This window comes from Orcinus orca, chromosome 13 (genome assembly GCF_937001465.1).
Source record: "Orcinus orca chromosome 13, mOrcOrc1.1, whole genome shotgun sequence".
Lineage (NCBI taxonomy): Eukaryota > Metazoa > Chordata > Mammalia > Artiodactyla > Delphinidae > Orcinus > Orcinus orca.
The window spans coordinates 5,688,093-5,931,885 of record NC_064571.1 but is presented as its reverse complement, the minus strand read 5'-3'; the positions used below and the strand labels follow the sequence as shown (position 1 = coordinate 5,931,885).

At 45.1% G+C, this 243,793-nt stretch overlaps 4 protein-coding genes, 1 long non-coding RNA gene, 1 other non-coding gene and 1 pseudogene across 15 annotated transcripts; 3 read left to right on the top strand and 4 right to left on the bottom strand.

Annotated features, from left to right (window-relative positions):
- The first annotated feature begins 2,057 nt into the window (after positions 1 to 2,057).
- On the top strand, positions 2,058 to 7,280 carry RPL31 (ribosomal protein L31). The gene is made up of 5 exons (XM_012535938.3): positions 2,058 to 2,076; positions 2,473 to 2,579; positions 5,665 to 5,790; positions 6,768 to 6,880; positions 7,216 to 7,280. Exons 2-5 carry the CDS (start codon positions 2,473 to 2,475, stop codon positions 7,245 to 7,247), a joined length of 378 nt encoding a protein of 125 aa, XP_012391392.1. The 5' UTR covers positions 2,058 to 2,076; the 3' UTR covers positions 7,248 to 7,280.
- A 741-nt stretch (positions 7,281 to 8,021) lies between these two features.
- Positions 8,022 to 129,178, bottom strand: TBC1D8 (TBC1 domain family member 8). Of its 9 annotated transcripts, none has more exons than XM_033401760.2 (21): positions 128,892 to 129,175; positions 88,454 to 88,609; positions 63,259 to 63,377; positions 58,807 to 59,035; positions 56,170 to 56,410; positions 38,869 to 39,076; positions 37,357 to 37,551; positions 36,242 to 36,418; positions 34,770 to 34,920; positions 33,016 to 33,230; positions 32,048 to 32,165; positions 29,341 to 29,626; positions 28,440 to 28,569; positions 28,205 to 28,303; positions 27,544 to 27,612; positions 25,300 to 25,446; positions 21,786 to 22,026; positions 20,859 to 20,924; positions 10,999 to 11,088; positions 10,484 to 10,581; positions 8,022 to 9,119 (listed from the first exon to the last, which is right to left on the bottom strand). In XM_033401760.2, the coding sequence occupies exons 1-21, from the start codon at positions 129,016 to 129,018 to the stop codon at positions 8,658 to 8,660; spliced, it is 3,624 nt and encodes a 1,207-aa protein (XP_033257651.1). In that variant the 5' UTR covers positions 129,019 to 129,175; the 3' UTR covers positions 8,022 to 8,657. The 9 variants fall into 9 exon arrangements, with proteins under 9 accessions (XP_033257651.1, XP_033257652.1, XP_033257653.1 ...); XM_033401761.2 differs by having other exon boundaries at positions 88,499 to 88,609; positions 128,892 to 129,174; XM_033401762.2 differs by lacking the exon at positions 20,859 to 20,924 and having other exon boundaries at positions 128,892 to 129,176.
- A 176-nt stretch (positions 129,179 to 129,354) lies between these two features.
- On the top strand, positions 129,355 to 139,449 carry LOC125960832 (uncharacterized). Its single transcript, XR_007470900.1, has 3 exons — positions 129,355 to 130,247; positions 130,440 to 130,538; positions 138,553 to 139,449. It is a non-coding gene; the product is annotated as an uncharacterized LOC125960832 (long non-coding RNA).
- Positions 139,450 to 189,688: 50,239 nt separating this feature from the next.
- CNOT11 (CCR4-NOT transcription complex subunit 11) lies at positions 189,689 to 208,890 on the top strand. The gene is made up of 7 exons (XM_004277742.4): positions 189,689 to 191,013; positions 196,040 to 196,204; positions 199,822 to 199,974; positions 204,011 to 204,213; positions 205,430 to 205,632; positions 207,713 to 207,809; positions 207,887 to 208,890. The coding sequence occupies exons 1-7, from the start codon at positions 190,191 to 190,193 to the stop codon at positions 208,082 to 208,084; spliced, it is 1,842 nt and encodes a 613-aa protein (XP_004277790.2). The 5' UTR covers positions 189,689 to 190,190; the 3' UTR covers positions 208,085 to 208,890.
- LOC125960812 (frataxin, mitochondrial-like) lies at positions 192,997 to 195,687 on the bottom strand (annotated as a pseudogene).
- A 2,583-nt stretch (positions 208,891 to 211,473) lies between the features above and the next one.
- LOC117195842 (small nucleolar RNA SNORD89) lies at positions 211,474 to 211,587 on the bottom strand. The gene has a single exon (XR_004475718.1). It is a non-coding gene; the product is annotated as a small nucleolar RNA SNORD89 (small nucleolar RNA).
- A 1,610-nt stretch (positions 211,588 to 213,197) lies between these two features.
- On the bottom strand, positions 213,198 to 237,680 carry RNF149 (ring finger protein 149). 2 transcript variants are annotated; one of them, XM_012535958.3, is made up of 7 exons: positions 237,067 to 237,678; positions 227,347 to 227,597; positions 224,982 to 225,050; positions 222,353 to 222,435; positions 220,034 to 220,130; positions 216,570 to 216,768; positions 213,198 to 213,826 (listed from the first exon to the last, which is right to left on the bottom strand). In XM_012535958.3, the coding sequence occupies exons 1-7, from the start codon at positions 237,521 to 237,523 to the stop codon at positions 213,783 to 213,785; spliced, it is 1,200 nt and encodes a 399-aa protein (XP_012391412.1). In that variant the 5' UTR covers positions 237,524 to 237,678; the 3' UTR covers positions 213,198 to 213,782. The 2 variants fall into 2 exon arrangements, with proteins under 2 accessions (XP_012391412.1, XP_033257650.1); XM_033401759.2 differs by lacking the exon at positions 216,570 to 216,768 and having other exon boundaries at positions 237,067 to 237,680.
- Between the last annotated feature and the right edge of the window lie 6,113 nt (positions 237,681 to 243,793).

Genomic DNA, 243,793 nt, shown 5'->3' with positions numbered 1-243,793 from the left:
GGTAAAATGTGGGTGTTGGGTAGAAAATTGCTTCAGTTTCTCTCTTCACTTTATGTGAAGCCTGAAGGTTTTAAAGTCATCCCTTAATAACCTAGACAAATAACTAATTTGGATCCTCCAGAGACATGACATATGTGGCTTTTTGGACACAGACGTATGAATTTCATACAATGCCTATGTGCGATGGTACAAACGACAGCATACTTCTGTATGCATAACGTGGTTGACGAAATAGCTGAAATATACAGCCTTATGGTATCTGTGAAGCAGCTTTATTTTTCCAGGTGAAAAAAGCTCATCAGAAAGAAAAAAAAAATTTCCTTTAGGATTATTCCCTAACCAGCCAATGTCCAGTTATGGGAGAAGCAGGGTAACCCATCAGCACAGGCCTTAAAATATATACTCCAATATTGGGTTACCACTTTATACACACTTAAAAGGTCCTGAATTTAATTCAGTATGTGACTCAACTTCCTTTAAAACCATCTGCCCCTCCCGAAGTCCCCACCTCTTTCAGTGGAGCCACGACCCCACCCATCGACATAAACGGAAAAACTTTATCCTCCATGCTGGTAAATTCCTTTCTGTCAGAGGGGATTTTGTACGTGGAAAGATAGTCACCACTAACTGTAAGTCATTTAATGTCCAACTGACTAATCTTATAAATTTATCGATTAGCATTCTTTTAACCATTAAATAGTCAACATTTCCCTTATTAATCACATGCTACTTAAACAACAAATGAGTCAATATTTAGGAATTTACCCCCAGAATTTCCCCAATTATGAAAAGAGATTACAAATAACCCTTGTAAGAATTAAAATCTCAAGTCTGATACAGAAGCTTTCTTAAAAGTTCTAAAAGGATCCACAAAATATAACTCTATATCTTTACATCTAAACTGGTTGCAAAATGTGAATATCACAGATTTAACGCGTCTGTATTTTACAACATGCTCATTCTCACACCTTCTCAGCGCTCCAGTTTTAACATACCGTTCTAGGGTTTCCATAACTCACCCAGTAAAGTTTTTACACCTCCCTAGGTTTCAGGATCTTATCATGCCCTCGCCCCCTCCAAAAGAGAACGCAATTTCTGATCAGCAGACTGAAGGTCCAGAGTTGTGAACCCGTGGGTTTGGCCTGGGGACGCGGGACTTGGCTCTGTAGTCTGTCAACTCACACCCGACCTCCTGGCGTCAGGTTCCTCCCTTTTCATTCTCAAGGTACGTATCTTACATCAGGTGTTGGATAAAAGTGCTGCTTCTCTATTGCTATTATTGGGCCATTTTGTTGTGATAGAGCGAAAAACAGGTATTTCTTTAAGGTCATGAAATCATATTGATTTCTCCAATATAATAGCTTGTGTAGTATTTTACTCTCCCTTTCTAAGGTGATTTTGTCAACTACTAACAGTCTCCTAAATTGACACTTCATATAGTCAGTTACAAACTGGCGATTTTGATTTCGAAACACTTCTTGTGCAGGCCTCTGCTCTGCCCCCCTCCTCGCCCCTAGCCCAGGTCCCACTGCGGCTGATCGCGGCCCCCCACCCAACCCCGAGAGGCTCCCCGGTCCGGGCAGCGAGGACGCCCTTCTCGCGAGCCCGCTCTGCCCGACCGGAGCCCCTCCAGGGCGGCAGCCGCGTCAGTCATCTCCGGGCCTCCAGCCGGGAACACAGGGTCAGACACCGCTGGCCGAATCACTGAGCGAGTGGGAAAAACAGAAGAGCGACTTCCCTCTCCGCCACGCCCTCCTCCACCTGGGGACCAAGGTCCCGTTTCCTCTGAAGAGTAAGACCGGAGGCGCAAGTCCCTCCCACACTCGTTCGCGCGCAGGAGGCGGGGTCGCGCGGCCGGAAGCAGGCGCAGAGAGCGCGACGCTCCAGGTCCCGCGCCCGAGGCCCTCTAGATTTTTCCCTCCCGGCGCGCGCCGCTTACGTCACAGCCTCGCCTCTTCCCTCCTCTCACCCGCCCCCTCCACCCGCCTCCAGGTGACCCGGAAGTTGTATTTGCGACCCTGCTTTCCTTCTCCCACAATCCCTCCCGGTCTTCCTTTCTAACCCCGGACGAGCGAGGTGAGTATGTGCGCTCGGTGCCGGCTGCAGGAATCCGGCGGCATCCTCGCCCCGGATTGTGTCGACTAGGACAGCGGGCTCTCTCCTGACCCGGCCCAGGGCCCCGCGTTCCGACGGCACGGGAATCTGCGCTGCATTTAAGGGCTCCCGGAGACTGGGAGAGAGAGTGGCCAACCTTAGGGGAACCCGGGCCGCGGGGGTTTCCGGGGCGGGGGCACCTAAGGGGCGCGGATGCTTGGGCTGCGCGGGGTGGCCGGCTTGGCTTTGTCCAGACTTGGGGCTTCAGGGGCCTCGCCGGACCCTCTCCGCGGGCGGCTGCGTGAGGCCGGGCCGGGAGGGAGGACTTGGCTTGGGTTTGTCCCACTCGCTCTGAGCCTCGTTGTTGCCTGGGCTTAGATGGCTCCCGCAAAGAAGGGCGGCGAGAAGAAGAAGGGCCGGTCCGCCATCAACGAGGTGGTGACCAGAGAATACACCATCAACATTCACAAGCGCATCCACGGAGTGTGAGTACCCCTACGGTCGTCTATGCCTTGCTGATGGGGGCTCCCGAGATGGCGGTCTGGTTGTCCCTGGGGTCAGTCTAGTCGTCTGGATGCTGTGTGGTCTAGAAATTACGCATTTCTTCAAAAGCTCGTCTGTATTCCGTGGACCTTGTTTAAGGCTTACAGGGGTTAAAGCGTAATGCTCAGAGGTTAATACCTAGACAGATTAGGTTTCTGGGAGAGCCAACTTGGAGAAATACGGTAACGATAAAATCATTTCACTCTGTTTCGCAGTTACACCTTGGCAGGCCTGAAGGATGAAAGATGTGTATATGAGGGGAAGCAAGCTTTTTCGATGTGTCTAGGCCTTAGTAAAGGTAACCAGTTAAACTGTGCCCGGCCCAGAATACGAACACTCCGATGGGCTTCCTTTAGTTCGCTGACCTCCACAGATGCGTAGTAACATCGGTAAAGCTGTAATGCCGCCAGTGCAGCTGCTGGAGGGACCAGAAAAGAGCGTATCGGTGGGGTTATAGGGCAGTGTTTGTGCCGGCGACACCTGGAGGTTGTGGATTAGTGAGGTGCGAGCATATTGGGAAGGATTTGGAACGTGCTTGTTCTTGGTTTTCGTCTCTGGGGTTTGGTTGTTTCCTGTTCTCAAGCTTAGCGAGGCTTCCCGTTTTTTCTGCACATGGTGCTTACTAGTGATAATGGAGACCAAACCTCTTCTTGAACACTGTTACTTGGGGTATTTTCGATAGCACGTGTTGCACTGCAGAATACTCTATTCGGGCACCAGTCCGTGGAGCAGAATTGCCTGCGCTTGCTCGGGCAGTCTCGTATCTGGACGGCCCGTTTTGTGAGGGAGCTCAGTGTGCAGCAGCGTCCGCGTTGGGCCTGGCGTTTCCGGCCAGGCGTTGACCGTGTGTGAGCCAAGGAGTGTCGTGTACGTGGGGTCTCGAGGCTTTTGGGTCAAAAGTCCCGTGCCTTTTTTGTGCATAGATGCTGCTGGTAACCACGTTCTCTTCCCCTCACCCCTTAATTTGAGGGGCGTGCGTATATTCGTTTGGGGAGCATATTAGGCACTTACTGTGTCTTGGGCTCTGTGGATTCAACAGGGAACCGGAGAGCCTGCCTTCCTAGTTTACTTAGTAGGGGAAGTTAGACAAGCATCCAGATACAAAATGGTGAAAAGTTGCAGGTGGAAAGTAAGTCACAAGGTGAAAGGGGCGGTGTTTTAAAGGCCACACAGTTAGCGGACATTAGAAGAGTGGGTGTGAGGCATTGTGGGTGGGCAGGTTTTCCAGGCATTCTGTGCTTTGTCATAAGAGCCCTAAGTGAAGACCTTCACGGAACTAAACCTTCGGTCATACTTGATGGGCAGCAGTTGACAGTCCTTTGTTCATTCTTTGCTTTACTTCCAAAGATCCCACAGTGGTGGTTTTCGTGCTTCCGCAGCTGCTGCCCCTCCCCAGTCTAGTCTGTTGTTACTCACAGCCCGTCCTCTTAGCGTTGAGTCCAGGGCTCAGCCCCTCTCTACCTATGCTTGGTAACAGCGGCTAGCTTTAGGGTCTCGCGTATCCAGCTGCTATTAACCTGTATACTTGCGTGTTTAAATGGGTATCTCAAAAATTTTACATGGCCCCACACCAAACTCCTGGCGTCCATCTCCACCCCCCGACCTTCCCATTTCCCCGTGGCCTTCGCGGCAAGTGAGTGTGTCTTCTTGGCTTGGCCTTCCCCAGGCTGATCGCACTGGTCCCACCAGCGTTCTCTTGATGGTTGCAGTTAGCGGCTCCAGCTCCTGGCTCCCTCTTCCAGCCCCAGACACCCGGGCTGTTCTCAAGGCCCCCACTGGCTTCCCATCTTAACTCAGATGAGAAGCCAAAGTTCTTGCTATGATTCCACATGGGTTGGCCACTTTCTTTCCTAATCAAAGCAGGCAAGTACCTGATTCAAGCTCACAGTTTGGGTTTAGTTTTACCTTTTTCCCCCTGCCGTAATGCTTTTTCTATTAGGTAGATAAATAGTTGCCCTCATCATCTTTGGGTCTGGACTTCAGTGTCTCAGTGGCCATCTTACTTGAAACCTGCAGCCCCCTTCCTTCCCTAATGCTCCCTCTTTTCCCTGGTCTGTTTTTCTCTGTGGCGCTTGATACCATCTGACATACTCCATGTGTCAACTACGAAAGCTACGTGGGAAACAGGCTTTTGTCTGTTAAACCTACTGCTGTTATCTCTAGTGCCTTTTATTTCTAGGTGGTTAAATATTTAAGTGAACGAAGCGACCTTGCTTGATGGATTCAAGGAGGCTGGTGAGGGGTAGAGCAAAGGGAGCAAGGGGGACATGGTAATTGACAGTCACAGTCCTGGGGCGGGGGAGCACAGCCTTTAAGCTTCGGTCTCTGCCCCACTTGGAATAACCTTTGCTTATCCAAATGCTTGACCGTTTCAGCCGGTAGTAAACTTGGGCTTTTTCACGTTTTGTATTTAACTGAAAGCATGAAATTCAAAGGAATTTACGTATCCTCATCTAAACAACAGGTTAATGGTGCCTAACACATGCCGAGAGATCCGGAGCATTAACTGTTGCCCTCATCGTGTTTCTTGAGAGGGAGTTGGTACATTTCAGGCCCCTGCTCTTTAAGCATAGACCAAGTTAATAATGAACCGTTAAATCCCATGTCTTAAGATGTGGCAAATAATTTAATAATATTTTGACCCGAGGACACGATATTTACTTCTGTGTTCTTTATGTTCAAGTGTATTCTAACATCATTCTTAGATTATACTCTCCCTGGCAGATGGTATTAGACCTTGGGGGTGTTTTTGTTTTATCAGGAAAGGGTTGGCCAGTGTGTATATTAGCATCTCTTAAGGATCGTATACAGAGTCCTTGTTCTATGTGACTGAAAGTAGATTGTGTGTCTTCTGTGTCCCAAGTATTATAGTAGTTGCTGGGCATTACATAGTGGTGGAGGAAAGAATTGTTCCTGCCTTGTTCAAGGCTTAGTTTAGATTTGTTTTATGAAAATAGGACATGGTATATTGTGTATTTCATTTAATTTTGTACTTAACTGATTTATTTACTTATGTTTGAATCTCAGGGGTTTCAAGAAACGTGCCCCTCGGGCACTCAAAGAAATACGGAAATTTGCCATGAAGGAGATGGGAACTCCGGATGTACGCATTGACACCAGGCTCAACAAAGCTGTCTGGGCCAAAGGAATAAGGTACTCAAGTTGTCTGTGTTGTAAGATGAACTTTCACAATTCCACTAGCTAATGCACATGGAGGTATAAAGAAAATAACTGACTCAGAGAGTGGGGTAGTATCTGCAGGGAAGCCCTTTGACCTGAGACCCAAATGACGTAGGAGCCAGCAGTGTGAGGGTCAGGTAAGAGCATCACGCAAAGCGAGAACAAACTTCAGTGACTTCGGGACAGAGGTTGGTGAAGGTGGAGCAGGTTGTACGGCTTGAGAACAGTGGGGATGGAGAGTTAGGCAGGGGACAGATCTTGTAGGTGGTGGCACAGAGTTTGGATTTCTGTCTGGACGTATACTGGGAAGCCGCTGGAGCAGAGTTCCTGGGAGACGGGGGCGTTTTGGTTGTCAGTAGTGGGGGGTGGTCACGGGCCAAACATTGTACCGCGCACAAGGCAGGCCACCCAAATACACGCAAAAGCAAGTATCCAGCCCAAGTATCAGTAGTGCCGAGGTTAAGACCTGCTTATAAGCAGGGGGCTGGTTTTGCTGGGGAGGACGGTGGAAGTGGGACCGGCCACGGGGCGTGGAGCTGGCAGGGACTAGGTGATGTGTAAGATGTGGGGGGGGGGGGGGGCGGGGGCGGGGTGTCTTAACATTGGAGTCCGATGCGGTGACAGGGACCTGAGATTCAGCCGTGCAGTAGGCTGGCGTTGGTGCCTGTGAGCTCCCTTGAGATAGGGGAGGAGTGGTATGGCATGAGCCGAGAGAAGTTTCAGGACACCTTCTGTCCTTGGATCAAGAAAAGGTGGGGATGCAGTCGCCTGCGATGCTGCTGAGAGGTTGGCCGAGCCCCGAGGAGTTGTTGTGTGGGAGGCGGGGAGCTGAACCTTCAACAGTTGCACGTGCTCGGTATAGCCTGCAGGGTCAGTGCTGCCCCAGCGTGGGAGTGGTGGCTGCCTACTGACACTAGTACGTCCTGACACCAGCGTTCTCTATTTTTCAGGAATGTCCCATACCGTATCCGTGTGCGGTTGTCCAGAAAACGGAATGAAGATGAAGATTCACCAAACAAGCTCTATACGTTGGTTACCTACGTACCTGTCACCACTTTCAAAAGTAAGTTCTACTTCATCCCACAAAGCTGTTTAAGTCCTCAGCCTTTTTATAACCTGAATTCATTTGTTCAAATACTGTGCACCTATATCCCTGGCATCCTTCCAGTAGGGATATAAGTTACAGGCATAATCGGTAACCCTAAACCTTTTTTAAATTGTGTCATGGTGTGGGAAAATGCAAAAGGATACAGAATAGGTCTGTTTTCTGGGTTGTGAAAGGTCACGTGGAATAGTAACATTTACCTAAACCCTTTAAGAAAAGGTTCTTGGGGTGTGAAAGTATGGGATGGGGTGTGTGGGTGTGGAAGGTGACGGGCTGTCTGTCTTCTTTTGCAGATCTACAGACAGTTAATGTGGATGAGAACTAACTGCTGATTATCCAATAAAGTTACAGAGCTGCCTTCGCATCTTGATTTTCCTTTTCTAGTTGCAGGTAAAATAGGCTTGTCTATTTTAAAGCAGTTCCCAGTTACAGGAGCATTTGGAGAGTGTCTCCTAACTAGTGTGCCTGGGCCCCTTCTCCCCATTCCCTGGAGTTTCTGAATATTTGCACAGGGCCTAGGCAGGTGTTCTAAGGTGCTTTTGAAATGCATCCCTGGCTTGGTAATGGCTGTTCAGGTGGTTGGGACATTGGGGGTATGATGTTAATGCTTTTACAGGTGTGTTTTGTGAATCCTAAGATAACATTTTTCCAGGCACTGGCATGTAGAACTTAATTGCCACTTTTAACATGCTAAAATGGTACACTTTGGATATTCCTAGGTTTAATGAAGTATGTACAGTTCCTTTTTAGCTCACTTACTTGTGGTGGCCCTGTGAGGTGTTTTTAGTCCTGGTTTACGTGGAGTTAAAAGCTCAGGGGTAACCTTTAAAAGGTTGCTAACAGAGTCTGCTAAATTCAGCCTGAAAGCAGGGTGTTGCAGGGATCATATGTCATCAGTGCTTGTACCACTGATACGAATAAAATGCCAGAAAGAGGTCCCCTTTTGAAGCCCTGGTGATGACAGTAGTGGGGTTGGGGGCTACCTGCAGTGTAGTGTACTATCCGCCGGGAACATGGTGGGGCAGAGGAATCTCCAGGTTATCCATTCACTGGCACAGTCAAGACCTCAGACACTGAAATAAGATATAAACAGACCAAGTCAATACAAAAATTTCTTATTAAAAAAACTTGGAGGCCAACATTGAAAGCGTGGTTTGTACACATTTTTTGGAAGGACACAAAGTGAATACAACAAATACATTAAAATGGTTTCAATTACCAGCATTGAAACGAAATTAGTGCAAAAAAGCCAAATACAATTGCACAGATAGTGGCTCTTAAATCTTGAACGTGAACTTGATTCTCAATCCCGCCCATGTGAAGTGAAGGATGAGTGCTTGGGCTTTTCTCCTCTCTGGGTTAGTATCATACATTTGACTTTCTTATATTCCATCTGAGAACAAAATACTAGCATCACAGCAGAAGTGCCCTTTACAGCAAATCTGGTAACAGTGAAGTTGCAAGTCATAGCATCAAGGGAACTGATGTGAGACACTCTAGCAATGACAGTGTCCAACTGAATTCTCTTAAAGAACAGACAGAAACGCTGGAGGGTTGCATCAGTTCCCCACCCCCCACCCCCGCCACCATTGTGGCTGTCAGGTTGCTTATCCAGATGCCCAGCTTGTAAAGTGTACTCACGATGAACTAGACAAACCTAGAGTTATGGGCTGACAGCCCACAAACCTGGCCTGTGCTTTGGTATGGAGACTGGTCTCGGCCACCCGCTGTCCTGCTACGGGCTGCTCAGCTTGAGTTCAGGCTGTGACTGGCGGTTCATTTCACACGTTTTGAGGCTGTACTGATTGATCTTGGCATTTTCAAGTTTGGATTTAATGTCCAGTGGCTTTTCAAAAAAGTTGACTAGTGACTGTTCAGTCAGAAGTGAAGCTAAAATATGTTCAAGGGAGACAGTCCAGTCCCCTTGTGCCGCTTCAGGAAATGCCTGGGACTCGCCGGGGCTCTTCCCATTGTGGGTGTCAGCAAACACCGAGTCCTGCTCAGGAGAAGGAACCAGAGCCTGCGGCTCCTCCCCTGCTTCCTGGGAGCAGCTTCCAGAGCTGCTGCCCCGCTGCCCCACTTCCCCGATCTGCAGCAGCAAAGTGGTTACCGTGGCGATGGCTTGATACAGATCATTTTCTTCTGGATCTTCATGGAACATACTGTACAGTGTTTTACAGAACTGGATAAATTCTCTCTGGAATTGAGAAAAAACAAGTCTGCATGTAGCAGCGTAACAAGAATAGAAGCATATCGTGGGCTTTCTTCAAACTTATTAATACCTAGTTCTTTGAAAAAAACCACATAGTACTTTTTGAAGCAGAAAATAAGAGGTATTCTCTGCCCTTCCATCATACTGAAGACACACCGTTAATAGTCCAGGGGATTTCAGCACACGTGTAGACTTGTGCTGTCTATACAGAAGTGTTAGACCCTTTAACCCAGCAGGACAACTAATGTATTCAAAAGCTGTACACAGAGATTTGTTTATAAGGATGTTTAGGCTAGGGTTTATTATAGCAAAAGGTTGGAAACGGCCTAAATATTAAGATTGAATGAGATTATGATTTGGTAATCTGCTGGGAATGCCAAGCAGCAACTAAAGGCCATTAAATGAAGTAGAACAGTGATGCCTGATGCTTTGTCAAGCTACACACATACTCCTGCCCAAACAGAATCTTTATGTTGTGTGATAGAGGTACCGCAGGTGGAACTTAGCTGCCCAATTACTCCAGGAATAGGAAAAAGGTTGAGCTACTAATTTAGTGTTTAATGACCTGGGAGAAACATCCATGATTGTTAACTGAGGTATGACTGACAACACTGAGATTTAACTGACTTTATATCCAAAGAGTAGAATATTTGAAAGCAACTCAGCAGAGTTGAGCAACACTTCTTTGTTTTGTGGGGAAAAAAAACAAAACAAAATAACCCTGCTCAAGGGGTTTGAGTCCTATAATAAAGGGACGTTTTCAGCTTGAAGCCTTATCAGGACAGTATAATATGTAGTCAGTGATTTTCAGGAAACCAGAAAGAGTACACTATTACATGAAGAATGCTGTGTACACGTTCCCCCAAATAGCTTCCATCGCTCTAGGGCATAAATCTGCATCACAACCTGGTAAATGAATTTGATATAAAAACTTCAGGGACTCCCCTGGCGGTCCAGTGCAGGAGGTCCCTGAAGAGACTCCACGCTCCCAATGCAGGGGGCCCAGGTTCGATCCCTGGTCAGGGAACCAGATTCCACGTGCCACAACGAAGATCCCACGTGCAGCCAATTTTTTTTAAAATTCTCTTATTAAAAATAAAAACTCTTCAAAGAATGAAGTGTGTGGCAGCCTCCTGAAGAGCTCTGGGTATCTGGACAGCTGAATGGACCACAGTTTAAATGCTTCCCATTTAAACATCACAGTGTTCAGCTCCCAGAAGTTACAAGGTCTTTCTTTGATTATAGCTCTGGAGGTAACGGGGAAGGGGGTGCAGCTGAATTAAAAAGCCTACGTCTGAACCGGTCACTCGGCACAATGGTGAATCCTCTGCACAGAATACAGTCCATACCTGGCTCATTTTGGGCAACTCCTTCTCAGTTTTGTCTTTCTCTTTGGCTAAATCTTTAATCATCTGCTTCAGCTGTTTCTGATAATCAACTGTATCACCTTGAGACAAAGGAAACACAGTATATACTTTAGTCTAAGTAAATTCCATGAAAGCAAAAGGAAACTAGGTAGAAAGGAATGGTGAGGGGATGAGGAATTCCACTAAGCAAATGCCGTGTATACAAACTGAAAAGCAGAGACCAGAAGTCTTGTTTTACAGAAAGTGGCCACAAATAGATGATGGTAGCCGAGTTACCTCTTGCTACAAGAGGAGCCCTGAAAGATGAAGAGGAATAAAGTGGTGGTGGCCTTGAAGGCAGTTTGGAAAGTTTCTGGCCTCTGAAAGCAGTGGTCTCAGTGTTAACTCCCAGGCGGGAGGGAATAGATTAGTCTGCTTCTAAGAAGAGCCGTGAAATCCGTTGCCCTTAACCATTGCAGTGGTGTGCCTGACGGAAGATAATGAAAAGAGGTATGTACCATTGGACTTGCCAAAAACCAGGGGTCTTGACGTCGACAACAGAGGATTCTTCAATGGTGACTGGCTGTCTCGGTCATTTTCAGTGAGTGCTTTTTAAAAATAAAAATAAAAAATTTTAAAAATTAAATTGAGGAAATTGTGTCTTAACCAAAACTGACAGAGTAATTTAGCTTTTAAGGTAAGAAAACTAAAGGTGAAGCTAGGAGCCCCCAGCCTGATGGCCGCAGGGTCTTTCCAGGGTCTGTGAACCCTGTGTACTTCAAGAAAACATCACACACCAGTAACGCCTTTTCCCAGATGTCTGTAGATGTTGTAATGATATACAGGTTCACAGGACATTGCTGATACTGACCTAGAAAAGTGTATGTGTGGTAAAATCCCATTTTGTCAAACTAAATATAAGTATATACATGCACACATGGAATTCTAGAAATAAATACACGTAGATTTCTGGATGGTGAATTAACAAGTAATTGCTTTAAACTGAGGGTATTTTTTTTCCAGTAATTGGCACATACTGCTATACTTACATAACTTCTAACAAAAATTAGAAAAAGCTTAACTGAAAGCAGCATGTTACCATTACGAGTGTTCTTGAAATATACAAAAATACAATTACATCAGAACCCTCACACACTGCTGGTGGGAATATAAAATGGTATAGCCATTTTGGAAAAGTCCTGCGGATCATCAAAAAGTTGCCATTTTTACCTAGAAATTCCACTCCTAGGTACATACCAAAGGGAAATGAAAACATATCCACTCAGAACGTGTACACAAATGTTCACAGCAGTTCCAAAGAGCCAAAAAAGTGAAAACAAACCCAAATGTTCATCAAGTGATGAATGAATGAATTGGGGGATGCCCACGGGGGTATCACTTCGGCTGTAATAAAAGGAGTAAGCACCGACATGCCACACGACGGGTGAGACCTGAAGACATACTAAGAGAAAGCAGTGAGACACAAAAGGGCACGTACGGCATGACTTCATACGGTATGAAAAGTCCAGAAGAGGCGTATCTGCAGACAGGAAGCAGGGGCGGGAAATGTGGATTGGGGGCAAGAGCTAAAGGGCACAGGCTGGCTTTTTGGTGTGAAAATGTTCTAAAATTGCGATGGTGGTTGTGTAACTGGATATACTAAAAACCATTAGACTGTACACTTTGAAATGTATGGTGTGTGGATTACAGATCAGTAAAGCTGTTACCAAAATTATAAAAGGGATTGCAGATGAAGGATCCTCATTTTTAAAAGGTTGAAACTTAATAGCCATTCACTGAGAATAAATCAAAGGCAAAATTCTGTTGTGATCCAACAAATGTCCACAAGATGGCACCAAAGCCTTGATTAATCTACCCTCCTTCCTACTTGGGAAGCACGTTCCTGGGGTTTGGAAGGTGGGAGGCTGTTTGGGGTGGTTTCTTTTGTTTTTTCTGTTGGTCCTTTTTCTTTTCTTTTTTTTTTTTTTATTTAACAAAGTTATTGAGTCGTTTTTTTCCAACTTTACCCAAAACAAATGTGAGAATCCACTCAAACTGAATAGGAGGAAAATTACAAACCCTGGATGGTACGTGGGGCAGTCACGATAGAAATGGTTTCCCAAGTAATAGCCGCTGGGATGTCTAGCGGATACTGGGTCCCTATCCTCAAAGAGCTCAGCGTATCAAACAGAAACGTGTACACGAGTCACTCTAAGAAGATGCCTAACAGAAGAACCAATACACACGAATATCATGAGAGCACAGAGAGGAGTGATTAATTCAAGGGGTGGGTGAGTGTCCAGAAAGGAGCCAGGTCAAGTGCCAACAGTGACAAGGAGCCAGAAAGGCCAGCCAACCTCTCTCCAGTCCCTGCACACAGAAAGCACCAGCATCCGGACTGGACACGGGACAGTGGAGTCTTGGCGCTCACTGGAAAACACTCATGCTGCTATCTATTCCTATCAGAAATGTAAGATACAGTGCATAAGGAAAAACAGTAAACACTGAGTGTATACCACCTTTAAAAATGTACTTTCAACCTTTTAAAATGAGATACTTGAGCTTTTATAAATGTAACATTTTTACATTCCAAAATATGTGTAATTCATAATTCAAGACTATAAGTGGATTGAGAGACAGTTCTATTAAAGCTTTCACCGTGTCTCACTTCAAATTCTGCACGTGTTAAAACTGGATGAAGGATCTGTATTTGGCTATCTTGAAGCTCCCGATCTCACATGTCTGTGTGACTGGTGGGTAAGTAAGTACATCGCTTCAACAGACACAAGCATGACACCCTCCTTACGGCTTCAAGCACTTTCATTAGTTGGTGCGCATACTCATTCCCTGTAACACTGTCATCATCACCGCTATCTCAGCACTTTCTAAATGGGATGCTTGTGGAGGGAAAAAGCCAGTTCCACTGAAAGTTGCTTCTCTCTGGCAGAAGAGTACATAGACTGCTTTCAACACAATTTGGCCTTCACACACAGTTGACACCACAGTCATCAAAATAATACCATTTTCCAATATATTTTCTTCTTGGAAAAGCCATACAGTGCCCCCCTTCGACCCCTCCATGTAGGCTAGAAACAGCAATCAATTTCTAAGGGAACAGACTTGCATTTGGATTAATTAGGAATTCCAGTATAACCAAGTCATTGATAGGAAAAGCAAACGAAGTATCCAACTTGTGTCTCAGATATCTACTATAAGAAAATCACCTGAGCTGCAACAAGTACCAGATGCTGGGACCATAAATCCCATTTTAGTGGCTTAACGATACTAGGGATCTTAAGCACCTAGCTTTTCTCTTAAAAAAAAAAGCTCAGTGCAATCTTTTAATTTCACAAAACGCTTCTCAGGAGGTTTATATTCTACACTTTCATATTTTGCAAAACCCTCAAGTGACATTTTCAACTCAGGATCCCAATACAAAGAACAGACTTTCATCTAGCCTAAGCTGTCTTTCACCAAATCAAACGTGCCTGGTATCACTTCTGATGTAGCTGACATCAGTACTGCCCAAGTTATTAGATGTAAACTATCATTTTTGGATCCTGTGATAAGTTGACCTTTGTTCGAACTTTATTGGATTCAGCATTTTAAGAACGTCAGTTAACGTGGATCCAGACCAGCAGGGACACCTTTGGGGGAGCTGCTCTGCAAGTCCAACAACGTATTTCCTGAACCCCAGAGTTTCCAGGAGGAGCAGAACTGTGCTATCAGCTCCGCTCAGTGTGTGCTGTCTTTACAGGAAGCCTCCGATGATTCGCTTGTGTTAATTTACCAATTCTGATATGTCATTCTTGGTAGCTTGTTTTGATGCTTCTTCCTAATGAATCTAATGTTCTTCCAGGAAATGGTCTTCTGGATGTCCAGTTAGTGTAATTAGCTGAGTGAAGTGACCAGTACTTATAAATTTAGCAATTTTCAGTGAAAACTCCTGGTTCAGTAATCTTTAGAATACTGTTCATCCCTCCATCACCTAATTTGGTATCAAATCATCTGGAATATTTCTCTTCTAATTGCTAAACAGTGTTGTAGTCACCATGGGGCCAATCAACTGAGCTCTTCAAAAACTGTGAGGCCTTGGGCTTAGGGCTTCTTTGCTTCCCGAGATGCATCACCTTTGTAAGTGACCTGACAAAGCCCTCTGCCTCCTGTTTGACCCTGCAGAGCTCCAGCGCTCTCTGCACAAGGCGGGTGTTTGAGGCCAGAGGCTGGTGTGCTTTGTTTGGTTTTCCACCTCCCATCAGGGCAATAAGACATCACTCTTTGGGCACACAAATTCAAACCTGTAATCCTCAGTATACTTCCTCATTAGTGAGTTAAGCTTTTTTCCCCACGAGTGTGTTTGTTCCACCTTTAATCAAAATGTTATTCATGAGGGTGGAAAATAAATATCTGTTAAAATCAAATCTATTTAAATGAAAAGTGCCTAAATGTATTGTGGATCTTCATGGCCCTGTCAAACTGATGCATTTAAATAGAGGTTTTAGGTTGTCTGCATTCTTAAGACTTTTTTTTTTAACTGCATCAAAAATTCAAATATTAAATACAGGTAAGCAAGGGAATGTAAATTGCTAGAGTCACTATGGAGGTTCCTTAACCTAAAACTAGAGTTACCACATGATCCAGCAGTCCTACCCTTGGCATATATATCTGGAAGAGACAAAAATTATAATTCGAAAAGATACATGCAACCCCAATGTTCATAGCACCACTATTTACAATAGCCAAGAAGACATGGAAGTAACCTAAATGTCCATCAGTAGATGAATGGATAAAGAAGATGTGTGCATGTATGTGTGTGTGTGTGTGTACACACACACGCACTGGAATATTAGCCATAAAGAAGAATGAAATACCATTTGCAGCAACATGGATGGACCTAGAGATTATCATACTAAGTGAAGTAAGTCAGAGAAAGACAAATATGATATCACTTATATGTGGAATCTCAAAAAATAATACAAATGAACTTATTTATAAAACAGAAACAGACTCACAGACATAGAAGACAAACTTACGGTTCCAAAAGGGAAAGGAGGAGGGGGAGGGATGAATTGAGATTCTGGGATTAACAGATACACACCACTACAGTATATATAAAATAGATAAACAACAATGATTTACTGTAGAGCGCAGGGAACTGTATTCAATATCTTGCAATAACCTATAATGGAAAAGAATCTGAAAAAGAGTGTGTGTGTGTGTATGCAAATTAAGTGAAAAACAAAACTCAATGAAAGGCAAGGAACTTTATGATGCTCAACCGTCTGTACTAAAGCAATGAGTCCATGGGAAAGCAGAGCAGGAGCTGTGTGTGGCTGTGTGGCTGCCAGAGGGTGTTTCCATAAGCATCACGTGCACAACAGATGCCAACTCCGTAATGGCTGAGCTCAGGAAGTGTACTCAGGAAGCCCACAAGTAACGTCCACACGCATTTTCAACTACCGTATAGGTGTGAGTTTTAAAAGCCACCTGGATCTCATGGACCTGGAAACCTCACAGCTCGCCACCTCCCCAGGGTCCCTTGTTAGAAAGTTCTATCAGAGAAACCGTCCAACACCAGAACCGTGGCACTGGGGTCCAGAGACCCTCTGGGATTCCTAATCTACCTCTGTCACAGTTTCAGAGATCCAAGGAATACCTGAAGGGAAATGCCAAGCCTGATCTCACAGGTTTCAAAGCTGCTTTCTTTGTGTCTGGTTACCACTGCTTAAATTTGGAGGAAGCACGGTCTTAACACGCTGGACAAATGACATGTTCCTTCAAAACCAGTAGCTGGGGCTGCCGAGGAGCCAGAAACCGTGTCACGTCCGCACAAAACCAGGTCACAGAGCTTGAACGTACTCAGATTGGGGGTGGGGGTGGGGTCAATCCAAGATGGCAGCATAGAAAGTTCCTGGACCCACCTCCCCCCATGGACTCACCAAAACTACAGCTACATATAGAACGAGCGCTGCTGAAAAAGAACAGCAGTAGCTGAGCAGCTTCTCAACAACAGGAGGTAAAAGGGCCACACGGAGATGCGTAGGAGAGGCAGACACAGAGTCTCACCAAAATCCCCACCCCCGGCCAGGCGACCCTCAACAGGGAGGAGTCTCAAAGGTCCAGAGCTATTCCCTGAGGAGCGAGAGGTCTGAGCCTCACATCAGGCACCCCAGACCTTGGGATCAGCACCAGAGAAACGAGGCCCCCAAACTGTCTGGCTTTGGAAACCAAGGGGGGCTTATGTCCCAGGGACCTGGGGAGTGTAGGGATCTGAGATACTCCTACTGAGGGTCTCACTGGTCCTAGGACCCAGCGCAGAGGCAGCAGTTTAAGTAGTGCCTGGACTGCATGTGAAGGAGACCCGTTTGCTAATTTTTTTTTTTTTTTTTTTGCGGTACGCGGGCCTCTCACTGCCAGGGCCTCTCCCGTTGCGGAGCACAGGCTCCGGACGCGCAGGCTCAGCGGCCATGGCTCACAGGCCCAGCCGCTCCGCGGCATGTGGGATCTTCCCGGACCGGGGCACGAACCCGCGTCCCCTGCGTCGGCAGACGGGCTCCCAACCACTGCGCCACCAGGGAAGCCCCCCATTTGCTAGTCTTAAAGCCTCTGCTGGAGGGGCAGAGACAGGTGGGACTTTCTTCGGGGATGAAGCACCATTTTCCCCTTTGTTCACTCTACCTATACCTTGCTAGTGGAGGTGGGCGCACAGTCTCACTGAAGTCACAAGAGTGCCCCGCCCCAGGGCTCTTCACCTGCATCACTAAAGCTGCAGGTGTGTCCCATACTCAACCCTCTCTCCTGCAGCCTTGCAAAAGCCAGCAGATGAACATGGTCCACACAGGGGCTATCCCTTGATCCCCTGGCCCGGGAGGGCATGAGTCCTGAGGCCCCACAGGACTGTAACAATCAGAAAGACGGTTCTGGGCAGGCTACCACACCCAGGGCACTGCACAGACAACAGACTGGAACACACCCCCAGCCCACCTGCACAAAAGGGCCCATTTACTTGTCCTAGGGCTTCAACTTGAGGGACGGGCTTAGATTTGCCACACACCTAGAGGCTACAGAGGCGCACTTGGAATGTAGGCAGGGAGGCATAACCCTTGCACCCTCTCTTAGCCTCACCACAGCTCTCTGGTACCTTCCAAGGGGCTTATACACTCATCTGAAGTCATGATTTTTGTAACTGTTGCCTGGGGAGCACCTCCAGATCTCCTGGTCTAGAGGTCAGCACAGTTTACAATTACAGTCCCATGGGACTCTCCCACAGCCCAGAGAGTTCCAAATACAATGAACCCAAAGAGACACACACCAAGACACACTATAACTAAAATGATAAAAGTTACAGATAAAGAGAGAATCTTAAAAGCAGCAAGAAAAAAACAACTTGTTATGCACAATGGAACCCCCATAAGACTATCAGCTGATTTTTCAACAGAAGCTGCAGGCCAGAAGGGAGTGGCGCAATACATTCAAAGTGCTAAAAGGAAAAACTTCCGACCAAGAATACTCTACCCAGCAAGGTTAATCAGAATTGAAGGAGATTGGGCTTCCCTGGTGGCACAGTGGTTGAGACCGGTCCAGGAAGATCCCACATGCCGCGGAGCAACTAAGCCCATGTGTTGCAGCTACTGCACCTGCACTCTAGAGCCCACAAGCCACAACTACTGAGCCCGCACACCACAACTACTGAAGCTTGCGTGCCTAGAGCCCATGCTCCGTGACAAGAGAAGCCACCACAATGAGAAGCCCGCGCACCGCAATGAAGAGTAGCCCCCACTCGCCGCAACTAGAGAAAGCCCACGCACGGCAACGAAGACCCAATGCAGCCAAAAAATAAATAAATTAAAAATAAATAAATACAAAGGAAAGAACATTTGAATAGTCCTATGTCAACTGAAATGAATTTTTAAAAAAGAAAACAATTGAAGGAAAGATAAAAGAGTTTTCAAACAAGCAAAAGCTAAAGGCGCTTATCACCACTGAACCAGCCTGACAGGAATGTTAAATGGACTTCTTTAAGAGAAAAAGAAGAACCCCTAGCTAGCAACAAGAAAACATGAAAGTCAAAATGTCATTGATAAAGGCAATATAAAGGTAAAGCTAGATCAACCACTTACAAAGCTAATATAAAGGTTAAAAGACAAAAGTATTGGGTTGGCCAAAAAGTTCGTTTGGAGTTTTCTGCAACATCTTTCAGAAGAACCTGAATGAACTTTTTGGCCAATCCAATAGTACAATTAACTACACCAGATTTGATTAAGAGATATACAAAATAGAAATATGTAAAATATCACATCAAAAACAAAACGTAGGGGGAGGGAATAAAAATACAGAGTTTTTAGAATACACTTAAACGTAAGTTGCTCTCAACTTAAAATAGACTGTTACATATATAGGCTGTCATATAGTGAACCTTGTGATTAACTACATAGCAAAAACCTACACAAAAGATAATGAGAAAGGAATCTAAATATAACACTGAAGAATGTCATCAAACCACAAGGGAAGCGAAAAAAGAGAAAAAGAGCAGAGAGGAACTACAAAAAACAATTAACAAAATAGCAATAAGCGTATACCTCTCAATAATTACTTTAAGTGTAAATAGACTAAATTCTCCAATCAAAGGGCAGAGTGGCGGGATAGATGAAAAACCAAGACTCATCTACACGCTGCCTACAAGAGACTCACTTCAGACGGAAGGACACAAACTGAAAGTGAAGGGATGGAAGAGACAGCCCCTGCAAATGAAAGCAAAAAGAAATCTGGGGTGGCTATACTTTTATTGGGCAAAATAGACTTTAAAACAAAAACTGTAATAAAAGACAAAGAAGAGCATTACATATTGATAAAAGGATCAATCCGACAAGAAGATATAACATTTGTAAATATTTACACACCCAAGAGAGGCACACCTAAATAAATAAAGCAAATATTAACTGACCTAAAGGGATAAACTGACAGCAACACAGTACTAGTAGGGGACTTTAAGACCCCACTTACATTAATGGATAGAACATCCAGACAGAAAATCAATAATGAAGCATCAGCCTTAAACCACATATATATAAGAACATTCCATCCAAAAGTAGCAGAATTTTTAAATTTTTGAATTTAAAGCAGGGTTTTTAAAAATTTAATTCAACAATACATTAAATGGATTATATACCATGACCAAGTGGGGTTTATTACAGGGATGTAAGGATGGTTCAGCATCCACAAATCAACATGATACACCACATTAACAAAATGAAGGATAAAAACCACACAACTGTCTCGATGCAGAAAAAGCATTTGACAGAATTCAACATCCACTTATGATTAAAAACTCTCATCAAAGTGGTTATTTAGGGACCATACCTCAACGTGATAAAGGCCATATGACAAACTCACAGCTAACATTATAATCAATGGTGACAAGCTAAAAGCTTTTCCCCTAAGATGAGGAACAAGACAAGGATGCCTACTCTTGCCACTTTTATTCAACACGGTATCGGAAGTGTTAGCCCAAACAATTAGGCAAGAAAAAGAAATAAAAGGGAAGGAAGAAGTAAAACTGTCAGATACCATATATATAGCAAACCTTAAAGGCCCCACCAAAAATTCTTGGAATAAATGAATTCAGTAAAGCTGCACACACACATACATACACACAATGGAATACTACTCAGCCATGAAAAAGAAGGAAATCTTGTCGTTTGCAACAATACAGATGGACCTTGAGGGCATTATGCTAAGCAAAATAAGTCAGAGAAAAACAAATACTGTATGATTTCAGTCATATATGCAATCTAAAAAAATGAAACAAATGAATAAAACAACACCCATCGACTGTTGGTTACCAGAGGGGAAAGGCGTTGGGGGGGTGGGCAAAATGGGTGAAGGGGGTCAATTTTATGGGGACAAATGGTAATCAGATTTACTGTGGTGATCACTTTGTAGTGTATACAAAGACTGAACTATCGTGCTTTACACCTGAAACTAGTATAATACCAAGTTTACCTCAATTTTTCAAAAAACAGTAAGCTAAAATAACCATCTGTAAAGGCTACCAGGGTTTGTCTTCCCCCACATTCCACAGGCCCGTGGTTCTCAAAGTGTGGTCCTCAGACATAGCGGATTAGAAACCGGGGTGGGCCAGGTATCCTGTATTATAACAAGCCACCCAGATGATTCTGATGTACACTTGAGTTTGGGAACCCCTGCCATAGGCCATACAATGTGGTACTCAAAATCTGCCATCAGCCACCCCACACTAGAAACATCTGTTGCCTCAAGTCTAAATAAATTTAAAAAGAGAAGAACCTCAAGGTCATGCACAAAGCTGATTTACGTCAAGGCAGAACAGAGCCTAGCTTTTCTACTCGGAATTTCTTACCTGGAGGGATATGAAGCCTATATAACAGTTTAATTTTCTCATTCATTTCTCCATTATACATAATATCTGCAAAATCCAAAAAGAGAGAGAGAGACTGAGTACATGCAAATGGTTGAAGTACATGTGTCAGGACACAAAGTCACTGTAGAGAGAACGTAGTAAGGTCAGTGTCTGTTGACCTGACACTTCACCTACTGCTACCCAGACAGTGTGTACCTGAAAGGAAAATGTGAAGGGTAGTGACTGGTGACTGCTGAGCGGCAACATAACCTCAGGAATTTTGTCTGGCCTCATACCTTCTGAAAGATTTTAATTTTAGCTGCAAGAGTTAGGAACGTGCGGGGCGGGGAGGGATAAATTAGGAGGCTAGGATTAACATATACACACTACTATGCATAAAATAGACAACCAACAAGGACCTACTGTATAGGACAAGGAACTATACTCAATAGTGTATAATAACCTATAAGGGAAAAGAATCTGAAAAAGTATATATATATATATATATATATACACACACAACACACACACATATGTATGTATAACTGAATCTCTGTGCTGTGCACCTGAAACTTACACGATATTGTAAATCAACTATACTTCAATTTTAAATTTATTTTTTTAAAAAAATGTGTCTCAGGACACATTCCTAACAAGACACCACCACACCCTGGGTGCCCAGGAGAACAAGGTCAACAACCATGTATGTTGAGAGCCTGGGCTGCCCTCCCCACCACCCGCTTAGGAAACATAAAAGTGGTCACGAGAGGAGCCTGCAGAGGGACTTTTAAAATCCCCACATCACGTCAGGCGACTCCCAAACCCATTTCACTGAGTGGATGTGCCTGCTTGACAGTCTACTTGTCTTGTGTTCACAGACTCACGTCCCAAATGAACTCACTGCAGGAAAGACCCCCAGAGTCATACCGAGACAGCTCACGAATGCTTTGAATTCGATCAGATGGTCCATGTTTTCATCCAGGAGCCTGAAAGTCCTTTCAGCGAGGATTTCTGTGTGGGCCCCGCAGGTCCACGGCGAGACGAGCTGAAACAGGCGTGCAAACTGCCGGGCGTCTATGCGGTACTGCTCCGCGTAGGGCCTGCTGGGGTCATGGCGCAGGGCCACGGGCCTGGGCTGCTCCCAGTAGCAGCTCATCATGTGTTCTCTCTAACAGGGGAGCGAGAGGGGTCTGTGAGGGGCGGCGGCCCCCATGGGAGGCCGCACACGTAAAGGCCAAAGCCATAACAGCCTTCTCTCCTGACTTGCTTTGCCTCGTAAAATTCAGTATCGAATAAGCAACATTATAAAACAAACAAATGAAAAAATTAACTCACAATCTCACCACTCCAACCAGAAATGTAGTTACAGGTAACCCTGTAGTAACAAGCAAAAACTTTTTCCTTTTTATTAAGGTTTCTTTTTTCATTGTAGCAGAATATACATAACAAAATTTACCATTTTAACAATTTTTAAATGTACAGTTCAGCTGCCATAGTTTTGTTTTGTTTTGTTTAATTTTGGCCACACTGCACAGCTTATGGGATCTTAGTTCCCCGACCAGGGAATTGAACCTGGACCCACAGCAGTGAGAGCGCAGAGTCCTAACCACTGGACCGCCAGGGAACTCCCCTGCCATAGTTTTAATTATTGAAATCATACAATTTTTATTGTGATATTTTTTCTTAAATCATATTATTTGGAAGTCAGAAAGTACTAGACAAATCTATAGGATACAGAAGAAACTATTTACCCTGGTAACCTGTGAGGATGGAAAACGGGGGCAGGGACCCAGATGGAGAAGCAAGCTTTTTTACTGTGTGCTTTTTTATATGTTCTGAATTTTGAACCACATGAATATATTAACAATTCAAAAAAGTAAAAGTAAAAAAAGCAAAGGCAATTTGAAGTCTTGGGAATAGACTGAAAACTAAAGCAATCAAAACTGGCCCTGTCGCCTAGGACCAGGTTAGCCTCTTTAGAATGTTTCTTTTACACCTGTACTAAATCACCTCTTGGGACATCTCAACTCACTTGAAATAGTTCCCAATGACTGCAGGGTTCTTCACGATTTCAATGCCCTCTGCCCATAAGGATGGCACAGAAACAAGTACAGATGCTATAATATCCAAGTGCCTATCCTTGGATGGAAACCAAAATGCCATCTATAATTTTACTGCATATTCTCTGGAGCCATGTTCCTTAAATAGCCTTTGCAGAATCAGGAAAAGTACCATAAGAATGTTCAAGTGTGAAACAAAGGTCTGATAAATTCCCATTCCTCAAACCCAAGACACACTGTGAATTTGCGTGTATATTTGCCACCCTGTGATGCTAGAGGCCCTCAGAATCCTACCCAGAAGAAAACAGTTATAAAGGCCAAGGACTAGTACAACCAGTTTACACAGAATCCTACAGAAAAACAAGTCAATATAAAAACAGGCAAAGGATATGAAGAGATGATACAAGAAAGTATATGATTAGCCAATAAACTTATGAAAGGGTACTCAACCTCACTAATGAGTAAACAAATGTTAAGTTAAAATGAAATGCAATTTTCTACACGACTAGTAAAATTTTAAAAGATCCATAATGTTAAATGCTGGGTGAGTGGGGAACATAGGAAATGAGCACCCTTAGACATCATCAGTAGAACTGAAATTTGAAAAATCTAAAACGCTGTAGCAATAGTGACTAAAACTTGGCTTGTGCATCCCTAAGGAACCCATCCTACAGAAACGGCAGCACAGGTGTCCCAAGAAAGGCACAAGCATGCTTGATACAGCACTGTTTATAAAGCAGAAAAAATTGGAAATGAGATAAATGTCCCTCAGCAGGTGAATGGTTAATAAAGTATGGTTACGCCCTACCACCAAATCCTGCAGCCATTAAAAAAGAATGAGAAAAGAGCTGCAGATACTGAATCTACAAAAATGTCATAGGCACTGTTTCAGGTCCTGAGTATTTCCAAAAGTAGTCAATGACATCAAGTGTGTATTATATTGTTCCCATCTTACTTGAAGAGAGAAGACTAATGAAGCTGTTTTCGATTTCAGAGGATAAGGGACAGACGTCGCAAATCTAAATTTACGTAATTTAAAACATTGCTTTATAACCTGGACGGACCTCGAGGACATTACGGTAAGTGAGATAAGTCAGAGAAATACTATATGATCTCATATGTGGAATCTAAAAAAATAGCAACATGGGCTTCCCGGGTGGCGCAGTGGTTAAGAATCCACCTGCCAATGCAGAGGACACGGGTTCGAGCCCTGGTCCGGGAAGAACTCACATGCTGCAGAGCAACTAAGCCTGTGCGCCACAACTACTGAGTCTGTGCTCTAGAGCCCACGAGCCACAACTACTGAGCCGCGTGCCACAACTACTGAAGCCCACACGCCTAGAGCCCATGCTCCACAACAAGAGAAGCCACCGCAATGAGAAGCCTGCGCACCGCAACGAAGAGTAGCTCCCATTCGCTGCAACCAGAGAAAGCCCGCGCGCAGCAACAAAGACCCAACGCAGCCAAAAATAAAATAAATTCAAACAAACAAACAAACCCAAAGTCATAGAAAAGGATCAGATTCGTGGTTACCAGAGGCTGGGGCTGGCCGTGGGTGCGGGTTATAGAACGGGGTGAAGGGGGTCAAAAGGTACAAATCTCCAGTTATAAGATAAATAAGTCCTGGGATGTATGTACAACACGACAACTATAGTTATCACTGCTGTACGGTATATTTGAAAGTTGCTAAGAGAGTAGATCCTAAAAGTTCTCGTCACAAGAAAAAAATCATTTTTGTTCTTTTTTTTCGTATCTATAAATTTATGACATGATGGATGTTAACTTACTGTGCATCATTTCGCAATACATGTAAGTCATTATGCTGTACACCTTAAACTTAGTGCTGTAGGTCAATTATACCTCAATAAAACTGAAAGAAAAGAAAGAACTGCATTAAGGCATAAAAGAAGGACTGCTTTCCATTCAGAATAAAAATAGATTTCATTACGTACACACTGTTCATCTTTAATAGGAAAGAGTACGTAAAGAAGACAGAGCAGGCTATTCCTTGTTGACATAGAGAATGGTCACACCTGTACGTTCCAGGCTTCGGGAAGGAGGCAATGAAGTTAAGGAATGGACTCCTTAATAAGATCCTATCACATATTTATACAACAATGTAAGGGTATCTCTATGTGGCCCTTTCCCTTGGGAAAACGAATTTCTGATTCAAGAGACAAGAAGAGATGCATGTAAAACCCAACTAGGGACCATTATACCTCACAGTACTTAAAGAAGCATTAAAATATAAGAGGCCAGATTATGAAAGCCAAGGGCATTCAGGGAAGGTCAGCAGCAAGGGGGGCAGTGGGAGCGGGGGAGGACAGCCTGAGGGGGGTTCCGTGGCGGTGAGGATGGCTCTGGGCACATAAAGGAGGTACCTCAGGCTGTATGACGGAATTAGACACCATGATGATGACGCTACTGTCCTGGAATTTCTTTTGGAAGTGCATTTTGAAATTGGTCTTGTATTTATAGTTGAAGTTTATATTCATAGTTAGTCCTACACAAATGAAAGGCCTGCAGAGCTAAAAAAATATATATATATATATGAAAATAAATTTCACCCACATTGTTCACAGAAAAGATAGAAATAGGACACAGGAAATAGCTGTCTGTCTTCTTTAAATACCCCTTGTATGAAAGATTAATGATACAGTTAGTACTTAATGAAACTTATTTTTATGATGAATTTAAGGCAGTCTCTTAAGTCATATAAATTCAAATGTGAGACGTCTTATTCTCTCAAATTGAGAAGTTAGCCCTAAATAAATCAAAGACGTTTTATGCTAAACAACACGTTTGTTAACCTGCTTTTGGGTTTCTAGTACTCCCTGTTTTTCCTCCTTGAAAGTCAAAGAGAGGTGGCGGTGTGGGACACTAAGTCACCTCTGGCTTCGTCTTTTCTCTTCATGCAACAGAGGAAACTATAAAACTTGAAACCCGGTGATGTTTACAGGAGACGTAGCCTGAGGACTCATCACGCATCCTGCTGACTAGGCGTGAGGAGTGCCGGGAACCTACTAAGCCAGCCACCATGTCAGTGACCACAGGGAGATGTGACACGACAGCCCCAGGAAGGGTCAGACAATATCTGCGGCTCTGCTCAGGAGACCTAAGTGCTGCTTAGGATTCTCTCGAGCACGCGGCCATTTGAGTGCAGAAGTGCTGGCGGCTCAGAGGCCCCACCAGGACAGCTCCGGTGGCCGACTCCTCCAGGCTGGCCTGCTTTCTGCGGCTGTCTTCTCCCCGCTTCACTGCCAGGCTGTAGGGAGTGGGTCCACTGTCTGCCTCTCTTCTCCATTTTTACTGACTGTTTCGAGCAAGAGAAAAGGCACCTGAAAATGGTCTTTGCAGGGTGATTTAATTCAGCAAGTCTTCCACCTAAATATCCAAATAGTCGAAATACAGTTTAGCATGGTAAGTATTACCAACATGACAGGTTTTAAATGATTTAAAAATGAGTAAGACCATAGGGCAATGTGAAAAAGTGTTAATGACAGCATCAGGGGAAAACAGAACATAAAGTAGCAGGCAGACCAGCCACACAAACACAAGAACATGTACACACGTCATGTGGGTGAGGTTATGATTAAAAAGTATTTGAGGTGATACAGGGAATTGTATTCAATATCTTGTAAAAACCTATAATGAAGAAGAATATACGTATGGGACTTCCCTGGTGGTCCAGTGGCTAAGACTCCACGCTCCCCATGCAGGGGGCCCGGTTCGATCCCTGCTCAGGGAACTAGATCCCACGTGCATGCCGCAACTAAAGATCCCGCATGCGGCAACTAAAAAATGAAAAAGATCCCGCATGCTGCAACGGAGACCCCGCACACGGCAACAACAAAGATCCTGCGTGCCACAACTAAGACCAGCCACAGCCAAATATTTTTTAAAAATAGAATATATATACGTATAACTGAATCACTGTGCTGTATACCAGAAGCTAACACAACCTTGTGAATCAACTATACTTCAATTTTAAAAAATAATAATAGAAAAAAGTATACGAGGTGATAATTTCAATAAGGGTCACTGTTGCATCCACTATTTTTTTTTGTATTTTTTTAAATAAATCTATTTATTTTTGGCTGCGTTGGGTCTTTGTTGCTGTGCGAGGGCTTTCTCTAGTCGCAGTGAGCGGGGGCTACTCTTCATTGTGGTGCGCAGGCTTCTCTTGTTGCGGAGCACGGGCTCTAGGCGCACGGGCTTCAGTAGTTGTGGCACGTGGGCTCAGTAGTTGTGGCTCACAGGCTTAGTTGCTCCACAGCATGTGGGATCTTCCCGGACCAGGGATCGAACCCAGGTCCCCTGCACTGGCAGGCGGATTCTTAACCACTGCCCCACCAGGGAAGTCCCTGAATCCACTACTGACTGGGGACTCGGCCTAGGGCAGTGAAGGACGTGTCCCCAGCACCGAGGGCCTATCAGCCGAGCGCAACAGCATCCGTGCTCGGGCCCAGGAGGCACGGCCAAGCCAGAGCTGGCCGGGGGGCCGCTCCAGCCTCGCTGCCACCCAACAGGCACATGCCGACCCCTCCAGCCTCTGCACCCTCCCGCAGGCAGGCTGGGGTCTGGCTCAGGGCCTGTCACTCCCTCATCCTCCCAGATTTTCCTACCTTGAATAAATCGTAGAGTTCCTCTAGGTCTTCTGGAAGGACTGAGACTTCGGGGATAACGACTCGCAGCTTGAGGAAAGAACAAACGGTCATGGAGTGAACTCTGCCTGCCCCTGGGAGGACCAGAGGCCGAGAGGGCGCGTCCCGCTGGGGTGGACGCCAGGCGCCCAGCTCCTCCCGGCACAGAGTCTGTTCCCATCACAGAGATCACTTTATGGCCGCTCTCTCAGGGCTTTTTATCCTCATCTTTTCTGATTCACACGTCCGCGACTCAGGACAAGCATTGTAAGTCCTAATGGGAGTAAACAGTAGCAAGGCTACAGCTTGGGCAGGAAGTTCCTCCTGCACAGCCATCAACACTGCAGGCCCTCGGTGCCGGGCATGCGCTATACTGTCCCTCATTTAAGCCCACACGGTGGTTAGTATTATCCTCATTTTACAATCGGGGAGACCGAGGCTCACAGTAGTTAGTTTGCTCACAATCTGTCTGACTCTCAAACTAAACCCACGCTCTTTCTCCACCAGCTCACCCTGTCAAGTTGTTAATTCAATGCAAAAAAAAAAAAAGCTGGCTTTCTCCTCTTAGGAGACCAGCAGGGCACCCAGCCCAGGTCAGCACCTGGCCGCCAGGAGCAGTGGTTCCCAGGAGGCCTCTACTCACCACATTCTGCTTTGTGGTGTCTTCGTGGCCCTGCAGGACCCGGATCCTGTGCTTGCAGCGCATGTGCTCGATCTGAGCCACAGACTGGTCTCCGAATTTCTGCAGGGAAGGAAGGGTCCACTCACTCACAGAATCTCTTATGCGTCCATACAGGAAACAGAAGTAGCCTGGAAAACCTCCCTGGAAGTCCATCTCCCAAGAGAGCTGGGGTGGGGCAGGGATGGGGCCCAGGTACCTCGTAGGAGTCCCGGATCAGGTCGGCAATGTCGGTCATAGGACAGGGCTCCTGGTCATCCGAGAAAAAGGCATGGTGGCTGCCTAGCGGGGGTCCAGGGCTATCCTCGTTCTTGATGTGATCCAGAAACCTGGGCACACCACCCACCGGAAAAGCACAGGTTTACCCTCCCCTGGGTACCATGCGACACCTGCCTTCACAGGGGCCCCTGGACACGTGGCAGCAACTGTCAAACCAGCTCGTCTGCCTCCAAACGGTGGGAGGAGTGCCAGGCAGCAACTGCTACACTCATTTTAGAGAAAACGAGAGACGTGCGTGAAGCCAGACTTGTGGACCTGGGCGCTACGGGAAGGTTTCCCGGGGTCTGTGACCCTCCAGTGACATAAATACAAAATCCTGTGCATACTGCAATTTTAAGCTTCCACAGTATTCTGAAAAGGAGCTTTTCATTTGTCATCCAACTTGCCCTCAGCTCCAAGGGACCCGGGTTCCCGTCCTCAGCTTCGCGGGACTTTGCCTTCCCTACAACGCACCATCCCCTATGCACAAAATGTCCAAATCCTCCAGCTGGCGGCCTGAGGCCCACGTTTTCCCATGTCCGCCTGCCCGCCCCCGTTCAAGGCCACCATGAGTCCCTCTCGACTAAGGACACTTGAACCTGCTCAGAGAAAGGCACCGATACCCTCGCCCCTCCTGCCTCTCACTTAGCGGACAGGAGCGAGGGAAGGCGGACTCCTCACCGCACACGGGTGACGGGGCTGCCTGATGGCCTGGCCCTGGGGGCACGTGGGGTGACAAGTGGTAGAGTGGAAGAACTCCCACAGTGACAGCCCGGCTGCCTGGACCTGCCGCCTGGCTCCTGGAGTCCCGCTGCTGCCCCTCCACCCCAGGCGGTCCCCACCTGCTCAGGACCATCAAGGCCTGGCTGTCGTCCTTGCTGCTGCACAGGTCCTCGGCGTTGGCCTCCAGCACGGCCAGCCCCAGCTGGAAGATGGCCTTGATGCCATCGTAGAAGAAGCAGTCGACCACGTTCACCGCGCTCTCCAGGGGCATGATGCTGAGGAACAGCGTCAGGAACCAGGAGAGGGAGATGGACGCCAGGGCCGAGAGGTCGTGCATGTGCTCCGCCAGCTCAGGGAGCTGCTCCTTGATGAGCTCCTCGAAGACCGATTGGTCCACCTGGGCCCCTGGGAAAGGAGGCCACAGAGATGGGGGAGAGGGTCACTCCCTCCAAAGTCAGCCCCAAATTAAAACGACTCTGAGATACGCACAACGATGAAACGGGACTGGAGGCCAGAAAAGGACTTACACTTAGTTAGTTCACTGGTTTTTGATGTTTTGACCAAGGTAATTCTATGGGGAAAGGACAGTATTTTCAAAAAATAGTTGTGAATTGGGACTTCCCTAGCGGTCCAGTGGTTAGGACTCGGCGCTTTCACTGCTGAGGGCCCGGGTCCAAACCCTGGTCAGGGAACTCAGATCCTGCAAGCCACACAGCATGGACAAAAAAAAAAAAAAAAAAAAAAAAAGTGCCGAATCCAGTGGATATCTGCATGGCGTGGGGAAGACAGGAAAAAGGCAAAATTTCTTAGGACACAAAAGCATTAACCATAGAAAAAAATTACAAATTGGACTTCACCAAGATTAACGACTGGTGTTCTTCAAAAGAGACCATTAATGAAATGAAAATGCAAACTTCAAACTTGGAGAAAATATTTGCGATACATATACCTGACAGAGGTTTCATAATCACAATAAAGAACTGATGCAACTTAGTTGTAAGAAATCAATGACCAAATCTTTTTCTAAAAAGAGGTAAAATTTGCACACTTCAAAAGTGATGATAAATAAATGGCCAGTAGGCACAGAAAAACAGGTGCAACATCATTAACAATTATCAGAGAAATGCAAATTAAAACCATCAGGACATTCCATTTCTTACCCACTAGGATGGCTAAAATTAAAAAGCCAATTCCAAGTGCTAACAGGGATGCAGAGCAACTGGAACTCTCACACATTGCTGGTGTGAGATAATATGAAGGCATTTCATCCACTTTGGAAAACTGACAGTTTCTTATAAAGTTAAGCATTCATCTAACTATGACCCAGGAATTCTACTCCTGGGTAAAGACAAAGAAAACTGACAATATACATTCCAAAAAGACTCATACATGAATGTTCATTGCAACTCTACTTATAATAGAAGAAACTGGAAACTCAAATGTCTATCAACAGGTGACTGGTATGAATGTACAGTGAAATACTACTCAGCAATGAAAAGGAACTGCTGACGCGCCAACAACGTCGTGTTATGCGAAGGAAGCCAGAACATTCTCTATTATTATGTTTATTCCAAGTTCAAAAATAGGCCAAGTTCATCTGTGGTGACAGAAGTCAGTACCAAGCGTTGCATGTGGCAGGGAAGAGGCAGAAGGGAACTTTGTGGATTATGGAAATGTTCCAAATGTTCTACCCTGTATTGCGGTGGTGGTCACATTATCATGGAGGGTCTACTGATCACTGTTGAGTACCATCTGCCCCATAGCAACACTCCTCACCCAATGAGGGCTTGGACAACATGCTTCCCAATGACCGCGAGGTTCTGGTTACTCCTTGCTGCTCTGTACAACATTAAATACCTCGCGTGATATGAGGTGAAAAGGGAAGGAAACCAATTAACCACTCAGGCACAGGAGGGGGCAGAGGAAGACAGTCAGAGGTCACCAAAAGGCCGCCTCCTTCCCAGCCAAGCCCCACCCCACCTTCCTCCGAGTGGTCATCGCACTCCCTTGGTCCTTAGACTTCAGCCTTCAAGCATCTTCTTCCTGCCTTGTCCCTACATCCACTCCTTTGCCAAATTCCATCTCGAATTGGTTCTTTTGTTTCTGTTCCCATGGCTGCCGCCCTAATTTTAGGCCATCTCCATCTCTCATTCTGGATTACTAAAAAGTGTCCCTAAGAGTATCACCAGGCCAGAGCAGTTTTCATGTCCTTTTCCCCACAAGGAGGTTGCTGGACCACAGAGAGGATGCAAATTCCAATCTCAACCGCACCAAGGACAGCAGCTCAAGTGCTTGAGCACTGATGGGTCAAACACAGGTTTGCCCAGAGCCCAGGCAGCCGTAAATGTGCTTTCTTACGATCAAGCTGCAAGCGAGGCATTTTCCTCCTCTGCCCTTCATGTCGGCCCTCAAGGGTCTCCAGTATCGCTCTACTCCCCTCCTCTCCTGTCTGTACAAACTCCCTGGGTACCAGGAGCAGACCCCCTCCCTTCCCAGGCCTCTTTGGTTTTCACTTTTTGATTTGCTTTTTACGCCTAGGTTTTTCTTTCCTGAAGCTCAGTTATCCACATAATTCGTTTGTTCTTTATCCAAAACCTGTAAGAGTTTGTGGCAAGAGAGCAATCAGGTTGCCACATTCCACTCTTTTGCCAAAACTGTGCAGAGAATCACACTAGTTAGTTTTGCAAATTCAAGAGTCAAAACGGTGTTTGTGCAGAGACTAGCTGAGTGGCACAGGGGACTTTATAACCAGGACTGGTGATCAACATCTCTGCCCTGGCTCGGTCACTACCCCTGGGTACAGAGGGGGAGGAAGGAGGCAGTTACCAATGACTCGATGGTTGAAGTAGTCGGGCAGCATCCGCTCACACACAGCAACCAGCAACCAGAAGGCTTCCTCCTCCTCGGCGTATAGCAGCAGAAGGGAGGTCAGGATGTTCATGGACTGCTCAGGGGGTTCGCAGGGGAGGGGACAGTTACTGACGAGGCCACACAGTGCCACAGAGACATTCAATAACACACAAGCCCAAGTGATCCGCAGAAGTCAAGACTGCACGATGAGAGACCCAGCGTACCCACCCACAGCGACACCGAGCTGGAACGACCACGGTGTCACCGTGGCCTCACGAGACACACCGGGCTGAGCGACCAGCAACCGCTCCACCCCTGAGCCCACGGTGTGATGCTGGACTGGGCTGTGGAGCACGCCTCAGGCTCAGATCCCACCCAGCTGTCTCTGTGTCTACGTTCGGACAGAGACACACACACACACACACACACTCACCCACTAATTTCGCTTATGCACAGGAGACAAAGTTTAAAATCCTCTGTTTTTAAGGGTCAGTAGCTTCTCTCACCCAGCCTCGTGCCGGGGTTTTATTTTGTGCTTGCTTACCACTCGGAGGGTGTCTTGCCTCCACTCGTGCATCCTGGAGGAAAGCGATCCACCCCAAACAGCTTTTTCCTCCCCAAATAGCATTTAAAAAAGAATCCCTACAACTTCTGTACGCTCTGGAGGGAGAAAGCTCCCACGGCAGCTTCATGGATACCGTCCTGAAGTGGAGGCCCGGAGACCGTGAAGACTGCATGGCCTCCCGTGGACAGAGGCCCAGCCTGTGCAACGCTCTCCCCGGGCACTGGGTAACGTTGCTCCTTCTGCATCATCAGCCTGACTACACGAGGTTGATTCCCTCCACACGACAGTCCTCGGTACAGACGGCTGAAACATAGACCCGAGGCCTGGGTGGTAGCCCAGGATGGGGGCTATGACCTCCAACCCGCAGCGCACAGCTCACCTGGCAGTACCCGATTCTGGGGTTCCGGTGGGCATAAGCCGTCAGGACTCTCCTCAAAGCAGCGATCCCCATTTCGTTTTGGAAGGCAGGGTGCTCCGGTAAGGAGCGATGCAGGTCCCGTTCTATCTCCTCTGTCACCAGGCAACACTTTCCCATGGACTCCTCCACCAGGTTGCCATAGTAACCGGGATGCGAGGCGAGGTCAGTGACGGCATCTGATGATTTAAAAGTAACGTTTCAAGGGCGACTGATTACCAGGAGAGAGTCCACATGGGGAGGGGCCTGTCCGGTCAGAGGACCTCAGTGGGGTCCTGCGACCTGAGGGACATAAAAAATAGTTTGAGACCACACACAACCAAAAGGAACTTCAGTTCTGCTAAGAAGAAAAGAGAAAAAAAGAAATAACATGGCTTTTCTAAGAATAACCTTATAGAGAGGGGGGAAGAGCTCACACTAGAAATAGCTTTATTACTATGCTTTTAGTAAGTTGTATTCCCTGGTAACAGAAGTGTGTGTGTGTGTGTGTGTGTGTGTGTGTGTGTGTACACTTTAGGTGGTGGGATTTCGAGCCGTGTCACTCTCTCTGCTTGCTGCTCCATACGAATATGGACTGTTTTTATTAAACACAAAAATACTGGGAGGATGCTTTCTGTAAGTCCCCTGTATTTTATTAAATACAAAAATACCCTCATCTGACAGAGGAAGGGTTTCACGGGCATGCTGTTGGTGGGCAGTGGGAGAGACAGGCCGGGAGGCAGCGGGGAGACTCGGCCTGTGGAACAAGGTGAGCGCTGGGAGGAGAGGGACCAGTAGACACCCGCTCAGCAGCCCCAGCGCCCTGGAGCCAGCCAGCATCGGGTCTGGGTCTGGGTCTGGGCCTCTCGGGCAGCAGAGGAGAGGGGCTGGGCGACTTCGGGGAGAGACGGGGAAGAGGGAGGAGAGAGGTGACCAAGGAGGAGGCCGACTGAGGGAGGAACAGGGACAGGGCGCGGGGAGGACGGGTCCCCAGGCCTAGCCTCCGGGAGAGCACAGCAGGGTCCCCGGGGCAGGCGGAGCCCTGGCCACCCCACCCCTAGCACCCCGAAAGGGTCAGCAGTCACACTGTCCTGGGCCTTCTCTTCCTGCTGGCAGGGGCCCAGCCGCTCCACCGCGTGGCACCAAACGGCTGACAGAGAAATGCCTGCTCGGAACGCCTCTGGGGACCGCGGCCCCAGTCTCAGCTCCTCCGTCAGCGAGTGTCCTGATGAGAGATGCCCAAGAGCAGCAGCAGGAGAGTCCCCGGTCCAGCGGTGCAGCAGGAGGACGCAGGCGGGAGAGAAAGCCCTGCGGCTCTGCCTCGCGGGGACGCTGTGTGCCCCCCACAGAGGAGCGAGCAAGAGGAAGCGCGCAAGAGGAAGCGCGCACTGAGGGATTCGCTACAACACACGCAACTCAACACCTTCTGAAGATGTTTTCGTTTCCTCTACTTCAGGACTCACGTCCTAGAAAGACGCTGCACGTCAAGGGCGTCCTGAACAGAATTCTGGGGACAACGAAGAGACTCATAGTCATTTCTAAAGGAGACGCGATCCCTTGGCCAGACCCTGCACTGACCCAGGACATCACAGCCAACGTGGGAAGGTCCTGAGGTCCCCGGTCGGACACGTCACAGGCAGAGGGGACCCCTCTGCACACACACACTGCCCAGGTCGGGGCCTTTGTCCCGTGTCCGCTCCAAAAATAAAAGTTGGCCTGGAGACCCCAGAAACGCTCACCAGAGAAAAGGAGCCAGAGTTTGCCACGTAACGACTCGGGGATCCCCATGGCCACCAGCTTCCGGATCTTCTCCGTACGGAACATGCACACGGTCCTGCCGTACTCTACGAAGTGGTCGTTCCACAGTCTCATCTTGATCTGTTCTCTGGGCTGCAAGTGGAAACATGCTGCATGTACAAAGAAGGTCGTCTGCACCCTCCACAGCCCGTCACAGGGAGAGGCTCCTTCTGCTGACGGAGGGAACAACGGTGACAGGCAATTCGCTCAGCAGATACTTCTGAACCTCCACCAGGCACAGGGCATGTAAAGGGCACCAGCCCTTCAGGGGTTCAGGGCCCAGTGGGAGCACTGACACAAATATTGATAAAACGCCCAGAGCAGATGGGAGGGTGGGGTAGGGCTGGGTGGGGAAGCCTCTCCGGATACTGACACCAAGCCAGCTGCCGAGACAGGTCAGCTCAGAGGGCAAAGCGGAGCAAGGGGCTCTCGTGATTTCCCTGGAACTTCCTGACAGCCAGGGGAAAAACCGCCAACCCGAAAAACTTACATTGTTCTCACTAGCAGAGATGAAAAAGACACGATGTCTCTAGGTGACTGAATATCCTTTAAAATTATGGATTTTTAAAATCCTTTAGAATTCCTAGCTGGCAGGAATTTCTAGTGCCTTTTAGACAAGATGTTTACATATGCTTTTAATTATCTGTATTCTCTAGTAATAGTTTACAGAATACTGACGTTACATACACTCACTATTCTTACGTGTTTCATCGAGCATTCATTGAGCATCTCTGTAAAGTACATCAGAAGGCTCAGTTCTGAATGAATAAAGTTAACGATCTATGATACACGAGCCATTAAGCGGCCAAGGGGCAGCAATCGTGTTCACGGCCACCCTGGTACTCATGGTCCCGACACAGCACCCCTCGTGCCAGGGCATCATCTCAGAGCATGATTTCTAGTCTATTTACCATACAGGCATTGCCCTCAGTCTCTCCCTACAGAGGAGAAAATTATATAAATGTGGCAAAAGTATTTTTGGTTCGGTAAAACTAGAAGACAGCCAGGGTACAAAAAAGAAACGCTGTACCAGAGAGCCACACAGACACCACTGGGTAAAAGGAGACAGACTTGTTCTGCACCCGGAAACCCCACAAGGGACGGCATGCACGGACGCCACCTGAGGGGCAGGTGGGGAGAGCCATGGCCCTCGGACGTCCCACCACATCCTTCACCCACCGGGACGCACTCTCAGGCCACTAGCACCACTGACCACTTCCCCTTCTTGCCAATGAGGAAAAGAGGGAGGAAAAGAGGGAGGCAAAGAGGGAAGCAAAGAGGGCGCATCACGTGTCCCCAGGTTGCCCGGTAACCTGTGCCACGCCAGGCCCACCCTCCAGGGCCCGCGGGAAGCCACGCCCCTGACACCTCCGCCTGCGCCCAGTGGTGGCGAGAGCGGCGCCTCATCACCCACCAGTCTCGAGTCGGGGCTCTGGCTGCCCGACCGCCGGAAGCCGGCGACCAGGGCCTCGGGGTGCAGCTGCGGGCTCATCTCTTTCTCCCTTTCCTCGCTGTTTTGAGAAGACACCATCTCAATACGCCCAAACCTGTGGTCACCGCACATGCTTGTTGAATGAAACACAGACGAAGGCTGCATGGGGAGGAAAAAAAAAAAAAAATGAGAGAGAAGTCACTGCCTTCATTATAAGACAGTCTTTGTTTTGCCTTTGGATGCAGGAGCCTATTAACAAACTTAAACACGCCTCTCTGTTTAGGACTTCCGGGAAAAACAGACTAACACTAGAACCAAGAGATCTGATCCTCCGCAAGGTACGTGGTCCACACGGCGCCTTCCCGGCGAGGCTGCTCACGGCACACAGGGCACAGCCCCAGTGGGGCTGGGGAAGCACCATCGCGCCCTCAGCTTCCAGAACTGAGGATGGCCATCTCGAGAAGACTGCTCTCAGGTACTGAGAGACGTTCCCTCCCTTCCTCCTGTCACTACTTGGATGAAAAGAGGTCCAGAAAGGAGGGGGACGGGTGTGAAAGAATTCGGGACTGGGTCCCAGCGGATCCGGGTCTATATCTGCAGCTGTCCCACCTTAAGGACAATGCAACATCTCTTTCGGCAAAACTTATATCCGCCCCCAGATAACATCATCCCCTCCAACCTCGGGGGGATGGCGGGGGCACTGACCTCTCTAACCAGTAAAGAGGGTGTCCACTCACCTGTGGGTTGATTCCCCACCAAACCCTCCAACCTCTGAGGGGGTGGCCTGTCGATCCCTCTGACACATGGGTATACCCCATCTATCCCTGTATCCTGTCAGGGGGGCATGCTCTGGGCATCCTCCAACCTGTGGGTGAGTCCCCATCCACCCTCCAGCCCTGCCACACCCACTCAGGACACCAGCGCCGTCAGAGACGATACCACACTGCCTGCTCCACGGACCCAATCATTGCTTACATTTCTCTGGTACCCAAGTGGATCATCGTTACGTGCACACCCCTTTGGAGACCCCTGGCCTCGAGGTGCTGAAAAAAAGGGATTTTCAATTTACGGGATCCCACGGTTTCCAAGGATCATACCAGGTCCTCATCCCGCGTCGTGTCATAGTGCACGGGGTGGTCGGCGTGCACCTGCTTCAGTCTCGCCAGCAGACTCTCCACCAGGCTGTCGCGATCCGTGAGCTCGATGAACTGGAAGGCCATCTTGCTCCTGACGCTGACGATGATGGGGTTCGGCAGCAGGCTCGTGTCCTCCATTTTCTCAATGCTCACGACCTGTTACAGTCACGCGCACAGAGGCACAGCAAGAGAGAAGACAGGCAGGCGTTTAACTGCATATTCGGAAAACATCCCGAGAGAGAAGGCAAAAACCAGTAACTGCGATAAGGAACCGGTACGAAGTCAGAAAGTATGGAATGCGGCATATGCACCACGGCACGAAGTGGGAGTGGCTCCAGTGCCCCTGGCTGGATGAGCCAAAACGTGGGCTCTGCCTCCAATGGAATGTTATTCAGCCTTAAAAGGGATGGATATTCTCGCAGGTGCTACAGTCTGGATTCACCTTGAGGACGTTATGCTAAGTGACATAAGCCAATCACAAAAGGGCAAATACTGTAGGATTTCACTGATATGAGGGGCCTAAAGGAGTCAGATTCATAGAGACAGAAAGCAGAGCGGTGGGTCCCCAGGGCTGGGGGAGGGGGACAGGAAGCTACTGTTTAATGGGGATAGTGTTTCAGTTTGGAAAGATGAAAAAATTCTCGTGATGGTTGCACAACAGTGTGAATGTACCTAGTACCAGTGAACTCTAACAGTTAAAAATGGTTAAAATGGTAAACGTTACGTATACGCTACCACAGTTAAAAAAAAACTACATAAGGCAATCCAGGATTTCTTGCTCCACTCGTAAGTAGGAATATTTGTAAAATGAAGACACCTGCTGCAGAAAAATGGAGGTCAATCACATGAATGAAAAAATTGAGTTTTTCTGAACAGTACTTAGTTCATATGTTATAATAGCAAGAATCTGGAAGTCTTGACGTGTGACAGAGCCGTGGGTCCTGTCACAGCCGACATGCCCTGAAACCACAGTACTGAGCTCATCAGATGTGGAAGCAGACTCCATTTCCAAGAACAGAACTGTAGAATTTTACAGTTGAAAGGAAGCATGTTTCTAAATTTTTACCTAAAGTTCCAGGAGGGTATAAAAACCAAGCAATTTGACATTTATTTTCAAAAGATGATGCTTTTTGTAAGTCCCCTTTTTTTTCTTTTCCCTTTTGTGGGTGAAAGGGAAGGATTCATCCCTAAGGGCTGTTGGAAAAGCTTTCATTGCTAAGCAGGTACTTTATAATAACAGCTTTATCAATACTGCGGAGGCCAGGGTGCCCTGTTCTCACCATTCAGGTCTATGCAAATTTCAGGTTGCCAGGCAACAACAGAACAAGCAAAGGCCCCTGGTCAATTCAGGCCGTGCATCTCTCCAGCCCCGCCCATCCTCCGTGGCAGAGCCTTGCAGCGTGAGCAGCCATCCCCGCCAACGCCCCGTCTCACGGCAACCACGGCTCCCCGACAGGAGGAAGACAGGTCTACCTCTCGGAACGGGAGGATAACTTTGCAGCAGCCAGCTTCCTTGCTGGCAAAGCAGATGTAACTGTCGGAGGCGAACATCCGCCCGGCCGTGTGACAGCGGCTGAACGGGGTCCAGAGGGAGCAGTCCAGGACGGTGTGCAGCTTCTCCCGCCTCGGCAGCCTGAAGAAGGCCCGGAAGAACTCGTTCTGTGCCCTGGCTTCCAGGTCCCTGGCGAAGGAGGGAGGGGAGAGAGAGAGGCAGGAACAGTGACTGAACGCACTAGACTGTGGAGGAAAACACTCTTAACCCCTCGGCACAACCCGACATAGAAGGGGATGCAGAAAGGTCCTCCCCAGGGCACCCCCCCATACCCTGAATCTTGGCTCTCAAACCCAATCAAGCAACAAGGCAGCCAAATCACAACATTTAAAAATACCAGTGAATTTATGTCATAACCCAGAATTTTAGGAGCAAAAATTCCAAAGAACAGAAGTAAAAACTTGTCTTTGTCACATGAAATAAGCGTTCCAGGTTTATCTGATAGAATTAGACTTTGCTCAGAGTCAAAATATGACCTTGTAGCTTCCTTATCAACTGTGCACCCCTGGATGAGACTTGGTGTCTCATCCTGACATCTGTAAAATGGAAATAACACCTAAATGTTCTGCTTCAGGGGATCCCTGTGAATATATATATTTTTTTTTTTTTTTTTTCCGGTACGTGGGCCTCGCAATGCCATGGCCTCTCCTTCTGTGGAGCACAGTCTCCGGACGCACAGTCTCAGCGGCCATGGCTCACGGGCCCAGCCGCTCCGCGGCATGTGGGATCCTCCCAGACCGGGGCACGAACCCGCGTCCCCTGCATCGGCAGGCGGACTCAACCACTGCGCCACCAGGGAAGCCCTCCCTGTGAATATAAAATGATGTCCACAGTATTGTGAAAGAGAAAAAGCAGGTTAGAAATAGCATCTACGGTATGATCCCATTTACATAAATTCTAGAAAATTTGCAGAAAGTGACACGTAGACAGACTTTCCCTAAAATGTTAACAGTGGCTATCTCCGCATAGTGGGATTTCTGCTTTCCACTCTGATTCTGCTTAAATTTTCCACCTGACCACATATTAACTTAAAAAAAAAATTAAGGTATTTTCTTCTAGGAAAAGAACAAATCTTCAAATGTTGCGTAAATGCAAGATATTGAACTCCACACCCGGGACTCCGCACGGAGGCCCAAGTGACTTTTTAGACACAATCTGGTCGTGGAGCCCCTGAGATGGGACCTCACCTCCTTCCCACACAGATGCCTATTCCGCCCTAGCTCTCATTTCCAACCCAGACCTCATTTCAGACCCTCGCGCAAGTGTCTTCCCAGGAGACATCATACAGAGATGCGGCAGTCCACGAATTTACTCTCCAAGGCTCACAAAGAGAAGATACGCACACGTCCAGAAAGCCCTCTGGGCGTAGAGAGAAATGATACAAATTCCACAGATCGAGGTGGCCCCAGTCACAGTGCTCCGAAACTGCAGCTCCTTAAATACCTGCTACAACGCGGATGGCTGTTTCCAAGGGGGCCTGAGAGGTGATGGGAGTTAAAGAACTTGACTGTGATAATTATTTCACAGTGTATGCAAGTATCAAATCTTCGTGTTTCTAACTTAAATATATGCATTTTGATTTGCAACTTAGAGCTCAATAAAGCAGGAAGAAAAAGAAAAAACTTCAGAACTTCTGACTCAATCTATAAATAGCTTAAGAAAAAAACCCCTATCTTTTAGCTTAAAAAAAAACTTCTATATGAAAAACTGGAAGATAATCTTTGTGAATTGGTTTACACAAATACTTCCCAGTAGAACCTGAAACACAAACAAAAAAATTCAAAATTGAATTGCATCAAAAATTAAATTTCTGGGCTTCACTGGTGGCGCAGTGGTTGAGAGTCCGCCTGCCGATGCATGGGACGCGCGGGTTCATGCCCCGGTCCGGGAGGATCCCACATGCCGCAGAGCGGCTGGGCCCGTGAGCCATGGCCGCTGAGCCTGTGCTCCGCAAAGGGAGAGGCCACAACAGTGAGAGGCCCGCATACTGCAAAAAAAAAAAAAAAAAAAAAAAAACACTATTGTCAAAAGACATATCTGGAAAAAGGACTTGTATCTAGAATATATCAAGATCTTTTACGATTCAATAGAAAGTGGGCAAACAATTCAGTTTTTTTTTAAATGGACAGAAGACGTGAACAGATATGACACCCCAAAAAAAGAGATACAACAAATAAGCCAATGTGTTCAATACCATTAAGAAAAAAGAGGAGGAGGAGGTGGCCTGAGCATCTTCCAGAGAGGAGCTGGGAGAACACAGGAAACTGCCGTGGTTGCCCTAGAAGTTCGCGCTCTGGGAGAATGGGAGGCAAGGCCCCTCCAGGTGAGCCCCGACCCCTGAGAGCAGACCTACGTCCAGCACGTTTGACTGGAGAACTTACATCTTTGTCCTCAGAGTACATGCGGCTCCGGTGGAAGCGAGGCCAGTGCTCTCACCCGCACACGTCTGACACATGTGGCTGCACCACTGCCAAACCCAGCCTCTGGCTCTTCCTTCTGGAAGCACATCCCCGCCTCCTGGGGAGACGGCTGGAGCCGAGGTGAGAACAGGGCAAGGAACACGGGTCACAGCAGCTTGGGCGGAGCTACAGGGAGGGTCGGGGGACTTACATGTATATTTACATCGTGCCCAAGCCTTCAGACTAAGACTAAGGTGTTCAGTTATCTGAGGCGGATTAAAAACAATCTTTTCTGTTCAGTGCACCTGCTGCGCCAGCCGTCAGCTCGGTTCAGCCCCCTTCTCTGCGGCCTCGGCGCAGCTACGCGCGGTGTCTGTCCTCCTTTCAGGGCTGTTCTCCCTGCCCTGTAGAGGTCTGTCTCTCCCACACTCCGTAGCCAGAGCCCAGTGACCTCAAGTTACCAAAAGGAAAGCAGCAGCGGGGTGGGGGGGGGGGACGACGACTTTCCTAAATTATCTTCCTTCCTCCCTACTAGAAAGCTCTCTTCCAATCCCGCCTTGAAATATGAGTTATACGTGATATTTAACGTTCTAACGTAGCTGAGATGACAACACGACACCTTGAGAGATGGGGGACCCACAAGCCCCTGGGGAAGCCCGCATCCCTCCAGCCTTGAGGGCCCTTTCCCAGCGGGTGGTCATTTTGACGCTAAATATATCATGTCCTCTTTCTGAACAGCATAGAAACAAAGCCCACTGGTCACAACTGGCCCTTCGGACCTTCCAACGCTCAGTAAATATCTCCACTGTTCCTCCATACAGACCACCAGACGCGGGTCATGACCTTACCCTCAGAAAGTGGCAGCCAATCCCAGGCTTGTGGCCCCGGCGGAAGGGCCCTGCGATGATGGAGTGAGCCAAGCCATCAGCCCCAGAGACACGGCCCGCCCACGGTGCTCACCGCTGGGGCGGTGGGCACAGGCCACAGAACAGCAGGGGAAGGGGCCACGAGTCATCCAACCTGGATACATGCTGTTTTAGGAACCAGCAACCACGTGGGTTGACCAGAATACAGAGCAATGGACACCAAGTCTGCTGTCGAAGATGAAACTAACGTGCAATCAGACATGACAACTATGCAGAAAATTCTAGGCTATACGCACACATTTTAAAAATTCAGGGCACTTCCCTGGTGGCGCAGCAGTTAAGACTCTGCACTCCCAATGCAGGCAGCCGGGTTCAATCCCTGGTCTGGGAACTAGATCCCACACGCGTGCCGCAATTAAGAGTTCGCATGCCACAACTAAGGAGCCCATGTGCCGCAACTAGGAAGCCGGCCTGTCACAACTAAGACCCGATGCAATCAAATAAATAAATAAATAGATTTTCTTTTTTAAATTTCAGGTTCCAGTCCTAAGACCTCAGACCCGAGAAATTAAGCAGTAGGTAGTTCTTTTGTTTCTCTGCATAACTTAGAATGAGATTTTTCTTTCCTGGATTAGGTAAAGATGGATCAGAAACAGGTGTGGCTCTCTCTCTCCCCCCTCATAACCTCTTCTGGGAGAAGAATTGTGTCAGGCCTCACACCAACTCTCACTCCCTCACATCATTTATCCCACAAAGACAAACCTATGTGAGTCTGCAGACCTACAGCTGCTTCAAGGCCCCATGCTTCCCCAAACTCAGGCTAAGAGACGGGCTGGGGAGGCGTGCAAGGACATCCCATCCCTGGAGCCGCCTCCTGACTTTCTGGAACACTCAGGGCTCTGCAGCCAGGCTGCCTCATGAAGAAACACGGAGACTGCAGAGGCTCTCAGTTATGTGCCTGCTGGTGCATTTCAAACTCTGGGAACTACCAAGGACCAGCAATGTAGAAACAAGGCAGAGAGGCCAGACACGTGCTTCTCCTTCCCACCCAAGTCTGCACGGAAAACACTGCCTTTCTCAAATGTGTGTTTATTCAAAACATCTTTCCCCTGTGATGCCCCACGAGCACCAATGAAATGACGGCAGCCGTTGCCACGCGGCATCTTGCACAGAGCACACGGCAGCCCAGGACCTCAGGGGACGGGAGGCCAGCCTGGCCCTCAGACAACGGGCAGCTGTGTGAAGGACTCAGCTGGCTCCACAGTCCCCCCATTTTCCCTTGAAAATCCACCCCTGGGGCCCTGACAGACCAGAACTCAACAGGCCTGGACATCTATGAGGCTCTTCCAGCTGAGAAGAGTCTCCTGCCGCCATCCTCCGCTCTCCGTCCTGTCCCAGAGAGAGCCAGCGCCCCCCGCCAAGCCCGGAGCAGCAAGGGCCCTGCAGGGAGCGGGGCGCGGACTTCCCCCCGGAACGCGGGCTGGGCGCTCTGGGGCTGCAGGAGCCCCTGGAGAGGACTCTGAGCCAGAATCAGGATGCAAAGTCAACTACATCACCCCTGCAAGCCTGGGCCTTCCCAGAGGGAAGGAGAAGAGCAGGCAAAGGGGTGGATCTGGGTGGGAAAGGCCCCAGAGGGTCTGAAAAGCCAGTCCGGAGAGTGAAGGGTCAGCCAGGCGACGGGGAGGAGGGCTTTCCACTGAGGACATCAGCCCCCAAGGCCACCACGGTTCACCTTTAGATACTGACAGCGTGGGAAATGGAGGCCAGTTACTGCACTGCCTTGAGTCTCCCTGTAGCATTCTCAGCCCGTCGAAATGAATTTCAATGAAGATGTTATTTAATTTAGACTCAGGGAAGCCCATCACCTCTCCCTTCTCACCCCCCTAAAATAGTGGGCTACACTCTTCTCACCCTATGCTTCACACCTTCAGAATCGATATTTCCTGGCTGAAGTATCAGGGCCAATCAATCTGTTCCCTCATTCCCTCCAGTCTCCCTCCAGGAAACCCCCTCCCCGGCCTCAGTCCCCCTGGCCCCCTGGATCCTGTAGCTGCACCTGGAGGGTCCCTGGTCCAGGGCGTCCTCTGGGGAGTCCCGCCAGCACTAACGTGTCTGCTGGACCGCGGTGCGCATGCCCTGGACCATCATCCCTGCTCTCCCGGGAGGTCTGAGCTCGGTCTGCTCTGTGCCCCTAAGTCCCAGGGGAGCGACCAAGCTGCAGGCATAACTAATCCATAATCAGACCCCAAGGCACCTTTTAAAAGCAGTTATCTGAGACTTCCCTGGTGGCAGAGTGGTTAAGAATCCGCCTGCCAATGCAGGGGACACAGGTTCGATCCCTGGTCTAGGAAGAACCCACATGCCACAGGGCAACTAAGCCCATGCGCCACAACTACTGAGCCTGCACTCTAGAGCCCGCAAGCCACAACTACGGAGCCCGCGTGCAACAACTACTGAAGCCCGCGCGCCACAACTACTAAAGCCCGTGTGCCTAGAGCCCGTGCTCTACAACAAGAAAAGCCACCGCAATGAGAAATCCACACACCACAACGAAGAGTAGCCCCAGCTCACCGCAACTAGAGAAAGCCTGCACACAGCAACGAAGATCCAACGCAGCCATAAATAAATAAATAAATTTATTTTTTTAAAAAAAGCGGTTATCTGGGAAGGGAAGTAAAAATACATCAACAAAAGGGGGCCAGAGGAGCATTCCAGACCCTGTGATTGTACCCTTAGCATGAAGAGACTGTTTTCCTCAACGTTCAACCTGGGCTGTCTTGGCAGGATGTCAAGTTGACTGAGTCATTACCTGTTTATGTCCACAGGCCAATGTCTCCAGGACAGAAAGCTTCAAGCGAGAACCCGCCAGGAACTAGCGGGAATGGCCCGCCTTTCACTTGTGGAGGAAGTCACTCAAAGTGCCGTGACCAGTAAAACATGCCATGGACCAGGACTCTGCCATCCGTCTTGGGGCCCCGGGCACCCATGGGCCAGGCAGCTCCACTGGCCATCACTGGGGTCCTTTTTGCCCTTTCTCTCCTCCCCTCTCGACAAGTTTCCAGGGCTTGGGGGGGGGGGGGGCGGGGCGGACAGCCTTGTAGAATTCACCTGTTTCTGGAAGAGTCCCAACACCGCTGAGTTTTCTTCCAAAATGGATGACTTTTCCCAAAGGGTCTTAAGTGCTCTAGACCTTCCACTTTCCTCTCCTTTCCTCATTTCTATCCCAAATTAAAAATGCCACATCTGGAAGTACAGCCGTGCTAGAACATCAGGAAATTTGTGAAGAAGCGCCTGAGATCCCAAAGCCCAGGGGACTGACCAGAACACAACAGCTCCGAGCGGGCCTCCCCTTCCAAACACCACCTGGTTACAATTCCCTCACCTGCACATCTACGTGCAAACATGCTGAAAGAAGTCCAAGCTCTAACTGGTAGTTTCCATGAGCCCTTTTAACAAACTATACAATGGAGATGGGTTTCTTCATCTTTAACAGGTCATTGTAAGCTGGACGAAAAGCACTGAGGTACCAAACTATATAGAGGAGTTGAAGAAATACGGGCAAGAGTGGCTCCCTTGTACTGGGTTGTCTTCTTGAGGCAGGAAAGAGCTGGGCCCCAGGCTGAGCAGCTGGAGTTGCCCCCTGTGGACAGATACTCCAAACTAGCAGGATCAAGAGAAGAGCTGAGCCCTGCCCAGATAAGAGTTCAAGAGACCACACATTCCTCATTCTCACAGTCAAGGAGACCTTCCTGACTACACATGTGCAGAAAGGCTCTTTGGAAGTCAAAAAGGGAGTGATGTCAACCCACCCAGAGGCCTCTTTGCTAGAATCCACCTTGGCTAAGAGATGCGCACACACAGATGGGAGGACCCTGAGATAAACAAAATATGGACTCAGAATCAAGCAAAGCAAGATGACTGGCCAAAGGAAACCTGGAAGAAACGCCCTATAAAAGCGATTCAAACTACCACGGGGGCAAGACTCTCTCTCTGGGCCCAGCCGTGTGTCGAGCCACATGTACCCTTTTTCCTCCTAATAAACACTTGTTTCACTACTTTCCGTCTCTTTGCGGGAATTCATTTCTGCAAAGCTGAAGGACCAGGGCCTTGCCACTGGTCTAGTGGCTAGGATTCAGCGCTCCCACTGCCGTGGCCTGACTTCAATCTCTGGCTGGGAACCGAAAGCCTGCTTCAAGCCACTGCGGGCCAAGGGCACCCGAGATCATTCCCGGCCCTGAGATGAAGCCAGAGACAGTGATGGGAAGCCTGGGGCCAGAGGTACAGGGAGGAGCTGGGCACTGGGAGTCGTAAGACCAAAGGCGGCGCTGGCCCCAGGGCCCCAGCTCACGGGAGTGCTGGGCAGCAGCCCCACCCTACAAAGGAACTCTCAGATTACAGAGATGACGCAAAACCAAGCGAAATTCAGTGGAGTTTTACCCCAAACTCCACTTGTATACATGATCGATTTAAAATATACACACACAGCAGGAAGGGTCTTTGAATTCTTTCTGAACGCATGAAAACTCTTAGACACTGCCATTCAGAGACCACTCATTAGAAAGACACACATTCCCCTAAATGCTCAGAGAAGGCAGTAGACATGTTTAAGGAAAAACAGGAATGGTAAAATAGATGAATGATTAAAAAAAAAAAAGTTTTAATGACTAGTGGTTCCTAAAACCTTAAACTAGAAATACCACATGGTCCAGCAATGCTACTTCTGGGCATGTGACCAAAAGAACTGAAAGCAGAGTCTTAAAGAGATATTTGCACACCCACGTTCACAGCACCATTATTCACAACAGCCAAAGGTAGAAGGAACACAGTGTCCACTGATGGATACACAGGTAAGCAAAATGCAGTATAAACATACATCAGAATATCATTCAGTCTTAAAAAGGAGGGAGATTCTGACAATCTACAGCGTGGGAGAACCTTGAGGACATCAGGTTAAGCAAAGTAGGCCAGGCACAAAAAAGACAAATACTGTAGAATTTCACTAGAGGAGGCAGATTCCAAGAGACAGAAAGGAGCAGGGTGGGTGCCAGAGGCTGGGGAAGCAGTGGGGAGTTAGCGTTAATGCAGACAGAGTTTCAGTTTTGAAAGATAAGAGCTCTAAAGATGGATGGTGGTGATGGTTACACAACAACATGAATGTATGGACTTAATACCACCAAACCGTAGGCTTAAAAATGATTGCTAATCATTGGGAAAATGCAAATCAAAACCACAATGAGATATCACCTCGCACATGTCAGAATGGCCATGATCAAAAAGTCTACAAATGATAAGTGCTGGAGAGGGTGTGGAGAAAAGGGAACCCTCATACCTACCCTCCTACGCTGTTAGTGGGAATGTAAATTGGTGCAGCCAATATGGAAAACAGTATGGAGATTCCTCAAAACACTAAAAACAGAAGGACCATATGACCTAGCAATTCCACTCCTGGGTATATATCTGAAAAAAAAACCAGAAACACTAATTCGAAAAGATACGTGCACCCCAATGTTCATAGCAGTGTTATTTACAATTTCCAAGATACGGAAACAACCTAAGTGTCCATCAACAGATGCGTGGATAAAGATGTGGTGTATGTATACAAGGAAATATTGCTCAGCCATTTAAAAGAGTGAAATTTCAGCTCGCTCTCCACACGGCACAGGCCACAGGCCACAGGCCACAGGGGAACCTGCAGCACCACCCTCCTCCTGGGGGGGCCTTCTCCTTCCAGTGTGACTGTCCACTCCATTTCACCACCCGGTTCTCTGAACTAGCCGTGCGGCTGACACGGTCTTTGTGCTCCAGCCAGGTTGCAGGCCTGAGCTTCTGAGGTGGGAAAGCCAAGTTCAGGACACTGGACCACCAGAGACCTCCCAGCCCCACGTAATATCAATCGGCGAAAGCTCTCTCAGAGATCTCCATCTCAAGACTAAGACCCAGCTCCACACAATGACCAGCAAGCTACAGTGCTGGACATCCTATGCCAAACAACTAGCAAGACAGGAACACAACCCCACCCATTACCAGAGAGGCTGCCTAAAATCATACTAAGTTCACAGACACCCCAAAACACACCACCAGACGTGGACCTGCCCACCAGAAAGACAAGATCCAGCCTCATCCACCAGAACACAGGCACCAGTCCCCTCCACCAGGAAGCCTACACAACCCACTGAACCAACCTCACCCACTGGGGGCAGACACCAAAAACAATGGGAACTATGAACCTGCAGCCTGCGAAAAGGAGACCCCAAACACAGAAAGTTAAACAAAATGAGAAGACAGAGAAATACACAGCAGATGAAGGAGCAAGGCAAAAACCCACCAGACCAAACAAATGAAGAGGAAATAGGCAGTCTACCGGAAAAAGAATTCAGAGTAATGATAGTAAAGATGATCCAAAATCTTGGAAACAGAAGGAGAAAATACAAGAAACGTTTAACAAGGACCCAGAAGAACTAAAGAGCAAACAAACAATGATGAACAACACAATAAATGAAATTTAAAATTATCTAAAAGGAATCAATAGCAGAATAACTGAGGGAGAAGAATAGATAAGTGACCTGGAAGATAAAATAGTGGAAATAACTACTGCAGAACAGAATAAAGAAAAAAGAATGAAAAGAATTGAGGACACTCTCAGAGACCTCTGGAACAATATTAAATGCACCAACATTCAAATTATAGGGGTCCCAGAAGAGGAAGAGAAAAAGAAAGGGTCTGAGAAAATACTTGAAGAGATTATAGTTAAAAACTTCCCTAACATGGGAAAAGAAATAGTCAATCAAGTCCAGGAAGCGCAGAGAGTCCAATACAGGATAAATCCAAGGAGAAACACGCCAAGACACATATTAATCAAACTATCAAAAATTAAATACAAAGAAAAAATATCAAAAGCAGTAAGGGAAAAACAACAAATAACACACAAGGGAATCCCCATAAGGTTAACAGCTGATCTTTCAGCAGAAACTCTGCAAGCCAGAAGGGAGTGGCAGGACATATTTAAAGTGATGAAAGGGAAAAACCTACAACCAAGATTACTCTGCTCAACAAGGATCTCATTCAGATTTGATGTAGAAACTGAAACCTTTACAGACAAGCAAAAGTTAAGAGAATTCAGCACCACCAAACCAGCTTTACAGCAAATTCTAAAGGAACTTCTCTAGGCAGGAAACACGAGAAAAGACCTACAAAAACAAACACAAAACAATTAAGAAAATGGTAATAGGAACATACATATCAATAATTACCTTAAATATAAATGGATTAAATGCTCCCACCAAAAGACACAGACTGGCTGAATGGATACAAAAACAAGACCCATATATATGCTGTCTACAAGAGACCCACTTCAGATCTAGGGACACATACAAACTGAAAGTAAGGGGATGGAAAAAGATATTCCATGCAAATCGAAATCAAAATAAAGAAGCTGGAGTAGCAATTCTCATATCAGACAAAATAGACTTTAAAATAAAGACTATTAGAAGAGACACAGAAGAACACTGCATAATGATCAAGGGATCAATCCAAGAAGTAGATATAACAATTGCAAATATTTATGCACCCAACATAGGAGCACCTCAATACATAAGGCAAATGCTAACAGCCATAAAAGGGGAAATTGACAGTAACACAATATAGTAGGGGACGTTAACACCCCACTTTCACCAATGGACATATCATCCAAATTGAAAATAAATAAGGAAACACAAGCTTTAAATGACATATTAAACAAGATGGACTTAACTGATATTTACAGGACATTCCATCCAAAACCAACAGAATACACTTTCTTCTCAAGTGCTCATGGAACATTCTCCAGGATAGATCATATCTTGGGTCACAAATCAGGCCTTGGTAAATTTAAGAAAACTGAAATCATATCAAGTATCTTTTCTGACCACAACACTATGAGACTAGATATAAATTACAGGAAAAAAACCTGTAAAAACTACAAACACATGGAGGCTAAACAATACTACTTAATAACCAAGGGATCACTGAAGAAATCAAAGAGGAAATCAAAAAATACCTAGAAACAAATGACAATGAAAACACGACGACCCAAAACCTATGGGATGCAGCAAAAGCAGTTCTAAGAGGGAAGTTTAGAGCAATACAATCCTACCTCAAGAAACAAGAAACATCTCAAATAAACAACCTAACCTTACAACTAAAGCAATTAGGGAAAGAAGAACAAAAAAACCCCAAAGTTAGCAGAAGGAAAGAAATCATAAAGATCAGATCAGAAATAAATGAAAAAGAAATGAAGAAACCAACAGCAAAGATCAATAAAACCAAAAGCTGGTTCTTTGAGAAGATAAACAAAATTGATAAACCATTAGCCAGACTCACCAAGAAAAAAAGGGAAAAGACTCAAATCAATAGAATTAGAAATGAAAAAGGAGAAGTAACAACTGACACTGCAGAAATACCAAGGATCATGAGAGATTACTACATGCAACTCTATGCCAATAAAATGGACAACCTGGAAGAAATGGACAAATTCTTAGGAAAGCACAACCTTCTGAGACTGAACCAGGAAGAAACAAAATATAAACAGACCAATCACAAGCACTGAAATTGAAACTGCAACGAAAAATCTTCCAACAAACAAATGCCCAGGACCAGATGGCTTCACAGGCAAATTCTATCAAATATTTAAAGAGCTAACACCCATCCTTCTCAAACTCCTCCAAAATATAGCAGACGAAGGAACCCTCCCGAACTCATTCTACGAGGCCACCATCACCCTGATACCAAACCACACAAAGATGTCACAGAAAAAGAAAACTACAGGCCAGTATCACTGATGAACATAAATGAAAAAATCCTCAACAAAATACTAGCAAACAGAATCCAACAGCACATTAAAAGGATCATATACCATGATCAAGTGGGCTTTATCCCAGGAATGCAAGGATTCTTCAATATACACAAATGAATCAATGTGATACACCATATTAACAAATTGAAGGATAAAAACCATATGATCATCTCAATGGATGCAGAAAAAGCTTTCACAAAAATTCAACACATATTTATGATAAAAACTCTCCAGAAAGTAGGCATAGAGGGAACCTACCTGTTGGCTGTGACAAACCCACAGCCAACATCGTTCTCAGTGGTGAAAAACTGAAACCATTTCCTCTAAGATCAAGAACAAGACAAGGTTGCCCATTCTCACCACTATTATTCAACATAGTTTTGAAAGTTTTAGGCACAGAAATCAGAGAAGAAAAAGAAATAAAAGGAATCCAAATCGGAAAAGAAGAAGCAAAGCTGTCACTGTTTGCAGATGACATGATACTATACATAGAGAATCCTAAAGATGCTACCAGAAAACTACCAGAGCTAATCAATGAATCTGGTAAAGTTGCAGGATATAAAATTAGTGCACAGAAAAGTCTTGCATTCCTATACACTAACAATGAAAAATATGAAAGAGAAATTAAGGAAACACTCCCACTTATCACTGCAACAAACAGAACAAAATACCTAGGAATAAACCTCCCTAAGGAGACAGAAGACCTGTATGCACAAAACTGTAAGACACTGATGAAAGAAATCAAAGACGATACAAACAGATGGAGAGATATACCATGTTCTTGGATTGGAAGAATCAATGTTGTGAAAATGACTATACTACCCAAAGCAATCTACAGGTTCAATGCAATCCCTATCAAACTACCACTGGCATTTTTCACAGAACTAGAGCAAAAAATTTCACAATTTGTATGGAAACACAAAAGACCCCAAATAGCCAAAGCAATCTTGAGAAAGAAAAATGGAGCTGGAGGAATCAGGATCCCGGACTTCAGATTACACTACAAAGCTACAGTAATCAAGACAGTATGGTACTGGCACAAAAACAGAAATATAGATCAATGGAACAGGATAGAAAGGTCAGAGACAAACCCACACACATATGGTCACCTTATCTTTGATAAAGGAGGCAAGAATATACACTAGAGAAAAGACAGCCTCTTCATTAAGTGGTGCTGGGAAAACTGGACAGCTACATGTAAAAGAATGAAATTAGAACACTCCCTAACACCGTATACAAAAATAAACTCAAAGTGGATTAAAGGCCTAAATGTAAGGCCAGACTCTATAAAACTCTTAGAGGAAAACATAGGCAGAACCCTCTATGACGTAAATCACAGCAAGATCCTTTCTGACCCACCTCCTAGAGGAATGGAAATAAAAACAAAAATAAACAAATGGGATCTAATGAAACTTAAAAGCTTTTTCACAGCAAAGGAAACCATAAACAAGAGGAAAAGCCAACCCTCAGAATGGGAGAAAATATTTGCAAACGAAGCAACCAACAAAGGATTAATCTCCAAAATATACAAGCAGCTCATGCAGCTCAATCTCAAAAAAGCAAACAACCCAATCCAAAAATGGGCAGAAAACCTAAATAGACATTTCTCCAGAGAAGATATAGATTGCCAACAAACACATGAAAGAATGCTCAACATCATTAATCATTGGAGAAATGCAAATCAAAACTACAATGAGGTATCACCTCACATGGGTCAGAATGGCCATCATCAAAAAATCTACAAACAATAAATGCTGGAGAGGGTGTGGAGAAAAGGGAACACTCTTGCACTGTTGGTGGGAATGTAAATTGATACAGCCACTATGGAGAACAACAGTATGCAAGTTCCTTACAAAACTAAAAATAGAACTACCATAGGACCCAGCAATCCCACTACTGGGCATATACCCTGAGAAAACCATAGTTCAAAAAGAGTCATGTACTACAATGTTCATTGTAGCTCTATTTACAATAGCCAGGACATGGAAACAACCTAAGTGTCCATCAACAGATGAACAGATAAAGAAGATGTGGCACATATATACAATGGAATATTAGCCATAAAAAGAAACGATATTGAGTTATTTGTAGTTAGGTGGATGGACCTAGAGTCTGTCATACAGAGTGAAGTAAGTCAGAGAAAAACAAATGCCATATGCTAACACATATATATGGTATCTAAAAAAAAAAAGGTACTGAAGAACCTAGGGGCAGAACAGGAATAAAGATGCAGACGTAGAGAAGGGAACTGAGGACACACGGAGTGGGAAGGGTAAGCTGGGATGAAGTGAGAGTGTGGCATGGACATATAAACACTACCAAATGTAAAATAGTTAGTGGGGAGCAGCTGCATAGCACAGGGAGATCAGCTCAGTACTTTGTGACCACATGGAGGTGTGGGATAGGGAGGGTGGGAGGGAGACGCAAGAGGGAGGGGATATGGGGATATATGTATATGTACAGCTGATTCACTTTGCTATAAAGCAGAAACTAACACACCATTGTAAAGCAATTATATTCCGATAAAAATGTTTAAAAAGAAAAAGAGTCATGTACCACAATGTTCATTGCAGCTCTATTTACAATAGCAACCTAAGAGTCATGTACCACAATGTTCATTGCAGCTCTATTTACAATAGCAACCTAAGTGAGTTATTTGTAGTGAGGTGGATGGACCTAGAGTCTGTCATACAGAGTGAAGTAAGTCAGAGAAAAACAAATAACATATGCTAATACACATATATGGAACCTAAAAAAAAAAATGGTTCTGATGAACCTAGGGGCAGGACAAGAGTAAAGACGCAGACATAGAGAATGGACTTGAGGACACGGGGAGGAGGAAGGGGAAGCTGGGATGAAGTGAGAGAGTGGCATGGACATATATACACTACCAAATGTAAAACAGATAGCTAGGGGCTTCCCTGGTGGCGCAGTGGTTGAGAGTCCGCCTGCCGATGCAGGGGACACGGGTTCGTGCCCCGGTCCGGGAAGATCCCACATGCCGCGGAGCGGCTGGGCCTGTGAGCCATGGCCGCTGAGCCTGCGCATCCGGAGCCTGTGCTCCGCAACGGGAGAGGCCACAGCAGTGAGAGGCCCGCGTACCGCAAAAAAAAGAAAAAAAAAAAAAACAGATAGCTAGTAGGACGCAGCCTCAAAGCACAGGGAGATCAGCTCGGTGCTTTGTGACCACCTAGAAGGGTGGGATGGGGAGGGAGGGAGACGCAAGAGGGAGGAGATATGGGGATATATGTACATGTATTGCTGATTCACTTTGTTATAAAGCAGAAACTAACACACCATTGTAAAGCAATTATACTCCAATAAAGATGTAAAAAATAAATAAATAGAAAATAAAAGAGTGAAATTTTGCCATTTGCAGCAACAAGGATGCTTAGAGGGCATTATGCTAAGTCAGACAGAGAAAGACAAATACCATATGATATCACTTATATGTGGAATCTAAAAAATACAACAAACTAGTGAATAAAACAAAAAAGAAGCAGACTCAGAGAACAAACTACTGGTTACCAGTGGGAAGAGGGATAGGGAGAGGGGCAATATAGAAGTAAGGGATTTTAAAAAAGGGTTATTGTGGGATTATATGAAATCATGTGTGTGAAGCTTCTGAAAATTGTAAAGCACTATAGAATTTAAAGAATCTTTCATTCAATTAAAAAAGTTTTTAAAAAATAAAAATGGTTAAGATGGCAAATTTTATGTTATGTGTATTTTACCACCAAAAAAAAGTTTTTTAATGACAAGTAGTGTGCAGATAGCAGTGGTGATTCTGTAACTACATCAGAAACATCCAGCCAGGGCAGCACTTCATGGATAAAGTGTTTTTCAAAGGATGCAAAGGTGAACTTTTACAAAGGCATCAACTCTGCAGTCACCCAGTGTGAACCACGAAGCCAGAAATCACAGTCAAGCTCAAACACCACAGTTTGAATTTTAGGTAATAAAATCGAACTGCTTTAAATTGGCAAATAATTCAAGCAACGACCTCATAAGTCCCCATGACCAGTATCAATTGGGGGCAAATAACAAAGAATGCTGGCTTACTATCAGTAAGGCACATTTCTTGTGACAAATTGGTACCAAAAATATATCCAGTGCTCCTGAAAAAGTCTTCTACAAAGTAATGTGATATGAAAAAAACAACATTTCTTAATGTGCACTAATAAAGCCCCATGCTGAATAGAATTCTATCATGAGGCTACCTGTATTGTATTTTCTGAAAGTTTGCGTTTGCTTGGCCACACTGCGCAGCTTGTGGGATCTTCGTTCCCCGACCAGGGATCAAACCCAGGGCCATGGCAGTGAAAGCATGGAGTCCTAACCACTGGACCACCAGGGAATTTCCTGGAAGAATTTTTTTTTTTTTTAATGAAAATCAATTTTGAAATACTTTCTGGAAAAAAAGGGGAAATTGGATCCAGGAATCAAAGCCTACTGCTTAAAGGAAATGAATAACCATCATTGCCAATTATTATCTCTCTGTCATGATTAATGACATAGGAAAATCTGGATTACGCCACGAGGGAAATTTCAAACTAATACAATGAGGTTAACAAAGCACATGTCCGGAACTTCCCTGGTGGTCCAGTGGGTAAGATTCCATGCTCCCAATGCAGGGGGCCTGGGTTCGATCCCTGGTTGGGGAACTAGATCCCACACGCATGCCACAACTAAGAGTTTGCACGCCTTAACTAAGAAGTCCGTATGCCTCAACTAAAGATCCTACATGCCACAACTAAGACCAGCACAGCCAAAATAAATAAATATGTTTTAAAAATATACTTATAGGGCTTCCCTGGTGGCACAGTGGTTGAGAGTCCGCCTGCCGATGCAGGGGACGCGGGTTCGTGCCCCGGTCCGGGAAGATCCCACATGCCGCGGAGCAGCTGGGCCCGTGAGCCATGGCCGCTGAGCCTGCGCGTCCGGAGCCTGTGCTCCGCAACGGGAGAGGCCACAACAGTGAGAGGCCCGCGTACCGCAAAAACAAAACAGAACAAAACAAAAATATACTTATAAAAACAAAGAAAACCAAAACACATGTCCATGAAGGTGGCACACGGGCTGTGGTCCCCTGTGAGGTTAGGGACACCTATGTATGGAGGTTCCTACCTCTTGGTGATCTGGCTGGGCTCCTGCAGACCTGGGTCCAGGTCAAAGCCCTCATTATCCAGCAGCCTTCGGAGTGTCACGTCAGCCAGCTGCTCCATGATCTTGAACACCTCATCTAGGTTCAGAAACATGGAGAAGTCCCGCTCCTTATTCTGTGTGGTGATGCGGATGGTATCCGTCAGAAAGACGTTGGATGTCCTCTCCAACTTCTGGATGTCAACCCAAGGGACTACAAGTTTAACTAGAAAAGAAAAAAGGGCAAATACAGATTTTACCCTCAAATGTAACCCAAACTTGAAGGCACCAGCAACAGTGCAAAGCTTTTCCTGCAGCTGAAATGCAAATAGCTTTCAAACCAGAGTAGGAAAGAGGAGACACAGGAACTGCTTCACAGCTGTTCGTTAGAACCCAACCCACCGTTCTAACAATCATCTTGAAGATTTAAGTAAAACTTCCCAAGTTGCGGGCTACCGCACACATACAAGGGACATCATTCTGCCATACCAAGTTAACAACGTGAAAACTTTCCCCCAAATAGTTAAACTTCAATATTTGCAAAATACGCAGATGTTTCTTGATCCACGTAAATTCTGGTTTCAGTAGCAGCATTCATGGCATAAGCTATGAAAAACAGAGGTCAAAAGAGGATTCATGATCTGGTTTAGAGGCACAGGCCTAACACTTAGATGATGTCAAGTGACAGCTGCTCAAATCTTCGAAAACAGAGCACAAGTAGTTTTTACTGAAGTACTATGGTACTAACTGCACAGTTTATAAACTAGCATTCTGTTCTCAGAAGTGCTTCCAGGGCAGTGGTAATTAGGCTAGCGAGCTGATGCAGAGCAAATGGGGAGGGACATACATAACAAGTCAAAATGATAAATATTATCAAATACTAGGAATCATTTCTTTTTTCCAAGTTTTATCAACTTAACAAAATCAGGTTTAGTGACGGTGACTGATAAATATCAGAAAATAACTCATTTTCCTTTTCAAGTGAAAATGGGAATGCTGAACTGCTTTTATTTCTATCATGTCTCTCCATTTATTTTGCGATAATGTTTTCAGTGCTTTAATCATTTAAAAGTCCACTTTTCTACATGAGGCATGAGAATAAGCTTCTTCCGCTACCTCTAGTTGCTTTTATATAGTTCTTTTCACACACACCGACACACTCCATCTATGCTATCAGCTTTCTCTCGTTAAGCATCTACTTTGTGAAGAGCCCTGCACTTAAGAAGCGCGTTCAAGTAGGAATAACAGACACGTAAACAAAGAAGCAACCAGGGACCCGACAGGACCCAAAACAGATGCAAACAGAGGACAAATTACAAGGGGACCAGGGAAGGCTCCCTGGAGATGAAAAAATGTGAACTGAATTTTAAAGGATGAACGAGAGATCCCAAATGGGCCTAAGAATGGGGAAGGCCAGGAGAGACAGGGTGTTCATTTTGAGAAGCATTTCAGAAAGCAGAAGAGCAAGGATGGCAAGGGTTAGGTAAGAGCACATCCCAAGGGTGAGGAAGGCTGTGCACACAGGGGGCATGTACTGGGGTGTCTGAGCCCAGGCTGGTGGCATAGGGAAAGACAAGGCGTGACCCCATGCAGGATGCTGGCCACAGCAGAGTGCAAGAGGAGCCCCGCACACTGGTTCCACGTGAAATATAAACAAACGCAGGAAGAAAAAAATATATACTTAAATATATAAATATAGATACAGCACATACACCACCCTGCGTGGGCCCTTGAAACGATATTTGTTACGGGAACAAGTTTCAATGGTAATGACTTTGAACGTTCCAATATACAATTGACCCTGTGGCTTCCCTTTTTCAGCCTGGAATCCCATTGCCCAGAACGATGACAGTGGTGGAAAAATGATTGAGAAGTGAATCCCTGCCTGGATCTCAGGGGGTCCCACGTGAGGAACCCCCTTCTAGGAACAACTGCTAGTCTCCCAGGAGCAGTCGTGACCTTCAGGCCTGGGAATTCTCTAAATGGCCCCCCTGGATTCAGAAGCACAACCTGTCCCATTCCTTTAGAACTCCTGGGCCATCAGTTACAACACTGTTTTCAAAGTAATAGATAATATAGTAGCAAAAACCCTTCCGTACGGTTTTTGCATGAAGGGAGCTACACAGAAAGGATCCTTAAGGCAGGACAAGAAATGAACTCCCGCAAAACCAAACCTCCTTAGATTGGGACTGACATGTACACACTCCAATATATAAAATGGATAACGAATAAGGACCTACTGTATAGCACAGGGAACTCTACTCAATACTCTGCAATGACCTCTATGGGAAAAGAATCTAAAAAGGAGGGGATATATGTATATGTATAACTGATTCACTTTGCTGTAGAGCAGAAACTAGCACAACATTGTAAATCAACTATACTCCAATAAAAATTTTAAAAAGAAAATCAAACCTGCTTCGTGGTCGTCGTGTATGTAATACACTATGATTGTCTGCAGAGGGCATTTGGAAATTAATCGTGTGTGACCTGTTATGTCTCAACCACTTAATTTAAATCTTTTGTCGTCTAACTAGTCACGTAACGAGTGGTCTCGGGACCAGCGCTGAGCATCCCAGGGGCCAGGTCCACCTGGGAGGGACCCAATCGCCCCTCACTTACGCTCCTTGCCCAGGAAGAAGGAATAGAAGCAGAGGTGGTTGATGCTGAGATAGAGCCAGCCTTGACGGGGCACCCTGCCCTTCCAGCAGCAGCACGAGTAATAGGTGACCAGCTTCTCGGCCTCCGGGAAGTTGAACCTGGCCTCGAACTTCACCAGGGCCTCTCGGAACTTCTCAGGCTCCTCCTCCTGTTCGGCCAGCCTGCTGCTTGTCTCCTCGGCGATCAGAGCCTGACGCACAGAGAGAAGGGTCCCCGGGTCAGGAGACGGGCAGGGACAACCGCGCATGCGCAGCCGGGGAGCCGGCCCCGCTCAGACAGACCCACAGGGTGGATGAGGACCCCGTGCACCCTCCAGAAACACGTCCCCGTGGGGAGAAAGCAAGCTGGGGGGGAACCCCAGCACCAGTCTCTCTCTTGGCCGCTCTCCAGCCATCAGCCTTTGGAAATCTCTGACTCCCAAGCTCCAGTTCTCAAACATGTTACTATTTTATAATCTCTCCCTGCTCCTGCCTCCAGAGACACGAGTCAGAGAGAGTCAAGTGACTGTCCCGGGTGTGTGAACTCAATGCATCAACCCTGAAGAACCACCCAAGCTGGAGTTTAAAAGTTGGTCTTTTTACAGAAATGAACCCACCTACGAAACAGAAACAGAATCATGGACGTAGAGAACAGACTGGGGGATGGCAAGGGGGAGGAGGGTGGGAGAGGGATGGAGTGGGAGTTTGGGGTTAGCAGATGAAAACCATTACATATAGGATGGATAAACAACAAGGTCCTACTGGAGAGCACAGGGAACTATATGTTCAAGATCCGTGATACACCATAATGGAAAAGAAGATTTTTTAAAAATGTATATATAACTGAATCATTTTGCCGTACAGCAGAAATTAACACAACATTCTAAATGAACTATACTTCAATAAAAATAAGTATATAAATAAATAAGTATTGGTCTTTAAAAAAAAACAACTCACGAATGTCTTCCTCCTTGGGTTCAAAAGTTGGGTGTAAAGCCAATAATGCCTGCCTGTGTGACACCTGATACATTCCACCACCACTATATCACCTCTAGTCTTCTAACGTAGAAAAGGGGCAGGGGGGCTGAGGTTTCTGAGGTTGTCAATACCTCCAGAGCACCTCGGTATACGGGGAGGCAAGATGGGAAAGAAGAATCTGAATCTACAATTGTTTTGTTGATGACAAACAATAGTGAGGATCCTCTCTAAATCTGGGGCGAGGGGGTGGACGTGCCTAGAATGTAAGCTGTGGCCTGATCCTAAGGGTGACAGCACACTGACAGTATCAGAATTCTGATTCCCGTTCCTGAGAGCTCACTGTACATTTTTTTTCCACCCAGAATTTCTTCTCTTCAAGAACTCCCCGGCCTCAGGCCTTACATATGCTACTCGATTTTAAAAATACACTGTAATTCTATCTTTTTATTTATTTTTATTAGCACCTTCCTTCCTTTCTATTCTTGTATGGGTGATTTCACAAAAGGCTAATAAGATAAGGCCACTTTTGGGGGAACTGCTGCCCAACCTGCATTGCACAAGCGGTTTTAGAAAATATCCTGGGCATTACCATTAAAATAAAAATGTAATTTAAAATTACTTTAAAAGTCAATCTGAAATTTCAAGTGATTTGCATTTCCCTCATTATGTTTTTCTTTCTTTTCCAAATTTTATTTAACAAGACATTATAAAATATAAATGTTATAATTGAGAGGTATTTTTTTAAGGCGTGTCTAATATATAATAAATGCTCTGCACCTTGAAACGTGAAGGGGATTTTTTCTTTTTAATTTTTATCTCATTTTTTCACTGCACCACACAGCATGTGGGATCTGAGTTCCCCAACCATGGATCTAACTCGCACCCCCTGCATTGGAAGCACGCAGTCTTGACCACTGGACCGCCAGGGAAGTCCCTGAAGGGGATTTTTTAAGAAGCCTCTACAGCAAACAGTCACGGCTCCAGACAAGGGCGGCCACACAGACTGCTGGCTTCCTTGTCTGCTGGGTCTGGTTACAGCACAGCTCAAAGCAGAGGGATTCCTTTCCTGGTGGTGCAGTGGTTGAGAGTCCACCTGCCGATGCAGGGGACGCGGGTTCGTGCCCCGGTCCGGGAAGATCCCACATGCCGCGGAGCGGCTGGGCCCGTGACCCATGGCCGCTGAGCCTGCGCGTCCGGAGCCTGTGCTCCGCAACGGGAGAGGCCACAGCAGTGGGAGGCCCGCGTACCGCAAAACAAAGACAAAAACCCTCCATAGAGCAGTCGATGGTCAGGTTTTGAGTAGGAAAGCCCCAATCCCCAGATCCTTCAAATCTGCCCAGGGCAAAGGGAGAACCAACACCACATGGTGGCCCCAAAGGCTCGACCAGCCAGACCCCTCAATCCCCGGCCCCTGCTCCAGGCCAGCAGCCTCCCTGGGAAATAGAAGGCATGTTCACCATGAAGTGTTAAGGGATCAGAATACGCCACCCCATAATATGCCACTCTGGCATAAGAATTATTTTGAGCTAAAGACACTTGACAAACAGCAGATGCCAGAAAAGCTCTCTGCCCTCCCCCGCTATTTACCTAAAAACAGGACACAAATCCCCATTTCTAAAGGTGTCTCCCAGTCCTGTGCCAGAAAGAGGAGAGCAGCTCTTAGACTCTGAACCACCAGAGACAACTCTGGACTCTGACCAACTCCAGAGGCACCGGCAGGAACCTACAGGATGAACCCAACTGGAGCAGTCAGTCTCACTCCAGTACCCAGTGTCCGGCAGTTTGCTGCCCTAAAAGGCCGCACTCCTGTTCCTCTGACTCCTCACTTCTCTACAGATGCACTGTTCTTCGTTACGATGCTGCCCAAGCCCCAGGTCCTAAGCACCGCTTTGAGTTACTCATCACAGAGTTTCTCCTACCTGTCTGTGGGCCGCAGAGGCTGATAAACTGTTTTTCTCATTAATCTGTCTTCTGTCAGTTTAATTTCCAGGCCCCTGGCACAGAACCTAAGAGGGTAAAGGAAAAGTTTTTCCCTCCCCTACAGAAGCTTTCTAAAAGCCACTGCAGCAGAAATGCATTTCCTCGTTCCCAACTAAGAGGAGAAACACCTAAATCAAAGAACCGCCACAACCCATGTGAGACCAAGAAAAGGGGTCAACGTGAAAAATAACTGTGAACCGGGTATTTCTGTTGCTAAGCCCCAGTGCAGCCTGACCCAAGGAACCAAGTTGGACCAGGCTGTGGTGGTAACACATGAGATGGACGAGACCCGCCAGGGCTTGCGCCCACCTGCTAATCCCCACCAGACAACACTGTCATTCCACCTGGACTCAGAAGACTGGTCTTCTACCTGATCCCACAAGTATCCCCAATCCCCAAATGAAAAAGGTGCTCTTGTTTTGTCCTTTCAAATTTGAGAATTCACTCTAAGACCCTTTACTAAAAGCCAAAGTACATGGGGTGCTGGAAAGGCACACTTTTGGGAAGAAAAAACAACACTCTGGGATGAAAACTGTATTACAGGCTAATGTGTTAAAGTGTTTAGTAAGACAGTTAAATTTAGAATGAGAAACCGTCTCTCCCTGCCTGAGAGGGTTTTTTTTTTTTTTGATAAAACATTTTATTTTATTTTATTTTTTTAACATCTTTATTGGGGTATAATTGCTTTACAATGGTGTGTTCGTTTCTGGGCAGTCTACCTGAAAAAGAATTCAGAATAATGATAGTAAGGATGATCCAAAATCTTGGAAACAGAATGGACAAAATGCAAGAAACATTTAACAAGGACCTAGAAGAAATAAAGATGAAACAAGCAACGATGAACAACGCTGAGAGGGTTTTTAAAGCACCGGTTACCAATCATGCTTTTGCAGTGAGACCGGTTAACATAAGACATAGCTCACAGCAGGTATGGAGAGAGACCTCCCCCAATAGTCCTCTCTTTTCTCAAAACTTATTTTGTTTTAATTCTTCCCTTAACATATTTTAAGAATAAATATCCACTTTCAGAAGGAGGCAAGTGCTAGGTCCAACAAAATAAAAGACGGACAAGGTGTCACAGCTGCAAAAAAAAGTTGGGAGTAACTAGCTTCAGGGGCCAAATAACATTGTTGCTGTGCAAAAACAAGAATCTTAGCATTTTTCCCCTGAGATAAAAAAGGACCTTCACTTCTGTAAAGGGGAACGAAACCTCAGGCCTGAGAACGAGGCTTTTGTTGGGGTTTTTTTGGGGTTTTTTTTTTTCGGGTGAATTTTGTCAGACCGACTCTGCAAAATTTGACTGATGACAAGTCAAACTCATTTTGCTTTAGGTAGTAAGCCAAGCAGTTCAATTATCACGGAGAACACTGTTAAGGGAAAAGAAAATGATGAAAAATGCTGTAGCGCCTAGAAGGTTGTAAGGACGTGATAAGAAAGATGGGGAAACGGGGAGAGACATCACAGTCCAGGGACCTACCTTCACCTTCCCTTTGACAAAACTGGCAATGTCATCTTTATTATCAAAGACGGACAAGGTGTGGAGGAGATTTTGCTCCAGCCAGTCCCAGTGCTGGTTTATTTCCTCTAACGTGGCACCTGGGTTAGAACAGAAAAAGACACAGAGATTAAGAGACAAAAGCAATTCTTAGAATATGAACTCACTTTCCAAATACGAGTCCTGCATTTATGTTACTAAAACGTTCCGGCTTCTCACATCCCAGTTTGCTGGCTGACAAGGCAGGTACCCTCCACTGGGGCCCTGGTCCCAGTCACCGCAGCATTGGGGTTTGGGAACACCCATCCCTCTGCCACACGGATGGGCCAGCCAACCAGACGAGTCATCCCCGGGACCTCTCTGTGGGCGTCCTACCAGTCTCACTAACATGTGGAATTCTGACCACCTCCACTCAAGTGACAGAAACATCTATAATTATACAGCCATTCCAGGGGAAACAAGCCCCAGGGTGACCAATTCTGAACATTCTCACAGAATTTACCCTGTAAGAATGAGGGTCCCTCAAAAGGGACCTCAGCCCAAGTTCACAGAGAGAAGACCTCTTGAGATGGCTCTGCCAGTGGCCCAAGGGCATTGCCACTAGGACACTTCCAGGTTTATCAATCTGTACTTCATATCTTTTATTAAAAAATCCCTTAAAACAGATATAAAAAGAGGTTTTATTGTACATGTTAAAACAAAACCACAGAAACATTAAATCGTACCTAGTAAGTTAATTTCTTTCAAAGGCAACTAAAAACACAACCAACCTATTAGTGAAGCATTAAGCAACATTGTTACCAAAAAGCTTAGACATCTTAGTTGTCATTATTTCCTCCTAGACCTCCCCACTGGACGTGGGCACCTTGGCACGGGGGCCGTGCCAGCTCCAAGTGGTGGGACAGAGGTTTGATCAAGTCCATGACTTGAAGCAAGCACGGTCCTGCACAAGAAGAGGCATGTGTACATTGGGTATGTCTAGTGTGGAAATAGGTGAACGCCTGGCTAGGAGGGCCGGGTTTCCCAAGTGGGAAGCCGAAGATACTCTAACCTCAAAGGGCTGGCAGACAAGCAACAGTGCAGAATAATCTAGCCAACGTGAGAGGCATAACGACCAACAGAGTCATGTACCACTTACGGAGAAGCCAGACATGCATTATGCTACCTCTGAGCTTTCTCTCTCTCTGTTACCCGCAGCATTGCTCTCCCCAGAGTGTGAGCATATGTGAGGACCTTATAAATACCCCCCACATAGAAATGCCAGAGAACTCACCTTGGACCTGTGGATTTGGGGTGAGTATGGAGAACATCCATACTAGGACTATTGTTCTGATGGGCACTTTGGGAAGGAGTAAAAAGAAGAATCTAAGAGAACTCTCATTTTTCCTCATAAGGAAAAATGAGAGTTTAAACCAATGGTATTTATTTCCCTGTATTCTCCCATTTTTAGGCATGGCATTGCCAAAGCAATGTCCTTTGGTCATCACTAGAGCAGACTTCTCGTCCTTCTGATAAGGGCACTAATCCCAACAGGGCGGCCCCACCCTCATGACCTCATCTGAACCTAATCACCTCCCAAAGGTCCCACCTCCAAATACCACCACACTGGGGGTGAGGGCTTCAACATTTGAATTTGGGGAGTTGAGGGGGACACCATTCAGCCCATAACAACCAGTGACCCTACCCAGCTCTCTATGAGTCCTACCTCCCGTCTTGCTCTTTTGGGATCATAAACCCAAGACGCAACCCACTTGGGGTAAGTGGCCACGAACTCTATCTACTTCCCATCCACCTAGGAGGCCCCTGCAGGCTCAGGAAGCCCCTGGCCCTTCAGGCTCCCTACCCCTCTTATGGGAGGGAGAGATCATTTTGAAACAACAGCCTCACACCACAAGTTTCCAGGCTCCACAGCAGGGCTCTCTTGAAGTTTCCAAACAATGTCCCCCTGAACTGAGGACCCACACCGTCTGCTCCTCACATTCAGCACTGATGTGGCTGAGGTGGGCATCTAATTTACCTGCCTCTGGCTTAATTCTCCTTGCACGTTCAGTGTCCTCGGGTGGCAGCTACATAAGTGTCAGTCACCAGGACACCCCCTAAATCTCGTTGGTCAGCAATGGTTTCTTTGCAGGGTGGGTGGAGGGACAGCACATCACACGATTCATCTCAGGAGAGAGTCTCTGGGCCACTGAAGCCAATAAATTTGCACAGGCTCCTTGGGGTGGGCAGCTCTCTGCTCTTCTCTGGCACTTTAAGGTTTCCTCTCTCTAGATCTTTTTTTTTTAATTTAACTTTTATTTTATATTGGAGTATAGTTGATTTACAATGTTGTGTTAGTTTCAGGTATACAGCAAAGGGATTCAGTTATACATATACATATATCCATTCTTTTTCAGATTCTTTTCTCATATAGGTTATACAGAGTATTTAGTAGAGTTCCCTGTGCTGTACAGTAGGTCCTTGTTGATTATCTATTTTATATATAGTAGTGTGTATATGTTAATCCCAAACTCCTAATTTATCCCTCCCCCATCCATAGATCGTTATCCTTTATTATGCATCATAATAAAACCAACTGGTCAGAATTTTTTTTAAAAAAAAAAGGGCAAGGAATACATGGAAAAAAGAATATCTGTACTGGCCTTCAATCTTTTGCCATATGTTTTCATATACTTCCTAATTTACCAAAAAAAGAAAAAAAAGACTTGGAGGACTGAGGAGGAACAGAGAGGGGACAGGACTCACTCTGTGACCTTTCTGTCCCAGGCGTGGTCTCACTGATGTGAAATGAAGGCTGAGTGAGGAAGGGGGCCTCAGATACATCTCCAAGGTCACTTGTATCGAGTAAAAGGCAAACCAGGGTGTGAGCTCATTCTCTATGACCTTGAAGTGCCCTGGGGTCCTCCCATAGAAGCTGCATTTCAATTTTCAAGTAACACTTACATAATCCAGTCCAGTAGTTCCTAGGGCTTGACACTAAAAAAGCTACTTTGTGCTTGCACGTAGAGCACGCACTCTCCCCGCCATCACATTTTCCTGGATGACATGAGACAGCTTTTCATTGATCCTGTTCCTAAGCTCATAGGGCCAACAGTTAGCTGTGAAACCACGTGTGTCTTCTCCACCTGCTAACTACAGATGCTGTGAATAAAATTCCAACTGAGCCCCACCACAGTATATCATGTGGAATTAAGACCTGAGATCACGTCATCCAAAAACTTGACTTTTATCCTTTAAGAAATTCTTCTACCTCCTGGGGAGGAGCCTTAAAATAGGGGAAAACCATTCTAGAACAAAAGTAAGCTCACACCTTGAGAGAGAAGATCAACACACGTGTAAAATCGATCACTGAGCCGCAGTTAGGGGAGGTTGTAATGAAACCCGTCAGCCTGTCCTGAATCTGACACGGCTGTGTGCCTCTCCCAGCAAAGACAATCACCGTGATGGAACTTTCCCACTCGACTGTCTTCTACTTCCTACGAAAGTTGCCAAATGGCAGGGAAATTTTCCGAACTATAATTTCCTCTGCAGGGAAGTCTTATGATGGGCTTCAAAAATACCATGAATCAGGGCAAGCCGACAGCACACCAATGACTCAAAGGACTAGAAAGGAAAGTCACGTAATATATAGGACACATTGAAGCTCTGAACCCACATGGCAGCCATGTCTCTCAGCTACATGAAGTAGCCCACCAGAAAACAGCTGTTTTTTAAAAAATGAAATATTTAGAAAATACCTGCCACTTTATAAGGGCAATGACTGACTCATAAATATTTGTTAGAATTATGCACACACTCAAATGTATTTCTGTCTGTGGGTCACAGTCAAAATGTTTGAAAGCCACATTACAGACATATAAGTGGTGAAAAATGTAAAGAGGAGAAAATAAGAAAGTGAGAATTTGTCATCCATTGAAGGGACAGAATGATAAAAAGGCTACACATTGACTCAACACTATAGCAATATTCCCACTGCTTCTGCTGTGGGCGTTCCAAAGCCAAGATGGAGGAGAACTGTTATGGCCTGAGTTGGGTCCCCCCAAATTCGTATGATGAAGCCCTAACCCCCAACGTGACCATATTTGAAGATTAGGGCCTCTAAGGAAGTAACTAAGGTTAAATTAGGTCATGGGGCAGGGATCATTATAAGGACTGGTGTCCCTGTAAGAAGAGGAAGAAACACCAGGGATGCATCATGTGAGGACCCAGCAAGAGGGCAGCCGTCTGCACACCAAGGAGAGAGGCCTCAGGAGAAACCAACCCTGCTGGCACCTTGATCTTAGACTTCCAGACTCCAGAACTGTGAGAAGATAAATTTCTGTTCTTTAAGCCATCTAGTCTGCTGTACTTTGTTAAGGCAGCCCTAGCAGGTTAATACAGCTTTCTAAAACCAAAATGTACAGGCTTACTGTGGATTGTAACAGAAGTCCAATTAGCAAAATTACATCGATACTTTGTTTCATTAAGGCCCCTAATTTTTGCTGAAAAAGACTTCTCTCTTTTCTAAGAAAATTCAAGTTCGGTGGATCTTACACATTACCCACACAAGAAGTCAAAAATCAAATTTGTAAACGGCAATGCAAGACTAAAATACAGTATGAGAAACATCAGTTATGACCACAAGACAAACCACACTGCTGGATTTATAAATAACCAACTTGATGGTCTAAGAAAGAACTGCACCAGAGGTGCAGGCACAGGACACTTTCTGAAGCCAGGCATCTTGTTAGGTATGTTGTACACTTAACCTTGTTCATCTTCATGAAAAGCATCACAAGATAGGTATTGTTATTTCCACCTCCTAGGTGAGAAATCTAAAGTGCAGACAAGAGCCTACCGTGAGGCCTGTTCTTCTGGCTCTTTCTGTAACGCACGGTGGAGACTGGAGCCTGGGGAGTAGGGTGGGGCGGGGGGGCAGCTCCCAACAGCTGAGTCACTTTGAAACTCACACACAGTATTTATTATCTTAGGTTTGCCCCAGAGGTATTTTCAGGAAATAAAACAAGCATCTCATTGTCTATACTTATAGCTTCTGCACGGAAAACAGTCATACATAACTTGATCCCAGCTTCAGTTTTAAAAAGCAACTGTTTCTTTCTGCATAGTAAATATCCAATTGAATTAAGTACCTTCTCCAGATACCTAGATCCTACTTTACAATGACATGGGCATTGCACGTGCATCCTTCAGATCTGTTCCTTTGCAATAGTCAACGTTTCTCTACTGTCCAAACACTAAAAGGCTTCTGTCTAAATGCCTGGACTAAAAGCCACACAGACCACAAAAGGACTAATTAAAAGTTTAACAGTCAAGGCAGTGTCATTCCTAAATTCCACTCAACACTCATCCTACACAGAGAAACACTGAGGCAAAGAATCTAGTAAAAATTACAAATGACAGGGGAAAGGGTTGGACCAAAGCTTTAATTTTCAGAAATCTCGCATTCTTCAAGTGGATACTCTAACATCTAATCTATATTGTCCGAAGCAGTATCTTTACAGGAACATGTAAAAGTTGAATATCAACATCACATCATGATGCTTTTTTTTTAAAACCTGTGTATACTTCTCACTATATAGCTTAAGAAAATAAGTTCTAAACCTTTCTTTTTACATAATTTATCCTTTTTTGCCTTCAGATTAGAATGAGTCCCTAAAATTATTTGCGATAAGTGAAAAACAAACTCAACTTCCTTGACACTGAAAGTAAAATAGATTTTTAATTTATAATTGAAATAGTCATTAAAATGTCCTTGTTCTAGTGCCATCAGAAACACTTCTCAGAAATAGAAGCAGGCATGGTAGCAGAGATGTAGGAAAATTTGACCTACGTAAACAAAACAAAAATCAATCAATAGAAACAGAATCAGATATGAAGCAGATAAAAAGACAAAGACATACAACAGCTGTTACAAATATACTCCATGTGTTCAAAAAGTGGAGGAAAGCAAGAGGATGGTGAGGAACTAAATGGAAGACATTTAAAAAATTCCAAATCAAACTTTTAGGGATGAAAAACAGTGTCTGAAATCAAAAATATACTGATACGATTAAAAGGAAATTGGACATTGCAGAGAAAAGGGCACTTGATAGCGACAAAAACTCTGAAATGAAAAACAGAAGAAACAGGATGAACAAAACAGAAAAGACAGAGCATCAGTGAACTGCGGGACAATAACAAGCAGCTTGAAATCTGTGTAACTGAGGTCCCAGGAAAAGCAGGGTAGGGGAACCAGAGAGCAGAAAAAAAAATGTTGTTTAAGTATATGTGCTACCAAAGTGAGAACAGAAAAATTTTTTTTGAAGAAATAATGGTTGAAATTGTTTTCAAGTTTGATGAACACTATAAACCCACAGATTCAAGATTCTCAACGAAGACCAAGTGGAAAAACCTTTAAAGAAAATTACAGAAAATCACACCACAAGCAAACTACTGAAAACCAGTGATAAAGAAGGAAAAAAACACAATATTTACAGTGGAACAAAGATAAGAATGATAGTAGACTTCCTATCAGAAACGATGCAAGCCAGAAGACAGGGGACAACAGTTTTAAAGTACTGAAAGAAAATTAATTTACAAGTAATTGAAGAAAACATGAGTGGATTCCTGAGTAACTCAGGAATGAGAAAACCTTCCAACCATAACTCAAAATCACAAAGTATAAAAGAGAGGCATGCTAAATCCCACTACATGACAAACTGGGGAAAGATTTTGTAATTTCACACCTCAAATAAAGGGTTAAAAGTCCTAATATACAGACAGCACCTAAAAATTGAGAAAAAAGAAGCACCCAATAAAAAACTAGGCAAATGATGGGAATAAAGAGTTTCTGAAGATGGTCCTTAAACATGAAAGATGTTCAACTTCCTCAAAACAAAAGGAATGCAAATTAAAACTATGGAAATACACCATGTCTTACCTATCAGGTTGGCAAAAATCCAAAAATTTGACAATAGGTCTGATGACAAGTCTGGGAAAACAGGCATTTTCATCCATTGCTGATTGGAACTTTAAAAAATAATACAATGCCAATGGAGAGAAGGGAATTTAATAATATCTAATTAACACTTTGATGCAACAATCCCACTTCTAGGAATCTACCAGGTTACTCATTGGGGCATTTTTGTCATGGTAAAGTCTGAAAACAACAGAAATACCCATCAGTATAGAATAGGTTAAATAAACTATGGTACTTCTAGGCAATGAAAGAAAAAAAACGAAAGAGCGGGAGAAAGAAAAAAAGGAGGAGGAAGAATATCTCTCCTCTCTGATGTGGAATGATTTCCAGGATATGCTGACACATAAAAAAGGCAAGGCACAGAGCAGAATATATGTGACCTTTGTGAGAAAGAAAGTGGGCGTGGGGGGGAAGGATGGCTTCTCTCCAAATATTTTGTTTTTATAGATTTTATAAATTTGATGAATCATGAAAGTGTTTTGTATTTTTTGAGTCAAATCAATAAGGGAAAAAATATCCTTAACAATTAAAAATTAACTTTATTAGGTTATTAAAATAATTACCAACATAATTACGAAGAGAAAATAACTGTTTTAAACAGTGTTTTGACTATACCTCCATAGTTAAATATATTCTAAGGCCAAATAGAGCTGCAAAAACTTTACTCTCTTTCACTACTCATTCTTTTTTTACATCATTTTTTTTTTAATCTTTTGGCTGCACCACACATCATGGGGGACCTTAGTTCCCCAACCAGGGATCGAACCCAAGCCCCCCTGCATTGGAAGCACAGAGTGTTAACCACTGGACCACCAGGGAAGTCCACTACTCTTACTCTTAATAGCAGTATCGATATTATTTAGAGACAATATGTTTGTGTGCATGTACAATAGAGAACAATTACGTGAATATTGTTAGAAACCAAGATTGTCAGTGAATAAGAGGAGATAAACAAATATAATATCAAAGTTAAATTATAACTACGTAGTTTTACAGCCGAATTAGAAAGCTAAGTATGAACTCATGATTTATTTTTCTTTTTCATACCTCTTTTTTCTTTTCTTTCACATACTTCTTAGCTCATACCTATTGGAAGAGCCTTAGAGGCAATGACAGCCCAGTAACAATGAGCAACCCCACACCCCAGACTGTGGTCCCTAAATACCATGACCCACACAAAGGAACCAGGGCTACTTGGAGGAATGGCTGATTCCAGATAGGAGGCAGGAAGGGCACAAGATGAGCACTTAACATCTTATTGGCCGAGAGCAAGGAATCACTCAAAGATGAATGAAAGTGAGACAAAGTCACAGAAGGCACAGGAAGGGATTCTTGTAGGCAGAAGGTGGCATGACCTGAGTATCAAAAAGGACAGCAATTAACTGAAACACAGTGAACGTATAAACACCCCGGGCTTAGAGCGTTCACCATACAATCCTTTCAACTTCTCTGCATGTTTGGAAAATTTCATAATAAAGTGTTGGGAGTGGGGAACAGGGACTTTGAAATGATACTGAAAAGGGAGGGAGGAAGGAAAAGAGAAAAGAAAACTAAAACAAGACCAAAAATAACTCACTTGTCACCACTGCAGACAACCAGGGCACCAACTACTTACATAAACCACAGGCAACTAAAAGGCAAAAGTGAGCATTCTTTCCCTCCCTTTCCTAAATGTTCTCAGGGTGACCAGACAGCCCTAGGTGATAAGGTAAAGTTCTTTACAGACAAGCTCAAGGTGACAGCTGTGAAAGTACTTATCAAATTAGAAAATCACCACTTTGCAGTATGTAGAGAAAAATTATTCAGGCAATATCGAAATGGGTAAAACCATTAGATGAAAGGTTGACAGGGGGAGAATGCAATGGAAGCTGTCACCTGAGCTTATCAACTAATATAAGCATCACTAAGAGTCAGACACCAGAGGATACATGACCCCCAGGCAGGATATAGGCCAACCACCTGTTCAGTATTCTTCTTTACAAACCTGGATTCAACTGAACCTTTGTCATTACTGCCCAGTTTTCAGGAAATATGAGGAACCAAGTAATGGGTGAGATGATACCTTGAGGAAGGAAACAGACAAGTGTACCAGCGGGACATTCTGCATAAAAACTGACCCGGTTTCTTCACCAAGTCAATGACTTGGGGGAAAACAGTAGGGTGGGAGTGGAAGGATGGAGACTTTCTTGACTAAAAAAGACATAAGCCACACACAATCAAATGAGTGGTGTGTTTCTGGTTGAACGTGGATGAAAACAACCAGGTCCATGAAGGATCTTGAAGCAGCCAGAAGCCCATGTCTGCACCAAGTGCAAGTGACAGCAAGGAGGCCGGTTACCTCTAGCAGTTTAATGATGCTACTGCAGTGACAAAGAACGGCCCTGGATTCAGAGATGCTCACTAAAATATGCAGGGGCGAAATATCATAATTTCTAGGATTTGCTTTAAAATACATTAGTGGGGGAAAAAAGACTCAGAGAGTAAGAGATAAAGCAAGGTGGGCAAAACCTTGATCCTAACGTACCTGCGTAAGGACCCAGGAGGATTTCATTACACCGTCCTCACTACTTTGAGGTACGTTTGAAAATCTTCATAGTGAAAAAATTTTTTTAATGTTCTTAACGGAAAAGGCATGGCAGAATACTTAAATAGACATTTCTCCAAAGAAGACATACAGAAGGCCAACAGGCACATGAAAAGATGCTCACCATTGCTAACTATTAGAGAAATGCAAATGAAAACTACAACGAGGTACCACCTCACACTGGTCAGAATGGACATCATCAAAAAGTCTACAAATAATAATGCTGGAGAGGGTGTGGAAAAAAGGGAACCGTCCTACATTGTTGGCGGAAATGTAAATTGATGCAGCCACTATGGAAAACAGTATAGAGGTTCCTTAGAAAACTAAAAAAACTACCATACGACCCAGCAATCCCACTCCTGGGCATATATCCAGAGAAAACCATAATCCAGAAAGATACATGCACCCCTATGTTCATAGCAGCACTACTTAGCTGCTATGAACAGCTTGGCTGTTCATAGCAGCCAAGACATGGAAACAATCTAAGCGTCCATCAACAGATGAATGGATAAAGAAGATGTGGTGTATATACACAATGGAATACTACTCAGCCATAAAAAAGAATGGAATGATACCATTTGCAGCAACATGGGTGGATCTAGAGATTATCATTCTAAGTGAAGTAAGTCAGAGAAAGACAAATATCCCATGTTAACACTTATATGTGGAATCTAAAAAAATGATACAAATGAACTTATTTACAAAACAGAAACAGACTCACAGACATAGAAAACAAATTTACAGTTACCAAAAGGGGAAGGGGGGGAGGTAAATTAGGAATTTGGGATTAGTAGATACACACTACTATGTATAAAACAGATAAGCAACAAGGACCTACTGTACAGCACAGGGAACTATATTCAATATCTTGTAATAACCTATAATGGAAAAGAATCTGAAAAAGAATATATATATATATGTATTAACTGAATTACTCTGCTGTACACCCGAATCCCTGTAAATCAACTATACTTCGATTTTTTTAAAAAGGCATAAAACCTGGATAATTAACCTCCACCTATGTGAACATGTTGTAAAGTCAGAAGTGAAAGCAGGATAAGAACATGGGGCAGAGAATTTCACACTCCCTGAATTTCCTTCTTATTTTTAGTGTGTTTTTTTTTTTTTTTTTTTTTTTTGCCGTACACGGGCCTCTCACTGCTGTGGCCTCTCCCACTGCGGAGCACAGGCTCCGGACGCGCAGGCTCAGCGGCCATGGCTCACGGGCCCAGCCGCTCCACGGCATGTGGGATCTTCCCGGACCAGGGCACGAACCCGTGTCCCCTGCATCGGCAGGCGGACTCTCAACCACTGCGCCACCAGGGAAGCCCTCCTTCTTCTTATTTTTTAAATACAGCTCACTCCCCAGCCCAGGGCCATTCGAGCATGCAAGGTTCTAGCAGATGTCAGAGAAGTGAGGGACGGCGACAGTTTCAGTCATGGAAGTCAGCATGACCTGAGGATGAGGACACACCCACACCCGCAAGTCCAGCAGGGAAGGAGGGCTCTGGACACCACGTGAGTCAGGACGCTTCCACTCTGACGCTCTGCCTTCATCCACTGACGGCTAAGGAGTCAATCAGTAAAAAGTCACTGTTCTGAAACCCAGCTGCGTTAGTCACTCTCTCAACTTCTAAAATGGAAGGGACGGAACCGGATGTTTGCTAAGATCCCCTCCAGATGGTTTCTTTTGTCAAAGAAGCCATGCTCTGTGCAGAAGTGAGGCAACCCGTAAGATACTAGAGAAAAGTTTGATTCCCAGCTTTCAAACTTTATGTTTTTGTTTAGGTCATATTTATTCTGACGCATGTCAAATGAAAAAAAACAAATCGGGATTTGTAAGGTAAGGAGAGACTTTATGCAAAAGGATTATTACAAGAGGGAGAAAAGGGGCGATTTTTTTCCTCCCAGTTTTATTGAGATATAACTGACATAAAGCACTGTATAAACTTAAGGTGCACAGCAATAATGATTTCACTTACATACGTCATGAAATGATTATCACAATGAGTTTAGCGAACATCCTTCATCTCACACAGACACAAAATTAAAGAAATAGAAAAAAAATTTTTTTCCTTTTAATGAGAACTCAGGATTTACTGTCTTAAAAACTTTCATCTATTTATATATTTTTATATACATTTCATATATTATCATAATATTTCATATATATTTCATATATAACATACAGTAATGTTAATTATATTTATCACGTTGTACGTTACATCCCTAGTAGTTATTTATCTTGTAACTGGAAGTTTGTACTTTTTGACCCCCTTCATCCAATTCCCTCTCCTCTCCACCTCCCCCCACCTTCGATAACCACAAATCTGGTCTCTTTTTCTATGAGTCTGTTTGTTTTTGAAGTACAACTGACCTACAACACTGTTAGTTCCTATCACACAACACAGTGATTTGCTATTTCTCTATGTTTCAGAAAAGGGACTACTGCAACAGAGAAAACTCAGACCTTGGGGTCTTCAACGATCTCCCCAGTTTAAAAGCATTTTACAAAAATGACTTTTGACCTTCAAATTCACTAAGTCTAAAAGTTAGACTCAGCACTTGCCTGCTTTTTAAGTAACTATAAGCACCATCGCTAGTGCAAGAACACCTTCAGTGAGTTTAATTATTGAAAAATTACTTTATTGAAAACAGTTAAGAGCCTGGTGATGGAAACATCCCAATAGAAAAGAAACGTCAACCACGGTCCCCCTCCGTAACTTCCAAGTGTAAATCCACGTAGAAAATGCCAGCCAGTGTTGTTCCGACGAATCCCAAGCAACTCATACTGCGTGACCTTAGGAAGTGCTCACAAAGACGTTCTAACTTTCCTCCTGCAGGGCTGCCTCCCAGACTTTCCCTGAAGTGCACAGCAAGTTCTGTTCTTGAAAAAGGATCTGGCTGGTACTTCCTTTGCTGCCCTGGCACAAAGGTCACCAAGACAATAATCTGATCCGCCCTGGAACATTTCCTCCCGTAAGAAAACTCTCTCTCCAAAGACAAAGCAAACAGTGATGCAGAAAACAAGAAACTGAAGCACCCACCACGGTCAAGGACAGAGATAAGGGATGACACAGCAGAAAGAACAGTCTGACAGAACGTTCTGTAAGAACCCTCACCTGGGCCACCGGGGAGGTCCCCCTGACGCAAGATGTGCCCCTGGCAAGTCATGAGGAACCTGCACGTTGCTTCTTCCCTCTCCAGGGCCAATAATTACTTACACATTGCTGAGAGGCTCAGACAAGGAAAGTACAGGAGAGGAAGGGATTTTTTAAACTGGAAAGCATAACTCCTGTGATTCTCACTTTTTAAAAAACATATCCCACACGTTGTTAGCAAAACTATCGCAGCTTCCTTCGGCGACCCTTGAAATTTCAAAATCATGTTTTTTCATTTTCCAAATCTAAAATATTAACAAAGTTTTATTTGAACTACACACATACCTGCTCCCAAGATGCAGATGTGCTTCTGCCCGTCCAGGCTGTATCTCCCCCTGGTCCGCAGGAAATCCACACTCCGCTGCCGGGGAGGGCTGTCACGGCATCACTCTCACCTGCTACCATTTGGCTCCTTTTTTTTTTTCTGTTTTCCTGCTCTCCCTCATTTCACTCAAGACCAGGGACAGACCTTGCTAGGAACACTAAAACCTTGCATGACACTGTCATAAACAGTCACAAAACTAGCCGGGCAAAATGACTCTGGAGTCCAAACGCAGGCCATAAGGACATGAGCATTATTAAAAGGCCACCTGGATAAAGATGTTATGAGCTTGGGCTTCCCTGGTGGTGCAGAAGAGTAACCGCCGCTCACCGCAACCAGAGAAAGGCCGCGCACAGCAACAAAGACCCAATGCAGCCAAAAATAAAAAAATAAATTTATTAAAAAAAAAAAAAATATATATATATATATATATATATATATATATGCTTCTTTAAAAAAAAGATTTATTGATCTTCTCCTGAAGCTTCTGCTCTCTTGGCCACGTTCTTTGCAGGACACCACCCTGGTTGCCTCTAAGCACGGCAAGTCCTCTGTCTGTAACCAGAAAAGACAGCCCACCCCCCATCTCAATGAACTGACATGACAAGGACTCAAATTACTGCATGATGAATTCAACTCCTGCAACAGTCCAGGCAGATAATCCAGAGTCTTGCCTCAGTATTCTCTGCTCCCTAAAAGCAGGCAAAGAAAAAACAACTAGCTCACTGTCTGGGGCCACGGTCAAGAATAAAATGTATGTGTGGCTAACAGAGCAATAGCTGTGAGAATCCCCTACCAGTAGGAACACGAAATAACACATCAGTAACTCGCAGCGTGGCACAGCCTGGACTCGACTGCAGGCCAAAGCACAGCTGAGGCCACCAGACACAGAGAAACGGCGACAGCGTCCTGTTCCTCCAGGGCCCCAAAGAGCTCTTTGCAGCCTAGGTGTCAACTCGGTCAAAGGCCGAGGCCCCTGCAGGCTGGAGCCCCGTCCCTGATCCCCTCTCCCTGCTCTTTTCTCCTCCCCTCCTGTCCCTGACTACGGGCTGCCTCCCAGGAGTCTCCTTTCCTGGTTCTACACACCGTGCACTTGGTTCCTACTCGTGCACCAATCACTGCCTATCTGATTTCAAAAAGAAAGCAGACACACATTATTCAGCCTTAAAAGGAAAGAAATTCTGACACACGCCATGACATGGATGAATCTTTTTTTTTTTTTTGAACTTTTTAATCATTTGCATATTATTTCCTAATTTGTCTCCAGCTTCTGACATGGATGAACCTTGAGGACATTATGCTAAGTGAGATAAGCCAGCCGCAAGAGGGCGAACACTGCAAGATTCCACTTACAGGAGGCTCTTAAGGTCATCAAGGTCAGAGAGACAGGAAGCAGAGAGTGGTTTTCAGGGTCTGGGGGAGGGAGGAATGGGGAGTTAGTGTTTAACGGGTACAGAGTTTCCATGTGTGAAGGTGAAAATTCTAGAGATGGATGGTGGCGATGGTAGCACAACAGTGTGAACGTGCTTAACGCCTCTGAACTGTACACTTAAAAATGGTTAAGCTGGACTATTCACAGTAGCCAAGACATGGAAGCAACCTAAGTGTCCATCGACAGATGAATGGATAAAGATGTGGTATATTTATACAATGGAATATTACTCAGCCATAAAAAAAATTTGCAATAGTGCCATTTGCAGCAACATGGATGGACCTAGAGATTATCATACTAAGTGAGGTAAGCCAGAGAAAGACAAATATCATATAGTGCTTGTATGTGGAGTCTAACAAAATGATAAAAATGAACTTATTTACAAAACAGAAGCAGACTCACAGACACAGAGAACAGACTTGTGGTTGCCAAGGGTGAGGAGGGTAGAGGAGGTATGGATCAGGAGTCTGGGATTAGCAGATAAACAACAAGGTTCTACTGTATAACACAGGGACTTATATTCAATATCCTATAGTAAACCGTAATGGAAAAGAAAAAGAAAGAAAAAAATGGTTAAGCTGGTCAATCTTATATTTCACCACAATAAAAAAAAATTTTATTTTATTTTTTTTAAAGAAAGCAAGTAAGGCTCGGTGCTTTGTGACCGCCTGGAGGGGTGGGATAGGGAGGGTGGGAGGGAGGGAGACGCAAGAGGGAAGAGATATGGGAACATATGTATATGTATAACTGATTCACTTTGTTATAAAGCAGAAACTAACACACCATTGTAAAGCAATTATTCCCCAATAAAGATGTTAAAAACAAAAAAAATAAAAGAAAGCAAGCAAGACCCCGGTTTTGCAAGTTCTTCTACTGTTCAGTGGTCCTGGTGGCTGGTTACAGAGCTCAGACTCGGATAGCCCTGGGCTATCCCTGGCCCTGGTTTCTCAGAAAGGGCCCATGAAGTCTTATCTGTGATTACACGCACCACCTTCCTTCCCTTTCCTACAAACAGGAGTCTTGACTGCTGAGCCCTTGACCTTCTCTTGCATACTTTACCCCTCATTCACCCACTGCTATTTACTGAGCTGACCACACTCCAGGCTCTGCCCTGGGCACTGGAGGGTCAGTAGTGAGCACGACTCTGAGAAAACTTTGATTTTCATGAGGCAGGTAAGCATTTAAATAAAAGGGAAACCTTCAAACAGCCTCCTCCGTTCCGGCCCTTGAGTCCTTCCAGTACTCAGCTCTACTAATGTTTCCCTTTTATAAAGCCTTGGGATTCTTTGATCCATGTAAGTTAACAAAATACTGGTAATAGCAACTTCTCTCTCCTTCCCACCACAGCCACCCACAGATCTCTGTTGCCAAATAATAATCATGTTCACCCACGAAATTATCTCCCCAGCTCTTCCACCTCTGCTTAAAAAGAAACAGAAAAAGTTATCATGGAAATTCTCCCCATACTGCCGCGTGAGCAGCCAGAGACAAGTGAAGATATAAATCATTCCCGTGGGCCGCGCTTCCTGTTCCTACCACGTCCTGGTGCCGCCCAGGGCTTTCCTACAGCGCCTGTTTGTGCTTTATCTGAGACGCAAAACCCTGGGCAGGGAGCCTTTCTCAATGCTCAAGACACAATAAAATATTAAATGTGGTGAGTCAATATCACTGTGCAAGATGCCCAAGTGACTCCCAGAAGAGGGCTAAGTACCTAAATCAATACCACAAGCCTGAGTCACAAATCCCTTTCCCGTCCTCTCTTCCCTAACCCAAGAAAAGAGGCACTGGAACGAACAACTGCCTACTCGGACCTTCTGTGGGCAAAAGGACAGAGGAAAATGAAGCATCTGCAGACCTGCCATGGGTCACGTCCAAGGCAAGCACCTACTCAAGTGGAAACCAAAGGAAGCAGATCTTTTTAATTTATTTTCTAAGTGGAGTCTAGTTGACTTACAATGTTGTGTTAATTTCAAGTATACAGCAAAGTGATCCAGTTATATGTATGTATCTATTCTTTTCAGATTCTTTTCCCTTATAGGTTATTACAAGATATTGAATGTAGTTCCCTGTGTATTACAGTAGGTCCTTGTTGCTTATCTATTTTATATATAGTAGTGTGTATATGTTAATCCCAAACTCCCAATTTATCCCTCCCAACCCCCCTTTCCCCCTTGGTAACCATAAGTTTGTTTTCTATGTCTGTGAGTCTGTTTCTGTTTTGTAAATAAGTTCATTTGTATCATTTTTTTAGATTCCACATGTAAGCAATATCATATATTTGTCTTTGTATGGCTTACTGCATTTAGTATGATAATCTCTAGGTCCATCCATGTTGATGCAAGTGGCTTTATTTCATTCTTTTTACGGTTCAAGGAAGCAGATCTTGGTTCAACAGAAAGAATGGCCCAAGAATTAAATCTGCTGAGAACAACGACACTGCCAGGGGTGGTGGGGATTCAGCGTAAGCTGCTGCAGCCTTTACAGAAGGCAGTTGGGAAATATACATATCAAAGGTCTTATAAATGTACATCCATCGGATGCAACAATTCCTTATTACAGGCACACCCCAGAGATGCGGTGGGCTGGGTTCAGAGCACTGCAATAAAGCAGATAGCACAATAAAGTGAGTCGAAAAATTTTTTGATTTTCCGGGGCCTATAAAAGTTACGTTTACACTATCCTATAGTCTGTTAAGTGTGCAACAGCATTACGTCTAAATAAACAATGGATATTGGTTCAAGATGGCAGAGTAGGACGTGTGCTCACTCCCTCTTCCAAGAGCACCGTAATCACAACTAACTGCTTAACAATTATCAACAGGAAGACACTGGAACTCACCAAAAAAGATACGCCACATCCAAAGACAAAGGAGAAGCCCAGTGAGATGGCAGGAGAGGCGCAATCACAATAAAATCAAGTCCCACAACCACTAGGTGGGTGACTCACAAACTGGAGAACACTTATACCACAGAAGTCCACCCACTGGAGTGAACGTTCTGAGCCCCACGTCAGGCTTCCCAACCTGGGGGTCCAGCAACGGGAGGAGGAATTCCCAGAGAATCAGACTTTGAAGGCTAGTGGGATTTGACTACAGGACTTCGACAGGACTGGGGGAAACAGAGACTCCACTCCTGGAGGGCACACACAAAGTACTGTACACATCAGGACCCAGGGGGAGGGAGCAGTGATGCCATAGGAGACTGAACCCAACCTACCTCCTAGTGTTGGAGGGTCTCCTGCAGAGGCGAGGGGGGGGCGGCTGTGGCTCACTGCGGGGACAAGGACACTGGCAGCAGAAGTTCTGGGAAGTACTTCTTGGTGTGAGCCCTCCCCGAGTCGCCATTAGCCCCACCAAAGAGCTGGGTAGGCTCCAGTGCTGGGTCACCTCAGGCCAAACAACCAACAGGGAGGGAACTCAGCCCCACCCATCAGCAGACAAGCCTATTAAAGTTTTACTGAGCTCTGCCCACCAGAGCAACACCCAGCTCTACCCACCACCAGTCCCTCCCAGCAGGAAGCTTGCACAAGCCTCTTAGATAGCCTCATCCACCAGAGGACAGACAGCAGAAGCAAGAAGAACTACAATTCTGCAGCCTGTGGAAGCAAAACCACATGCACAGAAAGATAAACAAAATGAAAAGACAGAGGATTATGTACCGGATGAAGGAACAAGATAAAACACCAGAAAAACAACTAAATGAAGTGGAGATAGGCAACCTTCCAGAAAAAGAATTCAGAATAATGATAGTGAAGATGATTCAGGACCTTAGAAAAAGAATGGAGGCAAAGATCGAGAAGATGCAAGAAATGTTTAACAAAGACCTAGAAGAATTAAAGGACAAACTAACAGAGATGAACAATGCAGTAACTGAAATGAAAACGACACTAGAAGGAATCAACAGCAGAATAACTGAGGCAGAAGAACGGATACGTGACCTGGAAAACAGAATGGTGGAAATCACTGCCGTGGAACAAAATAAAGAAAAAAGAAATGAAGACAGCCTAAGAGAGCTCTGGGACGACATTAAATGCACGAACATTCGCATTACAGGGGTCCTGGAAGGAGAAGAGAGAGGGAAAGGACCTGAGAAAATATTTGAAGAGATTATAGTTGAAAACGTCCCTAACATGGAAAAGGAAATAGCCACCCAAGTGAAGGAAGTGCAGAGAGTACCAGGCAGGATAAACCCAAGGAGAAACACGCCGAGACACATAGTAATCAAACTGACAAAAATTAAAGACAAAGAAAAGTTATTAAAAGCAACAAGGGAAAAACAACAAATAACATACAAGGGAACTCCCATAGGGTTAACAGCTGATTTCTCAGCAGAAACTCTACAAGCCAGAAGGGAGAGGTACGATATATTTAAAGTGATGAAAGGGAAGAATCTACAACCAAGATGACTCTACCCGGCAAGGACCTCATTCAGATTCAATGGAGAAATCAAAAGCTTTACAGACAAGCAAAAGCTAGGAGAATTCAGAACCACCAAACCAGCTCTACAACAAATGCTAAAGGAACTTCTCTAAGTTGGAAACACAAGAGAAGAAAAGGACCTACAAAAACAAACCCAAAACAATTAAGAAAATGGTAATAGGAACATACATATCAATAATTACCTTAAATGTAAATGGATTAAGTGCTCCAACCAAAAGACAAAGGCTCGCTGAATGGATACAAAAACAAGACCCATATATATGCTGTCTACAAGAGACCCACTTCAGACCTAGGGACACATTCAGACTGAAAGTGAGGGGATGGAAAGATACTCCATGCAAATGGAAATCAAAAGAAAGCTGGAGCAGCAATACTCATATCAGATAAAATAGACTTTAAAATAAAGAATGTTACAAGAGAAAAGGAAGAACACTACATAATGATCAAGAGATCAATCCAAGAAGAAGATATAACAATTATAAATATATATGCACCCAACACAGGAACACCTCAATATATAAGGCAAATGGTACAGCTATAAAAGAGAAAATCGACAGTAACGTAATAATAGAAAGGGATTTTAACACCTCACTTACACCAACGGACAGATCAACCAGACAGAAAATTAATAAGGAAACACAAGCTTTAAATGACACAACAGACCAGATAGATTTAATTGATATTTACAGGACATTCCATCCGAAAACAGATTTCTTCTCAAGTGCACATAGAACATTCTCCAGGATAGATCACATCTTGGGTCACAAATCAAGCCTCAGTAAATTTAAGAAAACTGAAATCATATCAAGCATCTTTCCCGACCACAAAGCTATGAGATTAGAAATCAATTACAGGGGAAAAAACGTAAAAAACGCAAACACACGGAGGCTAAACAATATGTTACTAAATAACCAAGAGATCACTGAAGAAATCAAAGAGGAAAACAGAAAATACCAGGAGACAAATGACAAAGAAAATACTATGATCCAAAACCTATGGGATGCAGCAAAAGCAATTCTAAGAAGGAAGTTTATAGCAATACAATCCTACCTCAAGAAACAAGAAAAATCTCAAACAATCTAACCTTAGACCTAAAGGAACTAGAAAAAGAAGAACAAACAAAACCTAAAGTTAGTAGAAGGAAAGATATCATAAAGATCAGAGCAGAAATAAATGAAATAGAAACAAAGAAATAATAGTAAAGATCAATAAAACTAAAAGCTGGTTCTTTGAAAGGTCAACTAATCTATCACAAAGGAGGCAAGGATATAAAATGGAGAAAAGACAGTCTCTTCAATAAGTGGTGCTGGGAAAACAGGACAGCTACATGTAAAAGAATGAAATTAGAACACTCCCTAACACCATACACAAAAATAAACTCAAAATGGATTAAAGATCTAGGGACTTCCCGGGTGGCGCAGTGGTTAAGAATCTGCCTGCCAATGCAGGGGACATGGGTTTGAGCCCTGGTCCGGGAAGATCCCACATGCCACGGAGTAACTAAGCCCATGCACCACAACTACTGAGTCTGTGCTCTAGAGCCCACGAGCCACAGCTACTGAGCCTGTGTGTCACAACTACTGAAGCCCACATGCCTAGAGCCCATGCTCCACAACAAGAGAAGCCACCGCAATGAGAAGCCTGTGCAATGCAACGAAGAGTGGCCTCCGCTCGCCGTAACTAAAGAAAGCCCATGTGCAGCAGCAAAGACCCAACGCAGCCAAAATAAATAAATAAATAAATAAGTTTATTACCAAAAAAAAAAGTGGATTAAAGACCTAAATGTAAGACGAAATACTATAAAACTCTTAGAGGAAAATATAGGGAGAACACTCTTTGACATAAATCACAGCAAGACCTTTTTTGACTCACCTCCTAGAGTAATGGAAATAGAAACAAAAATAAACAAATGGGACCTAATGAAACTTAAAAGCATTTGCACAGCAAACGAAACTATAAACAAGATGAAATGACAACCCTCAGAATGGGAGAAAATATTTGCAAATGAATTAGCAGACAAAGGATTAATCTCCAAAATATATAAACAGCTCATGCAGCTCAATATTAAAAAAAACAAACAACCCAATCAAAAAGTGAGCAGAAAACCTAAATAGACATTTCTCCAAAGAAAACATACAGGTGGCCACGAAGCACATGAAAAGCTGCTCAACATCGCTAATTATTAGAGAAATGCAAATCAAAACTACGGTGAGGTATCACCTCACACCAGTCAGAATGGGCATCTTCAGAAAATCTACAAACAACAAATGCTGGAGAGGGTGTGGAGAAAAGGGAACCCTCTTGCACTGTTGGTGGGAATGTTAAGTGATACAGCCACTATGGAGAACAGTATGGAGGTTCCTTAAAAAACTAAAAACAGAATTACCATATGACCCAGCAATCCCACTACTAGGCATATACCCTGAGAAAACCATAATTCAAAAAGATACATGCACCCCAATGTTCATTGCAGCACTATTTACAATAGCCAGGTCATGGAAGCAACCTAAATGCCCATCAACAGATGAATGGACAAAGAAGATGTGGTACATATACACAATTATTACTCAGCCATAAAAAGGAACGAAACTGGGTTATTTGCAGAGACATGGATGGACCTAGAGACTGTCATACAGAGTGAAGTAAGTCAGAAATAGAAAAACAAATATCGTGTGTTAATGCATACATGTGGAATCTAGAAAAATGGTACAGATTAAACTGTTTGCAAGGCAGAAATAGAGACACAGATGTAGAGAACATCTACATGTTCTCTACAAGCGGGGGAAGCGGGGGATGAATTGGGAGATGGGATTGACATATATATATGTCAATATGTCAATTGACATATATATATATACACTAATATGTATAAAATAGATAATTAATTTTAAAAGAAGACCTATTTAAGTAATAGAAAACATGAGGAGATGAAAAAATAAATAACAAACAATGTACATGCCTTAATTTAAAAAAACACCATATTGGGCTTCCCTGGGGAGCAGTGGTTGAGAATCTGCCTGCTAACGCAGGGGACACGGGTTTGAGCCCTGGTCTGGGAGGATCCCACATGCTGCGGAGCAACTGGGCCCATGAGCCACAACTACTGAGCCTGCGCGTCTGGAGCCTGTGCTCCGCAGTAAGAGAGGCCACGACAGTGAGAGGCCCATGTACCGCAAAAAACAAAACAAAACAAAAAAAAAAAAAACAAATAAAAAACAAACAAAAAGAACGTTTCCTTAAATGATTAAAGAAATCAATCTGGGGCTTCCCTGGTGGCGCAGTGGTTAAGAATCCGCCTGCCAATGCAGAGGACACGGGTTCGAGCTCTGGTCTGGGAAGATCCCACATGCCGCGGAGCAACTAAGCCCGTGCGCCACAACTACTGAGCCTAGGCTCTAGAGCCCGTGAGCCACTACAGAGCCCACGTGCCACAACTACTGAAGCCCGCGTGCCTAAAGCCCATGCTCCGCAACAAGAGAAGCCACCGCAATGAGAAGCCCACGCACCGCAAAGAAGAGAAGCCCCCGCTCGCCGCAATTAGAGAAAGCCCACGCACAGCAATGAAGACCCAACGCAGCCAAAAATAAAAAAAAGAGAAATCAATCTGTGTCCTGGAGGAGCACGTGGAGTTGCAGAAAAATGTAACATGGTATATGCTCAAGGGAGTAACAGGTTATAACCAAGTTCCTAAAGGGACTAATGCTACTGAACTTCAGTGATAAAAAACAGTTATCCCCACAAAAAGCACATCACCCACAATGGCGGAGGCAGGAATCAGACCAGACTGAGATTTCTCCCTTTGCCACTTAAATACTGAAAGACCCCGAAGTGATGGCCACCAAGCTCCACAGTCTGGCCAGAGCCCATCAGACCCAGCCAAGGTGTCATTCGAGTTCAAAAGCAAGGCACAAACACTTGCAAATGTGAGATGTTATTAGGAGAAGAAAACAGGAATATAGCCAATTAAGACAGGAACCAAAATAAAAGACTCTGTGCTGGGAAAGCTGTACCTGATGGAAGCATTAAATCAATTTACATAGAGAACTGAGCCAAATAATGGTGGAAAGTGTGGTTACAGAAGAGAATGGAAATTACCACGTACAATGAATAGTAAGACTTTTAAAAATGAGAGCCTAATGGACATATATACACCACCAAATGTAAAATAGGTAGCTAGTGGGAAGCAGCGGCATAGCACAGGGAGATCAGCTCGGTGCTTTGTGACCACCTAGAGGGGAGAGATAGGGAGGTTGGGAGGGAGACGCAAGAGGGAGGGGATATGGGGATATAAGTATACATATAGCTGATTCATTTTGTTATAAAGCAGAAACTAACACACTATTGTAAAGCAATTATACTCCAATAAAGATGTTAGAAAAAATAAAAAATGAGAGCCTGGGGAAGCAGGGGAGGGATGAGAACGCTGACATCCCTGTCCTTCAGGAGGGGAGTCAATGAACATTGCCAGAACGGAAACACTGTCTTCAAAAGCCACAATTCTGACCTTGTCATGCTTTTAAACATCTCTCCCCTTGACCTTAAATGAACCTTTTAGAAAGTAAGTGCTCGGGGTTTATTTGAAGTTTAACAGTTCTTTCGTTTCACTTCAGCATCTTTCCTTTTATTGAAATCCACTAAAAACAATATTTTTATCATAAACTAGCACTGTCAGACAAGCTGCATTTTTATAAAGCACGTCTATCCTTCTTCATAACTATCCCCGGACTCGTCTAAATGCATTAGAAAGTTGTGTTGGGAATTCTCTGGCGGTCCAGTGGTTAGGACTCAACGCTTTCACTGCCGTGGTCCCAGGTGTAATCCCTGGTCAGGGAACTAATATCCCCAAGCCACGCAGTGTGGCCAAAAAAATACAAAGAAAAAAAAAAAAAGTTGTCTGGATGATGTGACCCCAGTGTCACTGGAGGTCCCCTTGGGTGCCTAGGATGTGGGGCAAGATATATTTTCTTATCTGTACTTTCCAGTATTAACTGATTATATTGAGCGTGCATCATTTCATCACTTAATGCAAATAGAGAATGATTTGTTCAAAAAAAAAAAAAACAGACTGGAAAAACATGCCAAGATGTGAACAGCTGTTAGTAATGGTGGATATGGATGACAATTTTCTTCTTTAAACTTTCCTGTATTTTTTCCAGGAAAAAAAAAAAATTCATCCAATGTTGTTCAAGAATGTGAGGTGACAATGAAAGTTTATGGTAATTAGCAAAATGTTAAGAGGAAAAAAACACAACTAGAAACCTCTGTGGAGAGGCACACACGCAGACACAAGAGTGATTAGCACCAGATAAAAGGTTATAGGTGATTTCTTTCTCCTCCTTTCTTACCTATTTTCTAATTTCTGAAGGATGAACATTTAGTACTTGTGTAATTAAAAAGACACATCTTGGGTTTTTTTTTAATATACATTATTTTATTTATTTATTTTTGGCTGCATCGGGTCTTCGTTGCTGCACACAGGCTTTCTCTAACTGCGGCACGCGGGCTTCTCACTGCAGTGGCTTCTCTTGTTGCAGAGGACAGACTCTAGGTGTACAGGCTTCAGTAGTTGTGTCATGCAGGCTCAGTAGCTGTGGCTCACGGGCTCTAGCGCTCAGGCTCAGTCGTTGTGGTGCACGGGCTTACTTGCTCTGCGGCATGTGGGATCCTCCCGGACCGGGGCACGAACCCGTGTCCCCTGCATCGGCAGGCAGACTCTCAACCACTGCGCCACCAGAGAAGCCCCGGTTTTGTTTTTTAATAGAAGTGGCTTCTCAGGGTGCAACGATTCCCAGCCCCAGAGGAGCTGGAGTGACGAGGCGGAGTATTGGACAGTGCATGCAGGAGGAACTGAAGCTCAGCTGGAGAGGATGCGAAGGTGATTTCTAAATTCCCGTAGGGCTCAGCAGTCCAGTGATTCAGTGCACACATGGAACAAGGGTGAAGGCTGGCATAAGACAGACCCAGCCCCAGACGCCTCCCCTGCCCTGTTACGGTATATGCACACGCCCCGGACTCGTGTGTTATGTCAGACACAAGATGAAGAAAACAGCTGGATTCACAGCCCCCTGGACCAACACGCCACTCGAAAGCCTGGATGCCCAAGCTTAGAGCCTCTACACACTTCCAATGGTTGGAAAAGAAAAACAAAAAAAGAAAGGAAGAACAAAGAGCTCATGGCAGCAGATGAGGTTCTAGAAGGAGTTACCTTCTAGCGTCACGACCATGCAGATACTCATGCCCAGACCTCAAGGTGGGGAACACTCCACCTGGAACAAAACTCACCCGTGGCCACGGCCCAGTAAACGTCCGATCCACTCAGTAACTCACCACATGCTATGGGAGAATACACCTGGGAGCCGGGGACCTGGAGGAGAATTCGAAACGGAGCGACCCGGGCGTTGGAATCCAGCACCGCGTCCAGGGCCCCCACCAGGCGACCTTCAAGAGACAAGAGGACAACACACATGTGAGCACAGGAACAGACAGGCCAGCAGCCCACGTGCAGCCACCCGCTCCCCGCGCACGTGCCCTGCCTCTAGGCTCGACCCCGGGCAGCAGGCCTGGTGTCCAGCTCGCGAAGCCCGGAGATCTAGCTGCCTTGTCCCGTTTCAGAGCATCTGGAACAGAGGCCGGCATTTGCGGCCACTCAGAGCAGATTTGCAGAATCAATGAGTGAGTGAACAAGGGGCCCCCGACAAGCCACCCAAGCGAGCTGAGTCTTTGGTTCCCCCAGCGGCATGGTACAGGAGGCCACAGCATGCAGTAAATAAAGGGTAGGGATCCAGAGTCTGACGGCCTGACTTGAATTGTGGCTCCACTACTTTCCAGCTGTGTGACCTTGGGCAAGGTGTTTAACTTCTCTGTGCCCCAGTTTCCCCATTTGTAAAATGGACTAACCACAGTGTATCTTCCTCACAAAGTAACTGTGAGAATTAAACCAGTTAATGTATGCAGCATTCAGAGGGCTCAGACTATCACCTGGCCATGAGAAGTATTACCTAAATGTTGACTATTATTATTATTATTATTATTATTATATCATCATCGCAAAGGTGGAAGAATAATCCAGCAAGGAACTGTGAGAAGCAAATAAGAAAACATACTGAGGGACTTCCCAGGTGGTGCAGTGGCTAAGACTCCACGTTCCCAGTGCAGGGGGCCCAGGTTCCATCCCTGGTCAGGGAACTAGATCCCGCATGCATGCTGCAACTAAGAGTCTGCATGCCGCAACTAAGGAGCCTGCCTGCTACAACAAAGACCTGGCACAGCCAAATAAATAAATAAAATTAATATTAAAAAAAAAAAAAAAGAGGGCTTCCCTGGTGGCGCAGTGGTTGAGAGTCCGCCTGCCGATGCAGGGGACACGGGTTTGTGTCCCGGTCCGGGAAGATCCCACATGCCGCGGAGCGGCTGGGCCCGTGAGCCATGGCCACTGGGCCTGCGCATTCGGAGCCTGTGCTCCGCAACGGGAGAGGCCACAACAGTGAGAGGCCGGCGTACCGCAAAAAAAAAAAAAAAAAACAAAAGAAAACATATCGAAGTCCTTCACACACCATGAAGCACACAACACAAAAGTTTACCATCCTGTTGTCATGAAAAGCACCATGAATCGACAGCAGAGGGAAAAAATGACAACACCTGCTCCTGCCCCATCTTCTACTGCCTAGAACTCAAGACGGTTGAGAGGATTAAGACCCTCTAATTCTTACGTAACAGGCCCTGAGGAAGGGCCACAAGTTTCTGCAGAATGTCCCATAGTTTGGTTTTGTCTGATGCTTCATCATAATTAGAGCATAATTAGATTCAGGTTATACATCTTTGCAATGAGTCACAGAAGTGGTGTTGTATCCCTTTTACCCCATCCTATCAGGTGCCAGGAGATTTTGTTTTGTCCCATTACTGGTAACACTCCTTTGACCAGTGGATGAAGGGTGTCTGCCAAGCTTCCGTTTGTGCGGTGTCTCCTTTCTCTTTGTCATTAACAAGCACTCCGTGGAGAATTACTTTGAAACTCTGTTCCTCATTAACTTTTCAACTTATTCTTTTAGCCCTATCAGTCTGGGTTCACCTTTTCCTACTTTATCCAACGGGTTTGAGGCAGGAGGGAAGGGGGCAGGGCACAACCCTTAAAGAATGACACAACCCTTGAGAAAAACTGGATACGACACAAACTGGTTGCTACCACTGTCCCCTTCCTGGCAGATGCCCCCCTCATCCTATCCAGGCTCTGACTGTCCACGCACCCCACCCCTACACTCACCGCGATCTGTCCCACTTAATGGCTTTAGGGGAAGAGGGGAGAAAGGGTGTGTGGGTTTTTAGAGCAATTATTCCTTAGGCTGCCCACAATTTTTGCCTCCTTACTGGTTGGCTGCTGACTTACAGAAAACTGAGAGGCCTGAAAGCTCTCTGCTTTAATGTAGAATCTAAGCAGCAGCTTAGGGGAGCTCTGATAAAACACACCGGGTGGGGGGAAGGGAGCAGAGTGTGGAGTTAAGGTTGCATTTGTGTAAGATTGATGAAACACGTTTGCCTATCAAAAAAGGGGGTGTAATAAGGAGGCTGACGGAGACTAGAAAAGGACTAAAGACCCTCACCCACCCCACACATGTACACCTGGCACTCCCACCAGAACTCAGAGCTCCGTTTGGTAAAACCCTGAGCAACCAAAGACGGAAGTGGGCAGGCTGGCCAGTAACTCAGAGCAGAAGCAGTCTTTTTTTTTTTTTTTTTAATTTTACTGAAGTATAGTTGATTTATTATGTTGTGTTAACTTCTGCTGTACAGCAAAGTGATTCGGTTTATATATATATATATATATATATATTCTTTTTCATATTCTTTTCCATGATGGTTTATCACAGGATACTGAGTATAGTTCCCTGTGCTTACAGTAGGACCCTGTTGTTTATCCAGGCTATATATACTAGTTTGCATCTGCCAGTCCTCCCCGTCCCACCCTCCCCCTTGGCAACCACAAGTCTGTTCTCTATGTCTATGAGTTTGCTTCTGTTACATAGATATGTTTATTCAGATTCCACATGTAAGTGACATCATATGGTATTTGTCTTTCTCTTTCTGACCTACTTTACTTAGTACTGATGCCAAAAACCTGGCCTCTGTGCACTGGTGCTGAATCGAATCTCAGAGACAGAGTTTTGGGTGAAGTAGAAAAGAATAGCTTTATTGCTTTGCCAGCCAAAGGGGGATACAGCGAGCTCGTGCCCCTTGAAGACTTCAGGTGGTAAAATTGTACATTACCACAATATCAACAGGCTCTAGTGTGACAGCAGATGACATCTGAAAGAACAGCAAGACCCCATCTGGGGAGGAGCCCAAAGACAAAAGAGGTCAAAACCAGGACACCTGAGGAACCTGAAACCTGAGGCACCTACTGCTGTAGCTATAGGCACCTACAGCAAACCTTAAACACAGCCCAAGTCATAGTAAGAATAACATACAATTCACAATAAAGAACCACTCTTCAGTTCTTACTACCTGACACATCATGTCTGGCTTTCAACAAAGAATACTGAAAGGCAAGAAAAAACATGATCTGAAGAGCTAGCAAGCATCAGAATGGGCATCATACATGGCACAGATCTTGGAATTATCACACAAGGAATTTAAAATAACTGTGATTAATAGGTTAAGGGCTCCAATGCAAAGGCAGACAATATGCAAGAACAGATACCTAATGTAGCAGAGAAATGGAGACCCTAAGAACTAGTCAAAAAGAAATGCTAGAAAGCAAAAACACACTAAAAGAATGAAGACTGTGTTTGGTGGGCTCATCAGTAGACTGGACACAGCCAAGATGAGCTTGAAGATAAGTAAATAGAAATCTCCCAAACTGAAATACAAAGAGGAAAAAAAGATGAAAAGACAAAAAAGAGCATCCAAGAACTGTGGAGCAACTTTAAAAGGTTTAAGATATACATAAACGGAATACCAGAAGAAGAAAGAGAAAATTGTTTGAAGTTATAATGGCTGAGAATTTCCTAGAACTAATTACAGACACCAAGATAATTACAAATACAGGAAGCTCAGACAACATCTAACAGGTTAAATACCAAAAAATACACGCGTAGGCATATCATATTCAAATTGCAGAAACCAAAGACAAAGGGAAAATCAGAATGGAAAAAAACAGCTTACCCGTAGAGGAACGAAGAATTACAGCAGACTTCTTGTTAAAAACCATACAAGCAAGAGTGTGGAATGAAATATTTAAAGCATTGAAAGAAGAAAACACCAGCCTAGAATTCTATACCCAGTGAAACTATTCATCAAAAGTAAAGGAGAAATAAAGAATTTTTTAAGCAAACAAAAACTGAAAGAATACATTTCCAGTAGACCGAACCGGTAATAAATGTTAAAAGAAGTTCTTCAGAGAGAAATAAAAATGATATGTCAGAACTAAGGCCTTCATAAAGAAAGCAAGTGGTGTGCTGGAGAAGAAAAAAAAGCAAACTAAAATATTTTCTTTTTCTTATTTGTAATTGATCTAAAAGATAACTGTTAAAGTAATAATAGTGAAAATGCACTGGGTGATCACAGCACATGGAAGAAGTGAATAGCAGCAATGTCAAAGGATCAGAGGGAAGACTTGAAAACGCAGTTATAAGACAGTGTTATTTGAAGGCAGACTTAGATTAGTTTGAAATGTATATTGCAAACTCTAGGGCAACTCCTACAAAATTTTTTTAAAGAAGTATAACTGATATCCTAAGAGGAGAGAAAATGGAATCATAAAATATTCCATTGAAACCAAACAAGGCAGAGACTTTTTTTAATGTAATGAAAACAAATATGGTGGGTATTAATCCAACTACAGTTCACCCTTGAACAACACAGATGTGAACTGCACAGGTCCACATAACACATGAATATTTTTCAATAGTACATACTACAGTGCTACATGAGCCACGGTTGTTGAATCCCTGGTTGGTCGAATCCACGGATACGGAGGAACCACAGACCTGGAGGAATCATGGTATTTGGAGCGCTAGCTATAAGTTATACACAGATTTCTGACTGCATAGAGGGTCGGGACCCCTAACCCCTGCACTGTTCAAGGGTCAACTGTATATTATGATCACTTTCAATGTGAATGGTCTGAACACACTATGAAAAGACTGAGATTTCAGAGTGGATTAAAAAACATTTCTTTTAAATCTCAGTTGTATGCTGTCCCCAAGAAACCCACTTTATTAAGAGTCAGATTAAAGGAAAAGGGATTGGGGGAGGAGGGGGAGACACAGTAAAGAAATGGAGGGCTTCCCTGGTGGCGCAGTGGTTGAGAGTCAGCCTGCCGACGCAGGGGACACGGGTTCGTGCCCCGTCTGGAAGGATCCCACATGCCGCAGAGCGGCTGGGCCCGTGAGCCATGGCCGCTGAGCCTGCACGTCCGGAGCCTGTGCTCCGCAACGGGAGAGGGGCAGCAACAGTGAGAGGCCTGCGTACCGCAAAAAAAGAAATGGAGAAAGATATACCATGCTAACATTAATGAAAAGAAAGATGGAGTAGCTATATTAATTTTCAGACAGAGTAGACTTCAGAACAAGAAAAATAAAGGGGGGCATTACATAATGATAAAGGGGTAAACTGTGCAAGAAGACGTAGCAATCCTTGTGTGCATCTAACAGAGCATCAAAATACATGTAGCAAAAACTGATAGAACTGTAAGGAGAAATAGATTAATATACTACTATAGTTGGGGATTTCAATACCCACCTTGCAGTAACTGATAGATCAAGCAGGTAGAAACTCAGTAAGGATCCATCAACTGGATCTAAATGACATGGATAGAACATTCCATTCAACCACAATAGAATACACGTTCTTCAAGCTTGCATGGAATATTCACCAAGGTAGAACATAGTCTGGGCCATAAAACATACCTTGACAAATTTAAACAGAATATAAAATCACATAAAGTGCATTCTCAAATTACAGTGGAATTAAACTAGAAATCAGTAACAGAAAGATAGCTGGAAAATCCCCGAATATATGGAGATTAAACACACTTGCAAATAACACATGGGTCAAACAAGAGGTCTTACGCTTTCAAATATTTGAACTAAATAAAAATGAAAACACAACTTAGAAAAAAATGTACAATGTAGCAAAAGCAGTGCTTAGAGAGAAATTTATAGCAGTAAATGCATAAATTAGAAATGAGGAAAAAACTGAAAATCAATCATCTAAGCTCCTCCTTTAGGAAACTACAGAAAGAAGAGCAACATGATCCTAAAGAAAGCAGAAGAAAATAATAAAAATTGAGCAAAAAAAAACAACAAAATTCAAAATAAAAAAACAACAGCAAAAAATCAATAAAGCCAAAATCTGATTCTTTGAAAAGATCAATAAAAGTGATAAGCCTCTAGCTGGTCTAAGGAAGGAAAAAGGAGGGAAGATATCAATACAAATTACCAATATCAGAAATGAAAGAGGTTGTCACCACTGGTCCCTTTGATATTAAAAGGATACTAAAGGAATACCATGAACAGCTCTATACTCACAAATCTGACAACTTACATGAAATGTACCAATTCCTTGAAAGACACAAGTTATCAAAACTCACACAAAGAGAACTAAATCATTTGAATAGGCCTATATTTATTAAAGAAATTGAATCAATAATTTAAAACCTGCCCAATAAAAGTAAATACCAGGTCCAGATGGTTTCACTGGTGAATCTACTAAATGTTAGGGAAGACATGATAATAATCCTTCACAATCTCTTTCAAAAAAACAAAAGCAGAGGGAACGCTCCCTGCCTCATTCACTGAGGCCAGCATTATCCTAATACCAAAACCAGATAAAGATTTTACAATAAAGGAAAACTACAGACCAGAATCTCCCATGCAAAAATCCTCAAAAAAAATTAGCAAATCAAATCCAACAATGTATGAAGAGAATTAGGTGCCATAAACAAGTGGGACTTAATCCAGGTATACAAGGCTGGTTCAACATTTGCAAATCAATCAGTGTAATACACCACGTCAACCAACTAAAGAAGAAAAATCATATGATTGTATCGATCGATGCAGAAAAAGATTTGACAAAAATCCAACATCCATTCACGGTTAAAATCAAACCAACCATCTTTGGGCAAACTAGGAATCAAGAACCTCTTTCGTGTGATAAGGAGTAGCTACAAAACACCTACAATTAACACCATAATGGTGAGAAACTGGATGCTTTCCTGCAAAGATGAGGAACGAGGCAAGGATGTCTCCTCTCACTACTCCTACTCAACATCATACTAAAAGTTGTAGCTACTGTAATAAGACAAGAAGAGTAAATAAAAGGTATACAGATAGGGAAGGAAGAAATGAAACTATCTTTGCTCACAGATGACATGCTTGTTTTTATAGAAAAATCCCAAAGAATCAATAAACAGACAAACAAACAAAAACTTACAGAATAAGCAAATATAGAAACGCTGCAGGACAGAAGGTTAATATGACAAGTGCTTTCCTAAATACCAGCAATGAACAACTGGAATTTTAAAAATGTAAATACCACTGACAACAGCAAAAGGTGTTTTTATTAGGTAGAAATCTAACAAAATATGCACAGGATCTATATGCAGAAAACTACAAAACTCGATGCAAGAATTCAAAGAAGACCTAAACACATGGAGAGATAGTCCACGTTCATGGATTGAAAGATTCAATACTGTTAAGATGTCAATTCATCCCAACCTGATCTACAGATTCAGTGCAATACAATAAAAATCCTGGCAAGCTATTTTGTAGATATTGACAAATCGATTATAAAGTTTACTTGAAAAGGCAAAGAACTAGAAGAGCCAATAACAATACTGAAGAAGAAGAAAGTTGGAGGACTCATGCTATACAATTTCAAGACTTAACTACAAAGCTACAGTAATCAAGACAATGTGGTATTGGCAATAGGATACACAGGTTAATGGAAAAGAATCAGATCATATCTCAGAAACATATCCTACAAATACAGTCAACTGATCTTTGACAAAGGAGCAAAGGTATTCAGTGAAGGATAGTCTTTTCAACAAATGGTTCTGGAATAATTGGACATCCATATGGAAAAAATTAATTAACCTAAGACATCGACCTTCCACCTTTCAAATATTAACCCAAAATGAATCACATACCAAGTGCTGACAAGGATACCAGCAACAGGAGCTCATTCATTGCTGATGGGAATGCTGATGGTACAGCCACTGTGGAAGACAGTTTGGTAGTTCTTGCTGAGCTAATCATATAGTCTTACACCATCCAGAAATCACACTCTTAAGTATTCATCCAACTGTTTTGAAAATTCATGTCCACACAAAAACCTGCATACAAATATTTATAGAAGCTGTATTCATAACTGCCCCAAGCTGGAGGCAACCAAGCTGTCCTTCAACAGGTGAATGGATAATCAAACTGTGGTACATTATTCAATGGAGTATTATTCAGTGATAAAAAGAAGCAAACTATCAAGCCATGAAAATGGAAGAGAGAGAGAACTTAAATGCATACTGCTAAGTGAAAGAAGCCCTCCTGAAAAGACTGCATTCTGTATGATTCCAACCATTCTGGCAAAATGAAAAGGGAAAACTACAGCAAGGGTAGAAAAATCAGCGATTGCCAAGAAGCAGCTGAATTAGGCAAACATAGGGGAATTTTAGGGTGATGAAACTGCTCTGTATGATACTGTAATTGTGTATACGTGACACTATGGCTTTGTCAAAATCCACAGATGTTTCCAGCATAAAGAGTGAAACTTAATGTCTGCAAATTTTGGAAAAAAAAAATCATTTAGGAGGTCCGGGGATTCCCGAGTGAATGCAGAATATGACCAAAAAAAATCTAACTATTACAAATGTATGAAACAAGGGAGCGAAGGCGGTAAAGGGAAACAGTGTTGATTTAAGTAACTTTGGAAATGAACAGTCTTTAGGAAGTAAGGCCAAAGGAACATACGTAAGTTCTGTACTCCATGGAGTCTGGTATACTAGAAATGAGCAAATAAGAAAAAGGATGATGGAAGGTGTAAGCCAGGCTCCTAACTGGAGTGGGAGTTTACAGATAGGGAAGAATAATCTGTACAGTAATGAATCAGAGTCAAAGGCACAGGTATAAACTGATGTTTAGTTTACTATAGATACAAATGGCTACATATAGAGACACTTACTGATGTGTATATATACAAGGGTAATATACATAATTCCTTTCTCTGTCAGCTGAGAGGGCCCAGATGCCATGAGCACACCCAGCACCCAGATCTTGGTTTCTAATACCAACCTCCAGAAAAAGGGGATTAGTGCTCTTTGGAAAAATGGTTGATTCCAGGACTGGAGCAGGAAATATACAAGATGATCCTGGAGCATCTTGTAGTGGCTGAAACATAAGAAAGTGCTCCAAGAAAAAAACCCAAAAAAGTCCCACAGTACGGGAAGTGGAGGGAGTATAACTTTTCAGTGGAGAAACCTGACAAGCACTACCTTGACCAGGTGATCAAGGTCAACATGTCACAAATCACGCTAACAGCATGCACTCTTGATATGATGCAATAAGAGTAGCATTTTATCCCTGTTCTTCCTCCCAAACACCCTTAACCCCACTCTAATCATGAGGAAAACTTCAAATTCCAATTAAGGAACATTCTACAAAATACCTGGCCAGTACTCCTCAAAACTGTCCTGGTCATTTCAAAACAAGGAAAGTCTGAGAAACTGTCACAGCCCAAATGACAACTAAAGGTTAACATAGTGTCCTGAATGGGATTCTGGAGCAGAAAAAGACCAAGGAAATCTGAACAAAAGATGGACTTGGGTTAATAATCATATTAGTGTTCTACTGCTGCTGTGACAAGTTACCACATAGTAGCTTAACATAAAACAAACGTATTATCTCACAGTTCTGTAGATCAGAAGTCTGATACGGACCTCACTGAGTGTTAATCAAGGTGTCAACACATGCCTTCCTGGAGGCTCTGGGTGAGAGTCCATTTGCCTGCCGCGTCCAGCTTGAAGAAACCACTCCCTTTACGTGGCTCAGGGCCCCGGCTCTCATCTAAAGCCAGAAACACCAGGATGAGTTCCCCACGCTGCCATCTCTCTGGTTCTCTCTTCAGAGTCCCTCTTCCAGCTTTAACAACCCTTGTGATTCCATTGCACCCACCTGGATAATCTCTCTGGTTTAAGGTCCACTGATGAGCAACCGTAATTCCACCTGTGCTCTTAACCCCCTTTGCCGTGTAACCTAACATAGTCCCAGGTTTCAGGCATTATTATGCCTATCACGGTAACTGATCAGTATCAGTTGGTTAATTGCAAGGGTAGTACATGTATTTCCTTACTAACATACTAACATGTCCATAATAGGACACACTGGGTGAGGGTAGATGAGAACTCTCTCTACTATCTTCCCAATTTTTCTCTAAACCTAAAACTGTTCTAAAAATAAAGCTTATTAAAAAGAAAAGGACAAGGAGAGTCAGCCCAGTCAGTGCCCACCTGCAGACAAGTGTGTGGGGTGGGGAGGTGACCCCCCTGTCTGTGCAAATGCAAACTCTCCTGCAGGAACCCCAGGAGGGGGCAGGGGCACTGAATGGGGGAGGGGAGGGGTAAGCCAGAGCACTCAGGGCGGAACCAAAAGAAGCACAGAGACAAAAGAAATAAGGAGACAAGAGGCCAGGACCGCAGAGAAGATGCAAAGCTGGGAGGAAGGGCAGCGAGAGTTCTCAGCAGGAACACCAGAGTGAGAAGTGAAAACTCCGGAAGAGAAAATTATCCTTCAACTCCTGTTGTTGCACAGGTGCAATAAAGAGGTTAACATGGCAAAGAAATCCTTCAAAGTTATTAGAAAATAGAGTAAAATGTCTGCAAATTTCAAATGGGTCAAAGACAAAAACACATACCCATAAATAGAGCAAATATACGGGGCAATGTGTAGGCGCGGCTCCTAACGGCAGGGTACACAGCCCTGTTGATTCTGCCCTTTTATAAAAAAGCTGAAGAGGACTCACATGGACGTCTTTTACGCAATACCTATTAGCCAGGCGCAGGCTCATTAAAAAAATATACACAGGGAAGTTGTACAGTACTGCATCTGTTTTCTCATGAATCGTCACAAAATCCTCACAGAAATGCACCGTCACCCACAAAGCTGCACCTCTACCTGCATTCACACTGAACGCAGAGCTGTCCCTGTTCCTCCAGAAACAGCCCCCCAGAGGCAGGGCAGCGGGCATGGAGTTTTCTGGTTTCCCTTCCGAGGCTGCTCCATATGGCTTGTCTGGCGCTCCAGGGAAACCCTCCTGGTGCCCCGGGAGCGCAACACTCCTATTTTTAACCGATTAGAATAACAACTCAGGCTGAGATAGCTGTCGAGTGACATGTTTTATAATTAGGGCCCGAAGAGGGACCTAGGAATACTTTGCTCCTAAGAGAGAAAGCTGTAATTCTTTCATCCTGGCTGCATTTCATGCATGTGGATGGAACCAAATTTAAGATGAAATGACAGCTACTGACCTGGGAACAAGCGAGGATGCTAGAAGCAGCCTTCCCACTGTAACCGAGCGGGACCCTATGGGGCCTTCCCGGGACAGGCCCCCCGCCCCCATATCCTCTGCTTCAGCTCCTCTCTGAAGTACCTAGATAACAGCATTTGATGCACATTTCCTAAGCTGTTTTGCAGATGTGAAACCCACCTCCCCACCAAATGGGAGATGTTAACTACTTGATGACCCTGAGCACACAGCCCCAGGCCTCCTGGAGCCTAAAGACTGATCATGTGAACCCCTGTCACTCCACCCAGTTACCCAACATCAGCCGGAGAATTGTGCCCGAGCTGATCACACACCCTGTGACACCCCTCCCTCACCTGGCTTTTAAAAATGCTTTGCAGAAACCCTTCAGGGAGGTCGGGGCTTTTCAGGGCGTGAGCCACCCACCTCCTTGCACGGCCCTGCAATAAACCTTTCTCTGCTCCAAACGTTTTGGTGTGTTTGGCCTCTCCGTGCGTTGGATACACAAACTTGTGCTAACACCACTGCCTCCTGGCTCTTATAACCTCTATGCTGGGCCTGGAAACTCACCACGGGCAGCAGTGACAGTTCTCCAGTCTTAACAGTAATAGCACCAGAGTGTAATGAAACCCATTTTGAAAACCAGCAACACCCATCCCCCACGAAAAGCATTTTAATGGAAGTCAGTAAACCAGAAAGCCTAAGGTCTTTTTTTTCCCTCCTGCATTAAAGAAAGCAGGTCCTCCTAATGGCCTTGGGCTTGGAAACAGTATACCTAAGCAGCCCCACGACAAAAACTTCTGTTTCTCCAGTAAAGGCCTTCTCATCACAGCCCACAGGCATCAGTGTGACAGTGCATTCACAGGCACCAGCTCAGCATCATAAACCCCTTCGGGGAAACCAGTTTGGGCTACATCTCTGTCTTCATGTCAGGGCTGTGTGGTTTGGCTATCGTCTCTGTTTTGGAGGCTCAGGGGGAAAAGCAAATAAAGGACCAGAATAAATGCGAAAACTTTTAGTTGTGAAAAGTAACAAATAACCAAAAAGGATCACATAAAGTCCTTTCTACTGACTATCAAAGAGAGAAGATAAAGGTTAGGGTATTTGCATTCTCAACATGAGAATGTTGACAATTCCCCTATTCAAAATAGATAAAATTCATAACCCGAATTACTAAATTGCGAGTTCCTTTTCACAAAGAATTTGATAGAATTCGATATATCTTTTCGTGGGATTCCCTTAGGAGTCCCACACATCTCCACCAAACCAGGAGCTGCCTGTGCTATTTTCAGAGAACGCAGCAGCTTGGTGGGCAAAGCCACAGGGTAACCAGTCACGCAGTGGGTAACACGGGCAGTCACGTGCCCATCACGGCGGCAGGACGAGCATGCCGAGTCCACAACACGGGCCCATGAGCAAGTGACGGTCCAGAGACGAGGGCTCCAAGGACCTCGCAAGAGAGGGATTCCAGGGACGTCCCTGGCGGTCCAGTGGTTAGGACTCCTCACTTCCACTGCAGGGAGCCTGGGTTCGATCCCTGGTGGGGGAACTAAGATCCCACATGCCACATTACGTGGCCAAAAAATAAATTAAAAATAACAAAAAAAGAAAAAGGGAGAGAGAAGGATTCCAGCCCCGTTCTCGAGAACAGGAGAGGCAGCCACCCAGCCTTCACCTGCTCACTGTGTCCCAGATACATGGGAACAAGGACAGCCACACAATGACCCCTGGTTTCTCAGGAAACCAAGAGACAGCAGACAGAGCGTACAGCTGCTAGCTCTGATCAGCCAGGGGGACTCGCACTGCCAGACTGGCTGTCCTGTTCACGCTGGAATTTAAGGAGAGATTTTTTTTTTTTTGTCTTCAGTCCAAAACTGTGAAAATTCTTTATTGGGTACAGAGTTTCAGTTTTCTAAGATGCAAAGAGCTCTAGAGATGGGCAGTGGTGATGGTTGCATAACAATGTGAATGTACTTAACACCACTGAACTGTACACTTAAAAACAGTTAAGGCGGTCGATTTTATGTTATGTGTTTTCTACCACAATTTTCTTTAAACTGTGAAAATTCTAATGGTCAGAAATTTCTGCAGTTGGGCTCCTAAGTAAGTACAAAAACTTTTCCTAACCCCATCCCCCAACTGACTAACCATAAATGCATCTGAACATAAATGTCCACGCTGCTGAACCCTGGCACGTTCTTCTAGAAGCTCCATAAATAACCCTTGGATGGGGACCAAGCCGTCTGCTTTGGCTCACACTTAACGTACGGATCCTGCCATCGTGAACCTCCAAGCAGGGTGACGAAATACTCAAAATATGTGACAGCAAGAATCCTGCACTGAAACGCCATCGTGACAGCCAGTTCCAAAACAGGGGCTGCCCTGCCTTACAGACACGTGTTCCTGCGGGTATGACGAAACGCTCTTCTGAAAATTGCCCAGAATGTCTATCCACTTGGTCGTCCATTTACCCGGTCTTCCGGTATGATGCTTATGTATAGCAATTAGCACTCAATTCTTGTAGAACAGAGATGATTCAAGGATATGAAATGAAAGGGCAAGGGATACCACGAAAGAAGGAAAACCAAGACTCAACAAAGGGCTTGGCTTTAAGATCTGATACAGTCGTCAGATGAAACACCAGCGGCCAGAGCATCTGGGGCAGACAGGGATGGGTACTTGGTCCACCTCCACTGCCAAGCCCAGCACAATCCAGGGGCACCCAGAGCTCTTCCCTGGATACAGACTATGAAATGAAACTCTATGAAATGTGGCCTGACTGCTCCAGAACTGCCCACTCACCCGCCTGATGGGTCCACCCCCGTACTAATCCACCCTTGCCATTCCTTGGCTCTATCCAGAAACCTCACTGTCACACTCTTTTTTTTAACATACAAAAAGCCGTACATAATTAACATATACAATTTAAGGGTTTTGAAGATAAGTATACACCCATGAAACCATCACCATAATCTATGCCATAAACATTGTCCATCACCTCTAAAAGTTTCCTCTCGGCCTTTTATTAATATGTATATCTATAATGTGATAAGAACATTTAAGATCTACCCTCTTAACAGATGTTGAAGTATACAGTATTGTTAACTATGGCTGTTCCATGCTGTGCAGTAGACCTCTAGGACGTACTCACCTTGGATAACCAAAACTTTGTGCCCCTTGACTAACACCTCCCCATTTTCCCCTCCCCCAGCCCCCGGCAACCACCATTCCACTCTCTGCTTCTCTGAGTTTGATGATCTTAGATTCATCACGTATGTGGTATTATGTGGTGTGAGTCCTTCTGTAACTGCCTTGTTTCACTTAGCATAATGTCCTCAAGGTTTATCCATGTTGTCGCAAACGGCTGGATCTCCTTCTTTTTTAAGGCACGGTCACCCATTTTAATCCTGGACTTTCCTTCCTTATATTCCCTAACCTATGAAGATCTCCTAAGCCCTGAAGACTAGACCATCCCTAACCCATGAAGCCTACAAAAACAAGTCGCAAAATTACATCATACTGACCGTGTTGCAATCAAATACAGCAGAAGAGGCTGTATTCCCTTGCCAGTTTCTGCTACTTCAAAACAACCAAAGTCCTTTGGCAAAACATGTCTGATCTCTCAATTCTGTGAGAAACTGTCTTGGGTCAAGTATTTTAATGGCCTGATGCATGTGGTACCTACAGGTTGTGAAAGGAGACTTTTTTTTTTTTTTTGGCCACACCTCTAGGCATGTGGGCGGGATCTTAGTTCCCTGACCACGGATCGAACCCACATCCCCTTCAGTGGAAGCACAGAGTCCTAACCACTGGAACGCCAGGGAGGAGACTTCCCATTTGAGATGGAATAATTTATCATTTTTGATGTCACATGGTTAATAAGCCCAACAGGTATCACCTGTATCCCCCAAATCACACAAAGTTTATAAAGAACAGCTTTTCCAAAAATCTTCCCTAAAAAAATAAGACCCAGTCTCAATTTGTCCTCCTAACACAGTCTGTTTTTTGGTTTTGATTTTCTTGGTTAAGAAATGAACACATTTTTGCTGTAGAAATTTGGGGAAATACATAAAAGCACAACGGAGAAAATTAAACTTATCTCACATCTTGCCACCTGACAATAGCCCTTGGTATATGTCCTCATGGAGTCGTTTCTAACTAGGCACGGATTTAGACGATCAAGTTCCCACACTGGGGATATCGCGGCTTGGAAGTTAAAAAAAACAACGACTGAACCTGAAACGCAAAGAAGTCTCCTTTCATGCTGGGAGACGGTTGCAGAAAGGCAGGTCAACTTGCTCAACAAGACTTCTAGGTGCTGCACAAACCAGTTTTACCAGCCAAATCTAATCGTAAGTACAGCCTGCCAGCACCTGGAGCTGCTACAACCACGAGATGACCTGCACCTCACAAACCTCACTTTTGCTTAATGGCCCTGTACATAATTAAAGGCAGGAAAGGGAGCTTAGCTGCAGGCAAGGAGCACAGAGAAATAAATAAGATAAAGCAACAGTGCCTCCTTTGCAAAATGGAAATCAAGAGGAGGGTCCAAAAGGTCAGTGGAGCAAGACAGTTCCATCGGCTCAAGTTCAAAGTAAAAGACAGTACCCGGTGGATTCCAGCGCCTCACGTTGTAAACACAGCCCCCAACTCCCACCCGACCCCCACTCCCACCTGGCTGCCCCAGGGGAGCCTGTAAAACAGCAAACAAGTCTTTAAAAGGGATGAGTCCGCCTGTTTCATCAGGCTTACCGATACAGCAGCTCGTGCACAATTTTTAAAACACACTTTTATTGACCGCCTACTACATGCCAGTGTTGTCCATGTTTGTAAACTGCAGCCCGTGAGGCCACAGCAGGTTCCATTCAGCTGGGAAGTGAAGGGTGCAGGCGTGTGGACCAAGAGAGGTCAAGCTTAGCACATCGGTGTTTGCAACAACTGTCTTCCACAACCCCTTATGACCTTCGCAATCAAGCCCATACTTACTTCTGACTTTCATTTTGACACCTGTGTCCTTGACCATAACAGAGTCTTTTCAGGCATCAAATTATAGCTGATTCGCTACAACTAAGTGTTGGATGGTTACAACCCCCAGGAGCCCTCTTACTCTAAGTGCATGTTTAAGGGGATATAAGGGGGCGGGGCAGACACCCTGCGTCAGCTCCCAACACCTGGTGCACCTGGCTCCTCTCGCGCCCTTAAGAAACATCTGCTGAATGAGTCCTTTGAATAAAATCAAATCAGAGAACACGGTTCTTTAAGCTCACTTGGGGGACACTGTCTCCATATGCCACAAGTAGCTGGAGTTTTGTTCCCTGTGGATTCTGATCTTGAAATCTGATTACTCAAAGCCGGCCATCTGTCACCCCCTTTCAGTGACTCGCAGGCTCTGTTACAGAACTCCACTAATCTTATCTTGGGCTAAAGCAGAAGATAAGCGTTTGGGCAACTAAATTTATCGCAGGGATTAAGTAGGTTTTCTCGTTTTCTGTTTTTTGTTTTGCCTGCCCTCAATGTGTACTCAGAAATGCCAAGCCTTCCATTCTCTAGGGTCCTACAGATTCAGATTAATGAACCATTAATTCAGGAAAGCAGAACACAGGAGGAGAGAGCAGGGGGGCAAGGAGAATATACTCCTTCCCCAAGGAAATAAAGAAATGGATTTACCCCCATCACCCATGGTCGGCCTTCCCCTAGGGTGACACTGTTGCAGACCTGGTCTGTAACCAGCGTCTTCAGGTCCTAAGAAAGCCGTGGACCAGGCTCAGCCATGTGTGGGTCGTAAGTCGTTCTGTGGCAGAAACAGGAGGAAAGGGAGAGAGGGTTAAGACAGTGGCTTGGTCCCCGCTCTAAGGCCATCATACATCATGGGAACAGGGGTTCCCTCACCTGTCTTTAGAAAATCTTTCTTTCTGGACCCAAGATGCACATCTGCCCACAGGCATGGGCAGAGACCCTGTGGGAAAAGCAAACTTGGAGCCAGTAATCAGAAAAAAATCAAACTAAAATTTAGTAAGTCAGAATGGGGGAGACTTAGCAGGAGCAACTGACGTCCTCAGACTCAGGGACGTCTCTTTATTCCAAGGAGTTTTCCACTGGGAATTCTGATCTTGAAATCTGCCTGTTCAAAGTCTGCCATTGCCAAAGTCACCGCAGCCTTCAAGGCTCTGGGTCCCGACAACAAGTCAGTGCAGGGCACTTGCTGGCAAAATGCTCTGACATTTACCCTGCAGATGCACGCCCAGCAGTAACCATGGAGGCAGGCCATCTCACGGCCGGGGGCCCTTCCGTTCTGAGCACTTTTATGCTGCAGAGGCCACTACCCAGCAGAAACCGGGTCAAGTCCATGTCACATAAGGCTGATGACATACGAGGACCCCAAGAGACAAGCAACTTTCAGCAGGGTGTGGGTTAGCCAAGCTCTAAAAAGCTCTCTTTATACATTCAAGACAAGTTTAAGTTGTTAAAGTAATGAGAATGGAAATGGAAATAAAAATAAACACAATCCGGGCTTGCCTGGTGGCGCAGTGGTTAAGAATCCGCCTGCCAATCCAGGGGTTCAAGCCCTGGTCCGGGAAGATCCCACATGCCGCGGAGCTACTAAGCCCGTGCGCCACAACTACTGAGCCCGCGCTCTAGAGGCCGTGAGCCACAACTACTGAGCCCATGTGCCACAACTACCGAAGCCTGCACACCTAGAGCCCGTGCTCCGCAACAAGAGAAGCCACCGCAATGAGAAGTCCACGCACTGCAACAAAGAGTAGCCCCTGCTCTCTGCAACAAGAGAAAGCCCACGCACAGCAGTGAAGACCCAAAACAGCCACAAATAAATAAATAAATAAATAATTTTTTTCAAAAAGAACTTTTAGGGCTTCCCTGGTGGCGCAGTAGTTGAGAGTACGCCTGCCAACACAGGGGACACGGATTTGTGCCCCGGTCCAGGAAGATCCCACGTGCCGCGGAGCAGCTGGGCCCGTGAGCCATGGCCGCTGAGCCTGCACGTCCAGAGCCTGTGCTCCTCAATGGGAGAGGCCACGACAGTGAGAGGCCCGCGTACCGCAAAAAAAAAAGAAAGAACTTTTAAAAAAATCTAAAAAATAAAAATAAACACAATCTTGCCACCCACTCAATCCTACCACCTCAACAAATCAAACGAACGTCTTGTTTCCACGTTTTCTTCTATTAAATGGGTGGTACCTATTTCATTCAGAAAGGCAAGGAGGGCAGGAAAGTGGTATCTTAGTACTTAGAGCTTAGTACTTAGAGCTTAGTACTTAGTACTTAGAGCTGCGTAATGTCTCCAATGCCCTGAGAAGGCCCAGAAGACGTATGGACTCCATTCCACTGGATACCCCAAAGAACCAACAGTCAGTCTAAATCAGGGAAGTCGTATGTTGTTCCAGACTCACAAAGTCATGGGTTCAAATCCTGACTCTGTCCTATGTTAGCTGTGTGCCTTAGTGTCCTGTCCAGTAAGGTCTGCATGGATGTTGAAACATGTACAGAGCACCTGGACCACACATCTGTTTTGTGTATCCCCCCAAAAAAGATGCTGAAGTACTTTAGGGTGTGACCTTATTAAAATAGGGTCATTGCAGGTGTAATTATTAGTTAAAATGAGGTTATACTGGTATAGGGTAGGTGCCCCTAATCTACTCTGACTGGTGACCCTGTGAGAAGATGGCCACGTGAAGACAGACACAGAGGGAGAAGGCCTTATGACGATGAAGGCTGTGAAGGGAGCGACGCAGCTGCAAGGGAGCCCAAAGATTTCCAGCCACCACCAGAAGTGAGGGAGAGGCAAGAAAGGATTCCCTTAGAAGGGTCAGGGAGCCTGGCCCGCTAACCTCTTGATCTTGGACTTCTAGACCCCAGAACTGTTGTTCTTCTAAGCAACTCGGTTTGCGGGTCTTTGTTACAACAGCTCTAGGAAACGAATACACTGCCCAACTAGGGAGACTTCCTGGCAGTCCCTGCACATCCGCCCAGAAAGTAGGACGGCTTCAAACGTGCAACAACAGGGCCTCCGCAAGCTCCCACAACAGACCGACCATCGCACCCAACGATCTTTCTGGACCCAAAACGGACTTCATAACTAATCTTTACTGACTAGTTGTTAACGTTATTTATTTCACCCATTGCCCTGACTTGTCAATAATCTAAATCCAGCAAAAGGCAAACTCAGGGAGGAGGTGCCCATGCACTCAAAGCCTTTAGCAGAGGCTGCCCTGGTGGCGCAGTGGTTAAGAATCCACCTGCCAATGCAGGGGATACGGGTTCGAGCCCTGGTCCGGGAAGATCCCACATGCCATGGAGCAACTAAGGCCATGCACCACAACTACTGAGCCCGCGTGCCACAACTACTGAAGCCCACATGCCTACAGCCCGTGCTCCGCAACAAGAGAAGCCACCACGATGAGAAGCCCGCGCACCGCGACGAAGAGTGGCCCCCGCTCACCGCAACTAGAGAAAGCCCACCCGTAGCAACGAAGACCCAACGCAGCCATAGGCTGGGTCCTTCCCTCTAACTGGATGACGGTGAGCAAGTTGTTGTTTTAACAGGTTGGCACAATCTAACCCTAAGTGTCAGGGAAAGCCGAGATGCAGGCAGTGGCACAGAACTCCTCTCCAGTCCCAAGATCCTCGTCCAAAACACGAGGGTCTCACCCATTCACAGACAAGCCTGAGCTAGGGCTCAGAAATGTTCTTCAATGCCGACGCTGACATGACGCCACTGTGTCGGGGTTCCCAGGCAGCCTGGGGGGTGAGGCGGCATGTCAGGGGCCCGCACAGGAGGTAGGTGCCAATGCAGGACTCAGGCGAGAGGCTGCAAATCATGACACAAACCCACAAAATGCATGGGTGGCACATCTTCCAATGCTGTCATTCCGTTAAGTGAAAACCAAGATACAAACCTGCATATACACTATGAACTCGATAATATCAACGAAATTCACAGATAAAGCTGGAAAATCAATACAAAAAGGTTAACTGTGGGATTAAGAGCTGTTTCTTCTTTTTCCTCTCTTTTTCCAATTTTCTACCATTAGCATTGATTTATAAGATCATGGGAGAAAGCATCATTACAAAAGAAATGTTTCTAGTGTTTTGTTTTCTAACTTACAGAACTAAATCATGACGGGAAATGGTCTTTTTAATACTACTCTACTGACTGTTTTATGACATTTTCCTTCCAAGGAGAGCCAGCTCTTGTGATAGTGTATTACATAATCGCTCGTGGAACGAAGATGAGCTTCCAGACCACTCAAGATTCTAATTGTTCAAGGCTTTAAAACCAGTATTTAAATGAAATAGTACCCCCAAATTTCGAAGATGGGTCCACCTGTGTTTTCAGCCAGTGTGTTGTCACACCAGCCTGTCACAAGCCCTTCCCAGCGGGTCTGAACACTGGTCAGTGTGTAATGTGTTTTGTTACAGCCAGGAATGTATACATACTTATATGGTGGCATTTGTCAGACAAGCCATCAGGCCGAGCAGGTCATGCAGCAATGCGACCTGGGTAGTTATGGCTACAAATAAAAGGGTAGGGGGACTTCCCTGGAGGTCCAGTGGTTAGGATTCCACGCTTCCATTGCAGGGGACGTGGGTTCGGATCCCCGGTTGGGGAACTAAGATCCCACATGCCACACGGTGCAGCTAAAAAAGGAAAAAAAGGTTGAGGGGCACAGGAGAATGTCAAGGCAGCACCTGTGTCCACCAAAACACATGAGGTCAAGGCCTTAAGAAGCCATAAAACAAGAACAGGGGAGTCAAGGACTGACACAAGGTACAAAGGGCACGCGAGCCAACAGTGTGTGACCCTAAAACAGGGATCCGGCTGTCCCCGGGTCTGATGTGGTCAGCTACATTCCAGCCGTGTCCAAAGTCTGCATGACCCCAAAGATGCTGGGGAGCCGGTGCTCTGGACGGGGTTCTCTCAAGCATGCAAAAGCCTGGTAAGTTACGTCCCTCGGTCTCAATCTGTCCTGTAACAATCTGTGACAGCTCTGTGGTACTGAGCTGCTTTTCATGCTGTGATTCTAACCCCTGTTCCTAAGAGAGAACACACTGCTCTTCCCGTGCGGTATTATTATACTGTCCCCGCTGCCACTCTACCTTATAAAGGAGAGGAGGGTTCACTGGCTTAACAGACAGCTCGTTGTTTAGGTTCGGCCAGGTGCTCGCGGAGTTAGCCCTGAAGTGTTAAGCCCTCCACAAGCCAGAGAAAACCTTCCCCTCCACAGCCAAGGCCCCCTCTCCTTCTAGAACCTGACAAACGTACCTTCCGAAGCTGCCAGAAACAGCAGGAGAGAAGCAGGGGAGGATTCTCTGCAAAGCAATCTCCAAGAAGAGCAGTACGATTCAGACCTTCTTCCTTTCTTTACCCACATTTTTAAAAGTATTTTCATCGTTACCTAAATACAGCTTTTAAGTGCTGTGTGTCTAAGGAAAGTTCATTTGCTATTTCAAGGCTCTATGAGAAATGCTTTCAAATTTCCTAAAAACAATTTCTAGAGAGTCCTAGAAGGGTTGTTTGCAGGCTAACCGAGGTAAAAAACTACCATATTTCTATTCCCCAAATCCAAAACTACATTAAAAAACAACTCTTCAAATTTAAGGAAAAACTTCATGTTAATTTGATATATATTAGGTTGGCGCAAGTGAGTGAATAGATTTGGCCAGGGTTTTAAGTGATCGGTGGACAGGAGGTGAGCTAGGGTTATTCCCCAAGAGAACTCACCAAGGGCAAGACTGAATTTGAGGCCCAGCCTCAATGTAACTTTTTTCCCCCAACCTTCTTGAGGACATGGTCCCTTTTTTGGTACACAGCCTAGACCTACCAGCTGCCAGGAGTACTCGCAGATTATTACTGAGGAAGCCTGGTGGCAGGAGGGGCGGGGGGGGGGGGCGGATCCAGGGTGTCACGAAGGGCTGAGTGGGCAAGAGTCCTCTTCCAAGCCCTTGGAGACATGCTACAGCTTCCCCACAGCAGCAGGACAGGACACATACTCCCCCAAATGGGCTTGTGAGCAGACTCAGAGCCCTTGTCTCGAGTGTCTTAGAACTAAGCCCCTCAATCTGCAAACCGTCTCATGGACAAACAATACGAGATCACCAAGGAACAGGTTCATGACATGCGTGTGCGAATTCATTTCCTCTGAGCAAATGATATTTTTATGCCTATTTAAAAGACAAGCACGCTCCCATGACAGATGCATTCATTATCCAACAATCCAGAAGCCTTCCGACCACTCCTCTGGCCAGCATCTCTCCCTGTCAACAAGTGCAGTTGGCAACCCAGCGCCTCCGGAGCCCCCCCACACCGGGCGCCCGGGGCCAGAGTTCAGATTCTGAAAACACAGCCCCGCATTCCTGAACCTGCTATTCACAGCCGCTCCCTGCCAGGAGTAGTCAAGACAGCCGTTCAAGAGACACTGTAGAAAACACTCCATTTCCCGTGTCCTTTGCATCCAGACCTGAACACTACCGTTCTGACAGATTTATTAAACACTTGCGAAGTCAGGAACTTGAGGAAATATACACACATTCAAAAAAGAACAGAAACAAAGCTTCCTTCCAGAAGTTTTATTTCCAATACATCCTGGTAGATGCTAATCTATTCCAGTTTCATTTATTTTAAAAATCCTTATTTCTGTTGCAAAGGAAGTCCTGGGTCAGCCCATGCCTTTACTTCCAGAGATCAACCGCCCAAACCACAAGCCCTCAAGATTAGAAATAAGTCTAGATAAACAGCCAGGTCCTACTGTATAGCACAGGGAACTATATTCACTATCTTGTAATAAACTATAATGGAAAAGAATCTGAAAAAGAATATAACTGAATCACTTTACTGTATACCTGAAATATTGCAAATCAACTATACTTCAATTTTAAAAATGAGGAAAAAAAGATTAGAAATAAGTCATGTTAGGCAATGTTTCCTGTCTTTACCCTAATAATAGTGTGAAATGGCTTGCAGAGATAAGCTATGGAAGCTTTCATGATGGACAGCCCAGAGGTTTAAGGGTATCTAAACCCATTGTTTAAAAACTGTCCCCTTTCCCTAATACCAGCATCAGGGACGAGAACCAGTACTAGAGTAGTAAATTCAGAGACATCCCCGAACTATGAATTCATAGCTCTTCCTTCACCCATCAGACATTTTAATTACTGGCCTTAATTAGATTACATAAATCACTACATTAATTACAGGTAACCGACTGGAACTCCATCCTCTTCCCCTTAAGACCCTATCAGGTCATAATGCCTTGAAGGTAAGAATTCTCTAACACAGCATCTCCGCTGGGCACATACGGACTTTCCATAAATACTTCTCAAGTGTTGCTGACTAATCAGCTTCATAAAAAGAAAAGACAAGGTGCCAGGGCTCTGCTACCAATAGCTGGGCAGATCAGATGGCCACACCCACTTCAGTTTGCAACCTGAGGATGTCAAGCGGCCTGGACAAATCTTTATGTACACATTCAATGAGGTAAAGTCGCTGAAAAGTGCAATACAGTACACAAAAATACTGCAGTATTATTACTGAGCTAATAAGCAATTTTTTTTTTTTTTTAAATAGGAAGATGGGAAGAAAAAGGCATTACCAGCTGCAGTTCTTTCTTGGAGAAAATGAAGACTGATAACCGTTAAGTATACAGACAGACGAGGGCAACTGCAGACAATGGCCAAGTCTTGAAGTGGGCAGAGCGAGAGAGCTCCCCTGTCCAATTCCTCGAAGACAGCTTCACTCTCCTTCTGAGCAAGGGAAAATTATATCCACAACCCCTTCTACCTTCTCCCCATCCCTTTTCTTTCTCTCCTCTCCCTGCTGGGAAGGACTCCCCCATTCCCTTGCTACATGTAGCCAGCCCCAGGGACATGGGCCCAGGGGTTAACTCTTCACAGGTATTTGGAATTCTGGGCTAGGGCCAGAAACCTGGCACCCAAGCTGCTAACAGGAAATTCTGGATCCCCCCACCCCCACCCCTGCTGGCCCCAAAGCAGCAGAGCTTGAAATGCCAGAAATTCTCAGCTTACTTCACACCGCCCACCCCCCCCAGGGGATATGTCCACCAACTACAGAGAACGGACTTGATTTTGTAGAAAAGAAAAAACTCTGCAGTCAGGAGAAGACTAGGCAGGGTGTGGGGGGCAAGGGGTGAAATAGGTGAAGGGGGTCAAAGGTTCACACTTCCTGTTATAGAATAAATAAGTCCTGGGGATGTGACTACAGTTAATAAGTCCTGGTGACTACAGTTAATAAGACTGTATTGCATGTTTGAAAGCTGCAAAGAGAGTAGATCTTAGAAGTTCTCATCACAGGCTTCCCTGGTGGCGCGGTGGTTGAGAGTCCGCCTGCCGATGCAGGGGACACGGGTTCGTGTCCCGGTCCGGGAAGATCCCACATGCTGCAGAGAGGCTGGGCCCGTGAGCCATGGCCGCTGAGCCTGTGCGTCCAGAGCCTGTGCTCCGCAACGGGAGAGGCCACAACAGTGAGAGGCCTGCATACCGCAAAAAAAAAAAATATATATATATATATATACACGCAAATATAAAAATATATAAAAACTGAATCACTTTGCTGTACACCCGAAACTCACATAATGCTGTAAATCAACTATACTTCAAAAAAAAAAGTTGACGACCACCACACCCCCCCACATACAGCTTCCAGTTATTCCACGATAACAAGCAGGGGAGGACAGACTAATACTGACTAAGCCCAGTGGCTGTCAAGCACTGTCCTAGTACTTCAGATGCATTTTTCCCCAATTACTATTATAATTACAACAAGCTGTGTTAGGTAGGTAGCATTAGCCCATTTTACAGAAGACTAAACTAAGGCCCAGGGTCATACAAGGAATAAGAACAAGACTTCTTTCCTTTCCTACCTCCTCATAGTCCTATTCTTTTTGCCAACAATGATGAAGGAAGTGAGATATAGATGTAATTGAGGACATATTAGAACAAACCATCAAAACCAAATTAACTTTAACTATTTAACTATTTAACTGTTGCTCTCTATGGCTTAGTTATAAAACACAAAAGTACATGAAATCCAAAACAAACAATCAAACAATAAACGTGAAGATGTCCCGAAGTCAAATTCTAATTCTTCTTCCTCAAGGCACTGCCATGTTCCTCTAAACTAGCTTCAGTTCTCTTCAGTTCTCCCCTCAACCTTAACGGGAAGAGAAGCGAGGGTCTCTAAAACCAGGCTGAGGGTGCTCAGGAAGCTGGGGACCCCAGGAAACTGAGTATAGTCCAGCCATACGGTCAAGTCCACAGAGGCCCAGAGAGACAGAGAATCAGATGCAAAAATCGTGTCTCCTCCAAAAATTAAAAATGGAATTACCATATGACCCAGCAATTCCACTTCTGGGTATACACCCAGAACTAAAAGCAGGGACTTGAACAAATATTTGCACACCTATGTTCCCAGCAGAATTATTCACGACAGGCAAAAGGCAGAAGCAGCTTAGTGTCCTTTGATGAACAGGTAAGCCAGACGTGGTCTGTACACCCAATGGAATATTATTCGGCCTTCAAAGGGAAGGAAACTGACACAGGCTGCAATGTGGATGAACCCTGAGGACATTATGCTCAGTGAAATTAGCCAGTCACGAAAAGACAAATACTGCACGGTTTCACTTACATGAGGGAACTAGAAAAGTCAGATTCGTACAGACAGAAAGCAGAATGCTGGTGCCAGGGGCTGGGGGAGGGGGAATGGGAGTCAGTGTTAATGGGGACAGAGTTTCAGTCTGGGAAGAAGAAAATTCCAGAGCCACACAGTGGTGACCGTTGCACAACAATGTGAATGTCCTTAAGGCCACTTAACTGTACACTTAAGAATCACTGAAATGCAAAGCTTTATGTTATGCATATTCTACCACAATTTTTTTTTTTAATTCTGTTACTTAAACCATTTTTAAAGGAACAAAGCAAAACAAGGGTCTTGAGAGACACCAGCCCAGCCCAAGAGGAGGGGAGCAGGTCTGGAGGAGCTGAGCTGGGGGAAGGTGGGAACTGAGTCTCAGGGGCCACCTAATCTTTCTAGAAAGGGCTAAACTCAGTCAAGTGACAACAGAGCCAGAGCATCTCTGCCTCGGATCAGACAGCTCCTGATCTGTAGTAAAGGAATGCGGGCCGGTGGTCTCCGAAATCCCATCCCACCATCGCCCCCCTGTGACCCTCCGGGTCCGACCAGCAGGTGTCCCAGCAGAGAGATAAGGTCGTCCTCGTGATGGGAAGACTTGAACCCACAGCTGCGGAGGTTATTCTTATTTTATTATTATTATATTTTTAGCATTCTTTTTTTTTTTTTTTTTTTGGCTGCATTGGGTCTTCGTTGCTGCGCACGGGTTTCTCTAGTGGCGGCGAGCGGGGGCTACTCTTTGTTGTGGTGTGCAGGCTTCTCATTGCGGTGGCTTCTCTTATTGCAGAGCACGGGCTCTAGGCGCGCAGGTTGCAGCAGTTGTGGCTCAAGGGCTCTACAGCGCAGGCTCAGTAGTTGTGGTGCACGGGCTTAGTTGCTCCGCGGCACGTGGGATCTTCCCGGACCAGGGCTCGAATCCGTGTCCCCAGCATTGGCAGGAGGATTCTTAACCACTGCGCCACCAGGGAAGCCCGGAGGTTATTTTTAAATAGGAAAATGAGTCCATTTCATCCCAGTCACCTACGGAAGGTTGCGGAGCTGATTCACAAAAGGGAGAGGGACCGGGGCACCCGGAAGCACCCGGGGAAGCCAACTGTGTCAACACTTCACAGAGCGCAGGAGGGCTGGGCCCCCAGACACACCCGCACCCGAGGCCCAGGGCGGAACCCCGGGCCAGCTGTGCTCTCAGTAGGTCCTCCACCTGCCGGTCCCCAGTGATGAGAAGGAGGCAGAAAGACTTCAAGGCGGCAGGAGCTACTTCAAGTCTTTTGGCCCCAACACGGAGCTTATAAATAATGTGCCCAAAGCAGGCAGGAACCTCAGAGATTTGGTTCAAAGGCCCTAACTGCCTGGACTAAATATTTCCGTTTTTAAGGGCAAAGGCCACAGAAGCCAACCTCTCACGGTGTGGTAGAAACATCACAAAACGTCTTCATGAAGTAAGTTTAAAATGACGCCCAGGCTGACATATTCAAAGGGATTTGCGTGCACACTTGAGAATTCCAGTCCTAGGTTAATTACTAGAATAAGAAAGTAATTACGAGAGCAGAGTTGTTCTAGGTTGATTGCTAGAGTAGTCACGAGAGCAGAGTCGTTCTAGGTTAATTGCTAGACTAAGTAATCACTAGAGTAGAGCTGCTCCAGATTAATTACAAGAGTAGAGTACATTCCATGAGGGCAGGACTTTGTCATGTTCACCCGCCTGGAAGAGAGCTAGGCGCCCAGAAGCCCAGTAAATACCTATTCAATGAACTTGTTTTCCAAGAGCTTCACGCTCTTAAAATTCAACTGTTTGCTGACCACAACCAAGGCCTGACCTAACACTGAAACACGCACACACGATATTAAAAAGTCCTGTGTCAGAGTCACTTCAAGCTTCGGGTGGTGCGGAATCCCGACCACCTGTCCTGCTGCACCCGGCAACCGGGACCCCAAGAAACCTCAACTCTAGAAGCCAGTGTACAAAAATGGTTGTTTCAATGAGAAAAGCAGAGGGTGGTTAGTTCGCACCACAACAAAGTTATTTTTCCTGCAGAAATTTCCTAAATAAAGGTTTTTTTAAGTTCTACTTTATATTTTGTTATTGCAGGCTCAAAATACCTCCATCAGTGGACGAGTACTTCCGGGCTGACACTTAAACGTATTTGCTTATTTTACTTTTTATTTGGAAATAACTGCAAGCTTAAGGAATTAAAATAGCACCAAGAACACCCATATACCCTTTGCCTAGAAACAGATTCACCAACTGTTAACAGCTCACCCCATCTGCTCTAACACCCTCTCTGTTTCTCATGAGATATGATATGCGATGACCAATATGAGGTGATATGGTGCGCTATGCTGTATGACATAATGTGACGTGCTATGGTATGATGTGATGTGATGTGATACGATATTGAATACGGATATTCTCTTAACACAATAGCCTAGTTGCCAATGTCACTCAATTTAACACATGCTATGCTTTTATCTACTCTTTGTATTCCGGTTGTGTTATGTTACCCAATAACAAACACCCATTAGAGCATTTTCCCCTCCAGCCCAGGACCCTCTCTAGGGCTGGGTATCACATTTAGTTATCATGTACTGCTCAGTTTCCTTTAATCCACAGCCCTCCTTTGTCTTTTAGGGTTGATGTTTTAAAGACAGAAGTCCCCATCTTCCTTTTTTTGTTTTTGACAGTTTTGATCCAAGAAGTTGTTTTTAGCTTGTAATAAAAATATTCTGACATCTGAAATACTACAATCTGATTCAAATTTATAGATTTTTCTATACATCTTTAATAATTTACTCTGTTCTTAAAATGGAGATCTCTCTGAGGCTTAAGAAATGGGCAAACTGTCTAATTTATACAAGTCTGATTCTAAATAAAACTTTTCAGGAATGCATATCACAATATTATACATGTAGCATATTAGAGCACGTCTTCCCAAAGCTTCTGCGATTAGGATCTCTTTTTGTGTGAGCACATCAGCCATTTAAGTCTCTCTCTGAGGTTCTCCCTCCCTCTCCTTCTCTCTCCCCCTCCTGTTTTCCCGTCTTCCCATCTTCCCGTCTTCCCTCCCCTCCCCCCCCCGCCCCCCCCCCCCTCCCCGCCACAGACTTTCTAATGATCTTTCTGCTATAAAGGGATGCTCACCTATGGAGCCTATGGCCTTGAGTCTTAGTAGGATTTCAGGCACCATCAATACAATCAAATCTCTGGCTTTGCCTACAGTGTGGGTTTCTGTAGATTTTAATTCAGAAACGTAAATACGTTTACCATTATATGACTCTAACCTAACTTTTGGCTATTAATATACAGTGCTCAAATCCAGCCTTCCAGGTCATGCAGAAAGTTAAAAACCAAAAAAGGAAAGCAGCTCTTACAGTGGGACACACATCCCATCAAAGAAAACCTTGCAGTTCCAAAAGAGGCTTTCCAACCTCTCTCCTCCTCAAATCTCAATGTTTTATTTGGATAAATGAAGACAAGCAAGAGACTGAAAGACAAAACAACACTCGCTTAATGCAGACCTTTTCACAGCAAAGCCACCTGAGCATCAGACTTCAGAACTGTAGCCCTCGGACACGCCACCATCAACCTCACCTAACAGCAACTCCCAGGTTAATACACTACGCTGTAGCGCCATCTCTTATCAGCCTCACCTGGCCACGGAGCTGGCTCAGGAACTTGACTTCAACCAGCAAGTGGTGGTACAGCAGACACGCATCTCACTCTAATTTATCAAATTCAACCGCAAAAAAACAAAACAGTGAGAGGCAAAACGTGGACCAAAACGCAGAGGGGACAATAAATTCACCTGGACAGCCCACAACTCCAGGAACACATGCGCTGGTGTGAGCCCCAGGGGGGCTGGAATCTCCCAGCTCCACTGAGGCCTCCACCTCGCAGAAACTCCTGGTACCAGGAGCAAATTACCAAGACAGGTGACGCTGCTGGTTTCAGGGTAAGTTTAACCGCAAGCAATTTCTGTCCTTCATGTTGATTTCGGAACCTAATCCCCACGTTGAGAGACAGCTCTATTATATGGGGATGAAAAACACAGGCACACGTATGTACACACACACACACACACACACACACTGTTTTGTTACACTGGGTTTACCCAAATCTAGTCTCTCCAGCCAAATCCTTGCTGTGACTGAATCCTTGACAGATGCAAGATCATGAGCTATCTATTCTGAAAGTAATCTTAAGGCCTTGCTTGCATTTTACATTTATTTTTAATTATAACAGCAAAACAGCAACATAACAGAAACTCAGAACCCACCTTGGCTCTCTGCTCCTGTAGCAGATGAAACATCTAATCTCTAAGGGGCACTAACCTTTTCTGCCTTTTTTTTTTTAAACGAAGAGTTTCTGTCATGTAAATACTGCTTCTCAAGTGAGAAACTCCAGAGGTTCCTTCCACACCTTGCATCACTAGGCCCATCCCATTTTTAAAATGTTACCAAATTTCCTCATGAAAACATTCCTACACCCCATCACTGGGCCACAATTTAGAACCCTGTTAGATGGACTCAATCATTCAGGGCAGCCAAACTTCCTGGGGAGCCTTTGTAGTTCACTGAAATAATCTGCATTTTCCATCTAGCAATAAATTCTATTTTTTGAATCCTGATAACATGATTTACAACAAAAGACTATTTAGCTTTATGAATCTGAGAAATAAAGTCTGGTCAAAACACTTAGTGAAGCCAGATCAGATTCCCACCAGCACTTACCCCAGACAAGAGGGTACAAGGGGCGTGGCACCAAATGCCAAACAAGTAACGTTACTCAATTTTGTAAGTTGCCACGGTCTCCTCAAAGGGTTTCTTTTGCCAGGTGAAGCAATCACTGTCCAGGGCTAAGCCAGCATCCTTGGGTTCCATCGAAATTAGTTAAATTCTCTTGGTCGTCAGTTACAGATCCTTTGAGGCATTTTTGTTGTTGTTCAGTCCTGAGTACATAACCTCATTTCCAAAACAAAATTCCTTGGGAAATGCTCCTGAGGTCTCCCTCCCCTGGATGCCTTACCTACTTCCTTGACCTCTTCAAATTCTACCCACTGCCCATCTCGAGGCCCAGCTGCCCTTCCGCAAGCCCACAATACCTACAGATCCATCATTCAGCAGACACTCTGATGACAAATAATAAATTTGTAACAGTGACAACAACAAAAACCAACCAAACTCCACCTTGACCAAGCTGTACCCACACGCGGTCCCTACTTCCTCACCACCCACCAGCAGCCTCCAGCCCACCCCTACGCCACGCCAACCGGCACCCAAACTGCTCTCGCTGAGGCTGCCAACGTCTTACAAGCCTGTTCCACATGACGTTGCAGAGATGATCCCTCTTCCCTCCCTCCTTCTTAAATACACTCTTCTCTTGCCTTCTAGAAAAATCCACTCTGCTGATTTGCTCCCCTCCCCAGCCACTCCTCACCCCCCTCTGTGGTTTCCTCCTCTGTCCAGGCCTTACTGGACAGCTCACAGCCCGTCAAAGCTAACTTATCCAAAGCAGGCTCTCAGAGGCCACAGGGCTTTTGCACATGCTGTTTCTTCCACGCAGAAGGCTTTCTCTCACTCTGCAGCAGGCTAGCACCATCCTATACACCCTGCAGGTCTCAGCTGAGATCACAGGTCCTCAGAGAAATGCTCCCTGACACCTCAAGCTAAATTAGCTTCCGTGTTATTCCCTCTCACACCCCCTATACTTACCACCATTGATAATTCTGTATTTCATGGTTTAATACTGCCCCCCACCAACCACAAGCACCTTGCCCCCTCCAGACCATACGCTTCATGAGAACAAAGGGCCTGGCATTGTTGGATGCAATATTCTTTGGGCTTTTTCTTCTTCTTTACATACAAATAATTAAGTGGATTTTGCCAACGTGTCTATAAAATATAACAGTTGGAAATATAAACACTTCCACAAAGCAAAAACTGCTGTTGTTGTTATATTATCACTGTTTTGCAGGTTAAGGAACTGAGACCCCAGAAGGAATGGGATCCAGTTATAGTACCCTACCTATAGGAAAGGGACAAAAATTATAAATGTATTATAATGTATGATTTCTTCTCTGGAGGAAAACAATCACCCAGAATATATTTTAATTTCAAATAAAAGTACCTGTGGTTAGAGTAGATGCATTTCTGAAAATAGGTGAAACTGACATACCCCACATATTTGAGACACTTTGAAGGCTAAATATAGTTTACTGAGAGGACAAATATGTGAAGCAGGGCAGTTCAGGAATCACGGCCATGAGGCACTAATACGACTGCTTCAATGCCTCTCCTGACCCCGTTACCCACGGGATTCCCGTTACCCAGAAAAAATGCCAAGCTCTCCCAAAGTTTGCATTCTGTATTTTATCCAGTTTACATGTGCATGGAAAGGAGCATCTAACTGGACAAGGCCCATGAGAAACCCAGCAGCCCCTTCCTGCTCCCACTTCCCGGCTCCCCGAGGGCAACCACTCCCAGCTCTTTACTAGTTTTTTTCCCCATTTACCTGCACTTCTCCGGGAACATGCTGGTACGACTACTTCTTCAATTTTCCATACGGGCATCGGCTGGCAACTTCCAGAAGCGGAGGATGTATCCCCCCGTTCACTCAGCAACCCCACCTGCCACTCACTCCTCAATTAGGCAACAGCCTGGGTTAGACCCGGAGTCGATATTTACATTATTGTAACGATGTAAACATTAGTGCAAGCTGAGCTTTGTAGTAAAAGGATGAAACCTTTCCTAACCTACACAGCTTTTTATGTTCCCTGGAGCTGACAACTGTCCTGGAATTCCTGGCTCATTCAGCTTTCTATGTGTCAAGAATTCATCCACAAGCTCTCCCCTGGTGAGCGCATGTTCCTCCAACACGTGCGAGTGCAGGCGTATCCCTGCTCTATCAGTTCCTCTTCTCCTAGGAGTTGTCCTGGAGCCTCCGCCCTGCTCCTATCTGGACTGAGGACCAGACTCTCATTTAAGGCTCTCCCTTCACCATCATCACAGAGATTCCCTTCTACAGATTTCTTCTTAAACAAGTAACAAAAAGCACAAACTATTAGAGGACAAGAATGGTACACCTGGCTGCATGAAAATTAAGAATTTGGTCCTTTAAAAGACCCACAACAGGGCTTCCCTGGTGGCGCAGTGGCTGAGAGTCCGCCTGCCGATGCAGGGGACACGGGTTCGTGCCCCGGTCTGGGAAGATCCCACGTGCCGCGGAGCGGCTGGGCCCGTGAGCCATGGCCACTGAGCCTGCGCGCCTGGAGCCTGTGCTCCGCAACAGGGGAGGCCACAACAGTGAGAGGCCCGCGTACCGCAAAAAAAAAAAAAAAAAGAAAAAGACCCACAACAAAAATACAAAGCCCAAGCATGGAGTGAGATTTTTCAATACATATAATTGACAAAGAATACAGAACACAGACACATGTGCATGCACACATACAAAGACACACACACACAGCTCCTAAGGTAAGAAAAAGACACAAACCTTTCTCAAAAGGCAAAACAAATACTTAATAAACACATAAAAAGATTCTTATCCCTATGAGGGAAACACCATCTCGGTGGTTCTCAATTACTATTTTAATACCTACTAGATTGGCCAAAAGTAACATCTCTGAACATGTTCACAGCAGCACTATTTGTAATAGCAAAACAACAGCAACTAGACACCCAAATATCAACTGACAGGAGAATGAACGAATAAATCAATCAACAATGGTATATTCATTCAATGGGTCACTACCCAGCAATGAAAAGAAATAAACATGGTTACATGCATCAGCATGGTTCAATGTTAGAGAAACATAATTATACATATAAAACTGGAACTATAATGGGGGAGGGGGGGAGAAAAATAAGCTTCGGAAAAAATACATGAAGTGTGACCCCCCTTGTAAAGAGTTTAAGAAAAAAACAAAACTAAACAATGTGTTGATTAGGGATACATATAAATGTGTCAAAACTATAAATAAAAGCAAGGGAGTATTAACACATAACTCAGGATATTAATGCCCACAAGATTTCATAATTTAAAACTTCAGGCAAACTATCATCCCATTATATTTGAATATCCATTCTCTACTAGTAAGTATTTATTCAGAATAAAACCAATCACACAGTACCTTTTCCTAAGGAGACCTTACTGGGGGCTGTTTATTTTGTTGTTGATTTCTCTTTCCCTTTTTTTAAAGTTAAAAAAAAAAAGGAAGCAGAAAAATAATAAAATCTAATGGTTACAACACACCCACCAAATGTTCAAGAATATTAATGACTCAGATTCGTAGAGCTGTGTAAGTTGGCTGGTGATGTGCTGGGAAAATCATTCTGGGTCTGTACGGGATCATTTCCATAAAGGTTACCAACAGGGAGTTCTAACAGCTGGGCTGGCGCAGCTGACAAACAACCACTAATCCTTACAAGCACATAGGGCGGGTGTGTGAAATGGCAATAACAACCCTCTGTATTATTTATTCCTGTTTTCTTCGTAACTTCCATTTTCAGGATCATGCGAAACACTTCTCCACCGCAAAGGCTCACAGCTATCAATTCTACGTGGGCATTCGTGTATTCACTAAATACATATCAACAGCGCTCCAGCCACAGTGACAGCAAGGATTCCAGCGCAGGCGGCACAGTGGTGAGGGACGCAGACCTGGGACCTCCCTTCTGGAGCTCAAGGTCTGGTTTGCTCGAAACAGATAAAGCCACAAAGAGCCACATCACAACCAACAGTGGTCAGTGTTATAAAGGAAAAGTAGAGGGTGGGACAAGAGGATGGGGGCAGCGGGGTCCATGTCCAAGCAGTGAAGCTTAGGCTGAGACGGGAAGGGGAGGTGTGAGCACCCCAGGCAGAGGGGACAGCCCGTGAAGGCCCAGGAGAGGAAAGTGACCGACACTGGAGGGTCTTTGCTCGAGAGCAGAAGGCAGAGGAGAAAGAGCCTTAGAGGTGGTGCAGGGGTAGCTCACGCGAGACCCCAGGAACCGTGAAAATATGTTCAGGGCTGCTTTTGAATGCAATTGACTAAAGCTTTACAAAATAAGGGGGACAAAAACCTGTGCTGGAAATACGATCAGATTTACTACTTTCATTTTAAATAAATCCCTCCTTGATCCAATGCTGCCAGAATATGGCTCAAGTAGATGAATTCTTTAAACGTTCCAAGCCTCCCAATCATTTCCAGCTCTTCCTAAAGAGCCCCAATTAGGCTGAAACAGCCTTCACTACCCACACATTTGTACCTCGTATTATTTCCTGGAGTGACACAGCCCAGGCCTTGTTTGATTATCTAATTACAAATGCATGGCCCTTATTATGTTCTCATTAAATGCATCTGTTGGGAACCCCAAGGCTTTTGTTAATGGCTTATCAGCCCTTAGAGATAACACCAGTAACTTTACTTATATAAACCTTCTGATTTATGCTCCTGGAATCAAAGTACTTCTGCTGTTTGTGATTTCTTCCTTGTTGTGCTTCTGGAAAACAAGACCGAAGTATGGAAGACTCTAGAGCCAATATGTGGGGAGTCTGCACAATGCAACGGCCGCCCTGTTGAGCCAAAGGGGTTTTGCTGGTGGCGGGGACGAAATCCACCACCAACCTCAGCTACCTGAGCAGGACTCAGCTGACCTCAGGCGGACTACATGAAAGGCCACACTGGTGCTGGGCTTCACCATTCCAGCATGGCACAGAGTCATTCTGAGCAAGCTCTGGGAGCCCCACGGGAATCCCTAGATGAAACTCCCCCAGTCACGGGGACACTGTTCCAAAGGCAGGAGACGATTCACCCTGGGTACAGCCGGCCACTCACACTCAGTTCCCTTTATTTACTAGGATTTAATGTGGTCAAAGACCCCCTGTATCCAAGTCCTGCTGGCACAAATTGCTATTTAAATATTTAATCTTCTAATTACACTTAGTAAATCCTGCGCTGATAAACGTCGCTTACATCCTTCACTACAATGCAAACTATTTTACGACACTTGTGTTCTAAGAAGCGCTCTTGTTCTTCGGTTTTTTTAAATGTTACTTTGCTTTGCTTTTTTTCAAACCTACCAGGTGACGAGCACCTACCAGGTGACAAGCCCTTCAGTATGTTGTTTATTTTCATTCTAACCCTTATTATAATCAGAAGCCTTGTGCATTGCTGATGGGAAAGTAAGATTGGGTAGCCATGGTGGAAAACAGCTTCTAACACTCTAAAGTTTTTGTCCGTGCCTTAAGGCAGAGTTATAACGAAGGCTCAAAGAAGCCAAATAAACTGGCCCAGATCTGTACCCAACAAACTTATCTTGACTCCAAAGCCCATATTTTCCACTCCCACTCCATACTTCCTCCCTTGACCCTGTTAGGAAATCGGTTACCCCATAACTGCTACAAATGCGGTGACAGGAACAGGGGCCAAAGAGAAACACTCTGAAAAGTAGAAAACATCAATATGTGATTCAAATTATAACTTTTAAACTGCCAGCCTCTTTGGGGAAAGAACTGCAAGATTATACAGGAATGTGCATAATAAAACACTGAAAAATAAATAAAATCCTTCAGAGGGGCACATCTGGGTGGTGATATTCGGTCTTTATTTTTGTTGTTGTTGTTAATTTATTTTTAGCTGCATTGGGTCTTCGTTGCTGTGCACGGGCTTTCTCTAGTTGTGGCGAGCGGGGGCTTCTCACTGCAGTGGCTTCTCTTGTTGCGGAGCACGGGCTCTAGGCGCACGGACTTCAGTATTTGTGGTGCACGCGGCTCGCGGGCTCTAGAGCGCAGGCTCAGTAGTTGTGGCGCACAGGCTTAGTTGCTCTGCGCAGGTGAGATCTTCCTGGACCAGGGCCCGAACCTGTGTCCCCTGCATTGGCAGGCGGATTCTTAACCACTGCACCACAAGGGAAGCCCATCGGTCTTTAAAGTTTCATTCATGCTGCTCATTTTAAGTGCATCAGAGACCCGCGGGGGGGTGGGGGTGGGCAGTGATGCTGGGTGTCCTTTGCCCACCACCTCCCAAAGGCTAACTGCTCCCACTCTGTTCTCCCAGAGCTGCACTTTCATAAGAAATATTCCCGCAGGCTGGAGACCGTATCCAAGGGAACACTGTATAACTTCACTTCCTCCCTTCCAGGGCAGCAAAAATCACTCTGTCAGGGGAGTTGTGGAAACATCTTACAATACTGTGTTCAGCCACACCATGTTCACACTGGAAGCGAAGGTCACTGCCTTCCACCACCACCTGCCCCCTCCCCAGCGCAGGATCTCCTTCTCGAAGCTGGTCCCTGGGGCTGGTAACTGAAGCCACCTGAGAGGCTGGTGCCCCGCTCCTTCGCCCTCAAAGGAGAAGCTACAAAAATAGACAGGAGGTTTCAATTCCCACCCACTCTCTCCAGCTTTTGGGTGGGTCAGCCTGCAGGTACACAGGAAGCCGAGGAGAGAGAGGGCATGTTTCCTGGCCCATGGAATAAGCTCAGTCTGAAAGCTGGGCCTCCACACCCACCCAACTTCTGAGAAAAAAAAGTGGGCTCCATCATTCATGCATGGACTCAACCATCTATTCATCCTACAAATGTTAACTGAGCATATACACAGGGCTAGGCACCATCACAGGTAAAATACCTGCCCTCATAGACCAGACAATTTAGTAAGGGAAACAATGACCAAAATAAATATTTTGTATATCAGAAAGGGCTGTGGAGAAAATAAACCTGGAGATGTGTATAGGGAGTGTGTGTGTGTGTGTGTGTAAGCAGGAGGACGAATTACAATCCTCCAATGAAACAAAGCCTTCTATTTCTGAGGGTGGGCAAGTTTTCAACATGTCAGATTACTTTAAACACCTATGGAGACCTCACATTTTTAAGCCCCCACTACCTAATCTCAAACTCAGCATCGCAATACAAGAAGAGACACTTCCTTTTACTGCTCCTTTACATTTTATCTCCAGCCCTCTTAATCATCCTCTACTTGCTTCTCTCCAAAGAAAAGCCTAAAACCAGTCAGAATGCACGCCCATTGATTTCAGAGATAAACTCAGTTTAAGCTTTAATCTTTGAAATAAATTGCTAAATATCTAACAAATTAGAATTCTATGTTTTCTGACAACCGCCACCAACATGGAGCTGGCCTCTGTGTCACGTGTTTTGATTTTACAACATTCGTAAGAGCCCCAGTAAGACCAGCCATCGGAGGATGTGGTAACAGGGTTGCCTAACTGGTACAGCCATTGGCTCCCTGGCTAAATGTCCAAAGGTGGAGTGTTCAGCTGCTGTAGGGGATGCCACCCTTTCACAATCACCAAGAGGTTCTGAGTCTCCAAGAAATAAAGCAAAGTGCCAGGGGTCTTTTTGTGGGGAATTTTCCTCCCTTTTTTGGCCAATCTTACTGCCTTCAAGAATAAGAAAATTGGGGGCTTCCCTGGTGGTGCAGTGGTTAAGAATCCGCCTGCCAATGCAGGGGACACAGGTTCAAGCCCTGGTCCGGGAAGATCCCACATGCCGTGGAGCAATTAAGCCCGTGCGCCACAACTACTGAGACTGCGCTCTAGAGCCCGCGAGCCACAACTACTGAGCCCATGTGCCTAGAGCCCGTGCTCCGCAACAAGAGAAGCCACTGCAAGGAGAAGCCCCCGCTCACCGCAACTAGAGAAAGCCTGGGCACAGCAACGAAGACCCAACACAGCCAAAAAATAAATTAAAAAAATAAAGAAAGAATAAGAAAATTGTGCATACTCACAGCAAACCCAAACCAAAGTAAAGCCCAAAGGCACAGGCGCTACAGCCCTGCTTGATTTTGGAATGCAGCAGGAGTGAGAGCATCATTTTGAGTTCATCTCAGACAGACTGGACCTCAAAGCAGGCTCTCCAGCAGGGAAGGCATCCTGAACCTCCATCAGGCACGGGATCTGAGGCTTTGCCCTCCAGGTCTGGACCCACCTCCCCTGCTGGATGGTGAATAACCTGAAGTCCTTCCCAAAGTAGCCACAGGAGGAGCATCCCACAGTCAGTGTGCACCGAACTAAGTCAATGAACGTTTGCTGGACCGACGTTCCTATGTTTGCTGTGTCACAAATCTTCAAGCCCTGTCCTCACTCTCTACTAAAGGAGACCATTTATAGCCCAGGTGCTGTGTTTAACGCACCAATGATTAAGATAACAGCCTTCAAAGGACTGGGGAGATGAACCCCTCCTCTGGGCTCTTCGCCTCTGATGAGCCCCACAGGGCGCCAACCAGCCTCCGTTTCCCGAGAGCCCAGGCACTAAGTCACTGTGCTGCCCAGGGGCCCAGGAGGCCCACCCAACCTCCTACACTAACTCCTCCACTCAGAGCTTCACAGAGCTCGCAGAGCAGGCCCACCTGCTGCCCACCACGACCACAGGTCACCCCACTGCCCCTTCCATCCAGAAATCCCACCAACTCCGGCTGACTCCTTGAGGCTCAGTGAAGTCTACCCTCCCTACCGAATCCAACTGCCTGCTTTCCGGCCTCCCCGGCCTAAAGTGTGGGAAGGGTAATGCCCTGGTTCTGCCCTTTCAGGACGTATGAATCGCATTTCCCCGTAGCCTTTACTCCAGGAGGGCCTCCCCCAGAATAAACAGGCAGCAGTCACCAACAATGGGCCCAGGGATCCAAGCTCGTCCCCTTGACTGCCCTCTCCCCCGCCCTGGTCTCCTCCTTGGCATAAGGAGGGACAAAATGGGAAGATCTAAAGTCCCTCTTATTTCAGATTCCAAAATCTGAAATTCCATATAGCTTCCCTAGATACAACTGGAAAAGCCTCATATTGTTCCTCTGTTGACCTTTTAAACAGGTGTCCCAACTAATGCAAGTTATCCAAAGGCCTGATTTTCAAGGAGTTTTGGACCGTAACTTTTAGAGGAAAAAAAATGTTTTTTTTTAAATAAATTTTACAAGCCTGAGTTTTTTTCCTCCTTTCATTCCCAGGAGGAAAGTGAAGGGATGGGGGCGGGGAACTGACCTGCTCAGTTCTGCTATTAAGATCACGAGCTCGCGATTCGTACCACCTGCGTTCCTCCTCCGGGCGTGGAGACCGTCCCAGGCCCGCCCGGCCCGCCCCGTTCACCCGCCCGGCAGTCCCGGATTGCCAGAGCCTCCCGAGCTGCGCCCCACCGTGGGCCGGCCGTGTGTCCCCAGCCGCGACACCACCTGGAGCCTCGGGCGCGTCCAGATGGCCGGGGCGCACCCGCTGTCACCTGGCCCCGCACGACGGCCCCGCTCCTCCCCGGGCGGCCCTCGCTCCAGCCGGCGTCTCTCCTTCGCTTCCCGAGCCAAGCCTGGCCTCCGGGCGGTCACCGGGCCAGGCGGCGAAGGCACCTGCCCCGCCCGGGAAAATGCACGAGCCCGCAAGTCCCTTCTGCCACCACCTCGACGGGAGCTTGCAGGAGAGAGGCAGGAGAAAGGAAAACAAGCCCGAGGCAGGGCCGGCCCGGCGTCTCCCACAAAACCGCCACCTGCGCCGCAGCCCCGGACTGGGGCCGCGGGCCTGGCGGGGAGCGAGGTCCGGGCCCGGCCGTTGCGCCCACCCGCCCCGGCGCTCCCCTTACCCGTGAGCCGGCCGCCCCCCTCGCCGTGGCCGCGGCGCCGCTGCAGGATGAAGTAGCAGCTGCTCTTCTGAGTCACCCAGAGCTTCAAGGCGTTCTTCAGCAACACCTCCTCGGGCTTGAGCCACATCGCGGAGGTCCGGCCGCGCCCGCGGGCCCCGGCTCACATCGCCCTGGCCGCCGGGCCGAGCCCACTCGGGAGGAGGAGGAGGCGGCGGCGGCGGAGGGGAGCGCAGCCAGCCGGCGCCCTGCGCTCGTGAGTCCGGGGAGCGCGGCGGGCGCAGCTCGCCCCTCGCGGCCCGCGCAGCCAGCGCGCAGGCCCCGCCCCGGCCCCGCCCACGGGTTCGCCTCGCCCCGCCCACCGGCCGCGCCCCGCCCACCCCGCCGGCTCCTGCGGCGCCGCCAGGGTTTCCGAGTCCCGGCGGCTCCAGCGCAGTTCCGGAGTGGAGGGAGGAAGTCCAATCCCGGCTGCCGGGCTCCCCGCCTCTCCCCCTACGCTCGCGGGGGGCGCCGCGGCCCCTCTTCTCTCCAACGCCCCTGCGGGGAGACAGCCCGGAGAGCAGCAGGAGGAAGAGGAGGCGATGGTGAAAAAGACATCTTGTTGTCCCAGCTGCAGTTTGCCGAGCTAGGGCATTTATCTTAGGGGGGACAGAATGCACCCCAGGAAATCCACGTGTGTTTGGAATAACACGGCACTTAAAATAACAAGAAACGTTTTTACAAATAACCAAAAAACAGCGTTAAAAGCTAAAAATTATTTTCCGAATTTTTTAAACGCTGAGCGTACGTTTTCCGTGATCTCACGAGGGATCCCTCGGAGCTGCTGAAGAAGCGGCGATGTTGTAGGACCCTGCGGCAAGGTTCACACCAAACTCAACACCGGACGCCCCTCGTGGGCACAGAAGATGCCGATATTAGGGCTCCCCTGCAGGTCCCCTACCCAGGAACGAAACCAGGCACGCTGGTTCTCAGAGAATTGAAAAGCTGGGAAGTATGGAGTAGGTGATAATAAAGAAAAGCTATAGCGAATATGCAGGTAGGGCTTTAAAAGTATTTCCTCAAAGCGTGGTAGAAATAGACACGTGGACGCTGGCCTTGAACAGCTGAGGGGGACTCCGAGGCGTCTCCTCAAGGAAGCAGTTAAATCCAACATCCTAGAAAGAGAGGGAAAGAAACTCCAACATGACCCTCGGGTTTTGACAAAGGGACCCCTGACAACATGTGACTTAATTAGGACAAAACTGAAGTAAAGCTCCCACAAGATTCCTGGGAACTGAGTAGAACTGCTTCACTGGAGGCCAAGGAATCTGTCTGTAGAGGATCAGAAACCCATATCTGACCCAGCATGTGAGAAGCCAGGTAAGAGCCCTGTGCCCAGGACAAACGGGACCGCCCACCCAGGGGGCAGGGGCAGCTGTGGTCCAGAAGTGCAGGCCATGGACAAATATCCCCTGAGCACAACTGAGGGAGGGAGTCAGCTGTTCTCAGGGGGACTTGGGTGCCGCAGAGCGCTCAGGGTGGGCAGGGATGACTAGAAAATATTCCTTCCAGGAATAGTTGCCGGCACCCACCCCCGACGGTCAGATGCGCTGCCAGGCCCTGGAACTGCGGACATGAGTGGAACAGGGTTCCCTGCCCTGAAGGACTCAGGTAGGAAAGCAGGCACAAAGTGTCATGGGCGTCGTGCTGGGGACAGTGGGGTGCACAGAATGAAGGGTCAGTTCCTCTGGGAGGGGACTGAGAAAACCCCGCAGAACAGCCGTGGTTTGACTGGGGCTTGGAAAATGAACGTGTTTGGCGCAAGGTCAAGTCGGGAGGGCAGGTCTAGTGAGCAGATCAGCACATATGTCTTTGTGGTTTAGGGCATACCTCTAGGGACAGACTGCCCTAGATCAAATCCCATTCCTGCTACTAGTTCACTGTGCAACCTTGACCTTGGGCAAGATAGGAAACTCAGGGAGTCTCAGTCTACTCAGCTCTAAAATTGGGATAATCATAGCACCTCCTTTATAGGTACTATCCAGTGTATAATATATTCAAGTGCTTAGAACACACATAATAAATGTCAGCTATTATTACGAAGTGTACAGAAGTTCTTGGAAGTGCAACAATCCACATATACACTCACCCACATTTTAAACATTATTAAGCTCTTAACATCTGCCAAATAGTAAATATAAACTGTATGACATTAAATCATGGAAAGTGATCTGTGAAAGCAGCTGGGACAGGATGGGAAGGGTCCTGTGGGGTATGGTGCACTGACCTCTCTCTCCTCCCACCCACGAGGCTCCTGCCTGTGCCCATTAGCCAAGGCAAATAGAAGCCAAAAGGCAAGGGAGCCCAGGCGATGCCGTCTGTAGAGATCGGGCTCCTGGGCACAGGGCAAGGTGAAGGTTGGAGAGGGGAACTGGAGGGGCCAGTGGAGAGTATCCAGCACAGGTGGTAACAGCTTCCCACTGTCACTCATCTCTGGGCACTCAAGGTTGGTGTTAGGGGTGTCCCCCAAAACACTCATACGTTGAAGCCCTAATCCCTAGTATCTCAGAATGTGACCTTATTTGGAAATGGGGTCATTGAAGGTGTAATTAAGTTACAATGAGCTCGTTAGTGTGGACCCTAATCCAGTATGACTGGTGTCCTTATAAAATGGGAAATTTGGACACAGACAGGCACAAAGGGAGAACAGCATGTGAAGATTACATGTGAAGATTGGAGTTAGACTATCACAAGCCAAAGAACTACCAGAAGCTAGGAGAGAGGCCTGGAACAGATCCTTCCCTCAGAAGGAACCAACCTTGATCTCGGATTTCCAGAAGTGTGAGACAATGTCTGTTGTTAAGCCACGTACTTCGTGGCACTTTGTTATGGCAGCCCTAGCAAACTCATACAGGTGGCTTCCTAATCTTGCCCATGCCTGCTCAGTAGCAGGTCTCTTGAGTTGGGTTCTGTTTCCTGCCAGGACCTTGACTGATGCCAGGAAGGTCCCTAGCACACACAGTTCCTCAATATGGAATTCTGGCTGGGCTACTCACATATTTGTGCATGCATTGGGAGCAAAAGGGGTGTGCTAATCTGCGACATAGCGGCCACAGGATTACTCAAGTGAGCCCTGGTGGTAGTGTGACGGGCAGATAGGGGACAAGGCGTGGAGGGCCGTTGCTGCTGTTACACTGATTGCTATGATAATGATGATAATTACAAAGAGTGTAGAGTGAGATGGCTGTTTCTGACTGCCCTGAAGAGTTTTTTTTTTTTTAAATAAGCATGAAGTTTTAAATTTCAATCTCAATATACAGATATGGTGACATTCAAAGAATCCTTTATAGGGTACAGCTGCAGGACACACAGGGGTCATCCTCAGATCCTAAATATAATTGTTCAGGTTACAAAGTTGTTGCAAAGTTGGGGGGGGTGGTTTACTGAAGTATAGTTGATTTACGATATTGTATTAGTTTCAGGTGTACAGCACAGTGATTCAGATAGATAGTTATGTCCATTCTCTTTCAGATTCTTTTCCCTTTACTGCAAAGTTTAAGTGTTCAACCTCAGCAAATTCTCTTGCTAAGATTAGGACATTGACCACGAAGGAGCAGGACCATAGATTGTGATGGGAATATTTGGGTGGACACAGACAAAGTGATAATTATGTAATGCCATAGAGGTGTCAGCTAACGCTACAATGGCCATCATATTGCAGTATAAATGTATCAGATCAGTATGTTGTACACCATAAGCTTACACAGCATTTTATGTCAATTATATCTCAATTTTTTAAAAAGTTGAATGCAGAAACTCAAAGAAATGAAGAGGAGACAGAGAACAACAGAATTAGAACATATATTGACAAAATTATCCAAAACATTATCAACAAAATTTATTAAAACAAATGTGTAATAGAGGGACTTCCATGGTGGTCCAGTGGGTAAGATTCTGCACTCCCAACGCAGGGGGCCTGGGTTCGATCCCTGGTCAGGGAACTAGATCCCGCGTGCATGCCGCAACTAAGAGTTCACATGACGCAACTAAGTAGTCCTCATGCAGCAACTAAAAGATCCCACATGCCACAAGTAAAGATCCTGCATGCTGCAACAAAGATCCCGCATGCCTCAATGAAGATCCAACATGCCACAACTAAGACCCGGTGCAGCCTAAATAAATAAATAAATAATAGAGAAAACAGATAAACCCCAAAGTTGGATATTGAAAAATTAATACACTCTCTAGAAAGACTGATCAATAGAAAGAGAAAGAAAGAGGGAGGGGGGAAGATTCAAAATAGAGCTTCATAAATGCAAATAAAAAACATAATTGTAGATTCTAGAGATGCTGAACAAACAATACTAATATATTATTAAATTTTTTTAAAAAGCTGAGCTCCCGAACCCCAAGCCTCCCCTGCCTACAGAAGCAGCCCCTCTTCCCCTGTTTAAGGAAATTAGCAATCACTCACAAGAAGACCTTTCACCTGGGGCCTTTGTCTCCCATCTGGATGCCCGTTCTCAAAACCTGCCCACACTGCACCTCATTGACTCCGGGCCCATAGCAAGAATAAACTCCCAGCTGAGCCCAGAAGAAAACCGCAAGGTCTGCTGGGGACGAGGTGGAGGTAGATTATACACCAAGGAAGTTGGAATATCTTGCCCATGTGTATTGAGAGGAAGCTGAGGGTCATGTATGGGAATGGAATCTACAGTGTTACACCAAGAGGGATGAAATGTAAGGTTGGAATCAGCAAGATTTACAAACGTACATACACTCACTCGGGACTCCTCATGTAATGTGTTATATTCAGCACATCTGAGTGGCTCTAAGGTTTGATTCCTTGGTTTATTGAAGCCTGGATTTAATAATGGCCTAAATTCAATGAGGATCAGATGCTAAAACTTCTCTGGCATATTGTAGACTAAGGAAAGGGTTTGAAGGCTTAGGAGATTAGAATGTTTGAGTTGATATATTATATGCAACCTACTCAACCAACACCCCACAAGCATACCATACCCCTGGCCATCAAGACCACCACCCTACAACCACAACATGCATATTCATCAAGACATTGAGAAATGTGGGAAACTTCTTCTAGTAATGGCAGTTAAAGACCAATCCTCCTGCCGAAAACCACCATAAAAGCTGGACAAAGTATTGTTTTTAAATCTGTTTCTTCAAGTCATGAGAGAACTGTGGCAGCAAGGACTTGAGGTGGCAAGAATCTGAGGAGGTGAGCCAGACATATGATCAAGTTCTTCCCCTCTAAGTATTTGCAGATTCCAAGTGGCAGCTCAGAGACTAAGAAGCCAAGCACACCTTCTGGACATTTACAGGGCCAGAGAGATAAAAACTGGAGTTAGGATCCCCAAAGCGTTACATCCTCAGAGTAGAGAAGACCCAGAAGAAGACAAGCCTTCACAAAGACTAGACCTGCCAAGCCCACAAGCATCCCAATGCCTGATTCAAATGCTTCCCCCAACCTTAATGACCCACCAGGAGCAAAAGTAAATTCTCCCAATAGATGATAACACCATCCAAAGACTCACTTTTTTTCCATGGTCTTTCATACTCCACATTCAGCATCAATACATTACCAGGCATAAGAGGAAACAAGACCACATGACTAAAAATCAAGAGAAAAGAACAAAACCTATTAGTAACAAATTCATGAAATAGCCAGATATTGGAGTTACCAGATACAGAGTAGAATATATGTAAATAATAAGTTCAAGAATTGCAATGAAAATATAGAGAATTTCAGCAAAGAAGTGGAGATATATATATATATATATGTGTGTGTGTGTGTGTGTGTACACACACACACACACAGAGGTCAAATAGAAATCCTAGAATGGAACAATACAATACCTGAAACTGAGAACTCCACACATAGGTATAACAGTAAATCACACAAAGTGCATTGGTGAACTGGAATATTAAAAGAAAATAGCCAGAGATTTCTCCCAAGAAGATATGCAAATAGACAATAAGCACATGAAAAGATGCTCACCATCATTAGCCATCAGGGAAATGCACATCAAAGCTACAGTGAGATACCGCATTGCACTCACGAGGATGGCTGTAATTAAAAGAAGAAAAAACATGGACACTAACAAGTGTTGGTGATACTGGAACTGTCATACATTGCTGTTGGAAATGTAAATGGTGTAGCCACTTTGAGAAACAGTTTGAAAGTTCCTCAAAAAGTTAAACATGAAGTTACTATTGACCCAGCAATTCTACTCCTAGGTATATATACCCAAGAGAATGAAAACATTGAAGACCTATGTTCTGGATTCCCTGGGTGGTCCAGTAGTTACGAATCCGTCTTGCAATGCAGGGGACACCAGTTCAATCCCTGGTTGGGGAACTAAGATCCCACACGCCACGGGGTATTACTAATCCCACATGCCACAACTACTGAGCCCGTGCTCTGGAGCCCACGCACCACAACTAGAGAGAAGCCTGCGCACCACAACGAAGAGCCCACTAAGACCCAACGCAGCCAATAAATAAATAAATAAATATTTTTTAAAAAAGAAAGAAAACCTATGTTCACACAAAAATTTACGTGCAGGTTCATAGCAACATTACTCGTAATAGTTAAAAAGTGGCAACAACCCGAATGTCCAACAACTGATGAATAGGTACACAACATCTGTTATATCCAAACAACAGAGTATTATTCAGCCATGAATGAAGTACTGGCATATGCCTCAATGCAACATGGATGAATCTTGAAACCCACTATACCAAACGGAAACCAGACATGAGGAAGCACATATTATATGATTCCATTTATATGAAATGTCCGGAATAGGCAAATCCATAGAAATGGAAAGTAGATTAGTGGCTGCTATGGGCTAAGGGGAGGAATGAATGGGAGAAATTAAGAGTAACTGCTTTATGGGTACAGGGTTTCCTTTGGAGTGATGAAAATGTTTTGGAAAATGGGGTGATGCTGGCCTAACATTGTGAAGATACTGAAAACCACTGAATCGTACACTTTAAAAGATAACGTGTAGGGCTTCCCTGGTGGCGCAGTGGTTGAGAGTCCGCCTGCCGATGCAGGGGACGCGGGTTCGTGCCCCGGTCCCGGAAGATCCCACATGCCGCGGAGCGGCTGGGCCCGTGAGCCCTGGCCGCTGAGCCTGTGCGTCCAGAGCCTGTGCGTCCAGAGCCTGTGCTCCGCAACGGGAGAGGCCACAACAGTGAGAGGCTCGCGTACTGCAAAAAAAAAAAAAAAAAAAAGATGTAGAAAATGGATAGTAATACAAACAATTCTTGTCCAAAGCAATGCAAATAAACTTCGGTCCGTAGAGATACCCCCTCTAGGATATTAATCAGTTTTGCATGTTAGCAAATTCACTTCAGCATTCTTCACTAATATCTGCGTCTGTACCTATTTCAAATTCTCCTTTGAACTAGTCTTAACATCTTACTGGTTTCATCATTAATTAATGAGTTGAATAAAATTGTTGGTCTGTGTTCGTTTTATGTTTGCAATAAGAGGTATGCTTTTAACTTTTTGAAAATTATACTTTAGCAATTAGAAGAAGGGGGACGTGATTGCTAGATGCTGAAATTATTTCCCTATAGTAGAAAGATGGAAAGTGGAAAGAGAAGTTAAGACAAGAGGAACTTCAAAGATACTTGTGCTCCCCTACACAGGATACAAACACCCCACTAAATATACTGCCTGGCCTTAAGAAAAGATGCTAGTCCCTTAGTCTAACACCCTTGGCAAAGCATATCTGTAGATGCAGGCCTGGTCTCTGACACATGTCTGTGCTCTGAGAGCACCCAAACCCCAGTGGCCGTCTGCTCCGCTCTGACTGGCCATCTGACAAAACATGGGGACACCGGCACAGAAGCGTGCCCTGCTGTGTAATGATGGGAATTAAGAAATGAAAGCACGCGGGCTTCTCTGGTGGTGCAGTGGTTGAGAGTCCGCCTGCCGATACAGGGGACGCGGGTTCGTGCCCCGGTCCGGGAAGATCCCACGTGCCGCGGAGCGGCTGGGCCCGTGAGCCATGGCCGCTGAGCCTGCGCGTCCGGAGCCTGTGCTCCGCAACGGGAGAGGCCACAACAGTGAGAGGCCCGCGCACCGCAAAAAAAAAAAAAAAAAAAAAAAAAAAAAAATTAAATGAAAGCACGCCACTCATCAAAACTTCATCACCACGATTTGCTTAGATTTAGGGTCAGGTTACGGTTAGAGCTAGGGTTTTGTCAGGTGGCTGACCAAATTGGCCACAGGTTTGTTAAGAAACACTAAAAGCCTCTTCTCCGGGAGTGGAGGGAAGCTGCATGTACAAGTCCATCTGTCATCATTGCTTCTACTTGGGGTTGGCTCTGGGCTGGGAATCCTCTCTAGACCCCCAGCCCTGACTCCTATGTCCCTGCCAAGACTGCCATGTCAGTTTCCTTCTCACCTCCTCTCTTGCCCCTTGATCTTCCCTTCACACATGCAATGGATAAAAACTGAAAACGAAAGAGGAATTGGAAATGAAAAACTGAATATTTCAGGACTTAGACCTGAAGCACTGAGGAAATCCTAAGAGAACATGTTTGGTTTCTGTTCACAACCATGCTATTTAATTCTTAATAAAATTGTCAGTTTTGTTATCTATAACCCTCCATTAGTTTCCAATTAGATACTAAATGTAATAGTTTAAAATTTTTAATCCTAAACAATATATGTTTGTGAAATTACTGGTTTTCTTTTTTTTTTTCTTTTTTTTTTTTTTTTGCGGTACGCGGGCTTCTCACCGTTGTGGCCTTTCCCGTTGAGGAGCACAGGCTCCGGACGCGCAGGCTCAGCGGCCATGGCTCACGGGCCCAGCCGCTACGCGGCATGTTGGATCTTCCCGGACCGGGGCACGAACCCACGTCCTCTGCATCGGCAGGCGGACTTTCAACCACTGCGCCACCAGGGAAGCCCCTGGTTTTCTTTTGAACAGTACTTCCGGTCCTCCTATTTGACTTGACTGTTGGCTCACATATTTAGCTTTATGACTTCTCCAAATCGTGACTTTGTTTCCTCTTGGATCAGGAATCCTGTGAAGGGTGGCCCTGTCCTTTAGGGCATGGATTGTATTTCCACTCCTGACTGCCCATTTGATCTTAGCATGCAGTGAAAGCCCCCCTGTGCTTGTCCGCATATTCCTATAACACTGCCTTCTGCCCCGTGGGCTCAAAGCCCTGCTCACAGTCAGTCACAGAATATGTTCTAGATCAGTTGAGTCAAAGAACATTCAGTGAGAATGTTCAACAGGCTAGCGCTGTCTGAAATTCCTGGGATGCAAAGATGAATGAATTTAATATCTGCCTCCATATCTTACCAAGGGGACATTCCCCCAAGGGAGAAAGAACACAGGAGGACCGCTATGCATTAAGTACAGTGCTTGCTGTATTTCCAATGTCACTCATTTTTCACAATAAATTTGAAAAGAAAGTAAAATGAGTCCCACTTTACAGATGAGGAAACTCAGGCCCATAGAAAACTTTAGTACTTGCTAATAGCACGTATCTGGTAGGTGGCAGAACCAGCATTTGTTCCTAGGCTTTTCTGAATCACAAACTAACACTTTCTCCGTTAATGTGCACTTAGTTGATTTCAGTCTGATTCATAGAAGAGTAACATCACTTTTTTTCCTTACCATTACTTTCGTTGAAGATTAGATCCATCACCCAAGTTCCATGGGCTTCAAAGAAGGCAGACCTGGATTCCAAATGCTGCTTCCCCATTTCCCAGCCGTGAGACCACAGGCAAGTTCCTTAACCTCTTACAGTTTCCATTTCTTGATTGGAATATGCACGTCTCACTGAGATGTTACAAGGCCTAAATAAGGTAAGCTAAGTCTCACACCTACTACAGGGCTTGCCCCACGTACATCTTCCAAATGGCAACTGTTATAATCACCTCTGGGTTAATCCCACCCTGGCCCTGGCCACACGTGCGACATCTCTTTTCTCTGCCGGCAGTTCTGAAGGTGCTTTCAGGTGGTGAAGACATTCTCTCAAGCACAGGGGAGCATAGAACAGCAGAGGCCACTGGACTCATTTTTCACTTTTAAATCCAGGAAAGGAGGTTAGTAAGTCACAAATCATGACCTAACCACATGAACCACTATTGAAAACAGACCTTAGTCAGTGTGGTCATACGTAACTGGTAGATTCTTTTTTGGTAAATGTCAGTACCCACCACTGGTTTGAGATAAGTCAGGGCTGAGGGTCCCCCCACCCCACCCCCAGCCCCATACACTTAACAAAAGGTAATTTGTTTGAATGGAAGCAAGTCACAGACCAAACGCAAACATGTATTGAACATAAAAAGAAAGCCCAATATAGTCCTACACCGTGTTTTGGGTTTTTTTTTTTTCCTGAGATTTTTTGGCTGTGTTGGGTCTTCGTTGCTGTGCGCGGGCTTTCTCTAGTTGTGGCGAGTGAGGGCTACTCTTCGTTGCGGTGCGTGGGCTTCTCATTGCGGTGGCTTCTGTTGTTGCGGAGCACAGGCTCTAGGCATGCTGGCTTCAGTAGTTGTGGCACACGGGCTCAGTAGTTGTGGCTCGCGGGCTCAGTAGTTGTGGCTCGCGGGCTCTAGAGCGCAGGCTCAGTCATTGTGGCCCACGGGCTTAGTTGCTCCGCGGCATGTGGGATCTTCCCGGACCAGAGCTCGAACCCGTGTCCCCCGCATTGGCAGGCGGATTCTTAACCACTGCGCCACCAGGGAAGCCCCTACACTGTGTTTTTTAAGCTCCCTAAGTCTCAGGTCTCACCGCACCTGGCATTATATGTTAATGTCAAGACAAAACCACAACCATGTCCCAGAAGTAATTCCCTGGTTGGCATCAGTCAACCAGAATCCTCTGAGTCAGAAGTTGGACATAGGACCATTCAGTTCAAGCCTTAGATACCGTTCCAGGGATGAGAGGTGAAGGGCTTGCTAAATTTTAGCCCACCTATCTCTCAAACGAAACGAATGTCAACAATAAAATCACTTTTCTAACACCCATTGGACCAGTTAACAAATTCTCTGTTGTGGATTAGAGAGAAAGACAGCTGGAGTGTGGGCATTTGATTATATGCTCCCTAGCCACCCCTGGCGTGTGTATCTGTGCTTAGCATTAGGGTGTCTGATGCTGTATCTAGAGTGAGGATTAAAATATACATATATATATATTTTTTCAAGGTAAGTTACTGCCAGCACTACAACCACTGTCTGCCCTCCGAGGACCACAGGACTCTACGGATCTGTGGCTTAGTTAGAATACAGCCATCACGACTTCACTGGCGGTCCAGGGGTTAAGACTCCATGCTTCCACTGCAGGGGGCTTGGGTTCGATCCCTGGTCGGGGAACTAAGATCCCTCATGCTGCGCTGCATGGCCAAATAAATAAATAAATAACATAAAATAAAAGCAGCAGTTTAAAAAAAAAAAAAGAATGTAGCCATTAAAAGCACCCTCTTCAGGGACTGGTGCAGCGGGAGGGTCCTGGCATCCCCTTCTAGACTCTAGGACAGTTCATCTAACCTCTGCTTGCATTTTCCCCCCTATGTCTGTACTTACATAAAGAATGTTAACATGTTTGGAAAGAGTCCAACCAAATACAGTTCACGTCCATCTCCTTAGAAATTCCCCTCGTAGGGACTATGCAGCCTCAACCAGATCAGACTCTTCTCCCTGGAAAACTAAGGCACAAGAATGAGGCCAAAAGAGACAGGAGAACTAGGGAGGGAGGGAAAAGTAAATCTTATGTTCTTAGCGTTTTTTGCATTTCAAAAAAAAGTTATAATCGGAGACATTGTATCAAATGGCAGTGCTTGTGAGTCCGCACATGTGCCAATGAAAATTACACAGTTAGGAAATGTACAAAGGAGCCATGTCCTGTTCCAGATTCTTTCCCTACTTTGCAACTGGTTTGTTTCATTTCCTTATGAGACAGAGAACCTATACTAATAACCCCCACAAAATAGATGGTCCTTTCATTTACACCACAATAGTATTAAATCAAAGGACAAAGCCTTGAAACACTCTAATGAGCTCTGAAAGATTGCTGATCTACATCTGATACATACTCTGCCTTCTATTTCAATAATAAGCTTCTTAGTAGAAAGAGGATTCTGATAAATTAGAAGAATCTCCGTAAACTAGAATCCTCCCAAGGTACAAATTATACTGTTCTTGCTGAGTCCCCATGATTTGGCTTAAAAATGTTTTCTTTGCCTATTCATCCACCACTGGACCAATAAGAGTAGGGGTCCTCCTCTTATCCTGGCATGATTTCTGATTGGTACTCACTAGATTACATTTCGAATCCCCCTCTTTCACTTCATCACCACTATTGATGTTAACAAGGCCCCACTTTCAATGAAAGCTAAAATTTAAGGATTCCATTTAAAGGGTATAGCCCCACAAGCAAAAAAAGACCTTTGCTGAGGCACATCATCCTGCTATTTCAGAGGACCCAGGGTAAAAATAAGACCCTAAAACCTTCCAAGGAGGAGAAACAGATCACAAACAAAAGAGGAGGAATCAGAGCAACATTACACTCCTCAACCACAACACTGGAAGCTGGCAGACAGTGGAACAAGACCTTCAGAAATCTGAGAGAATGATCTTAGACTAGGAATATTATACCCAGCCAAACTATGAATCCAGTATAGTGTGTTAATCCAGTAAAGACAAGCTCAAATATTTCAAAAGCTTTGCTTGCCACATATACTTGATCAGGAAATACTGAAAATTGTGAAAAGAGGGAGGAAATGGGAGCCAGGAAATAGAAAACTCAAGAGAGGGGAGTCAAAGGGAACTCTCCGGACAAGGGTCAAGGTGGTCCCAGCACAGCAGTCCTGCATGGTGCAGGCAGCCCGAGGCAGCAGGACACTTAAGAACCTAAGGACCATCATCTGATTGAAAGGAACTGGGTTGAGAGTAGCTTGATGGCTCCGACAGAGGGTTTGAGAAAGAATTTACATTGAACACCTAGAAAACTAAGCCAATTTTTTAAAGTTAATTGTTTTTGGAGTATAGTTGCTTTACAATGTTGTGTTAGTTTCTACTGTGCAGCAAAATGAATCAGCTATACATATACATATATCCCCTTTTTATTGGATTTCCTTCCCATTTAGGTCACCATGGTGTGTTAGGTAGAGTTCCCTGTGCTATGCAGCAGGTTCTCATTAGTTATCTATGTTATACATAGTATCAATAGTGTATATGTGCCAATCCCAATCTCCCAATTCCTCCCACTCCCCCTTTTCCCCTTAGGCTAATTTTTAAAATGAAGAAATGTTTAACACAAGGGGGATTAAATTTTACAAAGAGAGAGATGTAATCATATATAATTATGGCTTGGCTGTGATTAATTAAAATAACATACTTATATTATTGTATATAATAATATATAATATATATGATTAATATATGCTTGATTATATATTAAAATAACATGCTTATATTATACTTTAGTATTAATTTAATCAAAATAACATAATCACTGAGTGTTGATTTTAATGAAATATAATATGGCTGTGGTGGGAGGATGTGGGGCCAGTGTAGAGTTTCGTGGAAAGGGAAGGGTAGAAGAACTTCTCATCTTTCATGATAGGAAGTGAATTGATAATATATACGTTAAAAATAAAGAATTAGCAGTATAAGCCTATTATTTAAAAATAGGGATGTAAATAGCAGAAGAAAGTGCAAAAAGAGTTGAAAGAGGTTGTCTCTGGGGAGTAGCCATGACGGGTGGGGGGGATGGAGCATAGGGGGATGTTGTTATAAGTTTAAAGAAAGATATGTCTTATAAAATTATGTATTCTGTTAAATATCGGTTTTGTTTAATTTTAAGGAATGAGCAGGAGTTAGAGAACGGGTAGAATGAATTTAGGAAAATCACCTTTAGAGATAGGAATGATTAATTTAATTCCTGATGGCCGAGGCCAATAATTTCCTCAGTTTACCAAGACAAATAGCCAACCTCAAATGATCTATTTCCATTGCTGAGAACGTGGGAAGATAGGCGACCAAAATCCACAGACTCCTCCCCGTCACCTAGCAACTCCAAGGAAGCACTTCTGGCAGCACTGATTCCCATTTCTTAGGTTAGTGCACCCAAACCCTATCCCAAGGGACTGGGCATTGTTTTAGATGCTTGGAAATGAGCCAAAGAGATTACCAGGGGTTCCTTTCCAGCACACTAGCCTTGGCATTTCCTTGTTTTATAAGTCCATAGGAACAGAGGTTAACTTGTAGATTTTTCTCTAGTGGAAATGCAAATTAATTTCTCTCCCATGGAACAGACAACCCCAAAGGCTTTGAAAGGCTTATGGCCCTGTTGGACATTATCCAGTTCTGTGTCCAAACTAGCAATGTATTAAATTGCCGATATAGCCCGAGTTTGGCAAATGCTTGTAGCATCTGATTAGTCACAACGTCTTAATTGTTCCCTCATTAACTGAGTTGACTAAGTCTTTGACATTTTCATTTTATATTTGCATGAGAGTAATGATGTTACCTTTTGGAAAATTATACTATAGCAAAGACTAAAATGAAACCTGTAGAAACATTTTAAAAGCTCCTCTTCTGAAATTAGAAAGGATTAAGACACATGTTAAAAGACGCTCAACTTATTAGTAAAAAAGTGAAACGCAAATTAACTTGACATGTTTATTCCCATCAGATTGGCAAACATTCACATGTGTCAACGTCAAGTGTAGGGATATAGGTCCTCTCATACATAGCTGGTGAGATTACAAATGGATGACGTCACTTTGGAGACCAGTTTGGCAATATCTATTAAAATTTAATAGGGGAAAATTAAATAGATAAAAAATAAAATTCCTATTCCTGGAACGAGCCCTTCAACCCATACTTAGGAAAATCAAGACATTTCTTTTAAAAGCAATTAAGTAGATGGAACTGATGGGGTCTTATCTTCTTTGGTCTTCTGATTGGAGGTAACTGCTAGGCTCAGTCAACCAAAAACAAGTATTTCCAGGGAGAGCCTTCTAGACTCATAGGGTGGGCCCAGTCTTCACAGACATGACAAAATAAATGGGACTAACACAAAATCTTTTTCAAAATGAAGCTTGGAGGCAGCGACTTCTCTTAGAGTCTAGAGGAAAACAAAATTATGCTCTGGTTGGTAGGAAAAGCTTTTCCCCAAGCAGGTGCCCCTGGAGCTGGGACTTTGAAAGGCAGGACGGGGAGAGGAAAGCACAGAGTGGACAGAGCCAGGAGGCCTGGCTGAGGAAGGCCTGTGGAGGAGGGAGAGCTTGAGGGCAGGAGAAGGGGATGGCTATTCCTCCATCCACTCACCTGCTAACTGACAATGTATTTCCTCATTTCGTTCATTCATTATCTTTTCGTGTATCTCAGTCTGTTCGGGCTGCTCTAACAAAAATACCATAGACTGGGTGGCTAATTAACAACAGAAACATATTTCTCACAGCTCTGGAGGCTGGGCAGTCCAAGATGATGATGCCTACAGATTCGGAGGATTGGAGTCCTGCTTCGTGGATGGCAGTCTTTTCACTGTGTTCTCACTTGGCAGAAAGAGCAAGGGGGTTTCCTGGGGTCTCTTTTGTAAGGTCACTAATCCCATTCATGAGGGCTCTACCTTCATGACCTGCTCACCTCCCAAAAGCCCCACCTCCTAAAAGCAACACATTGGGGAATAGGTGTCAACATATGAACAGGGGGGTGGGGGGCAACAGAAACATTCAGTCTATAGCATTGTGTTTTTGAATTAGATTGCAAGTTCCTTTGTATTACCGTGATTATTCTTATGGGATAAACAAAGATCGAAAAAACATACAAAGTGTCCTGCTTTGCTAGGGCTGCCATAACAAGATACCACAGACGGGTGGCTTTGACACAGGAGCGAAGGGGTCAGAACACAACCTTTAAAACAATGACATAGCCCTTGAGGATACAGCAAAAACTGGTTAGAACCAACTAGGTCCAAGATGGCGGAAGGTTCGCCTTCCAGTAGATTATGAGCCTCACTGTGCGCTCACTCTAATATTATACGTTAGCTAAATGACACACCCACAGGTGCCATGACAGTTCTGAGGCCGACCATAAAAGGCCAAAAAGTGGGCGGTGGCCCAATTCCCGGAAATCCCCACCCCTTCCCCGAAATAGTTGGAATAATCCCCCCACTCATTAGCCTATGAAATTACCCAGCCCATAAAAACTAACCACCCCATATTTCAGGGACTCTCGCCTTCTGAGACAGACCGCATTCTGTCTCTGGCATGTGTCTCTCTCTAAAGAAATCCACTTCTTACCTATCACTTTGTCTCTCACTGAATTCTTTCTGCAGTGAAACATAAAGAACCTGAGCTTCATTAAGTCCTGAGGCCAGGTGTGCGATCTCAATGAAAAGACAGTGGGTTCAGGTCCCAATCTGGGTTCTGGCCAGGTTTGAGTCCCGGCCCATGGGTTCAAGTCACAATCTGAGTTGTGCGGTTTCAGCTTAACCAACATAAATTTTTTTCTCATGGTTTTGGGGCTGGAAGTCCAAGGTCAAGGTGCTTGGAAGTTTGGTTTCTGGTGAGATTTCTCCCTTGACTTGCAGGTGGCCGCCTTCCCGCTCTGTCCTCAAACGGCCCCTTCCCTGTGGGATCGCATCCCTGGTGTCCCTTCCTTTTCTCATAAGGACGCCAGTAATATTGGGTTAGGGCCCAACCATATGATGTCATTTAACCTTAATTACCTCTTTAAAAGTGTTGTCTCCAAATACAGTCCCATTCTGAGGTGTAGCAGGGGTCAGGACTTCAACATATGAATTTTGGGGGTACACACTTCCATCCATAACACATGGTAAAAACAGTACAAAAGGATACACATTGAAAACTACATCTCGCATCCACCCTGCTTTCAGTCCTGTGTCCTCAAATGCACGTTATCATTCAGATTTTACATGCCTCTGAATGTAAGGCTTTTTGTTTGGTTTTTTGTATTTTTTTTTTTTTTTGGCTACGTTGAGTCTTCGTTGCGGTGCGTGGGCTTTCTCTAGTTGCGGCGAGCAGGGGCTACTCTTCGTTGCGGTGCTCGGGCTTCTCATTGCGGTGGCTTCTCTTGTTGTGGAGCACAGGCTCTAGGTGCGCGTGCTTCAGTAGTTGTGGCACATGGGCTCAGTAGTTGTGGTGCACAAGCTTAGTTGCTCCACAGCATGTGCGATCTTCCCCAACCAGGGATCAAACTGTGTCTCCTGCGTTGGCAGGCGGATTCTTAACCACTGCGCCACCAGGGAAGTCCCTGAATGTGAGTTCTTTGAAGGCTGAGACCATGTGATGTAATCTCTACAAAAAGCAGCAGTGGGCCACACGCTCAGGCCTGCAGACGGAGGTGAGCATCAGACCTTATAGGCCAGCACCGCGCTCTGACCTCTGCCCTCTTCAGAACGCATGGAGGAGGGGAAAGAGGAGCACATGCTGTTTGCTGAGAACACACCTCTGGGTGCAGTTCTAGACAAAGGAGAAAACTGGGAAGGAACCATCATCCTACAGAACTCACAGGGAAGGGGGAGAAAGACCAGGGAAACAAAAACAACAACAACAACAAAAACAAAAATGAGGGCTTCCCTGGTGGTGCAGTGGTTGAGAGTCCGCCTGCCGATGCAGGGGACACGGGTTCATGCCCCGGTCTGGGAGGATCCCGCATGCCGTGGAGCGGCTGGGCCTGTGAGCCACGGCCGCTGAGCCTGCACATCCGGAGCCTGTGCTCCGCAGCGGGAGAGGCCACAACAGTGAGAGGCCCGCGTACCACAAAAAAAAAAAAAAAAAAATTAAATTAAATTAACTGGCCTGGAGATTTTCCAAAGTATTTTAACCTGGACAAAATAATATGTTGGCTACTGTATTGACATTTTGAAAATTCCTTTAATTTATATGTCTGCATAAATGTTTTTAGTTTTTTAATAACAGCTTTATGAGATGTAATGCACACATCATAAAATTTACCTGTTAAAGTATACAATCCAGAGACTTCTCTAGTGGTCCAGTGGTTAAGACTCCACACTCCCAATGCAGGGGGCCTGGGTTGGATCCCTGGTTAGTGAACTAGGTCTTGCACACGGCAACGAAGATCCCGCGTGCCACTACTAAGACCCGGCGCAGCCAAATAAATATATACATGATTTTAAAAGTATACAATCCAGGGGACTTCCCTGGTGGCGCAGTGGTTAGGAATCTGCCTGCTAATGCAGGGGACACAGGTTTGATCCCTGGTCCAGGAAGATCCCACATGCCACGGAGCAACTAAGCCCATGTGCCACAACTACTGAGCCTGAGCTGTAGAGCTCACGAGCCACAACTACTGAAGCCCGCGTGCCTAGAGCCCGTGCTCCGCAGCAAAGAGAAGCCACCGCAATGAGAAGCCTGCTCGCCGCAACTAGGGAAAGCCCGCGCTCAGCAACGAAGACCCAATGCAGCCAAAAAATTAAAAAATAATAAATAAAATTAAATTTTTAAAAAAAGTATACAATCCAGGGACTTCCCTGGGTCCAGTGGTTAAGACTCCATGCTTCCACTGCACAGGTTCGACCCCTGGTCAGGGAACTAAGATCCCACATGCCGTGTGGTGTGGCCAAAAACAAAAAAAAATTTTTAATGTACAATCCAGTGGTTTTTAGTAGATTCACAAGGTTGTACAACCTTCAGTGCTATCTAATTCCAGAACCTTTTAATCAGATATGCTAAAAGAAAACCAGTACCCATTAGAGTAATTCCCAGTCCCCATTCCTCCCAGCCCCTGGCGAACACCAATCTGCTTTCTATAGATTTGCTTATTCCAGACATTTCATAAAAATGGAATCATACAATATGATGCCTTTTGTGTCTGGCTTCTTTCAATTAGCGTGATGTTTCCAAGACTCATCCACATTGCAGCACGTGTCAGTACTTCATTCCTTTCTATGGCTGGATGTTATTCCGTCATATGGATTGAGCACATTTTGTTTATCCATTCATCAGTTTATGGACATTTGGGTTGTTTCCCCTTTTTAGCTATCATGAATAGTGCTTCTATGCACATTCACGTACAAGTTTTTTTCGTGGACATATGTTTTCAGTTCTCTTGGTACATACCTAGGAGTAGAATTGCTGGATCAAATGGAAGCTGTTTAACTTTTTCAGGAACTGCCAGACTGCTCAGCCGCATTATTTTACATCTACACCAACAGTGTATGACGGTTCCAGTTTCTCTGCATCTAACACTTATTGTCTTTTTCTTTTTAACATGTTTATTGGAGTATAATTGCTTTACAATGTTTTGTTAGTTTCTGCTGTATAACAAAGTGAATCAGCTATATGTATACATATATCCCCATATCCCCTCCCTCTTGCGTCTCCCTCCCTCCCACCCTCCCTATCCCACCCCTCTAGGTGGTCACAAAGCACCGAGCTGATCTCCCTGTGCTATGCAGCTGCTTCCCACTAGCTATCTACCTTACGTTTGGTAGTGTATATATGTCCATGCCTCTCTCGCGCTTTGTCACAGCTCACCCTTCCCCCTCCCCATATCCTCAAGTCCGTTCTCTAGTAGGTCTGTGTCTTTATTCCCGTCTTACCCCTAGGTTCTTCATGACATTTTTTTCTCTTATATTCCTTATATATGTGTTAGCATATGGTATTTGTCTTTCTGACTTACTTCACTCTGTATGACAGACTCTAGGTCCATCTACCTCACTACCCCACTAGCTATCTCTTTTATTGTCTTTTTGATTGTAGCTATCCTAGTCATTGTGAAGTGGTATCTCCTGGTTTTGATTTACATTTTCCTAATGGCTAATGAGGTTGAGCCTCTTTTCAAGTGCTTCTTGGTCATTTGTATGTTTTCTTTAGACAACTATCTATTCAGAACCATTGCCCATTTTTAAATTAGGCTGTCTTTTTATTTCTTCTTTTTTTTTTTTGATGTGGACCTTTTTTTTTTTTTAAGTCTTTATTGAATTTGTTACAATATTGCTTCTGTTTTATGTTTTGGTTTTTTGGCCCCAAGGCATGTGGGATCTTATCTCCCCAACCAGGGATCGAACCCGCACCCCCTGCATTGGAAGGTGAAGTCTTAACCACTGGACCGCCAGGGAAGTCCCTGTCTTTATATTTGAGTTGTAATCGTTCTGTATACTCTAGGTCGAAGTCTGTTTTAGTCTGCTCAGGCGGCCAAAACAGGATACCATAAAATGGGTGGCTTAAACAATAGGAATTTATTTTCTCACAGTTCTGGAGGCTGGGTGTCCAAGATAAAGATGCCAGCCGGGTTGGTTTCTGGTGAGACCTCTCTCCTTGGCTTGCAGACAGTGTCCTCACATGGCCTTTATTCTGTGGATACACATCTCTGGTGTTTCTTCCTCTTCTTATGAAGACACCAATCATGCTTGATTAGGTCCCGCCCTTCTGATCTCATTTAACCTTAATTACCTCTTTAAAGGCCCCATCTCAAATACAGTCACATTGGGGGTTTGGGCTTCAAAATACGAATTTTTGTGGGAGTTTGAGATTAGCAGAGGCAAACTATTATATATAGGATGGATAAACAACAAGGTCCTACTGTATATCACAGGGAACTATATCCTGTGATAAACCATAATTGAAAAGAATAAGAAAAAGTGTATATATATGTAGAACTGAGTCACCTTGCTGAACAGCACAAATTAAACACAACATTGTAAATCAACTATGCTTTTTTAAAATAAAAATTTTAAAAATATATGAAGTATTGGAGAACACAATTCAGTCCTTGACAAAGTCCCTTATCAGAGGTATGATTTGCAAAAGTTTTCTCCCATTGTGAGTGTCTTTTCACTTTTTTCATGATGTCCTTTGAAGGACAAAAGTTTTTTGGGGATTCTTTAATGAATTTTTATTATGTCCAGTTTATCTATTTTCTCTTTTTTATTGCTTATACTATTGGTGTCATATATAAGAAACCACTGCCTAATCAAAGGTCATAAAGATTTATACCTATGTGGGCTTCTAAGAGTTCTATAATTTTAACACTTAGATTTATGGTTTCGCTCCATTTTTAGTTAATTTTTGCATATGGTGTGGGTTAGGCGTCCAGCTTCATTCTTTTGCATGTAGATATCCAATTGTCCCAGAACTAGTGGTGGTAAAGACTATTCTTTCCCCATTGAATTGTCTTGACACACTTGTTGAAAATCAATTGACCATAAAAGTAAGAGTTTATTTTGGGACTTTCCGTTCTATTCCATGAATTTATATGGTTACTTTTACACGAGTACTACACAGTCTTGATCATTGTACGTATGTAGTAGATCTTGAAATAGGAAAGTGTGAGTCCTCCAACTTTACTCTTTTTTTTTTAAGATTGTTTTCACTACTTTGGGTCTCTTGCATTTATGAAGGAATTTGAGATCAGCTTGTCAATTTCTGCAAAAAAACAGCTGGGATTTTGATAGGGATTGCCTTGAATCAGTAGGTCACTTTGGATACTATTGCCATGTTAATAGTAAGTCTTCCAATCCATGAACATGAGATGTCCTTCCCCTTATTTCCATCTTTAACTTCTTTGAACAATCTTTGTAGTTTTCAAATCTTGCACTTCTTTTGTGAAACTTATTCCTAAGTATTTTATTGTTTTAGATGCTATCCTAAATGGAATTTGCATAAACATTTTTAAAGGGAGTTATATTGCTGAATGTTTATGAGAAACAGTTACAGTTTTAAAAGAAAAATAGTTCCCCTATAGTGGTGATCGTTAAAACTTCCCTACCAAATGTCCCCATTAGCTTTTCATCACTTCATTTTCATTTTCCTTTCCTTTCTGCCCACACCTTTGCCTGAATACCTTACTCAAGACACGTATAAACAAGCTCGAACCAACCTCTCGAAAGTGAACAAAAGACAAGGGAAATGGAATAAAGAAGGAGACCAGCTGTCTGTTTGCTTAACCACTGCTTCCAGTGGAGGCCTTTCCCCTTAGCTCTGTGCACACCAACTGCACCATCTATTATGTTGCATCCCAAGCTTCTTTCTGTAAAAAAAGATGATGGGAAAAATATTGCCTAAACACAGAAACATGCTTGCAGAAGTCAAGGACTTTCTGGGATTTGCACTAACGCTGGATTGTCCTGGTGATTGTTAGTAACAGCCGAGGCTGACCTCAGGCATAGGAGAGAAGGCTGCCATCCGTGTAGCCCGTTTTCAAGGACTTAAAGCGGGGCTCCCCGACCCTCGGGCCACAGACCACTACCGGTCCGTGGCCTGTTAGGAACGGGGCCGCACAGCAGGAGGTGAGCGGCGGTGAGCGAGCGAAGCTTGATCTGTATTTACAGCTGCTCCCCATCGCTCCGTTACCGCCTGAGCTCCGCCTCCTGTCAGCATTATGGTGAGTTTTATACTTATTTCATTATATGCTACAATGTAACAGTAATAGAAATAAAGTGCACAATAAATGTAATGCACTTGAATCATCCCGAAACCATTCCCCCCCTACCCCAGGTCCATGGAAAAATTGTCTTCCATGAAACTGGTCCGTGGTGCCAAATATGTTGGGGACCACTGACTTAAAGGACTCCCTCCTTGGTCATTTATACCCTTTCCCTGATAGAACTTGCTACATTCAGACCCCAACTTCTGGAATAAGGGGTTCATTCTTTTTGGCTTGAGACATTAGGGTTATAAAGCTATTACCTCAGGGATGGGTCATTTACTAAGTGCTTTATGCCCATGTGTATTTGCCCCTCACATCAGGTCTCTAGAGCGTGATCTGATAGAGAGAAGGGCAGGAGTTGTCCAACAGTGAGCAGGGCAAGGTGCACTGCGATAGAGCAAAAGCTCTCGTTTCCTCTGAAACCCCTTGTCTGATGCTGGCTGTAACTCATGTATCAGATCAGGCTTGAGGTCCAGAGGGCAGCGCAAGGGCTCGACTTAAATCAATGGATCCAGCCTCCTCATCCTCATAATTCACTATTGATGAACAACACTTCCAACCAGAGCTGAGCATCTGCAGTCTGGCCTTTCTTGGTCCCCATCCCTACCCCAGGTGTGTTGATAACAAAGAAACCACAGAACGTCCTAACAAGGAGAGAGGAGAGAAACAAAGTTAGACAATCCACAACCTGGGCTTTCTTCTGATATATGAGGGCTTATAAGAGTCAGACTGGATTTACTGGAGTTTTATATTGGATCCCAGGTGTCGGTACTATATATGCAGCCACTCACCCATATTCTAAACTGAAAGGTCACATGCCCCTCGATAATGTGCAATTTGGAAATAACATCTAGATGTGACCCCATGCCTGTCCAAGGTGTCATTATTTTGATACATTCACCAAAATTTTGGCACTCAAAATCTATCCCCAACCACTTTCCTTCAGGAAAAGTCCAGGCAAGCTTGTGGGTAAGGGAAAAGCAGAAACTCCCTTAAAAAAAAAATGCTCTAGGCTTGAAGTGTCAAGATTTTTTCCTAGTGCTACCTCAGATGAGATGTATGTGTTGGTCTTGTCCCCTGGCCCATCCATCTAAGGAGTCCTGCCCAGGATGTTCCTGGGAACTCTTGTGTAGCGAGTATATTTGTAGTTTTCATTACCACGAGGATGGGCATTGTCTTCTTGGACAATCGCAAAAATAACATTTTAGTATTACTCATGGGAAAGCTGTTGAGTGTTGTTTCTTTAACTGGACATCTAGCAAAATTGATCCCAACACCCTCACAGAAGAAGTACGTGGCTTTAAAAGCAGAGCCACAGGGCTTCCCTGGTGGCACAGTGGTTAAGAATCCATCTGCCAATGCAGGGGACATGGGTTCAATCCCTGGTCCGGGAAGGTCCCACATACCGCGGAGCAACTAATCCCATGTGCCACAACTACCGAGCCTGCGCTGTAGAGCCCGTGAGCCACAACTACTGAGCCTGTGTGCCACAACTACTGAAGCCTAGAGCCTGTGCTCCACAACAAGAGAAGCCATCACAATGAGAAGCCTGTGCACCGCAGCGAAGAGTAGCCCCCACTACTCGCCACAACTAGAGAAAGCCCACGTGCAGCAACGAAGACCCAACGCAGCCAAAAATAAATAAATAAAATAATAACTTTATTTTAAAAAATAAATAAAAGTAGAGCCACAGACATATACCCAGAGAAAACTCTAATTGGAAAAGCTAAATGCACCCCAATGTTCATAGCGGCACTATTTACAATAGCCAAGACATGGAAGCAACGTAGATGTCCCTCAACGGATGAATGGATAAAGAAGATGTGATATATATACAGTGGAATATTACTCAGCCATAAAAAAAGAAGGAAATAATGCCATTTGCAGCAACGTGGGTAGACCTAGAGATTATCATACTAACTGAAGTCAGAGAAAGATAAATATCATATGATATCACTTATATGTGGAATCTTAAAAAAATGATATAAATGAACTTATTTACAGAACAGAAACAGACATAGAAAACAAACTTATGGTTATCAAAGGGGAAAGGGGGGTGGGGGAGGGATAAATTAGGTGCTTGGGATTAACAGATACACACTGCTATATTTAAGATAGATTAACAACAAGAACCTACTGTATAGCACAGGCAGCTATACAGTATATATACTGTATACATATGTGTATATGTACATCTGTATATGTATGTACATATATATATGTATAACTGAATCACTGTGCTGTATACCTAACACGATATTGTACATCAACTGTATTTCAATTAAAAAAAAAAAGCCACAGGGAGCTCACAGATTATCCAAAGAAATAACTTCAAACATGGCCCCAGAGCTTTGATTCACTGCTCTAGCATCCCTGGGAGATGAGGCAGGGGCCGTCCTCCTGGAGGTAAAGTCTGGTCCTCTAGGGAGGCTTGAGGAATCTGAGGGGTCCTGGACATGTGGGAGGTGAGCTGAACGCTGGGACCCGGTTTTCCTCTCAGATGTCCCCATTTTTCAAGCCGTCATCATCTCCAGGGGCAGAGACTGTTGGCTGTCCACCAAAATCCAGTCTTCTTTCCTCCTGGACTCAAGGCTACAGCACCTTTCTCAGCCTCCCGCGTAGCCTGGAGTGGCCACGAAACAGCAGAAGTGAGAAGAAGTGACAGCGCTGCCCAGGCCTGGTCTGTAAAGCCGCCGTGAGCTCCTCTTCATGCCCTTTGCCCCCTGACCTCTAGCTGGATGGTACCACCCAGGGCCTCTTTGGAAGCCAGGTGGAAGTGGCAGGCGACCTCAGCCCAGGCTCCTGAGTGAGGCAGAGCCCCTGCTGACCCTGTGTAGGACTATTAGAGAGAAAGGTGTTTCTCCCCTGATCCACGGCATGTTAGGGCCCCTTGGTCACAGCAGGTTAGCCTTTTAGTCAAGGGCATCCTACTCGTCGCTCATTTCCGCGGTTTACCCTCCTCCTTCACCCCCTCCCCTCTCTGCCATGTGAGGCCCTCGTCCCTTCTTGTCTGGACTGTCACGGCAGCCTTCTCACTGGGAGGTAAAGGCTGTGTGGAGGCCACACCTGGACGCGGAGGCCTGCACACACGTGCCGGGCCGGCCCTCACCCTGCGGCTACCTCAGCCAGAAATGCCCATCTCTCCCCAGCTGTGGCCAGAGCTGCTCCAGGTGTTTCCTCAAAACCCTCCACACCCCACGCCCCACCCCTGTAGCAGGAGTGAACATAAACCTTTAAGTTAAAGGGTCCAGAGATAAGAAAGGAAGCTACAAACAAAAAACCAGATGGAAGCAGCTGGGACCAAGACGGTGATGAATCTGACCTCCAACAGACCCCGAGTCTCATTATACTCTGACTTTACCATATTTGCATATTAAATGTCACACCCGCCAGCGGCCAGGACCAGACATTAAGGACCAAGAAAGGATAAAAAGAGGGTGACACCCCACTCCCTCGGGAGAAGCCCCGCCCCTTCCCCATAGACTAATGCATAGGCCTCCCCACCATCAGCCTCACTCCTCCTCTCTCTGTCTTTAAAATTAAATCCCTCTCCGCACACGGGAGAGAAACTGATCTGGGAACTTAGTTCCCGCTTCTCCAGTCTCTGGCCACTAAATGCAGCTCGTGCTGTGCTGATCTCAGCTTCGGCTTCGTTCCTGGCTGCTCGAAGCCGAATGGAACAGGAACCAGAGAGCCTGGCCAGGCTGGGGGCCAGGCCGGGTCCATAGGACTTAATTTGGTAACACAACCTTCATCTCCTCTACATCTGGCGAACTCCTACTCATCCTCGCGTTGTGGACGCCTTCCCAGGTATCCCATAACTCTGCCACGTGGCTCTCGCTGTCCTGGCAGCCCCAGAAGGCAGGTCTGTGTGCTGGACACTCCTCTCCCCGGTGCCTTGCCCGGTGGCCACCCACTGCGGGTGTTTGACAGATGAACCAGTGAATGAGTGACAGTTTCCCCCTACTGGATGCTGCCATCTGAAAAGCCAAGGCTCTTTCCCCCAGAGTCAAGTGCTCAGACATTGGGGCACAAGCAATAGGATTAGGAAAGCTTCACGGTCAGGGCTGTCAGGCCACCAAGTTCCCCCTTGGCGTCCCCCTCACTTCCCCCCTCTGGTCTCAGTTCCCTTGGTGCCTCGTGCACTTGGAGAAACAGGAGGGAGGGAAGGGCAGAGGTCTGAAACATGGGGTACTTTCCAGTCTGTCAAGGGTGGTGGTCTCCCTCTGTAGGAAGCCATAAACTGTCAGGATGTCCCTCCTGTCCAACTGAAACAGGAGGGAAGGGGGCAGGGCACAACCTTTAAAAGATTGACATAGCTGTTGAGGACACAACAAATACTGGTTAGAACCCGCCAGGCCCAAGATGGCAGACGGCTTGGCATCCAGTAGACTTTGAGCCTTATTATATGCTCATTGTAATACATTAGCTAGGGGGCTGCCCTGGTGGTGCAGTGGTTAAGAATCCACCTGCCAATGCAGGGGACACGGGTTCGAGCCCTGGTCCGGAAAGATCCCACATGCCGCGGAGCAACTAAGCCCACGAGCCACAACTACTGAGCCTGCAAGCCACAACTACTGAGCCCGTGTGCACAACTACTGAAGCCCGTGCGCCACAACTACTGACCCTGTGCTCTAGAGCCCTCAAGCCACTCCTCCTGAGCCCGTGTGCCACAACTACTGAAGCCCGTGCACCACAACTACTGAGCCCGTGTGCCTAGAGCCCGTGCTCTGCAACAAGAGAAGCCACCGCAATGAGAAGCCCACACACCGCAACGAAGAGTAGCCCCTGCTCACCGCAACTAGAGAAAGCCCGTGTGCAGCGACAAAGACCCAACTCAGCCAAAAAAAAAAAAGAGAAATACATTAGCTAAATGACACACCCACAGGTGCCATGACAGTTCTGAGGCCGACCATAAAAGGCCAAAAAGTGGGCGGTGGCTCAATTCCCGGAAATCTCGGCCCCTTCCCCAAAATAGTTGGAATAATCCCCCCACTCATTAGCCTATGAAATTACCCAGCCCATAAAAACTAGCCACCCCATGTTTCAGGGCCTCTCGCCTTCTGAGATGGCCCACACTCTGCCTGAGGAGTGTGTTTCTCCCAGGGCCCCTCTCTCTTTCCGAGATGACCCCATGCCCTGGGGTACTTTCGCCTTTTGAGGCGGTCTGCATTCTGTCTATGCAATGTGTATCTCTCTAAATAAATCCGCTTCTTTTTTAAAAATTTATTTTGGCTGCACCAGGTCTTAGTTGCGGCATATGGGATCTTTAGCTGTGGCATGCGGGCTTCTTAATTGTGGCATGCTTGTGGGATCTAGTTCCCTGACCAGGGATCGACCCCAGCCCCCGCACTGGGAGCACAGAGTCTTACCCAGTGGACCACCAGGGAATCCCCTAAATAAATCCACTTCTTACCCATCACTTTGCCTCGTGCTGAATTCCTTCTGGGCTGAGACATCAAGAACCTGAACTTCATTAAGTCCTGAGACCAGGTGTGTGGTCTTAAAGACAGTGGGTTCAAGTCCCAGCCTGAGCTGTTCGGTTGCACTGCTGTTCAGCCCCACGGGCACAGGTGGGGCAGGTAGTTCTCCAGCTCCGCCTCCAGCCTCTGTGGAGGTAACAGTACTGTGAGCTGAGGGGCTGCCGTGGTGACCAGGAGTCTGAGAAGAGCCCCGTGGTCCTGAAGCCTCCTGTCTCTCGGGGGTCCTCACCACTGCACCTGTACGGGTGGCCACAGTGACAGGCTGCTGGGGCCGAGGAAGAACCAGAACCACCTTATTCCGGCAGCATCCCCCATGCTGAGCCGAGAAACTCCTGACCCCAGAGTCTCCACTCTGGGGAGGATGCTTAGTGATGGCTTCATCTGGGAGAGGAGGTGGCACGAACTGACCTGCTCAGGAAAGCAGTGGAGAGAAACAGGGAAGGCAGACATTTCACGTGGCTCCAACATACTGACCTACTTGTTAGAAACGCCCCCTCCAGTATCATTGAGAGATGGAGGCCGTTCTCTCTTCTTTGACCTCACGGACGTTTTTTTCTGTTCTATAATAGCAAGACGTTTTTATGATGTGAAGCTGCCCATAAGTCATTTTTCCCAGGTCCCGTGGTTATGCTGACCATTTGTGGGCTTGCAACAAATGACCAGAAAGAAGTAGTTCAACAAACACAACTCACTGAACGTAAGCTTTTCTTTTAGGGCAAAGAAATACAGCAAAATCTAAGCACTAGCTTTCTAAACTATCCATGTGAGCGAGTTATTTACAAACATGACTCAGATGGTAGAAATGACCTAGAGTTTTCCCCAGTGAGTCAGCTTATGTTTATGTAAAGGGTGGGAGGGGCAGACTCGGGGCTGGGAATCCAGAAACGTGGGCTCCAGCTCAGCGCAGCTCTGCCACCTGTTCTGACTACACGGAGGCTGTGTCTTCTGTCAGGTTGTTTGCTTCTCTGTTTATCTAGGGCCCTTTGGGTTCTGCAGCCTGTGTTGTCCCCTTGCAGGAGATGTGGGACTCCAGCCCAGTTGCGTAAAGAAGGATGCATCCCGCGGTGCTGTCCAGTGTCTTAAAATTCCTGTCATAATGCGTTTAAATTCTTTGGGGGAGAAATATTTCTAACACCTGGTCTTTGCACTCTGATTTCTTGTGAAAGTACTCCTGGACCTCCTTTCCCCATCTCCTGACCTTTAAGTATTTCAGTAGTTTCCCCAGCTCTCCTTTCCTCCGGAATTTTTCTGAAAAGTCTTCAATTTGAACGTCACGGTCAGTTTAAGGTTATGTGCAGGATTATCTTACGGCCTTTCTTCGGCTGGTACTTAATTCTGTTTTGGAGGAAAATTACCCTTCCCCGTTGCCCCCGCTGCACAACACGGCAGACAAAAGACATTTGCAGAATCATCAACTTTTAATGATTCTGCTGAAATGGGCCTCGTCAGAGGCTGCGATAATGGTGAATGTGTGTCTGCTTTGAGATTCCCAGCCGGGCCCCAAGGCGGCTCGGGTTCTTACCTGTCCCCTTTATCAAATCTGGCCATCAGATACCATCGGATTGATTTCACCTGGGGCCCTCGGACGCAGGAAGTAATCAGGACGGCTTGGCTCAGGGTTTAGGGTGAGCTGCGAGGGGCAGGGCCTGCATGCGCTCCCAGGGCCATTGAAATGGTTTGAGTCCTAGAAAGAAATGTTAGGAGCTCCAAACTGTGAAGAGAAAATGACGGAGTCAAATCGATATTAACGTTTCTAACACCAAATCGTAAAGCCTTTAACATTTTTTGTAGCAACGTGAACTTAGCGTGGAATATGGGCTACCCGACAGAATGTTCCTGATGTGGTGTGGCGGAGGGAACCCCTGCCTGGGCAGTGGGAAGGCAGCCAGGGCTCACACACTAGACCAAGGTCTTCCTCCTGGATGTGGCCCTGCTCTTGCACGAACCTGCTTGCCTCCTACAAGCGTGCACCCCAGGCACCCCCGTCTCAGTCCTGGGTCAGCGTGGGGTTCCGTGACACACGCCTGGATCCTTGGTATAAAGTCCCCCTTTGTGCTTAATCCCGCTTGAATTGGTTTTTGTTACTTGTAAACGAAATCCAGGGCCCCTTGGCCACCCCCCTTTCCCTTTCCACAACAGGGCAATCTAGTTCGTTGATTAAAGAGAGCAATAAAATATCAAAGCCTTTAAACCGACCTCCACAGGTTTAGGGTATCTACTTGAAGAGCGCTTTTGCTGTAATTATCCAAGTAAGTCATTTGTTGCCTATTATGTAAGTTTGTAGTTATCATGTTTGTCATTTAGGGTCTGTCTCTTTCTGCTGGGTTCCATGCAAGGTAGGGTAGGGATCTTTGTTTTCATCACTGTTCTATCAAGTGTCTGGTAGGGGCTCTATATATCTCAGAAGAATGATAAGCGCAGTCTTGCTGCAAACACCCTTAACAGGAGTCCTACTATTAGAAATAACCCTGCTAGGTCACTATCAATTCAATTCTTTACCTTACCTCCAAAGGGATGGACGAGGAAAAGCTAGGATGGATGAGGAAAAGAGGCTTCACACGTCATTTGATCTGGTGTCATTTTATAGTTGAAGGAAAACAGGCCCAATGGCCTGTCCCAAGTCTCACAACCACAGAGCAACAGCCCAGGATTAGAGCTTGGGTCTCCCTGCTCGGCTATCTTTCTGCTACAGCAAATACTCTCTCATTCTTGGTCCTTGTGGGTGAGACATCGGACAAAGGCTGCCTTTCCCTCTACTTCCTAATGATGAGCATGGCACAGGACACAAAGGTAACCAGATGGGAGAGGGTTTAGCCTTCCTGCCCCCAAAGCACCAGCGACACAGAAGCTACAGACCCAAGAACTGTGGCAATCCGTTATCTTTCTACTCTAACCTTTAGAACAGGGGTTATTGGACTAGCCCGAAGTTGTATCTTGGACCCGAGAAGAGGGGACAGCCCAGGCAGTTTCTAAGATGAGTCACACTGTTTTTCTGAGCCCTGATTTTCCAGATTCAACCACTTCCTTGATGAAGTAGTCAACCTCCAAATTGCTTTGCCCTGGCCATCAAGATAGCGCCCAGGAGAAAATCAGATCCCCTTTTGACAGATAACAGAATAAATGGCCATGAATATTCACAGCATGCTGAAACCCCTGTGGTTTAGCACAGGGAAAAATAAAAACAAATCCAGGAAATGCTGGTGGTGTGTGTCCAACTCCTGAGGCTGCCCAGCGGATAGATCATTGGGAAGAATTCAGGAATGGAGTGGTTAGGTGAATGTATCAGGACAATTTAGCCGTATGTCTCATTAACAGACCAAAGAGCGAGTCTGTTCACCAAGGCTGCAGTGAGAAAGTGCAATGCGCTGCTGAACTGTGATCGTCTCGGAGTATTTCCATTTTATTTCTCACCCATGATTCATAATAGCTTAAAGCATAGCAATGTACATATGGTGGTCAAGGTATAAAAAGTTAGAAAAAAAAATAAGATGTAGCAATAAGATGAAAACTCTGATAACCTGGCATGAAATTAATTCTATACGTGTATTTTTTTTTCTTAATATCCAAAAACTGGGGAAAGCTAGTCGCTTGGCATTTGGAGAGCTCTGGAAATGGAGAAGAACCAGTCCCAGATGCCAGAAGACGGATGGTTCCTCTGGAAATGTACAACTGGGGTACACTTGGAGACGTTTTGCTTCGAAAAACAAAAACACCCTTGATGTATCACCACCAGGGGGTGAATTTTCTTTCGCAGAAGTCCGTTCCACAGTCCTTGTTATCTGAGATAGCTAGTCAAGACAGACGCTAGCTGTGGTTACCCTTGGCTGGCGAATAATTTGGCATCCCATCAAACTGACATTCTTTAAATATTTTTTCAACATTTTCTTAGCTGGGGCAGAAAGAACAGATTGTCTACTAAGGAAAACTGTATACCTCTTTCTTTATGTTCGGAATAAAGGATTTATTCTATGCCTGTGAAAGACAAAAACGCACCGGATAATTAAGGAGATGATTTTATTTGGGCTGTTGAAGAGGAAGAACATAATTAATGAGGAACAACGTCTCGATGTAAAGGGAGGGGGCCTGGTTTTATAGAGGCAGGAGGACCAGGTTATCTAAATCAAATGGAGAAGACAGGTTCTTTGCAATTAAGGTCAGCTGTTTCCCAGAGCACAAGAAAGTGGGGTGGGGGAGATTTCGGGATGCAAAGGGGTGGGGTTTTTTTTCCATTGCTTTTTTTCCAGGAGCACAGGGTTCTTCCGGTCAAGCCAAACATCACCATGCCCTAAACGACAACATCTGAATTTTTCTAGAATTGTCTTTCATGTCACCGTTTTCCCTGATATTTATAACTGGGCAGCATAAATCACTCACACTCGCAAAGACCTGCTCAAATCATCTTCTGGCTTGTGTGTGGCCAACCCTGCCCTACTTTTCTGAACTTCTTGTTCCCCAGTTTTCTTTTGCTATTTTCTCAATCTGGCAGTTGTGTGGCGAAACTATTCAAGAGTTTACAATGTAGATAATAAAAGGAATCACTCGCGTCCAGTTACCAGCAGTGGACATTAGGCATTATCTTAGGTGGCCATCATCCGGTTGGTCTGAGGTTCAGGGCTGGGTCTGTGCAGGTCTGTTCAGGACGATTGTATACAGCGCGGTACCAAAGTGCTCTGTGGAAGTATGTTGGCACTGCTGAGGAATGGTGGCTGCTTGATTGAGTTTTTTTGTTTGCTTTTTCCCCCAGTGAGGGTATGTTACGTTTTGCCAGTTATGTGAAGAGTCCTCTGTGCAAGCTGGCCTTGATGGGCACCCTACTTCCCATTTATTCTAATGATTTCTTAAATTATTATTGAGACGTAATTCACCAATCCTAAAATTCACCCTTCTAAAGTGTATAATTGAATGATTTTTTGTATAGTCACAGGGCTGTACAACTACCACTACCATCTAATTCCAGAAGATTTAAAAATACCTCAAAAAAAAAACAAAAAATAAAATAAAAATACCTCAAAAAGAAGCCCATGCCCATTTTTTTTTTAATATTTACTTATTTATTTAGGCTGCGCCAGGTCTTAGTCGCAGCATGTGGAATCCTTAGTTGCAGCATGTGGGATCTAGTTGCCCGACCAGGGATCGAACCCAGGCCCCCTGCATTGGGAGCGCAGAGTCTTACCCACTGGACCACCAGGGAAGTCCTGAAGCCCATAGCCATTTACAGCCATTTCCCATTGCTCCCCATCCCCAGCTCCGGGCAACCTTTAATCTATCTTCTGTCTCTATCGATTTGCCTCTTCTGGACATTTCATGTGAATGCAGTCATAGAATATACGGCTTCTTTTTGTGCGTGTGACTTCTTTCACTTGCCATAACATTTCAAGGTTCATCCGCGTGGTGGCATGTATCAGTACTTCATTTCTTTTTATTGCTAAGTAATATTTCACTGTATGCATGTACCACATTTTCTTTATCCATTCATTGGTTGATGGACATTTGGATTGTTTCCAACGTTTGACTATTATGAATAAGACTGTTATGAACATTTCTGTACAAGTGTTGGCTTAGACATACGTTTTCATTTCTCCTGGGTGTATACCTAGGAGTAGCATTTCTGAGTCATGTGGTAATTCTGTGGTTAGCTTTTTGAGGAAGTGCTAGCCTGTTTCCCAAAGCGGCTCTACTGTTTTACGTTCCCGCCAGCAATGTAGCAGGGCTCTGATTTCTCCACATCCTTGCTGACACTTGTCACCGTACATGCTCTTTAGCACAGACACCCTAGTGTGTGTGAAGTGGCATCTCACCGTGGGTTTGATTTGCGTTTCCTCATGACTCATCCCTTGAGCATCTTCTTCTGTGCTTCTTGGCCATTTGTATATCTTCTCTGGAGAAAAACGATTCTCATTTCTTACTTGGGTTATCTTTTGACTGCTGAGTTGTAAGAGTTCTTTATGTATTCTGGATACTAATCCCTTATCAGATAGAAAATTCGCAAATACTTTCTCTCACGCTGTGGGTTGTCTTTTCACTTTCTTGATAGTGTTCTTTGAAGCACAATAGATTTTAATTTGGATGAATTTCGGTTTATTTTTTGCTTTTCTTGCTTGTGCTTCAAACGATATTTTAGTACCACTTAGAGCTTCTTGCCCCAGGCAGCTGGCTGACTTGATCTGCTCCAGGCTAGGGCCTTGAAAACTTTAGAAAACACCATTGTGCGATGTATATTGCTATAATTACAGTGATTCTCCTCAAAGACGGCATTGGTGACAGCATCCAAATCCCTGAGCGTCAGCTCAGAAACCTCCAAAGACACACACCGTGGGGCAAAGTGGTACCAACTCTTCCTGTTTGAAATTTCCAAAGACCTTCACCCTTTTCAATTCTCTAATTCAGTATTTCCCCAAGTGAAATTTTTGGAAAGTTCTTCCCACAAGACACCTGCAGAAAAAGGGCCCTAGGGTCCAAGAGGGCTTGCCAGGCTCTCTGGAAGATTCACAATACGTGTTAGGATACTAAAGTCTCTGAGAAGTTTGGCAATGAATAAACAAGTCTAAACCAACGTTCCTCAAATTCTTTGAGCAAGAAACTGTTACAGACAAGGAACTTAACACGTTTTTGAACAAGTGCACATTTGAATGGTCAGGAAAGGATAGGCTATCAGAGGGAACTCCTAATGACCTAACACAACGCAAGTCTATTAGTAGTCATGTCAGAGTGCAGTGTGGATCCCAGGGTCCTCCACCGCACTCTAGCCACACCATCTGGAACACGTGGCCTCCAAAATATTTGGGGAAGAGAGAGAGTGTAGAGGCTGAGTGGGAGATGTTTATGGGCTGGACCTAGACGTCGCCCACACTCCCTTGGCCAGGATAGTCTCATTTCTCAAGATGCATTCTGGCCTCTCTGTGCACTTAGAAGGAAAAGTTTAGTGACACATCGTGTGGTACTGGCCACACACGCTTTTGAAGCACTGCTTAACTGGCCTATGTGGCCTTAGAATGGGCGTAATGTCGGTTGAGGGCACAAACCTCAAAAGCCCCGAGGGCACTTTGCCCTTCACTCCTGGACCAGCTCCATCTTGCCTCTGAGCTCTGCCCTCTTTGCAGAGCCAGCATCACCTACTCCCTCCCTGCACTTCCACTGCCATCATTCATGTGTACTTCTAGAAAAAACCGAGGGATGTTTGGAAGATCACATGCCAAAAACATTTTACATTTTTATTTCATCAGAAACATTTGACAGTAGCCATTGAACTGATGACTCTAGAAGGCTCCACTGAGAACCAGGTCAGCGGGTTACTAACATGGGCATCTGGGTCACGAACAGACCAGACGGGGTCCTGAAAAACTGACACAGCTGGTGCATGAACACTGCCCACCTATAGCCTTTATCATTTAGACAGGCAGTAAAAAGGAGGAGGGGGAGGGGAGGTGATGCTAGACGTAAATATTTGATGTTTTCCCAGAAGAAAATCCTAGGTCTTGGTGTGGCATCAGGAGACATCCGGAGCTCTGCGGTCTAAGGACATAAATAGCCTGAAAGACACGTTAATATTTTACACCAAAAAATCAATACCTCCCTACTGAGCGCATAGGATGCTATTATGCCTCATCAAAGTGTATTTAAAGTCTTTCCAACATCAAGTGGTGTGGCAAAGGCGAGTAAAACCCGCTGGGTGTGAGGCGATGAAAAACGAACGCGGGAATAGGTTGATAAACTGGTTTAGAAAGATGCTGTGTGCGCCTGGCACCTGCGGTGCTCCGGATGGCCTCCCAGGTGGGAAGCAGGCCTGGCGCAGCCTGTCTGTCCATCTGTCCGTCCGAGGCGGCTCGGCCTGCCCCGTGCCCCAGGCAGCGGCCAAGACCAGCCTGGGTCCTGCCCGACAGTGGGGCTCCGGAGGGTGGACCCCCAAGGCTGGGTGGTCCTCGGTGCCCAGACATGAGGCAAAGCTGGTTTGGGATGCAGTGTGGTAACTGGCAAAGAGCACCGGCTTGGGAGCCAAAACCTGGTTTTGCCGCTGTGTGACCCTGTACAAGTCGCCTACTTCCCCTACCCCATTCCGCAGGCTCCCCGCCCCCCTCAGGGCTGTTTCCTCCCCTGGGCCCAGGATGGCGGTGCCGCTGTCTGCCGGTCCTTCGCTTTCTCTCTGAGCATCCTCATCCCTTTCTGCCGGTCCTCGCTGCCCCGCGCTCCAGCCACGGCGTCAGGGGCGGCGCTGTTTCTCTCCGGGCCCCACCTTTGAGCAACGGGGCAGCCTCTTCCTCATCGGTCTCCACGGTTCCGCCCACTCACCTGAGAGCGAGAAGCATCTCGTTTTCCACCCACCCGAGCGGTTGGGAGGATGAAGCGTGGTCATGCACGTAAGTGTGAACGCGCTGCTGGCCACAAGCAGACGCTCACAACATACCAAGGATTGGTGTTCGTTACTCATGTAACTGGTGGTCCCAAGGCAAACAGAAGAGGGAGCTTCCAAGAGCTGGTGATGGGGATTGTGTTCAGAGTTATGAGGAAGGAGAGAAAACACGTATCCCGTGGCACTGGTTAGTGCGGAAGGTATTCTGTCTACAGCAGAGGGCAGCTTCAGGACAGAAGGTGGCCCTTCCATATGCTTCTTTTCTCCCACAAGTATTTCCCAAATAGCCCCTCGTTTGTTGCAGATACTCGTTTCCTTGTTAGAGGCTGAGCCGTCTTTTCCGGAGTGTCTGCTCAGCGACCTGGTATTCCCCTATCACTGCACAGTAGGATACTTCTGGGGTTCCAAAATGAATACTGTAACCCGATCTGACCGGTTCGGCTGTCACCCTATACCCTGAGGCCAAGGCTGTACAGCTGTACCTTTGTAAAAACCCCAAACCCACTGAAAAGCGTCCACAAATAATGTGGATAAGTTTCAAGGAGAGGAAAAGGCAAAGGTTCCACTTACATCACACCAGAAAACATCAGAAAAATCAGCTGTTCACATCTCACCCAAAGTTCCACTTCCTAAGGCGGGCACGTATCTCTTCTGGTCCAGCTCCTCCCCTCCCTTTCTGCACACTCCTTGCCCCACTCCACCCACAAGCTCTCTCTATACCCTCTGCTCATTTGCATCCTTGCTCAGAAAAACAAAGTTGCTGCTTTGGGTTATACCCACAGGAAAGCAGAAAAGGAGAAATTAATCAAGGGGTGATATTTTCCTAGTCACAAGGAAAATGTAAATTCATCTTTAATAGTTTTTAGTTTTTATATGCTAAGATTTATTTTTCTCCCTTCTAGTAGCAAAATAGCAAGAAATGAAAGTCTCCGGTCTGGTTAGGGAAATGTAATTTACTTACTGTTTCTCTCCTGTAAGTTCCTAGTCTGGAGAAAATACTCTCAGAATGTCTAAAGTGAAATTTAGTTTTTACTTCGCTTTGAGGCTAAGTAGCCTAGTAAAGAAATACAGAGGAGGACTTCTCTGGTGGCTCAGTGGTTAAGAATCCGCCTGCCAATGCAGGAAACACGGGTTCGAGCCCTGGTCCGGGAAGATCCCACATGCAGCGGAGCAACTAAGCCCACGTGCCACAACTACTGAGCCTGTGCTCTGGAGCCCGCGAGCCACAACTACTGAGTCTGTGTGCCACAACTACTGAAGCCCGCGTGCCTAGAGCCCGTGCTCCGCAACAAGAGAAGCCACTGCCATGAGAAGCCCGCGCACCGCAACGAAGAGTAGCCCACTGCAACTAGAGAAAGCCCACGTGCAGCAACGAAGGCTCAATGCAGCCAAAAATAAATATAAAATAATAAATAAAAATTTAAAAAAAGAAATACAGAGGAGTTGAATTTTCTGTAAGATACATTTTCCTAAGGATCCCACTCAATTTAAAATGCACAGGGACTTCCCTGGTGGCACAGCGTTTAAGAATCCACCTGCCAATGCAGGGGACACGGTTTCGAGCCCTGGTCAGGGACGATCCCACATGCCGCGGAGCAACTAAGCCTGTGAGCCACAACTACTGAGCCCACGTGCTGCAACTACTGAAGCCCACATGCCTAGAGCCCGTGCTCCACAACAAGAGAAGCCACCACAATGAGAAGTCCGTGCATGGCAATGAAGAGTATCCCCCGCTCACCACAACTAGAGAAAGCCTGCATGCAGCAACGAAGACCCAACACGGCCGAAAAATAAATAACACTTTTAAAAAAATTATTTAAGGGCTTCCCTGGTGGCGCAGTGGTTGAGAGTCCACCTGCCGATGCAGGAGACGCGGGTTCGTGCACAGGTCCGGGAAGATCCCACATGCCGCGGAGCGGCTGGGCCCGTGAGCCATGGCCGCTGAGCCTGCGCGTCCGGAGCCTGTGCTCCGCAACGGGAGAGGCCACAACAGTGAGAGGCCCGTGAACCCAAAAAAAAAAAAAAAAAAAAAAAACATTTAAAACGCACATAATTCAGAACTAATAATAGAGGGTATTTTTATTTAGCAGCTGAAGTATGACACTTCCCCCCGAATCTCGTAGAGCAAGGCACCGACTACCTTTGTTCTGGGTCATCTTTCCAAGAATCTGAGTATAATGAACAGCAAGGGGAAAGGGTCGGTGCGACTAAAGCTGTCCCTCTCTGTAATAAAGGTCAGATACGCTTGTTGTCTATTATAAAAGATGTGGTTTTTCCATGAGCTCGGGGACCTTCTCCTGCAGTGTAACCCACCGTGATACAGGGGTCACCTGGCCATCTCTGTGTGGCCCTGGGAGCTGGGGCTCTGGGAACTGGCACAGATGCTGCTGCTATTGCTGTGAGTGGTAAACCATCCTCCAGTTCTGACCCAGGAGTCCCCTTCTCCACCAGAGCCATGAAACAGCGGGAGCTACCTTGTAAGGCAAAACCTCAGGCCCCTCACGGCTCTTGATGAGGTGATGCTCTCCCAGGGAAACTCGAGTAAACACGGTTCATGGTTCACCAGGCTCACCAGCTTGGAAATGGTGTGTCTGAGGTCCGCTCCCACCTGGACTCAGTGGCAGGGTCTCTGCCAGGCACACAGTCAATGATGGGCCATCTCCAGGCTGCAGTGGGTGCGCTCGGAGCTGCTGTCGGCAACTTTGATGGACATTAGCACTGCTTTTGTTTACTGTATTTTGAAGGCCAGTGGGCTGGTCTCTATTACATTCGGTACATTTTTCTGTTAAAAGAAGTTCTGTGACTTAAATTTTCTCTACCTGAGGGCAGAAATGCACATCATTGTCTGCAGACGAGTTAGCTTGCCGAGGGCCTTCATTCCCAGAGTGATGGAAGGAAGGAGAACAAGAGGGATGGCATTAAGCCTCTTATGATGGGAAACCTAAGATGCAGAGCTTGCTCTCCAGGAAGTGCGGGGTTGCTCTGCCTTCCTCTGGCCCTTTCTGGCATTTTCCATGTAGGAAGATGAGAACTAGACAAACGCTGGGGAGAGATAAGACTTGAAAAATTGTTTTAAAATTAAAATAATAGACACACCATTTGTGAAACTTTCAAACAATATAGAACCTTATTAAGCATTACTATTGAAGTTCTCCCCAGCTCCCAACAGCTTGCTAGCTGTTCCTTCAGGCCTTTTTCTTTGCCCATCTGGGGATGGGGAAAAAGTGTGTGTGAGGAAGGAGATTGATGGCTCGCCAGGAAAGCCATGGAAGCAGGTGGGAACTTCACACATGGTCAGTTTAGAGGGAGTCCGAGAACGTCTCTGAAGAAGAGCCCAGAGCCCCTTATAGAAAGTAGACCCTAAAAGAGAAGGATTCCATAAGCAACAGTGCTGACTTGTACAGTTGAAGTGGGTGAATTGTAAGGCATGTGAATTATATCTCAAACTGTTATTTAAAAAAAGGATTTCAAATCAAGTCAGGTTACTTGTACACTGTTGGTGGTGTTACCAAATCAAACTTGGGTCCACTTGCCCAAGCACAGCAAAGCCAATGTACTGACACCAGGTCGTGGTAAAGAAAAGTGCAGCATTTATAGCAGGGCCAAGCAAGGAGTAAAGGACGCTAGTGCTTGAAAGACCCAAACTCTCTGAAGGCTTTCAGGGAAAGGGTTTTAAAGACAAGATGAGAAAGGGGTTGTCATGGGGTGTGTGATCAGCTCGTGGACACTCTTCTGATTGGCTGGTGGTGAGGTCATCGGGAGTCAACATCATCAACCTTCTGGTTCCAGGGTCAGTGTGCTTGTGGGCAGCAGAGAGTTAACTTCTCCCACCTGGTGGAGGTTTCAGTATCTGCAAAACAGCTAAAAGGACATGGCTCAGAATATTTCCTAGAGCCCTTGAGGAGGAACTAAAGGCGCTTGACTGTGTTTAATGGCTAAACTATTAGGATTTGTCTTGCTTGCCTGGTTTCCTTTCTTCCTGCATGTTCTCACCTCTCTGATTAAATCTGTTCTTTGACTAAAGTTTTTCTACAGACAAAAGGCAGGCGAGGACACAGGAGGGTTGGGTCCTGTTCTGGGAAGGCCCCCTAGGGTCCTGCTCGGTCACAGTGGGGATGGAAGTTGGTGCAGCCTCTGTGGAGAACAGTATGGAGGGTCCTCAGAAAACTAAAAGTAGAGCTACCATATGACCCAGCACTCCCACTCCTGGGTATTTATCCGAAAAATACAACACCAATTTGAAAAGATACATGCACCCCAATGTTCATAGCAACATTATTTACAGTTGCCAACATATGGAAGCAACCTAAGTGTCCATCAACAGGTGAATGAATAAAGAAGATGTGGGGGGCTTCCCTGGTGGTGCAGTGGTTGAGAGTCCGCCTGCCGATGCAGGGGACACGGGTTCGTGCCCCGGTCCGGGAAGATCCCACATGCCGCAGAGCAGCTGGGCCCGTGAGCCGTGGCCGCTGAGCCTGTGCGTCCGGAGCCTGTGCTCCGCAACGGGAGAGGCCACAACAGTGAGAGGCCCGCGTACCGCAAAGAAAAAAAAAAAAAGACGATGTGGGCTGTGTGTGTGTGTGTGTGTGTGTGTGTGTGTGTGTGTGTGTATATATATACATATATACAATGGAATACTACTCAGCCATAAAAAAGGACAAAATTTTGCCATTTGCAGCAATGTAGATGGACTTGGAGGACATTATGCTAAGTCAGACAGACAAAGACAAATACTGTAATGATATCACTTATATGTGTAATCTAAAAAATACAACAAACTAGTGAATATAACAAAAATGAAGCAGACTCACAGATACAGAGGTTACCAGTGGGGAGAGGGAAGGGGGAAGGGGGAAGATACAGATAGGGGAGTAAGAGGTACAAACTATTATGTATAAAGTAATCTACAAGGATACATACAGGGAATATAGCCAATAGTTTATAATAACTGTAAATGAAATATAACCTTAAAAAATTGTGAATTGCTACATTGTACACCTGTAACTTACATAATATTGTACATCAATTATACTTCAATAACATTTTTTTAAAAATCAAGTCAGGTTAGTAAAAAGAGAAGAGAGAGTCTTTCAAAACCTGGATATAGGCTTACATTTTTTTGCTGTGTCTATGGCACTGAGATAGCCTATGGATATATGAGCTTATTCATAAATTTAACATGAATAGGAGAGGTGAGGTAGGGAAAGAAGAAACATACCCTGGGGGTGATAATTGTATTTATTTCTGATTTCTTAGCCTGGGTGACAGGCATATAGGTACAGAATATGGTAATGTTGTATAATTCTTTGTATGCCTGAAGTGTTTTATTTTTTTAAGGGAAAGTGGTGAGAAATAGTTAAAATTCATTCAGAAAAATAATTTTACATACCATAGGTTTATGTTTGTTTCATCAGACTGGGGTTGGTGTTTATATTGGGAGTAATTCCATAACTCTTAATTGCAGCGGATCTTCTGGTAGTTTGCTTCATTTTAAAATAAAAGGAAGTGAAATAATGGGTTCATCTAGCAAAGGGCCTGGGCTTTAGGGCTTTGTTGGTGACATCTGAACGGCTTCTGATGCCATCTAGTGGAAAGGACATGTACTGCTTCAGTCATGACTGCTTTGGGAGCAGCAGTGACAGCGGTGGAAACACTCCAGGAACTTTTTTAAAAAATACTGATGCCTGGGCCCCACCCCCAGAGATTCTGACTTGATTGGGTCTTGGGTGCGGCTTGGGCATCAGGACTTTTTAAAAACTCCTCGGGTGATTCTACTGCAAAGCCAAGATTGAGAACCACCAACCTAAAATGAATGAAACGTTTAACTCCTCGAGTGCTGTACTGACAGGTGCTGTTCATTCCTTCCTTCCGTCACTCAGCAAATATTTATTGAGCACGTATTATATGCCAGATAGTTTTCTAGGTCCTAGGAAAATAAAGTAATTAAGACTTAATCAAAATCCCTGTTCTCATGGAACATATACTCTCTTGAGAGGAGAAAGGCATGAACCAATAAATAAACAGTGGAGAACGCTATCAGGAATGATGAGTACCATGTACAGAATTAAAAGAGGGTGATGGTATGGAAACTGGTGAGGTGGCTGCTTTCCTCGGGGCCAGAGAAATCTCTGGGGAGAAGCTGAGGATGAAAGGACAAGATGGAGCTAGTGCAAAGGCCCTGCGGTTGGAGTGAGTTTGGTCTCTTTAAAGAACAGAGGAAAGGCTGAGGTGAACAGAGCATGGGGCGGGGGGGAGAGGGCCAAGTGACGCCAGGTCAGGTCCAAAGCTGGACTTTGGAAACTAGGGAAACAAGTTGGGGTTTTATTCCAACTGCACCAAGAAGCTACTGGGCTTTGAAGGAAGGTAGTAAATGATCTGTAAGGCTTGAATGCCAGCAACATTCTTTCACATATCTAAAAAACTGAGGCTTGTTCATCAGATTTCTCTAAAGGGTATCATGTTCAAAGCTATTTCTATAAGTAGCAGTTAGACACATGTTCATTGTTTACTAAATGTGATTATTCTGCCTTTATTAAATGTTAACCTACAAGAAGAATTACAATTCAGAAGTCTCCAAGACCACTGTCCGGTTCCGTGGTTTGCTAGAAGGACGCATAGAACTCAGAAAAGCTGTTCTGCTCGCAGTTATGGTTTCTTACAGAGAAAGGGTACAGATTAAAGGCAGCCGAGGAAAGAGGCACCGAGGGCCGTGTCCAGGAGACAGCAGGTGCAAGCTTGCAGTCGTCTCTGCTTCTGGAGCCGTGTGAACGCTTGCTTCCCCTCACACCTGTGTGTGGCAACACATGGAACATTGCCAACCAGGCACCTCGCATTTATTACCAAAAGTAATAAGTCCAAGAGGGGCAGTATAAATGTATTATCTAGAAAGATAAGAGGTTACCAAATACTAGAAGGAACAGCTAAAATAGTTGAACATGGTTGTTTCTGGGAAGAACCTGTGGGAAGGAGCCAGCCAGGAGACTGCTGTCCTTCATGATGAGCCTGTTACAACTGTCAGGCCTCTTGTGCAGCTATCAGTTTGGTAAAACGAAAGGTAACTAGTGTTTTAAAAAATCAAAAAGAGGGCTGTAAAAAGAAAACGTATTCATGTTTTTAAACATAGTAAAAGGCTGGTAAAAATAAATATTTTTTACTGTGTAAAATTTTTAAGAGGAAATGGAAGGTACATCAACTGTACCACAAATTTTATTTTATTTTATTTATTTTATTCTATTCTACTTCATTCTATTCTATTCTGTTCTGTTGTATTCTATTCTATTCTATTCATTTGCCATTCTATTCTATTCTATTCTATTCTATTCTATTCTATTCTATTCTATTCTATACTATTCCATTCATTTGCCATTCTATTCTATTCTATTCTATTCTATTCTGTTTTATTCATTTGCCATGTGGCGCAGCTTGATCTGAGTTCCCTGACCAGGGATTGAACCCAGGCCCTCGGCAGTGAAAGCGTCTCTAACCACTGGACTGCCAGGGAATTCCCTCAATTTTTTTAAAAAAGAAGAAAGGATGGGAGATGAAAGATATCCAGAAAATGTTCTAGGAAGGAAAAAATGACAAATGAAACAAATAGCATTTATTTATCTGACACAGAAGATTTTGGATTCTTTTGAGTGCTGTTTTTTAAACGTTATTTTTACGGACTTGTAAAAGCTACACGGCTTTTCCTAGGTTCATTTGCAACAACAGTCCCCTCACTTTTTTGTAAAAGGCAGTGGGTTTCAACTTGTATTCCTCAGAGCCTGTGGGATTATGGGGAGGCACCTGCAGGGCACCTGGAGCTTCGTCCAGAGGACGCAACGTGAACAGGGCTCTGGGTGCCCCTACTTCAACAAGAATCTCTCTCCTTCGGTCTGGTTTACGTGGTGATGTTCTCTAAGAAAGGGATCCTCTGCTGCTAAAACGAAGGCTGCAAACCGTGCCAGAGTCTTAGGTCCCGCAAGGGTCTTGGGTCTGAGGAAGGATTCCATACTTAAGTTCAGAAATATCTCAGGTCACAGCATCTAGGCACTGAGCTCTGTATTTGGACAAGGGGTGCTAGGATTGGAGAAGGGGTTGGGGGTCTGGTCGCTCAGCACTGGCTCAGGTGCTGGAAGCTGTGGTGTTGGTGGGGTCCTGTGTTGGCAGGTTCAGGTGATTAAGTTACAGGTGAGTGATTCTCTCACTCACTCACCTGAAGACCCTACAGAGCTTGAGCTCCTTGACTCTGCAGGGCCTCCTGGTCATAACATAGGGACTTTCCTGCATTCTTTGTCAGCAGACCTTTACTGAACCCGACATCGGGCCGGGCACTGGGTAAGAGCTTGGATCCAGCAGTGAAGAAGGGCGGGCCCCTGGCTTCATGGTGGATGGTCTAGTTGATGACACAGGCAATTGCAGAACATTGTTGGACCACTCATTTAGCATCTGTACCCCTAGAGCCGCTCTCCACATTCCTGTACCACAGGAGGATGGTTATAGCCTCCCGTGGGCCACATAACAGGCTCCCTAGGCCCCTGGCTTCCAACTGGGTTTGCCATTGGGTAGCTCCAGCAGGAGATCTGAGTGGCAGGAGACTGGGGTGTTGAGGGTAGTTCTTTCCCTAGCTCTGATGCAGGTTGCTCATCCCATATGACTCTTTCCTTCCAGGTTCTGACAATTCCTCCCTTCATTTGTCTCTTTGGGCTTAGAGGTGGTAACTGCCCCACTAGGTTATTACACTAATCCCGTGGACCACATAACAGGCTCCCTAGGCCCCTGGCTTCCAACTGGGTTTGCCATTGGGTAGCTCCAGCAGGAGATCTGAGTGGCAGGAGACTAGGGTGTTGAGGGTAGTTCTTTCCCTAGCTCTGATGCAGGTTGCTCATCCTATATGACTCTTTCCTTCCAGGTTCTGACAATTCCTCCCTTCATTTGTCTCTTTGGGCTTAGAGGTGGTAACTGCCCCACTAGGTTATTACACTAATCCTGTGACTGCCCACATCCACCCCTAGAGTTATATAATTTAAATGTGGCATGTTTCCTGTTGAAGAGCAACTCTGACAAGTGCGATGTTAGGATAGACACAGAGCCGAGCCCTGAGTAGGGTGTAGCTTGTTACGAGGATGTGGGGAAGGGGTTGGGTGGGCAGGAATGGTGGGGTAACTTTTGTTGTGCCCTGATCTGATTGGCTACCATCTTGTGGTTTAAAAGCCATAATAAACAGTTTGGATTGTCTAAAGCAGGGGTCAGTAAATTACTACCTGGGCCAAATCCATCTGTGTTTGTAAATAAAGTTTTATTGGAACCTAGCCACACCCCTTCATTTACACGTTGTCTCCAGTTGCTTTGGTGTTACAGCAGCAGTGTTACTGACCCAGGTCTTTGTACTCTTCCATCAATAGAGATTGATAAGGGACCAAAGAGAAATTCAGGCAAGGCTTTACTGGGGCTCGTGCTGCGGCACCAGGGAACAAAAGCAAGTAACTGTGCCCTTGCTCGCTCCATGAGCAGGCGTGAGCTGGTCCCTAAGATGGGGTGAGGATGGGGGCGGGTCTGTGGGTTGGGCAGAAGGAGTGGCTTAGGTGATCTGCCCACCCCCTTGGTGATGCTGTATGCAGGGAGCACGTGCGGGACACTGCTTTTGTGTCCGGCACCTCAGAAATAGCAGTTGGTTTGTGGCCTTTTTGTATCTTGTTCATAATTGCCCTGACTGTGCATGTGTGTGGTTATTTTTAGTCCCTTATAGTTTCTTTGTATTCTGTTGCTCTAGGAGACATTTGTCCAGGTGCAAGTGCAAGCATTCCGGTAGAGGGTCCCAGGTCCCAGCCTATCTCAGCAGGGCTGAGTAATCATGACAGGTACTATGTGGCTCACGACACCTAAAATATGTACTATCTGGCTGATACAGAAAGAAGGTTGTTGATCCTTGATCTCAGGCAGCAGTTCTCAAAGTGTGGTCCGTGGAAACTTGGAGGGTACCTGAGACACTTGCAGGAGTTTGGTGAGGTCCAAATTATTTTCATAATAAGTGTAAGACCTTTGCCTTTAAAAAAAAATTTTTTTTTATTGCATTGACATTCGCACTGATGGTGCAATAGCGATGCCGGGTAAACTTGCTGGTCCTTTAGCAGGAAGCAAGGCAGCAGCACTAAGATGTTCTATCAATCACATTCTTCACTGCAATGTAGGCACAGTTAAAAAGGAATAACGGTCAGTCTCACTGAAGAATGTGCTTGATGAAGCGATAAACGTCATTGATTTTATTCACTCTAATCCCTTGAGCACATGCCTTTTTAATCCTCTGTCTGACAAAATGAGAAGTACCCATAAGGCACTCATGCCACATCCATGGTTGTCTCCAAGAAAAGCACGTTGGCGACTGTTTGAATTATGAGCTGAATTAGCCGCTTTTTTGTCACGGAACACCATTTTTACTTGAAAGGATGATTAGCAGATAGACTGTAGTCGTTCAGGTTCAGGTACTTGGCAAACGTTTTCTTGAAAATGAACAAGGTGAGCCTGTGACTTCAAGGGTAGTGTTCGTTGCCCATGATAAAATTGGAGCATTTGCATGAAAATTAGAGTTTTGGAAAACTTGTATCTGCCACTGTGAGCTTCACAGCTTCACGATACTTAAAATACTTTTCTGTTAAGATCAGTGAGGATATTAATACATGTGATTCTTATAAGGTATAATGAAATGTATCAACATTTGGAAGATCTGCATATTGCTGTGAACAATATTTTTCCAAATAACTAATGTATGATCATCTGAAAATCATCCCTGGTAAAATGTGCAAGATAGACCAATGGACTTGAATGTAATGGACTATGAAAATTCGTTAGTATGGTTTCAATTTCACATCATAAAGAACCTTCAAGAGACTTCACTTGTTGAGTGTTGGTGTTGTATCAAAGAATTGCCACAATTATGTAAAAAGGCTATTAAAATACCCCTCCTTTTTCTTTTCAACTCAATATCTGAGTGAGGGGCTTCCCTGGTGGCGCAGTGGTTGAGAGTCCACCTGCCGATGCAGGGGACACGGGTTCGTGCCCCGGTCCGAGAGGATCCCACATGCCGCGGAGCGGCTGGGCCCGTGAGCCATGGCCGCTGAGCCTGCGCGTCCGGAGCCTGTGCTCCGCAGCGGGAGAGGCCACAGCAGTGAGAGGCCTGCGTACTGAAAAAAAAAAAAACCTGAATGAGGCTGGATTGTCTACATATATATCAACCAAAGGAACGTGTTCCAACAGATTAAGTACAGAAATAAATATGAGTATGTTTTGAGCTTTCTTCCACTAAGCCAGACGTTAAGACACCTGTAAAAACGTAATGCTACTCTTTTCACGAAATGTGTTTTATTTGAGAATATGTAGCCATTTTCATTGCTGTTTTTAAGAGAATAAATATTTTAACGTTTTAGCAGTTTTAATTTGTAATATGGTAAATCTCGATAGGTATAACCCATATAGACAAAAGCTCTTTGGGGTCCTCAATAATTTTTTTGTTTTAATAAATTTTATTTATTTATTTATTTATTTTTGGCTGCGTTGGGTCTTCGTTGCTGCGTGCAGGCTTTCTCTAGTTGCAGCGAGCGGGGGCTACTCTTCGTTGTGGTGCGTGGGCTTCTTATTGCGTCGGCTTCTCTTGTTGCGGAGCACAGGCTCTAGGCGCGCGGGCTTCAGTAGTTGTGGCACGCGGGCTCTAGAGCGCAGGCTCAGTAGTTGTGGCGCACGGGCTCAGTTGCTCCACGACATGTGGCATCTTCCCAGACCACGGCTGGAACCCGTGTCCCCTGCATTGGCAGACGTATTCTTAACCACTGTGCCACCAGGGAAGCCCCTCAATAACTTTTAAGAGTATAAAGTGTCCTTGAGACCAATAAATTTTAGAACTTCTGGTCTGTGAAAGGGAAATCTGGAAGTCCCTTGACAGTGAGGCAGCATTTGGAAGACGGTGGTGCTGGGCAGTCTACAAACCCCAGGGTCTGGATGGACATAATTTTGAATATCACGAAAGCCAGGGTTTTGTGTGCTGGGCCTTTATAGTCATTAACTTGTTTACAACAACTTTCTGAAGTTGGTGCTGTTTGACCTGTCACTTACAAAAGAGGAAACCGAGACACAAATCTCAGTGCACAAAGCTGGTAACTGGAGTGAGGACTCAGACCCAGCCAGCTGACTTCAGGCTCCGTGTTCTTACCTGCGACACCATGTGCCCTGGACACAAGTCTCTTTTGCTTCTGTTCCTTTCCCAATAAACCGAAACGGTTCATGAAAACCCTGTCTCACTATTTACCACCCTGCCAATACCAAGGGCCATGCGCTGTAGCTCTTACCAAATTACCTTTAGTCCCGCTGAATGAGTTCCAGCACAGTTAAATGAAGACAGCGGCAAAGAGTCCAAAATTATCTTCAATGGGGAAATGAAAACAATAAGCACTTACTTCTTCATTTGTTTCCCCTCATGAGTTCTTACACAATCTACAGCTTGGAGCTGTGTTCCATTCTCTTCATGACATTAGTGAGCTAAAGGCACCCCCGGTTCTCTTCGGGTGGATCATTTCTTGCTGCATGAACAAAAGGGGAGTTCAAAGTCACTACATTCACAGGTGTGGTCTTTTTCATGGGAAGGATTTAGAAATCGTTGAAATTAATTTCATGTCAGATATGTTGAAATAATCTAAAGGCTGAAATAAAAGTTTTATTGAAGGAGGCGAACAGTAAGGCCAGTTTTATGCTTAAAAATCCAAAAAGAAAGATTAATTTAAAGAAGTAGTAAACCACGCAACTCTTTCTCCTCTTTTAGGTATTTGAGGCAGGGATAGCCCAAGAGAGTGGCTCCCTTCCTGTGGACCTCCTGTTGCCAGAAGGGAAGCCTGAGGCCCAGAGGGCTCCAGATGTGCCCAAAGTTACAAAGCAGGGGATGCTAAGCTCCTCCTCGTGCAGCCCGAAGGCTCCTCGGGGGCAGGGATGGGTCTCATCCACGCTGTCCCCCCCAGCTCATGCTCGGGAGGTGTTTGCTGAGCTGCACGCAGGTCGCAGACCAGGTGAGCCTGGTTCGGAAGCTCTGCTTACCTTCCTGGTTCACTCCTATTCTGGCTGAGCTGGTCAAGTCCTTCGGATGCCCTGAATCGAGGAGAATAAACCCCAATGCTTGGTGACTACACGGCATCTAGAAGGGCTCTGGGGAGAGTTGGAGAAACGGAAAGAGCTTTCTGATGCTAACATACTCGCAGGCGGTGACGATTCCTCTGATGGACAGAAAATCAAAGGTTTCCACGGAAGCTGCCTCCGTCTTTTTTGTCTTTCCTGGTTTTTCTGAAAGAGCCACTTGGGAGGGATAAGAAATAAACCAACCTCAAGCACTCCTAGGTGGCACCACGGGGAGACTCGTACTGTTTTGCTGTGTGTTTCGTAGTGTTCCATGTGGAACGTGGCTCGAAGCTGCTGTCACCCCAGGAAGGGGCAGGTGGAGTCTCAGGAGGCAAAAGAGAAGAAACACCTGCCACTCCTTTCAGCTGGGGATGGGGACGACTTCAGAAAGGACTCATAGGCAGACGTCTGAGGAAATGGAACAGATTCCAATCTTACACTTACAAGGGATGTTCCCTGTCTCTCAGTACAATTTTTTAAAATTTATTTATTTATTTATTTATTTATTTATTTATTTATCCTTGGCTGCGTTGGGTCTTCGTTGCTGCGCGCGGGCTTTCTCTAGTTGGCTGTGAGCGGGGGCTACTCTTCGTTGCGGTGCGCGGGCTTCTCATTGCAATGGCTTCTCTTGTTGTGGAGCACGGGCTTCTAGGCGCGTGGGCTTCAGTAGTTGTGGCACGCGGGCTCTAGAGCGCAAACTCAGTAGTTGTGGTGCACGGGCTTAGTTGCTCCGCGGCACGTGGGATCATCCCGGACCAGGGCTCGAACCCATGTCCCCTGAATTGGCAGGCGGATTCTAAACCACTGCGCCACCAGGGAAGCCCTCTGAATACAATTTTTTCCATCCTAAAAGTAACACATTTTATTTAGAAGTCACGTGGATGTAAAAAGGACAAAATAACCTAGAGATCATCAAAGACAAATATGGTACGATATCACTTATATGTGGAATCTAAAAGAATGATATAAATGAACTTGTTTACACAACAGAAGTAGACTCGCAGACGTAGAAAACAAACTTACGGCTACCAGAGGGGAAAGGGTGGGGAAGGGATAAATTAGGAGTTTGGGATTAACATATGCACACTCCTATATATAAAATAAACAAACAACAAGGACCTACTATATAGCTCAGGGAAATATATTCAATATCATGTAATAACCTATAATGGAAAGCTGAAAAAGAATATATGTATACATACATATATATGTATAAAACGAAATCACTTTTCTGTATACCTGAAACTAACACAACATTGTAAATTAACTATACTTCAATAAAAAAATTAAGAAAGGAAAAGGAAAAAGAAAAGGAAAAAGAAAAATCTAAAGACAACCAATGTTTACAGCTTTAAGTGTACACACACACACACACACACACACACACACACACAGCGCACATTTATTTTGCTTTTTGCATTTAGCATTACGCCATAGGGAATGTTGCTATATTTTTAAAACTTTTTATTTTGAAATAACTGCAGATTCACAGGAAATTGCAAAACAATGTAGGGAGAGTTCCCATGTACTCTTCACCTAGTTTCCCTCAATGGTAGCATCCTGGGTAACTCTAGTACACAATCAAGATTGGGAAACAAGCAATGTTACAATGTATGTGTATAGTTCTATGCAATTTTATCACATGTACACGTGTGTGGCCACCATCACAGTTAAGATACAGAACTGTACCATCACACAAAGCTCCTCATGCCACCCTTCTAGAGTCATACCCACCTCTCTGCCCCCCCATCCCTAATCTCTGCAAACCATTAATCTATTTTTCATCTCCAAAATTCTTTCTTTTCAAAAATGTTATATAAATGGAATCAGAAGTATGTGATCTTTTGAGACTGGCTTTTTCTTTTCACCCAGTGTAGTTTCCTTGAGATCCATCCAAAATGTAACATGTGTCAATAGTCCATTCATTAGTAATTGCTGAGAAGTATTCCATGTATGGACTTACCATATACAGTTGACCCTTGAACAACAACATGGGTTTGAACTGCACTGGTCTGCTTCTATGTGAGTGTTTTTTTAATAACTATAGTACCTATATTTTCATTTTATAGATCTACACAGTGCGAGAAAAAGTGTTTTTTTTTTAAAGTTTGTGTTTGATTAGAGATCACAGTATGTGAAATCAAAAGAACTAGGATCTGAGTCCTGATTCTACCCAAATGTTTCAGCTTCCTGCCCTTGGGTGAGTCATTTATCAATTCCTTTGTTTCTGAGGCAGAGATAGCAGTGCCTGGATTTTTAAAAAAATATTTATTTATTTATTTGGTTGCACTGGCTCTTAGTTGTGTCAGGCAGGCTCCTTAGTTGCGGCTCATGGGCTCCTTAGTTGCAGCAGTTGGGCTCCTTAGTTGCAGCATGGGAACTCTTAGTAGTGGCATGCATGTGGGATCTAGTTCCCTGACCAGGGATCGAACCCGGCTCCCCTGCATTGGGAACATGGAGTCTTATCCACTGTGCCACCAGGGAAGTCCCCAGTGCCTGGATTTTCAACTGTGTGTGGGGCTGGCGCCCCTCACCTACGTTGTTCAAGGGTCAACTGTAATTTTAAATGGTTGGTAAACAACGTTTACAATGACTGATATAATATTTCTGCTGGTAGAGATGCAGTAGATTTCCTAGCTATTCCCTTACTGTTGAACACTTAGGTGTTCCTGATGAAAATAAATGCTACTGACTATCTTGCCCAAAAAGGTTTTCCTGATTCTGATTTCTTTAAGATAGACTTTCAGAAGTGGAATTATTTACACAAAGGATATTAATGTTTTTCAGACTCTTAATGCATGTTACCAAATTACTTCTCCAAAAGGTGTACTTGTCTGTATAGCTCCCCCATAGCCTTTTAGAGATTAACATAAGAGGGTTTCCTAAATTACAGACTGAATAATAAATGTGTAATTTGCTTTCTGCCGAAGCCAACTCAGTGTTCATAGGAGAAGCTAATGAGCCCTGTTATGTCCGAGATGTACTTAGTTTGGTATGTGTGATCTAAACTTATCTTGGCATCATGCTGCCCACTGTGATCAACATGACTAGAGGCAAAATGTTGCACCCATGCTGCGTCCAACAGTGGCCAGGAGGCCTGTGTGTGCTTTGATCTGTGCCTCCTCTGGATTTTTGTTAGCTACCTCAGAGAGGCTGATCCCTGAAGAAGTAAAAGTGAGAGAATCAAAAAAGCTCAGGGCTTCCCTGGTGGCACAGTGGCTGAGAGTCCGCCTGCCGATGCAGGGGACATGGGTTCGTGCCTCGGCCCGGGAAGATCCCACATGCCGCGGAGCGGCTAGGCCCATGAGCCATGGCCGCTGAGCCTGTGCGTCTGGAGTCTGTGCTCTGCAACGGGAGAGACCACAACAGTGAGAGGCCCACGTACCACAAAAAAAAAAAAAAAAAAGCTCAAATATATGGGACTTCCCTGGTGGTCCAGTGGTTAAGACTCTGCACTCCCAATGCAGGGAGCCTGGGTTCGATCCCTGGTCAGGGAACTAGATCCTGCATGCTGCAAATAAAAGATCCCACATGCCACAACTAAGATCCCACACACGGCAATGAAGATCCTGCATGCTGCAACTAAGACCCAGCGCAGCCAAAATTAAAAAAAAAAAAAAAGCTCAGATCTAAAAAGATAAAGCTGGAGGTATCACACACCCTGATTTCAAACTATGCTACAAAGCTATACTAATCAAAACAGTGTGGTGTTGGCATAAAAACAGACACCTAGATAAATGGAACAGAATAGAGAGTCCAGAAATAAACCCACATATATATGGTCAATTAATTTATGACAAAGGAGCCAAGAATATACAATGGGGAAAGGACAGTCTCTTCAATAAATGGTGTTGGGAAAACTGGACAGCTGTGTGAAAGAAGAAACTAGACCACTATCTTACCCTATACACACAAATTAACTCAAAATAGATTAAAGCCTTGAGTATAAGGCCTGAAACCATAAAACTCCTAGAAGAAAATATAGGCAGTAAGCTCCTTGACGTTGGTCTTGGCATTGAATTTTTGGATCTGGCACCAAAAGCAAAGGCAACAAAAGCAGAAACAAACAAGTGGGACTACATCAAACTAAAAAGCTTCTGCACAGCAAAGGAAACCATCAACAAAATGAACAGGCAACCTACAGAATGGGAGAAAATATTTGCATATCACATATCTGATAAAGGGTTAATATAATATCCAAATTATATAAAGAACTCAACTCAATAGCAAAACAAACAAAGAAACAAGTGAAAATGATTAAGAGTGGGCAGAAGGGGCTTCCCTGGTGGCTCAGTGGTTGAGAATCTGCCCGCCAATGCAGGGGACGCGGGTTCGAGCCCTGGTCTGGGAAGATCCCACATGCCGCGGAGCGGCTGGGTCCGTGAGCCACAACTACTGAGCCTGCGCGTCTGGAGCCTGTGCTCCGCAACAAGAGAGGCCACAATAGTGAGAGGCCCGCGCACCGCGATGAAGAGTGGCCCCCGCTCGCCGCAACTAGAGAAAGCCCTTGCACAGAAACGAAGACCCAACACAGCCAAAAAGAAAGAAAGAAAGAAAGAAGCTTTCATTTAAAAAAAAAAAAAAAGAGTGGGCAGAAGATCTAAAAAGACATTTTTCCAAAGAAGACATACAGATGGCTGACAGGCGCATGAGAAGGTGTTTAACATCCCTAGTTATCAGGAAAATGCAAATCAAAACCATAATGAGATATCACCGCACACCTGTTAGAATGGCTATTATCAAAAAAGACAAGAAATAACAAGTGTTGGCAAGGATGTGAATAAAAGGGAACTCTTGTAAACTGTTGGTGGGAATGTAAGTTGGTGCAGCCACTATGGGAAACAGTACAGACGTCCCTCAAAAAATTAGAAGTAGAACTACCATATGATCCAGCTATTCTACTTCTGGGTATTCATCCATAGAAAATCAGAACACTAATTTGAAATGAAAACACTAATTTGAAAAGATGCACCACCCACCCCCAGCCATGTTCATTGCAGTATTATTTACAATAGTCAAGGTATGGAAACAACCTAGATGTCCATTGATAGATTAATGGATAAAGAACATCTAATATATATGTTATACATTGTATAATATATATATATTGTATTATATTACATATATATATTTTATATGTGCAATAGAATACTACTCAGCCGTAACAAAGGAAATCTTGCCATGGTGACACCATGGATGAACCTTGAAGGTGTGTGCTAAGTGAAATAAGTCAGACAAATACCATATGATTTTATTTATATGTGAAATTTAAAAAACAAAGCAAAACTCAAATGCAGGGAACAGACTGGTGGTTATCAGAGGGGAAGGGGGCTGCGGAGTGAATGAAACAGGTGAAGGGGGTTAATTATATGATGACGGATGGTTACTAGACTTACTGTGGGGATCACTTGTAGTGTATACAAAGATCAAGTTTTTATGTTGTACACCTGAAACTAATGTTATACAACAGTTTTACCTCAATTTTAAGAAAAGCTCAGATCAGAGAGGACAAGTGAGGACAAGTGACTGGCATGCATGTGCATGCCACTGACATGTTGAGACCATCAAGGGCAACAACCAGCTGGGAGCTTCATCTTCAGGACTGACCTGCTGTTTGAATTAAATCAACTGATTTGGGACCCTTGTTGTATCATTAGTGATATTAATCAGCTAACCTCATGAGTGAAAATTGATTCCTAAAGGCACCTCATCCACTTAATACAGACATCTCTGAAATACTGACATTCTTTGCATATAAACAATTGAAAAGTTTTGGTTAAAGATGCTACTGTCTTACCTTCCTGTGTTCAGTGCTGTAAGACGCCCCACCCTCATCACAGGACATACTGATAGCTCTAGTCCAGGGAACTGTAATAAGCTCTGACCTGCCAGGAATCTGGAGCCAGCGGGGGATGACTGACCACTGCTACAGGGAACTTTAGTCCAGAGCCAAGCCTGGGGGAACCTGGCAAACTCAAGTCAGGGTCCCTTATCAGGACCCGGCACACCATCTCTGCTTAGAGAAGGCAATGGCTCTCAACAGAGTTGGGTGTCTTCCTTGTCAACCTAAGAGATCCATTTGGACCCAGAAAGGGAAAATTGGAACTAAGGCATTAGGGTTTATGGTTCAGCTCGTGTAAGTTACTGCAACGTGCTTCACGGAAGGTCAGCTGGATTGCAGTGAGAGAAGGTTACAGCCAACATATACGGCCACCTTGATCTCCTCTCCCCTGACTTTAAGGTGTGTAGCTGCAGAAGTCAGTAGCTAGACGTGCTCAGCATTGCTTGGACCACACTCGGGACTGAGGTGGGCCTAGTCCCCCCGAAGTAGCTGGGTTTTATATCATGTTACAAACATCTTATAAAGTCCTGTGTGTGTTGGTACCACAGATTTGGCAACAAGAATTCAGGAACTTAGTCATAGGAAACACTTATAAGTAAAAAGCAATCACAGAGTGGGAGAAAATATTCATAATACTTGTATCTGACAGGGGACTCATATACCAAATATACAAAGAGTTCCTACAAATCAATATGAAAAAGTCAGGCAACTGAATGCAAAAATGGGCCAAAGGCTTTAATGGGAACACTACAACAGAGAACACCAAATGTCCAATAGCAAAGGAAGAAGTGCTGAACTTCCTTAGTCACAGGGAAGTGAGAATTAAGAGAACGATGTGATACCACCACACTCCCACTGGAAGGGCTAGAAAAAAGAAGGAAAATATTGATTGTTGGTGTAAGGAAAATCTCATTCACTGAATTCTCCTGTACTCCAAATGGGGAGCTTTTCTCCTCACCAAGCAATTCTCCAGCTCCCTGGCAGACACCAGCTGGGTGTCCTACAATTTAAATCAGTTCTGACACTCTCTACCTGGAGTTAGCATCAAACCCCACTGGTTAAGGGCTCAGTCCCATGAGACTGTTCCCCACCCCCGCCTCCCCAAACTACACACATTAAATGCAGGTCTTGGTTGTCACCCAAGCTTTTGACCAACTGGCTATAAATCAGAGGTTCCTATGACCCCGTTTTTTGGTTCAGTAATTTGCTAGGATGGCTCACACAACTCAGGAAAGCAGTTTACTTACTACTTCTGATTTATTACGAAGGATATTTCAAAGGACACAAATGAACAGCCAGATGGAAGAGGTGCTTAGGACATAGGATGAAGGAAGGGGCACGGAGCTCCTGTGCTCTCTGCAGGGGTGCTATACTTCCAGCACCTCCCCGCGTTGCACCAACGTGGAAGCTCTCCGAGATCTGTGCTTTTGGGTTTTTATGGTGGCTTCATTACGTAGGCATCATTGATTAAATCATTGGCCATTTGGTGGTAATTCAACCTCCAGTCCCTCTCCCCTCCCCTGAGCTTGGGGTGGGGGCTGAACGTTCCAACCCTCCAATCACCTGGTGGGTTCCCTTGGCAACAAGCCCCACCTTTCCGGGCTTTCCAAAAGTCAGCTCATTAACATAAACGCGGGTGTGGTTGTATTCCAAGGGTTTTAGGAGCTCTGTGCCAGGAATGAGGACAAAGACCAAATAAATATTTCTCATTATAAGTTGCCGTATCACACTTGGCGGCCATGTCATAGACAGCTGAGGGAGACACAAGCTGGTACAATCCACTTTGGAAAACTGTTTGGCAGAATTCACTGAAACTGAACGTGCACATAGACTGTGACCCAGGAATTCTACTCCTGGGTGTGCAGTCAAGAAAAGTCAGTGTAAGGCCAACTGGCCCGAGGCAGGGGAACACAATCAGATTCACAGGTTGCATCAGACCGGAATTCTCCGGACCACCCAGTTCCAGGAACTGCCCTGGAGACATTCCGGACCACCCAGTTCCAGGAACTGACCTGGGGACTTTGAACCCAGCCCAGCCTTCCCGCCTTTCGAGGGGCGGGACTAACGGTCCCCCAGGATACCCGAAAAGACCACCAAATAAGGAATACCCTGCGCCCTCCCAGATTCACCACACCCCTTTCCCTTCTTCCCCTATAAAATCTTGCCCAACCCTCGCCCGGTTGCGACTTCTCTGGCCCCTTTCTCTCGGACCAGTGAACCTCGCCCGGGAGCGCTCCCTAATAAAGCTCACTTGAAGCTTTCCTCTGTTTCGCGGTGCCGTTTCTTAAGATCCGACCTTACGGTCAGTGCTTTATACCCACAGCGTGAATGGTCATAGCCGCTCTATTCATTATAGCTTCCCAAACTGGGAACTACCTACATGCCCACCAACAATAGAATCGGTAAAGAATTTCTTGTATAATATAGTCACACGATAGACTATTGTATTAATTGTACCACAAACTGGGTGGCTTAAAAGAACCCAGAAATTTATTTCCCCAGTTTTGGAAGCTAGATGTCTGAAACGAAGATATTACCCGAAAACTGGGTTCACCTCTTGGTAGGTGTTGAGCCAAAAGCTACAACCGAGCCGAAGATGGGGAGAAGGAAGCATTTATTACTTGCGACAAGTAAGGAGAACACCGGGGACCTTTCCCCAAGCAGTGTCTCCCCTAACAGCAAAATTGGGGACGTTTTAAGCTAAGGCACATGCATATTCATGAAGGGGCTTGAGCAGAGGAGAACTCAGCATAGAACTGGGGCAAAGGTCGACAGAGTCCAGGCTTTAGTTGGTTGAAGTCAGGAGGGTCAACGTCATCCTTCCATCCTCCTCCATCTTAGTTCCTGCAGAACTCAGAGACTGTATCAGATTGTTATGTATATTCCTTGAGGAGGAACTAGGACTCAGTTTTATCGCTGAACTATTGTTTCTTGACTGCTTTCCCTCTGTCCCTGTGTTCCCTCACTTTCCTTAAGATCAATGATTATTGAGACCTGTTACAAACATCTTATAAAGGGCAAGCATTGTGGCCAGGCTTATAAGGATCACCAAGTGGCTTAGACCAAAATGGCTTTTCTTATGTCAAGGAAGCCATGCCTGGTTCTCTTTCTCCGGGGAGCCCCTGCCTTATCTGCTGACAAAGGCTTTGGCAGGGTCAGGCTCCAGGATGCTTCCTTGCCTCTTCCAGCTTCTGGTGGCTCCAGATGTTCTCAGCTTGTGGCAACATCACTCCAGTCTCTGCCTCTCTCCTCCCTGTGTGTAACTTTGGTGAGAGCCACCTATTCAGTTTTCTCCCTTTTGTTTTGAGCTTCCTGGGATTCTTGCAGCCAACAAAGAGACAATGTAACATTTCCTTGCCTCATGCCAAAGTTACTGCTCCCTCTTTGTCACAGGTTGTGGTGTTGTCCCCTGCCTCCGCCTCCCTGCCCCCCAAATTCCTATGTTGAGTTGTAACCCCCAGTTAGAAAGTGTATTTGTATAGGGTCTTTAAAGAAGTAATTGAGTTCAAGTGAGGTCATTAGGGTGGGCCCTAATCCACTATGATTGGTGTCTTTTTAAGAAGAGATTAGGAGGGCTTCCCTGGCAGTCCAGCTGAAACTGTGCAACCCAGATTGGGACTTGAACCCACGTTCTTTTAACTGAGCTCACACACCTGGTCTCAGGACTTAATGAAGGTCAGGTTCTTGATGTCTCATGTAGAAAGAATTCAGTGAGAGACAAAGTGATAGGTAAGAAGTGGATTAATTTAGAGAGGAACACACTCCACAGACCTGTGGGCCATCTCAGAAGGCAAGAGCAGCCCCAGGGTATGGGGGGGGGGGGGTTGTCGGTTTTTATAGGGGTGGGTAATTTCATAGGCTAATGAGTGGGAGGAGTATTCCAGCTGTTTTGGGGAAGGGGTGGGGATTTCCAGAAATTGGGCACCGCCCACTTTTTGACGTCATGGTCGGCCTTGGACGGTATGTATGACTGGATGTACGCCCGGGAGAGCTTTGGGTCTCTACTGGTGGGATGGTGTCTCCTCAAAACTCATGTCCACCTCAGAATGTGACCTTATTTGGAAATGGGGTTTTTGCAGATGCAGTTAGTTAAGATGAGGACATACTAGATTAGGGTGGGCCCTAAACCCAATGACTGGTGTCCCCATAAGAAAGCCACGTGAAGCACAGACACACGGGAAAGAAGGCCACATGACTGCAGAGGCAGACATGGGAATGGTGCAGCATAAGCCAAGGGAGGCCGGAGACCGCTGGGCATCACGGGAAGCTAGGAGGAGACCAGGAAGGATTCTTCCCCAGAGCCTTCAGAGGGAGCCTGGCTCTGCTGACACTCTTATTTTGGACTTTTAGCCTCCAGAACTGTGAGAGGACAGATTTCTGTTTGTGGTTATTTGTTACCAGGGCCTGAGAGTTGTTTTCGGGGAACACGTAGGAAACCCTGGATTACCATTGTTAAATAACGAAAAGTCAACTGTGTAAATTTTAAAGATTTAATTGGTTTTATCGAGCAGTTCATGAGTCGGGCAGCATCCCATCTAGCAAGTAGAGAGGAGCTCCCAAGGGCTACAGAAAAGAAAAGGTTTTCAAAGGCAAGACAAAGAAGTCTAAGCAAGGAAGATTTATTTCAGGCATAGGTATCCTACTTATGGGGGATGGAAGAAGTGTTTATGACAGGTTACTTCATTTTCCTTTGGGGCATGGTGACCGATTAGCTCATGGGTGCTGACCAGAAAATTCCTGGTTAAGACTACATTTCTGGGGGAGGGTGAAGCTTCAGTTAGGTTAGTAGTGTGACCTAGCATAAGTGACTCCATCTGGGGCCTCTGGTTTTCTTTTTAACACCAACCTAATTTTGAAAATGCTCTTACAGAAAGAAAAATATTTAGTTTTTTGGGGTGGTGGGGCACATAATGTTCACATATTTTGAAACAACTTAAAAAAAACCACAGCAAAACCTATGCAGGTAAGCTCATTGCTGTAACAGACATCCCAAACACAATAAAGTTTATTTACTATAGTAAATAAATAAAATGAGAGTACTTTCAAGATAATTCGAATCAGTTTCCCAGGAGTCCAAGCGTTACCAAGTTATATCTGCTGCTGTTAGTTAACTGGCAGGACCCTTCTACAGGGATATCTAATAGTCGAGTGAAGAAGCCTTCAGAATATGCATGCCCCTTGACCCAGCAGTTTCTCTTCCTTCAATTATACTTTAGAATTAAGGTGGCGCGCAACTAGATAATACTTGAGCTACTAGCATGAGTTAGCGCAGACTGTATCTCCCAAACTTGCCTGCTGGGAATCGCTGGTGGAATCCCTGTAGGGTTTTGTAGGTCTAAGGGAGGAACTGGGGAAGTCTGGAACACACCCCTCCGTGATTCCCAACCCAGAGTACACACTAGGCACCTGGGCAGGTGTTTTTGCTTTCTGTTTGTTAATACCTGGCCACCAGGACCAGGCACTAGCATTTTTGAAGGCTCTTGGGGAACTTCCAATGCACAGCTAAGGCCCAGAATCAGCGCCCTTGGGCAGGCTGCGGTAAAAAGTTGTACAACAATTTTGTAAACGAATGTTTATTGGAAACATTTTACGAAAATCTTGTTAAAGTAACCGTGTACAAAAGCTCGTGTGCGTATGATTCCATTTCCTCAAATAGGAGTGTAAGACTGGAAATTAACTTTGGTAATGAGAAACGCGTGGTCTTCATAGCTATTAGCACTTAAAAAGGTTTCACCATGAACAGCCAGGTGTGTTATATTAAGAAAACGTTTCAGATTTTTTTTTTTTTCCTGCTGCATTGGGTCTTCGTTGTCGCGCTTGGGCTCAATAGTTGTGGCTCGCGGGCTCTAGAGCGCAGGCTCAGTAGTTGTGGCACGTGGGCTTAGCTGATCCACAGCATAAGGTATCTTCTCGGACCAGGGCGCGAACCCATGTCCCCTGCATTGGCAGGCAGATTCCTAACCACTGTGTCACTAGGGAAGCCCGCAACTTTTCATATTATAAGATGCATTTTTCCAGGCAATAACGTCACAAATTTCTTGGGACTTTCTTTGCCTGGTACAACCCTCGGGGTGCCTCTGGGGGCGGACGTTGCTCGCCCATGCGCAGACTGCACCACAGCGTGGTGCTGTGGCACCGCGAGACTTCCGCAGCTCCCCCACAGGCCCCACCCCCATTTCCGGCTTTTCGCTCCGCCCACTCGGCGTCTCGGGATCCTCTCCCTGGCCCGGCTCCAGCAGCCTCGCTCTGGGTCCGCGCCACACTCTTCTCTGCGGGCGGCTGGCTTCCCGGCGGGTTTTGTTTGCGACGCTGTCGTGCCACAGCGCGCTTTACGGCCGCGGGGACGGAGCGAGCCGGTGCCAGGGCCCCTCCGGCCCGGAAACAGGACTGGCGAGCGAGGTTGATGCCCGGCGGCGGGGCGAGCGCGGCGTGTGGCCGTCTTCTTACCGCCGCGGAGCAAAGGAGGGCCCGGGAAGCGGCGGGGTCGGTGTCTAGGAGCGGGCCAGGAGGCTCCGGCTCCGGCGGCGGCAGAGGCGGAGCGGGTGGCCCCGGGCCGGGTTGTGGAGGCCCGGGGGGCCCCGCGTGCAGGATGAGCCTGACCCCGAAGGAGCTTTCGAGCCTGCTGAGCATCATCTCGGAGGAGGCGGGCGGCGGCAGCACCTTCGAGGGCCTGTCCACCGCCTTCCACCACTACTTCAGCAAGGCCGACCACTTCCGCCTGGGCTCTGTGCTTGTCATGCTGCTGCAGCAGCCGGACCTTCTGCCCAGCGCGGCGCAGCGCCTCACGGCGCTCTACCTGCTTTGGGAGATGTACCGCACCGAGCCGCTCGCCGCCAACCCCTTCGCCGCCAGCTTCGCGCACCTGCTTAACCCCGCGCCGCCCGCCCGCGGCGGCCAGGAGCCCGACCGGCCGCCGCTCTCAGGTAAGCCCGGGTCCTCCCGCCGGGAGCCCGCTGTGCGGCGCGGAGGGTGAGATCCGGCAGCTGCTGGGCCATCACCCACACGTGAAATGGATTGTGTCCTTTTGAAATCCCTTCCGCACCCCCTCCACCGAGTAGGGACAAGTGGCAGCTTCACGGCACCGAAAATTACTCCTCCCAACAGTACGGGCCGTGAAACCGTGCCGCTTAGTGTTGGGCTTGACGCTTTAGTGCCTCATGATGCAGTTCGTGCTCGTCACGCGCGTCTGAGATGTGTGCAGTTGTAAGTAATGACACACAGGATCTGCCGTCCTACACCCCGGCTTTAAGTCTCAGCGGTCACCGAGAAGTCGTTCAGAACCCGAATACGTTGCTGAGCGGAAATGCACATTCAGCAGCGTTTCAGGACTTTACAGCCGCCTTCTTGCTGTTAGGTGTCCTTGGTTAACGCGATGGGGGCAGAGGATAGAAAGTAGTCTCAATTCACGGCCTAGACTGGAAGACGCGAGACTGCTGCACATTATGTAAAATGCATGCTCGTGCACCTTTAGTGAGATCACTGGGTTGGATGCGAGGCCTCTTTTGCTATTTCTGTGTGTTTGTTTGGCTTATAAACAGACATTTATTTCTCATCGTTCTGGAGGCTGGGAAGTCCAAGGTCAAGGCCCCAGCAGACTGGGCGTCTGGTGAAGGCCTGCTTCCTGGTTCATAGACAGCTGTCTTCACGCTGTGTCCTCACATGGTGAAGGGATGAGGGAGCTCTCTGGGGTCTCCCTTCCCAGGGCACTAATCACACTTACGAGGGCTGTGATTGGGGGTTAGGATCAACACTTTAACATTCAGCCTACAGCCCAGGCTTAGCACGGTAATGGCACAATAAAGGATGATTATTTGAACCTGAATTCAACTGAAATTCAAGTAGAGCAAAACCCAAAACCATATACTTACTCTACAGTTTTAAAAAAACTGTTCACTGTCATCTCCTCTACTAGAGGGAATTAAAGCTGGCCTGATGAGTTGCCTGACGGGACCACTAAATGTCTAAATTGGGAATCGACTATATTCTATCCAGTTTAACCCTCTCTGTTAACACGGGGAAACAGAGGTCCAGAGAGTTCGAGAAACTTGCCCAGACACAGACAACTACTTTTGGGCTGGGCCAAGTGTAAGACCGGGGTTCCTTTCATTAACACCAACATCTTTTCATTTATGTGGCCTTTCACAGTTTACCAAGCACCTCTCAGCCCCATGAGCTCATTTATTGCACTATATCCATGAGCGTACAGAGGTGGCTTTTGGGAGATTTTTTTGCATCCTCAGACCAGTGTTGCAATAGCTTATTCTATACTGACCCTTAAATTAAAAAAAAATATATGTACACACACATGTAAATGTGTGTGTACATATATATGGACATATGGAAGACACAGCACCACATCTCCCTGTGTCACCCCATGCGGGCCGCACCCTGGCAGTCACAAAGCACAAAGAAAATGGTCTTTGGTTTGAGAATTCCTGAGTTGCCACTGATGCTTCAATACTAAAGGGCTTAGAAGTGTTTACACTTTCAAGAGGAGTAGGAACGTTTTAGGCTTCCCTTTAATGAGTCTCATTTTGAGACAGGATGGCAAGGTTGGCCAGCCACTCTTCGTGCAGTTTTTGTAGTAAGTCTTTCAAAGAATGAATGGTGAAGCCAATTCATTTCTCCTCCTGGAATTTGTCCTCTTCTTTTTCTTTGTTGTGAGGTTATATATTAAAGGTATGGGCATACAGACATTACAAAAGATAAGGGCTGTCACGTGAGGGAGGAAGTCAGACAACAAATGCAAAGAAACCTGTGGAAATTAAAAATCTGAACTCACAGGCAGGCAGGGAGGCAACACGGTCTTTTCACAGAGCCGTACACATAATGCAACTGTCCTCAAAAGCAGGAATGGAAAAAACTAGCCATTCAGCTGCAGAGCAAAGCTGGGGTCTTGGCTTTAGCGCTTTTTATGTCTTCAGCATTCGGCTGGGCAGCAAGTGCCTTTTCCAGAGTAGGCCAGAGAACATAAGTCCAGTTTGGTTTTTAAGGCTTGAGTCAGCTCTGTGGCCAGCAGCTCGTGGAGGGACACACCGTCGTGGGAGTACACCCCGTTTCTCCCAGTCCAGTCGTAACGCTTGGGGCCACTGGATGGTGAAGATAACTAGATTTGCTTGTTTGGGGTCTGCTTGTTGACCACGTATGTTCCTAGATCTCCACCCAGTTTAATTGTTAAAACACCATATTCCCAAAGGAGGCATCATAGCCTTCAAGTGTGTAAGGTTTGTCTGCAAGGTCTTGAGAAAACTCTGCTAAGGAATCCAGCGTCTCCTCGGCCAGTTTTGCATACGTGGTATCGTCCAGACGGCCAGCGTCACCCAGAGTTCCCATTGTCCTCAGATTCATCAAGCAGACGCCCTGCTTTTTGACATTCAGGATCTAGTTGAGGCAGCAGAGGCTCAGACTGGGGCTGGCTGCCTGTGCAGGCCCTGGCAGCTGTAGAGCTGGGCGTCCTTCGTGGGCCGTGGGGCCCCGGCGTGGGCCTGGACATAGCCCGGGGGTGCCGAGCGGAGCAGAGGCTGGCAGCTGCGTGGTGCTCCAGCATCCACATCTGTTTGTTTTTTAAAATCAAGAGATGCTTTATGAGACTTGATTTTGGGAGAAGACCTGAAGCCAGGAGAGGAGAAGGGCACAGAGGAGATGGTGATGAGTGATAAGGGTACCTGGAAGACTTGGAGGAGGACAGCGGTAGGGGGCGGAGCAGGTGGTGACAGGTGGGAAACAGTTTGATCTTACAGTCCTTAAGCAGTGAGGAAACAGGCGAGTGACCCCTTAAGGCAGGGACTGCTATTCAGGGAGCCAGAAGGTAAAGGCAGCAGATTTTGAGGTCAGGCCGGAGAACTTCTCCTTGCAGGGGAGGGCGTCTACGTTTAAGCTGGTCATGGTTCCTGCTGGCAACTCCTCTGGATCTAAAGCATCTTCTCGTGGATTTCCTGCACTGCCCTTACCTAAGAGGGGCAACCTGTGCATTCCATGAGATGTCTTTAGGGTACAGGTACTGAACCTGGTTTTCAGGAAGTTTGAGAATGCTGAGAAAGTCGCTGCAACGTGTGTGTGTGTGTGTGTGTGTGTGTGTGTGTGTGTGTGTGTGTGTGTGTGTGTGTGTGTGTGTGTGTGTGTGTGTGTGTGTGTGTGTGTGTGGTGAAACCCAGCACTGAGATGGATGGGGCAGTGTGGGATTTGGGTCGGAGAGCCCTTTGAATTCTGTAGGATGGGTTAGGCAAAGGAACCATAACTTTTATAATGTCACTCTTGAATGCGATGAGTTTAAACCTAGATGTAGGCCATAGACTGCATTGTAAACAGATTTGCCAGGGAAATCCACGGATTGATTATTTTGCCTCTCTCTGCCTCAATTTCCGTGTCTGAAAATTGCGGATAATTATGAGAAATAAAAGTATTTACAATAAGCTTTATACATTACTATCATCACTAGGTAGGGGTGGTGCTTAAATATACAACAGGGAATGTCAGTGTCAAGGCTTATTATACTGTGCGTCAAGGGGAGCATCTAATGGGTATATGTTTTGAAAGTTTTTCGGATGATTCTGCTGCAGAGTCAACGTTGAGAATGTATCTGGAAGTAAGTAGGATGGCTTCCTTGCACTCAAGAAGCTGCAGTCTGGTTGAAGAGACATAAACCTGATTGTAACCCAGTGTGGTTAAGGGCCGTACTAGATGTCACATGCACAGCACCTCGTAGCACAGGAACTACAGCTGTGTAGCTGGAGGAACTTTGAGAGGGGGTGATGTTTTTGCTGGATATTGATTAGAGATGGTGGGGAGAGAAGGGTGTGGCCCTGTCACGTATTCTTAAAGAGCTGCGTGTATTGGTTGTTTTGACATCAGGAGTCAGAGAAAGTGAGAGATTTTATGCAACAGGAGTTTAGAACACATGGATTGGAGGGGGGTCAGGAGATGGGATTAGGAAAGTGGGTCAGGACCACGTTAGGAAGGTCTTATGAATGGTGCAGAAGTTTGGGGTTAATTCTGTGTAAACAGAATTAAAAATCTGTGAGCAGATTTGTACCTAGAAATATAACTCATTGGTAAGTGGGCGTGTGGACTGTGGGCGGTGAGTGGGTAGGAGTCCCAGCTGGGAGCTGGAACAGGGTCTGGCCACAGTGCGGTGCTGCGGTAGGATGGCCGCCGCCGGGTAAGCGGGCGGCTCTGGGATGAAAGGGAAGCATCAATGTCCAGCACTCTGGGAATTGTAGCCGTGCTGTGGACTGAAACAGGTGTGTGAAGTGTATTTGCGGAGCTAGTGATTGCTTCCTTGTCTCTTTAACTTTTACACAGTTGCTGGTAGCAGTAGAGAAGAAAAGCATTTCTGAGCATTGTAGCTTTTTTTGTTGTTGTTTTTGCCTGCATATGTAAGCTTCAGCCTTTGCAGGAACTGAAGCATGTTAGAAAACAAAGTTGATTTTTTTGTTTTGTTTTGTTTTGGCGGTGCCGTGCGGCTTGCGGGATCTTAGTTCCCCTACCACCAGGGATCAAACCCGGGCCCCAGCAGTGAGAGCGCCGGGTCCTAACCACTGGACTGCCAGAGAATCCCCCAAAACAAAGTTAATAGTTACAAAAACCTTAAGTTTCATTGCCACAAATCATAGAATTTCAGTTGACATACAGCTAATCTAGAGATTATTTGAAGTATAAGGGAGGATGTGTGTAGGGTACATGCAAATACTACACCATTTTGTATAAGGGACCCAAGCATCCTTGGATTTTAGTATACGCAGGGTGTCCTGGAACCAGTCCTTCTCAGGGACACTATTTAATTACATTTTGATGAATGTATCTATTTGGTTAAATGAATCTTCAATTGTAAGTTTGTCTTTAAAGGTACATGAGTTGAGGTGACAAGTAGCAAATGCTAATTTTACCAGACTCAAGATAATTTTTAAAAATAACCGTTAGAGAAACTGCTGTACGTTCTTTTGTTTACAGGATTTTTGCCTCCTATAACTCCGCCAGAGAAGTTTTTCCTTTCCCAGCTGATGCTGGCCCCTCCACGGGAACTCTTCAAAAAGACACCGCGACAGATTGCCTTGATGGACGTCGGAAACATGGGCCAGTCTGTGGACATTAGCGGGCTTCAGCTAGCCCTGGCCGGTAAGGAGGGATCCCGCTTCAGGCATCTTTGTGTGCTAGCATTAGGCCTTTTTTCTTGAGGTACTCCATTTAAATGAAGGTCTTTGTAACTGTACTAAAAAGTTAGTATTTTCTGTGAAAAACATAGCTTCAGTACTGGATCCTTGCTATTATGGGATATAAATTTCATTTTGAGTTTTCACTTGAATTGATTGCTTTTCCAGTTTAAGAAGAATGCTGAGTAAAACTTGGTCCGTTTAAAATTTTCCTGATGTCATTTCTACTCAAAGCGATCTACAGATTCAATGCAATTCTTATCAAAATCCCAACAATGTGTTTTGCAGAAATAGAAAATTCATATGGAATCTCAAGGGACCCAGAATAGCGGAAACAGTGTCGTCTTGGCGCCTTTATCGAAAATCATTTGAATATATATATGGGAAGGTTTATTTCTGGGCTCTGTATTCCACGTCATTGGTCTGTTTGTCTTTTGTTTTTAATTTTTATTTATTTATATTTTTGGCTGCGTTGGGTCTTGGTTGCTGTGTGCGGGCTTTCTGTGGTTGCGGCGAGCGGGGGCTACTCTTCGTTGCAGTGTGTGGGCTTCTCATTGCGGTGGCTTCTCTTCATTGCGGAGCATGGGCTCTAGGCATGCGGGCTCAGTAGTTGTGGTGTGCGGGCTCAGTAGTTGTGGCTCGCCGGCTCTAGAGCACAAGCTTAGTAATTGTGGAGCACAGGCTTAGTTGCTCTGCGGCATGTGGGATCTTCCTGGACCAGGGCTCAAACCCGTGTCCCCTGCATTGGCAGGCGGCTTCTTAACCACTGCGCCACCAGGGAAGCCCGGTCTATTTGTCCTTATTCTAGTACCACCCTTTTGATTAGGGTGGCTTTTTTTCCCAAATAAAAAGGGTTTTATTTGCAGGGGAGCAGGACACTAATCCAAGTCATACAGTAGCTTTTGTGAAATTGAGAGGTGTGAGACCTCCACCCTGTTCTTCTGTTTCAAGATTATTTGGGCACCTTCTGTTACACGTATAAGCAGATGAATGGGTGGTCTTGAAGCAAACTCCTGTAGTGATAGAAAATAAGGAGACCTTGAACAGGGTGGTCAGGGAGAGCCTCTCCATGTAAGGATAAAGAAGAGCAGCTTTTGCTAACCTGCTCTAAGCAGAAGTGCAGATGCATGGGTCTCATCACCTGAGAGCAATTCATTAGGGAAATTCTAATCTGTAGCCAGATTTGTGAACCCTTGACCTTGTGATTAAGTGAGCTGCAGGGTTAATTTGATAGTGCCTCATCCTTAGACTTCATGCCCTGTGACATTTGGCATCTTGTATAAGGTGACATCTAATCTTCTCTTTCCTTGGGGCATTCTGAACCTTATTTATTTTAATAAATTTTATTTATTTACTTATTTATTTTTTAAATTTTTGGCTCCATTGTGTCTTTGTTGCTGTGTGCGGGCTTTCTCTTGTTGCGGCGAGCAGGGGCTACTCTTGGTTGCGGTGTGCGGGCTTCTCACTGCAGTGGCTTCTCCTATTGCAGAGCACAGGCTTCAGGCGCGCAGGCTTCAGTAGTTGTGGCACACGGGCTTAGTAGTTGTGGCTTGCGGGCTCCAGAGCGCAGGCTTAGCAGTTGTGGCGCACGGGCTTAGTTTCTCTGCGGCACGTGGGATCCTCCCAGACCAGGGCTTGAACCCGTGTCCCCTGCATTGGCAGGTGGATCCCCAACCACTGTGCCAGCAAGGAAGCCCTGAACCTTATTATTATTTTTTTCTAAGTATTTTGTTATTTATTTATTTATTTATTTTTGGCTGTGTTGGGTCTTCGTTTCTGTGCGAGGGCTTTCTCTAGTTGTGGCAAGCAGGGGACACTCTTCATCGAAGTGCGTGGGCCTCTCACTATCACGGCCTCTCTTGTTGCGGAGCACAAGCTCCAGACGCGCATGCTCTGTAATTGTGGCCCACGGGCCCAGCTGCTCCGTGGCATGTGGGATCTTCCCAGACCAGGGCTCGAACCTGTGTCCCCTGCATCGGCAGGTAGATTCTCAACCACTGCGCCACCAGGGAAGCCCTGAACCTTATATTTAAGGTACTAAATATTAACAATATAACAATGGTTATTTTCTGAAACTAAGAGAACTCTTTTTCAGACTTTTAAGATTGAAGGTACACAAAAGTACTTGTTAGCTACTAGTGCCAGATGCAATATATTAACAGAAATAAAATAATTTTTTTCTTAACCAAAGACAGTATGAAAACTGGTTGCCGAGGTGATGGGCAATTTCAGTCACCTTACCTTTAGAAGTGACGCATATTCTGAGGTTTCTAGCTTTGTATTCAATAAAGTAAGAATCAAATCTAATTTCCTTTTCAACTTGTGATGACTTGAATCAGCCCATGAGAAAGTTTTAAAGTACATCAAGCTCAGGGACTTCCCTGGTGGTGCAGTGGTTAAGAATCCGCCTGCCAGTGCAGGGGACACAGGTTCAAGCCCTGGTCTGGGAAGATCCCACATGCCGCAGAGCAATTAAGCCCGTGCACCACAACTTCTGAACCCATGCTCCACAACTCCACAAGAGAAGCCACCACAATGAGAAGCCCACGCACCACAATGAAGAGTAGCCCCCGCTCGCTGCAACTAGGGAAAACCTGGGCACAGCAACAAAGACCCAACACAGCCAAAAATAAATAAATAAAATAAATTTATAAAGTACGTCAAGCTCAGAAAGGAATATGTGACTAGACTTAGGATTGAGAGGCTTGGCACAGTGGCTAAGCTGGCTGTCCCCTAGAGCTGTTTGCTGTCCTCTGCCCAGACTGAAGATGTCTTAATCATTTTCACAAGTGCTTAAGAAGAAAAGGGAAGTACACCTGTCTTCTCTGGAGCTAGCCACACAGATCATCTGTACGGAGGCTGGCCTGAAATTCAGATGTCTTTACAGTGGGATCCAGGGACCAAAGGTGTACTTATGGATGATGCAGTTGCATTTTCCTAACTTTAAGAAAACAAGCAGACAAGTTAAACATCAGTAACCACAAGGGGCAGTTATAACTACAGTGTGTGTGCAATAGTATCTCGTTTTAACAGATTTTCCCCTGGTTCCTAATGGGATTGAATATCTTTTCAGATGTTTATTGGCCATACAAGCTTTTTTTAAAAAATTTATTTGTTTTTATTTTTGGCTGTGTTGGGTCTTCGTTGCTGCACATGGGCTTTCTCTAGTTGCATCGAGCGGGGGCTACTCTTGCTTGCAGTGCGCGGGCTTCTCATTGTCGTGGCTTTTCTTGTTGCAGAGCACAGGCTGTAGAGCACAGGCTCAGTAGTTGTGGCACACGGGCTTAGTTGCTTCGCGGCATGTGGGATCTTCCTGGGCCAGGGATCGAACCCGTGTCCCCTGCATTGACAGGCAGATTCGTAACCACTGTTCCACCAGGGAAGCCTCAGGCTTTTTAAAAATAAAACACTTGTTGGAAGTCATTAGCCCATTTTTTCCTATTTTTTAAAATTGATAATCTATCCTGAATCTGGCCCTTTGTTTATGTGTTGTAGATCACTTTCTCCATTTAGTAGCTTCTCTTTTCACTCTCCTTGTGGTGCCCTCAGTTTTGAAGTGTTTCCTGTTTTAATCTATTTCAGAACGCCAGTCTGAATTGCCAACTCAGAGTAAGGCCAGCTTCCCTAGCATTCTCAGCGACCCAGACCCGGATTCTTCTAATTCTGGATTTGACAGCTCCGTTGCCTCTCAGATCACAGAAGCTTTAGTCAGTGGACCAAAGCCACCTATTGAAAGTAGGTATATCTAATTTTGTATTCTTGGTTTTATGTTATCAGCGTCCCCCTGAGACTGTCTGGTTTTCTGAAACATCATGTTGTTTTTGTTGATACTTAAACGTGAATTTTTTGTGTGTGTGTGCGGTACGCGGGCCTCTCACTGCTGTGGCCTCTCCCATTGCGGAGCACAGGCTCCGGACGCGCAGGCTCAGCGGCCATGGCTCACGGGCCCAGCCGCTCCGCGGCATGTGGGACCCTCCTGGACTGGGGCACGAACCCGTGTCCCCTGCATCGGCAGGCGGACTGTCAACCACTGCGCCACCAGGGAAGCCCTTAAACGTGAATTTTTAAAAATTTATTTTATTGAAGTACAGTTGATTTACAGTGTTGTGTTAATTTCTGCTGTACAGCAGAGTGATTCGGTTATACGTATATATATATATGTACATTCTTTTTCATATTCTTTTCCATTGTGGTTTATTACAGGATATTAAATATAGTTCTCTGTGCTATACAGTAGGATCTTGTTGTTTATCCATTCTCTATATAATAGTTTGCATCTGCTAATCCCAAACTCCCAATCCATCCCTCCCCAATCCCCTCTTCCCCTTGGCAACCACAAGTCTGTTCTCTATGTCTGTGAGTCTGTTTCTGTTTCATGGATAAGTTCATTTGTGTCACATTTTAGACTCCACGTATAAGTGATATCATATTTGTCTTTCTCTGTCTGACTTCACATAGTATGATAATCTCTAGGTCCATCCATGTTGCTGCAAATGGCATTATTTCATTCTTTTTTATGGCTTAATAATATTCCATTGTATAAATATACCACATCTTCTTTATCGTTTCATCTGGTGATGGACATTTAGGTTGTTTCCATGTCTTGCCTATTGTGAATAGTGCTGCTGTGAACATAGGGGTGCATGTATCTTTTTGACTTAGAGTTTGGATATATGCACAGGAGTGGGATTGCTGGATCAGAAGGTAACTCTGGAACCTCCATACTGTTTTCTATAGTGGCTGAACCAATTTACATTCCCGTCCATAATGTAGGAGGGTTCTCTTTTCTCCACACCCTCTCCAGCATGTTATTTGTAGATTTTTTTTTTTTTTTTTTTTTTTGCGGTACGCGGGCCTCTCACTGCTGCGGCCTTTCCCGCTGCGGAGCACAGGCCCCGGATGCGCAGGCCCAGCGGCCATGGCGCGGCATGTGGGATCCTCCCGGACCGGGGCACGAACCCGCGTCCCCCGCATCGGCAGGTGGACTCTCAACCACTGCGCCACCAGGGAAGCCCTATTTGTAGATTTTTTAATGATGGCCATTCTGACTGGTGTGTGGTGGTATCTCACTGAAGTTTTAATTTGATCTGTATTTCTCTAATGATGAGCAATGCTGAGCATCTTTTCACGTGCCTGTTGGTGATCTGTATGTCTTCTTTGAAGAAATGTCTCTTTAGGTCTGCTCATGTTTTTATTGGGTTGTTTGTTTTTTTCTGTTGTTGAGTTGTATGAGCTGTTTGTATGTTTTGGAAATTAAACCCTTGTTGGTCGTACCATTTACACATGTTTTTTCCCAGTCTGTAGGTTGTCTTTTCATTTTGTTTATGGTTTCCTTTGCTGTATAAAACCTTGTAAGTTTGATTAGGTCCTGTTTGTTTACTTTTGCTTTTATTTCTTTTGCCTGGGAGAATGACCTAAGAAAACATTGGTAGGATTTATGTCAGAGAATGTTAAACATGAATTTAGTGAGAAACTTCCTAGTATAGTGTCTGGAACATAGTAGAGATGCTCAATAAAAGTTAGTTTTTTGGGCTTCCCTGGTGGCGCAGTGGTTAAGAATCCGCCTGCCAGTGCAGGGGACAGGGGTTCAAGCCCTGGTCTGGGAAGATCCCACATGCCGTGGAGCAACTAAGCCTGTGCGCCACAACTACTGAACCTGCGCTCTAGAGCCCATGAGTCACAACTACTGAGCCCGCGTGCCTAGAGCCTGTGCTCCATAACAAGAGAAGCCACCGCAATGAGAAGCCCGTGGACAGCAACAAAGAGTAGCCCCTGCTCACAATAACTAGAGAAAGCCTGCACGTCAACAAAGACCCAATGCAGCCAAAAATAAATTTTAAAAACTTAAAAAAAAAAAGTTAGTTTCTTTTTTAATAAAAATACCAAGGTTTTGGGAATTCCCTGGTGGTCCAGTGGTTAGGATGCCATGCTTCCACTGCAGGGGGTACAGGTTCCATCCCTGGTCAGGGAACTAAGATCCCACATGCTATATGATGCAGCCAAAAAAATCCCAAGTATTTTTTATTACATACCTATCATCAGCATATCTAAGGATATAAATTCTCTGATTTTACTGAAATGAGTTTATTTTCGTAATTTATTACCTTTTTGTTTTGTACTTCATTAATCTTAAAATTTTCCATTGAAGTTTTACTGATCTTATAGCTCTTAATTTAATTCAAAGAAAACTCCTATTGAACTTGAAATAATAGAGCATTTTTTTAAATTAATTAATTTATTTTTGGCTGTGTTGGGTCTTTGTTGCTGCGCGCCGGCTTTCTCTAGTTGCGGTGAGCGGGGGCTACTTTTCGTTGCAGTGCATGTACTTACTGCAGTGGCTTCTCTTGTTGCAGAGCACGGGCTCTAGGCATGCAGCCTCAGTTGCCCCACGGCATGTGGGATCTTCCCGGACCAGGGCTTGAACCTGTGTCCCCTGCATTGGCAGGCGGATTCTTAACCACTGTGCCACCAGGGAGTCCTGCATTTTTTGGTTTTATATGATTCTGTGTGGTTTTAATGATGAAGGCATGCTTTCTGCTTAGGGATAAGAACATGTTCTCCAGACTATAGTGTCACCTTGAGTTTAAAACTTACACTGTGACTTTTAATGCCATTTACAGTAGGTCTTTGGAATAAATAAGTCTCAGCTAGTCAGTGTGGGAAGGTCCGAGGCACAGATGGGTTGCATTTAATACTTGCTCGGGCACTCTTTGACTTGAATGGGCCACCGGAAGGGTGTGTAAGAAGCAGGTCAATCAGGTATTAGGTCTGAGTCTAGCTGAACACCAGGCGTCCTTGCCTCATGGGAACTTTCTCTTTATCACATAGGTATAACTGCTCGTGAAATGTTAGAAACTTTCTTTTTGTAAATGGGCTGCAGAGATTCAGGTGCTAGTTCTGGCGATATATGTGAAGAGATGGTGCAGTTTAAGACAAAGGGATGATTCTTAGCCAGACACAGACATTTTCAGTAAACCAGGGGACCTAGTAATCTCAAATTTGGCCGGGGCTCGGTCCATGAGGAGTGAGTTAGCCATCTTAGACCCTACGTGGGAACCAAAGTGAGGGGTGAAATTTGCTGAGAAGTCCCAGACAGCATTTCTTTTAGTGGGTTTGTAACTTCGGGATCAAGCTTGTTTTGTAAAATAGTTGAGGTATTAAATTGAGTGACTTCACTGTTCTGTTGTATTTTTACTGTTTTAAGAAAATGATACAGCATTTGTGAATTTAGGGTTTATGAAAGTCTCCAGATTCATTTGAGCATGTCAGTAGTCAACCGTACCTTTCCCCTACCATTTCATCTCCACATAATTTGCTACTTCAGGGTTGTAAGATGCAAAAACAAAACCAGTACACATCATATGGTCTCTGAATAAAATAGTGCTGAGAATAGGATGAGTGAGATCAACTAGTGTTTTATTTTTCTCATCCAGACTTACCCATGGAGTAAGTTGTGTCCTTCTGCGATTGAGTGGTGATCATGCTTGAACTAGGACTTGTCAGGTGGTGGTAATGTTTTCCTCTCCTCCCCCAAAATAGATTTGGTCTCTGACATCATAATGTTATGTCAGTGTTTCAGTTTCTTGTGTTCTGAATAAAACCCTGCCTTTATGTCCTTTCTGCTTCTAATTTTCAAGTCAGAGTGTTGCTGTGTTGTCCTTATTAAGAGGTGTCACTGCACTTCACTAAGCGGAGTCTGTGAGGTTTATACACACATGTTGCGGGGTCAGCCGAGTGACAGAAGCAGTCAGACACGCTACTTTGATTACAGGCCATTTTCGGCCGGAGTTTATCCGTCCACCACCTCCGCTCCACGTGTGTGAGGATGAGCTGGCTTGGCTCAATCCAACCGAGCCCGACCACGCGGTTCAGTGGGACAAGTCGATGTGTGTGAAGAACAGCACTGGCGTAGAGATCAAGCGAATAATGGCCAAAGCCTTCAAAAGCCCCTTATCTTCTCCTCAGCAGACACAGGTATGGATTTATTGTAAACATTTTCCTGTATTTAATTCACCAGGTGTTTTCGTTTTTCATAAAGTGATAAATGACCAGTAACGTGATGTTGGCAGCGTGAGCCAGCAGCAGGAGGCGTGGCTCTGAAGCTCTGTTCTGCCCGCCCCCCCCCCCCCCCCGCTCGGCTCACTTCACTCTGGTGGGGCACGAAGCCTGGTGCCCGAAAACCTAGCGACTTGTGTGTGGGATGAGTTTGACTCTGGAGCGTAGGATGGCGCTCACTCCTGCTCTGCGCTGCCGGGCGCTTTATGTACATTGTTACTAAGCTGGACAGGACTCCAGGAGGATAAGCGGAATCATTAACATTTAACCAGGAAGGTAAACTAGCACCCATCACACAGCTGGTTAATGGTGGATTCAAAATAGCGCCCCCGCACCCAACTGTGACACTTCCCGCGGGGGAAAGGCAGGACACCATGGGCGGTTCCGGTTGGTGAACTTTATTCTTCGGTTGGTGAACTTTATTCTTCAGTTCGTACACTTTCACATTAGAACTTGCCAGGAGCTACATTTCCAGTGTAGTTCATTTTGCTTACCAGGCCATGATGCAACAGTACACGTGTACATACACGGAGACAGGGGAAGGAGCACAGAACATTAAGAATGTACCAATTTGGCAGAAGAAACTGTCTTTGAGGACACCTATTTGAGTGAGCGTGTGCAGTGTGCCGGGCAGACAGCCCCTCCCCCCTGCCCGTCCCCCCCCCCCCCCCCAGGCATCTGTTCCCCTCGGCGCTGGGTGGGGCTTTGGTTCCTGATGTTCCCCGATGATCTCTGTGATCTGTGCTTTTCCGGAGAACTAGTCGGTAAGATAATTTTTAACAAATGACATGGAAAAAAAAACCTACAAAGGACTTAAGGATGATATTGTTAAAATCCACACAGTATTCAAACAATACTGATTCTGGTTTAATGCCCGGGATGCATTAGTGTCGTTTATAAACTGTTGTGAAGGTGCCTGGTTTTAGTATCTCACATTTCAAATGTAAAGTTTAAAATATCACAGAATGATGATCATGGATTTGAAGGAAGACATTTATAAAGTTGGTTCAGTGCAGATAATTTTATAACTTTTCTTTATAAAAATACTTGTTTTTTTGTACGCATGCAGGAAAGACAATTTCTGATTTGACTCAGGAACCTGTTTTTCTCTTTCTAAAAATTTGATTATATTTAGCTCCTTGGAGAGTTGGAAAAGGACCCCAAACTTGTTTATCATATTGGCCTCACTCCAGCCAAGCTTCCTGACCTAGTGGAAAACAACCCTCTAGTTGCTATAGAAATGTTGCTGAAGTTAATGCAGTCAAGCCAGATCACTGAGTATTTTTCGGTTCTGGTGAATATGGACATGTCATTACATTCAATGGAAGTTGTAAACCGGTAAGTTTCTATGCGCGATCAAATGCGGACAGGGGTGTGTAATGTAGATCCGGATTAAATGATTAGAAGGGAAAAAGCAGCAAGTTTTTTTTTCCCCTGATACACTGTTAGTCTGAGAAAACCCATTAAATAAATAATCTGAGCCTTAGTGTTGACTGCGTGTGAACTTGGAGAGTATTCCAAGTATTTAGCACTAGTAGCAGCATCAGTGAAACTTAATCGCTAAGATTTATCTCCTATGTATGATTGTATATTCTTTACACAAATTGCAGATACTGCATTATTTCTCGTTAGAGACTAACAGCTGTTATCAGTATGGGTCTGGGAGCTGAGAAGATTCTGGGAATGCCTTCCTAGAAGTCGTTGTTCCTCGCACTGTCCTCTGAACCTTTCTTTGATTTGGCCTCCTTGCTCCGTTGTCATCAGCTGTCAGGGAAACAATACATTCCCTTCTCTGTGTGCTCTGAGTAGTGGTTTCTCACTTTGTTATTTTGCTTACAAATATGTCTTAGGTAAATTACAAATTCCATAGGCTTGGGGGGTTAGCTTGGGAGCCTACTGTTTATTAAGCTGTCTGTGGGTAGTGTAGCCATATGTGCAGGCTTGCCTGATGTGGTCCCAGTTTAGGCTTCTCATCCTCAGCTCTGCTCCATGTGGTGTCTTGTTCCGGGGGCTAAATTATATAGTTTTTCTGCTCATGGGGAGGTCCATTCTGAGTGCTACGCAACTGCACTTCAGTTGAACACTCACTCGTTTGTAAGTTGGGGATTAATTGTTTTTTAACCTACTTAAAGCTGTACTAAAGAATATGTCCTGGGAATCCCTGGCGGTCCAGAGGTTAGGACTCTGCACTTTTACTGCCAAGGGCCCAGGTTCCATCCCTGGTGGGGGAACTAAGATCTTGCAAACCACATGGTGTAGCCAAAAAACCCCCCCAAAACAAAAAAAACCACAATGAAGTTATAATCAGCTGGTGGGAAAAGCCTGGCTGGAAGCCGAGGGATCCCAAGCGTGTGTGTAGGAGAGCGCAGAGCGCAGATTTGTGGGAGGGAAGCACGAGGTATTTCACCTTTAACTTTCTGTGCCGGCAAAACCGGCTGGCTGCTTGCTGACCTGCGGCTTCATTTCTGCGCTCTCCTCCAGGCCTTCGGCCGTTCCCTGTTACTGAGACTCACTCCTCTTTGGGGGCTGCCTCCTGCTCGGGGCCTCTGGGCCGACCATGCTCTAAGTGCCCGCTTACTGTCTAAACCAGCCGTTAGGCACTTAGTCCGAGAATACCCGCACCTTTTTATCAGTGGTGCAGAAGTAATTTCAAGGACAGGGTCTGCTCTGTGTGCGCCACCCCCATCATGGTGCATCACCCACAGGCTGTGTTTCCTTGGAGCACGGGTTCCTCAGCCTTGTGGAAAAAAGTTCTATAATCAAATAAGTTTAGAAAACTAGACCAAGGTGCCTTTTGCTACCTTCCAGCCAGGGCTTTCCCACCAGCTCCTGAGTGTGCCACGCCCGTCCCCGATTCCACAGTTCACTCAGATTAGTTGGAAGGACACCACTTCTCTCCTTGGGTTTCCATTTAAGTCATTTGCCCTGTTGACTTTTCCCGAGTCTTTCAACTTACATCACTCTTTGTGCAAACGCCACATGTTAGCACTTAGTTATACACTGTGCTGTTCAGTTACTACCACGCCTTTCTTCACATGCGTTCCTTGCATAGCACTTGTCTGTAATCAGGTTAGTAAGCGGTACTTACGTGGACAGAATAACTGCCCGGGTTGTTAGAGCTTGGACGATAACTATGAATTCTGATTCAGCCAGGAACACACAGGGACATGGTGCTCAATGTGTATTGCACGTGTAATGCTAAGTGTAGACCTGAGAAAAGGAAGTGTCACGTATTAGCGGCAGTGGGGAGGGGGCTCCGAGGTTTACTTGCATAAACTTCTTTAAAACTAGGTAACTAGATTATATATCAGAATTTTTCACTAAATGACCAAAGGAAATTTTAGATTTTATGGTGAACGGTGTTTTAAAATGTTATTAGCAAATAAAATTAACAGCCCTTTCTAACTTTATGAAACAGACTAACTACAGCTGTTGATCTACCTCCTGAATTTATTCACCTTTATATATCAAATTGCATTTCTACCTGTGAACAAATTAAAGATAAATATATGCAGGTAAGTAAGAGAAATTTTTTGTAAATTTTATAAATACCTGCCCAGAAAACGCACACTAAAATTAGTTTCTTTTCCAGAATCGTCTGGTGCGTCTCGTGTGTGTCTTTCTCCAGTCCTTGATCCGTAACAAAATCATCAACGTGCAGGACTTGTTTATAGAAGTGCAGGCCTTCTGTATTGAGTTCAGCAGGATACGAGAAGCTGCAGGCCTCTTCCGGTTGTTGAAGACCTTGGACACTGGGGAGACACCTTCTGAGACCAAGATGTCCAAGTGATAGCTCGTCGGGACCACCTGTTCATCGTTCAGCTATGCTGTGCTTTTCATTTTAAAAAGTGTTCAGACCCTGAGTGATTGCTTGGCTTTAATGCGTATAAACACCAGTTTATCCACTTAAAGCAAAGTTTTGCTTTCCTGGATGACTTTTTCTTTAGATGAATTTTGGTAAGAACTTGGACGAATGTGTCTTGTAGGTGTCTCGCTGATGATTATCCACTGGGGATGTCATCCCAAACGAAGTCACTGCACAAAGTAGATGAGGTCTTCAGCTGAAGAGCTGAAGAGCAAGGTGCCTGTTTTTGCTTAAGATGTAAGTCACGGGCTTCAGATAAGGCAAGAATACCGTTTTCCTGAGGTTCCAACGTTGAAAGTGTTTAGTGAGAGTAAATTGAAGACACTCTCAAGAACCTGCCTTACTGCCCCTGAGGTCTTGAGTCATCATCACATGACGGTATTCTGACCCTTGAACTTCTCACTGGGTGCAGTGTGAGCCTCGGACACCCGTGTACCTTATCCTTTCTTGTCATGGGGACCTAAGAGACAACAGCGGGCTGCCTACAGACGTGGGAATTCTTAGAAACCTTTTCCGAGACTGTAAGAGCTGGTAGTTTTCTGGGCCTTCTCTCCTGTTAACAGTCTAAAAGAGCGTCGGTACTTCAGGAGGAAGGACGGCACCGGGGGCCGTGCTGCACGGCTGCTCGCCGAGTGGGCTTTGTGCCCTCCCCGTGGCGTCCTGTGGGCTGTTTAACCCCTCATTTGACTATGGACAGCAGTGCCTTACATTAAAGTTTTCTATGAACTCTATTATCTGATGTATTTTTCACTCGAAGACATCATGAAAAACTCCCCATCTGCTGAGGTACTTTCAAAGTGTATTCTTCATAGGAACAGGAATCACCTCCCAATCCAACCCTTAGCAAAAGTTAAAAGGATACCAAGCCGAGGGGTTTTAAGATGAGTACAAATTCCCACCTTGTAATATTGGCAAAACAGTACTCTTAGATTTATGAGAAATTTTAGCTTCGTTATTCTTACGAAGGGCAGTGATTTATAAATATATTTGCTTCAAGGAAATAAGGACCCAAACTGGTATAACAGGTGCACCTTCAGACATCTAAATGATGGCAACAGTTGACTTCTCTCAACACCTAATGGCTGGCGTTTTGCATGTTACCACTGGGCAAAGAGACAGTTCATTATTCACATACTCTCTGGAATGGCGAGGTTTCGACCGCGCTTCGCCGCAAGCCTCCCAACCTCAGGCTCCAGGCCCTGCCGATTCCTGGTCACGCTGAGCCTCCTGGCTGGCAGCCCCGGGACGCACGCACGTTGCTGCCTAACGCGAGTTTTCTCAGTGAGGTACCTCACCAGCGCTCAGGAGCAGCAGCCAGGGCGACAACACTGTGCCTGGGGTCCGTTCCAAACTGAAATCACCAACGAGAAGCACAACATTTCGGACATGTGGGACTACATAGAGCACAAAAGGACACCTGCTGACAGTCTGAGCTGAAACTAGAAGACAGCATCCTCCCATCCAGCCTCACCTGGTAGGGCGCGTGCCAGCAGCTCAGCAGGGTCACTGCCCCCGGGGTGTCCACGAGCCACCGCAGATGTGCTACACACACTGGTTTGGAGCTGCAAGTGTGCTTCTGTGGGCACATCTGCAGACATGGCCTGAGACTAAAGACAGACCACTGTGCATCGTTTCCAGATTACAGTACTGGTGTTTACTTGACAGAGGAAAGGTTTTCAAATTTATTTTAAATAAATAGCTTACAAAGAATAGTAATTATATTTAGAGAACATTAAAAAAAAAAAAACAGTCAAGATACAGTTACACCACCAGCAAAAAGTTCTTCATTAAACATTTAAAAGTAGAAGAAAGTTTACCTGAAATAAAAGAAACAATAATCCTGGGATTCAATAAACTGCAGTCAACTTTTAAGTGTCATCAGACGAGTTCAGTTTAACTGTCATGTTTTTTAAAAACCACACCTTGAATTCTCTGGACTTTTAGTTCCAATCTGTTGTAGCTTTAGTATCTTCAAATTACCTGTTAAAAAGAAGACGGCAAGGAGACCTGTTAAGATGATGACATCTTAGGGTAGAAAGTTCAAAAAAGCATTTGCAATCCTAAAATTTAACTATTTCAAATACCTCTCTTTAACAGTATTATTTCGTTAAGTAACTTTAAGGAAATGGTATCACTCAATTTTTATTCTTATAGAATACAGATATACTTTCATAAATTTTAAGTAGCGTGTACTACTGTATTATGCATTTTGTGATGATTCACATTCCCGTGGTGAACAGTGGATCACACATCTATTTTGAATGCTATTAGGGTGATATCCCTAAATTATTTTGAGGGTTAAAATGGAAAATTAACGCATGGGAAGAACTTTTTACATACTTGTTAAAATTCCTGCACCCTGTACCAAGAGATTTTGCTAGTTTCCTTTTGTACCTGGTCTTTTCTTTTTATGCAGTCACTACTGTTCTTATGAGGAAAATCCTTGAGGAAAGGACTTCCATAATCCTGGGATTCAGTAACTGTAATCAGCCCAACAGAAAGTACTAGTGTTCCCAAGTTTCTCTTTAGCCCTTAATACACAAGCCTACAACTCATCAAAAAGAATGGATTGACTTTTCTTGTACTCATTTTAAAGAAATGTAATGCAAATATTTTTTTTGATTTACAACTTATTTTATATTTATACTTTGCTGTTAGAACAAGGGCAGATCTCTGGCTGCATGGCTGATGATGACATTGTAGACGTTTCACTTTCATAACGAGTAATACAAGTACTAGTATTTTTGATGAATGAAATGCTTATAAGTGTTTTTAAAACTTCAAAACGAAATTAACTGGGAAAAGCGAAGGTGGCTTTTCTGGTTGGTTGTTGCGTCACAGAAGCACAGCGTGTGCCACACAAGACGAGCTCTGGTTCAGGCCAACGTCCCATGCTCTGTAAATCTCAAAGCAGGGCTTACAGTGAGCCCAAAGAAATTGACGAAAACATGTCATTACCTCAGGTTCTAGTTAGTGATATCTGCATGCTCACTTAACCTCAGCCCTCACTGATCACATCAACTTTTTAATGTGCTCAAAGGAAGACTACAGCCAAAGGAAGCCATCTTACTGGGGAATCTGGTTACGCTGGGTATTGTGTCCAAGTAAAAACACACCCGGTTCCTGAAGGTCTATTACTGTTGTTATTGTTTTCATGAGTCTAGTGGTCTTTGATTCAGCAAGTATATCCTAAAGCATGTAGAGCGGTACTTCCTGCATGTTCAAGCCCTGAAGTTGCCCCAAGGTTCACTGATTATCTTAAAAATATCTGAGCTCGCTGGAAAGGCCCATCTTGGAAATCTTGCCCTGACATTACTGAGGTCAGACCAGAGGTTCGCTTCAGGAGGTTTTGTCATCGTGCGCCCACAGAGAGCCAACTGCTGAGGGACACACTGCAATTCGGCCTTTTAGTGTCATCATTCCTCAGTAACTACAGGGAGGGAGCAGTCTTTCAGGAAAGGCTCTGCGGATTCAAGATCCCCAAAAGGACAGCATGCAAAGAGCTATTACCTGCTCCAGGTGCTGTGTGTACGCCTCCCCTCTGGGCGTCGTGGCTTTCTGATGGGAAGCCCGGAAGCAGCATGGCAGGCAATAGCCTGCGGGGTGTTCACATCCATGGGTACACTGCCCTCCTCCACAGGCTGCCTGAGGCTCTCAGTTAAAAAGAAAAAATACTGTCTCTACATTATTTGTGAAGAAATGGTCTTCATGACAACTGTCAGAAGGAAATCGATTACTGCCATAAATAATATAACCTTAACTACATCTCTCATTTACTAATCTTTCTTCATTGACATTCCCCAGATTCCCAGCATTTTATCAAGTTTCTATTTCAGCAAAAATTCTAGTAATATTTGACCCTTTATCATGTTTATTTCCACCTAAGAAAAGCGTATCAAAGGAAACATTTTCCTTTCGAAGTACTGAAGTTTTGTCTTCTCTTGCTAATTTCTTTATCTGCTGTTAAAGACTTGTGTTTCTAGAAATAAGAGCACTATAATTTTTCCAATCTCTTCTATTTATAACTTAGGGTTCAAACTTCTGAATTAAGGAAAGCTCTAGCTGACAGCCACTGATTAAGAACTCACACTTCCATAATCATCAAAAACAATTTACCTTGATCGGTCACAGTATTCTTTTTAAAAGTCAGCTTCATTGGCTACTGGGAAGAATTAAAGCATCTTTCCCTACTGTGTGTGTTAAAATACAAAGAGCAAACAGTCTACTCAGTATAAAATCAAGGACATATTTTCCTATCCACAATGCACCACAGAAGGCGGATTTCAAAGATAATTGCTATTATGGAAACCTACTGAGGCTGTCTGTTGAAATGAGAGCTCAAAGTAAGACAACTTCCATTCCAATAGCTCCTCACATGGAAACTGGCCTCAGTTTACTTCCACTGTTTACTCACCTAGTATTTCACTGAGTGGCTGGAATCAAAGTATAGTAAATAGTTTGAAAAAAAATAAGCTATATAAACTTTACACTTAGATACAGCTATAAAAATAAATTATTTAAATTTAAAAAATTATATATTCTTAATAAACATGTATTTTTACCCACACAGATACACACAGTAACTAGTTTGGAAACGAAAAAGGGCTACAATTTCAAGTTCTAAAAAAATCTCTTCCTCATCCTTGACTTCCACCTCTAAGAAGTGAGGACAGTGTGTGTGTCTGTTTAATCGCTTTATCAATTTAGAAAGCAGCCCCCGAAAGCTTGAACAGCCCACTCCCTCCACCTCCACTGCCAAGGAAGAACAGCAAACGAGTAAAGAGGAGAGATGATTATAAACAAGGTCACCGCCATTAAGTCTGCTTTAAAATTAATCAAGGAAACCGGTTACTTGTTTATTGTGTTACAACAGCAATGGAAAGTCCCCATCTACCACGCTTTATAATTGTAGAGATTAAACTGCAGTTGGAATCAGTATATTCACCATTTACCCCCAAAAACGCCATATCAGAGTCCATCAGAGTCTGTCTACTCCATTTCTTTAACAAGCAATGAAGAACTTCATGCTCGTGCGCAATACGGAATCGTAGCTTTTTTTATTTGTATAGAAAAAAATGGACAAAACTTTCCTCCCCATCAAGGTTGTTAGAAGAAATTAGGTAACGAGAGGGAGAAATGCAAATCCTAAAGTCAACCAGTGCTTTCCCCATAACTCCAAATAAAAAACAATGAAAGTGCTCTAAGGTTTGGAAATCTCTCTATAGTACAGAGGTGCAAGGAAGCGATAGATTTCTCTCATCACATTTACAAGTTTCATGTTCTAAAAAAAAGTCTTTCCTCCAGGAAAACTCATGTGATCAACTACTGAATATAATCACACAACTCCATTTTAACTAGTCTGAATTCAATGTGCTTAGTCTAGAACCATCCTTGAGAAGAAAGAATCTTATGGTACATTTTAGTAGATAAATATATGAAGACTAATCAAAAATTCTCTTTAAGAATAAAGTATCTTAGCCCTTTGTATATCAAATCAGAACCTGAAAGGTAAAAGAATGTACATTATTTTCACATATACAAACTATGTGCTAAAGTAAAAAAAATAAAATGTCCTTTAATTCAAGCCCAAGCTCTGTCCGTGACACCGCCGGCAGGTTATATGCTAGGAGACAGGTCCTTCACGCTGAGGGTCGCTCCTGCTTGTCTCTGCAACAGAACAACAAAAGCCAGCACTGGTTGGTATATTCTGAACTTTAATTACATAAACACTGTTAGATTTGGAGATCATAGTTCAAGAAACAAATTACGGAAAATTTTAAATAACATTTACATGGAAAAACGACAACCTATTCCAGACACTCAAGGAAATATATAAACACCCTCACATACAGCATGAGAGGTTTTCTGGCATTAGCCTAATGAGTAGAGTATTCATGTGGTCAGCACGGTGCTATAGAAAAGACACAGGCTGCGCTGGTGGGATTAATTAGAGTGTGTTTTCAAACACATAGCGATGGTGTCACCACCCATGAAAACAGTAGCTAGCATTTACCGGGCAATATAGACCCTATGAGCTAGAGACAAGTATTGTATTATCCCCAATCTAGAGACTGGAAACTGAGGCACAGAGAGGTTCAAACCAGCCTTCGAATCCAGTTGGATGTTACTAGGAAGAGGAGTAAAAGATAATTTCAGCACAAAAGGTTTCTTACAGTGACAGGATACTTCCTCAATCAGACCTGAGGTCAAGCAGACAAAAGAGGAGCCCCCTCGGGCAGACGCGTCCTCTAGGGAGTGGGCTACCGTTAATAACCCCCGCATCCATTTCCTAGGTGCTCCTGAGCAAATGTTCGCTCAGCTAGGAGGAAAGCTACATTGCACTAATTATACTAATATAATTATAAGCAGACATTATACTAAAGTACTAACACTACACTAAAGTACTAATGTCTGCTTAAAAGAATTGATTTTTTCCAATAGTTCTCAAACGATCCAATTATAGGGTAGAAAGAACATTGACATATAAATTACCTGTCAAATTACCTGAGTTAATTATGAATTACCTGAACAAATACTTGGAAATTTAGTTGAGGATACGAGTTTTACCTGTCCTGAAATATCTCAAGGGTAGTCAAGTACTAAAGGAAACAAATTTCGTTTCCTTTCTGGAGCCTGAAGGCAACAGTAAAAAAAAAAAAAAAAAAAAAAACAATGGTGTGCACTCAGGCACAAAGCAATGGAATACCTAACAATGGTGTGCACTTAGGCACAAAGCAATGGAATTCCTAAAAACAAGAAGCATTTATAAACATTTATAAATGGAACTCTCTGCCTCACAAGGCAGAGTCCCAGCAGGAGAGCTGGTTAGGAGAACTCCTACACAATCCACCTTTCCACTTCCTCATTCTATGAAATTCATTCTCCCTTTTTCTTACACAATGCATTCTTTCTTCCTCTGGTACTGGTTTAAACTTAAGTTCTCATATTTCTGTCTTTGCCTCCCAGATTCTAAAAATGGACAAAAAAGACAAACCGATTCAGTTTGAATACTACCGATTTGGGAAAATATGCTTCCTCTTCCAGGATGGCAAAATTCAAAATTAGAAGCATCAATTCTTCCCAGTTAAAATAACCTATAAATTAATTCAACTATAATAAAAATTCTCATGGGAGTTTCTTACACATGGCAAGTTGATTTTAAGATTAATCTTAAAAAATGAAGAACAGTTCAGAATTCTTTTTTTAAAAAGAATACAGATGAAGGAATTTGCCTTGCCTTTCAAATATCAAAACTTATTCACAAGTAATTATCACTAAACAATAGACAAGTGGTTAAACATTTGGGAAAAATAGGTTAGTTAAATCTCCCCTTAAACAATGCGGATTAAAGATTTAAACGTAAAATACAAAGCCACAAATGTCAGTAAAATTTAAATAAATAACCCTCAGATGAGACAGATTTTCCTAAGTTAGCGTGCTGTCAGAGGCAGAAAGAATCATGAAAGAATGAGAAGCTAGACTAGATAAAAATCAAAAACCAAGAGCTCTTAGAATCAGTATGAAAAATTAGTTTCTTCATAGAAAAAGAAGCTAAGGATGAAATAATGGGCAACTCAGAAAAGAAATATAAATAACCAACAAATATGAAAAGAAGATAATTGCATTAGTAATTTAAAACAATGCAATTCATTATTTTACAGAGAGGTGGTAAATGTATACACAAAATGATTTCAGTGTTACTGATGACAAAAGTCCATCAGCAGGATGTGGTTTACAGGAATTACAGTGAATCCAAAATGTAATACTACGCAGCAGTACCAAATCATGTGTCCTGTCTACTGATACAGAAAGAGCTTCACACATTAAGAGGAAAAAACAGGTCACCTGGGCTTCCCTGGTGGCACAGCGGTTAGGAATCCGCCTGCCAATGCAGGGGACACGGGTTCGAGCCCTGGTCCCGGAAGATCCCACATGCCATGGAACAACTAAGCCTGTGCGCCACAACTACTGAGCCCGCATGCCACAACTACTGAGCCCGCATGCCACAACTACTGAGCCCGCGTGCCACAACTACTGAAGCCCACGCAACTAGAGCCCATGCTCTGCAACAAGAGAAGCCACTGCAAAGAGAAGCCTGCACACTGCACGTAAGAGTAGCCCCCGCTCGCCGCAACCTGAGTAAAGCCCGCGCACAGCAACAAAGATCCAAGGCAGCCAAAAATTAAAAAAAAACAACAGGTCACCTAACGGCACATGAATGATATTCTCCCCATCCTTAAACACAGAAAAAGCATCTGAAGTATATTTATGGAAATGTTAAAATGGTATTTGCAGGTGTGAGGTCATGGTTATCATTCTTCCTTTATGCTTTTCTGCACCTTATGTATTTCTTCACCTTCTTTCAACCACCGATAACATCATTTTGTTTGAGAACCCGCAAAAGACTCACCCAGCAAGGCCGTGTTTTCACCTGCATCCTCTTTAAAACTGGCCTCGCAAGGTGGCGCGGAGTCGCTGGTGGTGGGCAGTGCTGAGCTGCCCGCGTCACTTCTGTCACCATCTGGTAAAGTAAGACTCAGATCTGCAGTCGAAACGCCCCCGGGGGGCGATTCTGGGGCAGGCGTCTCCTGCACGTCCTCAAGCTCTCCCTTGAGAGTTAGAGCAAAGAAAATACCTTTTCTCAGTAACACGATCAGGCTTATCTATCATCTTTTGCTCCTAATTCATACAAAATATTTACTTTTATACATGAACATGGCAAAAAAGCTCAACAGTGTCTTATTTATTTAGCATCACCAGAAAACGAGCACTCTTCAATAAGCAGCTTTTCAAGACCTAAATCCTTTTCCTCTAAAAACCATTTTTCCCCTCGATGCAAACGATGCTACCGTTTAAACTATTTATTGACAGAAAGCGGAGCTTCGTCACAAATGCACTTTGCTGCCTTTCTGAGCAGCCTGGCTGGGCGCTCATCACTGAGGCTGGAGCCCTGAGCTCGAATGACTGCCCTAATGGCTGCCAGGTGCCAGGGCTTCGGAGACAAGCAGGCTTCTGAACAGCAGAGGGCTGCAGACTGTGCCTGCGTTCACCTGAAGATAACCGATTCTGCTCCTTCCTTCCAGAAAGGGTGTCTACCCGCTGCCACTTTGCCTCGCTTCCCCATTTGCTGCTTCAAAGAAGAAAAGGAGATCATGAAAGTCAGAGCGGGAGACTCTACAAGCGTCACTACGTCCGAGTCTCGAAATTCAGGGGCCATCCAGAAACCTTTCCTGATTCACGCCAGGGTCAAAGCTGTGTCGTGATGGCCGAAGCTGCTGCTGAGTGACCGACCGAAGGTGTGTGCGTTGGGGGGGGTTGTTCCTGCGAACCCTGGCTCAGCCCTGCCGCCCGCTCCTGGGGCCCTCGGGGCCAGAGGCCCTGCCGCCCGCACTGCTGGCTCCACACGTGTTCTGGAACCCTCTCCTCACTCCCGGGCACCACGTGGCTCCCTGCCTTCTCACAGGCAACCGAACACCTGCAGAACAGACTCGTGACACACCAACCGACAAATCCTGTGGAGCTGCTGTAGCATCCGGACTGCCGCACAGCCCACCCTAGTCTGTTCTTCCAGGTACTTGTCTAAATACCTGCCAAGCTGAACTACCTGCCCGTCCCAAACCCCACCTGGTCACTCCCTGCGGTACACTAACCCTTGAACATGCAGCTCAGACGTGCCTCTGAAAACCCCTCCCTGTCCCTTCCCACATGCAGCTGGCAGGGTCAAGGCCACCCTCCTCTGTGCCCACACTCTTCAAACAGGCCTCCCTGGCCAGCGGGGTGGGCCGCAGGCCCGGCTCCCACCCACCAGTCCAGAAAGCGGAGCCCCCCAGGAGCCTGTGGGCAGGAGGGCTGAGTCTTGTCCCTTCGTCTCCCTGGAGCCAAGTTCAGACCCAGCACCTTATGCATCGCTCCCCTGATGAATGCCTGCGCCCCACGAGCCAACAAACACAACAGGGACAAGAGGCACTGCAAAGCCGCTCTCACCTGCTCATTTTCTTGGAAATGAGAACTAGTTACCATATGAGAGTCATAACTATCTCTACAATCCAACGCAGGAGGGGCCAATGGGCCCAAAGACAATGGCAGATTTGTCAAAGGATTAAAAAAAAAGTTAAAGGCAAGACAAATTAATTTCTTAAGTTTGATTTAAAGTTACTGTAGGTTTCTTCAAAAAAGCAAGCAAGCTTTCTGGGGACACACATTCTAGCTTTCTGAAATTGAACATTCTGAAAGCAATCCAACCTGATATAAAATGAAGAGTCTTGATTTTTAACACATGAAACATACGTATATATTTCGAAAAGCAAAACTCGCGAGGATTAAAGTCTCAACGCTAAGGTCAGTGAAATGCCTTTTGCACAAAGGTTTAGAAATGAAAAGAGGTTTAAAATGACTGACTGACGAAGAAAAGAAAAGAAGCTTCAGAGCGTATCTACGAGAGGAAAAGACGAAGAAGGAAAACTGCCCAGAAAACACCCGTCTCGCTCCCTGGGTTCTACTGTTCCAAATGCGGTCCCAGGATGGCGTGAGGCAGTCGGGGGTGAGCCTCCACGCTGGGGAGAGCCGCCAGTTACCAAGACTATGCCCCAACAAATGTTAGAAATTCTACAGCAAAGGCTCATCTGCCAGACATCCAGGCGGATGACTTTCCAGCAAGACAGTCCTGCTGCCTCCCTCTCCGTGTACCTACGGTGAGGCCTCTGGAACTCACTTGAAAATTATAATTCACAGAAAATCACACTGGTTATTAAGGCAGTGCGTGGTCCCTCAGCTCTCTTTTGAAGATACGCTGAACTAGAAAATGAAAAATACTCCGAAGGGGGCCTGCAGCCTTGAAGGCTGTTATGGCTTTAAGTCACATAAAATTATTATCATAATAAAAAACCTCTTTGTAGTTTCTACCTCTGTAATAAACGCTGCCAAAACCTCTGTTTAGCAACAAGAAAAATATATTTGATACTTAAATTACTTCTTTCAAAGATCTCTGTTTCAAAACTATATTTAATCAAGAATATCTTGAGATATTAATAGATTATAGGACGACTCTAAAAATATAACAATCTAGGAAGATCTGGGCTTTTCCCCCATCTATGTCCCTCCCCTCTTCTGGGTAGGAGGGTAGTTTAGAGCTTGGACACTGGAATTAAGCAAGCCTGCACCTGAAAGCTGATTCCCTATTACCTCACCGTGTGACCGTAGGGGAGCTACTTCTCTCTGAGCTCGAGTTCCTAGTTAGTAAAATAAGGAGAGTCACAGCGCTTCCCTCCCATAGGGGCTGAAGAGTCAGTGTAATAACTCGTGTAAGGCATCAGTGCGTGGCTACCACGACGCGCTCTCTTTCACTCTGCCCTCCCGCCTCTATTTTCTGAGGAAGGTCTATGACCATCTCAGTATCACAAAGTGATGGAGCACGTTGGGTGCAGGATAAATCTCCCCGCAGCATCTTGACTCTGAAACCCAAGCATCGGGAGAGCTGGTGTCAAGAGGTATGCGTCTTAGCTTCCTCGGGTGGAAAATGTGCACCTGTGCACGAGGTTCCTTCCGTTTCAAACATTTTACAGTAATTCCTGTTTATATGACACTGACTAGCACCTATACACCCTGCAGCGTCACACCAACATCTATCAAAGATACCACTCTAAGTACAAACTCTAAGGAAACACCTAGCATATTATTCTGTAATCACAAATTTAGTTCACTGATTTTGGGGAATGTCTTAAGAATTCACTTTTAATAAAGAGGAAAATTTCTTCAGGAACCACCAGGATGCTAGAAGGAGCATTAGGCCACTCCTGCCTCTGGTCAGGAACAGAATCCAATCACTCAGGGAGAACGGGGGTGCAGAGATTGAATATAAACAAAAATGTAACAAACCCAATATCCCAGGGCTTTGATGACATCAAGTTTACACATTGGACACGTGCGGTGATCCAAAAGCCATGGGTCAATGCATATTCTATGAAAAATATGCCTAAAAAAATTAAGTATGTGTTAATGTTTTAAAATAAATGTTTATATCTTATAAAGGAAACAACACATTCCACCAACTCATCTGCTCATTACAAGTTAAATGCTATCAAATCAACATTCCAGTCTATCCGTTCACCCTAGGGAGCCATCTATGCTATTTTTCCACGTTAAACAGAACCTGGCGTGTGGAGGGAAATACCCCCTTCGCTGCACAAAAATAACATGGTTTATTTTCACATCATGCTAGGATATATTTTTATTTGGGAATAAACGCGGCCTAAGTAACCCAAGAGTAAGCTAATAGTAACAAAGTAATACTAAACTGATAGTATCTGATATAAGTCTATAAGATGACTCCAATGGAAATACAACAAAATATTAACAAGTCATCTTTGGCTTGCAGGCTAAAAAAACACTTATTTTTTGGTCTTATATATTTTTGCAGCATCTACATTTTTCTAGAATGAACATATCGCTTTCAGAATCAAAAAAAGAAAAACCACATATGAATTTTCTTCTTTTACTGACTGTCCTCATTGGCTGCCTTCCCCTCCTCTGTGATGAACCTACATTCTCTACCTGTACTGCAGGTAAGCAGCTGTGGGTATCAGAGCCACACAGGCTCAGACACCAGCTGTGCGTCCTGATGCTGTGACTTTGAACTAGATCCTGAGGCCACTCTGCACCTACCCTGCAGCTGTTCTGAGGAGCAAACATGTGATGTGGTTACAAGGGTGCTGGGCACAATAAATCCTCAGTAATTTTTCATTATTATTACTGTCGTCACTGTCTGAAGACCTTTCCTTCAAAGGGAAATCTGCCAGTGCAGTTAAAAATCACAGCATGTAAGGACATAACATGGTCCAGTCCAGCTTGTCTTGTGACCTTTCCATCCTCAAACTGAAACTGACCCACTGGAATCATTCTGAAAAAACAAAACCAACACGTGGGCTTTATTCGGAAATTTGTTGATATAAATCATAGGAGGAAACGGGAGTGGACGGAATAAAACCCCATGAAGGAGACCAGGATAAGCGCACACGTAAGTCTGTTTGTGAAGCTCCAGTGCAAATCCCAGCTCGGCCTTCAGGAGTATCTGGATTTCCTATAAAAGGAAATCGGCCTCAGGCTGCTCACTGTGCGGCATCCAGGTCACAAAGACGTGCCCTAAGCCCACCTAGAGTAAAAATTCTTCTCTATCTTAATAATTTTCTACAGGACACCATCACCCGACACTGACCCCAATTCACTAAGTATCCACCACACCCACCCATATAAATGCCTGGAGATTTAAGTTCACCATCTTCATGCAGGGAAATTAATTTTGGTAATCTGATCTTCATGCCTTCATTTCCTCTACAGAACTCCTGAGAACTTAATCCCCTATAAAGTACTGGGATATACACAAAAACACTTTGCAAACATAAAGCAAGACATAATTATATTTTAGCGTGTGACCTGCTTCGAATAGGTGGGAAGTATAAGTAAAACTGACCAGCTTTAAAACATAATCTTTGTACACCTTTCTGCTAACAAAGCAATTTTTTTAAAAAGTTAACAAAGTATCTCATTATTAAAAAGGAAACATAACTTCCTGTTGCTAAAGAAAATAAATTAATGAAATAAGGGAGGAATATTTATTTCACACAACCCCCAAAAGAACCCGAACCCAGGGTGCCAATAACAGCAGAGCCGAATCTAAGAAAAAAGACATCTCGGTAGAAAATAGTAGACAAAGATACATAACCAGGAAATGTCTTTAAAAATAACATTTCTAATAAATGTCTGGGAAAATGCTCACTAGTTCAAAACATTAAGTATTAAAATATTTAAAAGTAAAAAACCCAGCAAAGCCGGAGCCACGTCTGCGGGCTGCTCCTGGCCCTAACCCCCAGGGCTTCACCTATCTGAATAGCTCAATGGATAGTATAGATTCCCAGGACCCTAAAGAAGCCCTGCTTAAAAGACTAAAAAGCCCATCTATGACAAAAGGACATAATGGGTCTTAATGGTCACCTAAAGTCTCCAAGCAAAGCAATTCTAAAGTAAAACAATACAGGAGGAGCCTTGAAGACTTCGAGCTTCTTTTCTAAAAGGTGAGATGATCACAAGATATCACCTGATAGCAAGGTCTTCATATCATGAAAAACATGTTCACTCTTTGGTCAGAAACCTGAAACTTGTCAGTAATTTTTTAACATCTCAGGAAGTAAGAGAACGTACTTGCATGGCAGGATTCTGATAACATCCTTTCCTTTAAAATTTTCAATACACACTGGACAACTTTCAGCATCAACATCAATTCCCTGTAGAAAGAAGAGGAAAAAATCTACTATATCCTTAGTATACAGTATACGCTTGGTAAAACTCACTACAACAACAAAAACAAAACAAAACCAAAACTCACTACAACCTGGGTAAAACAATGATGAATTCTACTCTACATTGGTACATCCTGAATTTAAACACAGATAATTTCTACTTGGTATTTATTTTTACCATTATCAAGGGATTTTTTTTTAAAAGAATTTGGCTGAAAAAGAAAAAATTTCATCATCTACCTAATCAGACACGAATTATGTTTAAATTCTAGGCTACTGTTCATTTTTTTAAGTGATCATATTTTAAGGGCTGTAGAAATGCAAATGCCTGCTTTATTATAATAAAATAAATTATTTTTCAAAAGTAAAACAAAGAATGAATATCTAATTAGCTAGTTTTCTGGAATCATTAAAAACACAAAACAAAAGCACTTTCATTAGAATTTGTGAAAGAACAGTTATAACTTACAGATGAGAAAATGCAAATAGCTAAATATCTGAATGTATTCACCTCACTAGCAAAAAAAGAACCATAAATTAAAAGAAGTTCCCTTTTTCATATATCAAGTTAATAAAGGTAAAAAGAAACAAAAACTGCTGGGGAAGAAGCAGTCTTGTGACAAAATTTCAACTTCTGAGAATCTGTGGGTCACAGACCTTTTTGGTGGTGTCAGCCCTTCCCCCACTTCCCTGGGTACCCCCTGGACACACCCACCTGGCTTCAGCCCATCTACCAAAGTAGGCATGGCCAGCCTGATCACCTGACCCAAAACAGGCCAATGAGATTCTCTCTCCCAGGACTCTGGGATGGGGATGCAGGAGCTACCAATCAGTGCCTGCAACTTTAGCAAGTTAATTTTATGGGACACAGCTTCACAGTCATCACGGAATTCTTTAAAAATATCTTTAGCCACGTAGGTCACACGTTAACAAGCAAGCAGTAAAAACTGATTTTACATGTAGATACTGCTATCAAAGATTGTATTAAAATTAACTTTGTAACAGCACTTACAATTATATGTTGCAACTACACATTATCGCCTTTTTTCACATGCCATGCAAGGATGATGAAATAATTATTTCCCTAATGGTTTACAAGCTTACACATTACTGTGATCAAGTTCACAAGAAAAGAAAAATTAGAAAATACAGTCTCCAGAACTGGACAAGATGCAGATTTAAGAAAAAACACAGTATTTTTCTGTACAAGTTTAAAATGTAAAATTGTCAGAAAATCCACCTGTGTACCTCATGGACCATTTATGAATCCCTTTTTTTTTAACCATTATTGCTGACAACTTTCAAAAAACAGTCCATAGAAGCCTATTTTCAAAAATGTTCTGTACACGAAGAGGATATCAATTAATTTATGTTCTCAAAGACTCCATACAGTAAATTAGACACATTTAAATCTATGTCTTCTCATATTTAAGGACAGATTTCCTGCCACAGAGAGTAGAAGACACATTTCAAGAGGAACATAAAACTCCATGCTTGTCACGGAACTGCCAGCCGAATGCAGTTTGTCCCAGGCATTTGCTGGACTCTCTCCCCAGGGACCCTCGTGATTTGTAAATGAGATGTTAATCTTCCCATGAGACGGGAATTTCTTTCTTTCTTTCTTTTTTTAACACTTCTCCTGTTTAATACATCTACATGGAAAGAAAGCACGACCTTGCCCCAACTATGAAAATTCACTGTTATTATAACGTAAGGCATTCGGGCAAGAATGAAGCAGACAGTACAATTCCAAGAGTAGAATATGTTACATATTCCACATGAACCATTAATATCAGATTCCAAAGTTTTAAAGTCAAAGGATATAGGTTTAATGAGTGTTATTCTGAAGCTTTAATCCTTTAAGTAGGTCAGAGGAGGAGATGTGGACCCAAATGCACTTACAGGGGAGTGGAGACTGGGGGATCGGCATGGACTAGATCTCAACAACTCAGGGAGATAAAACGAAAGTGGAAACAGTGGAACCAACGCATTTATATCTATGTCAACAACAGCCATCAACATTTCCCAGCACAGTAAACGGACCATTAGGAGAATAACTATTCCTGCGTTAGCAACTGTTTTCCTTTAAGGAATCTATCCTCTAAGAACCTGAGGTTCCGAGATTTCGTTAGGATTTGTCCTATTCCAAAATGCTTCTGAACTCTGGTACGATTTTGGCCTTTTAAACGTCTCAGGTTGGCCATGTGAAACGTTTCTTTTTTAAAAAGTTTTAAAAATATCTTTTCTCCCCTTCTCCACAAATCCCTGTGTTTTCTCCCTGTAATTAAAGGAGTCTCAGAGAGAATGGACAGAGAGTGTGAGATTTAATGGAGATGGATTTAAGCTTCAGGGCCTCCGGTAGAGACCAGAGCTTCTTCAGAGTTACCTGTGTCTGACCGACAGGTGGAGGATGGACGTGTGGGCACTGTCCAGCCAGTGTGGCCACCTGAGCATCTGACATATAGCCAGTGTGACTGAGGAACTGAGTATTCAGTTTAATTCAAACAAACAAAAAACTATGAAAATATTACCTTTTCTCCATGCTTTACAGTATGAAGAGGAAGCTGCCCAATAAGTTTCTTTGTTTCTTTTCTATGGCTCTTAGGGAGGAAAAACATTCTTATTATTGAAAAATTTAAGTCACTATTTAAAAAATTCATATATTATAATATAAGCAATGTGGAAAAATTTCATTTAAAAAGCAAAGTTAGATGACTACAATGAAACTAATTTTAAGAAATTACCACTGAAGGGCTTCCCTGGTGGCGCAGTGCTTAAGAATCCACCTGCCAATGCAGGGGACACGGGTTCGAGGCCTGGTCCTGGAACACCCCACATGCCCTGGAGCCACTAAGCCCGTGCACCACAACTACTGAGCCTGCGCTCTAGAGCTGGCGCGCCTAGAGACCATGCTCTGCAATAAGAGAAGCCACCGCAATGAGAAGCCCGCGCACCACAACCAGGAGTAGCCGCCACTCGCCACAACTAGAGAAAGTCCACGCGCAGCAGCAAAGACCCAATGCAGCCAAAAATAAATAAATAAATTTAAAAAGAAGAAATTACCACTGAAGTCCTAATGTACACAATAGCCACATGTTAACTTAAGAGCTGTTTTGTTGCTAAAGAATACTTATTTTCAACTCCATGTCTGAAGAAACCTTTTTTTTTTAACATCTTTATTGGAGTGTAATTGCTTTACAATTGTGTGTTAGTTTCTGCTTTATAACAAAGTGAATCAGCTATACATATACATATATCCCCATATCTCCTCCGTCTTGTGTCTCCCTCCCTCCCACCCTCCCTATCCCACCCCTCTAGGTGGTCACAAAGCACTGAGCTGATCTCCCTGTGCTACACAGCTGCTTCCCACTAGCTACCTATTTTACATTTGGTAGTGTATATATGTCCATGCCACTCTCTCACTTCGTCCCAGCTTACCCTTCCCTCTCCCCGTGTCCTCAAGTCCATTCCCTATGTCTGCATCTTTATTCCTTTCCTGCCCTTAGGTTCTTCAAAACCATTTATTTTAAGATTCCATATATATGTGTTAGCATACAGTATTTGTTTTTCTCTTTCTGACTTACTTCACTCTGTATGACAGACTCTAGGTCCATCCACCTCACTACAAATAACTCAATTTCGTTTCTTTTTATGGCTGAGTAATATTCCATTGTATCTATTTGCCACGTCTTCTTTATCCATTCATCTGTCGACGGACACTGAGGTTGCTTCCATGTCCTGGCTATTGTAAATAGAGCTGCAATGAACATTGTGGTACATGACTCTTTCTGAATTATGGTTTTCTCAGGGTATATGCCCAGTAGTGGGATTGCTGGGTTGTATGGCAGTTCTATTTTTAGTTTTTTAAGGAACCTCCATACTGTTCTCCATAGTGGCTGTATCAGTTTACATTCCCACCAACAGTGCAAGAGGCGTCCCTTTTAGAAGAAACCAATCTTATGTTTAATTACTGGTAAGAACGTCATCAGCTGCGGAAGGGGCTCCATACACTCATCTGCTAACGTCCCTAAAAGGGCAGAGGCTTCCGAGTCGGAGGTGGAAGATGACCCAGAAATGACCATCTACTGCCTGCAGAGCCAGGAAGGGGGCGGTTCTCAAGACAACAGGTGAGTGGGGAACCCAGAGGGCCCTTGTCTCCCCGGTTACTGAACCAGTCTCTGCAGATAAATGGCTCTGAACGTGGCTCCACCATGGAGACAGGGAAGCCCGTTCTCTTTCAAAACACAGAACCAGGTCCCCCCCACCTCATGCCTTGTTTTTTTGTCATCTCTTTACATCTGGGAAGGATAGAGGGTCTCTGCAGGAGTGAAACATGACCCAATTTCCCACAGAACAGAAAGTTTAATATATTCTAATTTAAAACTTATTTCAACCCACCCCCCCCGGGGCTTCCCTGGTGTGGTGGCGCAGTGGTTAAGAATCCGCCTGCCAATGCAGGGGACACGGGTTCAAGCCCTGGTCCGGGAAGATCCCACATGCCGCGGAGAAACTAAGCCTGTGCACCACAACTACTGAGCCTGCACTCTAGAGCTCGCAAGCCACAACTACTGAGCCCGCCCGCCACAACTACTGAAGCCCGCGCACCTAGTGCCCGTGCTCCTTCAACAAGAGAAGCCACCGCAATGAGAAGCCCACGCACCACAACAAAGAGTAGCCCCCGCTCGCCGCAACTAGAGAAAGCCTGCGCGCAGCAACGAAAACCCAACGCAGCCAAAAATAAATAAAAATAAATTTATATTTCAAAAAACCCCATATTAATACTTAAATATTGTGAGTGATAATGAAATTAAGAATATTGTCCAATAATTTCAAGCAATATATACAGGAAATATTTACAAACTATCTTTTAAAAAGCAAAGTTAAAGAGACAATTACCTGACTTCCAAACTGTGAGCCAGTGTATAGGAAGCGCTGTATATAGTAAAATATTAGCCAGGCTAATGAGATAATCATCATGGTGATGAAGGCGATGGCCACAAACACCACGGACTGACCGCTGATGAACTCCTGTACGTGCCGGGTGCCGAGCCCTATGGTCATTGTGACCGGAATGTCTTTCTGCACCAGATCCACAATTTCTCTTCCTTTGGGGTAGCTAACCATAATGACTACTATACTTCCTGTTCCTGCAGGAAAGAACAAAGGAACAAATATGAAGAACACAAAATAAGACACAGAGAAAGTATGGCTCCATGCACATACAACCAAAACTGTGATAAAATGGATAACTTTCTAGGAAAACCCAAGTTACCAACATTGGTCTCCAAGGAGAAAACACTGATTGCATAAGAAGTAGAATAAATCACTAAGAACTACCCCCTAGAAAGCAAGAGCCGTCCCCACCCCCCCCCCCGTTCAGTTTCACAGGTGAGTTCTACCCCCAAACCTTTAAAGAGCAAGTAACATTAATGACATTTAAAGTGCTCCACAGCAGATTGAAAAAAATAAAAAGAAGCCTTAAAATTATTTCTAAGGTAACAGAACCAAGCATGGTAGCAAAAAACCAACATAAGAACCACACAGACCAATTTCAACTTGTGACTATTAATACGAATGCCTAAGCACACCCACTAACTCAGGGAGGCAGTCGGAGAAGTTCCACTGTGCTCGATATTATTTCATCTTGTTCTGAGGACACCAGCAGACATAAGACAAAAAAATAAGAGAAATAAAAAAGGGATAAAATGGCCAATTTTACATGAATCTATAAATTAATTTTTAAAATTATCAATGGGATTTTAAAAACCTTAAAAATTCTGCTTCTAAAGCTCATTTAGGGGAAAAATAATAAAGAACAATCAGGAAAACTCTGTAAACAGTAAAACCTGGACTAGCCTTTGTTGTCAAAGTAATTAGAACAGTGTGGTAGTAGCATATGAAGACAACCAGAATGGTGCAGAATAAGAAGCCCAGAAACTAGACCCAAATACATAAAAGAATTCAGTAAACGATAAAAGTGGAATTTCACATCAATGGGGTAAAATGGATTATTTTTTAAAAAAACAGTGTGGGTGCCACTGAGTATCACCTGAGGCTAAAAAAGCTGCATCCCTTCTTTGCAACTTAAGCCAAAATAAATTCTAACCAAATCCAAGATTTAAATATATAAAAAAGAGAAAACATAAAAGAGCCAGAAGAAACATGGGAATTAAAAAATAAGTAATATTGGGGCTTCCCTGGCGGCCCAGTGGTTGAGAGTCAGCCTGCCGACGCGGGGTACACGGGTTCGTGCCCCGGTCCGGGAAGATCCCACATGCCGCGGAGCGGCTGGGCCCGTGAGCCATGGCCGCTGAGCCTGCGCGTCCGGAGCCTGTGCTCCGCAACGGGAGAGGCCACAGCAGGGAGAGGCCCGCGTACCGCAAAAAAAAAAAAAAAAAAAAAAAAAAGTAATATTGAAGGAAAACCTTTCCAAGTGTGAAAAAATCACCTCGAAACTTCTTAAAAAAAAAAGATTTGAGCAACTAACCAATTATATAAAAACAAAAATTTTCTGCACTGGCTAAAAGAGAGGAAAATCAAGGACTCAAGATCAAAAGAGCAACTGGTCAATGGGGAAAAAAATACATGGAACGTAACAAAGACTAAAAGCTAATTTCCTATAAGAAAAGGAGCAACAGAAAGAAAATTAAGTCAGTTTGCAGAAAACACAAATGGGTTTAAAAAAAAAAACAGCATCTTTAGTGACATATAATTCACATGCCATAAAATTCATTCTTTTCAATAAGTGTACAATTCAATGGTTTTTAGTATATTCACAAAGCCTGCGCAACCATCACTACTACCTAATTCCATAACACTTTCATCACCCCCAAAAGGAATCCAGTACATATTAGCGATCACTCCCCCCAGAAAGGATTTAAACATATGAAAAGTCATGGTGCAAATGAAAACACACCTAAAAGATTGGCAAACATCAAAAAGTCTGATACGCCATATCAGCAAGAGCAAGTATAAACGGGCACTCTTCCTGGGGGAGTGAATTATTACAACCTGGCATGGAGAGCAACAGCTACTAAAAGTTTTTAAATGCACATGTTTCTCTCACCCGGCAATTCCAGACCCAAGAAACTAATTCCAAAGGTATACTTATGTATGTACACAGGAGGAATCCATAAAGATATTTATTGCCAGTGTTTTTTCTAAAATTTTGCTATCACAGCCTAAATGTACATCAATGGGACTTCCCTGGTGGTGCAGTGGTTAAGAACCCATCTGCCAATGCAGGGGACACGGGCTCAAGCTCTGGTCCAGGAAGATCCCACATGCCGCGGAGCAACTAAGCCCGTGTGCCACAACTACTGAGCCTGCGCTCTAGAGCCCGCGAGCCACAACTACTGAAGCCCGAGTGCCTAGAGCTCGTGCTCCGCAACAAGAGAAGCCACTGCAATGAGAAACCGTGCACTGCAACGAGAGTAGCCCCCGCTCGCCGCAACTAGAGAAAGGCTGCTCGCAGCAACGAAGACCCAATGCAGCCAAAAATAAATAAATTAAAAAAAATAAAAATATAAATGTCCATCAATAATAGTTATGTAACTTACAGTACGTGTACACAGTATGAGGCAGCAGCTCTGTTAATAGTGACGGTAGTCAAGACACAAGAGGAAAAAAGCCGCATGTAAAACTGTGTGGACAAGAGGTCTACGTGGCGATATCAGTACTGTTCCCCCTGAAGGCTACCCCAGAGACTGGGGACCCTGACTGCCTCCGGGCGGGGGGAGAGCTGGACACAGGAAAAATTCTCTATCAGGTGTACGTATTACCTATTCAAAAACTAACTTACAAAATACATTTAAAGACTGTTCTCTGGCATTACAGTGAAACCACATTCTCACACTATTTTATTATAGAGAGAAATTTAATCTGTAGCAAATCCGCCCTGGGCCGTGGGGATTTAGTTACTGAAAACCCAGAAGGGCACCCTTCTCAGGTGGCTGCTGTCTGGAGGCCAATCCCATGACCCAGCCCTAAAAGTGCTCCTTGGCAAGTAACCCGGTTGTCTGAGCACTCACACAATCTACTACATCATCACTGGGGAGACTTAATAAGGAGCAAGGCATTTCCTGCGTTCAGGGAAATAAACATCTCCTAGCTGAGAAAGACAAATACAGAAACCATTAGGATACTTATACCACTTACGGTTATGTGGTGCTTTATACGCTGAAAGCCCTTTTCATAAATTAAGAAAAGGTTCCTTTCGTGGAAAATTTCAAGCACGTGCTAAAGTAGAAAGGAGAGTATAATGAACCCCAGGTACCTGTCTCTCTTTTATACAGAAAACAAAATGTTGCTATGCTACAGTTACAGTTACAGTTTCTGGTACTGATGATAGAATGACCTTTGTGTGTTAATGGGGAAAACCAACTCTGAAGCACTTTCACTCTGTCTCACACTTGATGCAGAAAGAGTCGAGTAATCATTTTACAGACGAGGGCTAAATACACTACCATGTGTAAAATAACTAGCTGGTGGGAACCTGCTGCATAGCACAGGGAGCTCAGCTCGGTGCTCTGTGATGACCTAGATGGGTGGGATGGGGGCAGGGAGGTCCAAGAGGGAGGGGATATATGTATACACATAGCTGATTCACTTCATCGTACAGCAGAAACTAACACAACACTGTTAAGCAATTATACTCCAATTAAAAAAAAAAAAAAAGAGTTGCTCAATGTCACACACCACCTGGAAAAGCCAGTTCCAGGGCTTGAAGCCCCAGCTCCTACGTGTGCCTCTGCCCTGCCTCCTCATTCAGGAGGACTCAGGCTCCAGGGCCAGCCAGGCTCACATCTCCCTCGGACAACCACTGCCTGCGTGCTCTGCAAGTATTTGTTCAGCTGTAAAATGGGGATGAGAATTTTTCTATTTGGGGCTGTCGCTTATCTAACGAGAATGTGGAATAACAGAAAACTGCGGAAATGAACTGATCATTTTGTCTGGGGTGGGAGGGAACTTTTTCACGGGGAAGTCAGTGCATCTTGATGGACTGGAAAAGTTCCCCAAGCAAAAGAAGGGAGATTTCTGGGCTGTGAAACCATCATATAAGAACATATTTGGAATGGTGACTGGCCCAGTTCGGGTTAGTGACTAAATACACATAAATGTATCCTGCTTATCTCATTACCCCAGTGGCTCATGTAGAACCTGGCACGTAGTAACTATTTAATAAATATCTGTTGTCTAAATGAGTGAGAGATGGGGGATGAGCTGAGAACACCCGAAACCTCAAGGCAGGGGCTGCAAACAAGCAGTGATTATCAGGACAGCTGGGACGGAAAACACCTCCAGTATCAATCTGAAATTTTTCACCTAGGAAACTTAGTTAAGTTACAAGAAATTGAAAAAAAAAAATACTGAGTGCTAAATTTTGCTACACTCTAATTATAGCAGCAAGATTGCTTCTGGGAACTACTTTAGATTTAAAAACTCGGAATGAAGACTTCTTCGATCCCATGATTGGCTCTTCTGGGGCATGTGTGGGATGAACTGGAGGCCGGGCAGTTGAGTAAACATGCACTAGCTCAGGGTCACTGGGCTCACAACCCCAAGGGGTGCCGAGCACAGGCCCCGCGTCTGGCCCTGCCCTCCCACTCCGGATGTACCGGGGGCCAGTCCTAGAGAGCCCTAGTGGCACGAGAGCGCAAGTCACGGCTGATTGCCAAAGCAAACGTTTTGCCTGTGCCTTCTCCAGACACAGACGCGCAGAGTCTTGGGACCAGGGGAGAAAAAGCCCTTTGAATGTGTTTCTTCCCCAGGCCTCAGTGCTACCAATCACACTTAACCGAAAAAGGTCACCCTGTGCAATGCCCGCCCTTCCCCAAAAGAACCTACAGACCTCACCGCTAAACTCCTTGAAGGCAGTCTGTTGGATTTCTGTCTTACACATCGGCGTCGCATAAGGTCTCAAACAGAGCACACCATCATAAACCTACTTGAGAAATAACAGTTCCCCTTACCACCTTGTCAAAAACAAACAAAAAATGTAAAAAGAAAATCTGTTTTGGTCAATAGCTTCAACATTCTGGAGGGTCACCTTTGAGTCTAGTGTACCATTCCTCCTCCCTAGGAAACTATTTAAAGTAGATTTCAACACTCTCTTGAAGGAGATGGGAACTGCTAAAATATTTAAAGTAGTGGCTTAGATTTCTGTTCTAGATGCAGGCAGCGAGAAATACATTTTAAATCTCCTAGAGAATCCCATGACCTTTCAGGTTTTCTTTTTTCCAATAACTTAACTTCCATATTCTCTCCATCCCTCCCGCCCCCCTCCCCAAACCTGGAGAATTCCTGGTCAAATCTTTTAAGATGCAGCAATGCCTCTGAAGTACACCTCTTTCCACCCTCCTGCTAGAATGTCTTCCTGGGCCCCGCCCCCTCACTAGACAAGGACTACAGTTCTTATTTATTAGTTTTTGCGCTCAGCATCACACAGTGATGGCCCAACAGAAGGGTTTCTGTACAAATGAATCAACCTGAAAAACTGGTTTATCTTCCGGTATTATCCTTGAACTGACCCAATAAGGAGAATTATCAGAGACTCCCTCTGCAGGGGAAACAGTACACCAAATATGAACGGAAACATCTCCAAAATGGGAAGCCGTCATGCGAACAGAAGTGTCTTTCTGGTGGGCTAGGATGAGTTTTGTTTCGCACAACCCGGCTTGCTCAAGGATATTCTGCGTTTGCTGAGTACAGCACTCAACAATCTTCCTGCGATCTCCTTGCAGCTTTCCAGACGCCTCACTTCGTCGCCTCAGGCCTGCAGTCCTTTCCGAGGCCACTCCCTTCACCCAGAAGGTTCCACAGCCCCGCTCCACCCCGCGTACCAGACACACACTCAGATACCTTCATCAGCTTAAGCTGTGCTTCAGCACTCCATCTGGCTGGGAACTGTCTGAGTTAATCCCACCTGCTAGGAGGCTGGGAGGTACCATCTCTTCCTAGGGCACCGAAACACATTCTACTCTCAAATCTAAACGTCTAGGTCATTTGCGACAGGGCAGCATTCAAGATCATCGGGCTTCATTCACTCATAAGAGACTATTCACCGTGCTCTGCAAACACAAAATGCACATCTTTCCTGAGGTAAGGATTTCGCATCACCTGTGTCATCTCCCTCCACCCCAACTCCGGCCCCTTCCCCAAACACACCTCTAAGCCCTGCCGGTACTTGGCACTCAGTAAACTGCTGACAGAACTAAAGGGCCAGTCTAAACAGCCACTCAAGATGTCAGCTAAAGGAGCAGCCTGCTGTTAACTAACAGTCACCACATCGAGGCCGACCCTCTCCAAAAGCTTTCATTTCAATGGTCTGACTTACATCAATTTTTACTTTTCTTGGTCAAACTGACTTCTAATCATCTTTGCACTATCTCTGCATCGGATGCCCTTCCCTTATGCTTTCTAAGTACCTGTGCATGTAATTCTGTCGAGGTCCAAACCACATTGCCTGGAAAGGTCTGTTTGTCGCTCCCACTAGGCTGGGAACTCCTCAAAGTCCCGGCACTCGTCTTAGGCGTTTCTACCCCCAAGCAGGCACCATGCTTGGCCCAGACCGGCCGCTGTATATCCATCTGCCAAAGTAAAGGGAACCAACCTTGGGCATTAGGGTAACGGTCCTTACAGATGTCCTGATAGAATATTATCTTAAAGTCACGATTTATTTTAGAACCACAATAAAATACTGATTTAAATCCAAAATATCTTGTACTGGATTCTAGTAGTCAAGCAACAGGTCTAAGAAAAACTGGTGAAATTCTGAGACTTGGGAGGAGACTATCATGCTTGGAGTTTACAGGCAGCCACCTCGACCTATTCTGTGGAGCCCCGGCACAGAACCGCTGATCAGTGCTTTACACTGGCCCTGTCCACACTCTGAAAAACACGAGAAAGCAAAGTCTGAGCTGCCGTCAATGTTCTGTGTAACGTTTCAAATTCTAGTCCATCAAAGCTGTCTCCTCTTCTGACTTAATTCCACTCACTCCATTCTTAATTCTAGTCCATTCTCAAAACGCCATGAAAGAGCTGTACCCTTGTCCCCAGTGGGGCCACCTTCTGAGAATGAGGGTCATGCCTTTCCATTTCTAGTGACCACTACAGTATAGGCCCTCACACTTCTACCTGGACTAGACACTGGTCTAAGTGGATTCCCTGTTTCCAGCGTCTCCTCTGTGTAACCCATTGGTCACACTACACCAAATTCACCTCCTTTTAAGTCAGTGGTTCAAAACATTGGATGCTACTGTCATCCCCTCTGCCCCCGGACATCTGGCAATATCTGGAGACATTTTTGGTTGTCGCAACTGGAATCTCGTGAGTAGAGGCCAGGAAAGGCCCCTGCAACAAAGAATGATCTGGCCATAGATCACCGTGTTACCATGGGCCAGGCATTTAAATTCTTTGGTCATCAGTTTCCTCATCTGTAAAACGGGGTTAAAGTACCCACCTCGAAGGGCTGTCGGGAGGAAGAAGCAGAGAATACCGACTCTGCACTGGGAACTTTCATACATTAAAAAAAAAAATTCCTAATGCTGTTACTTTTGTCTTTTTTCTCAAACAGAATTATTCTCACAGTAAAAAGGCTAGAATAGACACTGATAATGGCAACAGAAGCTCACAGGAAGAAGATGTAAAATAAATACCAATTCGGTGTTTTCTGGGCCTGGAGAGATTATATGTCAATAATGAGTGGAAGCTCTTTCCCAGGGCATTGTGGGCCTGGGTGTTTTCTGGGCCTGGAGAGATTATATGTCAATAATGTAAGCAAGCAAGGTTACTGAACCATGGTTAGAACAAGTGTAATTAGCCTGGAAGGACGTGAATGTCACTACCAAAAAATGCAGTAAACAGATTTAGAAAACCATAGGCTGATGGGCCTGCCATGGAAAAGAAAAAGTCCCCATTACGATATCACTCAGAAGGGACTGCAAGGCCCCAGCACCAGAGAACCCTCACACACTGCCCTCTTTTCTTTGGCAGGTGCCTGTCCACAGGATGCATCTGGAACGCTGTGTGAACTCTGACAGAACTTCTCACGAGAGGTTGGTAGAGATGTGACTTGGGTACGGTGACAACTGGAATAATTGCACCAAAGGTGGTACATCGCCCAATGCCACCACGGGGACATCTGCTCCCGTTTCCTCCCCAAACCCACTGCCTCTCTGTTGCAACGGAGGAATTTCCCCTCTCCTATCTGAGGACAACCCCTCCACGAGTATCCTGGACCCAGCCGCTGTCCTTCTCAAAAACCTGACTCTTTCTGTTACCTCTTCTCCAACCTACACCTCTACCAGATCACTCCATCCAACTTCAATATGCCTGGCTGCCATCCAGCCCACCCTTCCCTGCCCTATGGGTTTCCACCCACTTTTTAGCACCTCCCCAGCCCTGGCCGTCAACATCTTGAAAGCGTGGTTCTAACAGTCTCACTTCCTCACGTCTCAACAGAATTCTGTTCCCTCGTTCTGCTAAAGTAGGCCAAATGCAAAGTCACTCTCCTGTCCTCATTGTACAGGTATTCTGAACTTGCATTCAAGAAGCCAAAACAGAACAAAAACCAAAAGCACAGGAAAAAGGATGTCTGACTTGCAGCAGCAGCAGAAACTCTCTAAAGAGATTTTAATCCCAGTAAGTTCAGAATAAGTCGTGTTCTTCGAAGGCCTTCCGACTCTGCTGTGTATTGGTAGACTATCACTTGGAATTCAGTCCTAAGGATGATAACCTTGCAAAATGCACCTTTTAAACTTTCATGACTGCTTGACGATGCAACCCGTTGCCCCAGAGAACAGTGTGTGGGAAGGGTCACCCGGCAAAGAGTAAAATTTCTTTTTTTTTGGCCAAGCCATGTGTCTTGTGGGATCCTGGTTTCCTGACTAGGCATCGAACCCGTGCCCTCTACAGCGGAAGGGCAGAGTCTTAACCACTGGACCACGAGGGAAGTCCCAAGAGCAAGATCTTTTCCTGCATGATCACAACTTTAAAATTTTCAACTAAACTCAAGTGTCAAGCGATCTGATTGGCAGGTGAGCCAGTATTATAACCTTCTATTTAGCAAGTGAGAAAACACACCCCAACTTAAGGCCAGGTTTTCTGACTCAGTTGAATCCAGACTGTCCCACTCAAAAGTTCAGAATATTGACATGTTTTATGAAAGTGAAGACACCAGAGTGTCACCAAGCCACCACCTTACATGGTGAAGGGAGAGCCAGACCCTGGAATGCCCTGGTAAAGAGCTTCCACTCCTGCGCCACCTGACTTTGGGGAACGCCGAATGGCAAGGATCCATGATTAGGAATCATGAGACTTTCCGCCGGCGAGAACCACAATCCTCCTCCTGCGGGTTTTAATTTCTTCCGTTCTCCCCATCACCCTCCTGCACAGCGCAACTCCCTCCACTTGGAGACGATCTAATCTTGTCCTTAGGCTCGCCTCCCTCCTAAGAGCCCCCGGGGATCACACCGAGCCAACCTAGCGCTTCCCTCGTAGTTCCCTTCGGCCAGAGCCCATCGCCGCCGCCCCTCGCGGTCCCGCCGGAGGACCGGGCGGTCGGCCGGGACCGCGGCGCACGGACGCCCCGCCAGTCCCCGCGCCCTGGCGGCTCACCCGCGTGGGACATAGGCGCGGTGAGGTTCCCGTGGCGCTCCTCGTTGTACAGGACCACGGCCGAGGCGTTCCGCCGAGCCGCCGCCAACACCTTGTCCTTGAAGGTGCAGCCCCCGCGCGCCACCAGCGCGACCCAGGGCGCGGCTCCCCGGCCGCCGGGCACGAGGAAGCGCGTGCGGGGCGCGCAGCCCTCGGGGTCGCGGTCCTCGGCGCGCGGGACGCCCACCAGGCCCCGCGCGCCCTCCTTGGGTGAGCTCTCGCCGAAGCGGCCGCTCTCCGAGACGCTCCGCACGCTCCGGTTGGTCTCCGGGTCCACGTACTCGGTGCTCACCACGGCCGAGTACCACTCGAGCGCCCGGCCCCGGGCCCCGGGCGCACACAGGGCCAGCGCTAGCAGCGCCAGCGCGCCGCGGGCCCCGCTGCGGGCCTCGGGCCGCCGCCGCCGCCGCCACGCCATGGCCCCGCCGCCGGGCTGACCGGGAGAGGGCCGGGCGGGAGCCGAAGGGCGCTGGCGTGCCAGGCCGCCGAAAAGCGCAGAGATAATCGACACCAGCTGCCGAGCCCGGGAAGACCCAGTCCCGGTGGCGGGAGGGGTCGCGGCGCACGCGCACCTGAAGGAGCGGCGGGCGGGGCGGGGCGGGGCCGGAGGGCGGGGCCGTGGCGCACGCGCACCTGGCGGGGCGGCGGGGGAGCGGCCTCGGCTGGCCCCGCCCCCCGCGCAAAGCCCGGCGCCACGCATGCGGGCTCGGGACCACCGAGTGCTTTATGGAGTGTCGCCAGATTCCTGCGGCCTGGTGGTCCCGGGGCCCCAGGACCCTGCGGGCCGAGGCGGGGGTATGGGAAGTGACAGCCCGAGAAACGGGAAACTTCTCCGTGAGCCGGCCAAGAGGCGCGGGAACCTGGTTGTGTAAAATCGCTGAACGGATGTTTGTGAAGCATTCACTGTGCAAGGCACGTGGCAAAGGCCTTGCTTGTCTAAAACATTGGAAAACAGCTTAAAAACGCCAAAGCTGCACAGATTTTCCAGATACTTTTTGTTACCGATTTTGTAATGCTAATTGATTTTGGTATTTTGTGTATAGTCTGTAACATTGAAGTGAGTGCATCCAACTACTTGTATAGATGAGCATTGGAATGGTACAGCAATAAACATATAAAAAGAAAATGTATTGTTTGGAAATAAAAACTGGGTGACAGTCCATATGAAACTGCCTTGGAAAGGAAGCCTTACTGCTACAGGAAAAGAAGTTTAGAACACTGATTTCTGAGTGATTCATCTTCCTTCTTTGCAGGAAGTAGGTTGCTGTCACTCACACCAGGCGTTTTGTTGGGCCTGACACCCTCTTCTGTGTCCTCTTTGTTATAAGTCTTTCTTGGACGGCATTTTAAAGCTCTGCTCCAAAGTGCAGCCCACAGCCCATAAGTTCTCCCTGAAGTTGGATCTCCTCTCCCTTTTCCATTAGGAAACTAATTTTAAAAGGCTGAAAGGATCCCAAGGCTTGAGGCCTTCCCCTTGTCCCAAGCCTAGAATAAAGGAGATAAGTTACGGTGGTCATGGCAGGCTAGGGGACAGGTCCTAGGACCCCCCCCCCCCCCATGATATGCTCTACAAGCAGTTCCCAGGTGTCTGCCCTTTCATGCTATGTCTTGCGCATTGATTTCCATCTTCCTGAGATTCTCCTGCTCCTGGCTCTTGCCTGGCAAATTCCATCTTCGCCTTCAAGGTTTAATTCAAAAGCTATTTCTTCTGTGGAACCTTCCCTGGTTCCTAAAAGCAAACTCGGGTGCCCCTAATTTCCCTGCTGCTTGTGTATGTTTTGCTTACACATCAATGTTGTACCAGCAATACTGCTTTCCAAATACAGTTTTTTGTCTTCTTATAATACTGCGAGTTTCCTGAGAGCCAGGATTGTGTCTTTGCTGGTTTCATGAGCCTGCCTCAGCTAACACAGCATCATGTGTGTAATCCATGTTTGTTAAATAAGCAAAATCTCTCTTTTGTACTGTTTGAGTTAAAACTCTTATGATTCCTTACAGGTTTGTTGCTCAGAAGAGTTCACAGACTAATAGGAACAGGCTTGCAGCTGTTGAGCCCTTAGACCCACCTCAGCTTCTTGGTTTTAATTTTCTCTCTACCAGCTTCAGGCCTCAGCTAGTTCCCACCCCCAACCCCTAACGCCCAGCCCCGTCCAAAGCTGCAACCACTGGCAGCACTGGACATTTAGTTTATTATCAATCTTGTCATTACAAACAATTTGGCACATATGCCAGTTTGCACATTTATCTATAGGATAGATTTCTAGAAGTAGAATTGGTGAGTGCAAAGGTCAGTACATTTGCAATTTTGGTAGATATTACCAAAATGCTCCTCCACAGAGGTTTTACCAAACTCCGTTCCACTAGCAGTGTCTGAGAGTACCCTTCGATGTAGTGTGTTAGCAAACTTTTTGAACTTTGCCAATATGACAGGTAAATAATATAATGGTTGTGTTTGGGTATGCATCTTTTTACTGCTTTTTATTCAAATTGACACCCTGCTCCCTTTTTATTTTGCTGTTGATCATTACTGAGAATCAGAGGAGGAATTAATAAAAATAACAATCATGAGAAAGTTCTCAGTTATTTTGTTCCTGATTCCTGGTTAAGTCAGTCGTTCTCAGCTTGGCTATACCTATGAATCTCCTGGGGTGTTTTTTTAAAAGAAATACTAGGACTTCCCTGGTGGTCCAGTGGGTAAGAGTCCATGCTCCCAATGCAGGGGGCCTGGGTTCGATCCCTGGTCAGGAAACTAGATCCCACATGCATACCACAACTAAGACCTGGTACAGCCTAAATAGATAAATAAATAAAAATTTAAAAAACTTAAAAATACCAGAGCTGAAACCATTGTATGTGATACTGCAATGGCGGATATGTGACATTACACAATTGGCAAAACCATAGAATGTACAACACAGAGTGAACCCTAATGTACACTAATGACTTTAGTTAATAATAACATATCACCAACAAGAAACTGTCAAACTGTAAAAAAATAAAAATAAAAGAATAACGTATCAGTAGTCATCAATCATCAGTTGTAACAAATATACCACACCGATGCAAGGTGTTACTACTAGGGGAATGGTGCAGGATGGGGGAACGAGTATATGGGAACTCTTTGGACCTTCTGTTTAATTTTTCTGTAAACATACAAGTGCTATTAATTAAAAACAAAAACAAAACTCCAGGCCCACTTTCCTTGGAGATTCTGATCATTGGGAGTGGAGCCAGGCCGAGGTAATCGTTTAAAAAACTCTCAGGTGTTGCAAATACCCAGCATTGAGCCACTGCCTTAAAATGATAATTGAGGCTCCAACAAGCTTTTATCCAGGTCCCAGCCCAGACCAGTTAAATCAGATTCTCCAGAAATGGGGCCGAGGCATCCTTAGCTTACAAAAAGGTCCCTAGATGACTGTAATGTGCAGTCAGTTCTAGTTTGAAAGCAGCTGGGCAATGGTTCAACCCTGGCTTGAGCCCAGAAGACCTTTGAGGGGGGCAGGTACTTCCTCTTTGCAAGTACATAGGTCAAGGCAAGCAACAGAGGGTAGCCACAGTTGGTTCTAGTGGTTATCAAAGGTGGTCCTGGGACCAGCATTATTGGCGTCACCTGAGAATTTGTTAGAACTGCAAAGTTCAGTAGGCTCCACCTACTGAATCCTAAACTGGGGAGTGGAGGGCGGTGAGCAAACAGGGCCCAACTGTCTGTGTTTGGATAAGCCCTTCAGGTAACTGATGCTCACCCACATTTGAGGACCACTTCCCTAATGTCATAAAACAGTTTTTTCTGGTACCTGGATTTTGACCTTGCCCCTTGGGAAATGATAAGCGGTAGCGTTATCCTTATACTATATGACATCCTTTCCAAGAGCCCCCCTGTTAGCTGTATTATTCTTAATAGAGTTCCAACTATAAAGTTGTAATTAAGAAACACTTATTTAAATGTGTAATATACCAAAGTTAACTTTATGCATACCAGACTTTAGTCGTGTTACCTAGATAGCCCTTTTTTTTTTTTGGCCTGTATCTGGATAAAGATTTTTTCACCTCTACAGATATTTTAATTTTTATTAATTTTTATTAATTTTATTTAATTAATTAAATTAAATTAATTAATTTTTATTAATTTTTTCAAAATAGTATTAATCAGGAAAGTTGTAATTCTGCATAGGCCCCACTCAAGTAACGCTGTATAAATGAACCTAGTACTACCTATCAGTGTGATTGAAGATTTTCTTGTTCAAAGTGTGCAAAAAAATCCCTAATAAAAAATACCTTAGAGGGTGAGGTTGATAAAAGACAGAAAGTGTCAATCATTACCCCCGTTAAAGAATTTTGCATTCGCTGAGATGGTTCTTTTTCTCATTTTTCGACTTTATAATACATGTAGGGGGGAAGTATCTCAGTTTACAATTTTACAATCTCAGGTATGCAAGAATTCTTCAGTTCTTTGTTCTTTTGGGTGGTGGTCTAATTAAACAATTGCTTGTCTAATTGCTCTAGCTAGGACTTCCAAATACTATGTTGGCTAAAAGTGGCAAGAGTGGGCATCCTTGTCTTGTTCCTGATTTTAGAGGTAAAGCTTTCAGCTTTTCACCTTTCAGTATGATGTTAGCTGTGGGCTTGCCATATATGGCCTTCACTGTGTTGAGGTATGTTCCCTCTATGCCTGTTTTGTTGAGAGTTTTTATTAATGAATGTTGAATTTTGTCAAAAGCTATTTCTGCATCTCTTAAGACGATTATATGATTTTTAGGCTTCATTTTGTTAATGCGGTGTGTCACACTGCCTGATTTGTGGATGTTAAAACAGCCTTGCATCCCCGGAATAAATGCCACTTGATCCTTTAATGTAATGTTGAATTTGGTTTGCTAAATTTTTTTTTTTTTTTTTTGGCTGCATTGGGTCTTCGTTGCTGTGCGTGGCCTTTCTCTAGTTGCAGCGAGTCGGGGCTACCCTTTGTTGAGGTGCATGGGCTTCTCATTGCGGTGGCTTCTCTTGTTGCGGAGCATGGGCTCTGGGCACATGGGCTCAGTAGTTGTGGCGCACGGGCTTAGTTGCTCCGTGGCATGTGGGATCTTCCCTGACCAGGGCTCGAACCCGTATCCCCTGCATTGGCAGACGGATTCTTAACCACTGCGCCACCAGGGAAGCCCCTGGTTTGCTAATGTTTGCTAATGTTTGCTAATGTGCATTTATGTTCATCAGGGTTATTGGCCTGTAATTTTCTTTTTTCTTAATGGAGTCCTTGTGTGGTTTTGGTGTCAGGATAATGCTGGCCTTGTAAATGAGTTTGGAAGAGTTCCCTTCTCTTCTATTTTTTGGAAGAGTTTGAGAAAGATTGGTATTAATTCTTCTTTGAGTGTTGGACAGAATTCACCAGTGAAGCCGACTGGCCCTGGACTTTTGTTTGTTGCGAGAGGTTTGATTACTGATTCAATCTCCTTGGTAGGAATTGGTCTGTTCGAATTTTTTATTTCTTCATGATTCACTCTTGGTAGGTCATGTTTTTAGGAATGCATTCATTTCTTCTAGGTTGTTCAATTGTTGGTGTATAACTGTTCCTGGTAGTCTCTTATGATCCTTTGTATTTCTGTGGTATCAGTTGTAATATCTTCTCTTTCATAGAAAACCCTAAAGACTCCATCCATCAAAAAACTTACAACTAGGGCTTCCCTGGTGGTGCAGTGGTTGAGAGTTCACCTGCCGATGCAGGGGACACGGGTTCGTGCCCCGGTCCGGGAAGATCCCACATGCCACGGAGCTGCTAGGCCCGTGAGCCATGGCCGCTGAGCCTGCGTATCCAGAGGCTGTGCTCCGCAACAGGAGAGGCCACAACAGTGAGAGGCCCGTGTACCACAAAAAAAAAAACAAAAAACCTTACAACTAATAAATGGATTCAGTAATGTTGTGGGATACAAAATAAATGCACAAAAAAACAGTGCATTTCTAAAAATTAATAATGATCTATAAGAAAAAGTAATTAAGAAAAAAATTCCATTTACAATTGCATCAAACAGAATACAATTCCTAGGAGTAAATTTAAGCAAGGAGGTAAAAGATCTATATATTGAAAGCTAGAAGACATTAAGGAAAGAAACTGAAGAAGACACACAAAAAAGGAAAGATATTCATGCTCATGGATTGGAAGAATTAATATTGCTAAAATGTCCATACTACCCAAAGCAGTCTACACATTCAATGCAATCCCTATCAAAATACCAATGACATTTTCCACAGAACTAGAACAAAAGTTGTATGGAATCACAAAAGACAAATAGCCAAAACAATACTGAGAAAGAAGAAAAAAGCTGGAGGTATCCTGCTCCCTGACTTCAGACTATATTACAAAGATACAGTAACGGTATGGTATTGGCACTAAAACACATGGTTCAATGGAACAGAATAGAGAGCCCAGAAATAAACCCACACACTTATGGTCAATTAATGTGCAACAAAGAAGGCAAGAATATACAATGGGGAAAGGACAGTTTCTTCAATAAATGGTGTTGGGAGAACTGGACAGCCACATGCAAAACAGAGAAACTGGACCACTATCTTATACCATACACAAAAATTAATTCAAGATGGGTTCAAGACTTGAACGTAAGACCTGAAACCTTAAAAATCCTAGAAGAAAACGTAAGTGGTGAGCTCTTTTACATAGGTCTTGGTGATTTTTTCGACT

Excerpts from the sequence above, each read along its gene's own strand:
- RNF149 (XM_012535958.3), bottom strand. The coding sequence starts at position 237,523 with ATGGCGTGGCGGCGGCGGCGGCGGCCCGAGGCCCGCAGCGGGGCCCGC. Across the intron at positions 225,051-227,346 it reads GCTCACAGTTTGGAAGTCAG|AGCCATAGAAAAGAAACAAA; the intron begins GTAATTGTCTCT and ends TTCCTCCCTAAG. Across the intron at positions 222,436-224,981 it reads CTGTAAAGCATGGAGAAAAG|GGAATTGATGTTGATGCTGA; the intron begins GTAATATTTTCA and ends TTCTTTCTACAG.
- TBC1D8 (XM_033401760.2), bottom strand. The coding sequence starts at position 129,018 with ATGTGGCTCAAGCCCGAGGAGGTGTTGCTGAAGAACGCCTTGAAGCTC. Across the intron at positions 59,036-63,258 it reads TTGTCAAAGGGAAGGTGAAG|GCTCTGATCGCCGAGGAGAC; the intron begins GTAGGTCCCTGG and ends TCTGTGCGTCAG. Across the intron at positions 33,231-34,769 it reads ACTCTGGCTCCTTTTCTCTG|ATGCCGTCACTGACCTCGCC; the intron begins GTGAGCGTTTCT and ends TTAAATCATCAG.
- RPL31 (XM_012535938.3), top strand. The coding sequence starts at position 2,473 with ATGGCTCCCGCAAAGAAGGGCGGCGAGAAGAAGAAGGGCCGGTCCGCC. Across the intron at positions 5,791-6,767 it reads GTCTGGGCCAAAGGAATAAG|GAATGTCCCATACCGTATCC; the intron begins GTACTCAAGTTG and ends TCTATTTTTCAG. Across the intron at positions 6,881-7,215 it reads ACCTGTCACCACTTTCAAAA|ATCTACAGACAGTTAATGTG; the intron begins GTAAGTTCTACT and ends CTTCTTTTGCAG.
- CNOT11 (XM_004277742.4), top strand. The coding sequence starts at position 190,191 with ATGCGCAGACTGCACCACAGCGTGGTGCTGTGGCACCGCGAGACTTCC. Across the intron at positions 191,014-196,039 it reads CGACCGGCCGCCGCTCTCAG|GATTTTTGCCTCCTATAACT; the intron begins GTAAGCCCGGGT and ends TTTTGTTTACAG. Across the intron at positions 207,810-207,886 it reads TTAAAGATAAATATATGCAG|AATCGTCTGGTGCGTCTCGT; the intron begins GTAAGTAAGAGA and ends TTTCTTTTCCAG.